Raw genomic sequence first — 218,214 nt, 5'->3', positions numbered from 1 at the left:
CAGTGCTTGGCACCTAATAAGCGCTTAACAAATGCCATCATTATTATCTTCTAGACTGTGAGCCCGCTGTCTCTCTTTATGGCCGAACTGTACTTTCCAAGAGCTTAGTACAGTGCTCTGCGCTCAGTAACCGTTCAATAAATACGACTGAATGAATGAATAAACATCTCACCAGGCTGTATTTAGTTGATTTGGATATAAGCATAACCCTAAGGTTACCTGCAAAAGGATCATTTTGCTAAGTTAAATCTTGCCACTTGAAGACACCTTAGAGCAGGGTTTATGGAATCCTCATACAAAAGCCTCTTGCAAGCAAAATCTTTCAGTTTAATAAATGAACAGAAAAGAACACGCGATAATCTGCAAACCGGAAGACCAACTGATTCTTTGACAATCACCACAGTCTAAGCCGAGAGGCCCAAAGTGTGAAGCACCTTTTTGCCTTTTACAAAGGAACTGATTAACCGAGCAAGGTGAGACATTAAGGAGATACTGAGAAGAAAACACGTATTGATCTGTTCGGACAGGTAACCTGCAAACACCTTGAATCTCCCTCTCCCTGCTCTCTTGTTCTTGCAAGCATTTTTCTTAGGATAAAGGAATTTAATCTTTTAAAATTAACAACAGCTTCTGAGTTCACCCAAACGCCATTCCTTGGCTACCCCAACCTTGGCAAAATTTTATTTTTGGGTTGTGTAAACTGATTCGGCCTTCAACTAAAAAAAAAAAAATCCCTACCCATTGAGAGCCTCAGTTCTTTTCACCAGATTCTGTTTCACAGCTTTTAATACTTTCTGATTTTTCTCTACAAAACCCATTGAAAACAGCCTCTCTAGACTAAGCTCCTTATGGGCAGGCAACATGTCTGCTAATTCCGCTGTATTGTACTCTCACAGGTGTTTAGTACAGCGCTCTGCACACAGTAAGTGTTCAATAAATACCAATGACTGACTGATTAATCAACCTCAGTTTACGGATGAGAAAACTGAGGTACAGAGAGGTGAAATGACTCATGATAACGATAACGGAATTTGTTAAATGCTTACAGTGTGCCATACACCGTACTCAGAACTGGGATAGATACAACAATCAGGTCCGGCCAATACGTGGCCCGTGTCGGGCTCACAGTTAAAGTGGGAGATGAGGAAAGTGAGGCACAGAGGAGTTAAATGACTTGCCCACAGCCGCACAGCAGACAAGCGGTCGAGCAGGGATCAGAGCCCAGGTGTCTAGGCCATTCATTCATTCAATCCTATTTATTGAGTACTACTGTGTGCAGGGCACTGTACTAAGCACTTGGGAGAGTACAATACAACAAGAAACAGACACATTCCCTGCTCAGAGTGAGTTTACAGTCCAGTCATTTTAACTCCCAAACCTAACCATCTGGGCTTATAACTGGTGCGGATATACACACCTTCCTGGGATCTAAGCAGCAAGGAAGGCTCAATTAATTGACAGTATTCGTGTGGAAGAAAGAGAAAGACATCACTTACCTATTAGGATTTCCCGCTCTGTCTTGACTGGGGATCCAACATTACATCTATTCCTGCTAGATGGGCCGGCGCAGAGCCGAAGATGCCGATGAAGGCAGCCGATCAGGGGTAGCCACTTTGGGGAGCAGGTGCGCCTCATCGGAGCTGCCTTCGGCTGCCATTTCATTTAGCTTTTCCTGCCTCTGCTCCGCGGTGAGCTCCGCGTCCCCGCCGCCGACGGCCGGCCCTTTGAGCTCGGAGTTCGAATTACAGGGTTGCCAGGGGGTGCAACCATAGCTGTTTCACTAACTTCTATTGCTGCTGCTCTGTGCCAATATCCAATATGGAGGTTGGGGCTGCCCTCTCGAAGACCCTTTCCTCTGTGCCCCTCTTCTTCTGGGAGGCAGACGTACAAGAAGACAGTGGATCAACTGTTGTCTTGACTGTCTCGAATCCAATCAGAGTGTTTGGAAACGAAGATCCAGACAAGATGCTATGCTATACTCAATAGATGTGAGCTCGTTGTGGGCAGAGAATTTGTCTCTTTATTGTTATATTGTACTATCCCAAACGCTTAGTACCGTAAGCGCTCAAGAAATACGATTGAATGAGTGAATGATCCAAATCATCTAACAGGCCATTGTCTCCAGACTTCAAGCCCTGCATTCTTTCCTCTAGATCTCACTTCCTCTTTATTCTACTTAATTGAATCAACCCATCAATCATATTTGATGGAGATCCAAGGATAAGAACTGCTGTTATTAATCTGCTTTCATTTCCTACTAGTCTTCCCTGTTAATGATGATAATTGTGTTATTTGCTCAGCACTTCCTCTAATACTAATGATAATATTTACTACAAGAGCTTGTTATGTGCTCCACACAAGTGCTGGGGTATTCAGGTCAGAGACGGTCCCTGTACCACAATCTCAAGGGGAGGGAGAACAGACATTTAATCCTCATTTTACAGACGAGAGAACCAAGGCTCAGAGAAGTTAAGTGGTTTGCCCAAGGTTACACAGCAGACGAGTGGCAAAGCTGGGGTTTCGACCTAGATTTCCTGACTTCCAGGCCCATGCTCTCTCCATTAGGCCACCCTGCTTCCTTATTTCTCTATCATACATTCATTCGTTCAATAGTATTTATTGAGCGCTTACTATGTGCAGAGCACTGTACTAAGCGCTTGGAATGTACAAATCGGCAACAGATAGAGACAGTCCCTGCCCATTGACGGGCTTACAGTCTAATCGGGGGAGATAGACAAACACAATAACAATAAATAGAATCAAGGGGCTGTACATCTCATTAAAACGATAGCAATAAATAGAATCAAGGTGATGTACATCTCATTAACAAAATTAATAGGGTAATAAAAAAATATAAACAATTTATATCCCCACTACCTTCACCCCAAAAGCTGCACAACACAGGCTGCCAACTTCCCTCAATGACCAGATATCCGTCCTGCCCCTACCCTATGCTCCTGGACCAAATAATCAATCAATAGTATTTATCGAGCACTTACTTTGTGCAGAACACAGTACTAAGCCTTTGGGAGAGTACAATACAGCAGACACATTCCCGGCCCATAACGAGCGTACAGTCTAGAGGCCCAGTTACACAATTTCTGCACATGCACCAGGGAAGCAGTGTGGCCTAGTGGATAGAGCACGGGCTTGGGAGTCCAAGGACCTGAGTTCTATGCCCAGCTCTGCCACTTGCCTGCTGAGAGACCTCGAGCAAGTCACTTACCTTCTCTTGTCCTCAGTTTCCTCATCTGTAAAATAGAGATTCAATACCTGTTCACCCTCCTACTTAGACTGTGTGCTTCATGTGGGACAAGGACTGTATCTCACCTGATTATCTTGTAGGAAAGCAGTGAAGGTCCAAAACTGAACTTCCAACAGTGGGTAGGAAGCGGTGGGGATTGGCATAACATGGTAAAATTTAATCTCACCAAATATCTGGGAATTGAAGTGGGCTCAATTAAATTCTCTCAAATCAGGGTTGAGATCAATCAGTCAGTCAATCCTTCAGTGGTATTTATTGAACACTATCAGCAGAGCACTATATTTAGCAATTGGGAGAGTCCAAGAGAATAGAGTCAGCAGACACGTTCCCTGCCCACTTAGCGCTTAGTCTTGTGCCTGGTACACAGTAAGTGCTTAACAAATACCAGTTTGTTTTGGTTTTTTTAAAAAAGACTTCAAATTTGATTTTGCTCAGGACCAGTGTAATCACTGCAGACATCTACTCCAAACTGAGACTTGAAGATTGCAGCGATCCAGACAAGTTTCTATAAGGTATCCCAAGTCCAGCTAAACAGACCTCCACGAAATGGCCCAAGGAAGAGCTCACTACCCTCTAGACTGTACGTTTGTTGTGGGCAGGGAACGTGTCTACCAACTCTGTTGTACATCTCCAGGCGCCTAGTACAGTGTTCTACACATAGTGAGCCATTGTTTGTATTTATTGATAACTTACCTTGTGCAGAGCACCGTAGTAAGTGCTTGGGAGAGTACAATATAACAGAGTCGGTAGACACGATCCATGCCCACGACAAGCTTAGAGTCTGAGGTCTGAGCGCTCAATAAATCCCACTGATTGAATTATTGAGTGTAATAGTGAAGCCCGTTGGTGCCCTGCTCCTAGTTCTTACTATAGATGGCGCTCCCCTTTCACATTTTAGTCTCTTGCCCTAATTCCTTCTGTCCCTCCGGATTAGCGATGACTCCCGTCGAAACTTCCGCTCATTGAGGATTCATGTCTGCAGAGCCTCTTTCAGGGCCCATCGTTTTCCACTCAACCCCAGCCCCACAACACGTCTGTCCATATCCTCGTCCTCTTCTGTGTGCAGAGCACTGTTCGAAGTACTTGGGAGAGGACAACATAACGAGAAGCAGCGTGGCTCAGTGGAAAGAGCCCGGGCTTTGGAGTCAGAGGTCATGGGTTCGAATCGCGACTCCGCCACTTGTCAGCTGTGTGACTGTGGGCAGGTCACTTCACTTCTCTGTGCCTCAGTTACCTCATCTGTAAAATGGGGATTAAAACTGTGAGCCCCACGTGGGACACCCTGATTCCCCTCTGTCTACCCCAGCGCTTAGAACAGTGCTCTGCACATAGTAAGCACTTAAATACCAACATTATTATTATTATAACAATAAACAGACAGATTCCCTGCCCACAGTGAGCTAGCCATCTAGAGGGGAAGACAGGCATTATTATAAATAAATTACAGATATGGGTATGTGTGCTGTGGAGCTGGGACGGGGGAATGAGTAAAAGGAGTTAGGGAGGTGAAGAAGGGAGTGGAAGGAGAGAAAAGGAGGGCTTAGTCAGGGAAGGCCTCTTGGAGGAGATGAATCTTCAAGAGAAGCAACGTGGCTCAGTGGAAAGAGCCCGGGCTTGGGAGTCAGAGGTCATGTGTTCGAATCCCGGCTCTGCCACTTGTCAGCTGTGTGATTGTGGGCAAGTCACTTAACTTCTCTGGGCCTCAGTTATCTGTAAAATGGGGATTAAGATTGTGAGCCTCACGTGGGACAACCTGATTACCCTGTATCTACCCCAGTGCTTAGAACAGTGCTCTGCACGTAGTAAGCGCTTAACAAATACCAACATTATTATTATTATTAATAAGGCTTTGAAGATGGGAAGAGTCACTGTCTGTCGGATGCTAACCCCAAGTTCCTTCCTGAGCTGATATGACATACTCTCCAGCTGCTTAATATGCACTGGTGGTGCCTCTGTGTTGGCCAAAGGATTAAAAATAAAAACCAAAGAAACTGTAGTACTTTCAATTCTTTCTAATTCCCGGGTCATTTTTCTAGGACGTCATTCTGTCCACCTCTCCGCAACTCCTCAGAAACCTCCGATGGTTGCCCACCCATCTCCGCATCCAGAAGAAACTTGCTGCACTCCATCTGCTCTTTTCTCCGTATGTATCCTGGCTCCTCTCCCTCTCCAACCCAGTCAGGACCTTTCACTCCCCCAACCCCAACCCACTCACTATGCCTAATTCTCATTTCTCTCATCCTCGCCCCTCGCTCACATCCTTCCTCACACCTGAAACTCCCTCCCCCTTCCCAGAAGCAGACCACTTCTCTCCGCATCTTCAAAACTGTGTCCAACCTAATCACCTTGTGACTACCCCAGCACTTAGTAAATTGCCTGGCACATACTAAGCACTTAAGGAATACCATAAAAAAAACCCTACTAAAATCACATCTCTTCCAGGAAGCCTTCCTCAACTAACTTTTTCTCTTCCCTCTCCCTTCTCTCTCCCTTCTGTGTTACCTAACTAGAACTCTTTGCTCCCTAAGACTCTAGAATCCTCCCCCATCCCTTCCCTCGACGGCCCTTATGTACATATCTTTATATTGGGTTTCTTCCCCTATCACTGATATTCTAGTGACTGTTCTTCCCTGCTAGATGTATGCTCTTTGAGGGCAAGGTTGGTGATTTACTAACTCTGTTGTACTCAAGGGCCTGGTATTGTGATCTGAAAAGAGAAGACACTAAATATTATTGAGGATTGACCGACAGAGTATAGGTGACAGTTTCTTCGTCAGATATAAACCCTCTGCTGAAAGCCCTCCCAACAGTCCTTTTGATGCACATCCAAGTAGGAGGGTTCACAGTGCTTGGCCATTTATGTTTTTTTAAGGGGGATGGGAAGGTGGGGGGATAGTCAGGAATGAAATCCGAACCCTAAATCAGCATCACGGTCTCTCACTCTTTTCTAGGCACCAAGCACCCGTAGCTAAGTATAAAAGTGCCAGTCAATTCACACACTCAAGTTGTCAGAAGTGCTTCTCAAAAATGTATGGAGTATAAAAGGAAACAGTAAAAGGTTTTGAAGTTCATTAGGCTGGGGAAACCACTTCCTCCTTAGTCACGTGTCTTGTGCTTCTCTCTACTGCCGAGGAGAATAACACAGGAGGGAAGTGTGAAAAACGCACTTCGAATTCGGCTAAGGGAAAAAAAAAGGTCCACAGTTTGAGCCATTAGGTATTTTCCATCTCTATTTTCCATCTCTAACTCCTATGCTGGTAACAGACTAAGGAGTGATTTTCTCAGGAGCTAACCAGCAGCTAGTTCCAAGGAAAACAGGTGGCTCTATGAACCCTCCTCGTGCAGAGAGCTGCCTATTGGACAAATTACCACTTCTTCTAAATTCAATAACTCCTAGAACACTGAATAGGGTAGATGAGAGGGTGAAAAGTGGATATAGTATTGAACGTACTGGATTCTTGTTTGTTCTCCTAATACCAGTGGAAGCTTAAGTCTACATTCACCTAGGATTGAGAAGGAAGAATGATGAAGGAGGAATTTGAAGGGAGGTAGCCTATAATTTATCAGTCCCAAATCATTCTGAGTCAGTCTGTCTCCTTCCCTAAGAAGCCCTTTCCCATTCCCCAAGAACCTCCAGTGGTTTCCCATCCACCTCCACATCGAACAGAAACTCCTCACCATCAGCTTTAAAGCTCTCAATCAGCCTCTCTCCCTACCTTTCCTCACGGATTTCCTACTACAACTCAGCCTGCACACTTTGCTCCCTTAATGCCAATTTACACTTTCATTCATTCAATCGTATTTATTGAGCACTTACCGTGTGCAGAGCACTGTACTAAGCGCTTGGAAAGTACAATTCAGCAATAGAGACAATCTCTGCACACAACGGGCTACCGTACCTAGATCTCCTCTTTCTCACCACCACCCCTTGCCCACGTCCTCTCTTTGGCCTGGAACTCCCTTCCTGATCGTATCTGAAAGACCCTCCCCACCTTCAAAATCCCACTATAATTATATCTCCAAGAGGACTTTTCCACCAAATCCCTCAATTTCCCCAACACTCCCCCTCCTGCATCGCCTATTCACTTGAATCTGTTTCCTTTAAGCACAAGATTTTCACCCCACCCTCAGCGGCACAGCACTTACATATATATACATAAAGTATTTTAATGTCTGCCTCCCCTGCCATAAACTGTACATTCCTGTGGACAGGGAAAAAGTACTCTCCCAAGTGCTTAGTCCAGTGCTCTGCACACAGTAAGTGCTCAATAAATCTTTGATTTATTGATGGATTGACTTCCATTTTCAAGGGACCGTCAGGCAGGGAAAATAAAGGGCTTGGACTGCCTAGAGGAAAATAAGGAAATGGACGGTCCTAGCTAGCAAGCAAACATTCATTTGTTGCGGACAGGGAACGTGTCCACCTATTCTGTTAAATTATACTCTCTCAAGTGCTTAGTATAGGGCTCTGAACACAGTAAGGGCTCAATAAATAGGATGGATTGATTGATTGACCTGATGGCCTTCAATTTTCCTACCATGGCATGGGGTTGAGAGCTCACTCCCGTGACTCGGAGAATCCTATATGATGGAGTAGTCAGTGATAACAGCTAGCAAGAGAGAAAAACCAGGATGAATCATTAAGGAAGGCTGCTTCTCATTCCTTCAAAAATCAAAACCTACTGGAAAAGACACCATATTCACCATTAAAAGATTTGACAAGAAAGTTTTAGAAACTAAAACCACCATTTCTGATCTCTGAACAGAGGATAACAGCTCTAATTCTCTCTTTGTTAGTTTGGACCTTCTAGTAGTCTTGACAGGAGACTCTTAGATGGTTGGTAGTAGGGAGGATATTAGACTGAAAGGAAAGAATTTCTTGCTTTGACAGTTCAACACCGCTTTATGGGAGACTTTGGATGAGACTATCCTTTCCTGGCCTTGATTTCCCCATGTGTAAAAAAACACCTCTCCACCTCACAAAGATGTGATCATTCAATAATAATGGCATTTTTTAAGCTTTGCTGTGTATCAAGCACTGTTCTAGGCACTAGGGTAAATGCAAGTTAATCAAGTCAGGCAAAGTCCCTGTCCCACACGGGGCTCGCAGTGGGTTTTAAATTTGTTAATGGGGTGCTCTGAACTCCTCGGAAAGCGGAGCAACGTAAGTACAAGGAAGCTTTCCCTAGGACTCTTCTTCCAAGACCATTTATCACATACTCATAGTAGGTGTTAACAAATACCACAGTTTTTAAAATGCTTGATAACCCCTACTGTGTGCTAAGCATTGCACTAGGCCCTGTAGTAGCTAAATTGTAAACAGATTGGGCACAGGCCCTATCTCACATGGGGCTCATAGCCTAAGGAGGAAGGGGAACAGGTATTTTCTCCCAGGGTTTACAGATGAGAGAAGTTAACTACAGAGTCCTAGGGAATGCTTCTTTGGATTTATGCTGCTCCAATTTCCAAGGAGTTCAAAGTACTTTATCAACAAACATACCAGTTAAGTGACTTGCCCAAGGTCACACAGCAGGCGAGGGGCAGAACCAAGATTAGAACCCAAGTCTAGAAGCAAAGGTCAAGGCATCCAGTGGAAAACTCACTCAGTCAATCATACTTATTGTCTGGCCGCCTTTACTCAGTCACTCGGTCAATCGTATTTACCGAGCGCTTACTGTTTGCAGAACACTAAGCACTTGAGAGAGTTCCACAGAGCAATAAACGGACATGTTCCCTGCCCACCAAGAGCTTGAAGTCTAGAGGGGGAGGCAGATGCTACTCTAAATAAATTTCAAATAGGTATATAAGTGCTGTGGAGCTGGGAAGGGGGGATGAATAAAGGGAGCAAGTCAGGGTGGCGCAGAAGGGAGTGGGAGAAGAGGAAAGGAGGGGTTAGTCAGGGAAGGCCTCCCAAGACTTAGTCTCCCTTTCTGAAAGATCTGTTGGGCAAGAGGCGAGTGGCGGGTGGGTGGGATTTCCATTATCAGAGTGGCAGCGTGACTTAGTGGATAGAAGTCAGAAGGACCTGCGTTCTAATGCAGGCTCTTCTACATGTCTGCTGGTGTGACCTTGAGCAAGTCATTTCAATTCTCTGGGCCTCAGTTCCCTCATCTGTAAAATGGACATTAAGAGTGTGAACCCCATGCAAGACAAGGACCGCGTCCAACCGGAATGACTTGTATCTGCTCCAGCGCTTAGAAGAGTGCTCGGGACATAGTAAGTTCTCAGTAAGTACCACAGTTATTATTATCATTAGCCTTAATTATCCCTTTTGGTAGCCCTCTTCATTTTTTTCTTTCTTTTTCTCTTTCCACAGGATTCTCTCTTCGTCTGTGATGAGGGTTCCTCTTCTTCAGGCCTCTCTTCTAGACTGTAAGCTCTCTGTAGGTAGGGTACGAGTTTCCCAACTCTGTTCCATTTTACTCTGCACACAGTAAGCATTCAATAAATGCCATCGATTGACGGACGGATCATTCGTGGGGTGCAGGAATTCACCACCGTTTCTGGAACGCGAGCTCAATAACCTCCGGACTGTGAGTTTGTTGTGGGCAGGGAATGTCACTGATTATTGTTGCGTTGCACTTTCCCAAGCGCTTAGGACAGTGCTCTGCACACAGTAAGCACATAATAAATAAGATTGAATGAATGAATGAATGCATGAACATGTGGACCAGCCCTTTTCTCCCAACCAACTGACCCAACATCCCATTCTAGAGTCTGGGGTCATTTTAGACGGCCACGCCCAAAGACTGATCGGCCCGACGATTCTGCCGCTTGAACGGAGGGATTGTCTCGTGCCTCTGCTGCACCGTGACCCCTCCCAACCCCCCGGCCCCCACCTCGGAAATAAAACCACGCAACAAAACAGGCGGGAGGTCGAGACCACAAGCTACAGAGCAGCCTGAGGGTGGTTTGGGGTGGCAGCTGAGGGTCCCAAAAGCAGCTGCTTTGAAGCAAGCAAACCACTAGTCTCCTGGGGCTCTGAATTGAGACTGCGACTCTACCGGAGAAGCGAGGCTACGCGAAAGTACTTTGAACTGGCTCTTTTTTCAACATTACCTAGAAGTTTAGTTAAGAAAACCGAAGATCACGGGCCTGGGCATCAGAGGATCTGGGTTCTAATCCAGGCTCTGCGATTTGCCTGCTGGGTGACCTCGGGCAAGTCATTTAACTTCTCTGTACCTCGGTTTCCTCATCTTTAAATGGGGATTCCATACCCGTTCTCTTTCGAAAAGCAGTGTGGTCTGGTGGATAGAGCGTGGGCCTCCGATCTGTACATTCCAAGCGCTTAGTACAGTGCTCTGCACATATTAAGCGCTCAATAAATACTATTGAATGAATGAATGAGTCAGGACCTAGGTTCTAATCCCATCTTTGTCTTTTGTCTGCTGAGTGACCCTGGCCAAGTCACTAAATTTCTCTGTGCCTCAGTTCCCTCATCTGCAAAATGACAATTAAGACTTTGATCCCTATGTGGGAAAGGGACTGTGTCCAACCTGATTATCTCGTATCTACCCTCGCGCTTAGAACAGTGTCTGGCACATAGAAAGTACCTACGTTTACTAGTATTATTATTATTATTCCTATTTAGATTGTGAGCCCCATGTAGGGCAGGCACTGGGTCCAACCTGAAAATTTTTTATCTACCCCAGCATTTAAAATAGTATCTGACACAAGGCACTGAACAAATATCACTACTATTATATATTATATTATTGTTATAAGGGACTTGCTCAGGATCACCACTGGTAGTTTCTCCCTGTGGCTTCAGCCCACTGAGCATCCCAGCTTCATTGCTGCCCGTATGTCCATATCAATAATTTATTTTTTCCATTAATATCTGTCTCCCCCTCTAGACTGTAAGTTCGCTAAGGACAGGGAATGTGTACTATTATTATATAGTACTCTCCCAAGCGCTCAGCACAGTGCTCTGCACCCGTCTTGTCTTACGCTGTCAAGTCGTGTCCGACCCATAGCGACGCCACGGACGCATCTCTCCCAGAACGCCCGACTCTCCATCCGCAATCGATCTGGATCCGGAGAGTTTCTTGGTAAAAATACGGAAGTGGTTTACCGTAGCCTCCTTCTACGCGGTAATCTTGAGTCTCCTCTCTCAACTCTCTCCCGTGCCGCCGCTGCCCAACACGGGCGCGTTCTGACTTGTAGCAGATGGCCTTCCACTCGCTAGCCACTGGCCAAGTTAGGAATGGAACGGATGGGCCTCCGCCCGACTCTCCCTCCCGTAGTCGAGGCCGGTAGCGGATTGGAGACTCCCCAGGTACAACTCCGCACCCAGTAAGCCCTAACTAAATGCGATCGACTGACTAAGGATGGCAGGCTGATCTGCCAAAGGAGCCCCAGTGGTGAGCTACGGCAGTTGAGTAAGTCCCAGTTCCACCGTCTGGAGGTGGTATTTGGATGTTCGAGTTGACACACAGGCCTGAATAACGAGCAGGGAGACGACTGTCAGGGGGAAGGCCCGAAATGAGCCCCTGGCCTGGTTCACGCCTCACTCGCGTAGCCAGGGGACCACTGGGGTGCCAATCTCACCGAGGAACCTCTGCCCTCCTCACTCCCCGGCTACCGGACCGGCACCCGGTCCGGCCCCAGATCCAGGCAGGGCTCTGCCCCTCGTGCCTTCAATCTATCCATCAGTCGATCGTATTTCTCCGGCCCCTTCTACGCACGCTGTGTGCTTGGGAGAGTACGATACCACAGAGTTGGTAGACTGTACCGATACACCTACCAGACCCACTTTGGGACAGAAGATGGGATCTGGAGAGGGTGTGCCCATGGAGCCGATTTGAAGAAGACACGTTCCCTGCTCGCGACGAGCTGCCAGGCTAGAGGGGGAGACGGAGATTTAAAAGAAATAAATAAATGATGGCTATGGACCTAAGTGCTGAGGGGCGGAGGGAGGGGTGAATAAAGGGGGTAGAGCCAATCCTCTTCCTCCCCTCTTCATTCTCCTCCTCCTCCCCCTGAGCTGCCCTCCCTCCCCGTCGTGGAGCCCCGGGGCAGAGGGTGGAGGTGAGGGGCTTCTTCACCCCACCCCCAAGTCCCACGGCCACGTGCGTCCTGTCCTCGACGTCTCCCCGGCGAGGGGGGACGGACCGGTCCCCCATTGGCTGCTCCTCCTCCTCCTCCACCCGCGGGGCCCCGTCCTCCCCCCTCCCCCGGGATCCCCGGGGCTCGTCCCGGGCCGACCGACCGATAAGCAGCAAGAGACCCGAGCTCAGCCTCCCGGGAGCCCTCCTCCTCCTCCTTCCCCTCCTCCTCCTCCTCCTGCTCCTCCACCACCTCCTGCTCCTGCTCTCCTCTTCCTCCTCCACCTGCTCCTTCCTCTCATCCTCCTCCTCCTCATCATCCTCATCCTCCTCCTGTTCCTACTCCTCCTCCTTCACCTGCTCCTTCCCCTCCTCCTCCTCCTCTTCATCCTGCTCATCCTTCTCCTCCTCCTCATCCACCTCCTGCTCCTGCTGTCCTCTTCCTCCTCCTCCTCCACTTGCTCCTTCCCCTCCTCCTCCTCCTTCCCCTCCTCCTGCTCCTCCTCCTCATCATCCTGCTCCTCTTTCTCCTCCACCACCACCTGCTCCTGCTCTCCTCTTCCTCCTCATCCTCCTCTTCCACCTGCCCCTTCCCCTATCCTCCACCTGCTCTTCCTCCTCCTCCTCTTCCCCCTCCTCCAGCTGCTCCTCCCGGTCCTCGGGCCGGTCCTCCGGCTGGTAGCAGCGGCGAGCAGACAGGATGCAGAGGTGGCCATGGCTGTGGCCCTGGCTGGGCTTCTTCCTCTCCTTGCAGGTCCCGGGTAAGAGCGAAGCCAGCTGGCCGGGGGGCGTCGAGGGATGGGGCATCGAGGGGCCCAAGGCCCAGGGAGCAGCCTGGGAAGAGATGGCTAAGAAAGGCTAAGACGCAAGAGAATCGTTGTGAAATGTTTCCTTATCCTGACCCGTAGAGCACTAAGTCAATCAGTCAATCAATCAACGGTATTTACCGAGCGCTTACTTAGAGCACTGTACTAAATGTTTGGGAGAGTACAAATCCCCAGAGTCGGTAGGCACGTCCCCGGCCCAGAATGAGCTTACACGTCTAGAAAGTCAGAAAAAGTTTGCACTGCAATGTCTTCTAGTCTCTCTCAACTTCACAACCCTGGGGTTTAGCTCGGGGAGATTTCTCCGAGCCGGCCCTAACGCAAAACCCCATAGGAAACCTGTGGTGCTTGTTTAACGAATACTTGGGCCTCACGCTACTTTAGCACCAAAAATCTGTGTGAATATGTGGTAGGATGGGGTATCCAGAAATAACAACACCTTTCTGACGTTTGGCTAACTGGATCGCTTCGGGAAGAACTTGACGTGAAAAACTGAGAACCAAGCCAGAACATTTCTGTTACAGACTAATTCAGAGCTAAACGAGCTACAACCCCTCCGTTCCCCCCGCCCCCCCCCTCCCAGCCACGTTTTGAGAAATTCAGAACAAAGTCAGGTTTAGACAGAGAACAGACAAAATCTCCGGCATGTATTCAGATTTCTTGTACTTCAGAATCTGAAAACCCACCAAGGGGGATGTTTAAGTTGTGGTTGGGGAAAAAAATAGAAGCCCACAAATAAAGACCTCCTTGAGGCTGCTGAGAAGTTATTTACTCCTAATAACAATCAGACAAAAACAGCACACATCGGAATGAGGAAGATCAGACAGAGTGGCCGTTGAAAATTGGCAGGGCCGGACTTGGTCTCCAATGCCGGGCGACTGAAAAGCCAGAGTTCCGCATGCCTTCTCCCACCCGAAAGATCCTTGTGGGCGAGGAACATGTCTACCAACTCTCCCAAGCGCTTAGCAGTGCTCTGCACACAGTAAATGCTCAATAAATATCCCTGATTGATTGCTTGATGGGGTCCTTGAATGTGAATTTAATTCCCGGCATTGCGGAGGAGCTCAGACTAGAGTCACTGAGTGGCCGTGAGAAAGCCCTCACTGAATGAGCTCGTTGTGGGCAGGGAAGGTGTCTGTTGTTATACTGTATTCTCCCAAGCGCTTAGTACAACGTTTTGCACACCATAAGTGCTCAATAAATATGACTGAATGAACGAATGCTCTCTGGAATCTCTGCCAAACTCTCATGTCCCATTTCGTCCTGTCCCGGTTACTTAATCCTGCTCGAGATCCGCTCTTATTTTATTTGTTGATTTGAACATTTAACTGTGAAATTAAGCAAGGGCAGAAATTCATCCTCAGTGATCTGAAGGAGACACTTGGTAGAGTCCAAGTCTATTAGTCCCCGGGATGATGTAAACTCCCGGAGTGATCGAGTCTTTCAACTCCACTGTACTGTCCTAAATGTTTAAGTGCGTAGTTCAGTGTGCTATGCACACAGTCAGCGCTCAATAAATATGATTTGAATGAATGTTTACTACAGTGCTCTTTACAGAGTTAGCCCTCAATTCACTGCTTGTTTTCTGGCGCCACCATGAATTTTAGTCCAGATTTTTAGGTTTCACTCCTGCTGGGGTTATTGGTCACAGTTAAAATATTTTAGCTTTCTGAACACTGATATGTGAAGCCCACGAATGAATATCAATCAGTGCAGTGTGGCTCAGTGGAAAGAGCACGGGCTTTGGAGTCAGAGGTCTTGGGTTCGAATCCCAGCTCTGCCACTTGTCAGCTGTGTGACTGTGGGCAAGTCACTTCACTTCTCTGCATCTCAGTTCCCTCATCTGTAAAATGGGGATTAACTGTGAGCCTCACGTGGGACAACCTGATTACCCTGTATCTACCCCAGCGCTTAGAACAGTGCTCTGCACATAGTAAACGCTTAACAAATACCAACATTATTATTATTGAGCACTTATTGTGTTCAGAGCACTGTACTAAGCGCTTGGGAGAGATCGATACAGGGGAATTACCAGACATCTTCCCTGTGATGTCTGGACACTGATTACAGAGAGAAATACACCGTTGTTTCAGAGAAGATGGAACCCTTCTGAATATATGTTTTTTAGACCCAGAAGATAATAATGATGATAATAATAGTGTATTTAAGTGCTTATTATGTGCCTGGCAGTGTACTAAATTCTGGGGTAGATACGAGTTGATCAGGCTGGACACAGTCCCTGTCACACATAGGGCTTCCAGCCTCATGGTAAGCAGCGTGGCTTAGTGGAAAGAACCCAGGCCTGGGAGTCAGAGGATCTGGATTCTAATCCCCACTCTGCCACTTGTCTGCTGTGTGACCTGGGACAAGTCATTTAATTGTTCTGTGCCTCAGTTTTCTCATCTGTAAAATGGGGATTAGGCCTGGGACCCCCATGTACAAGGCCTGTGTCCCATCTTATTAACTTGTATCTACCCAGCACCGAATACCATGCCTGGCACATAATAAACGCTTAACTAGAACAAAATAATAATGTCGTGCTCATGACTTGTAACATTTTTCTGTGCCGTCATTGTTTAAACTTACTCTGCATTGGAGCCTGAAAAGTTAAGCTTCTCAAAAGTTAACGTGGATTTTATAGAACTCCGTGTCAGAAGTAGTCACTGTAAAAGGCAGGGAACGTGTCTACTTACTCTATCATACTGTACTCTCCGAAGCAGTGAGCATAGTGCTTTGCTCACAGTAAGCACTCAGTAAATACCACCTATGGATAAAGTTCTGTAAAATCCATTTTAATTGTTTGGAGAGGTGGGCCACAAAGTGATGAGTTAAAATAGATTATTGAGCCCAGATTCATTATTGATACACCTGTGAGCTGAAAGCCCGAACTTCCAAGAGTCAGAAGGACCTGGGTTCTAATTCCAGCTCCACCACATGTCTGCTGTGTGACCTTGGGCAAGTCACTTGTCTGCCTCAGTCACCTCATCTCTAAAAAATGAGGAATGTGAGCCCAATATAGGCAGGGACTGTGCCTAACCTGATTACCTTGTATCTTCCCTAACAGTGCTTGGCACATAGTAAGTGCTTAACAGGTACCATGATTATTATTATTATTACTATTCCAGACTCCGATATGGACCAAACTTAAATAATGATGGTGCTGAAAAAAAGTTAAAATGGAGAAAGTTTTATGAAACGATGAGCCTCCCCCCACCTCCCTGAAAGTCAATAGCTTGGAAACTCAGACCAAGAGGAGAAAATCGATCAATCAATCAATCGACGGTACTTTTTGAGCATTTACTGTGTGCAGAGCATTGTATTAAGCACTTGTGAGAATAAAATAGAGTTGGTAGACATGATTCCTGCCCACAACCAGCTTACAATCTAGTGGGGGACAGAGGCAATAAAATAAATTAGAGATAGATGAGCTCGTTATGGGCAGGGTACCTGACTGCTAATTAATAATTATGGTATTTGTTAAGCGCTTACTGTGTGCAAGCACTGTTCTAAGCGCTGGGGTAGATACAGGATAATCAGATTTGTATTGTTCTCTCCCAAACTCTTGGTACAGTGCTCTGCATAAAGTAAGGGCTCAATAAATTCCAATGATTGTACTAAGTGCTGCAGTGGTTATAAGCAAATAGGGTTGGACACAGTCCCCAACCCACATGGGGCTCACAGACTTAATGCCCGTTTTGCAGGGGAGGGAACTGACTTGCCCAGGATCACAGAGCAGGGAAGTGGCAGAGCCTGAATTAGAACCCAGGTCCTTCTGACATCCAGGGCCAGGCTCTATCACTAGGCCACGATGCTCGAGAGGGGAAGCAATCGAGTATCAGGATATGTACCCAAGCGCTGTGGGGTTGGGATTAGGGTGAATCTCGAAACACTTAGGTCAAGTGGGCACATGTGCTGTAGTTGAAGCAGAAGGGAGGGAAAAAAGAGCCTGTGATAAGTGTCTGCTGTCTAAACTGAAGAGGGGCCACAGATTGTGTTGACCACCTATATCCATTGTACTGTCCTCTCCCGTGCTTGGTACAGTGTGTTGCACACAGTAACCTCTTAATAAATGCCATTGATCAACTGATTCATTCATTCATCCAATCGCACTTAGTGTGTGCAGAGCACCGTGCTAAGCGCCTTGGAGAGTACGTACAACAACAAACTGACACATTCCCTGCCCGCAGTGAGCTTACAATCTAGATGCTGTTCTGGTCTGCCTTCTCAAGAGAAGTCTCCTTCACCTTCTTTGCTGCTGCTTCAGGTGAAAGCTGAAGAGCTAATAAAAATTGTGGTATTTGTTAAACGCTTACTATGTTCCAAGCACGGTCTGTTTATTGTTCTCTTGTACTCTCCCATGTACAGAGTCCAGGGTTCTGCACATAGTATAGAACTTGCCCTCTCCCACCCCCGCAGCACTTATGTACATATCTGTAATTTATTTATTTGTATCGGCCTGTCTCCCAACCTCTAGACTGTAAGCTCGTGATGAGCAGGGAATGGGTTTTTTGTTGTATTGTGCTCTTCCAAATGCTTAGTACAGTGCTCTGCACACAGTAAGCGCTCAATAAATACAATTGAATGAATGATTGAAAGGAAGGGCTCAATAACTACCATTGATTGATTGATTAGTTGAAGTGCTTCTTCTCTATTTTACCAAAGTCTCTAATAAGGATGAGGATATCTGGAATAATAATAATTATGGTATTCGATAAGCCCTTGCTATATGCCAAGCACCGTTCTAAGCGCTGGGGTAGATTCAAGATAATCAGATTGGACACAGTCTCCGTTCCACACAGGGCTCAGAGTGTTAATCCTCATTTTACAGATGAGGGAACTGAGGCACAGAGAAGTGACTCGCCCAAAGTCTCACAGCAGACAAGTGGAGGAGCCGGGATTAGAATCCACGTCCTCTGGCTCCCGAGCCCGTACTCTTGCCACTAAGCCATGCTGGAGAAGCAGCGTGGCTCAGTGGAAAGAGCACGGGCTTTGGAGTCAGGGCTCATGAGTTCGAATCCCAGCTCTGCCACTTGTCAGCTGTGTGACTGTGGGCAAGTCACTTCACTTCTCTGGGCCTCAGTTCCCTCATCTGTAAAATGGGGATGAAGACTGTGAGCCCCACGTGGGACATCCTGATTCCCCTGTGTCTACCCCAGCGCTTAGAACAGTGCTCGGCACATAGTAAGCGCTTAACAAATACCAACATTATTATTATTATTATGCTTCTATGTGCACTGTTACATATTGTGCACAGTTATACAGCAGTAACAGTTCATTGGGTTTATATCATGCTTTCCTCTCTCATCAGTTTTTTCAACAATCTAGGGAAGTGATTGATATATCTCTGTCCGTTCTTCTTCCCCAAGGTGCATCCCGCACTCCACTTTTATTGCTGAGTGCAAATTCCCACTTGGTTACAAAGAATATGAACATGAAAATCACTTGTGAAGTGAAGCACTCCCCAGAGACCAGTACGGTCTACTGGTTCCGTCAAACCCTGCTTCCCGGAGAGGACATCAACAACGAGTTTCTGGCTTCTTATTCTGGGAAGGGGTCGGTCGTCTACGGCAGTGGCTCTTTCCGGGCCAGTATCACCGTGTCCAAGGAGCAGGAGAGAAACGTTTACACTCTGGAGCTTATAAGTGCGGAGTTTTCGGATAGCGGCGTCTATTTCTGCTGTATCATCCAGGCTCCCGCGCTCATCTTTGGACCCGGAATCAACCTGGAAGTGGGTAAGTGCTCTGCCTGCCTGGTGTCGAAGGCCCCAAAGGGGCATGGCTGTTCCTGAAGGGGACGGAGGAAATGATATACGTTTCTTGCCCGGATCCGGTTCCGTTCCGGGCTTAAGCCATGACTGGCCCAGAGTAAGTGCTTAACAAATACTACAATTATTATTATTATTATTATTATTAAGAACTGTTTGCTTCTAGAAATGCAAGTAGAGCGAGGTGGGAAATTGATGGGCAACTTCTCTCTTCTAAGTAGACCCGGAGAATTCTAAGAGGTTAAGAAGAAAATACAGGGGGTGAAATTGCTATGGGAGAGGAGAAAAGGTTAATGCACCTAGTCTATAAAATCATGTTTTAAAATGGTATTTGCTAAAGCTTTTACTACGTGCCAGGCACTAAGGGCTGGGATGAATACAAGCAAATCGAGTTGGACACAGTCCCTGTCCCACGTGCGGCTCACAGTCTTAATCCCCTTTTTACAGATGAGTGAATGAGAAGTGAAGTGACTTGCTCAAGGTCACACAGCAGACAAGTGGTGGAGCGGGGATTAGAACCCATGACCTTTGGACTCCCAGGTCCATGCTCTAGCCACTACTCCATGCTGCTTCTCAACTGTTTGCTTAATGAGATCTGTTTGCTTCTAGAAATACAAATAGAGCTAGGTAAGGAAGTTGATGGACAATTACTCTCTTCTAAGTATACCCAGAGAGTTCCAAGAGATTAGGAAGAAAATATATTGGGTAAAATTCCTTTGGGAAAGGAGAGAGCTTAATCCTCCTAGACTGTAAACTCGGTTGTTGTTTTTTTAATGGATCTGTTAAGCGCTTACTATGTGCCAGCACCATACTAAGCGCTGGAGTAGATACAAGATAATCAGGTTGGACATAGTCCCACATGGGGATCACAGTCTTAGTCCCCATTTTACAGATGAGGTAACGGAGACACAGAGAAATGAATTGACCTTCCCAAAGATCACACAGCAGACAAGCGGCAGAACCGGGATTAGAATCCAGGTCCTTCTGACTCCCAGGCCCGTGCGCTATCCACTGTGGCATACTGCTTCTCGTTATATGCATCTACCAACTCCATTTTATTGTCCTCTCCCAAGAACTCAGTCCAGTGCTCTGCACACAGTAACCGCTCAATAAATACCACTAAATACCATCCTCAGCCTCAGCTGCTTTTTCCTGAGCATTCGCCGGCTTAAAAGCTGAAGGTAAAGAAGAGCAGCAGAGGGTAGGTATCAATCTATACAGGTACTCAGGCACTGTATTAAGCACCTGGGGGGGCACAGTATAACAGGGTTGGTAGGCATGAAGGCAGCCAAACTATTGCATGAGTTTTCCTTCATATGGAGTTCATCAGGAACAAACCCCTATGTTACAGGAGAACTGTATCTCAATCAATCCATGGTATTTATTGAACACTTAACTGTATTCTGAGGACTGTACTAGGCCCTTGGAAGAGTACAAAGGAATAGAGTTAGTGCCCACAACAAGCTTACCCTCATTGGCCCCAGTTATCAAGCCCCAAGAAAGTGCTAATTATTATTATATTAGTTAAGCGATTATTATATTTGTCAAACACTGTTCTAAACGCAAGGGTAGATATATGGTAATCAGGTTGGACACAGTCCCTGTCTCACCCGGGGCTCACAGCCTTCCATTATTAGTCATAAAAGTTCTTTCAGAACCTGATTATTTACAGACTCTGGAATACAAATTCGCATTTTACTTATGGAGAAACAGAGGCCCAGAAAGGTGATGAGATTTGTCCAAAATTCTGTCGTGAAATAGTAATAGCAGACTCAGAAGATTCATAATCGGCGGCCAAGATCATTTATCAAGCACTGACAATGAAAGTCAATCATTTGGCTCCTGTTCTCTAGGAACTTACATTCTACATGATCAAGAATGAGGACTCCATCTGTCTATCATGATTATGGTTCCTTCATACTTTTTTTGTTAATGGCATTTGCTAAGCACTTCTTACGTGCCAGGAACTAAGCACTGGGGTAAATACCAGCTAATCAGGTTGACACGGTCTATGTCCCGTGTGGGGGCTCACAGCCTTAATCTCCATTTTACAGATGAGGAAACTGAGGCCCATTGAAGTTAAGTGACTTGCCCAAGGTCACATGACAGTAACAATAATAATAACAATAATAATAATAATGATGACATTTGTTAAGTGCTTACTATAAGTCGAGCACTCTTCTAAGCGCTGGGGTAGGTACAAGGTCATCAGGTCGTCCCACGTGGGGCTCACAGTCTTAATCCCCATTTTACAGATGAGGTAACTGAGGCACAGAGAAGTCAAGTGACTTGTCCAAAGTCACACAGCTGATCAGTGGCGAAGCCGGGATTAGAATCCCCGACCTCTGACTCCCAAGCCCGTGCTCTTTCCACTGTGTCACGCTGCTTCTCAGAGGCTCATGCTGCTTCTCAGTCACACTGACTAGTTTTAAAGTATCTGTGTATCTTAGTTGTCTCCCTGTCCTCTTCCTCAAAGATAAAAGTTGACTCTGACCCATTTCCAAAAAGCCCCAGGGAAGTTTGGAATACAAAAACAGTCTCAGAACACTAACGTCTTTTTGTTTCGTATCTTTTTCTTCCTAGCGTTATAAAGCCTTTATGATATTCCCTAAATCCAGAAAATGTTTCCTAATTGCACTTCTTGCCCTAGTCACGCTAGTAGGAATGGTGCTTATTAAGCACTTCCTGGGTGTGGAGCACTGTACTAAGCGCTGGGAAACAGCACTACTTTTTTCACAAGCAAAGAAATAATCTCTGAATTCTTGTTTCAGTTGAGAGCTTGCCCACCACAAAGCCCACCACAGTCCGGACGACACGAAAGAAAAGCTGCAAACCCAAGCCCGTGGATCAAGTTGAAAAAAAAGGTATGCTCTGTAATACTTCTGGGCACATTACTCTCAGTTCGGGAGGGTTTTTTGTTGTGTTTTTTTCTTAATACTACTCATTAAGCACTTACTATGTGCCAGGCACTGTACTAAACACTGGGGTAGATACACCATAATAAGGCTGGACACAGAACCTGTCCCACATGAGACTCACAGTCAAAGTAGTAATAATAATAATAATAATGTTGGTATTTGTTAAGCGCTTACTACGGGCAGAGCACTGTTCTAAGCGCTGAGGTGGATACAGGGTAATCGGGTTGTCCCACGTGAGGCTAGTTAATCCCCATTTTACAGATGAGGTCACTGAGGCCCAGAGAAGTGAAGTGACTTGCCCACAGTCACACAGCTGACGAGTGGCAGAGCCGGGATTCGAACCCATGACCTCTGACTCCCAAGCCCGGGCTCTTTCCACTGAACCACGCTGCTTCTCTAAGAGAGAACAGGCATTGAATCCCCATTTGACGGATGAGGTAACAGAGGCACAGAGAAGTCAAGTGACTTACCCAAGGTCACACCGTTCACCAGTGCAGGGGTTGTATGCATCTCTCAGGTTGGATAGTGTTAAAATGTAGTTGTGATCCCTCAAGATGAATTATATCTACATTCTTTTGTGTCACTCTTTCCCAAGCTCTCGGCTCAGTGTTCTGCGCACAGTGTTCGATAAATACCACCGATTGATTGTCCTGTGCAATCCTACAGTGTTTCGAATCTGGAAAAAACTAGTTCTCAAGTCTCCTCCATATGTACATCCAACACTGAAGAATTAAAATCAATTAATCAGTGGTATTTATTCAGTACCTTGTGTGGGCAGAAAACTGAACTAAGTCCTTGGAAAAGTACAGAAGAGGAAAAAGACTTGATCTCTGCCCTCAAGGAGCTTGCGATTGTTTAGGATATAAATATCTATATTTATATAATAAATATAAATATATTATATTATAATTATATTTTGTTTATATTTAATAAATATAAATATGTATTTATATGTATTTATATATCTGTTTATATTATGTTCATTACAGTAATTATTGATAGTTAACTGATTATCATATTACATTCATTTCTATCGAATATTTATGTAACTATAAATATGTAAATATATTTTTATTTGTTTATTTGTTTATATATACATATATTTTTTAAAGTGCTTACTATGATCTATATATATATATACTTATAACATAAATGAAAGGAAGGAGTAGATGGAAACAGCCATTCTATGATTTGGATTTTACTCAGTGGGAACTGTAAATGCACTAGGGACTTTGATGATTTCAAAAAGAACTGAACTTTGCTTTCTGCCCGCCACTCTGGTACATCATCCTTTTCTCCCTATAACATCCCTAAGCTACCCATCAGAGGATCTTGAGGCCCCGTAAGATGCAACCTGGCTTAAACACTGTCGTTATCTTACGCTGTCAGGTCGTGTCCGACCCACAGTGACACCAGACACGTCTCTCCCGGACCGCCCCACTTCCATCTGCAGTTGTTCTGGTAGTGGATCCATTGACTTTACTTGGTCAAAATAAGGAAGTGGTTCACCATCGCCTCCTTCCACGCAGTAAACAAGTCTCCGCCCTCCACTCTCTCCCACGCCGCCGCTGCCCAGCACAGGGGATTTTTGACTTGTAGCAGACGGCCTTCCCCTCGCTAGCCGCTGCCCAAGCGAGGAATGGAAGGGGTGTGCCTCTGCTTGACTCTCTCTCCTGTAGTCATGACCGGTACGGTACTGGACACTTAAAAGTTTCTAAGAATCAGATCCCCACCTGTATTCGTTCTTCTGATAACAATAACTGGGCTAATCATTTAGCATTTGCTCTGTGCCATACACTGAACTAAGCACCGGGGCAGATACGAGATCATCAAGTCCCATGTGGCTCACGGTCCAAGTAAGAGGGAGAAAAAGTACTGAATTCCCATTTTACAGATGAGGTCACTGAGGCCCAGAGAAGTTAAGTGATTTGTCCGAGGTCACACAGCACGTAAGTGGCAGAGCCAGGATTAGAACCCATGTCCTCTGAGCCCCAGCAGGCCCGTGCTCTATCCTTGAGACCACACTACTTTTCATAGGCCATACCTATTCTTTGGAATATGTCATCTTGGAGGTTTCCTCCTCAGTTCAAATTTAAAACGATGAGGCAGAGCTCCTTGCCGTTTTCTGGAAGCCCACCCGCTCTCCCCCTGCCTAATTTCCCAGGCCCTGGGAGCGGTAACACCATCTCACCCATCTCCGCCCCAGAGAGTCCCACTTTGATTTCACACTGATAACAATAATAATAATTATGGCATTTATTAAACACTTACTATGTGCCAAGACTAACCTTCCTGTTGCTGTCCAATCCGTCTCCTCTATCCATCTCTCTTAGTGGATAGAACACGGGCCCCGAGTCAAAAGGACCTGGGCTCTGATCTCAGTTCCCCTGCTGCTCTGTGACCTTGGGCAAGTCACTTTCTCTGGGCCTCAGTTACCTCATCTGTAAAATGGGGATTAAGAGTGAGCCCCGTGTGGGACAGGAACTGGGTCCAACCTGATTCACTTGTATCTACCCCAGGGCTTAGAACAGTGTTTGGCACATATTAAGTGCTTTAACAAATACTATCATTATTATTATCATTAGCAATTCCATTCACCCCAACATTGCCCCTCCCTACTTCACCAAGTCTCCACATGGATACAGACCCACTCCCAACTCAGTTCCACGTACGCTTGTGCCAGAGACACTGCTTCTAGAAAGTTTACACTGGTGGTCAATAATGAACTATTCATTCACTGTTTCTGCCTTTTGCCTATTCCACAGTTTCAGTGACACAGTTGTGCAAATTTAAGTGTATTTTATTGGAGTGGTAGGTGTGAAAGTCGTCTCTTTTAGATTGCAAGCTTCTGGAGCTTAGAAACCGTATTATCAATCAATCAACTAATCATTCAGTTGTATTTATTGAGTGCAGAGAACTGTACTGAGCACTTAGGAGAGTACAACATAGCAATAAAGAGACACTTTCGCTGCCTACAAGTGAGCTTACAGTCTAGAGGTGGGAGACAGTCCCTAATATAAATATTAATTTGAATTTTATAGGGTACCTAGCCCAGCCCTAGGCACATAAGAGCCCATAATGAGCAATAATAATAATAATAATAATAATAATGATGATGGTATTTGTTAAGGACTCACTATGTGCCAAGCACCAGAGTAGATAGAGGATAATCAGGTCAGATTCAGTCCCTGTCCCACAAGGGGCTCACATTATAAGTAGGAGGGCAAACAAGGCATTGAATCCCCATATTACATATAAGGAAACTGAGGCACTGAGAAGTTAAATGACTTCCCCAGGGTCCCTCGGCAGGTAGATGGCAGAGATGGTATTAGAACCCAGGTCCTCTGACTCCCAAGACTTTGCTTTTTCCACTAGGCCATGTTAATATGTGTTATTAGGGGGCAAGAATAATGTGAATTCAAGGCATTAGCCAACTCTGTTGAATGTCAACCTATCTGAATAATTCCATCCCTTTCAAAATCATGATTTTGTGTCTCAGGTCTCTTCTGCATGACTCTTCCCCTCGTCCTCCTGGTGGGTGGCTTCTCCGTCCTGCTCATTTCTCTGATTGTGACCATCCATTTGCACTGTAAGTGTTTCCGAGACCAAAGAGCAAACCAATTGCCTGATTTTCAGCTCAATGAAGCAGTCGCTGCTCGTAGAATTACTGCCTCACAGATCTGGAAGGGAACTTTCCTAACGATAATAATTCTGGTCACCCAGAAGACTAGTGATGGGGTCAGGATTAGAAACCAGGTCCTTCTGACTCCCAGCCACGTGCTCTATCCACTAGCCGCGATGCTTCTTAAGGTGAAGGCAGGATACTTTGGGAACCTACAGTGATTCGTGGGGGCGGGGATTGGGGTATTTAATCATAATTATTGTTATTATGGTATTTGTTAAGCGCTATGTGGCATGCACTATTCTAAACTCTGGGGTAGATACAAGTTTATCCGGTTGGAAAGGACACAGTCCCTGTTCCACATGGGGATCAGACTCTTAATCCCCTTTTTACAGAGGAGGTAACTGAGGCCCAGAGAAGTTAAGTGACTTGTCCCAGGTCACATGGCAAATGGCAGATCTGGGATTAGAACCCAGGTCCTTCTGCCTCCCTGGCCTGGACTCTGTCCATTTAGTCCATGCTGCTTCTCCAGGATGGGCAGGGATGGCTACAGGTCGTCATTGTGCAGACAGAAAATAGGATGTGGTGGGGGAAGACCAGGGATTTGTTCAAGTAGAATTTCTCATTAATTTATTTATTATGGCATTTGTTAAGCACTTAATAACAATAATTATCGTGGCATTAAGCCCTTTCTATGCGCCAGACACTGTACTAAGTGCTAGGGTAAACACAAGGTAATCATGTTGGACACAGTTCTTGTGCCACATAGGATTCAAAAGTCTTAATACCCATTTTACAGATGAGGTAACTGAGGCACAGAGGAATAAAGTGACTCACAGCAGAGTCGGAATAGAATCCCAGTCCTCTGACTCTCAAGCCCGTGCTCTTTCCACTAGATCTCGCTACTTCTCTAATAATAACAGTGGTTAGCTTAGTATTTCCTTAACTATACTATCTGCTTGTTTCGCTTAGTATAGTGCCTGGCACATAATAAGTGCTTACCAAATACCATAATTATTATGATCGTTGTTATTACGAGGAGAAGGTAGCTATGCAGCTCTTCCTAGGAAGAAATTATAAGCGCCTTCTTTAGCCGGTCCATATTTCTATTCTACTGCTTTAGTGATTATTTTGCATTCCCTAATTTATTTACCGAGCACAACCAGTTGTTTTGATGTGTGTTTGAAGATACAAAGGTTTCCAACTGTCTAGAAAAATATCAGACAAGAGGAGTAGACAAAGAGACTAAAATGACTCCCTAATTCACAGAGTTACCTTGCAGACCTGAAACAATTTTCCCATTTCTTCTTTCAGGCTTGTGGTGGAAGACCCGGCTTCGATTCCTCAAAAGGTAAGTTACCGGGGACCCCTCAAAATCCCATTCAGACTTTCTTCCTTTTCCCGAGATCACATAAATAATGCCAGTGATTGTCCGGGGGGTAATGGTAAAAGTAAAAACCCTCCTAAATTCCTATCTCCTCCAAGAAGCCTTCCATCATCAACCTCTCATTTCCTCTCTTTGCCCTCCCTCTGCACATCACCTAAGCCTGTAGACCTGTACGTCTTAGGCACTTGATTCATTCATTCGATCGTATTTACACTGAGAAGCAGCGTGGCTCAGTGGAAAGAGCACGGGCTTTGGAGTCAGAGTTCATGGGTTCGAATCCCGGCTCGGCCACTTGTCAGCTGTGTGACTTTGGGCAAGTCACTTAACTTCTCTGTGCCTCAATGACCTCATCTGTAAAATGGGGATGAAGACTGTGAGCCCCACGTGGGACAACCTGATTCCCCTGTGACTACCCCAGCGCTTAGAACAGTGCTCGGCACATAGTAAGCGCTTAACAAATACCAACATTATTATTATTATTATTTATTAAGCGCTTAAGTGTGCAGAACATTGTGTTAAGCTCTTGGGACAGTACAATAGAATAATAAACACACATTCCCTGCCCACAGTAAGCTTGATATTCATCCCATCCCTAGCCCCACAACTCTGACATACATAGCCTTATACTCTCTAGACTTCTGGGCGGGGAATGTGTCTATTGTTTTAATGTACTCTCCCAAGCATTTAGCACAGTGCTCTGCACACAGTAAATGCTCACTATGACTAAATGATGGACTGACTCTGCCGGTTCCTCTGTGCCTAATTTACTTTAACGTCCGTCTCCCCCAACTCGACTGTAAACCCTGGTATCACGTCTACCGATTTTCTTATATTGTCCTCTCCCAAGTGCTTAGTACAGTGCTCTGTACACAGTAAGCATTCAATACATAGCACCGATTGACTGATTGCTTTGAATTGCCATGCTGCCTCTTATCTGACATATTTCTAGCCTCCGGGTCTTGGGAGGGAATAGATGTTATGGCTTCCATTTTTTGAAATGGGTCAACTGAAGAAGGAACCGCACCGTCTCAGATCTAAATCCGTTAATGTTTTCTTGCATCATTTAGCGCCTTGTGCCACATACGCCCTCCGGCCACAGAATGATTTTAACTTGTGACGAGTGACTCAGGTCTTTTCTTGGTTGGGTGCAGGGAGCAATCAGTCAGTCAGTGGTAATTATTGAGCGCTTACTGTGTAAGGAGCACTGTACTAGGCACTTGGGGAAATACTATACAAGAGAATTGGTAGATAGGATCCCAGTCAGACAGTAGGTCGGTCGCATTTATTGAGCGCTTGCTGCGTGCAGAGCACTGTACTAACTGCTTGGGAGAGTACAATACAACAATAGACACACTCCCTGCCCACAGTGAGCTTACACTAGAGCAGGGAGAGACAGACATTAATAGAAATAAATTATAGATATGGACATAAGTGCTGTGGGGCTGGGACGGGGGATGAATAAAGAGAGTAAGAGCAATACAGAAGGGGGTGGGAGAAGAGGAAAGGAGGGCTTAGTCGGGGAAGGCCCCTTGAAGGAGATGTGCCTGCAATAAGGCTTTGAAGCAGGGGAGAGTCACTGTCTGTCGGATCTGAGGCGGGAGGGCTTTCCAGGCTAGAGGGAGGATGTGGGTGAGGGGTCGGTGGAGAGTAGATGAGATGGAGGGATAATGAGAAGGTTAGCATTAGAGGAGCGAAGTGGGTGGGCTGGGTTATAGTAGGAGAGTAGGTAGGTGAGGTAGGTGGAGGCAAGGTGATATGAGGATCTGAGGCGGGAGGGCTTTCCAGGCCAGAGGCAGGACGTGGGCGAGAGGTTGGCGATGAAATGCAAAAGACTGAGGTCCAGTGAGAAGGTTGGCACTAGAGGAGCAAAGTGTGTGGGCTGGGTTGTAGAAGGAGAGAAGCGAGGTGAGGTAGGAGGGGGGCAGGGTGATTGAGTGTTTTAGAGCCAATGATGAGGAGTTTCTGTTTGATATGGAGGTGGAAGGGCAACCACTGGAGTTTCTCGAGGAGCGGGGAAACACGGCCTGAACGTTTTTGTAACGGCAAGCACTCAAATGGCCAAATACTGTCTAGTACACATTCCACTACAGGTGACTTTGGGAATCTCTCTTTATGGGGCCTGGGCTCCATCATGTCATTGCTCTAAAAACGGTGAAAAGACATTTGATTCCAACAAGGAGAGAGGAGTTGCAAGCCCTTTAAAATGGTAAAAATAAGGGTTCAGCCTACTCCAAGGAGATAAAGGAATAAGAAATGGTAATTGTAAAGGATCTTTGAGGTAGGAGATCTTTCATCAGTGGAGATGAAGAAATCCAGTTAAAAAAAGGAAACTTACTAGTAAGTTAGCCCCCTGCAAGACTTTAAAGAGCAAATTGAGCGTTGACACCATATTGCTTTAAGCACACTGAATCGGCAGAAGAATGTAGGCAGGAGGCTTGAAGATAATCAGTGTTGCCCAGTGGAGAGAGCACAAGCCTGGAAATCAGAAGGACCCAGATTCTAATCCCAGCCCCACCACTTGTCTGCTATGTGACCTTGGGCAAGGCACTTCACTTTTCTGTGCCTCAGTTATCTCATCTGTAAAAGGGAGATTAAGACTGTGAGCCCCAAATGGGACAGGGACTGTGTCCAACTTGATTATCTTGCACCTACCCCAGCGCTTAGTACAGTGTCTGGAACATAGTAAGTGCTTAACACATACCATTAAATAAATAAATGTGAACAGAAGCCCTGAAGGGAAATATCAATCAGTTGTATTTATGCAGTTGTGTTTTTGCAGTTTTATCAGTTGCGCAGAGCACTGTACTAAGCACTTGGGAGGTACAAAATAACAGATTTGGTGGACATACATATGAGAATTAAATGCAATGTTGCTGAAAGTGTGGGCGTCCTTCGCTTCCTAGAATGTTGCCGGGGGAGGAGTCAGGTTAAAGAAATCTCAAGGACTCCCCTAAAAAGGAAAGAACCTTCAGCAGTCCAAGCAAATAAGGGTCTGACCAGGGAATGTGTCCGTTTATTGTTACATTGTACTCTCCCAAGCACTAGTACAGTGCTCTGCACACAGTAAGCGCTTAATAAATACGATTGACTGACTGATCTCTCCTGGCAGCAGGGAGGGACTGACGGCAATCCCTTTTGGTGGCTCATTTCAGTGAACCTCTGTCCTTTTATCCCATCCGGCCTTTCTTTCCTCTAGCCTAAATCCCAAACACAAAGAAAGCATGGCATAGTGGATAGAGCATGGACCTGGGAGTCAGAAGGTCCTGGGTCCCGGCTCTGCCACTTGTCTGCTGTGTGACACTGGGCAAGTCACTTCATTTCTCTGTGTCTCAGTTACCTCATCTGGAAAATGGGGATTGAGATTGAAAGCCCCATGTGGGACAGGTACTTTGTCCAGCCTATGTTCGTATCTACCACAGCATTTAGTACATTGCTTGACACATAGTATGTGCTTAACAAATACCATAATTACTAAGACACCACTGATCTTGAAAGTTACCTACAATGTGTGGCTGAAAACTCCAGTCAAGTATCCACCCTTCTCCTCTCTTTCCTCCCTCTACCTCTTTGCTTCTCCTCCTCACACTGTGCACCCAAAAGGGTGTCTAGCTTAATACTTGCAGTGCCTGGTGCTGTGTTTTCTTTTGCCTCCTTTTCTTGTTCCTTAATTAACCAATCCTGTAATTAATCAATCACCACTATTTTTTGAACACTTATTATGTGCATTATATTAAGTGCTAGAGAGATTTCTATAGAATTAGAAGATGCAATTCCTCCCCTCAAGGAGCTTACCATCTAGCAGGGAATCCAGATCCTCATAGATTTTACAGGTAGGAGAAGTGGCTCGTATATGAGCGAGTGTTTTTTTTTCTTTTAATCGTTGTACTTCTAACCATTCAAGCCATTTGCTTGGATTGAGCCTCAGGAGGAGTGAAAAGTTAGGTCCACATTGATAATGAATCCTCCTTTAATCAATCAGTGGTATTTACTGAACACTTACTGGGCTCAGAGCAACATACCGAGTGATTGAGAGAGTACAACACAACAGAGATAGTAGATATGTTCCCTGCCCACAATGAACTTCCGCGATTCTTTGTCTGATTTCCTCTAGTGGTTACGATTTGAGATTAATCTCCTGACTTTCTGTTTTGCAGCATGCAAATTTAAGAAGAGAATTTTCCTGACTATCCTTCCACCCGATCCTCTGGAACATAGGCTCAAGTTCTGAAGATGACCATTCAGAGAGCAGTCAGCTAAATGAATTTTATCCATGCAGCGAGGCTGCTGAAGCTGATCTGCTCCAAGTCACTTCCGTGGGCCGTATCTGTATTTTCAATGGTCAGCGGTATTCACTTACGCAGCAGAGCTTCAAAATCTAAAGGCGCTTTCTGTCACTCACCGTGTCTATTTATAGATTGTATATGAAATATAACACACGATACAAATACCATATCCTGTCACATGCAAAAAGATTCTCAGACTTACATTGGCCCCAAGCCTTTGATATTGGTCATCCGGCCACCATATATTTATTGATGGTGAAAGAGCGGTCCCGTCAGATACTCTAGCATCATGTAGCCTGATGGCAATATTTAATCCCCAAAGAAATTTCCTAAACAGAATGCTTAATGCAGCCATTTGGAGCTAAACCATGAACATGTGGTCAATTTTGCCATATTGCTACATCTCCACCAGTAGTACTTCTGTGATTTTGGTTTCATTTTATCATAGAATTGTGTCTGACAATGTCCTGAGCTTCCCTGCTCTGCTTATTTCTCATTCTCTCAGCTTCCAAAATGAAAATCTTTCTGTTGGAAAACTAAAGCCAGAAGCTAATTTGGGCCAAGACGTGGGGCTCCAAAGTGTGCAGCAAAGCGGTTGCTGGCTTGGCTGAAAAGCAATAGGACCTGAGGGTGAAAAGTTTTTGATAGAGCGGTTGAAAGGAAAATTGAGAATAAAGAAAGATAAATGTCTTTATAACCAAATTTAAAGGATCAGTTTCGGGGCTGGGGGCGGGAACATATTACAAGAGGTCTTTCTAGATGGAGAGCTTTAAAGAATGTATTGAATTATTCAGTGGGTAACTAGGACAGTGGAAACATTTATCTTAGTGATAAAGGACTCTGATACAAAGATATTTTGTTGTGCTTTAAATTTATGAACTCTACCTTTCTCATGAAGAACTACAGCACTTCAGTCCCCTCTCATTTCCCCATATATTAGCCGTGAAATTAAGGGAGTAAATATCAGTGTTTTCATTTTATTCCCGGAGGACCCAAACTCTCAGACTCTAATGGATTTCGCCCAGCTCCCTTAGGGAGTCATGGAGAAATGTAATATCTTGACTTATTGTCTAGATTTCCACCATTTCAGCTACCATGAAATCAGGAGTGACAGTGTATAGGAGAGAGGCAGTGTCACCTCCTACAGCCAACAGTGTACTTTAACGGAATATTTAGAAATGTGTTCTTGTGTCACAAGACCATGAAGGGGAAATATTAAAGAGCAAACGATAAAGCGTCTGCCCCACACAGTTTACAGCCAAATGAAATGAGAGGAAATCTACAAGTGGGCAGTGGTTAGATGGATTTATTTAATTGCGATAGAAAATCTTAGAATAACTGTGGTATTTGTTAAGCGCTTACTATGCCCCAGGCACTGTACTAAGCACTAGGGTGGATGCAAGCAAATCGGGTTGGACACAGTCCCTGTCCCACATGAGGTTCACAGTCTTAATCCCCATTTTACGGATGAGGTAACTGAGGCACAGAGAAGTAAAGTGATTTACCCAAGATCACCCAGCAGATATAGGCAGAGCTGGGATTAGAACCCAGGTCCTTTTGACTCCCAGGCCCGTGCTCTCTCCATTAGGCCACTCTGCCACTGAGCCAACCACTTAACCTGAAGTTCGTCCAGAAGAAACGAAGACAGTGAAATAAAATGAGGCACATCCCTGTCCAAGATGGCCGTTTTGTGGTTCTCTGCACTTAATTACCAGAAGCAACCTCAGTTCCAATTGGTTAAGGTTAACAGCTTTCTCCTAGCTTTACTTCCCTTACCCCCACCCCACTTTGTTCGTTTCAATTTAACAGAGTAGAGGAGTTCAGCAAAACAGATATCCCTCGAGAATTGCTGTCCACGGCTCCTTTTCCATTTGTGATCTCGTTTGGACTCCAGTTTATGCCCAGGGTTTGCCGTGACTTTTAAAATGCCCCCTTGCCTTTGTCAATTGCTATTTACTGAATGCTGTGCAGCACATCAAAACACACAAAAATGGCAGCCCCGGCCCACGCGGAGCTTATACGCTACAAAACCAAGACGGCCGGAGCTATGGTTTTTATCCTTTTTAACCAGGCTTATTATTTCTTGGTTTTTACACTTGTTTGTATGGAGGCCAGGGGGTGTCAAAGTATCATGCGGTCGGAAAATACTACCCCCGAAGGTGCGAAGAGATCGAGAAAATCACCTCCCAAGACAAAAACCATCCCTACAAACTCGGCCCTTTGCAGGGGAGGGTCTCAGAACCAACTCCAAATTTGAGTGACGTTTTAGCCCCCTCCAGCCCCAAGGCCGTAGCGTGACTGTGCCCGTTGGGCAGATGGGGAGAGTGAGGGCCTTCTCCATCATGCTCCGTCCGAGGCCGCTCAGCAGTTGCCGGCAGAAGCCGGAATAGACTTTGAGCTCTCCCTCACCGCCACAGCCTCAGCCTGCTGGTAGCCACCCCCCTTCCTTCCGAGAGCACACTGTTTGTTGTTCGCCTGTTTGCAGGTTAGTTCTTTTGGGTCGTTTTTCTTTTCATTTCTGTAGGAAATACACCTGCAGCCTGGATCGCTCAGCTCCAGAAGCCAGAGACTTGATGTGGCTTCATTCTTCTCTATCTGGTGGGTTTAGGGGCTCGAGGATGAGCTGCGAATCTTAATTGCCCAAGAAGGAAGCTGGAATGGGAATGGGCAGGGAACAAGTGTGCTGATTCTGTTATATTATGCTCTCCCAAGTGCTTGGAACAGTGCTCTGTACTTATAAGCAACTCAATCAATACTACTGATTGAGAACAGAGAAGAGGTATGTACTCAATCATATTTATTGAGCACTTACTGTGTGTGGACCATTGTACTAAGTGATTGGAAGAGTACAGAGTTGGTAGACACTTGCCCTGCCTGCAATGAACTCACCGTTTAGAGCTCACAGTCTTAAAATGAGCTACAAATATTTACTTGAGTTAAGGGGCTGAGGGTGGAATAAATAGAAGGTATGAATTCAAGGGCTAGTGTGAACAGAAATAATAATTTGGTATTTGTTCAGTGCTTACTTCATGCCAGGCACTGTACTAAGAAAGGAGAGGGAGTAGGGGAAATGCTGGCTTAATTGTGGAAGCCCTCTTGGGGGAGATGGGATTTTAATAACCCAGACAAGGGCACTTTGTCAATCGGCCTGCAGCCCGACAGTAACAGACACCCTGGTAGCAGCGTGGCTCAGTGGAACGAGCATGGGTTCGAATCCCAGATCTGCCACTTGTCAGCTGTGGGACTGTGGGCAAGTCACTTCACTTCTCTGTGCCTCAGTTCCCTCATCTGTAAAATGGGGATTAAGACTGTGAGCCTCACGTGACAACCTTATTACCCTGTATCTACCCTCGTGCTTAGAACAGTGCTCTGCATGTAGTAAGTGCTTAACAGATACCAACATTATTATTATAACTGGGGTTTCTGACTCGGCCTCATCTCCCAAAGCCCTCCTTTTCCTACCATTTCCCCCTTCTCCCCATCCCACTCCCAGGGAAAGGTAAGTCTTGTCACAAAAAGCAGGACCAGGACCCCTGTCCCCGCTCTGTACATTTTTTTTTTTGAATGACATCTGTTAAGCACTTACTATATGCCAGGCACTGTACTAAATGCTGGAGTAGATACAAGCAAATCAGGTTGGACACAGTCCCTGTCCCACATAGGGCTCACAGTCTTAATCCCCATTTTCCAGATGAGGTAATTGAGGCTTAAAGTGAAGTGACTTGCCAAAAGTCACGCAGCAGATAAGTGGCGGAGCCGAAATTAGAAGGCAGGGCCTTCTACTCCCAGGCCCGTACTCTCTCCACCATGTCATACTGTGCTCCTTATCTCCATGTTTTAATTTGGTGAACATATCTGTTGGCGTTTGCAACCAAGGAACCTGGAAGTTCAGCAGAGGGTGGGGGTGGTGACCAGAGGTAGGGTGGAGGGTCTCAATCAAAGTTATTAGAGGACAGAACCAAGTCCCCATCCTAAGAAGGGGGCTCCTCCACCTCCTCTTCCTTTTTAACCCTGATGAACCTGATCAGTCAATGGTATTTATTGAGTGCTTACTGAGTTGGTAAATACGTTCCCTCCTCTAGACTGTAAGCTCTTTGTGGGCAGGGAATGTGTCTATTATACTGTACTCTCCCAAGTGCTTAGTAGAGTGGTCTGCACTCAGTAAGCGCTCAGTAAATATAATTGGCTGACTGACTGCCCACAGAGCACTTGATCAGTCACAGGAGAGCAACTCACGTCTCCAGAGGAGGAAGTGGGTGGCTTGTTGTTTTCAGAAAGGCATCCCCCAGCTACACCCTACCTGTCGAATCCCCCAGCCCAGGCCAGAGCTCCCCTCCTCATCGCCCCTACTCCCTCCCTCTGCTCTACACCCCTCCCCACGCCACAGCACTTGTGTATATTTGTATATACTTATTATTCTATTTATTTCTGATATGTACATATCTATAACTCCATTTTGATGCTACTGATGCCTGTCTACTTGTTATGTTTTCTGTCTCCTCCTTCTAGACTGTGAGCCCGTTGGTGGGTAGGGAGTATCTCTATCTGTTGCCAAATTGTTCTTTCCAAGAAAGCCATTAAGTGAATCCAGGGGGTAAGAGCAGGGAGAGGGAAGGCAGTTTTCCCCCTTACTTTCAACTTCTCGGAAGCAGGGCGCTGAGGTCAGTCTGGTAAATCTCAGTGGGGCAAAAGAGACTGAAAGTGAGACCAGTGTTGGAATATAGAGTATTTTGAGGGTAGGGAATGTGATGACCAACTCGGTTGCACTGTGCTCTCTCAAGCGCTAAGTACAGTGTTCCACACAATGTAGGTGCTCAATAAATACTAATGATAGATTGGCTAATGGCCGTAGTAATAGTCATGGCATTTATCAAGTGCCTACTGAGAGCCTTATTAAGCACTGGAAAAGTTCAACAGAAGGCTAGACATATTCCCTGACTAAAAGGACCTTACCTATTATCAGTGGTATTTATTAAGTCATATTTATTGAGCATTTACCATGTGCAGAGCACCCTACTAAGTGCTTGGGAGAGTGCAACATAGCAGTGAACAGACACATTCCCTAACCACAGTGAGATAAAGGATTGTTTACAATGTGTGGAGCACTGTACTAAGCACTTGGGAGAGTACCATACAGCAGAGTTGATAGGCATGTTCGCCGCCCACAACAAGTTTACAGTCTAGAGGAAGAGACAGAGATTCTACCACTCTATACATTCTAGATAATATACATTCTAACTGGGGAGACAAACAGAGCCGTGTTCAGAAACAGTGGAATTAAAATACATAAAATGGAAGGTTCAGTAGAATATACTTATGTACATAAGTTCTGAAACGGGGCAAAAATAAATATATCCATAAGTGCAAGACACGGCCAAAGAGTTGATTAGATTTGGGGTACTGATAATAAAGTGCGAAGGACATATTGGAAAAGGAGGGATTTTAGGAGGGTTGGAGGAAAGGGCGGGTTGAGTTCTATCAGATTTATTGGGGATGGGAGATCTAAGTCCTAAATCGGAAGTGGGTTAGACAAGAGCAAGATATCACCTAAGTAGATGGGCTTGTTAGGAGCAAATAGTTTAGGAGAAGAGCAACTTGGCCTGGTTCTAATCCCAGATCCCACACTTGTCTGCTGTGTGACTTTGGGGAGTCACTTAATTTCTCTCTTGCCTCAGTTACCTAATCTATTAAATGGGGATTAAATTATCTTCCCTCCGACTGAGACTGTGAGCCCATTGTGGGACAGGGACTGCATCCAACCTGATTATCTTGTTTCTATCCCAGTACTTATTACAATGACTGCAACATAACAAGAATTTTTTTTTTTTTTTAAGTAGCAAAAAGAAAACCAAATCAGTAGGGTGGAGGGAACTGGTGGTAGACCTTTAAGTCATCGGCCAGGAGTCTTTGCTTGATGCAGCGGGGAATCAGGTAACCAGTATGGGGTTTTGAGGAGTGCACAGCGCAACATTAAAGCAATGTAAAATGGGGAATTAAGACTGTGAGCCCTCTGTGGGACAGGGACTGTGTCCAACCCGCTTTTCTTTTATGTACCCCAGGGCTTAGAATGGCACATAAGTGCTAAACAAATGCCATAAATAATTAAAAAGCAGATGGATATAGGTTACTTCAACCCGAAGAATCCGTCTTTTCTATAAAGAGCAACCTAGCCAGATGATCATTCAATTTTCTTTTTCACTGTGCAGATTCAGCCATTTGATAAATTCCCCAGGATAGAACTTCCTATATGGATATATGTGATTTCCCCGTCTTTCCCTCCATTCTTCCCCTTCCTATAGATTCTTAACAAGAATAATAATTGTGGTACTTATTAAACGCTTACGACTTAAGCACTGTACTAAACATTGGATATATACAAAATATAAGCAGATCGAAGGACAGTCCCACATGGGACTCACAGTTTTTAAGGAGGACAGAGAACAAATATCTCTATTTTTACAGGTGAGGAAACTAAAGCCCAGAGAAGGTAAATGATTTGCCCAAGATCTCACCATCGGCGAGGGGTGGAGCTAGGATTAGAACCCAGAATCCAAACATCCCTTTACTGGGATGTTATGTTTCTATGGAATGGATTTGTTTGATTTATATATTTGCTCACTTTTTTAATCAGTTGTCTGTTCTGTTTGTCTCTTGTGCTATCTGCCTCAGATCATCAGTTGCAAAAGAACCAAGATGTCACTCTTTAATGCGCCAAACCTAAAATAGCACCATTCATGGGGAGTTCTGAATGAATCCTCTTTGATGGTGAGGATGATGAAACTGGAGATCCACTGAGTTTTGAGTTCAGAATGATTCACCCAACTAACCTGTAGGAAGATGTGATTTCCCATAACCGGTACAGGCATTCCCCACACCTCCGCCCCAGATGAGGCGGTACTTTCAAAGCCATGTCACGTCGATCAGTGACTCCTCAGCTTCCTGTAAGTTTCACAAACCCAAAATTGTCACCGGAACTAAGGAGGCTTCATTGTTTACCCAGACAAAATTCTTCTCCTTTTCAAGGCTGCTCTTTGTTTTAAAATGACAGCAAGCACACCAGCTTTGAAATTTTTGAACGCCTTATGGAGGGTCTCCCTCATTCATCTTCACCAAAACTGTCAAAAGCAACAAACAGCGCGGCTTTAGTGGATAGAGCACGGGCCCGGGCATCAGAAGGACCTGGGTTCTGATCCCTGCTCCTCCACTCTTGTTTGCTGTGTGACCTTGGACAAGTCAATTCACTTCTCTGGGCCTCAGTCACCTCATCTGCAAAATGAGGATTTAGACTGTGAGCTCCATGTGGGAGAGGGACCGTGTCTAACCCCATTAGCTTGTATCTACCTCAGCGCTTAGTACAGTGCCTGGCACATAGTAAGTGTTTAACACAACAGTTAAAAAAAAAAAACATAAGGTTCTACTAATTCCAGAGGGGAATTATTCAGCCTGCTCCCAGAGCATGAATGAGACCCCTCATTGTGGGAGCCTAAGGAGAGGACAGTTGAGAGGTCAACCAATCCTACGTCTCTCCTCCTGGCAGGTAAAATTCCTGGCTTTCTGCCAGTTTCTCACATTTCCTTCTAGACTGCTGGGGCTTATGTTTGAAGAGCAGTAAGTTCTAATGGAAAGAGCACAGGCCTCGGAGTCGGAGGACCTGAGTTCTAATCTGGCTCTGCCGCTGGTGTGCTGGGTGACTTTGGGCTTCAGTTACCTCATCTGTAAAATGGACTTTAAGACTGTGACCCCTAAGTGGGACTCTAGACTGAAGCTTGTTGTCAGAAGGGAACGTGTCTACTAACTCTGTTGTACTGTAGTCTCCCAAGTGCTTAGTACAATGCTCTGCACACAGTAAGTACTCAGTAAATACCACTGATTGACTGACTGATGGAGACTGCATCCAACCTGATTATCTTCTATCTAGTACAGTGCCTGGCTGGTAGTGAGCATCTAACAAATACCATTAATGTATTTTTAATTGAACATTATATATATGTATAGTACATATTATACAAATCATGTTTAATTCCACTCTATTTTTGAAAAGGATTCAATTTAAAACTTAATTTGTTTATTATAAATAAGTCAATGAATAAGCTTCCTTCACCAATATCTGCTTTCAGACTTGGTCAGCTGAACTCTAAGTTAATTGTGAGCAGGGAATTTGTCTGTTATGTTATATTTTACTCTCCCAAGTGCTTAGTACAGTGCTCTGCATACAGTAAGCGCTCAATAAATACCACTGACAGACTGACTGGGTGGAGCACCTTCTGGAGAGGATGGTGGCGGTAACGGCAGCAAAAGCAGTGACATCTAAAGATGATTTTAGATAAGTGACTTCTTTCTGTGTCACTGAGGAACACCCTTATGGGCAGGGAACACATCTGCTAATTCTGTTGTATTGTACGCTCTCAAGTGTTTAGTACAGCACTCTGCAATGCTCATTTTGGGCAGGGAACATGTCTGTCAACTCTGTTATACTGTACTGTCCCATGTGTTTAGTACAGTGTCCTGAATGTAGTAAGCACTCAATAAATATCATTGATTGATTGCAAGTGCTCAATAAATACCAAGGATTGATTGATTGACTGAAGACTGCATCTCCGTTCGGAACCTTTAAAGGACAAGCTTCCCTCCACCCCTGAAGATTTTGGAACGGAGAAAGGACGTGAGAGAATTCAAGAATTTGCCCAGCACCACTGGCATCTCTCACGCCAGTTCTTTTCCCACTAGGGCAGAAAGGCCACGGGGATTAGCAGGGCAAGGAGGGCAGCACACTGCAAAGCGAAAGCAAGATTCTTAAGTGGAAAATCCCCTCTGTAGCTTACTTGGAGGAGCCCTCGTAAAGGTGAATGGAAAGTGACTCTGGGAGAATTCACAAGCCACTGAACTACAAAAACTGTGTTGTTTTAAAACAAAGAGCAGCCTTGAAAATGAAATGAGTTTTGTTGAGGTAGGCAATGAAATGTCTCTAGTTCTGGTGACATTTATGGGCTTATGCAACACAAAGAAACTGAACAGGCCCATCAATCAGTGGCATTTATTGAGCACTTACTATGTTCAGAGCACTGTACTAAGCGCTTGGGAGAGTACACTCCAGCAGAACTAGCAAACATGTTCCCTGCCCATAACGAGTTTAGAGGCCACTACACAACTCTCTGCCTCCAAAGTTCCCAACTGTGAATCTACAAATCTTTGGCACAGTTATTAAATCACATCTCCTTCGAGAAGCGTTCCCCGAATGAGGCCTCATTTCCTCCCCCTCTTCCTCCCTTCTGCATAGCACTTTAAAAACTGGATATTCACCCCACCCTCAGCCCCACAGCAGTTACAGATATATATATATATATCTGTAATTTATATCTCTTCTCCTCCTCTAGATTGCAAACTCCTTGTGGGCCAGGGAACACCTCTACCAACTGTGTTATATTGTACTCTCCCAAGCGCTCAGCACACAGTATTTACTGCTTGGCATCCAGCAAGCCCATCCAAAATACCACTGATTATTATTCACATTCTACTAAGCAAAAGTCAGAAGCTCAGAGATCGAAAGCGATAGTGTTGCCAAAAACTAGCCAATTAATGGTACAGAGGCTAGCAATCACGACATCTTTTGTTTGCGTAGCATTTTCATTTTTACAATCAGCTGTCTCACTTTACCCCCACAACATCTCTGGGAGATAGGGAGAGGCAGCTCTAGATCCCCATTTTACAGATGAGGAAAGAAAGGCTCAGTGAGGTCAAGTTACTTACCTAAGGTCTCTCGGGAAGCCCATGGTAGTGCTGGGACTAGAACCCCCAATCTCTTTTCTCCCAGGCCACTGCTCTTCCTACTAGAATTTGCCCGACTTAAGCCTGTTTCCTACCCCTTTGACAACCTTAGGTCCGTGGAACAACTTTATCCTCCAGCAGAGAGGATGATCTTTTTATTTTTTATGGTAGTCGTTGAACGTTTATTACATGTCAAACACTGTTTTGAACTCTGGGGTAAGTACCCAAACCCAGTTCCCCATGGGGATCTCGGTCTAAATAGTAGGGGAGAATGGGTATTTAATCCTCATTTTACAGTTGAAGAAACTGAAGCACAGAGAAGTTAAGTGACTTGCCCAAGGTCACGCAGCAAGCACTTTGGCAGAGTCAGAATTAGAATTTAGCTCCCTTGACTCCCAAGCCCATGCTCCTTCCATTAGACCACGCTGCTTCCCGCTCTCCTGTGTGAACTGACAGAAACAGGATTAGAGCGTGTTGATTCTGTGCCTTCACAGAACTCTTTAATCCTCCATGATACACCCTTGCGCTATCACAAAGGGACCACGAACCAACCACAAGTGCGCACCACGCATGGTTGGGGTTTTCTGTGACGGATCCGAGCTGCAGAGTTGGCTCCTGAGGCAGGATCACGGCTAAACCCCAGCTGGGGACGGTTTTAGGAATCAGCTTCTGGATCCTCCCGAGAGCCTGGATCGGCTTTAAAATAAAGCAAAATCGTTCTTTATCCCCCACTTCCTCGAGGGGGTGAAGGGAGACCGCAAGTCGGTCCAGATCGGGGAGGAGAGAGCAGTCTTGCTCCCCTAGGTCTTGCGGCAGGGGAACTGGATTCCATTACTCTGTTCTCTGAACACCTGCCCTTTCATGCTTTCATGTGGTGAGTGATATGTAGGGCTTTGCACACAGTGAGTGCTCAATAAAGACGATTGAATGAATGTAGGGCAGAGAGCACTCTGCTGCGACTCAACCCACTGCCTGGGCTTTGTTCTTAGAAGAGCCACAATGCCGGAGAGGGCAGGAAAGACAGAGAACCAACAGATCACCAGAAAAATAATGTAAAAGGAACTTCACTAAAGCCTTGCACTTTATTTTGTCTACCTCCAATAATAATAATAATATTGGTATTTGTTAAGCGCTTACTAGGTGTAGAGAACTGTTCTAAGCGCTGGGGGAGATACAGGGGAATCAGGTCGTCCCATGTGAGGCTCACAGTTAATTCCCATTTTACAGATGAGTTAACTGAGGCACAGAGAAGTTAAGTGACTTGCCCACAGTCACACAGCTGACAAGTGGAAGATCTGGGAGTCGAACCCATGACCTCTGACTCCGAAGCCCAGGCTCTTTCCACTGAGCCACATCAAGAAGCTCCCAGTTCCTTGTACTCACCCAGTGTGGTAATTAACAGGGGTCCAGTGCAGAGACAGGGTGGTCTAATGGACGGTTCCTGGGACAGGGAGTCAGGAGACCTGGGTCCTAATCCCAGCTTTCCTACTTGCCCACCATGTGACCTTGGGCAAGTCACTTCACTTCTCCGTGGCTCAGTTTCCTCTCTATTGTTGTTGTCCTATGCTGTCGAGTCATGTCTGACCCATAACGAAGCCATAGACACATCTCTCCCGGAACACCCCACTTCCATCTGCAATCGTTCCGGTAGTGGATCCATAGAGTTTTCTCGGTCAAAATATGGAAGTGGTTTACCATTGCCTCCTTCCACACAGGAAACAAGTCTTGGACCTCGACTCTCTCCCATGCCACCGCTGCCCAGCACAGGTGAGTTTTGACTTGTAGCATATGGCCTCCACTCACTAGCCACTGGCCAAGCTAGGAATAGAATGGATATGCCTCCACTTGACTTTTCCTCCCATAGTTATGATTGGTTGAGTACTGGGAAACTTTCCAGGTGCAATCCTGAGAGAGGTTTCTCTCCATAAAATACCCATTTTTCCTCCCTCTTAGAGTGTGAGTCCCTTGTGGGACAGGGACTGTGTCCAACCTGATCATCTTGAAACCGCCCCAGAGCTTGGTACATTCTAAGCACTTAAATGCTGCAATCATCATCATATCGTCAGGAAATGCCTTGATATGCAAGACCATACTCTGATCATGTCAGACACAAGTACAGTGTTCTGTGTACCAGTCAGAGACTCCCTTTTGCCTGGAATTATTGGAGTGACTTGTGTCTTAGTAGCTAGAGCAAGGACCTGGGTTCTAATCCCACCTCAGCCACTCTGAGCCAATCAGATCAGTTCAGTTTGGGGGACCACTGACATCCACAGCTGAACCTTAGCAAGGAGACGTCACACGTTACCCCGGTCCCGCAATGTAACGTCACGGGGCCTATTTTCTGGAATCAATCGGTGGTATTTACTGAGCACCTTCTGTGTGCCCAGCGCTGTACCTAGCAAGTGGGAGAGTACAATACAACAGAAGTAGCAGAATTAGAGAAAGAGCGAAAGGCAGACCGATATATAGAAAGATCAAACGGGAGAGAAAGAGAATTAGAAATGATGTAAATAAAAAAAGGGGAAAGAAATGAAAGAGTTGGATACTAAGAGGGAGGAGAGGAGAAGATGGAGGTGGAGGATGAGAAGAAGGAGAAAGCGGTGAAGGAGGAGGAGAAGGAGGGCGAGGAGGAAGCAAGAGGAGAAGAAAGATGAAGGAAGAGGAGAAAAAATGACAAAGTAAGAAGGAAGAAAATAGCCACTTTTAGAAGAATTGAATGATTTTCTATCTGTGGGATTCACCAATGTAGGTGCCAGTATAGTCGCTGTTGTTTTCCACAGGAAAACACAAGGTGCTTGCTAAAAGTGAAACTGTGAATTTTGACGTGGGCTTTGGGGGGTTTTATGCTTAGGGGGAAGATGTTCCATTTGGGGGTCTACACAGGTTAAAAACATTGTTCTTTTCTGAAATGTCAAGTCTTTTTTGGGCAAAGATTATCCTTTTTCTGATTTCTGAGCCTCATTATCATACAGCAGTCCAATTTCCTCCTAAACTGACCTCGTATCACAAAATGGAGGAAGCTGTGAATTGATCAGTGCTCTGGTGTTCTACTGAAATTCCCTAGAGCACAGTTCTAAATGAACAGAAACCAGAAAAAAAAATAGAACCCAAGATTTTCCCTCCCTCCCTTATTTAGGAATCTTTCCTTATACTCTGTTGCTTCCCTAACCTTTAATGTATACCTATCTCTCCTGATAGACTACAAACTCCTTGAGGGCAGGGATTATTTCTGCCAACTGTACTGTACTCTCCTAAGAGTTTAGTTCAGTGCTCTGCACCATATAAGCACTTGATAAACACCATTGATTGACTAAAGAATTATCACCAAGCAACCAAAACATCTTCTGAGGCATCGCACCCCCTTAAAGTTGCCTTTCAAATTCAAAGTTCTTGTTGCTTTTGCTACTTCTCTGCTTGGTCTGTCAGGCTCGTGATTTTTTTCTTTTTTTTATGGTAGTCATTTAGCGCTTTCTATGTGCCGAGCACTGTATGAAGTGCTGGAGTTGAGGCAAGCAAGTCAGGTTCAACACAGTCCACGTCCCACCTGGGGCTCAAAGTCTTGATCCCCATTTTACAACCGAAGGAACTGAGGCGCAGAGAAGTGCAGTGATTTGCCCGAGGTCACCCAGCAGAGAAGAGGCGAAGGCAGGATTAGAACCCTGGTCCTCAAGACCTCCAGCCCATGTTCTATCTACTAGACCATGCTACTTCTCATAAGTTGATCATTATAGGGAGTGAAGGCTACCATCCACACTCTCACCACCCTTTCTGTGCAAGAGATGGATGGGCACTGATTGTGGTAAAGAATGCACCTTAGAGGCTGAAGAATTCAACAGAGAAACATACTGACATTTGGATGCAAATTTTCATTCCAATCCTACCGTCAACTGAATATCGGTATTAAGGTACATATGCCTGCTAATGTATTTTATTTTGACCTAATTATAAATATTTGTATGTGTGTCTCTCCTGCTAGAGTGTAGGCTCCTTGTGGGCAGGAAAAATATCCCTTTTTTATTCTGTGCTTCCCACGACCTTAGTGTAATACAATGGGGATTGGGTTCTAGACTGTGAACCTGTTTTGGGCAGGGATCGTCTCTGTTGCCTAATTTTACTTCCCAAGAGCTTAGTACAGTGCTTTGCACACAGTAAACGTTCAATAAGTACAATTGAAAGAATAAATTCTATAACTACTCTTACTCCTGCTACTTCTAATACAACTCCTTTTGGGGGACCGCCAACATCTGGGGCTGATCCTTGGCAAGGAGATGTCATACAGGTTACCCCAGCCCCTCAGCATAACGTCACAGGGCCTATTTTCTGGAATCAATCAGTGATATTTATTGGACACCTGTGTGCAGAACACGGCACTGAGCTCTTGGGAGCGTACAACAAAATTAGCAGACATTCCCTGCCCACAGTGAGCTTTTGCACACAGTAAGCATTTGATAAATATGATTGAAAGAATGAATTCTGTAACCACTGATAATTCTAATATGATTACTATCGCTGCTTCTACTACTGACCGTTACTACCACCACCACCAGTTCATGAGCACTGAGAGCTCACCTCCTCCAGGAGGCCCTCCCAGACTGAGCTCCCTTTCCCTCTGCTCCCCCTTCCCTTCCCCCCCCACCCTCTGCTCTTCCCCCTTCCCCTCAGCACTGTGCTCATTTATATATTATTTATTACCCTATTTATTTTGTTGATGAGGTGTACATCTCCTTGATTCTATTTATCTTGATGATGTCTTGTTTTGTTTAGTTCTTTTTTGCTTTGCTGTCTCTCCCCCATTTAGACTGTGAGCCCATCATTGGGCAGGGATGGTCTCTATATGTTGCCGAATTGACACATTCCAAGCACTTAATGCAGTGTTCTGCACATAGTAAGCGCTCAATAAATACTATTGAATGAATAAATACTGGTTCCACCACTACTTACTGCCTGCTACTCCTGCTATTACCACCACCACCATTTACTGAGCACCACAGCATGCTTTGCACTTGTCCAGCCACTACAAAGTAAGGGGAAAGCAAGACCTCGTCTCAAGGACCTCACAAGCTCCCGTGTGGAAAAGACATAACAACTGACAATCACATATCCCTGTAATAAATACAATTGTGCTTAAATGCACACAAAGTAACAGTGGAGATGGTTAGCGGTGGAAAAGATTAAGGCCTCCTTAACCGGGAAAAGCATCGCGGGGTAAGTGTTTTAAGTTTGACTGTTTGAGCGGAAGCGACAATCAATCAATCTGAGGTTACCATCTTTGCTTGTTCACTCCAGGCTTAAATAGAAAAACCACTTGTCCGTGACTCAGTGAGGAAAAATAAGAAATTAGAAAGCACTTTGCAAAGATGAATCCCTACAGATGTTCTTAATAGCAGTAGTGATGTTGGAAATGAGAGTTTTAGTAATAATAATGATGATATTTGTTAAGCACTTACTATGCTCCAGGCACCGAGATAAGCACTGGGGTAGATACAAACTAATGAATTTGGACACAGCCCCTGTCCCATCCGGGACTGTCTCAATCTCCATTTTACAGATGAGGTAACTTGAGGCCCAAAGAAGTGAAGTGACTTGACCAAGCTCACACAGCAGACAAGTGGAGGAGCTGGGATTAGAATCCATGACCTTCTGACTCCCAGATCCATGCTCTATCCACTACACCATGCTGCTCTGGCTTAAGCATCTAGTGTCATGTTATTTGCTTGATATTTTCCTTAAATATGAGTTTTTTCAAGCTCTCAGATCCTAAGAGGAGAGAGCATTTGCAAACTCCAGGGGTAACACCTGCTCCCAGTACCACTGAATTTTTTATGGATTAGTAAGGTAAAGGCAAACCACCTAAAAGCCAAGTCATTGATGGATTTTAAGTGACAACTCTGTTGTATTGTACTCTCCCGAGCACTTAGTATAGTGCTCTGCACACAGTAAGCTCTCAACAAATACCACTGATTGATGGATTTATTGATTAAATACTTAGTCTAGAAAGGAAGCTTGCTGTGGGCAGGAAATGTCACTGTTTATTGTTGGGTTGTACTTTCCCAAGGGCTCAGTATAGTGCTGTGCACACAGTAAGCGCTCAATAAATATGATTGAATCAATGAATCAAGAGGAAGGGCTTTCCTTGAAAAATGGAGAATGCTCGCCATGTTTACTCCGCCACTGGGGCTGGTCTATGGTTTGATTCTGATGGGTGGGTGAGCGACAAACATGAAGATTTTGTTAACCCCTTCGAGGTCTTGTCCCTCAGCTACGGAGCTACACACTGTGCAACGAGACACAGGAAACAAAGGCAACCAAGAGCCATTCTGAAAATGCCCAGAGAAGTTTGGGCCAGATTTCACTTAAGCAGCAAAGCAAGAGTTCACTCACTAAAGGCTCACTCTGAAAATATGAAGCCTTTCTATGTACATGTATAGTCACACAAACTAACATGCATACTTTTTCATTGAAAAAAGGTGTTTGCCAACCTCCCTTGGAAGGCCCTGCTTATGCAAAATTTTTAAATAACTCACTTGTAAGATGACACACAGCAAAATAAAATGCATGAATATTATGCAAGTAGAAGACCCTCTTTCTTTCCTGTTTGAGCAAGACAAACCAACAAGGCAAACCTCACGCTAGTACCCGATGAAAACTCTGTAAACTTCTGTCAGAAGAACAAATAAAGAAGCGAACGTATCTCAGTCCACAGTTCCACTACTTTTTTTTTTTAATGGTATTTTTTAAGCATCTAGTACATGCCAGGCATCATACCAAGAGTGGGATAGATATAAGCTAATCAGATTGGACACAGTCCATGCCCTGCATGGGGCTTCCAGTCAGTCCCATTTTACACATGAGGTAACTGAGGCACAGAGAAGTTAAGTGACCTGCTCAAGGTCACATAGCAGACAAGGGACAGAACTGGGAACCCAAGTTTTCTAACTCCCAGGCCTGTACTTTTTTCCATTAGGCCACGCTGCTCATTGTACTATGTGCTGAAACTAGATTCCAATTATGGGAAGACTTATGTTAATTGTCAAGCCCAATAAAGTCCCTAATTGTGTCAGTTTGCTAATTCCCCTTTTACCACACCTGAGAATTACTACTCTGCCTGTTGCTGACCAAGGATCTCAAATTATACAGAAATACAGAGTATCTAGAAGGTGCAAGGAAAGAGCTGCATGTTTTTCAGCCTCTTTCAGAGCAGCTTCAACATAAAAATTAGCAACTTCCAAATCTCATAATGAACATGCCAATACATAGGGTTTAGATGCATTTAATTATAACCTTTGTATATTTCACAGCCTCTTATTTGTTGTCTGTCTCCCCCTTCTAGACTGTGAGCCCGTTGTTGGGTAGGGATTGTCTCTATCTGTTGCCCAATTGTACTTTCCAAGCGCTTAGTACAGTGCTCTGTACACAGTAAGTGCTCAATAAATACGATTGAAATACGAATGAATAGAAAAAACAGAACTCAAGAAGACTTTCCTGTTTACATATATTTTGACATGGCCAAGGTTCCAAATTTGCCTTTTTCCCCCCACACCCTTCACTCCTTTTGTTATTCATGTGAACAACTCAGCATGATATTTTGCTTCAAAGACATCATAATGGCAAAATCTTACATACTCTGCTCTTTCCCCAAATGATCTTCAGGGGTTCTGCTCCCCAAATTCAGTGCATGAAGCATAAAACCGCATAAATTTAGATCGAGAAACAGAAACAAACTCCACTCAGACGGTTGGATCAAAGACATCAAAACACAAAAATCATTCAATGCAGCCCAGAAATGCTAAGCGTCTATTAAAAAAACACCAAAAAGCCCACTGTCATTGTCACACAAATATTAAATGGGACTATTTTCCAATCCCTATCATTCCCAGATCCTAATAGCTACAAACCAACAAACTGTAAAACCTCATCAAAATATTCCCTTGAGGTCCCCTTTCTGAAGCTATGGCTGGAATAGGAGGTGAATGGCACAAACTTAAGCCAAAATAGGTCAAAATCAAGGAGGAAAAGTTCTTGCTTGTCTTTAAGTTCATTTGCAGTTAATAATAACAATTATGGCATTTCTTATGTGCTTATTATATGCCAAGCACTATTCTAAGCACTGGGGAAGATAGAAGTTGATCAGGTTGGACACAGTCCCTATTCCACACGGGACTCACACTCTTAATCCCCGTTTTACAGGCAAGATAATCGAAGCACAGAGAAGTTAAGTGACTTACCCAAGGTCACGTAACAGACGTGTGACGGAGCCAGAATTAGAACCCAGGTCCTTCTGACTGCTTTCTCCTAAATTGAAGCAAGGAAGATTTGCAGATCTTTGGCTCTGAACCCAAGCCTGGCTTTCTCTGTTGCCGCATTATGAATCTTTCTGGGTGACTCCAAGTTGGATGATCCAACCCAAACATATTAGTAATAGTATTTACTAAGTACTTACTGAGGGCAGTGCGCTGTACTAAACTCTGGGAAAAAATACCCAGGTAAGAATTAGGGCCAGGGGTTCATCATCTAAAAACAGCGTAGGGTAGATTTGGCCACTGACAGTAAGAAAGATGAAATAATAGATATAAATACAAAACATCATAAAAGAACAGAGCCCAACAAGTCCATTGATAAAGAGGCCAAGTGTAAAGAGGCCAGGTGTAAAGAGCCCAAGTCTGGGAGTCAGAAGGACCTGGGTTTTAATCCCAGCTCTGCCATTTGACTGCTGTGTGACCTCAGGGAAGTCACTTCATATCTCTGGGCCTTAGTTACCTCATCTGTAAAATGGAGATTAAGAGTGACAACGACAGGGACTTTGTTCAACATGATTAGCTTGTTGTAGCTTGTGGTAGCTCCCTGCACTTACTACAGTGCCTGGCATATAATAAGCACTTAGCAAATAGCACTAGGAGTGGAGGAGAAGGAGGGGAGAGGACCCCTATGGGCCTCCTAAAATTGGCAGAGGCTGCATGTTCTGCATTTTAAATTCCCCATGGTCCCCATTATGTGGGAAGCAGGCGTTCTGGGTAGCATGTGGTCAGGCAGCAAGAGATTCAGGTTTGGTTCAGCCATTTAAAGGCAGACGCTGAGAAGGGTATAACTGCAGCATTAAAACCCCACACCCGACTCATGCAAGGCACATCAGGAGCTGAGGCCCTGGATGGTATGATAAGAAGGTGGAGGGGGAGGATGAAGCCAATCTCCATTCAGCCCCAAGGCTGACTACTCACCCATCTCCCAGGGATTCCTTAGCTGTGCCTTGCCTCCAACTGGGGCCACTAAGAGCAGTGAAGTGACTCCCAAAACTGTGCTAGTCCCACCTGCCACATTGCCTTCCCAAGCCGCCAGAGCCATTTTATTTGATGGCAAGATGAGTAGGACAGAACCTCAGAGTCCTCCCAGTTACCTCAGGAAACTGAGACTTCAGAAGTCTTCCACCTCAGGCCCCCAGAAGGGATCTCCCTCACAAGACAACTTCTCTATGCCTCAGTTCCCAAAACTGTAAAATGGGGATTCGTTACCTGTTCTCCCCTCAACTTAACTAGGAGCCCCATGCAGGACAGAGACTCTGTCCGACCTAGGTGACTTGAATCTACCCCAGTACTTAGACTAGTGTTTGACACGTCATAAGTGCTTAATTCCATTAAAAAAAAAAAAGACAAACCAAAAAAGCTCTCCCTTTGGTATCACCCCTGCCAGAGGAATGGAAGGAGGCGGGACGGACAGCGGTACCCCCCCGTCCCCACACAGCGAGAGAGGAAATCCCGGGGCTCACCCCCAGCCTGGACCGAAAGGGAAAACTTGAGTCAACTATCGGAATTAAGGTGGGAGTAGGAGGTGGGCTTAGGGACTACCCTGTTGTGAAGCCAGAAACGGCCCGGGACTGTTCTTGTGAGAAAAGTCCTAAAGAATCAACTTGTATATTAATAATCATAACAGCAGCAGGAAGCAGGCAAGATCTCAGTCTGTACCTCTGATGGGTCTGAGACGCCCTCACATGGCTGTTCCTCAGAGCAATGAGCAGGGGCTGAAAACCACAGCAGGCTCTAAACCCTAAACTCTCTGTAGGCAGGGAACGTGTCTACCCACTCTGTTGCTCTCCCAAGCACTTAATTACCTTACTTAAAAATCACCTCCTCCAAGAGGCCTTCCCAGACTGAGCTCCTCTTCCCCCTCTACTCCCTCTGCCATCCCCCCTTTACCTCTCCTCAGCTAAAGCCTCATTTTCCCCTTTTCCCTCTGCTCCTCCACCTCTCCCTTCCCATCCCCACAGCACTGTACCCGTCCGCTCAACTGTATATATTTTCGTTACCCTATTTATTTTGTTAATGAATTGTACATCGCCTTGATTCTATTTAGTTGCCATTGTTTTTACGAGATGTTCTTCCCCTTGACGCTGTTTAGTGCCATTGTTCTTGTCTGTCCGTCTCCCCCGATTAGACTGTAAGCCCGTCAAACGGCAGGGACTGTCTCTATCTGTTGCCGACTTGTTCATCCCAAGCGCTTAGTACAGTGCTCTGCACATAGTAAGCGCTCAATAAATACTATTGAATGAGTAAGCGCTCAATGAATTCCACTAATTGAAAGACGGGTTTGATGCACTGAAGCTCAAGCCGGGAAGTAACGTGGCCTAGCGGAAAGGGCGTGGGTCTGGGAGTTGGAGGACCTGAGTTCTAATTCCATTCCAGCTCTCCCACTGTATGACCTTGGACACTGCTATATGATCTTGGACAAGTCATTTAACTTTTCTGAACCTCAGTTACGTTATCTGCAAGATGGGGATTAAATCCTACTCCCTCCTACTCAGCCTGTGAACACCATGTGGGACAGGGACTGTGCCTAATCTGATTAGCTTGTATCCATCCCTGAGCTTATTACAACTTCTGGCATATTTTAAGAGTTCAGCACATACCAGAAGAAAATAAAAAGTCTAGCTGGACCAGACTTTTCACCTTGTAATACCCTGTAATAGGATTGTAATTGTTACATCATTATAGAACCCCTTGTACTGCAACCTAGGTTCCCCTTCTAAAATGAATTCCAAAGTCTACTTTGTCCCCTGGTTACAATTGAAGTCTGTGCTTCGTAGCTGCACAAGGAATGGAAACTTGCACGTTGACAAGCTGCTTGCCATTGAACCATAACCAGGATAGAAACTTGTCTCCTGGATCACTGGACTTCACTTTACACACAAAGCAGGGTCAATCAATGACATTTATTGAGAGTTTAGTGGGTGCAGAGCACTGTACCAAGCACTTGGGTGAGTATAGTACAGAGGCAGTAGACATGGTCCCGGCCCACTAAAGGAGCTTACAGTCTAGAGGGGGAGATAGACATTAAAACAAATCATGGATATGAACTTAAAAGTGCTGTGGGGCTGAGGACAGGGTGCATATCAAGTGCTTAAAGGGGGAAGATCCAAGTGCCTAGAAGATGCAAAAGAGGTTACTTAATCCAGGAAGGCTTCTTGGAGGAGGTGTGATTTTAATAAGGGTTTGTAGGTGGGGAGAATGGTGGCTTGTCATCTATGAGGGGGGAGGGAGTTTCAGGCCAGAGGAAGGACGTAAGCAAAGGGTTTGCGGTGAGTTGATCGAGATAGAGATACAGTAAGCAGGTGGGTAGAGGAGCAAAGTGCACAGGCTAAGTTGTAGTAGAAAATCAGGGCCTCTCAGGGTCTCACCTGGAAAGTTTCCAGTCCTCTACCAGTGTCAACTACAGGAGGGAGAGTCAAGCAGAGGCCTACCCAATCCATTCCTAGCTTGGGCAGTGGCTGGCGAGTGGAAGGCAAATCTGCTATAAGTCAAAACTCACCTGTGCTGGGCAGCAGCCTCATGGGAGAGAGTAGAGGGTGGAGACGCAAGTTTACTGTGCGGAAGGAGGCGATGGTAAACCACTTCCGTATTTTGACCAAAAAAAACCTCTTTGGATACGTGACCGGAATACTTGCAGATGGAAGTGGGGCGTTCTGGGAGAGATGTGTCCATGGCATCGCTATGGGTCGGAGACGACTCGACAGCAAAACACATGATAGGAGGGAGAGAGCTGATAAAGCTTTGAGTAGAATTTCACATTCTGTGTTTTCCCCCTTTAACATGGAGACCTATGACCAGAGACTTAATTTTGGAAAATCTTACTTATTGCAATTAGGTTCAGCTTCCATGAATTCCAGTTTTAACTAGGGTTTCTCCTGAACCTTACTAAACCAGATAAGATGAAAGTTTTATGAGTTTCACTTCTTTTTTAATTCCCCTTGGTTTAAAGAACTGTAATAGGCTTGTAATACCTACAGTGTGGGGTAAGATACAAGCTTTGAGTAGAATTTCACATTCTAAGTTTTCTCTTGTTAGCAAGCAGAATGAAGGACTTCATTATGGGAAGTCTTCTCACAAGTTAGGGCTTTTTGTTTGGTTTGAGGTCTCCCAAGTGTGCTCTGCACACAGTAAGCACTCAATAAATATGACTGACCGACTTCCCAATCCACAGAGGTTGAAATCAGGAAGGATTTTCTTACTAGCCCTCATTGTGAAAGGGGATGAGTTCAGAATATGGTCATCTTTTTTATGGTATTTGTTAAAATGCCCTCTATGCCCTGTACTAAGAACTGGGATAGATACAAACTAATCAGTTTGGACACAGTCCGTGTCCCACGTGGGGCTCAAAGTCTTAATCCCCATTTTACAGATGAGGTAACTGAGGCCCAGAAAAGTTAAATGATTTGCCCAAGGTCACCCAGCAGACAAGTAGCAGAGCCAGGATTAGAATCCAAGTCATTCTGACTCCCAGGCTGATTGACTGAAGAAATGATAGTTCTCAAATGACCTTCTTTGATCATATTCCACCGGTTTAAAGCATTAAAGCTGCATTTTCTTGAAGGAACCTCAAGAGAGTAGGTGATAAGTTGTGCATGGAGGAATTAACCAGATAGAAAAACCTCGGTCCATAAAGCCATTTTTCCTTCATAGAACCATACCTTTTTATATTTGTTAAGCAGTGTGTCAGGCACTGTACTAAGTGCTAGGTGAGATACAAGCTAATCAGGTTGGACACAGTCCCTGTCCCACAGAGGGCTTACAATCTTAACCCATTTTATTAATGAGGTAACTGAGGCACAGAGAAGTTAAATGACTTCCCCAAAGTCACCCAGCAGACAAGCGGGGGAATATGAGAATCCTGTTCCTTCTGACTGCCTCTATCCTCCAGGCCACACTGCTCCTCAACCACATTGACTTCCTTTCTAAGAAGTATAGCTCCCTTCCATCTCAAAAATAAAAGAATAATGCCCCCTTATGTCAGTGGCTTTTAGATTCCCCAAGTCTAATAACCCTAACTTAATGCTTGATTAATGGCCTCGGTAAGTCTCGTAACCTTCCTGTCCCTCGGTTTCCCCATCTGTAAAATGAAAGTGATAATATCCGCTTCTCCCTATCTTTTGGGGACATGGCAAAAGATAAAATGGGAAGCAGAGAAGCCTAGTGGGAAGAGCCTGGGAATCAGAAGACCTGGATTCCATTCCTGGGTCCGCCACTTGCCTGTTGGTTGAGCTTGGACAAGTTGCTTCACTTCTCTGTGCCTCAGTTTCCTCCTCTGGAAAAAAAAACTGTTTTCCCTCAAGCTTAGACTGCAAACCCTTACTTTGGGACAGGGGCTGTGTTTCCCTCAGTGCTTGGCATACGGTATGCACTTAAATGCTACAATTATTATTAATGAATGGTCACAGCCTCCCAAGCTTTCGAGAAATTGTCCTAAAGACTTCTTCTGATCATCCTCCATTCCAAGCAAGAGCAGAACTTCACCATTGGCCCTTAGCTAGTGCTCTGACCTTCAAGAAGCCCCTCTAAAGTCCTGTAAATCACAGTCACATGGCAATCTGGTCACACAGAACCCAGCTTCATGATGCACTCTGCTCCAGCAGAGATGGTATTTCTGAAATCTGCTCCACCATTGCTCTGTCCAGAGGATATTTGACCCATTGTTCAGTCTGAGGGACTAGTTGAACAGTTCAATCAGTGGTATTTACTGAACGATTACTACGTGCAGAGCCCTGTACTAAGTGCTTGGAAGAGTACAACACAACAGAATCAGTCACACTCCCTGACCATAATGAGGTTATAGTTCAGGAGGAGGAGCTTACGGTCTAATTTACAGTTATATTTGAGTGCATACAGTGTGCAGAGTACTGTACTAAGTGCTTGGCTTTCAAGACCCTAGCTCCAATTCCACTTCTTCTTCAGAGGATAGATAGAAAAGAATGGGAGAGAGGCTTTTAGTGGCCTAAGCAAAGGGATTGCTGGAAATCTTTCTCTTTCTCTAAAGTCTTGTGAAAGAAGCAAAACTGAAAGCAACCAGTTATCCGAGACAAATCTACTTTGAACAATTATTTTTAAAATGGGCTTAATTAACTAAGTTAGAAAGGCACCTGTCCATGAAAATCAGAGCCAATTTAGTTTTATTTTTCTGGGTTAGTTATAGGGAGTATCCCCAGTTTCAATTCATTCAGAAAATTGACTTTATGGCGTCGACAACCCCAGGTACAATTTAAAAAAAAAAAAAAAAAGGAACAGTTGCCAAAAAACACAGTGAGTAGGTCAACTGTGGAATAGTAAATCTAAAATTAGCAGCCACCAGCTGTAAACTTTAGAGATGGAAATATAATCTGACACTCGCAGCATTTACACCTGCGTGGGACTTTTTGTTCTTGAAGCTAACGTTATAACTGATGAGCAGATACACCATCAATAAATTAGAAAGGTAGCACCAGCAACCTATTCTACAAGCTATTGTGGATGGAAATCTTCACCTCTGAAGTAAAGGCTCCTCATTCAGTGCCCTGCACACAGTGTGTGCTGAATACACATTGTTGATGGTGCTACAAGCCCATTATTCCAAATGGAAATCACATTTTGGACCAAATCTGTGTCCCATGCTGGGTGTCACGTGAAAAGAATTTCAGACATATTAATGTATGTTTTCCCCTCTGGTCTGCAACTCCTTCTGGGCAGGGAATATATCTGAAGCTCCTTATGGGCTGGGAATGTGTCTGTTAATTGCTTTATTATACTCTCCCAAGCCCTTAATAGGGTGTTCTGCACACAGTAAGCACTCAATACATGAATGAATAATTCTGTTGCATTGTACTCTCCCAAGTGCTTAGCTCAGTGCTCCACACATAGTAAGTGCTTAATAAATATCACTGATTGATTTCAAAACAATGGTTTCTTTTTCCAAAAGCAATATAAAGTCCAGAAAATATTTTCACTGAAAGGACATTTTGTTTTTATTTTTTGGCTGACCAAGAGGTCTACTATAACTACAGTGAAGCACTCAGGAGTGTGAGTTAGACCTAAAAGAACAAATTTGGTTAAAGTAGAGCTTAAATCAATCACCACCTACAAGCCATTCCTCCAACTGGGAAGTAACTAGGAGGTTAGCAGACTTCACCAGGAGATGAGCAGAGGAGGTGGGAGAGGAGATGGAGAATGGGCCCGAGAATTGGCACAAGACTGCAAACTCTTCCCAGGCTCCACCTACTTTGGCAACATTTTATTAATAGTATTTATTAAGCACTTACTATGTGCCAGGCACTATACTAAGCTAAGCTCTGGGGTAGATACAAGATAATCAGGTTGGGCATAGTCCATGTCCCACAAGGGGCTCCCAATCTTTACCCCCATTTTACAGATGTGGTAACAGAGGCACAGAGTTGGAAGGAAAGTGGAGCTCAGTATTGCTTTAATTGCTACAAAAGTTTCCTAGTTTGGCAAAAGCAGACATTCCTAAACTAATTTGTGTACATATATAAAAATTTATACACACACACAATTTATATAAGTCAATGGTATTTAAGTACTTTTGTTAAAGCACTGTACTGGGATTCTCCAATGCTTAGAAGAGTGCTTGGCACATAGTAAATGCTTAACAAATACCATTATTATTATTAAGCACTTGGGTGAGTACAATAACAACAGTATCAATAGACATATTCCCCACCCACAATGAGTTTACAGTATAGAGAAGGAGATAACATTAATATAAATATGTAATTTATAAAACCATTCTTTGTTTTTGATAATGGAACTGCTGATAGGAAAGCCTCTTCACCCAGACAATTGTATTTCTTGAGTGCTTACTATGTGCAGGGCACTATACTAAGTATTTGGGGGGAATACAATATAACAGACACATTCCCTGCCCACAGCTTTAGAGGATGAGTGTGTCCAGAAAAGCCAGCACTAAAACTGACACTTCCTTGTACACAATTTGCTCCAAAAGACAGATCCCTTTGCCCAGAAAGATGCCAATGGGTTTGTCCCATGCAAAACTTACCTCTTAGTGTTCTGACCTTCATGCAGCTTAGACTTAAGTAGAACCAATCTCCTCTCCTGATTTTAGTCAGCAAGGCTGGTCTGTACATTCCCCTACACCCTCTTGTTTGAAACTTTCCTTCACTAAATCTTTAAATAATTTAATCCTCCTTTCCAGTGCAATGACCTCACCAACTGACCACTTCCCCCTTTGTCCTGCTGGCCTCTATTCTCCTCAGATGCTCTCCAGGGGAAATAAATAGCACTGATTACCTGATTGTGAATTAGCTTCAGCCCTCATCAATCAATGTATTAAATGCTTACTATGTGCAGAGCACTGTACTACATGCTTAGGAGAAATCAACAGGATTAGTGAACTTGATTCTTACGTCAAGAAGTTAACCATCGAGGGTCACATCTGGATATATTGTATTTCTGTTTCTGCATATATGCAATGATTCATTCTACAGTTTCATCCTGACACATTTGTATGTGTTGTTTATTTCATTTCTTCCTGCTTCCACTATTTGTAAATAATTTTGCTTATCTGTCCACCCCATTCCCACAGCTTTTAGATTAAAAGATCACTGTCCTCACTGTAGCTCGATTCCATTCATCTCACCACCGACCTCTTGCCCACGTCCTGCCTCTGGTCTGCAACATCCTCCCCTTCATATCTGACAGACAATGACCGTCCCCACCTTCGAAGGTTTACTGAAGGCACATCTCCTCTGAGAGGCCTTCCCTGACTAAGGCCTCATTTCCTCTTCTCCCACTCCTTTCTACGTTGCCCTGATTTGCTCCCCATTTATTACCCTTCCCTCAGCCCCACAGCACTTATGTATGCATCTATAACATTCATTTATATTAATATCTGTCTCCCCCTTTGGATTGTAAGCTCACTAAGGGCAGGACACGTTCCCTGCCCATCAACTCTGTTGCACTGTACCCTCCCAAGCGCTTAGTACTTGCTCTGCACACAGTAAGTCCTCGATAAAAATGATTGATTGGCAAGATTTTTAAGGGCAGGAAATGTGTAACATGCTTCTGCTATACTCACCCAAGTACTTATTACAGTGCTTAATAAATACTGTTGATTGCTGGATGGATTGAATGACTGATTGATTGATTAAGGTTTGTGGACTGGTTGGCTTTATTCCCGGTCCTATTTGTTGGTAATTTTGTCCTGCCATTTGATGTCGAGTATAGGGTTCGTAGGTGAAACTGAAGGAAATGCTAATAAATAGTGCTGAGTTAATTTACCTTTGAAGCTGGAGACAGTGGCGGTCATGATTGTTTTATTTCAGTGTAGGAAATCAAAATATAAGTACCGTGATAGTAGAAAATTACATATGAGTTTGCATTGGATTTTTTCAGGTTGACAGTGACCAGAAAAGAAGATGTTCTGCACACTACCTTTTAATGAACTAATCAACCACACGGTCTGAAAGGATCCAGCCAGAAATATGCTAAACTGGTTACTTAATTGTTTGGGGGGGGCAGGGGAGGCAGTACTGACACATACAGCCTCCCTTTCAAGATGGCTTAGGTTTAAGTCGCTAACAAATGTCAATTCTCCACTCAACTGTGGCTGCTAATCTGTGGAGGACAAAATTCAACCACATGAAAGAAACTGAGCAACAGAGAATAAGATGTAAGATCAAGAGGAAATGCCGACAAACAGAAGGCAATATAACATTGGGTCTCCATCTGTGAGAGGAGTCCAGAGTGAGAGGAAACAAATGAGAATAAAAGGAAAATATAAAACAGACTCTCTGGTAATGCTGATTTTAGAGGCTGGAGAGCAGGGATTGTGTCTACTTGCTCTTTATTTAGCTACATGAAAGGTTAGAGGCTTTGCTAGTCTATGACCCCACAATGGAGGGTAGCTCCTGGGAGCATGGCACCTTCTAACATATTGCTTCAAGGACTGCCTATAATAATAATGATGGCTTTTGGTAAGCGCTTACTATGTGCCAAGCACTGTTCTAAGCTCTGGGGGGATACAAGGTGATCAGGTCGTCCTACATGGGGCTCACAGTCTTAATCCCCATTTTACAGATGAGGGAAGTGAGGCACAGAGAAGTGGAGTGACTTGCCCCAGGTCACACAGCTGACAAGTGGTGGAGCCGGGATTAGAAACCATGACCTCTGACTCCCAAGCCAAGGCTCTTTCCACTGAGCCACTACTTCTCATCTGTCTGGGTTGCAAACAAAGTGAGATCCTGAAGGGAGGGAATGAAAGAGGCAGAGAAAGTTTAAGGAAGGTTTCAGGTATAACCTGAGCATCTATTATCAAACCTTTGAATTTAAATCCCATCCCAAAAGACTAATAACAATAAATGTGGGGCTTGTTAAGTGCTTACTATGTGTCAAACACTAGGGTAGGAACAAGTTAAACAGGTTGGACACAGTACCAGTCCCACTTGGAGTTCGCCTAGCAGTATGGCCTAGTGGATAGAGCACGGGCCTGGGAGTCAGAAGGGCCTGAGTTCTAAACCCAGCTCTGCCACTTGTCTTCTGTGTGACCTTGGCTAAGTCCCTTCACTTCTGTGAGCCTCAGTTACCTCAACTGTAAAATGGAGATCGAGACTGTGAGCCCCTTGTGGGAAAGGGACTGTGTCCAATCTGATTAGCTTGTATCTACCCCAGTGCTTAGTACAGTGTCTGACATGAAGTAAGCATGTAACAAATACCACAATTATTATTATTATATAGGAGGGAAGAACAAGTATTGAATCCCCACATTAGAGATGAGGAAACTGAGGCACAGAGAAGCTAAATAACTTGCCCGAGGTCACCCAGCAGACAAGTGGAAGAGCTGGGATTAGAACCCAGGTCCTCCGACTCCCAGGCCCGTGCTCTTTCCAGTAGGCCACGCTGCCTCTCAGGGCCTCGGTTCGTAATCCACCGTGAACAAATGAGCTACTTGAGAAGGGTGGATTCATTTATTTGACATGAATAATCCTCAATACAAATCCAACCTTCCATCCTGCAATGGAGGGGGAGGCCAGACTGGAACTCAGGGCCACAGACCTGAACGGAACTGTCTCCCTCCCTCCCTCCCCTAACCCGCTAAAGTCTAACCAACAGCTCACCACGGGACGGTGGGGAACGTTGCCGCTACAAGAAGAGAAACCTCCGCTGGGGTCTGGCTATCGGGGCTGCAAGTTTCTAGCCAAAGGGCGGGCCATCTCAGCTGGCTACCAGCCGTGGCGATGTCCTCAGCAAGCTATCGGGTCATAGGGCTTTGGCTCGACGTCAGCTCTACGCTGTGACCACGTCGGCCATAAACGGATCCCGCCCACAGAGACCTTGTGGGGAGTTGTGTTGTACCCCTGTCTGCTTGCCTGCCTATCTATCTACTCACTTGCTGAACTCCGTGCCCCATCAGGAGTATGACTGACAAAGGAAAGAGAGTGCAAGGAGTTCTGCTCTGGGCAAACCACCATCACTCTAATCAATTCTCTGCCCCCCTTCTCAGTCCTCAAGTCGTCTGCGGTGCTGATGTCCATCCGCCATTTTTCATTCATTCAGTCGTATTTATTATTTATTTATTATTTAGAAATAATTTATTTACTTATCTGTGTGCAAAGCACTGTACTAACCGCTTGGAAGATTATACGGTAACAATAAACAGACACATTCCCTCCCCACGACGAGCTTACAGTCTAGAGGGAGTTTGTGGTCTAGAGAGAGCTTACGGTCTTTTTTGTTTTTTTGACTGAAGATTCCATCTCTGTAAGGATGTGAGAATAAACGCCATCATCTGGGTTTTACAATAGTGTATACGTGCATACACACACACATACACACACATATACCCTTTTTTTGATATCCAGTTCTATTTCTAACCATTCTTAATCCTCTAGCCCATCGGTTCTGTAACTGGCTCCAAAGCACAGGGCCTCCTTGTGCAGTTGGCAGCTACTGGAGAAGCTTACATAGAGATCTTTGAAAAAAACAACAAAACAGAAAGTATAAACATGACAGATTGATTACATGCTCTTCTCCTCTTCAAACCGGTCTTTCTTCCTTTTGTTCCCCAAACAGGCTCCCTGTGGCTTTTTCGGAGGTTCTTGATTGAACCAACGATAGAAGCATCTCCATTAAATTATTCCTCCTCTGACTCTCATTCGTGCTTTTGAGCCCTTCTTTTTCTGCTTTACAGTTCTCCTGCTTTCTTTTTCTTCCGGCTCCCGGCCTTTCGCCGTTACCATCGTGGACAGAATCATTATCTTCGAGTCTTACCTATTGGCTGGGTTCAAAACAAAGAGAGCAATGGTCATTGAGGCAAGATTTTTTTTTAAATGGTATCTGTTGAGAATTTACTATGCACCAGGCACCGTACTATGCACAGGGGTAGATAGAAACTAGTCGGATTGGACACTTTCCATGTCCCACTTGAGGCTCACAGTCTTAATCTCCATTTTACAGGTGAGGGAAGTGAGGTACAGAGAAGTGGAGTGACTTGCCGCAGGTCACACAGCAGACGAGTAACAGAGCCAGGATTGGAACCCAGGGCCTCCGACTCCAAGGCCCTTGTTCTTTCCACTGAACCATGCTGCTTCTCGTGCTTCCAAGTTGGTTATATTAATCAGGTGTGTCCTGAGCAAATGTCCACACAGCAGCTCAATGCTAAGAGGATTAGTCTAGAACCTCCATCAGGAGGCAGTATCTTATTCTCTCCCTGCTAGCAGCTATCTCCTTTTGTGTGTCTGAATCAGAGGGAGAGAATGAGGATGACGTTACCGAAGCCATCCCCGTCGTCAATAAGCACGGCCCAAGCCTCGCTCGCTGAAGGCAGTCCAACATCTTGGACTATGAAGGAGAGCTGGCTATTTTTGCAGCACGATCTGGGGAATGGAGTTGGATGTGTTCCCAGAGATCTGATAGAACGAGGCCTAAATGTGGGTGGGAGGCTCATGACCCCATCTTGGGCCAAAGTGCCAAGCGAGAGATTGTGACAGCTTGTGCAGTTTGATGAATTTGCCTCTCTAGGACCTTCACCCACCATGACTTGGGCCTGCAAGAGCCCAGCTGCACCCAGCAAAAGTCCCCGCGCATTATGTTCCGGCAACTGCCTTGACACTGGCGGGGCGGATGTCGCTGTGGTTAAAATGAAAATGCACCCATGTTCTGAAAAAACACCATTGGGGTCATGAAACCTCCTCGGTGGGTTTGCTGCAAGACCCCCTCATTGCATCTAGTATCAAAGAACCTCCAGAGGCCTGACGTTACTTAACCGAGTGCGATCGAGTTAGCGGCCTAACCACTCCTTTCTGCTCTAGCAGGCTGATGGGGATCCAAATGTCAATGTGGCCTGATGGGAAGACCACCAGACTGGGAGATTGGAGACCCTACTTGTACCCAACTCTGTTACTGGGCTGCTGTGTGACCTTGGACGAGTCACCTCTGGGCCTCAGTTTCCTCATCTTTAAAAGGGGGTAAAATGGGAGCCCATCAAATGCGAGACCAGGACTCCGTCCCATGTGAGAGACTTATATTAACCTCAGTGCTTAGCCTATAGGAACTGCTTAACAAATATTATAATTGTAATTACAGGCTTCTCGAAACTCTGGCAACTGTATTTTTGCCATTCACTCTGGGATGATTTTCTTAGCAACCTAGAGCCTTCAGAGAATAATCCCGCTCTGCCTCTGGAGTATTGCTGAAATGATCACCCAAATTTTTCTTCAATGGTATTTGTGAAGCACTTACTCTGTGTCAACCACCGTTATAAGTGCTGGGATAGAAACAAGTCACTCAGGTCAGTCACGGTCCCTGTCCCACATGAGGCTCACAGTCTAAGTAGGAGGGAGAACAGGGATTGAATCTAATCCTGGCTCTGCCACTTTACTGTGTGAATTTGGGCAAATTGCTTAATGTCTCTGAGCTTCAGTTACCTCATCTGTAAAATGGGGATTAAGACTGTGAGCCCCAAGTGGGACCCAGACTGTGACCAATAGGATTATCTTGTACTGAGCTTAGCCTTTAGTTCAGTGCCTGGCACATAGTAAGAGCTTAACAAATTCCATTAAAAAAAATCTCCATTTTCCAATTGGGGAAAGTGAGGTACAGAAAAGTGAATTGATTTACCCAAAGTCGCCCAGCAGGCAATTGCCAGAGCTGGGATTAGAACCCAGGTCTCCTGATTCTCTGGCCCGTACTCCTTCCGCTGGGCCACGCTGCTTCATCGGTAGATTATTCTGGCTTCTTGACCTTCCCTCTGCCAGCCAGTTGCCAACTTCACCGCCCGATTGCAACTCCACCCGAGGAATCGGCGCCGGGAGGGGGTCCAAGGAAAAATTCAAATCCGAAGCTTTGCAACTCTGCAGCTAATCATCATCATCATCATCATCATCACAAGACAAAGAGGTTGAAACTTTTGGCTAAAATGAAGCTTGGGGGTAAATGAGGATTCTGTGTATCAGTGCTATCCCTGGTTCCCCCGGACAGACCGCAACGGAGAGCGGGCCACACGTCCATCGGACACGAATTTGCCATTCCCCCCTCCCGCTCCCCTGCATGCCCCCTCAGTCGTGTAATAATGATCCCACCACTAAATGTTCCCTGGGTTAAAATGACGCCTAAGGCTGCACCTTTAACCATCAGTTCTTGGCCCGAAAGTCACCGAAGAAATCGGTCTGCTAATCATGAGGCAGAGGCATTATTTTCTAGTGGCTCCAGTCTCTTTCAGTGGAGGTCAGTGGAGCTGATCTCTTGCCTTCGGGGTCCAGATCATTTCCCTCCTTCTCCTGCTCCTTCCCTCAGCACCCCACGCCCTGCACCCCGTGAACCAACCAAGACCACGATGCCCCCCGAAACCTCCCCTCAACAACCCCGGGGCCCCCCAGGGTGCACAGAACAACATGGCCACCCTGGGATAAGCGCCGGCATAGAAACAAGTCAATAAGGTCAGACGTTGTCCCTGTCCCATAGGGATACCCCATCCCACCCCAGCTGCTGCAGGGCGAGGAGACCGTGTCTAGGACACCCACGGGCAAACGGTCAAAACCTGGGGGACAGGAATGATGAGCCATCTCTGCCACTTCTTCCATCTGTGATAATAATAATAATGATTATTACTGTTAAGTATTTACTATGTGCCAGGCACTGTTCTAAGCACCGGGGTAAGCATACAAGATAGTTGGGTTGAACACAGTCCCTTTCCCAGTGGGGCTCACAGTCTGAGACCCCATTTACAGATGAGGTAACCGAAGCTCAGAGAAATGAAGGGTCTCACCCAAGGTCACACGGAAGACAAGTGGCAGAGCTAAAATTAGAACTCACGATCTTCTGCCTCCCAGGCCCGTGCTCTAACCACAAGGCAATGCTACCTCTAATTCCTTTCGGTGACTGTCTCCCGGAGGACGGGGATCCTGTCTACCAACCCCGTACGATGCGTCGACCCTCCTAAGGATCTAGTTCAGTTGACTGAACGCCCAAAGGAAGCGTTCAATAAATACCAGGGATTGATTGATTGATGGATTGGTGGATGGGGGCTAGGGTTAAAGGCTCGGATGTCCCGACCCTGGCCGGGTGGTTCAGTCTCCCCGCCCCCCGCTCCTCTGTCTGTCTCTCTGTCTCTCTGTCTCTTCTCCCTCCCCTCCATCTAAGGGTTGCAACGTTTCCCCCCACGCCCACCGCCCCTGCCCTGCAGCCACAAGCCCTCCAGGCTCCAGGGTGACAAGGTGGGAGCCTGCTGTCGCCCTCCGGGGCCAGGAGAGAGGCGAGGGGGGTGAGGAGGCTGACATCACATCCTGCCCCGAGCCCCAGGCCCCAAGGACCGGTCGGAGCTTCACTCCCACGCTGCGCCCCACGCTGCGCCCGGCGCCAGAAGGCGATGGCCTGGCGTGGGAGCATCCTGGTCCTCCTGCCGCTCGCCCAGCTGCTCGTCCGTGAGTCCGTGGGCCCCGGGGGGGGTGTTGGGGAGGCCACCCGGGCCTCGGCCTCGCCGGGGGATGGGCAGTCCGTGCCCCGGGCATGCAACGGGGCGGCCAGCGGAGGACCGCCTGTGATGGGCCCCGGGGAAAACTGCAGGCAGACCGTTTTACTGGGATCTGGGATCGGGGGAAAACTGGACGGTGAAGGTTTTACTGGGTTGGGGGGAAGGGAAATGGGAGGATGCGAGTTTAACTGAGATGGGACTGGGGGAAAACTGGAGGGTGTGCGTTTAACTGGGATTTGGGGAAGAGGAAACCGGAGGTTATGGGTTTAACTGGTATCTGGGGAAGAGGAAACTGGAGGGTGGGAGTTTAACTGGCATCTGGGGAAGAGGAAACTGGAGGGTGGGAGTTTAACTGGGATCTGGGGAAGAGGAAACTGGAGAGAGCGGGTTTAACTGGGATGGGGCGGAGGGGAAGCTGGAGGGTGCGGGTTTAACTGGGATCTGGGGAGGAGAACTGGCGGGTGTAGGTTTGCCTGGGATCTGGGGAGGAGAAACTGGAGGGTGTGGGTTTAACTGGAATCTGGGGAAGAGGAAACTGAAGGGCGAGGGTTTAACTGGGATGGGGGAGAGGAAACTGGAGAGAGCAGGTTTAACTGGGATGGGGCGGAGGGGAAGCTGGAGGGTGCGGGTTTACCTGAGATGGGGCTGGGAGAAAACTGGAGGGTATGAGTTTAACTAGGATCGGGGGAGGGGAAACTGGAGGACGTAGGTTTAACTGGAATAGGGAAGAGGAAATTGGAGGGAGTGGGTTTTATTGGGATCTGGGGAAGGGAAGCTGGTGAGTGTAGGTTTTACGGAATCGAGGGAGGAGAAACTGGAGAGTGAGGGTTTAACTGGGATGGGACGGGGGAAACTGGAGGGTGTGGTCTTTACTAGGATTGAGGAAGGGAAACTGGAGGGTGCGGGTTTAACTGGGATCGGGGGAGCGGACACTGGAGGGTTTGGGTTTAACTGGGATTGGGGAAGAGGAAACTGGAAGGCGCGGGTTTAACTGGGATGGGGGGGACGGGACTAGAGAGTGTGGATTTAACTGGGATAGGGGAAGGGAAACTGGAAGGAGCAGCTTTTACTGGGGTTAGGGGAAGGGAAAGTGGAGGGAGCAGGTTTTATTGGGGTCTGGGGAAGGGAAACTGAAGCGTGTGGGTTTAACTGGGATGGAGTGGAGGGGAAAACTGGAAAGCGCGGATTTAAAAGGGAGCAGGGAGGGGGAAAACTGGAGGGTACGGGTTTAATTGAGAATGGGGAGGGGAAACTGGAGGGAGTGGGTTTTACTGGGATTGCGGGAGGAGAAACTGGAGGGTGTGGGTTTAACTGGGATGGGGCAGAGGGGAAAATTGAAGAATGCGGGTTTAACTAGGATCTGGGGAAGAGGAAACTGGAGGACACAGGTTTAACTGGGATGGGGGAAACTGGAGGGTGCGGATTTAACTGCGTTGGGGCGGAGGGGAAAATGAGAAAGTGTGGGTTTAACTGGGATGGGGCTGGGGGAAAACTGGAGGGCTTTAACTGGAATCGCGGGAGGAGAAACTGGAGGGGGAGGGTTTAATTGAGCAGGGCCCTAAGTGTCCTGGGAGCGGTCAGTTTTTAGCGGAACCTTCTGCCTGCCTCCTCTCCCCAGCACCCAGCTGGGCCCAGCCCAAGTTCCGGATGGAGAGGCAGGAGGTGACCATCACGGAGCCAGGAAAGACGGTGAATCTCAAGTGTGAAACCTTGGAAAGCAGCCAGACCGGGCTCTCCTGGGTCCACCAGAGACCCGTCAAGCCAAACCAGAACGCGATGGCCCCCACCTTCCTCGTCTTCTTCTCGGGGACCGTCAAAAACATCAGGAAGGCCGAAGGCCTAGAAGAAGCCTTGGAAGCCAAAAGGCTAAGCTCCACCTCCTTCCAGGTGACCCTGAAGAACTTCCAGGAGAAGAACGAGGGTCACTACTACTGCGTGGTGGCCTACAACCAGGCTCTGTACTTCAGCCGGTCCATGTCCGTCTACTTGAAAGGTTCGAGTTGACCCTCCCCCGGGGTCGCTTAGGGGGCAGAAACGAAGACAGGACCAGAAGGGCCCTGAAAATGGGGGGGGGGGGTTGTTGGGGGGAGGAGGGACAGTTCAGTCTGGGCTCCCTCCCCCCTAAATGGACTGAGCTCCCTTGCCCTCGGGCTAAAAAGAAAAAAAGATAGCATTTGTTAAGCTCTTACTCTGAGCCAAGCACCGTTCTAAGCGACGGGTTAGATATAAGGTAATGAGGTGGTCCCGGGGGGACTCACAGTCTTCATCCCCACTTTACAGATGAGAGAACTGAGGCACAGAGAAGTGAAGTCTCTTGCCCAAAGTCACAGAGCTGACAAGTGGTGGATCCAGGATCAGAACCCACGACCACTGATTCCCAAGCCCTGGCTCTTGCCACTAAGCCAGGCGGCTCCACGCAACCTGGGCTCCCTCGCTCCTGGGCTCCCTGGGCTCCCACACGTGAAGCAACGTGGCTTAGTGGCAAGAGCCCGGGCTCGGGAGTCAGAGGACGCGGGTTCTATTCCCGGCTCTGCCACAGTCTGCTGGGTGACCTTGGACAAGGCACTTCACTTCTCTGTGCTTCAGTTCCCTCATCTGAAAATGAGGATGAAAACTGTGAGCCCCACGTGGTATCACCTGATTAGCTTGTTTCTACCCCAGCGCTTAGAACAGTGCTTGGCACACAGTAAGCTCTTAGCAGATACCCTCATTATTATTATCATTTCCCGGGGCGGGGAAGGCCGATGGGCCCGAGGCCACTCACCCCAGCCCATCCAGGAGAGCTGTAAGTGGGGAGAGGTCGGGAGCCGGGGTGGGGGGAGGTCAGCACAAAGGACCACTGTCATTGTCTCGTCCCAGGACCGCCCACCACCAGCCCTCGGACGCCCAGGACGACGCCGCGCCGTCTCAACGTGACCCAGACCACCCCGGCCCTTGACAACTGCCAGGACAGGCCCGGCTCCAGTGAGGCAGCTTCCCCTTCTTCCTCCTCCTCTGTCCCCCAGGGCCCTTGGCTCAGGGAGTGCGTGCACACACGCGCACACACACAAATATACACACACGCGCACACCCACACACATATGGAAAACACACCAACCCACACACCTACACTACACCCACATGCTCAAAATGCACAAACCCACACACCTAACACTATACCCACACATCTACACTACACCCACACACTCATTCATTCATTCGGTCATTTTTCTTGAGCGCTTACTGTGTGCAGAGCTCTGTGTTAAGCACTTGGGAGAGTCCAATACAACAATAAACAGACACATTCCCTGCCTACAGCGAATTTACAGTCTAGAGGACGAGCTTACAGTCTAGACTTAATTCTCTCTGAATCTGGCCTTGGTGGTGACCATCCTGGGGTCCCCCCTGCACCCACCCACACTCCGAGGCTCCCGGTTCCCAGAGGTCCCGCCCCCCCGATCCGTAATTCCCTGACCCCCGGACAAGCAGGGGGTCCCAACCCCTTTTGGGAGCCCTGGTTATTGATTGGCACCATCAGGCAGCTGGGGAAAACGTAACGGGCAGGGAATGTGTCTGTTTATTTTTCTATTGTTCTGCTGTGTGACCTTGGGCAAGTCACTTCACTTCTCTGGGCCTCAGTGACCTCACCTGGAAAATGGGGATCGAGACTGTGAGCCCCCATGTGGGACAGGGACTGTGTCCAACCCTATTTGCTTGTCTCCACCCAAGGGCTTAGTACAGTGCCTAGCACACAGTAAACACTAAACAAAAATTATTATTATTATTATTATTGTACTCTCCCAAGCGCTCAATACAGTGGTCTGCACACAGTACACGCTCAATAAATACAACTGAACTGTACAATCACTTTTTCCTTTTCAACTTGCACAGAAAAGTCCCCAAATCAGAGATCATTTTGGGATTTCTCCTGTGACCTATACATCTGGGGTCCTTTGGTCGGTGGCTGCGCCATCCTGCTCATCGCTCTGCTGACCACCATCATCATCTGCCAAAGTAAGGGACGCCCCTCTTCCCCGGCCCAGGCCCCCCACTGTGGCTGGGGAACCCCCCTCCTCACCCCCTCGCCCCATCTCTGCAGCTGAGGCATGCGGAGGGGGGAGGGGAGCAGAGGCCCGGTCTCGCCATTGCAGTTCCACCCCCGAGATCGACACCAAAGCTGTGGGTGGAGGAGGGTCTGGTCCTCAGTGTTTGAGGCCTGGGAAGGAGCCCCTCGAAGCGTGTCTGATTTTCAGGCCCATCACCCCCACGCTACCCCAAGAAGGCTTGGGGATGAGAGGTTCCCACTTTACGTGTGACAATCTTGCCCCCCGAGGTCCAGAGAACGTTGTCCGGCCTAAAACGCTCCAAACCCCTCACCCCCACCACGTCCCACTCTAGGCCGCACTTCGCCGGATCTCTCCTTGCTGCGGCCCTCGGCTTCTCTGGCTTTGTTTGCGCTTCACCAGCTTGGAAACAGAGGCTCCGGCAAATTCTGCGAGTGGGCGACTTCCTCGCCGATGTCTTAGATTGGTTCCTCTCAGGGTCTTGGGGAGAAAATTTTCAGAGAATAAACATTAAACACCCAAACCATAAACCAAAAACAGCTCAGGCGTGGAGCTGAATAGGAGGGGAAAAGTGAAACCCAAAAGAAAGGTAAAGGATGTGGTGAGCCCCAGGGTGGGCGGGGAGTGGTACTTTAGGGTGGTCTTTCTGCTGGGGCAGTGAGCCTGGAAAAGGGGGGAAGGGGAGAGACCAGGCTCTTAGCCGGAGGAGTTTTAAACCCTTGAGTATAAAATTCACAAAATGGACAATCCGCTCGTGGGGAGTCAAGACTTGGCCCTCTTGCTTGACTTCCTACACTGTCTCACTTTCATCTTTTCATCTCTTCTATTCATGTGGCCCGGCTGCTTTAAGCTACCTTCTCCTCGTGGTAGTGGCCTTTGCTAAACTCCCTCCCTTCTAATCAATCGATCAACGCATCAATGGTATGTACTGAGCGTTTCATGTGGGCAGAACATTGTAGACTGTAAGCTCCTTGTGAGCAGGGAATGCATCTACGAATTCTGTTTTCCTGTCATATGGTAATCGCTCAAGCGCTTAGTACGGTGTTCCGCGCACAGTAAGCATTCCCTGAACGTAATTAAGATCTGGGGAGAGTGCAATACGATAGAGATAAGATTTCTGCCTCCAGAGAGTTTACAGTGTGGTCTAGTGCATAGAGCACGGACCTGGGACTCAGAAGGACCTGGGTTCTAATCCGGACTCCACCGCTTGTCTGTGACTTTGGGTAAGTCACTTCACTTCTCTGTGCCTCAGTTACCTCATGTGTAATATGGGGACCAAGACTGTGAGCCCTAAGTGGGACATGAGCTCGTATCTACTTCAGCACTTGGAACAGTGCTTGACCCATAATCAGCTCTTAACATATACCATTATTATGATAGTTATTATTTCCTTTGCATTCCTTGTCTTGTCTACCTGGATTTTCCAGCGATTGATTCTAAATCCTCCTCCAGCATGGTCCAAAGGATCAAGCCTCTGCCATTCAAACGTGCTTGGTGTTAATTTTCTTTCTCGCCTTTTCGGTCTCCAGGCAACCAAGGCCGGCTTCACTCATTTGACTGTCTTGAAGTGAGAAAATATTACTGTCCCATCCCCCATACTCTGTGGGGATGTGCTCCTACCCTGTCTCCCCTCCCACCCTCACCCCCAACAAGAGCATTCCTCCAAGAAGACTGCTTATCGTCTGCCTGCATCCCATTAATCAATTAATCAATGGTATTTATTGAGTGCTTTCTGTGTGCCGAGGACTTGGGAGAGTACAATACGACAAAGTTGGTTGCTATGTTCCCTGCCCACAAGGAGCTCACAGTTCTGCAGCTCTTATGGTCACCTAAAATCGCAGAAGGAAGTGCAAGGCATGGGAGGTGAAAAACAAACTTTAATTCCAGGAAGAAAAGGGGCGGGGTGGGTACTAATTCTACTTTGAGCCAGTTCTTTGAATTCAATCTCTTTTTTTCTTTTTCCTTTCAAGAATCCCGACGACGCGTCTGCAGATGTGCAAGGTTAGTCACTTGGTACTTTCACCGGTTCTTTGTAATTTACTCTTCATGCTCAAATGAAAAGTAATTACCCTAGCAATTAACCATCGGTCAATCGATTGTATTTATTGAGGGCTTACTGTATGCAGAGCACAATAAATAGGAATAATGGGGTTATGGCTGATGGATAAGAATGATTAGGTGAGTACTTGCCGTGTGGTGGGGATCTCACTGTGAGCAGAGAATGGATCTCTTTATTGTTCTAGTGTACTCTCCCAAGTGCTCAGTACAATGCTTTGCCCGCGATAAGTGCTTAATAAATATGATTGAATGAAGGAATACACATAAAAGATCAAAATCCCTGCCCCAAATCAGTGGGAGAGAGGGAAGGGTAGAGCAAGATCAAACAGGGCCAACACAGTCAATCGGAAGGGGTTGGCAGTGCTGCTTGGGATGAGGAGAGCAAAGATTAGGAATAGCGAATCCCAAGTGGAAGGGTGATGCGGAAGGGAGTGGGAGGGGAGGGTCTGAGGGCTTAGTCAGGGAAGCCCTCTTGGAGGAGATGTACTTTAAATCAGGCTTTGCAGGGTGGGGTGTTTGACTGGAGCCTCTAGGCTTAGCAAAGGATTTGAAGCTTTGCTTCCATCTGGGGCTGGGGGTAGCGGGGTTGGACTGTATTAATGAATAGTTGAAATTGTGAGGAGCTAAGGGGTTTCAGTAGGCCACGCCTTCTCATCTCTACCTCATTAGCACATTTTCCCCTCTTTTTTAGACCCAACAGGCCCCCCAGAAAGCCCAAAGTACCGGACCGATACGTTTAATACGGCCAAGTGCTGGTGCGCAGACTACAGGATTTCTAACTGAGATCATTTTCCTCATTTCCCTCACCTCCCTGTTATCCTGTGTTTTGTATTCTATTTCCCTTTTTGATCAATTTTTAAAGTTTAAGTAATATAAAAACTGTGGAAGATGGGTGGGTCCATTTGTGTTTGTGTGTGTGTGTTTGTGTATGTGTGTGAATGTATGATCCTAGACAAAATCACTGGTTTATGCACTTTTGTAACACGTAGTTGGATGTGGGTGGAATCATGCTTTGGAACTAAAAAGAAGCTTCCAGAAGTGGACCTTCCATAGAAATAGCCAGGATGACTTCCCTGAAACTCCCTCCCCCAATTTGGGGTCCCAGAAAGTCCCTAAAAATGCCATAGTTCTGCCTGGGGAGGTCCAAATGTCTTGGGAGTCATTCTGCAGATAGTATCTACAAAAGCAGTCTTTGGATTTCTTTTTTGAATCCATTTTTACAACTCGAGTAAGGCATTTGTTTTGCTCCAAGATTTAAGCTAGCACATTCCCAAGGGGCAGAAACTGTGGTTTGGATCCTTTCTTGTTGTTTTTTCTAAAATACCATCCGCAATTACAAAACATGAAGAAGTAAATCATCACTCCTGCCTCATCTGCCTGAACAACCACCAAGCATTTCATGGCTTGGGAACTCCATCTTCGGTTAATAATAATAATAATACTTGTGGTATTTGTTAAATGCTTACTATGTGTCAGGAACTGGACTAAGCGCTGGGGTAGATACAGTATAATCAGACCCCACATGGGGCTCCCAGTTTACGTAAGAGGGAGAAGCAGCGTGGCCTACTAGATAGAGCAAGGGCCAGGGAGTGGGCGGACCTGGGTTCAAATCTCAGCTCTGTCACTAGTCTGCTGTGTGACCGTGGGCAAGTCACTCCACTGCAAAACGGAGATTAAGATTGTGAGACCCTTGTGGGACAGGGGCTGTATCCAGCCTGATTAGTTTGCATCTATCCCAGCTCTTAGTACAGTGTCTGTCACATAGTAAGCACTTAACGAATACTATAACACAAAAAAAACCACCCAGGTATTTAATCCCCATTTTGCAGATGAGGGACCTGAGGCACAGAGAGGTGAAGTGACTTGCCCAAGGTCACACAGCAGACAAGTGGCAGAGTTAGAACCCACTTCCTCTGACTCCCAGGCGTGTGCTTTTTCCATTAGGCCAAGCTGTTTTTGTTAGTGATATTATCATGCATGCTAATCAATCAAACAATGGCATTTATTAAGCACTTACTGTGGGCCTGGAAGTCAGAAGGACTTGGGTTCTAATCTTGGCTCCACCACTTGTCTGCTGAGTGACTTTGGATAAACCATTTCACTTCTCTGTTGCCTTAGTTACCTCATCTGTAAAATGGGGATTAAGACTGTGAGCCCCTTGTGGGAAAAGGACAGTGTCCAACTTGATTTGCTTGTATCCACCCCAGCGGATAGTGCCTGGCGCATAGTAAGTGCTTAAGAAAAACCATTATCATCATCATCATCATTATTATTATTGATAATTAAATGTAACAATAAGACAGACACATTCCCTGCCCACAGTGAGCTTACAGGGCCAGCTGGGACCATTGTATCTGCTCTGGGTCCAAGTCCCAAACCCTCTTCAGTATCAGGCCACAACACACATGGTCTTCAAGCTCCAGCTCAGCTAATGCTCCCTTTCACCCCTTGGGGGGCTCTGCCATAGAGGCTCCACACCCGCAAACACCCCCTCTTCCACTGCTCACATAAACCCTGCCTGCTCAAGCGTCAGACATGCGGGAGTTGGCAACTTTAGGATGCCCCCCCACCCCGTCAACCACTTTTACCATCACCTAAGCCTCCCACGCCCTCTAAACTCAGAGGAAAGTCTCGAAACATATTGGAATATTCTAGAGGGACTTGTCATAGGCTGTAGAGTCATTTCTGACCCATCGCGACCTCATGGACACACCTCTCCCAGAACACCCCACCTCCGTCTGCAACCGTTCTGGTAGTAGATCCATAGAGTTTTCTTGGTCAAAATCCAGAAGTGATTTACCATTGCCTTCTTCCACACAGTAAACTTGAGTCAGTGCCCTCGACTCTCTCCCATGCCGCTGCCGCCTAGCACAAGTGAGTTTCGACTTGTAGCAGATGGCCTTCCACTCACTAGCCACTGCCCAAGTAAGGAACGGACTGGATTTGCCTCTGCTTGACTCTCCCTCTCATAGCTGAGACTGGTAGAGAAGCAGCGTGGCTATGAGAAGCAGCGTGGCTCAGTGGAAAGAGCACGGGCTTTGGAGTCAGGGCTCATGAGTTCAAATCCCAGCTCTGCCACTTGTCAGCTGTGTGACTGTGCGCAAGTCACTTAACTTCTCTGTGCCTCAGTTCCCTCATCTGTAAAATGGGGATTAAGACTGTGAGCCCCACGTGGGACAACCTGATTCCCCTATGTCTACCCCAGCGCTTAGAACAGTGCTCGGCACATAGTAAGCGCTTAACAAATACCAACATTATTATTATTATTATTAGAGTACTAGAAACTCTTCTGGTGCTATCTTGAGAGGTGTTAGAGGAACTAGTGGTTTTGAAATCTTTCTTTTGGTTCGGAGACAGAAAGGGAGTCAAACCCTAAGGGATCAAGGATCAGATTTCTTATCAGAAATGTTTAAAATGAAAATTAGAACATTTAAATGAACCACTGTCTCTTGTGTCTTCGCCTATCTTTGGGGTTGTACAGGCCTAAGCCCCAGAAGGCTTGGAATGTTGCTAGTGGCAGAAAATCATAGTACTATGCTTTGGTCAAGTGTACCTAGTAGACAGGGCCTGCTGGGGACCAGAAGGACCTGAGTTCTAGGGTTCTAATCCCAGCTCCGCCATTTGCCGGGTAACCTCGGGCAAGTCACTTCACTTCTCTGGGCCTCAGTTACCTCATCTGTAAAATGGGGATTGAAACTTGTGAGCCCCATGTGGGGACATGGACTGTGTCCAACCTGATTAGCTTATTTGTACTCCAGCACTTAATACAGTGCTTGCCACATAGTAAGTGCTTAACAAACACCATAAAACCTTCTGTTTTAGCAAATTATCCACTCATTATCTAGATCATTTGGGACAAAATATGTTTTTTTTGGTGTCAATTATCCAGGTACTTTGCTAGTAGAAAACTGGCTATCGAGTTCACCATTAGCACTTGAGAGTCCCGGGGCCTCTTGGGAATTTGTATCTTTAAAGGGAAGCAAGCAAGACTGAACTTCACCATCAGGCATTTATTAAGCATCTATGCTGGGCAGAGCAAGGTGTTGAGTGTGGATATATTATAAACAAGACATGATCCCTGCCCTCGAGGAGCTTCCAATCTAATGTGGGGAGAGGGAATGCACAGCGAAAGATTAAATTTTCAAAAACACTGAACAAAAGGAAATGTAGCAACTATAATATCATCCCCAAATCGCCAAATGACCTCAAGTCAAAAATGTTGGTTTTTCGAGATATCACAGAAGCTTTCTCTCTAACAAGAACATGAGAATTTCTAATAGGTGTGGCAACGGCCCTTGATGGTAAAGGCAGGGTTTCATTATGATGGGGGAGGGCTAGAGGAGGATGAAGGAGGAAGAGGAGGATGGAGGAGGACGACGGTGATGATGATGAGAAGCCAGACAGAGGGCCTCCCCTGACTCCAGAACTCTGGAAAAAAGAGGCTCTGGGCTCCAGCTCAAAGTCACATGCTGATAAACATACATTATCTTGCCAGATTGTACTTTCCAAGTGCTTAGTACAGTGCTCTGCACACAGTAAGCGCTCAATAAATATGATTGAATGAATGAATGAATGAATGAATAAAATCCCATTTGATGGACACCTTCTGGTATATCCCGCATTTTTTAACTCACGACCACACTCGATGCAGAGATTAGACAAAAAGATATTGGAGCTGTTTTCTTTTTATCTTTGAAATCTGAAAAAAAAATTCTGAATAAGGAAACTATTCATCTTGAAGGCAAGAAACTCAGAGTCATCAGTTCTAGTGGTGTAACAAAGCCACCCACTTTTCACCAAAGAACTTTCTTGGGATGGAGGTTGGAGAATCAGCATGACCCAGTGGACAGAGCATGGGTTTTGAAGTCAGAGGGCCTGAGTTCTAATCTTGGCTCTGCCAATTGCTTGCTGTGCGACCTTGGGCAAGTCACTTGTCTTCTCTGTACCTCAGTTTTCTCAACTGTAAAGTTCTCCCTCCTACTTAGACTGTGAACCCCATGCGGGGCAGGGACTTGTGTCTGACTTTGTTGATCTGTTCCAACCCCAGAGCTTAGAATAATAATAATGATGGTACTTGTTAATCGCTTACTATGTGCCAAGAACTGTTCTAAGCTCTGGGGTAGATACAATTTCATCGGGTTGGACATAGCCCCTAGCCCACATGGGGCTCACGATCTTAATCTCCATTTTACAGATGAGGTAACTGAGGCTCATGGAAGTGAAATGACTTACCCAAGTTCACCCAGCAGACCAGTGGTGGAGCCATTATTAGAAGCCAGGATTAGAACCCAGGATTAGAACTCTCCCCCTGCTCTAGACTGTAAACCCAGTGTGGGCAGGGAATGACTCTATTGCTGAATTGTACTTTCCAAGCGCTAGTACAGTGCTCTGCACACAGTAAGTACTCAATAAATATGATGGAATGAACGAATAAATGAACCCAGGCCCTTCTGAGTCCCAGACTCATACTTTATCTGCTAAGCCACGCTGCTTCTCATAGAACTGCAGACAAGTGGCAGACAGCAGACAAGTGGCAGAGCTGTGATTTGAACCCAGGTCCTTCTGACTCCCAGGCCCTTGCTGCTTCTCACATGTACTTCTGGAAGGAGCCTCAGACCATCAGATAAACGTTTTTATTCTGGGTTAAGCAAGTTCCTCTTGCTGAGAGCTTAGAGCAGTGTTTGACGTATAGTAAACGCTTAATAAATACTAAAAAAACAAACAACCTGCTCTCATATCCAAGCTCAACTTCGATCCCAACGGGAAGGGGCAAATGGTGGGCAGGACCCCCTGAATCCTTCCACTCCCTCACCGAACGCCAACGCAAACCGGAGACTTGACAGTAGATAAAAGACAACACGTTCATCCCTAGGCTAAATCCACCAGATTTGGGGGAATTTAGAAGGGGACAGGGAGCAGAACAAGGAGCTCCATACGGTGGGGCCAAAAATGCCACATGGACAGAAGGTAGTCAGAGATGCGCAGAGACTGAGAGAAAAATGAAAGAGAGGGAGAAAGTACAAAAGGGGAAAGAAGGAAGGGGGCAGACCAAAATGGAGAGAGGCCAAAAAGAGTAAACAAACAAAGGGTGAGAATGGACATGAGCATAACATGAGTAGTTTCCCCAGGCTTTGGTATAGTGCACTGCACCCAACTTAATAAATTCTACTACTAATAATAATAATAATGTTGGTATTTGTTAAGCGCTTACTATGTGCCGAGCACTGTTCTAAGCGCTGGGGTAGACATAGGGGAATCAGGTTGTCCCTCGTGGGGCTCACAGTCTTAATCCCCATTTTACAGATGAGGGAACTGAGGCACAGAGAAGTTAAGTGACTTGCCCACAGTCACACAGCCAACAAGTGGCAGAGCTGGGATTCGAACTCATGAGCCCTGACTCCAAAGCCCGTGCTCTTTCCACTGAGCCACGCTGCTTCTCCAGAGAAGCAGTGTAGCTTAGTGGATAGTGCAGGGGCCTGGGAGTCAGAAGGACCTGTGTTCTAATCCCGACTCTGCCACATGTCTGCTGTATGACCCTAGGCAAGTCACAGAGGCACAGAGTGGTGTGCCTCAGTTCCCTCATCTGTAAAATGGGGATTAGGGCTGTGAGCCCCATGGGGACAGGAACTGTGTCCAACCTGATTAAATTGTATCTACTCCAGCATTTAGAACAGTGTTTGACATACAGTAAGCCCTTAACAAGTACCGTTATCATTATCATTATTATTATTATTATTACTGATATTACTTCTACCACCACTACATTCCCTCTCATCTTTTAAAAACTCTTTCTCCCATTCTTCATCCCCATTCCCCATGACTGCCATCTTCTCCCACTCACTTTTTGATGGCTCTTTTCCTTCTTCCTTCAAAAATGCTGATAGCTCCCCTAAACTAAAAAAAACAAAAAAAACCCTTCTCTGGATCCCACTCTACCTTCCAGCAACAGCCTCCTCTCCCTTATCTCATTCCATCCAAATTCCTCCAACGAGTTGTATAAATTTGTAGACTCCATTACCTCCCCTCCAACCTTCTTTTTTAACCCAGTACTAATGTGGTTTCCAACCTTTCACTCCACTGAGACCACACTACTCTATCCAAATCTACTCTATCCTCAAGGACTATGTCCAACCTGATTAGCTTGTCTCTACCCCAGAGCTTAGAACAGTGCCTGATACCTAGTAAGCACTTAACAAATACCATGAAAAGAAACAAAAAAAAGGGGAATGTGACTACCAACTCTTTTGTATCGTACTCTCCAAAGCGCTTAGGACAGTGCTCCACACATGGTAAGCACTCAATAAATATCATTGATTAATTAATTGGGTCCCCATCTCTTCTCACTTTACATTCCCTTTCTTGAGTAGCCAAATCTTCCTCACTAACCCTATTCTCTCACTTCTTCTTCACTCTCACACTTCCCCCTCCTCCAGGTCATTTCTCCATAGATGACCTACCTGTACCTCAACCTTAATATGTCTAAAACTGAACTCCCCATTTTTCAGCTCACAACCTCCCTTCCAACAAACCTACTCATCGCAGTCAACAAGCCTGCCTTCCTCCCTGTATCCAGAGCCTGCCACCTCGGTTCTAACTTCGACTCCCCTTCCAAACCTCACATTCAGTCGGTCATTAAATTCTGTTGGTATTTCCCAAGGCTGGAAGCAAACTTTTATAACCAGAGATCAGTGGAGAGCAGCCTTCCTGGTATGGAGGGGGAGAAATGGACGACACCAGGCAAGCAAAGCAGGGCCTTGGGGTGGAGAGGCAGGGCTATGGTTGCTGGTGACCAAAGAAAAGCAGAAAAAGGAGCTGGGGATGGAGCCAAGAAGCAAAGCCCATCTCCATCCCAGCACCAGGTGGATGGAACACCTCCACCACCATACCCCCACCACTGTCCTCTCCACACCCGCTGCCCTGAAACGCTCATTACGGGACTTTTTCTTCCACCAAAGCCAAGTTTTGATTACTTCCATCTTACTTCCATCACTACCGGTTCTCCTCAACATTTCTTCCTGTCCACCCAATAATAGTAATATTAATAATAATTGTGGTATTTGTTAAGCGCTTACTATGTGCCAGGTACTCTACTGAGCGCTGGGGTGGATACAGGCAAATCGGGTTGGATACAGTCCCTGTCCCAGGTGGGGCTCACAGTTTCAATCCCCATTTTGCAGATGAGGGAACTGAGGTCCAGAGAGGTGAAGTGACTTGACCAAGGTCACACAGCAGATAGTGGCAGAGCCGGGATTAGGACCCAGGTCCTCCGACACCCAGGCTCATGTTCTTACTAGTCAGTCATGCTGTTTCCCAAGTAAGTACTTGTTTAAGTACTTACTATCGACATATCCCTATTTCCAATCTTTATTTCATTCTCTCTTATTTGGTCTTATATCTTTCTCCCCCGGGCAAATCATTCACTCCTGGAGGACAGAAACAGTGTCTTTTAGCTATATTGTGCTCTGCCAAGGGTTTAATGTAGTGCCCTGCAAAGTGTTAAGTGCTCAATAAATACTATGGATTGGGGCACTCAAAAATCAGCCAGGGTTGGCATTTCTTTCAGAATTCTTCCCTGTTTCTCTGGGTCTTTGGTCCCAGTTTCCCCCATCACTCATCCATGAGCTGCCTTAGGAGTCTCCACATATCTTGTCTCCTTTCTGCCCCCCGCCCCCCAAGCTCCCAAAGGCAAATTTGATTTTGTTTTAATGGTGAGTGGGAGAAGAGTTAGGTGCGGACAGTGCACACATCTTAATTGAAAAGATGGTGGGAGAGAAATTTCAGGGATTGTGAATAATAATAACAAGGATAAAAAGTCACTTACTGTTTCACAAAGTAAAGCTGGGTTCTCCTCTGTGAGCCTGCAAGAGAAAAGAGTAAGGATTATTTTGTTATTCACTCCGTTAACCATTTTGCCCATTTAGCAGGGGGCTTACATTTTCCTTACCAACTTAGTAAGCATTCTTATGGTTGATTAACTCCCTCGCAGACCACTACCTAGCTAATAAAAACAAGAAAACATTCTGCAGATATCAAGTGATCGTAACTATGCCAAAAACAATCATTCCATTAACAAATGAGTAATCATTTCACTGGTAATCATTTGACCTAAATTAGAAAGAGATTAGAGACATTTCTCTCCAAGATTCAACTACTTTTTAGGCTGAAGTCCCTTTCTGTAAATTATTTTAACATCTGCCTCCCCCTATAGGCTGTAAGCTCAAATGTGGGCGGCGATCACATCTACCAACTCCGTTATATTCTATTTTTCCCAAGAACTCAGTAAGAAGCTCTGCACACAGTAAACACTCAACAAATACCGATGATTGATTGCTTGATTGATTGAATATCACTATCACAGATCATTCAGAGAATACTTGAGGCAACCAGGGAGCAAACATGACTATTTATGGTCTCCCTGAACTACATTCTTTCTCTCCTGCACAATCCAGTGACAATAATAATTGTGGTATTTGTTAAGTGCTTATTATATGCCAAGCACTGTTATAAGTGCTGGGGTTGAAATGGTCCTTTCCAACTCAACCCTCTTTTTCATGGTATTTGTTAATAGTGGGTGGGAGAAGAGTTAGGTGCAGACAGTGCACACATCCTAATTGAAAAGACGGTAGGAGAGAAATTGTTGTTAAGTTGTTAAGTGCCTATTATGTGCCAGGCACCAAGCTAAGCATTAGGGTAGACAATTAGAACTATAATAATAATTGTGGGATTTGTTAAGCACTTACCATGTGCCAGGAACTGTACTAAATGCTGGGGTAGATACAAACTAATCAGGTCCCTGTCTCCCTAGGGCTCATGGCCTTAATTCCCATTTTACAGATGAGGTAACTGAGCACGGAGAAATTAAGTGACTGGCCTGAGGTCATTCTGCAGACAAGTGGCAGAGCTGGGATTAGAACTCTGGTCTTTTTGACTTCTAGGTCTGTGATCTATCTATCAATATATATGATGGTATTTGTTAAGCTCTTATTATATGCCAAGCACTGTTCTAAGCTCTGGCATAGATACAAGATCATCAGGTTGTCCCACGTGGGGCTCATGGTCTTAATCCCCATTTTACAGATGAGGTAACTGAGGCACAGAGAAAAAAGTGACTTGCCTGAAGTCACACAGCTGACAAGGGGTGGAGCCGGGATTATCCACTAGACCGTGCTGATTCTCTATCATCATCAACTGCTAAAGGCATCCTGCTCCCTGAATACTTACATCTGTGAATGTGCTGCAGCCTGAGCCTCCTCATCTAGTTCACCTCCTATTTGCTCTCCCGACCGATGCTAATGGGAGATTTGATCTCACACCTGCTCCTGGGAAGCCCGGCCCCTTCCTGCTTTGCCCTTTGCTTTCAATCGTGCAGGAGGAGATGGGTTTGGGGGGAGGTTAACATCACAACTGGGTTCCAATCCCAGCTCCCCATCTTGTCCACGATGTGAACTTGGATGAGTCACTTAACCTCTCTGTGCCTCAGTGATCTCATCTGTAAAATGAGGTTTAGGGCTGTGGGCGCCAAGTGTGACAGGGACTTTGTCCAACATGATTACCTTGTATCTACCCCAGTGCCTAGTGCAGTGTCTGGCACATAGTAAGCGTTTAACATATACTATAAACTTTTCTTACAATAAATACAGAGGGTAGGCCAATCGGAGCCAGCTGAGCCCACTTTCCCACTACACCCTATTTTCCCTATTTTTTGTCCATTATTTATTCACTCAATTGTATTTACTGAATGTTTACTGTGTGCAAAGCACTGTACTAAAAGCTTGCGAGAGTACAATACAACAAGGAACATTTTCCCTGTCCACTTTGAACTCACAATCACATCAATATTTCTGATTTGTGCATGTATGAGTCCTCTTTCAAATGTCTGCTTGCATCCCTGTTATCTGTCTCATATTGTAATTCCTGAGAGGGCAAGGCTGAAGGCTAATTAACTTTGCACTATACAACGCTCTGTAGATGTCATGTGGAGGTGGACATTTAATGAAAATTCCTTGATTAGGAGAATTATGTTGACAATGATGTCAAAGAGGTCAGAGAAGTGAGGGGATTTGTTCTGAGTGCAATGTGCACCCTTAGAGATCTTGAAAAGAACATGAATGTCTGTTTTGGAATGATAATAGTAATATAACATAGTAATCTCATACTATGTACCAGGCACTGTCCTAAGCCCTGGGGTAGATACAAGGCAGACCAGTTGGACACAATCCCTGTCCCCCATGGGACTCACAGTCTTCATCCCCATTTTACAGATGAGGTAACTGAGGCCCAGAGAAGTGAGGTGACTTGGCCAAGGCCACAGAGCAAAAATGTATCAGAGCCAGGATTGGAACCCAGGTCCTTCTGGACTCCCAGGGCCACGCTCTATTCTCCAGGCCACAGAACCACTCTATTTAGTCCTCGGTGGTTTCAGCATCCATCCGCCTGGAGGCAGGGGCCTGACCCAAATGATCCCGCAAGCTCCTTCCCAGCTCTCTGACTCTGGGCATTCAATCCAGCTCTAGAGTTCTGGGTTCAATGGGAGAAACGACTCACGGTGCAAGTGGATGGTGGTGGCCAGAGAAACCAGCAGGAACAGGAGGCATCCAACCAGCAGAGCCGTGAAGCGCTTGTTGCAGGAAAGGCCTGAAACGGACAAGACCCAGAGTTTACTCGGCCGCTGGACCCTGGAAACGGAAGAGGATTCCATTCCTCTAGGTTCTTTTTTTAAGCATGAGCACTCTACCTAATAATGACGACGATGGCATTCGTTAAGCGCTTTACCACGTGCCAGGCTCTGTACTGAGCTCTCGGGTGGATACAGGCAAATGGGGTTGGACACAGTCCCTGTGGCACATAGGGCTCACAGTCTCAATCCCCATATTAACAGATGAGGTAACTGAGGCATAGAGAAGTTAAGTGACTTGCCCAAGATCACCCAGCCGGTGTGGTACGGCGGGGATTAGAACCCAGATCCTTCTGACTCCCAGGCCCGGGCTCTTTCCACTTGGCCACCCTACTTTCTTCTCTGCACACGGTAAGCATTCAATGAATACCACTGATTGACTGATTGATTGGTTGATTGATTGATTGATTGATTGATGGGACGGGTCTTGGCTTCCCTCCCAATAATGGCAATTAGGAGGCGTCAGAAGCCCCCTTGTGGAGTTCAACGGCAAAGCTGAGAGAGACTACAAGCTAGATCTGGCCCTGGTCCTGAATTTGGGGGCGCCCAAGTCGGTAAATACCACACTCCCCCCCCCCCTTGTGGGTTTTTTTTAAGCGCTTACTATGTGCCAGGCACTGTACTAAGCGCTGGGGTAACCGGGTTGGACACACTCCCTGTCCCACATGGGGCTCACAGTCTTAATCTCCATTTTACAGATGAGGGAACGGAGCCATAGAGAAGCGAACTGACTTGCCCAAGGTCACACATTAGTGGCGGAGGCAGAATTAGAACCCAGGCCCTTTCGACTTCCAGGACCGTGATCTACCCACTAGGTCATGCTGCTTCTCACCCACTCACTTATACTTGAGAAGCAGCATGGCTTAGGGGAAAGAGAACGGGCTTGGGAGTCAGAGGTCGTGAGTTCTAATCCCGGATCCCCCACTTGTCAGCTGTGTGACTCTGGGCAACTCACTTCACTTCTCTCGGTCTCGGTTACCGCATCTGTACAATGGGGATGAAGACTGTGAGCCCCACGTGGGATAACCTGATGACCTTGTATCTACTCCAGCGCTTAGAACAGTGCTTGGCACAGAGTAAGCACTTAACAAATACCAATATTTATTGATTAGACTGTGAACCCGTCATTGGGCAGCGATTGTCTCTATCTGTTGCCGAATTGTACATTCCAAGCGCTTAGTACAGTACTCTGCACATAGTAAGCGCTCAATAAATACTATTGAATGAATACTTGCGAAAAGGAGATCTGGGCATGTCATGACCTTTCCCATCAACACCACCTCCACTGTCATCAAAAACGGGGAGATCAGGGAAGAGCTAATTGTTAGATCAACAATAGATGCAACATCAATAACTGACTAATTGCTCCTGGTGGGAGCCTCGTTTCTAGATCCATAACATTATGCCAACCACCATATTTATAAAACATTCCCCCAAAAAATCTTTAGGGGAAAATATTCCCTTTTTCCCTCCAGAATTAGATGATTTCATAGGGCTTCCTGAAATCCAGTTGCATTTGAGCTTTATGTCCAAATTTTTTGCCCAACATATTAGCCCGAACAAAATTGGAAAAAAAGAACCTGAACCGTGGCATAAAACTTTGCCAAGAAGAATGTCAGAGGAAGCCCTAAATCTCTCTTTCTTTTAATTCGAGTATTTTGAAGTTAATGAAGACGTATTTTCATCCCGGTTCATCACCCAGTTGATGAGAAGGTCAGTGTGAATTCAGTTCATACCATTCTGTCCAGGTGTATTCTTGTGTGGATGTCTACACCTTTTCTTGGGGCTCTCCTCTTTTCTAGTAGGGTTGACAGTGGTGGGAAGGACATCAACTAAGGTTAAAAAAAGAAAATTGATTTTAGTCCAGTTATAACCTCCTTGCGGACAGGGACTGTGCCAACCATTTCTATTCTAACATAATTTCTTCTCCAAGAGGTCTTCCCTGACTAAGCCCTCTTTTCCTTTTTTCCCATTCCCTTCTGCATCACCCTGACTTGCTCTCTTTATTCATCCCCTCTGCCAGCCCCACACCACTTATGTACATATCTTCAATTTATTTTTTTCTACTCTAGACTATGAGCTCGTTGTGGGCAGGGGATGTGTCTGTTTATTTTTATAATGTACCCTCCCAGAATGCAATACTTAGTACCGTACTCTGCACACAGTAAGAGCTCAATAAATACGATTGACTGACTGATTACTCTCCCGAGTGATTAGTACAGTGTTCTGCACACAGTAAGTGCTCAATAAATGTCACTGATTGATTAAGAGCAAAATAAAACAGCAAACCCTCTCCTGATGGAGACGAGAGGTAAAGAGTCCGAGGAACCAAGCCTTGATAGGGAACCACTCTCTGATGGGGTGGTTCCAGAACAAGAATATCCAAGAATTAAAAGGAGCTTTTTAAAAAAAATGGTATTTGCTTAAGCACTTACTATGTGCCAGGCACTGTACTATGCTCTGGGGTAGATACAAGCTAATCACGTTGGACACAGTCCCTGTCCCACATGAGCTCACGATCTTAATACCCATTTTACAGATGAGGTAACCGAGGCACAGAGAAGGCAAGCGAAGTGCCCAGGGCCTCACAGCAGAAAAGGGGCGAAGTCAGGATTAGAACCCAGGTCCTTTTGATTTCCAGGCCGATGCTCTATCCACTAATCCACACTGCATCTCTAAGATTTGTAATCTCCAATGTCTCTAGAGGGGCAGGGAATGATGTCCAAGCTTTCATTGGAATTCAGAGCACTCCCTTCCGCCTTTATCAATCAATAAATTCCTCAATCAATAACAGAGTTGGTAGACATGTTCCCTGCCCGCAAAGAGCTTACATTCTAGAGGGGGAGAGAAAATCGAAGGAGGAACTCACTCAGGTATCTAGTTAGAAATTGCTCTACTCAGAGACGCTGTAGGGAACGAGGTAAAAAGTTCAAGGAGCCAAGACCTGAAACAGACACTGTAAACCACAATCCCTGCTCCAGATCTATTCCTACTTCTCAGCAGGATGGCGAATGAGTCATTTTTTCTGAGTCTAGAGAGGAAATGCCTGAAGCAAAGAAATCTAAATCAGGAGTATGGAGAACAGGTAAAATACAAGGAATAAATGTACAGAACTGTCAGAAATAAGTTTTCCTTTGGGAGAAGCCTTATTACTCTCAATTTTCCACACAATTAAGGTGGCCAGGACTAGGAGACAGGACCTGAAGACTAAACTTTCTTCCTTAAGACCTAAAATCATTTCCTTCCAGACCAGAGATGTGTTCCTATAACCTGTCTTGTCCATTTAAGCAGGGTGGCTTAGTGGAAGGAGCCTAGCTTAGTGGCTAGAGCCCGGACCTGGGAATTCAGAAGGAGCTGGGTTCTAATCCCACTCCTCCACATGTCTGCTCTGTGACCTTGGGTGAGTCGCTTCACTTCCTTGTGGCTCAGTTACCTCATCAGTAAAATGGAAATTAAGAGTCTGAACCCCATGGGGGATAGGGACTGTGTCCAACTTGATTAACTTGGAGCTCTCCCGGCGCCTAAAACGGTGCTTGGCACATTGTGAGCGCTCAACAAGTACCATGATTATCATTATTACTTACCTACCTCCATCCATTAGTAATATTTATTGAGCACTTACTGTGTGCAGAACACTCTACTAAGCACTTGGGGAAGGGAGTTGGTAGGCGTGATTCCTGTCCACGAGAAGCTTAAGGTCTACAGGGGGAGATTGTAAAATAAGCACAACACATTATCAAGGCACCCTGCTGCTTGCCAAGGGAGATTTCCAAATGGACCAGACGATGACGTTGAGCCCCCAAAAGGGCAGACAATACAGACCATTCCCTCCTCACCAGGAGCCTTACCCACTCTCAGGTTCGTTCCCCTTCCAAAGATGAGCGCGGGAGCCTGGATAGCAGAGCAAAAATAGTCGCCGCTATCCGAGAACTTCACGTTCTTGAGCTCCAGAGTGTAAGCGTTTCTACTCTGCTCCTTGGACACGGTGACCCTGGCCTGCACGGAGCCATTGCCGTAGGTGACCGAGCCCATCCCAGAATAAGAAGCCACGAACTGTTTGCGACCGTCCATGCAGGGAAACTGGCTTTGGCGGAACCAGTAGATTGTATTGGTCTCTGTGGAGTATTTCATCTCACAAGTGATTGTCACATTTGAATCAGGCAGGAGTATGACATATTCTGGAGTCTGCTGCAGGGCTGGAGCGCTGGGTATAGCTTGGGGGAGAAAGAAGGGATAATTACTGAGTCTTCCCTGAGGGTTTTTTTTAAATTAATCTATTGATCATAGATTAATATGGTCTATAATCTATTATAATCATAGATTATACCTGAGGGCAGGAATCATGTCTAACTCTATTATGCTCTCCCAAGTGTGTAAGGAGCTCAATAAATACCATGGATTGATCAGTATCGATTGATTGAGTCTGTGTAGAGCACTGTACTGATTGCTCGGGCGACCACGTAGCTGATATGATTCCTGCCTAGAGAGGGAGATGGTCACTTAAATAAATTATAGGCAGAGAGACGCAACAGAGTTTAAAAATATGAACAGAAGTCCCTAGCGGGTGGAGGTGGAGGAATGAATAGCCAAGTCCTCATTCATTCTCCCGGCAAACAAAATAAATTAACAATCTGTGAATCTGTGCCTTTTGAACTCCGGTAAAGACAGCAGAATATAGACTGAAAACTCCTTAAAGGAAACTGAAATGGGGTAACTTTCTTGTGTAAGAGTTATGAGGATCTTGTTTTTTGGGTTTTTTTGACTACTGGATGACAGAGTCGGAGAAAGTTTTGTTAAAGGAGATTCTACTATAAGGAAGATTCCCCACCCCACAACCTCCACCAGACACAGCTATGATAGGAGCTCAAGTAGGAGTGATCCGCGCTTTCCTCTCCAACCAAACGGCTACCTTACTGCTACAGGCTCTCGTTATATCCCGGCTAGACTACTGTGTCAGCCTTCTCTCCGATCTCCCTTCCTCCTCTCTCGCCCCGCTCCGGTCTATTCTTCACTCCGCTGCCCGGCTCATCTTCCCGCAGAAACGCTCTGGGCGTGTCACTCCCCTTCTTAAACACCTCCAGCGGTTGCCTATCGACCTCCGCTCCAAACAAAAACTCCTCACGCTAGGCTTCGAGGCTCTCCGTCACCTTGCCCCTTCCTACCTCTCCTCCCTTCTCTCTTTCTACCGCCCACCCCGCACGCTCCGCTCCTCTGCGGCCCAGCACCTCGCCGTCCCTCGGTCTCGCCTATCCCGCCGTCGACCCCCGGGCCACGTCCTCCCGCGGTCCCGGAACGCCCTCCCTCCTCACCTCCGCCAAACTGATTCTCTTCCCCTCTTCGAAACCCTACTTAAAACTCACCTCCTCCGAGAGGCCTTCCCAGACTGAGCTCCCCTTCTCCTTCTACTCCCTCTACCGCCCCCCCTTCACCTCTCCGCAGCTTAACCCTCTTTTCCCCCCATCTCCCTCGGCTCCTCCCCCGCTCCCTTGCCATCCCCTCAGCACTGTACTCGTCCGCTCGACTGTATATATTTTCATCACCCTATTTATTTTGTTAATGAAATGTACATCGCCCCGATTCTATTTAGTCGCCATCGGTTTTTACGAGATGTTCTTCCCTTTGACTCTATTTATTGCCTTTGTTCTTATCTGTCTGTCTCCCCCGATTAGACCGTGAGCCCGTCAAAGGGCAGGGACTGTATCTGTTGCCGACCTGTTCATTCCAAGCGCTTAATACAGTGCTCTGCACATAATAAGCGCTCAATAAATACTATTGAATACTATTGAGTGTGAGGTCAGGGTTGTAGCCCATTTTATGGACTGTCATTAAACTAGCCTCCCCTACTACCCAAACTAGCTAGCTCTTGCCATCAAAATTCAGCCAGAGAACCCTTCTCCTCTCAACTCCACGAGGTCCTGTATTTTGCCCAATAGGCAGAAACCTCTTAGCCAAGCAGCAAAATAGTTCCTCAGGGGAAGCAGCAAGATGTAGGGAAAGAGACCGGGCCTGGGAGTCAGGAGGTCATGGGTTCTAATCCTGACTCCACCACTTGCCTGCTGTGGACCTTGGGCAAGTCACTTCACTTCTCTGTGCCTCAGTTCCCTTATCTGTAAAATGGGGATTGAGACTGTGAGCCCCGTGTGGGACAGGGACTGTGTCCAACATTATTTGCTTGTATCTACCCCAGGGCTTAGTACCGTGCTTGGCACATAGTAAGCGCTTAACAAATACCACAATTATTATTATTCCTGGCTCTATTAGTCAGTTTAAATTCTACTCCCCAGCACCTGTCTGTCCCACCTGGAGAATTACTCAGGATTTGCAGCCTCCTCTGTTCAGAAGCTCCAAATCTCCTTTCGGGTGGTTATGAACAGCCCAGGGCCAGGATCCTGGCTAGTGTCCTATGGGCCAGGGCAAGAAAACATTTTGCAGCGTCTCTCTTACGTCTTAGCCTTTCCCTGACCCCAGAGATGGCATCTTCCTGGGCAGATGGGCGGCTGGGCATCCCGTCTGCTCCTTTGGCCAAGGTGTAGGCCGCAGGATCCCGATGCCCCGACCCCTCGATGCATCCCCGCCTGCTGGCTTCGCTCTTACCCGGGACCTGCACGGAGAGGAAGAGGCCCAGCCGGGGCCAAAGCCATGGCCACTGCTGCATCCTGCCTGCTTGCCGCTGCCACCAGCCGGAGGACCGGCCCGAGGACCGGGAGGACCGGGAGGACCGGGAGGAGGTGATGCGGGAGGTGGTGTGGGAGGAGCAGAGGGAAGAGGATCGGGAGGAGGAGGAGCAGGTGGAGGAGCAGGAGCAGGTGGAGGAGGAGGATCAGCAGAAGGAGGAGGAGGATCGGGGTAAGGATCAGGTGGAGTTAGATGACGAGGAGGAGGAGGTGGAGAAGGAGGAGGAGGAGGGGACGAGGAGGAGGAGCAGGAGAAGGAGCAAGTGGAGGAGGAGGATCAGGGGAAGGAGAAGGAGGAGGAGGATCGGGGAAGGAGCAGGAGGAGCAGGGAAAGGAGGAGGAGGGGATGAGGAGGAGGAGGAGGAGGAAGAGGTGGAGGAGGAGGAGGAGGTGGAGGAGGAGGAAGAGGAGGAGCAGAGGAAGGAGCAGGTGGAGGAGGAGGATGGGGAAGGAGCAGGTGGAGGAAGATTAGGAGGTGGAGAAGGAGAAGAAGGAGGAGGGGATGAGGAGGAGGATGAGCAGGAGCAGGTGGAGGAGGAGGAGGAGAATGAGGAGGAGCAGGGGAAGGAGCAGGCGGGGGAGGAGGAGGTGGAGGAGGAGAGGCGGTAGAGAAGGAGGAGGAGGATTGGGGAAGGAGGAGGAGCAGGGGGAGGAGAAGGAGGAGGGGAAGGAGGAGAAGGAGGAGGGGATGCGGAGGATCAGGAGCAGGAGGAGGAGGTGGAGGAGGAGAATAGGGGAAGGAGCAAGTGGAGGAGGATGAGGATCAGGGGAAAGAGCAGGTGGTGGAGGAGGCGGAGGATCAGGATCAGGGCAAAGAGCAGGTGGAGGAGGAGGAGGAGGAGGAAGAGGAGGAGGAGAAGGGCTCCCGGGAGGCTGAGCCCGGGTCTCTTGCTGCTTGTCGGTCGGTCGGTCGGTCGGTCCGGAACGAGCCCCGGGGATCCCGAGCCCGGGGGAGGGGGGAGGACGGGGCCCCGCGGGAGGAGGAGGAGGAGGAGGAGGAGGAGGAGAAGGAGGAGGAGGAGGAGGAGGAGGAGGAGCAGCCAATGGGGAACCGGTCCGTCCCCACCCATCGGGGAGGAGGAGCCAATGGGGGACCGGTCCGTCTCCCCCAGCCGGGCGCGCCTGGCCGGAGCCCCCCAGCAGCCAGGGTCAGGGAGGGATCCGGGGCGGGGCGGGGGAGGGGAGGAGGAGGAGGAGGAGGAGGAGGAGGGGGACCAGGATCGGGAGGAGGCCGAGGGGAAGGAGGTAGGGGGAGAAGGGAAGGGGGGCAAGGGAGAAGAGCAGGGCGAGCAGGGAGAGGAGAAAGGGGTGAGGAGGAGGGGGAGAAGAAATAGGAAGAGGAGGAAGAGGAAGAAGGGGAGGAAGATAAAGGAGGAGGAAAAGGAATAGGAGGAAGAAGAGGAAGACGAAGAACAGAAAGGAGGAAGAGGAGGAAAAGAAAGAGGAAGATGAGGAGGAGGAAGAGGAGAGACAAGAGGAAAAGGAGGAAGAGGAGAAAAGAAGAGGAGGAGGAAGAAGAGGAGGAGGAAGAGCAGGAGGGAAAGAAGATGAGGAAGGGGACAAGGAGGAAGAGGAAAAGGAAGAAGAGGAGAAAAAGAAGTAGAGGAGGAGGGAAAGGAGGAAAAGGAGGAATAAGAAGAGGAGGGTGAAAGTTGACTGTAGGCAGAGAGCGTGTCCACCAACCCCTTTGTACTGAACTCTCCCAAGCGCATAGCTCAGTGCTCTGCACACAGCAAGTGCTCATTAAATGCCACGGATCGATTGATTGTCGGGCCTAAGGTTGGAGGAGCTGAGCCTCGGCTGGAGGTGGAGCGTCAGGCAAGGCCTGGCGCTGGTCGGCAGGAGGGAGGGAAAGGATGGGGCGATCCTGGTACCGGCCAGTCCCGGATGGGGGTCGCCTTAGAGAAGGGGAGCTCCCCGGGAGCACATGGATTTCAGTGCTGGAAAAACCAGGTGCGATTCGGTCTCCCCGGTCACATCTACACCGGCACCGCCAAGAGGGGATTTGGGTCAAATATCCGGGGAATTCAGGCAGATAATCCAGGTTGCGGAATGGATAGAGCCCAAACCGGGGGGTCAGAAGGACCTGTTTTCTAGTCCCAACTCCGCCACTTGTCTGCTGTGTGACCTTGGACAAGTCACTTCACTTCTCTAGGCCTCAGCTACCTCATCCGTAAAACATGGGGATTTGAGATTCGCGAGCCCCGCATGGAACAGGGACTGTCCAACCTGATTTGCTTGCGTCCAGCCCGGCGCTCAGTAGAGTGCCTCACACACAGTAAGTGCTTAACAAATACAATTATTATTATTATTATTATAGATGAAGATCAAGGTACAGTGAGTAGGCTGGCATTAGAGGAGCAAAGTGTGTGGGCTGGGTAGATCAGCAACGTAAAGTAGGACTGGGAGAGCTGTTTAAGTGCCTTAAAGCTGATGGTAAGGAATTTGATTCAGAGGCGGGAGGGCAACCATTGCGTGTTCTTAGAGTAGAGAGAGCGAGGACTGAACATCTTAGAAAAATCATCTGGGGGGCAGAGTGATTTAAGGCCTACGTAGGGCCAAGAAAGGAGGCGGGGAGGTCAGCGAGGACGCCGATGCAGTATTCAAGGTGGGAGATGTAAACTCGTTGTGGGCAGGGAATGTGTCTTATTTATTGCTCTATTGGATTCTCCCAAGCACTTAGTACAGTGCTCTGCACACAGTAAGCACTCAATAAATACGACTAAATGAATAAAGGGCTTACAATCTTGTCGAGGTGACAAACATCAAAAGAAGCCCCCTCACCCAAGGGCTCATCGGACCCTCTACGCTCTACCGATGACAAGTGGGCATCAAATGCCCCAAACAAGAGTGGACTCACTAGCCAGGCAGAGCAGAGAAGTTATGGGTGGCCATGCCTTCACAGCCATGCCTTGCTGCTCATTCATTCATTCATTCATTCATTCAGGGAGTTTGAAGGCAGATGGGAAAGAGAGTTTACCCTCTTCTTGCAAGACTGTAAGCCTGTCAATGGGCAGGGATTGCCTCTGTTGCCAAATTATACATTCCAAGCGCTTACTTAGTACAGTGCTCTGCACATAGTAAGTGCTCAATAAATACTACTGAATGAATGAATCATCTCTGGACTCATCCCGGTAGCCTCTGGGCATTTATTCACCCCACAGTCCTCAGGTACACATCCGTAATTTATTTTGATGTCCATCTTCCTCTCTGGACTGTGAGTTCATTGTGGGCAGGGCACGGGTCTAGCAACTCTATCTCTAGCAGCTCTGCTATTCTATGAGAAGGAGCGTGGCATAGAGGAAAAAGCATGGGCTTAGGAATCAGAGGACGTGGGTTCTAATCCAGGCTCTATTTGTCTGCTGTGTGACCTTGGGCAAGCCATTTAGCTTCTCCGTGCCTCAGTTACCTCATCTGTAAAATGGGATTAGACTGTGAGCCCCACATGGGACAACCTCATTACACTGTAGCTACCCTAGTGCTTAGAACAGTGCTTGGCACGTGAGCTTTTAATAAATACCATCGTTATTACTATTAATTCTGTTGTTGTGTACTCTCCCAAGTGTTTTTATTTTTATGGTATTTGATAAGCGCTTACTATGTGCCAGGCCCCGTATTAAGTACTGGGGTAGCTACAAACTAATCAGGCTGGGCACCGCCCCTTTCCCTATCTTAATCTCTGCTTTACACTTGAGATGAGCACTACGTACAGTGCTCTGCACACAGTGAAGTGCTCAATAAATACCACTGACTGAGGCCCAGCTCCAGGCAGTAGTGGGCGAGGACACTCAAATCCTTAGGCTAATGAGTTCAGAGGAGGCGAGGAGTCAAATGGGAAAAGCTTGGGACCAACAGCCTTAAATTCTCTTCCCTAGGCACACCGTCAACCACCAAGTACCTCCTACTTTTCTTGTCTTCTCTTTACTTTCCTTCTCCCAACTTTTTACTTTAGGCCCCTAAAATTGGTTGTCCCCAACGGTGAAACGTGGCTTCCACAAAAGTTATTTTTACCCCTAATACGTACCCAACACCCTCCCCGCCGTGATCTGGTGAACTGAATGCTCGCTGGTACATACAGAACCGGTCCGCTGGAAAACTTGTAAAATGTGCAGTTCTTTAATTTTTTTTTTAAATATATATACAAAGAGAAACCTTGTGTTTTACATATGAATTAACACACATTGACACAGCATTTTTGCACATTGTTTCCCGACTGCATAATATACCATTAGAATATGAAGTTTATAAATAGCTTTCATTGGAATTAATTTTTAAAAAAAAGTGAAAATCAAGTCCCTGAAGCCACTCAAGATCTCGGCTAAAGTTTTTTTTCAAAATCAAAACGGACAGAGATTATTTCATGGTTGATGTGTTAAATAATGTTTATTGTTAGCCTTATTGCCTATAGTCTCTAAGATGCAACTTTATTGTGCCTTTGCAAACAGGATACATATATTTTTAAAAAACGGATCAGATTTCATACATATAGCTCTATATGATACATTACAGTGCAACACTATTTTTGTTACAGAATTATAGAAATACTATAGAACCCTACAGCACATAGTAAGCCAAAGAAATACAATCCTGAGCCATCTGAAGAAAGTGATTTGCTGACCTTGTGTAAATTCAAAAAAAAAAAAATGAAACAAAAAATCTACTGTTTACAGTCATGAGCAAACGACACATTAAAAAAAAAAAAGACCTGATCCTCCCTGTGGACATGAATATGGAGATTTTTCACCTCTGCATTTCAAACATGCATATATGCATGCGTGAACAGCCAGACATGCTTAGACACAGGCACACACTCCCATATGTCACCTTCCACTCACACCATCCTAAAGGAGAGAATCAGTTGCTGGGACCCGACTCGGGGAAAACGATTTAAAACGAAAGGTTCAAATGTTCGCTTTTTCCAGTGTGGGATTTGCAACTGGCGGCAACCGAAGGCCCAAAAAACCATCGCTGAACAACCCGTTTGGTTTTCCTTTCCTTTCTGGCCGGGAATAAACTTTACTCCTGCTGTAGCTGGAGCCTAAGGGGGTAAAGGTCCCCAAAAGAACGTAAGGTCCTTCGGTCTCTCTCCTGTTCGGAGTAAAAATCTCAAAAATGAAACTCTAAGGGAAGTGACTTCCTTGCTATTGAAACACACCCAAGTTCTAAGACGCCGGGGGCAAGGAGGGGGTCGTGGGGTCCGCACCCTAAAGCTGGCACCCGACCCATTCGGCATCCTGTCTCCCGACAGGCTGAGGCCAAAAGCCAAACTCTCCCGCGTCCCCTAGCAATGACCCCGCCACAATCGGCAGTGAAAACATCGCTTCTGGCAGAAGTGGGTGGCCATTTGAAATTCTACCTATCGATGATTTCTACTCGATCACAGTCCCGAACCAACTGCTCTTGCTTTCGCCGGACACTTCTGCACCACGCAGAACCCGTCCCGGATGGGCTTAGCACCAGAACAGGAAGGTAGATTCCTCGCCCCATTCTCTCGAGAAACGTAGCATCCCTCTGCGGCTGTAGTCGCCACCCGCCGAGAGAGGTGGAAGATAAATTTGGTTGGTGTTTTTCACCCTCGACCACTCCTCACATCGGTCAAACGTCCCCCACTGAATATAACCTGAGTCTTGCTGAACAGACAAACCACTGAGCCTATGCTTCATTCGGAAACCCAAGGGACTCCCGGAATTATTTCTACCGGCACCTGATCTCACGAGGGTCTACAGAACCTTCCTAGCTTGGAAGAATTCCCGTTTTAGCTTAGATGCATATACTCCATGGGGAGTTAGAACACACACCCACACGCACGCACACACAAAGAATGCCACAAAGCCAGACTTGAACTTATGGAGAAAGGAACATAAGTCCTTCCCATATTCTGCTGGATGGGTCTTAGTGTTACTGTATAGAGCTGCTATATGTAATCAAAAAACAAAAGCTTTTTTCCTCCATCATCATATTTTCAATTAAATACACATGCACCCACGCACACGCTTGAATACTCACACACCCTATGAATGTGAGGTGGCTCTTGGGAAACCAGAGGCACCAATACCCGTCCATTTATATGTTACACATCTTTTGACTTTTAAAAGTAACTGATAATCACCATAAAAAAAGAGCGCGCGAGAGAGAAATGGCCACCGTAAACGGAGAGCACATGAGAGAAAACTGAAAACGGTGAAGATGACCATGACCCCTCGAGCCCTCCCCAAAGATGGTACTCGTGTCCGAGTAACTCTGGGGAGTCTGAGGGTTAGGCAGGACACTTGGTCTGGCAAAGTCCTGGCGTTCTAGTCCTTAAAGAAAGAACTGGAGAGAGTTCGAGAACTGAAGCAGTTTTCGAATCCGATCTGCAATTCTGGTTTGAATTCCCACTTCGCTATCCCGGCAATTCACCTGCATCTGAAGAACCCACGCTTTATGAGAAAAATTCCTTTCAGAAGTGATCGCCATTTTTACAGAGCAGAAGGCAGAAAGGCACACATTCTCCTCACGGACACCGCGTCTGCGACTGTTCGGCCCTACCACGCGACTTGTGAAGTGCCACGAATCAGAAGGCCTTCGCTCCTGCATTTCATCTTCTTTGGTTACCTTATACAAAAGAGTTGCCTCTGTTTCCTTAAATTTATCTCCCCTTATCTCGGCTGATGCCTTCATTCACCTATGCTAACCCAAGTCATAGAGGATGCACACTTTTCAATTCCAGTTTTGCATCCTCCAAAAGGTTTGAAAGGGTTCCCGCTCTTGCCTGGGAAATCTTCAGCCCAAATGCTTCGGTAAAGTAGTTTATGACCTTTTTTTTTTTGTTTTGCTTCCCCCAACAAGTTTTCATGAGCTGCGCGGCCGCGAGTTTCTCCCACGATTCTGGTTTCTGTAGGTGTAGACAGCACCATGCTCACTGTCAGAAAAATTTACAGACACGGAATCCCAATTCCTCAGGTTTCTACTGGAGCCTCTGGATCGGGACTTTTCCAATTTCACATGGAGTCAAAATGTGTTGCGTAAGTTCTTTTCTGGGTATGTTTGGGAAGGAGAAACAGAAGATGACAAGAAGGTGCCTAAATGTTTTTTTAAAAAATTCACCACAAAAAAAAAGCCTTTGGATTTAAGTTATAAAAGATAAAGGTGGAGATTTTCATTCTGTCTCAGAGAGGCCCTTTTTGCTGCCTCGAGTCTCCCTCTCTCCCGATTTCTTCCATCAAGGGGGAGAATGGCATTGGAAAGACCCAACTGTGAAGGAGATATAGGTAGAAAGTGGGGTGGGGTGGGGAGGAGGAGGGCAGTGGTTCTGAGGACACTTAAGTTCCTATTAAACCAAATTAAACCAATTCCAAAAAATTTTCATCTGCTACTTAGAGTGGGCATAGATTTAGAACCACTAGGCCTCAAGACTGTAACCTTGTGGTGGGCAGGGAACGCCTAACCACTTGTGTCTTGTACTCTCCCAAGCACTTAATGCAGTGCTCTCCACACAGTAAGCGCTCAATACCACTGATTGATTGACCATCATATGCATAATTAATCATATACAGGCCCCTTCAACATAAAGCAAGACCCCCCCAAAAAAAATACAAGATTAAGGTGGATTCTTGTTCTCCAATACCCTTCTCTTTATACTCAAATAGCAAGCCAATCCAAGTAAAATATTATGAAGATAGAAAACATCGTGGCCAAGTTTACCAGTGATGGTTTCCCTGGTTATAAAACCAAATACTTGGTATCTTAGGCTGCACACAAAATTAGATTTAAAAAAAACCAAACACATAAATATAAAAAAACCACCCAAAATTTAATACTGGGTAAGTTTTTTTAAATTATTTAAATCCCAAATCCTCTTTAAATTGCATATTTTCTTCTCTTTTCACTTCTCGATAATTTTCATGGCCAAGTCCAGTTCTTAGAGGAAATAAGGTTGTGAAATGTCACTTTCCCAATGACAATCTTCTTGATCATACATCAAAATAACTTTTCACCACGCTTACACTTCACCGGGTAATTTCACGATATGGAAAGAGGTTTTTAAAGTTAGCTCTGCATGTCACGAGGCTTCTTTTGGGCAGTGAAATAAAAGATCTCGTGAGAAAAGATTTATCTGCTGTAAACCTGTAACAACCAAAACGATGCACAAATTCAGAGTCGACGGGAAAGCACACTTTTGCAGAGGAGAGGCATTGCACGCAACACTTTACTATTAAAACACAAAAGGCGATAAGCGAGTTTATTCCGAGCTACAGAACGCTAGCTTTTAGTCGCAGGGTTTAAACTGATATAGTCTCGCGCGACGGCACCATCGGCCTGAAAGAGGCATCCTCCATTCCAATTTAAAAATGAATTCAACAGTTTGGTGCTGGTGCACACGCAGCACGCTGTTGTTCAGACACTAAAATGTCACCGATAGCCCCGTTCTGAGGACAAAAAGTTTGGAGAGTGAGGTTACCGAGCCAGGCGAACAAATGGCATTCAGTGAAGAACACTCCTCCCTCAGAATTCCATTTTATTGAAAGCATCTCGTAAAACGAAAACACCTCTTGGAAATGAAAGTAAGGAAGCTGAGGAACACCTTCACCACTCTGTTCCAGCAGAAAAATTACCCACTCTCACACCAGCTAGTGATGGAATTTGAATGGCTAGCCTTTGGGGACTGGCATCGAGAGATATGCATGCGTACTTGTGTCAACGGAAAGGTCAGAAACGGCAGGGGAGAATCCTGGGAAGCAAACCCACACCTTTTTTTTTGTCTTTTGGCAAAAAAAAAAAAAAACAGATTAGCTTTATGATCATTATTCGATTTATGAAACTTTTTTCCAAAGTATCTTCTTTTAATTATGTACACATTAACAGGAAATAAAACTGTCACAAACATTTTGCAAAGGTGACAATTCTCAAAGAGGATAACAGAATAAAAGCAGGAGAAATATTATTAAACATATGGGGGTGATTTTTTTTTTGTTTCTGCTCTTAAAAAGTAAAAAAAAAAAGTCACCATATAATTAAGTACAAAAACCTGCATTGAATGACAACTGCTGGTGTGTTTACTTGATCAGAAATGAAGACCAAGAGTATAGTAAAGCCCTATGGTAAGATTAATTCTGGAGCATTTCCATTCGGTGTGTATCTACTAAAATGTTGGCAAAGTTTCCGCAGCAACAGCTTATACGAACGCAGGAGTCCTCCGTCTTGCTGCATAAAATGGAACAAGTACTTTCTACCATCCTGAAATGCACCCGCAATTCAGTGTGTCACTTACAAACTGCATAATGAAGTCATCTCTTCAGAAAAATATCTGTTTGGCGTCTCCGGGACTCTGCTCCATCGGACAGTAGGGACATTTTAATCTGGAGGTGAAGACAAGAGATCACCAAAGTGTGAGAACCAGATTCAGCGTTGGACAGTTTAATATTTCAACTGCTCCCTAGCTGCGGGGTACTGTCTTCACTCGCCCTGCCAGAGCTGATTTGTGCCTTCCCAATTAGGGCAAATGTCTCATCGCTGGAACGGGTTGGAAAGGAGTTATGGGAAAATGCGATTTACACAGAAAACCACTTCAATTGATCAGAATTGAGCGTCGGCGGGGGTGATCAGCGGAACGTCCTTCTAGAATAGCCCGAGAATACAACTTCAAAGTGTCACTCCCTGATGGCGCTGCTTTATTCTGACACCCAAGAATTGACCGCCAGGGTCGGAGATCAGAAATGAGTGCTGGGAACGCTTAAATCTTCAAATCCCCACAGCTTTCCAGCCAACTTTGATGACCACACTTAAAATTTCTGGGCCCCCGAGTTAGTTATTTAAACTCTCACATGGAGCCCAAGCAACTTTCCTAATTCATCATGGATATGGTGTGAACAGATCAACTAAATCAATCGATCAATAGTACTTATTGACCACTTACTCTGTTGGACTAAGCACTTGGGAGAACACAATGTAACAGCTTGTTGTGGGCAGGGAATGTGTCTGCTTATTGTTATACTGTACTCTCCTTAGTGCTTAGTCCAGTGCTTTTCACACAGCAAGCGCTCAATAAATAGGACAATGAACAGAGCTGGTTGGTCTACGCTGACACCTGAGATTCAGTGAATGAAAGACTCCCATGACTAATTACATTGTAGGTTAGAAATCCATTTTTTTTTTAATAGGGATGCTTTTTACACGGAAGCTCTGGAAAAAGATACTGAACTACAACAGGCTTTATTACTCCGAAGAGAGGATAATGTTAAGAAACTGCATATTACAATCGACTACGTTATTATGTGTCTTTAAACATGTAGCCAACATTGTGATCCTCAACCTTCACATAAACATTCCAAGTGCGGGACTGGGGGTGGGAGGGGGAGTGTTCTAGCTAGTCATTCTAATCAGAAAGGGAAATCAACTTCGAACTCCTGCCTTCTTGAGGAAACTTTTTAAAAGCATTTTGAGAGAATGTGAAAAGTCAGAGACTTACTTGCTACCATTAAACATTTTATTTAGCGCATCTCTTGATATTATATGACCACAGACCAGTTTCATAGGAGGATTATTATCTGTTGTTTGTTGACGAAGAATGGGACAGGCGAATATAGAGTGATACCAGCACTTTCTACCGAGGTCCACTTCAATCTGTAAAAAGAAAAGGAATTTAACATTACCATGAGGTGGATGCCTAAAATGCCTTAATGCCGCAAGAAATACAGCCCATTAAATCGACTGAGACTGCCCAATTGCTACTGGGGAGTTTCAAAATCCATTTCTTTCATTTCATTGACTCTTTGCTAAACCAGACACCAGAGACTGAAAGCAGGGGCTCAAGCCACAGGAAAGATGTCAATAATCGAATGTGATTTTTTGCTAAAAAGCAGTCAGGAGAGAGCTGTGGTCTAGTGGACAGAGCATGGACCTGTCTGTGGTGTGGCCTGGGGCAAGTCACTTAAATTCTCTGCACCTCAGTTCCCTCAGATGTACAACTGGGATTAACAATGTGAGCCCTATGTGGGACATGGACTGTGTCCAACCTGATTAGCTTCTAACTCGAGCGCTTAGAACAGTGCCTGGAACATAGTGAGTGCTTAAGAAATATTTTTTAAGAATAAACTCAAACAGCTAGCTGGGTATTTTGCCAAACTTTAGAAAAATTATTCTTAAAAGTGGCATTTGTTAAATGCTTACTGTGTGTCACGTGGTGTACTAAATCCTGAGGGAAATATGAAGGAATTAAGACACACACACAGTCCCTGTGCCACATGGAGCATACTAAGAGGGAGGGAGTCCAGGTGACCCTATTTTACAGATGAGGTGAGTGAAGCATAGAGAAGCCCGTTATTGGGCAGGGATTGTCTCTATCTGTTGCCGAATTGTACATTCCAAGCGCTTAGTACAGTGCTCTGCATATAGTAAGTGCTCAATAAATACTATTGAATGAAAGTGAAGGAACTTGCCCAAGGTCACACAGCAGATAAATGGCAGAGCCGGGATTAGAACCCACGTCCTCTGACTCCCAGCCCCGTGCTCTTTCCATTAGGCCACGCTGCTTTTGTGGACACTCAGAGGCAGTAAGCTCTGGCCACGAGAAGCCAGCCACTGATAAATTTTCAGTCACAATAGAAATGAAAAACATTTAGCAGCTTGTCTTCTGTGTAGAGCCAGGGGAAATACAGGAACGAGAAGCAACACAGCATAGTGGGTAGAGAGTGGATTCTGAGTCAGAGGGCCTGGGTTCTAACTCTGGCTCTGCCACTTAGCCGATGTGCGACTTGGGGCAAATAAATCACTTCACATCTCTGGGCCTCGGTTTACCTCACCTGTAAAGGGAATTAAGCCCACGTGCACCCCATGTGGGACAGGGACTGTGTCCAATCTGATTGGCTTGTAGCTACCCCAGCGTTTAAAATGGTGCCTGGTACATAGTAAGCCCTTAACAAAGTATCCCAGCAAATACCATTAAAAAAAAAAAGAAAAGACTCTGCATTTAAGTCTACAACTTGTGTTGTGAGGAAGAACAAGTCACGAGGCTTGGTGCTGACCCTGATTTTGTTCCTTACTAAGGGCATCAGACAGACAATAGCAGGCCTTGCACTTTGAAAAACGACGGTCCCGGTGTTAACTCTGAAGAGGTGAATTCTTGCCCACCTTAAGGTTGACTTGAACAGCTGCCTTGGCCAGAAAGACTCAGCGAGAACGTGCCAGCCGCCTGCCCACCTCCCGGAAGAAATGTTTTGAGTCTCACATTCGCGTGCCGGGGTTGGGCATGCACCTGTGTGGCATCCGGGGTCTTCCGGGAGCCCTCGGCAGCCACCAACTGCCAGAGGCGCCAGCTGCGCAACCTCAGAGTCAGCGGGGACCAGCCTCCTTGGCAGGTGTGAGTGGGAAGAAAAAGTCACGTGCCGAATCTTGTTCTCTGAGGTCTGGGCAGCAGTGCACTTTGAGGACACTTCTCCCGAGCTGCTGGTTGAGGCCGCGAAGAAATAGAACACTGTGAAACGTGCCACTTGCCTGCCTCAGGATCGTACTGTTGCTTTACTAGCGAAGTTCCCTCCTTCTCATTCGTGGGCTTCCGATCGAAACCACTGACAATTTACCATTCAATTTCACCTCTGAGAAGTAGCCTGACCTAGCGGAAATGGCCTCGGGGCCTGGGTTTTAATCCTGCCTCTGTTACTTGCCTGCTGTGGGATCTTGCACAGGTCACTTAACTTCTCTGTATCTCAGTTTCCTCATCTCCAAAATGGGGACTAAACCCTATTCCCTCCTACTTAGACTACGAGCCCCAAGTGAGACAGTGACTGTTTCTCACCTGATTACCTCAAATCTACCCCAGAGCTTAGCGAGCGCTTAATGAATACCACTGCTATTATTAAACAACACATTGAAGTCACTCTTCAGACCTTCTGTTGCCAATTCTGCTACTGAGTAGGAACCCAAGCAATATCCTAAAGGGAAGCAGTGAGGCCTAATGGCAAGAGCACGGGCTTCAAAGTCAGAGGACCTGGGTTCTAATCCCAGCTCCACCACTTGTCCACTGTGTGACCTTAGGCGAGTCACTTCACTTCTGTGCTAACTTTAAAATAGAGAGACTGTGAGCCCCACATGGGACAATGACCGTGCCAACCTGATTATCTTGCATCTACTTCAGCGTTCAGTAAGTGCTTCATAAATTCCATTAAAAAAAAAAAATCACCAGCCAGTCATCTAGAGACATGTTCTCTGGCCCATGGAAAGGCAAGGAGCAGTTTGGTTGTTGTTGTATACATCATGTTCTGTTTCAAAACCTCACCCTACTCTTCCTGATGGGAGGAAATAAGCGACGGATAAAATATCCCAAACTGCATTGCCAATGCTCTTCCAAATGAGCTACTCACCGGTAATTCATCTTTCTGATTCCATACGCCCGTGCACTGCCTCTGTTCGATCACGGCCTTGATATTTATCAAAGCTGGAAGCGCGACACAACCGGCTGAGAAACTAGGAGAGAGGAGGGGAGAATCAATGCCGACTGAGGTAGGTTCATTCACTAATTCATTCATTCAACTGTATTTATTGAGCACTGACTGTCCAGAACTCTTTACTAAGCGCATGGGAGAGTAACATACAACAATCAACAGTCACATTCCCGGCCCACAGTGAGCTTACGGTCTAGAGTTGGGGAGGCAGATATCAATACAAATGAATAAAATTTCAGATACATTCACAAGTGCTGTGGGGCTGAGAGGGGGGACAAGAGCAAAGGGAGCAAGTCAGGGAGACACAGAAGGGAGTGGGAGATGAGGAAAGGTAGGGTTTAGTCCAGGAAGGCCTCTTGGAGGAGATGTGCCTTCAGTAAGGCTTTGAAGGGGTTGGGGGGAGAGTAATTGTCTGTAGGATTTGAAGAGGGAAGGAGTTCCAGGGCCAGGGGTCGGCAGCAAGGCAGGTGAGATCGAGGTACAGTGGGAAGGATAGCACTAGACGAGTGAAGTGTGTGGGATGGGTTGTACAAAGAGAATAGCGAGGAGAGGTAGGAGGGGACAAGGTGGTGGACTGCTTTGAAGCCAATGGTAAGGAGTTTTTGATGCGGAGGTGGATGGGCAACCACTGGAGTTTTTTGAGGAGTGAGGTGACGTGACCTGGATGCTTTTGAAGAAAAGAGATCTGGGCAGCAGATGAAGGTATGAACTGGAGTATGGAGAGACAGGAGGCTGGGCGGGACAAGAGTAATCCAGGAGGGATAGGATGAGTGATTGGATTAACATGGTAGCAGTTTAGATGGCAAGAAAGGGGTGGATTTTAGCTGTGTTGTGAAGGTGGCACCGATAGGATTTAGGGATGGATTGAATATGTGGGTAGCATGACAGAGAGGAGTCAAGGATAACGTCAAGGTTACGGGCTTGTGAAAAAGGAAGGATGGTGGTGCCATCTATAACGATGGGAAAGTCAGGGGCAGGAAAGGGTTCGGGTGGGAAGATAAGAAGCTCTGTTTAGGACATGTTAAGTCTGAGGTGACAGAAAGGCATCCAAGTAGAGACGTTTTGAAGGCAGGAGAAGATGTGAGACTGGAAAGAGGGAGAACGATCGGGGCTGGAGATGTAGATTTGGGTATCATCCACACAGAATGCCAGTTGAAGTCATGGGAGCGAATGAGTTCTCCCAGGGAGTGGGTGTAGAAGGAGAATAGAAGGGGACCCAGAACTGAACCTTGAGGGACCCCCACAGTTAAGGGGTGGGAAGCAGAGGAGGAGCTCTCGAAGGAGGCTGAGAATGAACAGCCAGAGAGATAAGAGGAGAACCAGGAGAGGAATGAATCAGTGAAGCCAAGGCTGGATAACGTTTCTAGAAGGGAGTGGTCCACAGGGTCAAAGGCAGCTGAGAGGTCGAGGAGGATTAGGATGGAGTAGACGTCACTGGATTTAGCAAGAAGATTATTGGTGATCTTTGAGAGGGCAGTTTCTGTGGCGTGAAGGGGATGGAAGCCAGACTGGAAGGGGTCAAGGAAAGGATCAGAGGAGAGGACTTTGAGACAGTGGGTGTAGACAACTCGCTCAAGGAGTTTGGAGAGGAATGGCAGGAGGGAGATGGGGTGATAACTGGAGGGAGCCATGGGGTCAAAGGAGGGTGTTTTTTTTAGGATGGGGAGACATGGGCGTGTTTGAAAGCAGGGGGGAAGAAGCCACTGGAGAGCGAATGGTTGAAGACGGTTGTTAGGGTGTGAATTAGGGAGGGGTGAGAGTTTCGATAAGGCGTGAAGGAATGGGGTTGGAAGCGCAGGTGGAAGGGGTGGCTTTTGAAAGGAGGCAGTAGATCTCCTCTAGAGATAAACCTGGGAAGGACGGGAGAGTTGAAGAGGGGGCCGGAATGGGGAGCGACTGACGAGGGGTAGAGGGGATTTTAGAGAGTTCACACCTGATGGTGTCAATTTTCTTAATAAAATAGGTGGCCAGATCATTGGGGGCAAGTGATGGGGCAGCGGGGTGAGATGGTGTGGGATGGGGGGGACATGGGACCTGAGAAGGGAGTTAAATGTCTGGAACAAGCGGCGAGGGCGATGGGCATAGGTGTCAATAAAGGTGGAGAAACAGTTTTGCCGGGCAGAGGAGAGGGCAGGGTCAAAGCAGGTTTCCATCTGGTGTCTCAGAAATAAGAGCCAACGCACCCAAGGAGATGTAAGGGTGTCATTCAATGTACAGTGTGGCCTTTTAGTTGGCTTTGCCTCTTTCACCTAAGGCTGCTTCTATTCCACTCCCTCGGTCTCAGAGATACGTTGCCCCGAGAAAGACATACTAAATCACGAATGGTTTCCAACAGCTGTTCCCATAATCCCAAAGTCATGGCAGTCCTATCTGGGTGTGTCCAGCTGAACCCAGAAAGCAGTGTAGTGTTTAGTGTAGTGTGACCTGTGTTTATTTGCCAGGCTGCTTTCCCGCACCACCAACTAAGAAAATATGCCACCCACACCTCTTGGGCTCAATTCAGGAAAAAAAAGCAATTTTGGCAACCAGAGGCTTGGTACAGTCCTCCTCTAGGCTGTAAGTCCACTGTGGGCAGGGAACGTGTCCACCAACTCCGTTATACTGTACTGTCCCAAGCGCTCAGAAGGGAGCTCTGCACACAGTCAGTGCTCAATAAATAGGATCAAATGAAACTATATAACAATACGACATATTCTCTGCCCACAATGAGTTTACAGTCTAGAGAGGAAGACAGACATTAATATAAATAAAATTACAGCCATGGACATTAGTGCTGTGGGAGGAATAAAGGCAGCAAGTCAGGGTGATGCAGAGGGCAGTGGGAGAAGAGGGAAGAAGGGCTTAGTCAGGGGAGGCCTTTTTGGAGATGTGCCTTCAATAAGGCTACGCGGGCCTTACCTGACGCTGAGTGGAGATTCCACCGAAAGTCCCAAGAGTGCACAGGCGTCCCTGGTGAAGATGTCGCAGATGTCAGCCCACTGGTTGGCGTCCAGCAGGTGGACGTACGGTGAGTTCTCGATCCCCTGTCTCAAGTACACGAGGCTCCCCATCAAAACCTGGATATCTGAAGGACACAAGGGGACAGTCAGAGGCCGGGGCACCTGACTGGTATTTTAGACAAAAAAAGTCAGCCAAGCTTCTCCTCCTTAGGACAGGCAGAAGGGATGTTGGCTTAATATAAGGGACTAAAACGAATGGACCAGAACAAATACAGCTATCGTAACTGGGGTACTTGGTAAGTGCTTACTATGGCAGTAAGCGCTGGGATAATGATTATAATAATTGTGATATTTGTTAAGTGTTTACTGTGTGCCAGGTACTGTACTAAGCGCTGGGGTGGGTACAAGCAGATCGGGTTGGACACAGTCCCTGTCCCTCATGGGGCTCACAGTCTCATTACCAAAAGACGTAATTTTTTCTCATTTTCAAAAGAGGTACCACAGAGAAGTGAAGTGATTTGCCCAAGGTCACCCAGCAGACAAGTGATGGAGCCAGGATTAGAACCTACAACCGTCTGTCTCCCAGGCCCATACTCTATCCACTAGGCCATGCTGCTTCTCTGATGAGGCCATGCTGCTTCTCTGATGACACGAGATCATCTGGGCCCACAAGGGGCTCCCATTCTAGGTAGAAGGGAGCATGGGTATTGCATCCCCATTTTGCAGATGAAAGAAACTGAGGCAGAGAGAAGTTAAGTGACTTGCTCATGGTGACACAGCAGGTAGGGGGCAGAGCCGGGATTACAGCCCAGGTCCCCTGACTCCCGGGCCCGCACTCTTTCCGCTGGGCCATCCTGCTACCCCCATGTTACCCAGTTTACGGATCTCGCCTCTTGCTCGAGTCCATCCACAAAATTTTACATTATGACTTGTTGGTTAGTGGAGATGGGCCAATCTAGAGACCTCATGTGCGACCAAATCAATTCACAGCAACATGCTAAGAGGGTCCAAAAGCATTTGGGTTTTTTTTTTTATATTTTTTTTTTACACACACCGCCCCCCAACCCCGGGAACAGTGAACCCAAGACTCACCTTTCTGGTGGTTCAGGGCAAATGGTTGAAAATTTTTCGCATACTGTAGGGCCTCCCGTTGATTGGTGGTTCCGCCCATTAATAAGCTAATAAAATACAGTCTGTGTAACTTAAACTCCAAGGAACTGTTCTGGGCCATGAGCATTTCTCGGTTCGATACCGCCCACCTGAATGGGAGAAAGAAAAAGGACAGAGGGGGGGCTATTAGGGTTTTGGGATTCACCCGCTGGTGTCAGAAACTTCCACACTGCACATTCCAAGCGCTTAGTACAGTGCTCTGCACATAGTAAGCGCTCAATAAATACTATTGAAGGAATGAAAGAAACTTTGAAATAAAACAATCTGGCTCTGCCATCTAGTGGCTGCACGTGGCCCTTCTCCTGAGACGTGTATACACGGTAACGCTGAAATCATAGTTCAATAAGTGGTATTTACTGAACGCTTCCTAAGTACAGAGCACGGCACTAAGCGATCGGGAGAGGACAATACAACAGAATTAGCAGACGCATTCCCCGCCCCTAGCAAGCTTACATCTACTATTTCTTTACCTATCTATTTATATTAATGTCTCTCTCCCCCTCTAGGCCCTGAGCTCGTTGTGGGCAGAAATGGGACTGTTTGTTGTTAAACTGTACTCTCCCAAGCATTTAATACAGTGCTTTGCACACAGTAAATGTTCAATATGATTGAATGAATGAATGAATCCTAGCCTCGTGGATACAGCCTGGCTTCAGAAGGCCCTGGGTTCTAATTCCAGCTCTGCCACTTTTCATTCATTCAATAGTATTTATTGAGCGCTTATTATGTGCAGAGCACTGTACTAAGTGCTTGGAATGTACAAATTGGTAACAATTAGAGATAGTTAATCAGGGGAGACAGAACAATGGTGATAAATAGAATCAAGAATCAATAAATAGAATCAAGATTGCCACTTGTCCGCTCTGTGGCCTTGAGACAGTCACTTCACTTCTCTGGGCCTGTTACTTCATCTGTAAATTAGGGATCGAGACTGTGAGCCCCATGTGGGACAGGGACTGTGTCCAACCCAATTTCCTTGTCTCCACCCCAGTGCTTAGTACAGTGCCCGGCACAGAGTAAAGTGCTCAACAAATACCACAATTATTATTACAGCCTAGCTATTTTTTATGTGCTTTTTATAAAATGGTATTTGTTAAGCACTTGCTATGTGTCAAACACCGTTCTAATCGCTGGGGTAGGTAAAAGACGATTGGATTGGATACAGTCCACGTTCCACCTGAAGCTCACGGTCTAAATTGGAGGGAGGAGGATTCAATCCCTTTTTTACAGATGAGGTAACCGAGGCATGCAGAAGGGAAGTGAGGGAAGTGAGTTACCTGCAGCAGACAAGTGGCAGAGCTGGGATTAAAACCCAGGTCCTCTGACTCCCAGGACTGTGCTCTTCCCGCCATGCCACAAAATTCAGCGGAGTCCGTCCATGCTATGTGTATGATCATTCCGTATGGCCATGTAATGACCTTTCAGACACGGGGTCTATTTTGGACTATACGTGCAGAGAAAGGAGGGATTCTTTTTCTTTGCTGACTGCACCGTGTGCGGAACTCTGTTCTTTCTGAGGAAGACAATATCTCCAAGGAAGAGGTTGTAGCCTCCTTGTTTTGCGAGATCTGGAAAAGCATTATCTACTACTAAATACTCAAGGTTAGCAGGATTCCCTGAGAACTCACAGGGTCTAGCCCTCTCCAGCACGTGATGGAAAGGAAAAAGATACAGATCCACAAGTCTACAAATTGCTATCAAACCCATCCGACTCCGTCGATCAATGGAATTTAAATTACTTATACATTTACATTAAAGTCCATCTCCCCCTCTACACGTTATGGGCAACGTCTGCGAATTCTGTTGCACTGAACTCTCCCAAACGCTTAGTATGGTGCTCTGCCCACACTAAGCGCTCAAATACCACTGATTCCCCCTTCTAGACTGTCTCCCCGCCTCTAGACTGTAAGCTCATTGTGGGCAGGAAACGTATCTGTTTATTGTTGTACTGTACTCTCCCGAGCACTCCGCACAGTGCTCTGTACATAGTATACGCTCAAATACGACTAAATGAAGTGCTTGTGTGCAGAGCACTGAACTGAGTGTTTGAGAGCGTACAATATAACCGAGTTGGTAGCCCCATTCCCTGCCCATTAGGAGTAATCGAGAATAGCCCACTTTCCCATTGTTGGGGCCAGCTATTAACTCGCAAAGCGGATCTCAATTTAATGCCAATCCCCATTTGGGAACCTTTATTTTTGAAAACGAGAGGCTCTAAGCATCGCAACACATGTTGAGAGGCTCCCGTTGAGAAGATCCACCCCAGATGCTCCACCCTTCTGCGAGAGTCTCCGTTTCCAGGCTGAGGCCGGGAGGGCACAGAAAAGGGACAACCCAGCGAGAATGAGATCTTGCCCTGTTGCTCTCTGCTTCTGGTCCCCATGTTGAGGTGACAATTTGGGGGTGTCCACGGGGTCAGAAAGGAATTTCTGATACTGCACTGAGACATAAAAAAAAAAGCTCCTTCCCCAGCTGCTCACAGGTGTCGGGGAAGCGGGAGAGGCTGCCGATCTCCTAGGCTGGCAAAACTTTAGGGATCTGTTTCCCCTGGCACCACTCAGGGAGACAATAGCCTGATAGCCTGTGCTCTGATGCTGGGAAGTGGCATGGCTTAGTGGATAGAGGCCGGGCCTGGGAATCAGAAGGACATGGGTTCTAATCCTGGCAACGTGTCTACTCTGTGACCTTGGGTAAGTCACTTCACTTCTCTGGACCTCAGTTACCTCATCTGTAAAATGGGGGGGGGGGGGTGAAGAATGTGAGCCCCATGGGGGACAGAGACTGTGTCCAATTTGCTTAACTTTTTCTAACCCCAGCACTTAGAACAGTGTGTGACACATAGTAAGTGCTTAACAAGTAGATATTGTTGTTGTTATTATTAACTCATTCATAATGAGGTCACAGTTCATTCAGTCGTATTTATCGAGTGCTTACTGTGTGCAAAGCACTATACTAGGCATTTGGGAGAGTACAATTCAACGATGGACACATTCCCTGCCCATGACAAGCTTACAGTCTAGAGGGAGAGACAGACATGAATATACATAAATTACTTTATTACAGTACATTTCATGGAGCACAGTACTCTTTGAGTTTCAACTGCCTTTGCTTAAGTCACCAAGGTGTAGAGCACTGTACTTAATACTTGGTAGAGTAAAATATAGTTGGTAGACCCATTACTTGCTCTCAGAGTTTACAGTATAATGAGGAAGTCAGCCATTAAAATAAATTACAGGTAAGGCAAGGAGCTGAGTATAATAATATGTGCATAAGGGCTGTGGAGGTGAGGCTGGGGGGTGGGGAGGGAGTGCTTAATAATGATGGTATTTGTTAAGTGCTTACTATGTTCTAAGCATTGGGGGGATACAAGGTGCTCAGGTTGTCCCACATGGGGCTCACAGTCTTAATCTCCATTTTACAGATGAGGTAACTGAGGCGCAGAGAAATAAGGTGACTTGCCCAAAGTCACACAGCTGACAAGTGGCGGAACTGGAATTAGAACCCATGATCTCTGACACCCAAGCCTGTGCTCCTTCCACTGAGCCACGCTGCTTCTCTAAGCACAAGTGCTTAAGGGGTGGGACTAAGTACCCGGGAGAGGAAGTAGGGAGGAGGAAGAAGGTGGGGGAATAAGACCTGAATCTGGGAAGACTTCCTGAAGGAGATGTAATTTCAATGAGACTTTGAAGATGGAGAAAATGCTGTTCTGCCAGATATGTAAGGAGAGTGAGCACCGGGCAGGAAGGAGGACGTGACCGACGGGGTGATAGAGGTTGAGGTCAGAGCGAGGCACAGTGAGTAAGGTGGTATTAGAGGAGTCACGTGTGCGGGCTGGGTGGCAGAGGAAGAGGACTGAGTTGACCGAGGGCCTTAAAAGCCAGTGGTGGAGAGTTTCCACTCTATCCTCACATTGACAGAAGGGTGAAGAGCAGAGCTCCATCTCCCCTCTTGAGGGTAGGGGTCCTCTCATGGAAGAGTTAATCCATTTCTCCTCCGTGGGAGGGTTCAGAACTCTGACTAAAGAGGCCACTGCGGAGGAAGAGCAGCATGGCCCTAAGGGAAAGAGCACAGTCCTGGGAGTTAGAAGACCTGGATTCTAATCCTGGCTCGGTCACCTGCCTGCTGGGTGACCTTGGGCAAACTCACTTTTCCGTGCCACAGTTTCCTCATCCGTAAAATGGGATTCAATGCATACTTTGGCTGAGCACCCTATTTGGGATAGGCACTGAGTCCGACGATAACTTTTCTCTCCTTCAGTACTTAGAACAGTGCTTGACATATAGAAGCAGCATGGCTTAGTGGAAAGAGCACAGGCTTGGAAGTCAGAGGTCGTGGGTTCTAATCCCAGCTCCACCACTTGTCAGCTGTGTGACCTTGGGCAAGTCACTTAACTTTTCTGGGCTTCAGTTACCTTATCTGTAAAAATGGGGATTAAAAAAAAAAAAAAGTGAGCCCTATGTGGGACAAACTGATTACCCTGTAACTACCCCAGCACTTAGAACAGTGCTCTGCACATAGTACAGTGCTCTACACATAGTAAGTGCTTAACAAATACCATAATTATAATAAGCTCTTAAAATAATAATAATAATAATAATGTACCTCTCTTACATTATCATCCCATCTGAAGACAGAACATAGTGAGCCTCACTGAGAAACTTTTTTTCTTGTTATTATTCCAGGACAATCACTCCCCAGAGGAATCAAAATCAGTTACTCAACAACAGCGGAAGACTTTAGAAAAACTCAATTTCTGGGACAAACCTCTAACGCAAGGAAAGAATTTAGATTCGTGAAGAGAGAAAATAGGGGGAGGGCATGAAAACCACAACTGGAGGCTGGAAGAAAAGAAGGCCTGGTTAAAACCTAACAAGAGCTTGAGCTCTTCCAAATGGGAGCCTCTGAAGCCAGTGCCTAGGAATGGGAACAGGGAAAGTAGCGTGGCGTAGTGGATGGAGCTCGGGCGTGGGAGTCGGTAGGTCATGAGTTCTAATCCCGGCTCTGCCACTTGTCTGCTGTGTGGCCTTGGGCAAGTCACTTCACTGGGCCTCAGTTACCTCACCTCCCCCTATTTATTTTTACATCATGAGCTCCCTGAGGGTCAGGAGCCGTGCCTTCTGCCTCAGGGCTCAGTACAGTGCTCCGCACCCGGGAACAATTATTATTACTACTTATAGGAGTGCCCATTTTACACCCAATCCTGCAAAGGCACTGTGGCCTAGGGAAGCCTCCTTATTGTAACATCAGGTGGCCACACGGATCACTCACACAAACAACAGACACTAGCAGCCAAGCTCATATATGCGGTTCAGAATTTCTGGGCAACTTGGGAGACCCTTAGGAAGTCAGGACGCTCGTACCATGATTCATTGGCTTTGCTCACGGTACCTCATTCTTCCAGCCCAAGCTTCTCCTGAAGACACCAAACAATACCATGTGTCTGGATGACTAAGTGAAAGGCAGCCCACAGCTACCCAGCAGAGGCACTGAAGCAGTAATCAGTCCTCCTGGAAGCCAGACATCTGGTTAGGTCCCCACTTAAAAGATTTCATCACTGACTCCAAAAAACACTGATTGAAGTTGAGGAAACGAGAAAAGGAGTAGTAGAAGAAAGAGAGAAGCAGTGTGGCTTAGTGGAAAGAACGGGGGCTTGAGAGTCAGAGGTCGTGGGTTCTAGGCTCGGGCCCGCCACTTGTCAGCTGTGTGACTTTGGGCAAGTCACTTCACTTCTCCGGGACTCAGTTCCCTCATCTGTAAAATGGGGATTAAGACCCCACGAGGGACAACCTGATTACCTTGTATCTAACCCCAGCATTTAGAACAGTGCTTGGCACATAGTAAGCACTTAAATACCACTATTAGTAATAGTAGAGTCCTGAACACTGCATTAAGTGCTGGGGTAGCCAGATGCAAGATAAGCAGATTGGGTACAGTCCCTGTCCCATGGGGGGGTTCACAGTCTAGGGGGCAAGGGAGAATTTTATTCCCATTTTATGGAGGTGAAGCAGCATGGCCTAGTTGAAAAAGCAGGGGCCTGGGAGTCAGAGGACCTGAATTCTAATCCCAGACCTGCTGTGTAAATGTTGTGTGGCATTATGCAAGTCGCTTTACGTGCGAGGGTTTTTTTCTTTAATGGTACTTGTTAAGCATTTACTTTGTGTCAAGCACTGTTCTAGGCTCTATTCTAAACTCAGTTCCCTCAACTGCAAAATGGGGATTCCAATTCAATGTCAGTGAATAAATACCACTGACTGACCAGCCTCCCTCCTCCTCAGGGAGGGAGCCGTGAGCCCCATGTGGAACCTCACTGGCTCGTATGTAACCCAGTGCTTAGTACAGTGCTTGACAAAAAGGACTTAAATACCACAATTAGTGTTGCTATCATGAGGAAACCGATAGAGAGAGAAGTTACGTGACTTGCCCCAAGGTCTCCAGCAGTAGGCAGGTGGTAGAGCTGGGTTTGGAACCCAGGTTCCCTGATTCTTCCGCTAGTGCTTTTTCCAAAGTCAGCTGCCCTCTTACAGGAGGCTATTTTGGGCTCTATCATTTTAAAGCCTCTGTTTTCCGCTGTCTCCATTTGGCAGTTTTGCCGTTCGTGCATCGCTTCTCCGTTCCAGGTTTTTGGCGATGCTAAATCTGGCAGCGCTTACTTGGACTCCTCCTCCTCCTTGCCCCAGCCCTTCCCTGAAAACAGGGATTTCTAAGGGCTCCCGAACGTGCCTTTCCCATCCTGCTTCCCAGTCACAGCACAGGGATTTGGGGAGTTTTCTGAAGGTTTTGGGACCGAGTCAGAAGGAACTGTGTGTGACCTTGGGCAAATCATTTCACTTCTCTGGGCCTCAGGGACCTCATCTGTAAAATGGGGATGAAGACTATAAGCCCCACGTGGGGCAGGAACCGTGTCCAACCTGATGAGCTTGTATCTACCCCAGTGCTTAGTACAGTGCCTGGCATATAGAAAGTGCTTAAATCCATTAAAAAAAAAAGCAAACCAAGAAAACACTAAACTAAATCCTTGAACAGGAAGAGTGAAACAGTGTCTGTTCATTGTTATATTGTATTCTCCCAAGCACTTAGTACAGTGCTATGCACACAGTAAGCACTCAAATATGATTGAATTAATGAAATACACTTGAATGTATAGATCCATCCAAGGGTTCTGAACTACCACTTCCCCATTCTGAGCCTCAGAAACCCAGACACTCAATTATAGCAGCCTGATGAGTGATGTCGCTTCAACTGGTGTTGACTCAGTAGTCCTTAAAGCACACTCGCATTAAGTCAGATCCCATTCAAATTCCTCTCAGATTATTCTCAGGGAATAATTGCTCGTCCCTCCCAAATGCTATAAAAAGACTCCACACTGCCGGTCTGAGTGCTGGAATCCAGGTCCGTGAAAGGCGGTTCTCGCCTTGGTCGTGACCCTGGCTGAGCCGAGAGGAGAGAGAGGAAAAAGGAAAAACGTGGGTTGAAGCCGCTGTGACTGTAGCAGTCTACTCTCAGCCCCAATCTGGCTCAGGGAGGGAGGGAGAGAGAGAGGAGGTTTGTGAGGGAGATCAATTATTGAGCACTTACTGTGTGCAGAACACTGACCAACACAAGAGTTGGAAGGCACATTCCCTGTCCAAAAGGAGCTTACAGTCTAAATCAGAATCAAACACAAAGGCCTAATGGGGGGGGGGGGGGGGGGGAATGGCACCAGGGAAAGGGGCAAATAGGATCTTCAACAACCCTTTCAATCTGAATCTAGCCCTTTTTTGCAATGCTCCCTATTGACTGTCAATCGTACTTACTGAGCGTACTCACTGTGTGCACAGCACTGTACTGTTTGGGAGAGTACGATAAAACAATAAGCAGGCAGATTCCCTGCTGCACCTGGAACTTCTCGGGAGGGGGCTAGGATACCCTCTCTCCCTTCTCCACGCAAGGGAAGGCAATGGGTCAAGTGGCCTGTCTTCCCTCTTGCTTTTCATTTTGATGTTTTGGCTCCCGTTTCAAGTGTCATCAGGCAGGTACACTAGACTTTAAGCTAGTCTCTAGACTGTAAGCTTGTTGTGAGCAGAGAATGTGTCTGTTCATTGTTGAATTGTACTCTCCCTAGCGCTTAGTAGTGCTCTGCATACAGTAAGTGCTCTATAAATACAAGTGAATGAATGAACTAGTCCCCCTAACCTATATCATCTCTCGTGGCTATTCAGGACTTTATCTGTTTCCTTAGTCGCCGTCGGATGACTCCAGATAATGAATGGGGTCAGAGCAAGAGTGCAATTCCGTTCGTGACAGACTGTACCTAGAGAACGTTAGCTCTCGGAGGGCTGGAAGAGGTCTCTCATTTGTCCTGAACGGCCTCCCTCAATCCGTGGGCACCCCCCCCCGCCCCCGCCCTCAATAACTGTCTCTTCATGAAGAGAACAAGGAAACAATGGGGCCAGGACAGCAACAGCTGGGAAACTCAACAACGGGCTCATCACGTGGCTTCCTCTGAGCAAAAAATGCTGGGTTTAGGAGACCGGAGGAACAGTTCCCGGGTGGGGGGAGTGAGAGGAGCTGCTGACGTTAAAGCACAGGCTCCCCTGGTCATCTGGGTCAGCTCCGCTGGTACGCAGGCGTTCGTCCATTTCTTCCCAACTCCGTGAAGCCATCCAACGATCTGCTCATCTCTGACAAGAGCGATCTGCGGGCCTGGAAGAGGTCTCGAAGCTGTCTTCCCCAACCCATCCATGGAATTTATTGAGCAATTACTGGGTGCACTGTACTGCGCACTTGGGGGAATACAACAAAACACAGTTGGCAGATATGGGAAAACTCCGATGGTTGCTCATTTCTCTCTGCACCAAGTGGAAACTCCTGAAACTTGCACAAGTCACGGTTTCTCTCTGCCGCTCCTATTTATCCACTCTTCTCCCACTGCACCACAGCTTGCCCTCTTCATTCCTCTCCAGCTAACCATTCTCCGCTCTCCTGTATCTGACCTCTTGCTCACACTTTCTCCCTTGCCTGGAACTCCCTCCTCCTTCATATTCAACGGGTCACAGCTCTCCACCTTTAAGGCCTTTCTGAAAGAGAAGCAGCATGGCCAAGTGGATAGGGCACAGGTCTGGAAGTCAAAAGGACCTGGGTTTGAATCCCGGCTCTGCGACTTGTCCGCTGGCCTCACTTCTCTGGGCCTTGGTTCTCACAGCTGCAAAATGGGGATTAAGACTGTGAGCCCCATGTGGGACAGGGACTGTAAGTGCTTAACAAATATCACAATTATTGTTATTATATTATTATTGTTGTTTCTGGGGGATCAGAATGATCCAATTGGTTTGTTCACATAGAGCAAATGACCTAGTCGATAGAGCACAGGCCTCAGAGTCAAAAGGTCATGGGTTCTAATCCCGCTTCTGCCACTTGTCTATTGTGTGACCTTGGGCAATCACTTCACTCTCTGTGCCTCAGTTCCCTCATCTACAAAATGGGGGTGAAGACTGTGAGCCCTATGTAGGGCAGGGACAACCTGAATATCCTGTATCTACCCCAGCACTTCGAACAAACAGTGCCTGGCACATGGTAAGCATTTAGCAAACACCATAATTATTATTATTATATTAACTAGGTAATTGCTCAGTCCTCCAATTTCCCCCTCTAGATTGTAAACTCCTTGTGGGCGGGGACTGTGTCTATCAAGTCTTGTTATATTTTACTCTTCCATGTACTTGGTACGGGGCTCTGCAAACAGTAAGGGCTCAATAAATGCCACCGCTTGATCGAACGATTGATTTCCTTGGGCCATGGCCGGTCAGATGTTCTGAACTGTGGCCTCACCCCAACTCTCCCACCTTCTCCACTTCCCCAGGGGTTCCACCTAAGGAATGGCCCCCGGAGACGGGGCTGGAGCTTGCCCAAACACAAAACCAAATAGTCCTCTTAGTTTCACAGCCCTACAATAGCACGAGGGAAGGAAAAGTCACCATAAGCCTCAACTTGAAAATGATCCCTGGGAAATGTTTCAACTTAGAAGAGATTCCTATCAAAATTCAAACCCTGTCATCTCCAGCCAATCACCCACAAAACTTTACAGAGGGTGGAAACTCGATTGAGGAGATTAGCTTGAAAAAATGTGGAGACCCAGAACCAAGAAGGCTTTACAGGCACTCTTCTGTGAGAAGCGAAGAGAAGCAAAACATTTCTCGGTCTTTTCATTTTGGGGACAAGTCACCAAGGATTGAGAGCTGACAGGAGATTGAGAGACTGACAGGGAAAAAAATTCAAGGGTCTAGAAAAATACTCAAAATTGAATTCAAGTGAAAAAACTGCTAGGTGGGGTCTTTGAAAAGGACCTAGAAATCTATCATTCGATGCGCAAGGGAGTCGTGAGTGATTTTTTTGAGTCCTCTATATAAGACACTCTGATGGAGAGAAGATGGGACAGAAAAAAAATAGATTCTGCAACTGGGGTAAGGGTAAAACTCTCCTGTGTGCCTCTAGAAGAAACGCGGGGCTCAAATTTAACCTTTCCACCACTGGCCTGAGCTATATTTAGAAGAGCCTGAATGTTATCTCAGCCTGTTAAATGGCACCAGGAGCCGATTAGCCCACTAAAATATCCTAATATAGAGTGTTTCTATAACGCAGAGAAGCAGCGTGGTCTACTGGAAAGAACATGGGCCTCAGAGTTAGAGGACCTGGGTTCTGATTCCGGCTCTGTTGTGTGACCCTGGGCCTGTCACTTAGCTTCTCTGTACCTCTGTTCCCTCATCTGTAAAATGGGGATTTAGACTGTGAGCCCCACGTGGGACAGGGACTTCACTTTTCGGTTACCTCATCTGTAAAATGTGGATTAAAGCTGTGAGCCCCTAGTGTCCAACCTGATTAGCTTGTATTTACCCTAGCTTTTAGTACAATGCCTGGCACATAATAAGTACTTAAATACCAAAAAAAAAAAAAAAAATCCACCCAAACAGAAAAGGAAATATTCATCAGAATCTGGAAGCCTGATCCCATAAAGACTTCGCGTTAATTAGCAAGATATTTCCTCCTTCATACCACTATTTTCTACAAGGCCTTTTTGCCTTAGGATCTTGGAGGTCTTACACCTCGTCTATTAAAATAATCCTTGACATGGGATCGCTCCTCTTTGATGGGGAAAACTGAAGAATTAAAGTCCCAAAGCAGGGAAGTGGCATGACCTAGTAAATACAGCATGAGCCAGGGAGTCAGAAGGACCTGGGTTCTAAACCTGGTTCTGCCAATTATTTTTTTTATGCTATTTGTTAAGTGCTCACTATGAGCCAGGCCCTGTTTTAAGTGCTGGGGTAGATACAGGGCTATCAGGTTGGACAGAGTTCACATATCATATTGGGCTCACAGTCTTAATCCCCATTTTACAGATGAGGAAACTGAGGCCCAGAGCAGTGAAATGACTTGCCCAGGATCACACAGCAGGGAAGTGGCAGAGCCTGGATTAAAACCCAGGTCCCCTTTACTCCCAGGCAAGTGCTTTTTCCACTAAGCCCCACTGCTTCTCAATCAAATGATTTTAGCCTGATACACAACCTTTTCTGCAGGGGTGGTGAGGAAGGGGGGAATTTGTTTCATTTTTGGGGGGACTGCATAGGCAGTTAGGACTCCCTAGCCATGATGCATCCACTGACTTCATTACCGATAAGTCCTCCGTGCGCTGGCTGAGCCTGGATATCCTAGACCTCATGGATTCCGTCCCCATCTCTAATTCCATAACCTGTTTGCCTTAGCATTTGCTCTTGAAGTTCCTTGGCTTTATTCTACATTCTTTTGTTGGCAACGCATTTGCCCCCACTTGGATTAAGAAATGATGAGAGTGTTTTGGTTGTCTTTTTTAAATAGGATATTTGTTAAGCACCCACTATGTGCCCGACACTGTACTAAGCACTGTGGTAAATGTGAAGTAATCAGGTTGAACATGGCCCATAACCCCTGAGGGGCTCACAGTCTTCATCCCCATTTTATAGATGAAAGAACTCGGCCCAGAAAAGTGAAGTTACTTGCCCTAGGTCACACAGCAGACAAGTGGCAGAACAGGGATTAGAACCCTGAGCAGGGACTGAGAAGCAGCGTGGCTCAGTGGAAAGAGCCCGGGCTTGGGAGTCAGGGGTCATGGGTTCGAATCCTGGCTCTGCCACTTGGCAGCTCTGTGACTCTGGGCAAGTCACTTCACTTCTCTGGGCCTCAGTTACCTCATCTGTAAAATGGGGATTAAGACTGTGAGCCTCATGTGGGACAACCCGATGATCCTGTATCTACCCCAGCGCTTAGAACAGTGCTCTGCACATAGTAAGCACTTAACAAATACCATCATTATTATTATTATTATTATTATTATTAATGGATTGATCACGGGCCTGGAAGTCAGGAGGACCTAATCCCAGCTCTGCCACTGTCTGCTGATCTTGAGTAAGTCACTTCACTTCTCTGTGCCTCAATTACCTCATCTGTAAAATGGCGATGAAGAGCCTGAGCACCATTGGGGGACAGGGGCTGCATCCAACCTGATTAAATTGTATCTACCTCTGCACTTAGAACAGTGCTTGGCACATAGTAAGTGATCAACAAACACTGTAATTATTATTATTAACCCAGTAATTATTATTATTATTATTATTAACCCAGTTCTTTCTGACTCCCAGGCCCATGCTCTACCCACTGGACTATGCTGATTCTCAGTTTAAATAAACTGAAATCTCTTAAAATATTGCACTTTTTGGGTGTGGTTTTCCCTCTATCCTGAATTTACCTCACAGCTTCAGCTAAGCACAGTCTGTCCCATCAGTCTCCTGGCTCTACCCACCTCTTCACTCCAGGACCTCTGCATCTGTCCCTGGATTTGAGAAGCCCAGACATGGCCACCTTAGGGAGTAGACACTCGAAAACACACTTTTACACAGATGGGACACCCTCAAAGCAAGGCACATTTCTGCTCAAGCACAGTGAGATGCAATGGCCAGTGTGAGTTAAACATCGCAACGAGCGCAAAGCACCTTCACTACAATATTCTTTGCTTCTTCAACATTTCGCTCTGATTTCGGTTTTCAGAAACACTCGGCAGCACTTCCAAAGGGCTCAAAAAAAAAATCTTGACCAAATGCCCTGTATGAGATTAGCACCATTGTAAAACTGTAAGCCTAAACCATAATGCTTGTCAGTGCAACAGTGGAGGATGGAGAAAGAGAACACTCCAGTTAGAAACAGGGTGGCTAATTTCTCACAGATTGCTTCTAAAGCTCTTTGCCCCTACCCCATGTACAGAGATAAAAAATAATGAAAATCTTGGGATGCCCTTTGCTCCCTTTTTGAAAAATCAGAGTATCTCTATTTCCCCTCTTAGTATTTTTCCTCTTCAAGTCGGACATCTGGTTAAACTTTTCAAAAGGCCTCAAACTCAGCGACTTACTCCAAAGCAGGTCTCAGAACTCTGACTTTTAATGCTTCCAGTATTCGGTTTAACTCCACAAATGGCTCTTTCTGGCTTGGGTCTATTGAAAGACCCGATTCCTGAAAAATAGAAAATCCCTGTGAGTTACCAGTAAACCAGAATTACACCGACAGCATTTAAAGCAAGGATACTTTCGCCTGACAAATTTCAGAGGCTAGGAAGGGCTGGAAATCCCTTGAGAACAGAAATCCGTCTCTCTTATTTCTCTGCACTTTCCCGAGCCCTCATTATGGTACTCTGCATTCAGGAGATGCTCAATAAACATTACTGATTGATTTAAAATAATTTCCTGCTAACGTTCATCTCCTTGGTAACAACTCAAAACACATCCACGGATTCAAAGACCTGGGATTAAGCACTGTATATCCCGGATGCTCAAATACGGCAATAAATTACTTTTAAAATGGTCAAATATTCATCTGAGGGAAAAGCATGTATCGCCTGCACTGGGTAAGTTTATTTAACATTTATTGAAGCCTCCTTGAGCAAGTTATTTAACCCAGCCCAGTTTCTTCACCAGAAAAGTACAAGATGCCAATAACTTGTCACCAAAGCAATAGCGGTCAAGTCCTTTGAGATTCCTGCGAGAAAGACACCCCAGTATCAGAGTTGTAGTTATTAGGGATAGTTATTCTTCTTCCTGGTTTACGTGGTTAGGACAATTTTCTACTAAACACCATTCTGCGGTAAACACGGCAGTGGTGGGCATTGATACTGGGGAAGGAAATATAACTAAGAAGCAGTTTAACTCTAATTAAGAAGCGGCAGAGCCTAGTGGATACAGCCGGGGCTTTGGAGTCAGAAGGACTTGGGTTCTAATTCTGCCTTGGCCGCCTGTCTGCGGTGTGACCTTGGTCAAGTCACTTCCCTGGGCCTCAGTTACCTCATCTGTAAAACTGGAGTTGAGCCCCATCTGGGACAGGGACTGTCCCCCATTCACTTTGCTCGTTATCTACCCCAGCACTTAGTACAGTGCCGGGCACACAGTAAAGCTTGTTGTGGGCAGGGAATGTGTCTGTTTATTGTTGTACTGTACTTTCCCAAATGCTTAATGCAGTGCTCTGCACACAATAAGCGCTCAATACATGCAACTGAATGAATGAATGAATAAGCACTCAACAAATGCCATTATTACTTTAACTGGGGCAGCTGGGGTGCACTCGGCCAGTAGCGGGGGTCATCAGGATGAGAAATGCTCAGGAGATACCCCTTTTTTCCACTCTAATAATAATAATAATAACAATAATTACAGTATGTGGCTCACCAGTGGCTGGAGGGGATGATCAGAGGCGGCCACGGCACTGATAAACAGCATTAGTGGGTGTGGTGACGATTTGAAACAGTGTCAGAACAGGGAGATGCAAGGGGGGAAGGAGGGAGAGAAGATAGAAGCAGCATGGCCTAATAGAATGAGCATGGGCCTGGGAGTCAGAGGACGTGGCTTCTCATCCTGGCCCTGCCACATGTCTGCTGTGTGACCTTGAGCAAGTCAATTCACATTCTGAGCCTCAGTGACCTCATCTGTAAAATGGGGATTAAGACTGTGAGCCCCATGTGGGACAGGGACTGTGTCCAACCTGATTATTTTATATCTACTCCAGCTTTTAGGACAGTGCTTCGCACATAGTACAATTATCATCATTATGTCCCATGACTGACCTAGGCCGCTGATCACAGAGGGCAGCCGTGCTGCTTTCGCTCTTTGCTGCTGCTCTCACCCTGATGACAGGACGTCGCAGAAGACTCAGGTCGCGTGCACCCTAATGTCATTACCGTAATCCTCTTTTTGGGCGAAGGCAGGGAGGGACAGTTTGGGGTGAGGAGTCTGAAAAGAACCCTTCAAGAACTGAATTCTCACTCGTTCCCCCCTCAAAATCTACCCTCTCCAATTCCTCTCCCCAGCCAGCACGAGGATGGGAGGGAGGGGAAGGAAGGACGAGCGATGGTTTCGAATAAGCGAGGCTGGGGAGGATTATTCACCATCGACTTCCGCGTACGACATCGCCCCCGGCCCCTTAGTTACCTGACAAAGCTCCTCCGCTACATCCAGCATTCCTTGTCGGAAAAAGTGCTCTACCATCACCTCATTGAGAATTCTCTGGCTGTCGGCCTGCCAGCAGCCGTCTATCGCCACGCTGCTAATGTCGGAGTCAAAGTTCTGAAAGGCACAATTCAGCGGGTCATCAGCGGGGGAGGAGACATCACCTCAGAAAACACGTCGCTTCTCCACCGGACCACGTTGGGGGGGTGTTCCTGCCTGCCTTCAGGGGCTCTCAAGGACCACCCACCCCAAAGGACGAAATCTATACTGTACTCTCCGAGGGCTTACTACAGTACTTGGCACACAGTAAGTGCCCAATAAATACCACTGCCTGAATGATGGGCAGGATTCATAAGGGAAGAGGTGGGGGGAAGTGGCAGGGAACGACATGGGTGACGGGTTGACAGAGAGATGATCATCATCACCATCATAATAACTATGGTATTTGTTAAGTGCTTACTATGTGCATTGTTAAGCACTTAAATACCACAGTTATTATTACATACATTTACAGATGAGGTAACTGAGACCCAGAGAAGTCTAATGACTTGCCCACAGTCACACAGCAGCTCTGTGGCGGAGCCGGGATTAGAACCCAGGTCCTTCTGACTCCCCGGCCTGTGTTCTCTCCACTAGACCATGCTGCTTCGGAGCACAGGGAGTAAGTAAGCGGGCTCTAGAGGAGCGGAGCGGGAGGGCTGGGCTGTAGTAGGAGGTCAGTGAGGTGAGGTAGGAGGAAGCGAGCCTCGGGTCAGGACACAGCCGGCCTCTGGCATGACCCCAATCAAATTGGAATCACAGATTTCCACTTAAATGGGCTACATGAGTGTCCTCTCTTCCCCACAGCCCATTTCTGAGATCCTACACCCATCTGCTAACTCTGTCGTATTGTCCTCTCCCAAGAGCCGCAGCTTGGTGTAGTGGATAGAGTACGGACCCGGGGTCAGAAGGTCATGGGTTCTAATCCCAGCTCTGCCACTTGTCTGCTGTGTGACCTTGGGCAAGTCATTTCACTTCTCTGGGCCTCAGTTGCCTCTTCTGCAAAATGGAGATTGAGACTGTGAGCCCCACCTGGGACAGGGACTGTGTCCAGCCTGATTTGCTTGTATTCACCCCAGCACTTAGGACAGTAAGCACTTAACAAATTATTAACCAAATTATTAAATATTAACCATAATTATTATTATTAAGCACTTAGTACAGTGATCTGTACAGAGTGAGCACTCAAATACCACTGACTGACTAAATAAGCTACTCTTCCCCACTAAGCAAGAGACCTGAGGATCAATTACTGAGCTCTTACTGCTGGCTCTCCACACAATACAACAGAGTTGATAGATGTTGATAGACCACAAAACGTTTACAGTCAACAATCTATCAGTGATATTTATTGAGCTGTCTGTGTGCAGAGCACTGTCCTAAGCACTTGGAAGAGTACAATACAATAGAGTTGGTAGACATGTTCCCCACCCACAAGGATCTTAGAATCTCCGGGGGCAGGGGTGGAGGGGCAGACATTTCAATAAATTACTGATAAGAGACAGGCCTGTGGTTCCAAGTCCTTTTTTTATGGTATTTGTTAAGCACTTATTATGTGCCAGGCACTGTATTATGCAAAGGGATACAAACGAGATCAGGAGATCCATCAATCAATGGGATTTATTGAACGTTTACAGGGTGCAGCGCAGGAGGTTGGTACAATCCAATACAGCCTGGATCTGCATAAGAAAACTCGATGCCCAGATTTCTAACTGATTAGGAAACTCCACTGCTGCTTTTGCCCAGCAGTTTTATTACGGAATCGCTTAGCCAGAGAGCCCGGGCCTGGGAGTCAGAAGGCCATGGGTTCTAATCCCCGCTCCTCCATGTGTCTGTTGTGTGACCTTCAGCAAGTCACTTCACTTCTCTGGGCCTCAGTTACCTCATCTGTTAAATGGGGACTGAGTCCGGAGGGGGGTCCCAAGTGGGATGCACCCACTTGTATACACCCCAGTGCTTAGTACAATGCTTGGTACATAGTAAGCGCTTAACGAATATCACAATTATTATTGTTTACTAGCCTGGCCAGTCCCTATCTAGTTTATGAAGTGAGATTTGAAAACACCTTACTGCTTCACTGAAATTATGTGTGAGCTCGCTGTGGGCAGAGGGTCTCTCCACTCTACTATGTTGTTTTGTTTCCTGTATTGCTTTCTTTTTAATGGCATTTGAGAAGTGCTTATTATGTGCCAGGCACTGTTTTAAGCGCTGTGGTAGGCAGGAGTGAGTCACAGTCCTTCTCCCATGTGGGTTTTCAGCCAGAGTAAGAGGGAGAACAGGTTTTCTAGACTGTAAATTCATTCCTGAGAAGCAGCATGGCGTAGTGGCTAGAGCATGGATTTAGGAGTCAGAAGGTCATGGGTTTCAATCCCGACTCCACCACTTGTCTGCTGCGTGACCCTGGGCAAGGCACTTAACTTCTCTGAGCCTCAGTTACCTAATCTGTAAAACAGGGATCGGTTATGTGTGTTTAATACAGGTGACTAATTCAAGTTTTAGTTGGGTGTTTTGAAGTAGGCAAGGCACTCGAGAGAAAAACATGACATCGTGGAAGAGATGGACTGGAGAGGGTGTTGTGGAAATGTCTGAAAACAGCTGCGATATTAGCTAAATCCTTTCCCCTGAGGCGAGAAGCAGCCTGGCCTAATGAATAGACCCCATGCCTGGGAGTCAGAAGGTCATGAGTTCTAATCCCAGCTCCACCACTTGTCTGCTATGTGACCTTGGGCCAATCACTTCACTTCCCGGTGCCTCGGTGACCTCATCTGGAAAATGGGGATTAAGACTCTGAGCCCCATATGGGACACAGTCTGTGTCCAACCTGATTAGCTCATACCTACTCCAGCGTTTAGAAGAATGCTTGACACATAGTAAGCACTTAAACACCATCATTATATCAGGAGAGCCAAGCCCTTGTACACATGTTTGAAGTTGACTGTCTCCTTCCTGATGCCTCGATGATTGCTTGTAGCCTGGTCATCTCACAGGTAAAAGATTTTGGTGTGGCCTAATGGGCAGAGCCCGGGCCGTGGGAGCCAGAGGACCTGGGTTCTAATCCTGGCTCTGCCACTTGCCTGCTGGGTGTCCTTAGGCAAGTGGCTTCACTTCTCTGTGCTTCAGCCTCCTCAACTTTAAAATGGGGATTCAAGGACCTGTTCTCCAACTTACTTGACTGTGAGCTCCATGTGGTACCAGGGACTGTATCTGGCCTGATTAACTTGTATCTTCCCCAGAGCCTAGAACAGTGCTTGACACATAGTAAGCACCTAACAGACACCATTTTTTTTTTTAAAGAAGGGGGCAGAGGGAGAAAATGAGGAAGCAGAAATACAGGCAGGAAGTCCCTGCCTACCCCTTTAAATACATATCTGTCTTCTTTTTTAAAATGGTATTTGTTAAGCGCTTAGAAGTGCCAGGCACTGTACTAAGCACTGGGACAGATACAAAATAATACGGCTGGATTAATTAACTGGATTAATCCCTGGAACTACATGGGGCCTGGTTGGTCTACATGGCAAGCAGCCTGGAACAGTTCGGTGGGTTTGATTTTAGCGCCTTGTCTTTAATATCTCATCATCTGGAAATGATCTGTTTGATTTCCAAAATAGAGTCCATAAGGCCGCAGTCATTCAGGAGGCCGGAAGGGTCATAAACTGTCCGAGCCAAAATGAGTTCCTTCTCAATCGGATCACTAATCTCCCTTAATCTGCCTAAATACACGAGGCTAGGCCTGGGGCATATAGGCAGGAAACGGGTCGGCTATTTCTGTTGTTACTGTCCACTCCCAAGCACTTAGTACAGTGCTCTGCACACGGTAAGCGCTCAATAAATACGACTGATGGAGTAAACTCCCTGAGGGGAGGGAGTGTATCTACCAACTCCAGTGTTGTATTTGCCCAAGGGTTTAGTACAGTGCTTTGCCCACTCTTAAGTGCTTGTAAAATACGATTGATTGATGGATTGGGGGATAAATTGGGATTTTCCCCCAACTACTCTTGAGAAGCCCCTGTACTGCTAGAAAAAAAGTTTCCTTTCTAAACATACGGACAATTGTAAGCTGATTTTATCCAGTGATACATTCATTCATTCAATCGTATTTATTGAGTGCTTACTGTGTGCACAGCAGTATACTAAACGCTTGGGACAGGACAAGATAACAACAAAGACACATTCCCCGTCAACAACAACCTCACAGTCCAGATGCACCAACTCTAGTTAACACCCCTTAGCTGTTCTTTCACCTTGCGTTGGATGACGCCAACCTGAGTTTACCTGGGGAAAGCTAGAATATTAGGATCCACAAAATGCCCGGAATGGACAAAGCAGAAAACCGTGGAAAGGTTTTTTTTGGTTTCCTGTAACTTCACCCTCCAACAAAGAGTTAAATATATTTTTTAAAAACCCACAACAACAAGAAACTACGGCATTTACATAGCTAGGATTTTACAAATGGATGAATCACACCCAATTCTATTTCTCTCCCCCGCCCCCGGCTGTTCTTTCTAAAGATAGAACGATGAAGCATCCGAATGTAGCTGACAGCTGCTTTGGCTAGGGCCAGGTCTTCACAAGTTTTGGCTTGCACTGGGTAACCAAACCTGTAATGAGCGCCTTTGTATGGAGAGGGGCACACATCTGCACAGCAAAAGGGCCAAATTCACTCCCTCCTGACCTCATTCATTCCTGGTCTCTTTCTGTTTTGGGGTTGTTGGGTTTTTTTGTGTGTGTGGCATTTGTTAAGCACTTACTTTGTGCAGGGAACTGTACTAAGCGCTGGGGTAGATACACGATAATCAGGTTGGACAGTCCTTGACCCACTTAGGTTCCACAGTCTTACTCCCCATTTTATAGGTGAAGTGAGAGGCACTGAGAAACAAAGTGACTTGCCCAAGGTCACAGAGCAGACACGAGATGGAGCCGGAGTTAAAACCCAGGTTTTTCTGACTTCTGGGCCCGGGCTCGATCCACTAGGCCACGCTGCTTCTCTGCTAGGACCTGACGCTTGCCAATCAGGGCTGGAAAGCCTCCGGAGCTCTTTGTTAATAATAACAACAGTGATATTTGTTGAGTGTTTATACTATGTGCCAGGCACTGAATTATGTGCTAGGGTGGATTTGAGCAAATTGTGTTGGACACAGTCCCTGTCCCAGTCTCAATCCCCAATTTACAGATGCAGTAACTGAGGCCCAGCGAAGTGACGCTTAGGTGATTATGGGCAGGGAAATTTATTCATTCCTTCATTCACGCATTCATTCAATCAGTTTAATTTATTGAGCGTTTCCATTAATTCTGTTGCATTGTCCTCTCCCAAGTGCTCAGGACAGTGCTCTGTAGATAGTAAGCGTTCAATAAATACCATTGATTGATTAAAGTGTCTTACCCAAGGTCACACAGCAGACATGAGGGGGAGCTGGAATTAGAACCCAGGTCCTTCTGGGTCATCCCTGGCCCAGGCTCTATCCACTGGGCCATGCTGCTTCTTTCAAGCCGCCCACCCCCACCCTAACCCCTGCCCCTCTTCTGCACCACCTCCCCCCAAAAATGAAAGATTGGCACCTCTGCCAAAGAGTCCACATCTTAACCCTTCTTTCCAGACACAAAATGGTTTCTGGTTAACAAAACAATAACCTGTCAGTCAGCCAACACAATAAACTTCAGTCACGTGACGTTGTCTCATCGTGTAGGCATTTCAAACAACCATTATGTGTGACCTAAACATTACTGGCTTCCGGGTGGAGACATTTCTGCCTGTCTCTCACAGACGCACCACAAGGAAGAGGCCTATTAGACGTGATTCCTTAGCTTTTTCTACCTTCTCTCATGCCACACCCGACGATAAGCTTAAGTATCCCCTCCCCGTATTTTTCAGGTGTCCAATGTGGATGGGTAAGGATGGAATAGAGGGTATTAGGATAAATACTGTAAGCTCTTCTCTCGACTGTAAACTTGTTGTGGGCAGGGAATGTGTCTGTTATAATGTCTTCTCCCATGCGCTTAATATGCTGCTCTGCACACAGTAGGCAATCAGTGAATACGAGTGACTGACTAAATGCACTGGAACAGTAAGGTTTTAAGGATACACTGATGTTGCACGCTCCTTGTAGGCGGTGACTGTGTCTACCTACTCCACTGTATCCCCTCTCAGGATGGCACCTGGAGAGTTTCCAGTGCTCTACCAATCTCAGCTACGGGAGGGAGTGTCAAGCAGAGGCACATCCATTTCATTCCTAGCTTGGCCAGTGGGAAGCGAGTGGAATGGCATCTGCTACAAGTCAAAACTCACCTGTGCTGGGCAGCAGAGGCATGGGAGACAGTCGAGAGCGGAGACTCACGTTTACCGTGCGGAGAAGGCAATGGTAAATCACTTCCATATTTTGACCAAGAGCTCTGTATGGATCCACTACCAGAATGATTATAGATGGAGAGTGGGGCGTTCTGGGAGGGATGAATCCATGGGGTCGCTATTCGTCGGAAATGACTCGACAGCATAAAGACAAGGCTCTTCTGTACTCTCCCAAGTGGGAGTTGGGCCTGGGAGTCAGAAGACCTGGGTTCTAATTTAGTTCTGCCACTGATTTGCTGTGTGACCTTGGGCAAGTGACTTTACTTCTCTGAGTCTCCGATTCCTCATCTGCAAAATGGGGGATAAGACTGAGTCCCATGTGAGACATGGAATGTGTCCAAACTGAGTAGCTGCTATCTACCTCAGCACCTGGTACAGTGTTTGGCACACAGTAAGTGCTTAAACAGACTGTAAACTCGTTATGGGCAGGGAATGTGGCTGCTAAATCTGCTGTACTGTACTCTCCCAAGTGCTCTGTACAGTGCTCTGCTTATAGTAAGTGCTCAAAAATACTACCGATTGATTAAATACCATAAAAAAGGTGATCTGCACATAGTACTTGCTCAAAAAAAATCTACTGATTAAGGATCAAAGGTTTGTAGTTCAGACACCAGACAGTCCTCCTTGGACACAAAAATCCAATGTGTTGTGCCTAGGCTTTCTGATAGCTCTTGTCCACCGTCAACATCTGAGAATCTGCTGGGTACAAAACACTTAATTTTGGTGAGAGCAGCCGTTGACACCATCTCTCTAGGATTCACTAACAGTCAAGGCTCTGGTTGATCTTTGAAGACTAGGTGAACCCCTCCTAGAGCTAAACTTGGGAGGATGAAAGCCTCCTCTCTGGCTCCCTGTGATAAGTGACTCAGCTTCATGGTACCTCAAGATGACTGGGGCAAACTACTGATATATAACCTTCTGAGAATACTGAAGATAAATGAGAGTTCTAGGACCTTCAAAAATAATAATAATAGTGTTACCCAGTTGTGGATTTACTGCTGTGCCAGTGGGGATGACTAAATGTCTTACCTTGGGGGAACCTTTGGTTTTGCTTAATGGCTACACAGTTAACTGGGTACGGAATTTGTCTGCAGGCCAATGGAGATCAATTCTTTGTGTCACTTTTAAATTCTCACTGGTTTATGTGAGAGAGGGGAAACATATTCTAGAACCTTTCCAAAACAGTCTGACTGAAGGAAATCCAATTTTTTCCCCCTCAGTTTCTCCTGGCCAATCGATGGTATTTATGAATCGATTATTGTGTGGACTGAACTAAGCGCTTGGGAAAGTACAATACAAAAGAATTGGTAGAAATGTTCCCTGCCCACAGCAAGTTTACAGTCTAGAGGAAATGAAAGCAACGTGAAGGCTTTGGCAGATATGCCCTCTCCCCCAGCACCGCTTTTTTTTGAAAATAGTATTTGTTACACGCTACGTGCCAAGCACAGTAGTTAGCTCTGGAGAGACACAAGTCAATCAGAGTGGGGACAGTCCACAAACCACACGGGGCTCACGGTCTTAATCCCCATTTTACCGAGGAGGTAACTGAGGCACAGAGAAGTTAAATGACATTCCTACATCTTTCAAAATTTGGTAAGGGTGAGACTCAAACGAGACCCTTCAAATAAGAACTGGCATTGTTCAAATGATGGCCACACATTTAAAAGAAATGATAAATGATGACAGGCTTTCAACTAAGATTAAATTGCAATGATTTATGATGGAGGCAAAGACAGTGAAAGAAATGATCTATTCAGACAGGAATTCTCTTTCTGACAGTGGGCCCAAACGATGGTGGGAAGAATCTCACGACAGGTGCCCTCCTGGACATTTATCCTCTCGGTTAGGGCCCTACTTTCTCACAACCCTTGCCTTTCCTTCTAATAAACCCACAGACCATTCCCAAACATTAACTAGACTGCCTTGCCTTCCTGATACTACTGAGATGTTCGACCTGCACAAATCCCCAAGATAATGAATTTTACAGGCTTCCTATCTTCTTTGTTCTGGTCCCCCCCCCCCCCATTCTGTTGCCGGTGACACATTTTCAATGAGATCTCTAAAAGTGGGGGGCCTTGTTTGGGTTAACTCAAATATGACACACCTACCTTCACACAGGCAAATGGTCAAGCAAGTACAGGAAGCACTTTGGGCACTAGCTTCGTCAACAAGGCCAAAAAGGAGGTCAAAAGACTTATTCGAGTCAGGAGTTGAGTCAGGGGCCTAAATGGGACAGAACCCCTGGGTTTCAAGCCTTTTGCTGAAACCACCAGAATACTGAATGTACTGCAATCCCACGTTTGTTTTCACTTTGAAGACAGAAAATATTAGGTCATTTTCTACCAAAAAAAAAAAACCCACACCTGCCACAGTACCCTTTAAACCCTTTTACACCAAGGGGAAAAAACATATTAGTAGCCTTAGGCATTTAAATGTTCTCTAATTATACAAATGGAGTTCAAAACACCCAAACACACTTGGGAAGAGATTTACAGTGAGGTATTACTTTTCCAGGCCCTTTTATCATAATTAGTTGTCAGGAAGGCATCCGCCTAGAAAGATCACATATAGGGCTTTTTGTCTGTTTCCTCAGGGCACTTTCCCTGGAGGATTTGGGGGGGGGGGGGGAAGAGTGGTGGGGTAACTAATAATAATAATAATAATGATGGTATTTGTACCAAACACTGTTCTGAGCACTGGGGGGGGGGGATACAAGGTAATCAAGTTGTCCCACATGGGGCTCAGAGTCTTAATCCCCATTTTACAGGTGAGGGAACCGAGGCACAGAGAAGTGATTTGCCAAAAGTCACACAGCTGACAAGTGGTGGAGCTGGGATTAGAACCCATGACCTCTGACTCCCAAGCCCGTGTTCTTTCCACTGAGCCACGCTAATAAACCAATGGTATATATTTTTTAATGATATTTGCTAAGTACTATGTGCCAAGCCCTGTTTTAAGCACTGGGGCAGATACAAGTTGATCAAGTTAGACACAGTCCCTGTCCCACATGGGGCTCACAGTCTTAACCCCCATTTTACAGTTGAGAGAACTGAGGTCCAGGAGTGAAAAGACTTGCCCAAGCTCCCACAGTAGACAAATGGCGGAGCCAGGACTAGAACCAAGTTCTTTGACTCCCAGGCCCGTGCTCTATCCACTAGGCCACGCTGTTTCTTTACCGTCTGCTGTTTGTAGAGCACTGTACTCCCGTTCTAGGCTGTGAGCCCGTTGCTGGGTAGGGATTCTCTATCTGTTGCCGAACTGTATTTTCCAAGCGCTTAATAATAATAATGTTGGTATTTGTTAAGCGCTTACTATGTGCAGAGCACTGTTCTTAGCGCTGGGGGAGATACAGGGTCATCAGGTTGGACCACGTGAGGCTCACAATCTTAATCCCCATTTTACAGATGAGGCAACTGAGGCACAGAGAAGTGACTTGCCCACAGTCACACAGCTGACAAGTGGTGCTCTGCACATAGTAAGTGCTCCATAAATGTGACTGAATGAACGAAAGAATACTAAGAGCTTGGGAGAGTACAAGACAACACAGTCGGGAGACACGTTCCCTGCCCACCAGGAGTTTACAGTCTAAAAACAGTAGTTAAGGTAAAGGATGGTCGAGAGGAGGAGGAGGAAGACGACTCTTTAGAAATCCATATTACCACACCGCAGCACCTCATCAGTTTGGCAAAGTACAACTCCCACACACAAAGAACCAGGCCACTGAGAGGGGAGCCGCATGGTTTTTGGTTCAAGTCCCGTTTTGGGGGCAGAGACATCTGTCGGAAACGGAGGCTCATCGGGCCGTCGGATTACATTCCGGCTAGTTGCTTGAGATTACTTGTTAGGGTGGTTCACAAAGGCCTTGTGGCCCAGAGGCCCCATCCGCCACACGTTGGCTCGCTCCTTCCCAGAACTCCAACCGTCCCAACAGCTTTCCGTGGTTAACAGGAGCAGTGGCCTTGTCAGAGGGCTTCAACCGAATCAGTCCGCCAACGGACTAAGCTCGCTCTCTCACCCGTTCCTTCCCCAATAACATCCGTTTTCGAGGATATTGCTTCGCTAAACTGACACGCTGGGCTGAGTCTCAAGAGCGTGCCATGGGTGGACTGACTGGAAAAGTTTCTCTATTGGAAGCTCGTGGTGAACACGGGATAGGCCTGATGAGTCTGTCACATTGTACTCTTTCAGCACTCAGTCCAGTGTTCTGCACATGGTAAGCGCCCAAGAAATTCAACTGATTTGCTTAATTTGCTCCTTCCGAGCTCCCTAACTGGATCTCTCCCAACCCTAGTTCATGTTGTTCCCCTAACCTGGAACCCCTCCCCTTGGCAAAAAAATCAATCAATGCTATTTATTGAGTGCTTACTGCATGCAGAGATTTGTGCTAAGTGCTCAGGAGACCAAGTGGCTTAGTGGAAAGAGCACGGGCCTGGGAGTTGGGGGACCCTGACTCTAATCCCGGCTCTGCTGATTGCCAATGTGACCTTGGGCAAGTCATTTAACTTCTCGGGGCCTCAATTCCCTCATCTGGAAAATAGGGATTCAATTCCCATTCTCCCTTTCCCTAGAGTGGGAGCCTGATATGGGACAGGGATTGTGTCCCATATGATTAACTTGCATCTACCCCAGCACTTAGAATCGTGCTTGACAAATAGTGTTTAACAAATATCAGAATTGTTATTATTCCTACAATACAGCAGAGTTGATACTCCCTTCCCATAAGAAGCTTACTGGCTACGGGCAGGAGGAAGACATTAAAGTAGATTACAGAAAGGGGAAGTAGAAAAGTATACGACTACTTAAGTGAGTATTGAAGTGCTTAAGGGGGGCACGGTCAAATGCGGAGAGGGGAAGGCGGGGAGGGGAAATGAAGGGCTTAGTCAGGGAAGGCCTCTTGGAGGCGGTGTGATTTCAGGAGGGATTTGAAGTTGGGTGGAAGAGATCCAAGTAGAGAGAGTAGGTTGTTGTGAGAGGAGCGGAGTGTGAAGACTGGGCTGCAGTAGGAAGGAGAGAACTGCCTGAATGAGCCTGTAAGCCGACAGTAAGGACTTGCTGTTTGATGTGAAGGTGGACAGACAACCATTGGAGGATTTTGAGGAGTGTGAAGAAAGAAAAATACTCTGGGCGGCAGAGTGAAGTGTGAACTGCAGTGGGGGGGAGACAGGAGACAGGGATGTCAACAAGGAGGCAGATGCAGTGCTTGATACACGGCCTGGCACACAGTAAGCACTTAAATGCCTTGAAAAAGGCGGGGGAGAGGGGAGGGGAATGATGAGCGAGTTTTGACGGAGAGGAAAGGGCAGATTCCAGAGATGTAGGGAAGACAGAACTGACCGGATTTAGTGACGGACTGAACGTGTGGGTTGAACGAGAGAGATGATGGGTCTTAAGATCCACCAAACCACAGCTCTCCCACCTTGAAAGCCCCCCAAGATCCCACCTACTCCAGCAAGCCTTTACAAATACCCCCAGGGCACCAAAAAGTAAACTCTAGTTGTACCCTCAGCACTCAAATAACCTGTGCATGTGCGTAGACTTATCTAGACATTTAATGGGGTGGGGGGCTGTTTTATTATCCTAATGTGTTGGTATTGCTTCTTGGTTTTATTTTTGGTTTTTTTAATACTATTCTGTGAAGCACTCAATAAGTGTCAAGCCCTGCTCTAAGCGCTGTGTTAGAGGAGAAGCAGCGTGGCTCAGTGGAAAGAGCATGGGCTTTGGAGTCAGGGCTCATGAGTTCAAATCCCAGCTCTGCCACTTGTCGGCTGTGTGACTGTGGGCAAGTCACTTAACTTCTCTGTGCCTCAGTTCCCTCATCTGTAAAATGGGGATGAAGACTGTGAGCCCCACGTGGGACAACCTGATTCCCCTATGTCTACCCCAGCGCTTAGAACAGTGCTCGGCACATAGTAAGCGCTTAACAAATACCAACATTATTATTATTATATGATTCTAAATCGGACACAGTCCTTGTCCCACATGAGGCTCAGAGCGTAAGTAGGAGGGAGGAGGATCTAATCCTGATTTTAAAACTGAGGGAACAGAGGCACGGAGAAATTAAGTCACTTGCCCGAAGTCCCACAGCAAGCAACTGGCAGCTCCAGGATGTTTAAACTTGTTCTTCCCGCAGTTTCAGTCATCAGTGGTATTTATTGTGTGCAGAGCATGGAACTAAGTCCTTGAAAGAGGACGACGTAAGAGAGATGGTAGACAGTTTGCCTGCCCTCAGCGAGCTTTCATTCTGGGTGAGTTCTTTCTTAGATGGTAAGCTTGAGGTCAGGGAATATGTGCCAAGTTCTTACATTGTAAGCTTGAGGTCAGGGAATATGTGCCCAGCTCTCAAAGGTGTTTAACAATTGATGATGATCCTTGTTCATTCACTCAATAATATTTATTGAGCACTTACTATGTGCAGAGCACTGTACTAAGCACTTGGAATGTATAATTTGGCAACAGAGAGAGACAATCCCTGCCCAATGACGGGCTCACAGTTTAAACATTTACTTGTTAAATGTTTACTCTGGGCCAAGCATTATACTAAGCACTGGGGTACATACGAGCTAATCAAGTTGGATGCAACCTCCATCCCACATGGAGCTCACCGTCTAAGGGGACGCCACTGATTGATTGAAAGATGAACGTGGATTTGCACCTGGATTTGCTGGATTTATTCACCTAACTCCCTCAGCCCACAGCACTCCTGTGCATATCCGGTAACATTTATTTATATTCATGTCCACCTCCCCCTCTACACTGTGAGCTCCTTTTCTACCAACTTTGGTCTACTGTCCTCTCCCAACCGCTTTGTACAATGCTCTCCACACAGTAAGCGCTCAACAAATACGATTAACAAAGAGGGGACGAGGGTTGCAACCAGGGCTTTAAAGTTGTACCCAGGCTTAACCGGTGACTCGCTCTGAGATTGAGGACAACTCACAAACCCGCCCAGGATGGCTGGGACCCCTCCTCTAATTTCACTTCAGCCTGAGCCATGTTGCCAAGGGGGTTCCGGAGACTTGTGACCACTTGCCCCTCCTGTCCCTTTTAAGCCCTTGATCTCCACCTCATTCTCAGCCACCCACCACTTTACACTGAATTTCTTGAGCGCTTACTGTGTGCAGAACACTACGACACGACAATAAACAGTCACGTTCCCAGCCCACAGCGACCTTATGTACACATTTGTAATCGATCAATTAATCAATGTATTTACTGAGCGCTTAAAATGTGCAGAACACTGTATAAGTGCTTGGGAGAGCACGCTACAAGAGAAGTAGCAGACAGGCTCCCTACCCACACAAGCTGACAGCCTAGAGGGGAAGCTTCAGGTATGTAAAAGTCTGTCTCCCCGCCTAGATAGGGAGTTCCTTGTGGGCAAGCAACATGAATACTAATGTTATATTGTCCTCTCCCAAGCATTTAGTACAGTGTTCTCCACACAGTAAGCGCTTAATAAATACCACTGACTGAGTGCTAGAAAAATAAGGGCAGCAGAGAAGAAACCATGAAATAAAAAAAGGAAAAAAGGAGCACACACACACAAAAAAAGGATGAGAACGAGAAAGCAATATAAAAATGCATCTGTGAGGACATTAGGCGTGCTTCTGCTAAAAATACATCCTTTTGGCATCGACTCTCCAAGATACGCATTTCTATTTGCAGCACCCAAATAAATAAGGCCGCTACTCACTGCCCCACTGTACCTCATAAGCCAGGCAAGTCCTTAGGAACTTTGGGAATGACTTTCACAATTAAAAGAGCCAGGAGCACGGCCTAATGGATAGAGCCCCAGCCTGGGAATCAGAAGGGCTAATCCCGGCCTCGTCACTTCTCTGCTGTGTGACGTTGAGCAAGTCACTTCACTTCTCTGGGCCTCAGTTACCTCATCTGTAAAATGGGGATTAAGACTGTGAGCCCCATGTGGGACAGTACAGTGCTCTGCACACAGTAAGCACTCAATAAATATGACTGAATGAATGACAGGCACTGTGTCCAACCCGATTTTTGCTTTAATCCACCCCAGCACTTAGTACAATGCCTGGCACACAGTAAGCGCTTAAAAAATACCACAGTTATTATTGTTAGGCACTTAAATACCATTAAAAAAAAATTTGCAGAGGGCTTCAGGCCACAAAATACAATAAGGACAAATTTCAAGAGGTTCAAACAAAATGGTGTGAACTAATGGTCAGACTCTCACCTGGCTCTTTTGGAAAACACAATTCCCTACAACGTAATAGTGAGCTCTTTTCCCCCTGCCTCCTTATCTAACACTAAACTGAGGAGATTTCTCTACCCCTTTACTTTCTGAGAATACAGGATCTCCCCCTCTACACTGTAAACTCACAATGGGCAGGGAATGTGTCTGCCAACTCTACTGTACTGTACTCTCCCGAGCGTTTTGAACAGTGCTCTGCACACAGTAAGTGCTCAATTAATCACTATGGACTGATTGAATCTGAATCCCTTTATCTGATTATTTAGAAGCAGCGTGGCTCAGTGGAAAGAACATGGGCTTGAGAATCAGAGGTCATGGGTTTTAATCCCGGCTCCGACACTATCAGCTGTTTTTACCTTGGGAAAGTCACTTTTCTGTGCCTCAGTTACCTCATCTGTAAAATAGGGATCAAGTCTGAGAGGCCCACGTGGGATTACCTTGTACCTACTCCTGTGCCTAGAACAGTGCTTAGCACATAGTAAGCGCTCAACAAATATCATTATTATTATTATCTATCTGATCTGGAGCTTGGAGAGGTGTCCCCCATCATGAAAAGGCTCTTACCTTTAGGAACTCAGTCAACCGTATTTACTGAGCACAGATAATTTTTCACCCCCTGATGCCCGGACCTGACAGCACGCTCCTCGCAATAGAAGTTCTTTTGGCCATCTGTTTTGGGTTACTGCAACTGGTTCTGCATTTTCTAGGATCTTCTGTAACCAAATAATGCCACAGATTGACTTGTGCAGACCTTACACCCTAAGGAATGCTGTGGCAGGCATCCTCAGCACCAAATCCAAAATTCACCAGCCAATAGAGGAAGGGACATTTGCAATCAATAGTCTTATTAATAATAATAATAATAATATTTGGTATTTGTTAAGCACTTACTATGTGCCAGGCACTGTACTAAATGCTGGGATTGATACAAAGTTGGATGCAGTCCCTGTCCTACATGGGGCTCACAGTCTTAATCCCCATTTTACAAATGAGGTAACTGAGGCAGAGAGAAGTTAAGTGACTTGCCCAAGATCACACAGCTGACATAATATTTATTTAGCATTTGTTAAGCATTTACTCTGTGCCAGGCATTGTACTAAAGACTGGGATTGATGCAAGTAAAGTTGGACACAGTCCCTGTCCCACCTGGGGCTCACAGTCTTAATCCCCATGTCACAGTTGAGGTAGCTGAGGCTCAGAGAAGGTCCAAGGTCACACAACAGACAAGTGACGGAGCCAAGATTAGAACCCAGGTCCTTCAGACTCCAGGGCCCCTGTTCTATCCACTAAGCCATTCTGCTTCTTCATAGTGATCATCTATGACAAGCCATAAGAAAGACAAAAGGTCCAAGTCTTTTCTATACCGAAGGCCAACCAGGCATCTTTAGTTCCCAGTCAATTAGTGGTATGTATTGAGCGCTTACTGTGTGCAGAGCTCTCTGCTACTAAGCACTTGGGAGAGCACAATGGAACAGAGTTGGTAGACATGTTTCCTGCTCACAATGAATTTATAGTCTAGAGAGTTAGACATTAGTATAAATAAATGATTTATGGGTATGTAATAATAATAATAATAATGGTATTTGTTATGCGCTTACTATTTCCAGACACTGTACTAAGCGCTGGGATGTGTACCAATGCCATGGGGCTGAGGATAGAGGGAATAGCAAGTGATCGAAGGGTAAGAGACCAAGTGTACAGAGAGTGCTCTGCACATAGTAAGCGCTCAATAAATACTACGGAATGAATGAATGAGCAGGAATCAGGGAAAAGAGGGCTTAATCAATTGGGCAAGGCCTCTTGGAGGAGATGTGGCCTTGCTACGGCCTTGAAAGTTTGTGATTAAAGGGGAGGGAGGCTCCAGGCTCTGGGGAAAGGGGGGAAGGGGTCGGTGATGACAGACACGATGGAGGTGCAGGGAGCAAGCTGGCAATAAGAGGAGCCAAGCGCACGGGCCGGGCTGAAGTAGTTCAGTGGGTTACAGTAGGATGGGGTGAACTGATCGAGCACTTTAAAGCAGACGGAAAGGATTTTCTGTTGAATGCGGTGGTGGATGGGCAACACTGGAGATGTGGACTGAACGTTTTTTTCTAGAAAACCGATCTGGGCAGCAGAGTGAAGTATGGAGTGGGGAGAGACAGGAGGCAGAAAGGTCAGCTAGGAAGCACGTGCAGTAATCAAGAAGGGATAGGATAAGTGTATGGATCAATTGATTGTATTTATTGAGTACTTACCGTGGGCAGACAACTGTACTTAGTGCTTGGGAGGGTACCCTAAAACAGTTTCTTAAATGTGTTTCTCACCCACAGCCAGTTTACAGTCTAGAGGACAATCTTCATAGTGTAACTTCTCTTACATTTTCATTACTTAAAACCGTTAACCGTCCGTATCTCAACCCATTTCTCTGACAGTGCTCTCACCTCTCACTTGCCACCTCAAACATGACAGAAATTTTCTTCAGTGATTGGAAATGATAAGAAGTGGGATTTTAGCCTGTTAGATTAGCTTATTAGCACTGCAGAGGATGAGATGGTGCTACAAACTTCGAAAATCACAGATTATAATGCAAGATTTAGAAGCTGAAAAGTCTTTTTTTCAGATCTTGGAGCATGGTGACGTGTGACGGTGGCCTTCTCCGCTTAATTGGCTCTAGCTTGATATGAAACACCATAAAACAAACATTCCCTATTCTATCAGCGCATTAAAAATAGCCAGAAGATACAGTAGCTTAGCTGAGGTATTAGAGCTTGGAAGTCAGTAGTAAGTGTTCTGACCCATGTGGGTGTGTTTTGTATTTGTTAAACACTCCCTAAATTCATTCATTCAATCGCATTTATTGAGCGTTTACTGTGGGCAGAGCACTGTACTAAGCGCTTAAAAAGTACAGTTCGGCAAAAAAAAGTACAGTTCGGCACCTGATAGAGACAATCCCTACCCAACAACGGGCTCAGTCTAGGGGAGACAGACAACAAAGCAAAACGACAGACCGATAGCATCAAAATAGAATTATATATACACATCATTAATAAAATAAATGGGAAAGTACAAAAGTGCTAGGATAGGTTCAAGACTATCAGGTCAGGCACAGTCTATGTCCCATACGGTGCTCTAAGGGGAAGGAAGGAATTAGTCCCCGTTTTATAGAAGTGGGAATTAAGACCCAGAGAAGCAAGTGACTTGCCCAAGGTCACACAGCAGCTATGCAGCAGAGCTGGTATTAGAACTCCAGTCTCGGCATTTCCACGCCCATGTGCTTCTCCAGGAAGCCATATACTGTTTCTCCCTCTATTATACTGTACTCTCCCAAGTACTTAGTAATAGTACTGATAATAAATTACGGTATTTGTTAAGCGCTTCCTATGTGTCAGACACTGTATTAAGCACTGGGATGGATACAAGCAAATCGGGTTGGACACAGTCCCGGTCCCCTGTGGGACTCACAGTCTCAATCCCCATAAGATAACTGAGGCACAGACAAGTTAAGTGATTTGCCCAAGGTCACACAGCAGACAAATGGTGGAACCAGGATTAGAACCCATGACCTTCTGACTCCCAGGCTCATGCGCTATCCACTACCCCATTTTGCTATTACACCATTCTCTAGAGTCTAGAGGTCTAGTGACAACCTTACTCCCTTTTGGAGGAACATAGCCCCAGAAGATACTACCAATCAATAGTAGCAATTTATACTACCAATCAGAGCACTGTACTAAATGCTTGAGAGAGACAGAGTTGTAACAGAGTTGGTAGACACGTTCCCTTCTAGGTTCTTTGGGTAACTCTAATTTAAAAAAAAAAAGGGGGGGCCCAAAATACAGTTAAGGAAATACCCAAGTAAGATGGGGTTGAGAATCTGTAGCAATTTATTGCCTTAAAATATGTGGTAAAAATACATACCTTATCAATAGCTTTTCCCACCCGAGAAACACTGCTGTGGATGTCTTTGTGGTCGGAAGCCAATTTCTGGACTGTATCCTTTATTCTTTTACAGCACTGGGTCAAAACAAGTGAAAGTGTCCCTGATAATTCGCCATCTTGGCCTAGATGGAAAGAAGATGAATTACTAACTGGACGACGCAACCGCAGAACACAATTTCTATAACCCAGCTCTTAGGTACATGGAAGGTGGAAAAAACCAAACAATTCGCATATTAACTAGAAGGGTTTGGGCACAATGGCATCATTTATGAGACAGATGGCCACATTCGGATGTCTTTCATTCTTATCGTTTAAAAAAAAAAAACCAAACTAGCAAATATTGGATCAGCCACCATAGGGATGTGGGGTTATTCATATTTCAGTTATTTGGCACTGAGCTCTGCTATAGACAAAACTGAATGGTGCCCCATTGAACCTCTTAATTACTAAAGTCATTAGCTTTAATCTACCATATTTCATCTAGAAACGCCAAAGCAACTCTGCTTTAAAGTTTCTGGTCACCTAGTGGAAAGAGCACTGGCCTGGGAGTCTGAAGGACCTGGGTTCTAATCCTTCTTCTGCCACTTGTCTGCTGTGTGACCTTGGCCAAGTCACTTCACTTCTCTATGCCTCAGTCATCTCATCAGTAAAATGGGGATTAAGACTGTGAGCCTCATGTGGTACACGGCCTGGGTCCAAACTGATTCATTTTTAATCTATCCCAGTGCTTAGTGTCTGAAAAGTAGTAATTGCTTAACTACTACTATTTAAAAAAAAAAATACAAGCAAGAACCATTGTGGGGGAAGAGGGGGTTTTATTAAACCTTTATTTTAAAACTATTTCACAAAAGGTCTCGGTGGCAGGATGGAAGTTGTCACCTTTAAGTTATCATAATAGTTACTATACCACTTGAGCTTAATTTTGAGTGATATAAGGAAAAAAGGTACAGGTTGGGGTGAAAAAGGTTGAGCTGGTAGAGCTGAGTAACATCACTTTTTTATGGTATTTGTTAAGCGCTTACTGTGTGCCAGGGACTATACTAAGCGCTGGGGTAGACACAATCTAAATCGGGCTGGATACCTTTCACGTCCCACGTGGGGCCCACAGTCTTAATCCCCATCTTCCAGATGAGATAACTGAGGCCCAGACGAGTGAAGTGACTTAGAACCCAAGTCCTTCTGACTCCTAGGCCGGCGCTAGACCACACTACTTCTCCAAGATTTTCATTCATTCCACCATATTTATTGAGAGCTTGCCGTGTGCAACACACTGTACTAAGCGCTTGGGAGAGGACAATACAACAACAGACACATTCCCTGCCCACAGTTTACCCAAGGTCCCAACTGCAAACCTTCTCAGTTGCAAAGACTGCCAGAGAATAAGGCAATTATGGCCTGGTGAAACTGCACTGGAACAGAAAAACAATTCTACCTCTAACCTAATGCCCAACCCTGCTCGGAGAGCAAGCACTTGAGGTGTTGCAAGGAAGTGCTGGGGTTTGGTGACCTGTCCTCTTCTCATCCTGAAATTCTTCGATGAGTCGTCAACCAAGTAAATTCCAGTCTTGTTTCTCCGTCCCTCCTTCCGGTTTGGGAATGATTTGATTCCTCTTGAGGAAAAACAGCTGCCTGCATTCTCCCACTTTTTTTTATTTTTATGACATTTGTTCACCACTTACTATGTGCTAAGCACTGTTCTGTAGGAACTGTAGATACAAGTTCCTCAGGAGGGACACAGTCCATGTTCCACAGTCTAAGTAGGAGGGAGAACAGGTATAGAATTGCCATTTTGAGAAGCAGCGTGGCCTTGTGGATAGAACTCAGACCCAGGAGTCAGAAGGTCACAGGTTCTAAACTCACCTCTGCCACTTCTGCTGTGTGACCTCGCGCAAGTCATCGTACCTCACTGTAAAATGGGGATTACGATTGTGAGCCCCATGTAGGATGCGGACTGAATCCAACCTATCTTATATCTATCCCAAGGCTTACTACAGTGCCATGTCATAAGCACTTAAATATCACAAAAAATTAAAATCAAAAAAAAATTTGCAGTTGAGGAAACTGAGGCTCAGAGAAGTGAGGTGACTTGCCCGAGGTCACATGGCAGGCAAGTGGCAGAGCTGGGATTAGAAACCAGGTCCTTTGACTCCCAGGCCCAGGCTTCATCACTAGGATCACTCTGCACTTTTTTCCAAATACCACTGCTCTTCGGCAAGGAGAAGAGTAACAAGTGAGAGAAGGCCTAGCTCCCAGAAGGACAGAGAGAGTCGGAATTTCATCAGACCGGCCTAGGCACACCTGTCTGGGTGTAGTCCCGGGATAAGGACAAGCAAAACATGTAGTCCCGGGATAAAGACAACAAAACACAGACACCAAGAGGCCTTCCCTAAACCCTCATTTCCTCTTCTCCCACTCCCTTCTACGTCACCACTGCGCTCGCTTCGTGTTTTCACCCCTCCCACGGCCCCACGGCACTTACGAACAGATCCATAATTTATTGATCTATATTAATGTCAGTCTCCCCCTCTAGACTGTAAACTCGCTTTGGGCAGGGACGGTGCCAACCAACTTCATGCTGCTTCTCTGGATACAAATGATTTTAAGCCACTGGGAAGAGATGTGTTCTCATGGATAAAGCCATATTTCATTTCATTCGCCAGTACGCTTTGGGTTGTGTTGGGTTTTGGGGGTTTTTTTTTCGGATTTTTGGCTGAAGAAACCTTTTAGAAACAGCAAGTGCCTTTCCAATCTGGGAACGGGCAGGGAAGTCTAACCATAAAACCCAAGATAATCGGCTCTTGCTAATGGGCTCGTTCATTCCCATCCAACTTGCACTACGGCTCCATGAAGAGCGATACGGAACATTTATTTATTTCTCTATTTTTTGCCATTGTTCTTGTCTGAATGTCTCCCCCAATTAGACTGTACGCTCGTCAAAGGGCAGGGACTGTCTCTATCTGTTGCCGACTTGTTCATTCCAAGCGCTTAGTACAGTGCTCTGCACATAGTAAACGCTCAATAAATACTATTGAATGAATGAACATGACCAGAAAAAAGGGCGAGCCATGGGAAAGGAGGGGAAATCGGGACACGGTTTGTGGATAACTCCACTTTGCTTCTCTCCTCCTCCTCCTTCCCCCGCCTGCTATTACTCTGAAAAGTAAAATTCACGTTGCTACTCATTTTCCAACGGAAGGGAATAGTCACGCATAGTTAAGGGGATGGTTCGGGCAACAACAGGTCTTCCAACACCTAGTTTCTCTCAACAGGAGAAGCAGTGTGGCATAATGGCTAGAACATGGGCCTGGAAGTCACAAGGACCTGGGGCCTAATTCCAGCTCCGCCACAGGTCTGCTGTGTGACCTTGGGAAAGTCTCTTCACTTCTCTGCGCCTCAGTTCCCTCATCTGGAAAATGGGGGTGAAGACTGAGTCCCATGTGGAACACGAACTGGGTAAACCAGATTACTCTGTATCTAACCTAGTGCTTAGAACAGGGCTTGGCATTTAGGAAGCGCTTAACAAATAACCTGTTATTTAAAGAAAAAAAAGAGAGAGAACTTTACTAAGGGGTTAAAATGGTTGAGAAACTTGGAGGTGGGGCCTGGGGTGAACAGTAGATGACCCTGACTAGTAACTGGAGTGGGTGGTAGAGGTGGATGATATCGACTTCAAAGGATGTTTAGTTTAATTTCTGCCTCCCCCTCTTGTCTGAAACCACCCTGTGGGCTGGGATCAGGGTTCAATCACTCATTTTCCGTGCTCGGTTCGCAGTAAGTGCTCAATAAATACCGCTGATTGAGTGACAGGTAGGAGTTCACAGTCTAAACAGTCTATCTGGGCAGATACTTCCTGTTATGTTGAACTCTCCCAAGCGCTTAAAACAGTGCTCTGCACATACTAAGCACTCAATCACCTTGCTTCCTACCTCGCTTTGCTACTATCCTACTACAACCCAGTCAGCACACTTGGTTCCTCTGATGCCAACCTTCTCACTGTACTTTCATCACATCTACCTTGCCCCGACCCCTTGTCCATGTCCTGCCTCTGGCCCGGAACGCCCTCCCTGAGAAAATCCGACAGGTATAATGACTCTCCCCCCTTTCAAAGCCTTACTGAAGGCCCATCTCCTCCAAGAGGCCTTCCCTAACTAAGCCCGCCTTTCCTCTTCTCCCACTCCCTTCTGCGGCGCCCTGACCTGTTCCCTTTATTCATCGCCCCCTCCCAGTCCCACAGCACTTCTGCCCACATCTGTAATTTATTTTATTAATGTCCGACTCCCCCTCTTGTCTGCGAAATCACTGTGGGCAGGGAATGTGTCTGTTTATTGCCATACTGCACTCTCCCAAGCGCTTGGTAGAGTGCTCTGCATACAGGAAGCGCTCAATAAGTAAGACAATGAATAAATACGACTGATTGAGGGATAGGTAGAAGCTCACAGATAAAGTCGTCTATCTGGGTAGATTCTTCCTGTTATATCGAACTTCCCCAAGTTCTTAGCATAGTGCCCTGCACAGAGTAAGGCGCTCACAGTTTAAGTAGTCTACATGGCCTACTTAATATTCATTATATTAATTAACTGCCTGACCGACTGCCTGAGTAGTCAACATGGGCAGATATTTCCTGCTATATTGTATTCTCCCACACGGTTAATACAGTGCTCTGCACAGAGTAAGCACTCAAATCCCACTGACCGATTGATTCTGGGTTGCCTACAGAGATCTCATTATTTTTAAAGTTTGGTGCTTTAGAATTTGATCTCTCAGACTCGAGACTAGATTCGATCTTAACCACATCAGAGCCCACGTGGGACAACCCGATCACCTTATATCCTCCCCAGCGCTTAGAACAGTGCTTTGCATATAGTAAGCGCTTAACAAATGCCATCATTATTATTATTATCCAAGGCAGAGTCAAGTTCTATTAAAAGAAGTCCACCTAGGCTGCTGGCTAGCACTGAGCTTTTATTTGGCTTGGCCCGGTCATATAGTGCTTTCGGGGACACCACCTAATCCCATTATTACTCAGTTCAAGGAAGTCAATGAACGAGAAGCAGCGTAGCCCAGTGGAAAGAGCACAGGGCGGAGGAGGACCCGGGTTCTCATCTGCTGTGTAACCTTGGCCGAGTCACTTCGCTTCTCTTTGCCTCCGTAACCCATTTTAATCTCTGTAAAATGGAGATTACATCGTCCTCTCTCCAATTTAGCCCGCTGGCTCTATGTGGGACAAGGACTGTGCCGATTTGATTATCTTGAAACTACCCCAGAGTTTAGGACAGTACTGGATGCCTAGTAGATGCTCAACAAATACCTTTGGGAAAAAAAAAGTAAGGCGGAGACTAACAATATCCCAGAACGATGCCACACGCTGGGGATAAAAGCAAAGAGACAAGAAGAGAGAAGCAATCTGGCACAATGGACACAGCATGGGCCTGGGAGTCAGAAGGTCATGGGTTCTACTCCAGACTCCACCACTAGTCTGCTGCGTGGCCTTCGGCAAGTCACTGCACTTCTCTGTGCCTCTATTCCCTCATTTGTAAAATGGCGATAGAGACTGTGAGCCCCTCGTGGGACAGGGACTGTGTCCAACCCGACTTGCTTGTAATAATGTTGGTATTTGTTAAGCGCTTACTATGTGCAGAGCACTGTTCTAAGCGCTGGGGTAAATACAGGGTAATCAGATTGTCCCACGAGAGGCTCACAGTCTTAATCCCCATTTTACAGATGAGGTAACTGAGGCCCAGAGAAGTGAAGGGACTTGCCCACAGTCACACAGCTGAGAAGTGGCAGATCCGGGATTCGAACCCATGGCCTCTGACTCCCAAGCTCGGGATCTTTCCACTCAGCCATGTTGCTTCCCGAGCATCCACCCCATCCACCCCAGCGCTCAGCACAGGGCCTGGCACAGAGTAAGCGCTTAACAGATGCCATAATTATTATGAAGTGAAAAAAAGAAAATTGAAAATACTAAGTAGACCTTAAAAAGTGATCAGTGCTCTTGAATGGTACTTGTACACTGATATGGAATGATCTAATTCATTTAATCGTGTTTACTATGATCGTGTTTACGATTACTATGTGCAGAGCACTGAGCACTTGGGAGGGTACAATACTGTCCAATCCCGAATTTATTTTACTTTAATATCTGTCTCCTCCGGTTGAATGTAAGCTCCTTGCGGGCAGGGACTGGGTCTCTAGTATACTGTCCTCAACCAAGCGCCTACACGAGTGGTCTCTCCCATATTAAGAGCACAATAAATACCATTGAGTGGTATGTATAGTGCTTGGTACTTAGGCCTCACTCCCCCCGCCCCTAGGCATTCACTAAAAACCAAGACTGCCTTGTATCACTGAACAAAGACTATTTTCTCTACTGCTTCATGACTCGGGTACAGCACTAGCTTGCGGTCACCTGCGTCGGAGAGGAGAAAATTTAGCCCGTAACATCATTTTCCAGGTTGGCATTCAGAACCTAAATGAAAAGTGACTTCACAGATCATGGTTGGCGGGGTTGAATTTGAGTTACGATCAAAGCCCTCTCCTCAGAACCTAAATAAAAAGGGACTTCAGAGCAGTGAGAGTAAACTCAGAAGGAAGTGGCCAGATAAACTTTTGTTATCTCTTAATACCAAGAGCACCAGTGAAGAGGACCCAATAAAGAAATCCAGGGAGATTAAGACACCTCTACCCTGAGCCTGGCTTAAAGATGATGAGAAAAACTGCTTCCATTCTTAGCAGTAAAGGAATTATAATTCAATTAGCTATAATTTACCAATGGCTAGGAAACACCACAAGAATAATAATTATGGCATTTGTTAAGCGCTTACTATGTGCCAAGCACTGTTCTAAGTGCTGTAGGCAGCTTGTCCCACATGGGGCTCAGAGTCTTAATTCCCATTTTACAGATGAGGTAACTGAGGCACAGAGAAGTCGGGTGACCTGCCCAAAGTCACACAGCAGACGAGTGGCGGGGCCGGGATTAGAACCTACGACCTCAGACTCCCAAGCCCGGGCTCCTTCCATTAAGCTACACTGCTTCTCTATTCTGTCCACATTGATGCCTTAAAACCTTTTTCGGTAGTCAATCCCACACCAGTAAGCCAGTTAAACGGAGGAATGGATACAATGGCCGTGATATTTGTCATTGTAAGATATCAGGAGGGGGAATTTGGAAGTCTGGCCCAAAAAAATACCAACACAAAAGAAGCATATAAGTGAAATCAAACAAACAAGCTCTTCCATGGGCACGGCCAGATGAAAGGAGAATAGAAACCAAAAATATCTTCTGTCACTAACCAGTGACTGTCTTCTCCAGTTTCATCAGTCTGCTCCCATTTCAAAACTTCTTTTGCAATTGATGGTCTTGATTGAGCGCATAACACGGCACTAAACGCTTGGGAGAGGACAGCCTAACAGGGTTAGGTTGATATGCTCCCTGCCACCAAAAAAAGCTCGCAAACGAGGATTTCTCTGTAGTTTGCACCCCTTCAGCTGCTAATTAATCAATCAGTTGGTATCTGAATGCCTACTACAGAACACTGAATTAAGCATTTGGGAGTAATAACAACGATAATAATAATAATATTGAGTGCTTTCTCAGAGAAGCAGCATGGCCTAGTGGAAGGGGCGCAGGCCTGGGAGTCAGAGGATCTGGGTTCTAATCCCAGCTCTGCCACTTGTCTGCTGTGTGACCCTGAGCAAGTCACAACTCCTCTGAGGCCTCAGTTACCTCATCTGTAAACAAGGACGAAGACTGTGAGCCCTATGTGTGGCAGGGACCGTGTCTGACCCAGTTATCTTTTATCTACCCCAGCGCTTAGAACAGTGCCAGGCACATAGTAAGCACTTAGATACCACAATTAGTATGTGCCAGGCACCGTACTAAGCGCTGGAGTGGAGTGGATACAAGCAAATCGGGTTGGATACAGTCCCACAGTACTGTCACACAGCTGACAAGTGGCAGGGTCGGGATTAGAACCCACGACCTCTGACTCCCAAGCCCAGGCTCTTTCCACTAAGCCACACTGCACTGCAGGAAGTGCAAAGAGCACGGGTTTGGGAGTCAGAGGACATGGGTTCGAATGCCACACCCGCTGCCTGTCAGCTAGGTAACTCTGGGCAAGTCACTTTGCTTCTCTGGGCCTCAGTTCCCTCATCTGTAAAATGGAGGTGAAGCCTGCGAGCCCCACGTGGGACGACCTGATTAAGTGCTATCTACCCCAGTTCTTAGAACAGTGCTTGGCACACAGTAAGCGCTTAACAAATACCATCATTATTATTATTATTACTGCTAGGTCCACAAAGACCCATACAGAAAAGTCACCTGCTTGCCGCTTCAGGCACCTCTCGACCTGTGGGAAGGTGGCACAAACATGTGTGGCTCAGTGGAAAGAGGCCGGGCTTGGGAGTCAGAAGTCACGGGTTCGAATCCCGACTCTGCCCCTTGTCAGCTGGGTGACTGTGGGCAAGTCACTTCACTTCTCTGGGCCTCAGCTCCCTCATCTGAAAAATGGGGGTGAAGGCTGTGAGCCTCACGTGGGACAACCTGATGACCCTGTATCTCCCCCAGCGCTTAGAATGGTGCTCTGCACAGAGTAAGCACTTAAATACTAACATTATTATGATTATGATGATGAATGAGGTTGGCGAGGGGAAGAATTCACCCCTCACTCCTCTCCAAGTTTTACATTTTTCATGCGCATCCATCTTAGAGTTAAATTCCCCGACCCCAAAGGGACAGAGACAGGTAGGAAAAGCAGCTGAACCAAAACGCTCTACCACTCAGCCCACAAGCATGAGGGCCTCTTTCCACGGCTAACGACGCCCTTCCTGCCGGCTACCGGCTTCAAGTCAGACCCTCCTCAAATAAAGAGCAACCTCAGGCAAGAAAATCCGCAAAAGGGAGACACCCGGGCAGATCGTGGTTGGCGGGGCTGAATTTTCAAGTCACAATCCAAGCCCTCTCCTCCAAAGGCACTTTTTCCGCAGATGGAGGACGGGGCAGGGTGGCGTTCTCCCGGCCGTACCCAGTGAGAGGGTCACCCGCTTTGATCCATCTGACTCCAAGAGAGAGGCTCAGGGAAGCACAACGGCCACATAAATAGAGCAGCGAGGCACGCGGCTCCTAAGCACGAGCGAGAGTAAGATGACAAACGGGCCGATTCCGCTCTCTCCCACTTCCACTGCCAAGTTTTGCCAAGACTGTGGTGTCTTTATTCTGGCCTCGTGGGCCGGCGCCCAGATACGCAGACCGAGGGACCAAAAAGCACAATTTGCACACAAACCCCATCACCCTTCCCCATCATTTTTCCCTCTCCACCGTCTCTGCCCCCTCTCCTGACTTTCACCGTCTCCTAAATGCTTCCCAAGTGGGAAATGGCGTGATCCTCCGGAAGCTTCCCAACTGCCCCGCACTCAGGGTGAGCGGCCTCGGTGCCAGGTGTGGGGCGCGCCGCTACGCACGTCGGGGTTGGCAGGGGGACCTGGTGCTGAAAAGCACCCTCACCCCCATTTTGGGGGGGCATCCAGGACCTGGTGGGGTGGGAGGGGGGTCCGGAGAATGCTCGGCATTCCGGAATCTCCATGAGTTTAGGCTTCTAACCTGAGTTCTAAGCCCGCCTCCCCCACGTGCCTGTTGTGTGACCCTGGCAAGTCCCTTCACTTCTCTGTGCCTCAGTTCCCTCACCTGCAAAAAAAAAGGGAATTCGATCCCCGTCCGCCTTTCTTAGACTATAAGCCCCACGTGGGACCTGAGTTCGTATCCACTCCTCCAGGGCTTAGCAGAGTGCTCGGCAAGTATTCATTCATTCAATAGTATTTATTGAGCACTTACTATGTGCAGAGCGCTGTACTAAGCGCTTGGAATGTACAATTCGGCAACAGATAAGCGCTTACACATCACAATTATTAATTGTCATCTGAAAGGAGGGATCTGGGGGGAGATCCGGGGGTCCTTCCCGGACGCAGGGGTGGATTAGCGAGGAGTTGCTAATGCGGAGGAGGCCTCGGGCGAGGGAGTCCCGCCGCGAGATGCAGGATGGCCTGGTGGATAGAGCATGGGCCTGGGAGGCACCAAGTCATGGGTTCTAATCCCGGATCCGTCACCTGTCTGCAGGGTGACCTTAAGCGAGTCACTTAACTTCTCTGTGACTCAGGTCCTTCGTGGAAAGTCATGGGTTCTAATCCCGGATCCACCACTCGCCTGCTGTGTGACCTTAAGCGAGTCCCTTCGCTTCTCTGGGCCTCAGTTCTTTCAGCTGGAAAATGGGGGTGGAGAATGAGAGCCCCACGTGAGACTGGGACAGTGACCGACCGGATTCGCTTGTATCCATCCCAGCACTTAATGTAGCGTGCGGCCCAGAGTAGGGACAGATCCCACAGTTGGGATGATGAGGATTAGAGATCCCACAGTTGGGATGATGAAGACTAGAGAGGCGTCGTGGCTCAGTGGAAAGAGCTCGGGCTTGGGAGTCAGAGGACGTGGGTTCTAATCCTGGCTCCGCCACTTGTCTGCTATGGGACCTTGAGTGAGTCACTTCGCTTCTCTGGGCCTCAGTTCCCTCATCTGTAAAATGGGGATGAAGACTGTGAGCCCCATGTGGGACAACCCGATTACCTTGAACCTACCCCAGCCCTTAGAACAGTGCTCGGCACATAGTAAGTGCTTAACAAGTATCCCCAGTACTATTATTATTTGCCCATAGCAAGTGCTTAATGAATACCATCCCTACTATTACTTCATTCACTCAACAGTATTTACTGAGCGCTTACTACGTGCAGAGCACTGAACTAAGTGCTTGGAATGTACAATTCGGCAATTACTTGCACATAGTAAGCGCTTAACAAATATCCCCCTTACTATTATCATTATTGGAACAGTAAGCGCTTAACGAATACCACTACTGTTGCACATAGTATGAGCGCCTAAGAAATTACTTGCACACAGAATAAGCACCTAACGAATACCCCCCTTACTATTATTACTGGCACATGGTAGGCGCTTAATGCCTATCACTATTATTATTATTACTTGCACATGTAGTAAGCACCTAACAGATACCCCCATTACTGTTATTATTGGCACATGGTAGGCACTCACCACCTCCCATCACTAGTATCATTGCTACTTGCACACAGACTATAAGCACCTTAATACCCCCCACCCCCGACTATTATTACTAGCACATGGTAGGCGCTTAACTCCTCCCAAAACTATTTATCATTATTGCTTGCACACATAGTAAGTGCCTAACAGATCCCCCCTGACTATTATTACTGGCACACGGTAGGCGCGTAGCAAATACCATGATTTATTATTACTTGCATCCATAGTAAGTGCCTAACAGATCCCCTCTGACTATTATTACTGGCACTTGGTAGGCGCTTAACGCCTCCCATCACATCATTATTACTTTCATACAGAGTAAGGGCCTATCAACAATCCCCTTACTATTATTACTGGAAATGGTAGGCACTTAACGCAAACCATCACTATTATTATTACTTGCACTACTTCACACAGAGTAGAAGCCCCTAACCAATCCCCCCCACCTTACTATTATTATTGGCACATGGCAGGCCTTTAAATACCATGACTATTCTCATTATTACTTGCACATAGAGTAAGCACCTAACATCTCCCCCCTCCCCGGACTATTATTCCTGGCAGATAGTAGGCCCTTACCGCCTCCCATGACTATTATCCTTCTTCCTTGCACACGGAGTAGAAGCCCCGAACCGATCCCCCCGCCCCGACTATTATTACTGGCACATGGCAGGCGCTTAGCAAATACCATCTCTGTTACTATTGTTACTTGCACATATAGTAAGCACCTAAGAAATAGCCCTCTGACTATTATTACTGGCAGATGGTAGGTCCTTGCCGCCTCCCATCATTATTATCCCTCTTCCCTGCACACACAGTAGAAGCCCCGAGCCGATCCCCCCCCCGACTATACCTAGTGGCACATGGCAGGCGCTTAGCAAATACCACCTGTGTTATTATTGTTACTTGCACAAAGTATAAGCGCCTAACAAATAGCCCCCAACCCTTATTCCTGGCAGATAGTAGGCCCTTACCAGCTCCCATCACTATTACCTTCTTCCCTGCACCCAGAGTGGAAGCCCCAAACCCATCCCCTCCTGACTATTATTACTGGCACATGGTAGGCGCTTAGCAAATAGCATGACTATAATCATTATTGCATAGATAGTAAGCACCTAAGAGGTCCCCCGCATGACTCTTATTCCTGGCAGATGGCCGGTCCTTACCTCCTCCCACCATTATTATCCTTCTTCCTTGCACCCAAGTGGAAGCCCCAAACCGATCCCCCCACCCCCGACTATTCTTCTTGTCACAAGGCAGGCGCTTAGCAAATATCACCTCTTATTATTATTTGCACATATTGCACATATACTTGACCCCTATTCCTGGCAGATAGTAGGCCCTTACTGCCTTACTGTGGAGTGGAAGCCCCAAACCGATCCCCTCCTGACTACTATTCCTGGCACATAGTAGGCGCTTAGCAAATACCATGACCATTACCATTATTACTTGCTCAAAATATAAGCGCCTAACAAATAGCCCCTGATTATTATTCCTGGTAGATCCTTACATCCTCCCATCACTATTACCCTTCCTCCTTGCACCCCGAGTGGAAGCCCCAAACCGATCCGCCCCCCCGCGACTATTCTTAGTGGCACATGGCAGGCGATTAGCACATACCACCTGTTATTATTACTTGCACATATAGTAAGCACCTAACAAATTGCCCCCTGACCCCTTATTCCTGGAAGATAGTAGGCCCTTACCGCCTCCCATCACTATTATCCTTCTTTGTTGCACATAGAGTGAAGGCCCCAAACCCATCCCCTCCTGACTACTATTACGGGCCCATAGTAGGCGCTTAGCAAATACCATGACTATTACCATTATTACTTGCACAAAATATAAGCGCCTAACAAATAGCCCGATTATTCGTACTGGTAGGTCCTTCCTCCTTGCACCCCGAGTGGAAGGCCCGAACCGGTCCCCCCCGACTATTCTTAGCGGCACACGGCAGGTGCTTAGCACACACCCCCTCTGTTATTATTGTTACTTTCACAAAGTATAAGCGCCTAGCAAATAGCCCCCTGGTTATTCCTACTGGTTGGTCCTTCCACCTTGCACCACGAGTGGAAGCCCCGAACCGGTCCCCTCCTGACTATTCTTAGTGGCACATGGCAGGCGCTTAGCAAATACCCCCTCTATTATTGTTACTTGCACAAAGTAGAAGCACCTAACAAATAGCTCCCTAATTATTATTCCTGGTAGATCCTCACCTCCTCCCATGCCTATTACCCTTCCTCCTTGCACCCCGAGTGGAAGGCCCGAACCCATCCCCCCCATTCTTAGTGGCACATGGCAGGCGCTTAGCAAATACCCCCTCTGTTATTATTGTTACTTGCACAAAGTAGAAGCACCTAGCAAATAGCCCCCTGATTATTCCTACTGGTTGGTCCTTACACCTTGCACCACAAATGGAAGCCCCGAACCAGTCCCCTCCTGACTATTAGTGGCACAAGGCAGGCGCTTAGCAAATACCCCCTCTGTCATTATGGTTACTTGCACAAAGTATAAGCGCCTAACAAGTAGCCCCCCTGATTATTCCTACTGGTAGGTCCTTCCACCCTGCACCCCGAGTGGAAGCCCCGAAACCATCTCCTCCTGACTGCTATTACGGGCCCATAGTAGGCGCTTAGCAAATACCATGACTAGGAAAATTATTACTTGCACAAGTAGAAGCGCCTAACAAATAGCCCCCTGATTATTCCTACTGGTAGGTCCTTCCTCCTTGCACCCCGAGTGGAAGCCCCGAACCGATGCCCCCCTGAGTATTCTTGGTGGCACACGGCAGGCGCTTAGCAAATACCACCTCTGTTATTATTGTTACTTGCACAAAGTGTAAGCGCCTAACGAACAGGACGGGCAGGTCCTTCCACCTTGCACCCCGAGTGGAAGCCCCGAACCCATCTCCTCCTGACTACTATTATGGGCCCATAGTAGGCGCTTAGCAAATACCATGCCTATGACCATTACTACTTGCACCAAGTAGAAGCGCCTAACAAATAGCTTCCTGATTATTCCTACGGGCAGGTCCTTCCACCTTGCACCCCGAGTGGAAGCCCCGAACCCATCCCCTCCTGACTACTATTACGGGCCCATAGCAGGCGCTTAGCAAATACCATGACTATCATTACTACTTGCACATATAATAAGCGCCTAGCAAACAGCTCCCTGATTATTCCTACGGGCAGGTCCTTCCACCTTGCACCCCGAGTGGAAGCCCCGAACCCATCCCCTCCTGACTACTATTATGGGCCCATAGTAGGCGCTTAGCAAATACCATGCCTATGACCCTTACTACTTGCACCAAGTAGAAGCGCCTAACAAATAGCTCCCTGATTATTCCTACGGGCAGGTCCTTCCACCTTGCACCCCGAGCGGAAGCCCCGAACCCATCCCATAGTAGGGCCCATAGTAGGCGCTTAGCAAATACCATGCCTATGAGGATTACTACCTGCACATATAATAAGCGCCTAGCAAACAGCTCCCCGCTTATCCCTACGGGCAGGTCCTTGCACCCCGAGTGGAAGCCCCGAACCCATCCCCTCCTGACCATTGTTGGTGTCACACACACACACACACACACACGGGAGGCGCTCAGCCAACAGCCCGACTGCCAGGACCGGCCGGTGCGCGCATAGTAAGCGCCCCCACGGGTGCTCCGGCTGGCAGGCGGGGGGGGGGGAAGGGCGGGGGTGCATCCCGGAGGAGGAGGAGAAAGAGGAGGAGGAGGAGGAGGTACCGTGTCGGTGCAGGAGGTCCCTCTTGAGGCCGGCGGCGTAGTGGATGAGGTCCTCCAGGCCGCGCTCGCACAGCTGCCCGTAGCCCGAGAACTTGTGCAGCACCTTCTCCAGCTCCCGCTCCACCGTCACGCACTGCTCCATGGCGGCGCGGCCCGGCTCAGCGGCGGCGGCGGCGCGGAGAGGCCATGACGCTCCACCGCGCTCTACCCTCGCTCCCTCTTACTGCTGCCGCCGCCGCCGCCGCCGCCTTGTTTTTGTTTTGGCGGGGCCGGGCCGCACCAAGCGCCGCCGCCGGCGGGGGGGGGGAGGGAAGGGCAGCCACGCGCCCGCGCAGCCCGCCGCCGCCGCGGACCCAACCACCGCACCGACCCCCGCGGGGGGGGCCCGCGCCGCACCACCGCACGGGACCTTCCAAGCGCCGCCGCCGGGGGGGGGGGGATCGTGGGGGGAAAAGGGGCGAGACTGACACCGGGCCCCCACGTGGAGACGGGAAAGGCTGCGGGAAAGGCGGGAGAGCGATCCGGGAGGCCACCGGGCCGGGCGGGATTCAGAGCGGGGGGACGGAAAGCCGGCGCCGGCTCTCTCCCCCCCCCCCGCGGAGGAATGGATTGGGCCGAGCCGGCGGGTGGGGGGGCGGGGACCGTGAGGCGATCTGCACCAATGGGGGGGCGCCACGTCACAGTCGAGGCCGGGAGGAAGGGAGAGACCATTCTGAAGGAGGGCGGGGGGGGCTGCTCCGAGGGCTGAGGAAATGGAACGTTCCAGCGGGGGGCGGGGGGGGGCTGCGCCGCCCGCCGAGCCGGGGTGGACGGAACCAACTTGACTGGAGGGGGGGGCGTTCTGCCGCTTGGGACGAAACCAACTGGAGGCAGCGTGGGAACGGGGGGGGGGGCGGACCGATGGCCTTGGAGGCTGGCGCGAGGCCTACGTCACCCTGGCAATGGTCATACTCATAATAATGATATTGCTTAAGCACTTAATCTGTGCCAAGCACTGTTCTAAACGCTGGAGGAGATGCAAGGCCCTCAGGCGGCCCCACGTGGGGCTGACAGGCTTCCTCCCTATTTTAATAATAATAATGTTGGTATCTGTTAAGCGCTTACTATGTGCAGAGCACTGTTCTAAGCGCTGGGGGAGATCCAGGGTCATCAGGTGGTCCCACATGAGGCTCACAGTTAATCCCCATTTTCCAGATGAGGTCACTGAGGCCCAGAGAAGTGACTTGCCCACAGTCACCCAGCTGACAAGTGGCAGCGGCGGCATTCGAACCCAAGACCTCTGACTCCTAAACCCGTGCTCTTTCCACTGAGCCACGCTGCTTCATTGGAACTCAGGATCTTCTGACTCCCGGGCCTGGGCTCTGTCCACTCCACCATGCTGCTTTCACTCATCTGCTGGGTGACCTTAGGCAGGTCATTTTACTTCCCTGGGCCTCAGTTCCCTCATCTGGAAAATGGGGATGAAGACCGTGAGCGACCTGATTATAACGGACAGACCGTAAAAGGCCTTCTCAGATCGCATGCCCGAGCGGCCTCCCCTCCTTCATTTCTACTCTTGTCAGTTTGTATCCATCTCCCCAACGGCTCCCCTGCTTCCAGGACGCTCCGGAGGCGCTCCTGACCTGCTCCCCCGTGCCCTCAGACCCTCCCAGCGCCACAGAGGACACTTGGAGCCTATTTTGTCTCTTTGTGTTGAGTTTTAATGTGTGATCGCTCCCGACCTATCAGCCTCCAATGCCTCCTCCCCACTTCAGCTCATAAATTGCCAGTCCCGTGCAGGCTCAATAAGTAGCCCTGATTGATTATGTTGTGTCTATTACAGTGCTCCTCCCCTCAGGATGGCACCCGAAGAATTTCCAGTGCTCTACCAGGCTCAGATACGGGAGGGTCAAGCAGAGGCCTGTCCATTCCATTCCGGGGAGCTCACCTCCTCCAAGAGGCCTTCCCAGACTGAGCTCCCCCCTTTCCCTCTGCTTCCCCTCCACCCTCTGCTCCTCCCCCTTCCCTCCCCTCAGTCCTGTGCTCATTTGTTTATATTCTTTATGACCCTATTTATTTTGTTAATGGGATGTACATCCCCTTGAGTCTATCGTGATAACGTTGTCTTGTTTTTGTTTCGTTCCGCTTCTCTCTGCCGTCCGTCTCCCTCGATTAGACTGTGAGCCCGCCATTGGGCAGGGATGGTCCCTATCTGTTGCCCAATTGTCCATTCCAAGCGCTTAGTATAGTGCTCTGCACATAGTAAGCCCCCAATAAATACTATTGCCTGAATGAATGAAGAATGAATTCCTAGCTTGGCCAGTGGCTAGCGAGTGGAAGCCATCTGCTCCAAGTCAAAACTCCCCCGTGCTGGGCAGCAGCGGCACGGGAGAGCATCGAGGGTGGAGACTCAAGTTTACTGCACGGAGGAGGCGATGGTAAACCGTTTCTGTATTTTTACCAAGAAAACTCTGCGGATCCACTACCAGAACGGTGGCAGATGGAGGCGGGACGTTCTGGGAGAGACGTGTCCGTGGCGTCGCTATGGGTTGGAAGCGACTCAGTGGCATAAGACAAGACCCCGGTGCTTGGCACCCAGTAAGTGTCTAACAAATATCTCAATTATTATTATTACCAACTCTGTTGTATTGCACTCCTCCAAATGCTCAATACAGAGCTCTGTACACAACAAGTGCTCATAAATAACATTGACTGATTGACCATATTGTATCTACTACAGTGCTGGGCACGTAGCAAACGCCTAACGAAGAGCACCGTTACTATTGTTTTGAAGGCCTCAGGGAGGGGCAAGGTTCAAGCTCTCTTCCTTCTCAATTTCCCATTCCTTTTTTATGGCATTTGTTAAAGTGCTTACTAGTGCCAGACCGTCTCCCCGATTAGATTGTAAACCCGTCAAAGGGCAGGGACTGTATCTGTTACAAATTTGTACATTCCAAGCGCTTAGTACAGTGCTCTGCACATAGTAAGCACTCAATAAATACATTGAATGAATGAATGAACTGTACTAAGCACTGGGGAGAGTAGAACAGAATTAGCCCCCTGCCCATAAGGATGTAGAGTAGCAATAATAATCATAATAATAATCATGGTATTTGTTAAGCGCTTACTATGTGCCAAGCACTTTTCTAAGCACTGAGCTAGATACAGGGTAATCAGGTTGTCCCACGTGGGGCTTACAGTCTTAATCCCCATTTTTCAGATGAGGTAACTGAGGCCCGGAAAAGCTAAGTGACTTGCCCAAGGTCACACAGCAGACAAGTGGCAGAGCTGGGATTAGAACCCATGACCTTCTGACTCCCAGGCCCTGACTAGGCCATGCTTGGCACATAGTAAGCGCTTGGCACAGAGAAGCAGCGTGGCTCAGTGGAAAGAGCCCAGGCTTGGGAGTCAGAGGTCATGGGTTCGAATCCCGACTCTGCCCCTTGTCAGCTGTGTGACTGTGGGCAAGTCACTTCATTTCTCTGTGCCTCAGTTCCCTTATCTGTAAAATGGGGGTGAAGACTGTGAGCCTCCCGTGGGACAACCTCATTCCCCTTTATCTACCCCAGCGCTTAGAACAGTGCTCTGCACGTAGTAAGTGCTTAACAAATACCAACCTTATTATAGTAAGCGCTTAACAAAGCAGCGTGGCTTAGTGGAAAGAGCCCCGGCTTGGAAGTCAGAGGACGTGAGTTCTAATTCTGGCTGCAGTTAGGTGAAATGAGAGGGAGTTTATCCAGTCCAGGAGAAAAGGATAAATGATTTAGAAACTCAGTTATGCATATGTATATGTCTGTGTATATATATGTACATACTTGTTTTGTTTTTGTTGTCTGTCTCCCCTCTTCTAGACCATGAGCCCGTCGTTGGGTAGGGATTGTCTCTATCTGGCAAATGTACTTTCCTAGCGCTTAGTACAGTGCTCTGCACATAGTAAGCGCTTAACACGATTGATTGAATGAATGAATGAATGAATGACCGTGCTGTATCCACCAAGCTGGGCTGCTTCTCGGCATTTCTCTATCTATTAGAGATTCCATGGGGAAATCGAAGCCAAATCATTTTCACCTCGTTTTACGTGTGAGTACAGTGGTGTCAAGAGGAATCCGAGCCCAAGTTTAAATGATTTTTTACACGTAGCCGCCTGGTTAGAATGCTTAGACCCGATGACAATTTCTTTAGCCCCCGTCTCGAGGGAGGCAAAGGCCTTTATATGGGCCGGGCAGCTTCCCTTAGCGGGGCGGGAAAGAGAGAGGCGCAAAACAGTGTGTTGTTGTTGCAACCCAAGACAAACGCTTCTATTAATAAATCTCCAGATGCGATCACGTGCTCTGCTCTGCTCTTCGCCGGACCTCTGTTGAGCTGTTGAGTTTGGCAGCCTTGGCTGTGCCTTTAGAGAGACGGGCTGCCCGATGGGCCTCGACCGAAGGGAGTAGGGACGTAAGAAAAGGCAGGGAGATATTTCCCAGGGAAACATCTGAAAAAGAAATAAGATGAATTACTATGAGGAGTTGAAGGCGATAATATCAGCCTTTGATATCATCATTCTGGCGATGGTATCCGCCAGACAATTGCTCCCTCCGCCCCTTCGAAGCCTTACTGAGGACACATCTCCTCCAAGAGGCCTTCCCAGATTAAATCCCACTTTTCCTCATCTCCCACTCTCTTTCCCATCACCCTGATCCACTCCCTTTGCTCTTCCCCCTTCTCCCCACTCCACTGATGTATATATCTGTAATTTTATTTATTTATATTGATGCCTGTTTACCTGTATTGATGTTGTCTCCCCCGTCTCCCCCGACTGTGAGCTAGTTGTGGGCAGGGATTGTCTCTCTTTATTACTGTATTGTATTTTCCGGAGCCCTTAGAACAGTGCTCTGCACAAGGTAAGCGCTCAATAAACAGCATTGAATGAATGAGTGAATATCAGATCTCATTAGCTATGGAGGAGAAGAGGAGGTAATCATTGTCTTTTTTTATGGTAGTTGTTAAGCACTTGTAGTGCTCACTTCGATTAGACTGTAAGCCCATCAAAGGGCAGGGACTGTCTATCTGTTACCGATTTGTACATTCCAAGTGCTTAGTACAGTGCTCTGCACATAGTAAGCGCTCAATAAATACTATTGAATAATGTGCCAGTCATTTAGTCAAACAGTGTGGTATTTAGTGAACGCTTACTGTGTACTGAGCACTTGGGAAAGGACAAGATAACAGACACAATCCCTGCCCACAGCAAGTTTAGAGTCTAGAGGTGGAGACAGGCATTAATATGAATAAATAAAATTATAGCTGTGGACCTAAGTGCTGTGGGCCAGAAATTAATTAGGGGTAGGGTAAGGGTTAGGGAGCGGGTAAGGGATAAGGTAAATCAAGGCATCATGGAAGAGAGTGGGAGAAGAGGAAAGGAGGGATTAGTCAGGGAAGGCATCTTGGAGGAGATGGGCCTTTAATAAGGCTTTGAATTAGGGGAGAGGGGAATTGTCTGTCGGAGAAACAGCTTGGTAGATCCAAGTCAGAAGGTCATGGGTTCTAATTCCGGCTCCTCCTTCTGTCTGCTATGCGACCTTGGGCAAGTCACTTCACTTATCTGGGCCTCAGTCACCTCATCTATAAAATGGGGATCGAGGACTGTGAGCCCCATGTAGGACAGGGATTATCTCCAATCCGACTGGCTCGCATCCGCCCCAGCGTTTTGTACAGTGCCTGGCACAGAGTAAGTGCTTAACAAATACCACAATTGTTATTATGTTGTATTATTAGAATACAACAGAGTTGGTAGACACATTCCCTATTCACAAAGAGCTCACAGCCTAGACGGAGAGAGATTAAAATAAATTATGGGCATGCACATTTGTTGAGTATTTATTCCTTTAACAGGTTAGGCTTTTGTTGACTATCAGTCAATCTCTATTTTTTCCTGATCTGCGATTTAAAGACCAAAGCTTATTCCTTTGATCATATAAAACCGGAGGCTGGAAAGAATATGTGCTTGAGCCTCAGAAACAGCAGCTGTATTTTATAGGATAATCTTGACGGCGATCTAAACGGCATACAGAGTAGGGGAGGGGAAAGATGTATTTTCCTGACTTGTTCTGGCACAGAGCTAATTTACGAAATGAACACGGAAACAAATCTTGGCGTCCCCTGTGGGACCTCGATCTAAACTGAAACGTGAGCAACGAGGTTGTTTGCTGGCTTTATTAAGTGGCTGTGCCTGGTCATAATATTGTTCATCCATCCTGGAAGTCTTTAACAAGGTCTAAAACTTTCCAAAATACGTTCCGTGAATTAAAGGGGTCAGAATGACAATTCCGTAGGATAAAGTTGGATATGTCGTAGAAGAATAACAGGGGAGTGAGACTTTCAGCTTTCTTAAGAGCTCAGACAAAAGGGTGTCCCGCAATTTACTGTAGCAAATTGCAGGCAAGATCAAGCAACCAATGGTATTTACTGAGCGCTTACTTTGTGTGGATCAAGGTACTGAGCACTTGGGGGAGTAGAGTAATCTGCAGCTCATTCAGAATGTTGGAAAGGAGGTGGCTATTGTAATTACTGGCTGCTAATTGACCTTACTTCAGTGGTGAGAGGCGTGAATCTCTGTTTCTTTTGCTTCATCTAACTTTGTTGTGCTGTTTTTTATGATTTTAATCTTTCCTTATGTGTCTGTCACCACTGGGCTCCCCACAGTTCTTCTTAGATTGTGAGTCCCACGGGATCAGGCACTCTGTCTCATTCTTTCTCTTTCTCGGGCTATTCCCCAGGACCGTGGCCTACACACAAAAAGGCATTCAATAAATACAATTCAAGGAAGGAAGGAAATAATAGTAATTGTTATCATGATGGTATTTCTAAAGTAATAATGTTAATAATGTTGGTATTTGTTAAGCGCTTACTCTGTGCAGAGCACTGTTCTAAGCGCTGGGGTAGATACAGGGTCATCAGGTTGTCCCACGTGAGGCTCACAGTTAATCCCCATTTTCCAGATGAGGTCACTGAGGCACAGAGAAGTTAAGTGACTTGCCCACAGTCACACAGCTGACATGTGGCAGAGCTGGGAGTCGAACCCATAACCTCTGACTCCAAAGCCCGGGCTCTTTCCACTGAGCCACGCTGCTTCCCTTAGTGCTAAGCACAGTAGGGAGCTCTGGGGTAGATAAGATGCAGGCCCTGCCCCACAAGGGGTTCACAGTCTGAGGAGGAGAGGGAGGCAGAACTGGTATTAAGGAGCATTCATTCATTCTATCATATATATTGAGCACTCACTATGTGCAGAGCACTGTACTAAGCGCTTGGAATGTACAATTCGGCAAGAGAGACGATCTCTGCTCAACCACGGGCTCGCAGTCTAAACAGGGGAGACAAACAGCAAAACAAAACAGCAGAAAACAAAACAAGTAGTCTGGCGTAAATAGCATCAAGGTAAGTAGAATCACAGATATATTAGTGGACAGAACGTGGGCCGGGGAGTCCAGAAGGACCTGGGTTCTAATCCCCGCTCTGCCACATATCTGCTGTGGGACCTTGGGCAAGTCACTTCACTTCTTGGGGCCTCAGTTCCCTCATCTGTAAAGTGGGGACTGAGACTATGAGCCCCACATGGGACAGGGACTGTGTCCGACCCAATTTGCTGTACCCATCCCAGCGCTTAGTACAGTGCCTGGCACATAATAAGTGCTTAACAAATACCGTAATTATTGTCATCATTTATTATTATTACTAATAAGAGGACAATACAACAGGGTTGATAGACGTGTTCATTGTCCACAGTGGTGTGGCTTAGTGGATAGAACATGGGCTTGAGAGTCGGAAGGACCTGGGTTCTAATCCTGACTCCACTCTGTGCCTCAGTTACCTCATCTGTAAAATGGGGATTAAGACCGTGAGCCTCACATGGGACAACCTGATTACCCTATAAATCTACCACAGCGCTTAGAACAGTGCTCTGCACATAATAAGCGCTTAACAAATGCCAACATTATTATTATTATTATTACATGTCTGCTGTGTGACCTTGGGCTTGGCACTTAACTTTTCTGGGCCTCAAATGGGGATTAAAACTGTGAGCTCCCATGTGGGACAGGGACTCTATCCAACCTGACTGACCTGTATCTACCGCATCGCTTAGAACGGTGTTTGACCCATAGTAAGCACTTAACAAATACCAAAATTATTATTGTTAATTATTAACGAGCTTAGAATCTAGAGGTGGAGGCGGGCATTAACGTAAATAAATCGAGTAGATATCGCCAGCAGTGCTATGGGATGCAGAGGGTAGTGTGAATCATCAAGGGCCCAGAAAGTGCAGATCCAAATGTGCAGACAACCCAGAAGGGTGAGGGAATTGGGGAAAGGAAGATTTAATCAGGGAAGCCCTCCTGGAGGAGATGTGGCCTTAATAAAGCTTTAAAGGTGGGGCTAATTAATAATCATATTCGTTAAGCGCTTACTTTGTGCCAGGCACTGTACCAAGCACTGGGGAGGGAACAAGCAAATCGATTTGGACACAGTCCCTGTCCCACATGGAGCTCACAGTCTCAATCCCCATTTTAATAATAATGTTGGTATTTGTTAAGCGCTTACTATGTGCAAAGCACTGTTCTAAGCACCGGGGTAGATACAGGGTCATCAGGTTGTCCTACATGAGGCTCACAGTCTTCATCCTCATTTTGCAGATGAGGTCCCTGAGGCCCAGAGAAGTGAAGTGACTTGCCCACAGTCACCCAGCTGACAAGTGGCAGAGCAGGGATTCGAACCCATGGCCTCCGGCTCCCAAGCCCGGCCTGTTTCCACTGAGCCACGCTGCTTCTCTACATACTCCCTGTTCTACTGACATTGTAGTAATCATCCGGGTCCCGAGCTGCTCGCGTAATCATCCGTGTCCCGAGCCGCTCGCGACCATCTTTTTATTTTTCTGGTAGTAGTTAAGCACTTACTATGTGTCAGGCACTGTACTAAGCGCTGGGGTAGATACAATCAGATTAGACGCAGTCTCTATCCCGCTTGCATGGTAGTAGTGACCCACATCCCAAGCCACCCCCAACCGTCTGCAGTGTGGCTCAGTGGAAAGAGCACAGGCTTGGGAGTCAGAGGACGTGGGTTCTAATCCCGGCTCTGCCGCTTGCCTGCTGTGTGACCTCGGGCAAGCCGCTTAACCTCTCTGGGCCTCAGTGACCTCATCTGTAAAAGGGGGATTAAGACTGTGAGCCCTTGCGGGACAACCTAATTACCAAGTATCTACCCCAGCGCTTAGAACAGTGCTCGGCCTATAGTAAGCGCTTAACAAACACCATCATCATCATTATTATTATTAACCATCTTCTTAAACTCCATGTTACTCCGCATCCAAATAGATGGATATACAAGGGGAGTGTTGAAAAAAAAAATCTTCCTCAATTGTGCCTTCACGTCCTGTCTGAAATCTATAGGGAAAACAACCCGATCGGGCAGAACTGAGCGTCTGATCCTTTCCACTCACCTGCTTCCAATAGAACAACGGACCAGTGAACTGTGCTGTTCCAACAGATCGGAACAATCGTGCGGGGGGGGGGGAAAGGATTGTGTTTTACAAATGAGGAGTCCTCTGTTCTCTTTCCAGCCAGGAAAACGGCTCTTAGTTTAAGAGGTGGAACTGGAGAAGGAGTGTGATCGCGTGGATAGAGCACGGGCCAGGGAGTCAGGGGGCCCCGGGTTCCAGTGCTGAACAAATTCATTCAATCATATTTATTGAGCGCTTACTCTGTGCAGAGCACTGTACTAAGCGCTTAGCCTAGCATTTAGCATTAACAGATACCATCATTATTAATCCCGGCTCCAGACCCTGTCTGCTGTGTGACCTCGGGCAAGTCACTTCACTTCTCCGGGCCTCAGTTACCTGTAAAATGGGGATTCAGACTGGGAGCTCCCTGTGGGACATGGACTGTGTCTACCCTGATTAGCTTGTATCTACCCCAGGGCTTATTACAGTGGCTGGCAACGTAGTAAGCGTTTAACAAATACCATTTAAAAAAAAAAAAGTCAAGTCAAACCAATGCTGCTTTTATGCCGGGGTAGATTATAAATGTAATCAGCCCGGGGAGGGTTTGGGAAGCCATTATTTGTACACACAGGAAGTAGTCTTATCGAAAAGCTTTATCCCATTATTTGTACACACAGGAAGTAGTCTTATCGAAAAGCTTTATCTTTAGGTGCAGTGAATGATTATTGCACACACTGTCTCGCCTCAATTATTCGGGGACAGCTTACCCAGTTTACCAGCCCTTCTGCTGTCACACTTTTGCTCTCTCAGGTTCCCTGTTTTTTCAGTCATTTTAAGGCTCATTTCTATGGTGCACCCAAACCTCCCCAAGAAGATTAGGCAAGAGAAATAAAAGAAGAGCAAACGGGATCTATTTTCATTCTTTATTTGCCGCTCTAGTACAGATTTAATGGTGAGTGGAGGGTTAAAGTGAGGCGCATTCATTCATACATTCAATCATATTTATTGAGCCCTTACGGGGTGCAGAGCGCTATACTAAGCGCTTAGGAGAGGACAGTGTAACAATAAAAGGACACATTCCCTGCCCACAACGAGTTTACAGTCTAGGGAGGGGAGACAGATATCAATACAAATAAATAAATTGCAGATATTCATTCAATCGTATTTATTGAGCACTTATTGTGTGCAGAGCACTGTACATAAAATAAATGGTGGTATTTGTTAAGCGCTTACTATGTGCAAAGCGCTGTTCTAAGCGCTGGGGGAAACAAGGTGATCAGGTTGTCCCACGTGGGGCTCACAGTTTTAATCCCCATTTTACAGATGAGGTAACTGAGGCTCAGAGAAGTTAAGTGACTTGCCCAAAGTCACACAGCTGGCAAGCGATGAGTGCTGTGGGGCTAGGTAATAAAAATGAGGGCATTTGTTAAGCGCTTACTATGTGCCAAGCACTGTTCTAGGCGCTGGGGGAGATACAAGGTAAGCAGATTGTCCCACGTGGGGCTCACAGTCTTAATTCCCATTTTACAGGTGAGGGAACTGAGGCCCAGAGAAGTGAAGTGATAAGTGAAGTGATTTACCGATGGCTTTTAAGAGCTTACTATGTGCAAAGCATGGTTCTAAGCACTGGGGAGGACACAAAGTGATCAGGTTGTCCCACATGGGGCTCACAGTCTTAATCCCCATTTTACAGATGAGGTAACTGAGGCACAGGGAAGTGAAGTGACTTGCCTGGAGTCAAACAGCTGACAAGCGGCTGAGCCTGGACTTGAACCCATGATCTCCGACTCCCCAGCCCGTGCTCTTTCCACTGAGCCACGCTGCTTCTCTGTGTGACTTGGGCAAAGTCACCCAGCTGACAAGCGGCGGAGCAGGAATTAGAACTCACGACCTCTGACTCCCAAGCCCGGGCTTTTGCCACCGAGCCTAAGAACAAAGGGAGCAAGTCAGGGTGACGCGGAAGGGAGTGGGAGAGAGGAAAACAGGGGATCTTAGTCTGGGAAGGCCTCTTGGAGGAGATGCGCCTTCGATAAGGCTTTAAAAGGGGGGAGTGTCATTGTCCGGGGGATTTGAGGAGGGAGGGCATGCCAGGCCAGAGGCAGGTGGTGGGCTGGGGGTCGGTGGCGGGAGAGACGAGTTCGAGGAACAGTGAGAGGGTTGTCGTTAGAGGAGCAAAGAGCGCGGGCTGGGTTGTAGAAGGAGAGTGGGGAGGTGAGGTAGGAGGGGGCAAGGTGGTCGAGGGCTCTAAAGCCGACGGTGAGGAGTTTTGGTTTGATGTGGATGAGCGACCGCTGGAGTGTTTTGAGGAGCAGGGTGCCCTGGCCCCAGTGTTTCTGGAGAACAATGATCGGGGCAGCAGAGCCAAGTATGGACCAGGGTGAGGAGAGACAGGAGGCTGGACGATCACCGAGGAGGCTGATGCGGTAATCCAGGCGCGATAGGGTGATCGGATTGATGTGGTAGCAGTTCGGATGGAAAGGGCGAATTTCAGCAATGTCCTGGAATTAGGTGTGGATTTTAAGCACCGGGCGCTTTTTCCGGTCCTGATACTACTAATAAAAATCATGGTACTTGAGCAGCGTGGCTCAGTGGAAAGAGCCCGGGCTTGGGAGTCAGAGGTCATGGGTTTGAATCCCGGATCTGCCACTTTTATTCAATAGTATTTATTGAGCGCTTACTATGTGCAGAGCACTGGACTAAGCGCTTGGAATGGACAAACCAGCAACAGATACAGTCCCTGCCCGTTGATGGGCTTCAGTCTAATCTCGGCTGTGTGACTGTGGGCAAGTCACTTCACTTCTCTGTGCCTCAGTGACCTCATCTGTAAAAAGGGGATTAACTGTGAGCCTCATGTGGAACAACCTGATTACCCTGTATCTACCCCAGCGCTTAGAACAGTGCTCTGCACATAGTAAGTGCTTAACAAATACCAACGTTATTATTATTATGTGTTTATTATGTGCCAAGAACTGTTCTAAACCCTGGGATAGATACAAGATAAACAGGTTGGACACAGTCCCTGTCCCAAATGGGGCTCACCGCTGAAGTGGGAGGATTAGAAGCGAATCTCCATTTTACAGATGAGGTAACCGAGGCCCCGAGCAGTTAGGTGACTTGGCCAAGGTCGCCCAGCTGGTAGGCAGGGGAGTCGGGATTAGAACCCAGGTCCTCCGACTCCCAAGCCGGTGCTCTTTCCGCTAGGCGACATGGCTTCTCAGCTCATCCTAAGGAATTGGAGAGTGGGCTTCACGTGCATGCGTGTGCACGGGCGTGTGGGTTTGTACATATACACATAGGAAGAAGAAAGACGGGTCTGTGATAGGTTCACGCCTACTGAGTGTAGGGAAAACACAAAAGGAGATCACAGTCCTGAAGACCAGCATGGTGTAGTGAGAAGCAGCATGGCACAGCGGCTAGAGCTCGGGCCCGGAAGTCAGAAGGCCATGGGTTCTAATCCTGATTCCACCCCGCTTATCTGTTATGAGGTAAGGGCAGGGACCGTCTCTATCTGTTACCGATTTGTGCATTCCAAGTGCTTAGTACAGTGCTCTGCACATAGTAAGCGCTCAATAAATATGATTGAATGAGGTCTTGGGCAAGTCACTTCACTTCTCTGGGCCTCAGTGACCTCCTCTGTAAAATGGGGATTGAGACCGTGAGCCCCACAGGGGACGAGGATTGGGTCCAACCCTATTTGCTTCTATCCACCTCAGCGCCTAGTACAGTGCCTGGCACATAGTAAGTGCTTAATAAATAGCACAATTATTTTTATCATTATTTCTGCAGGCTTATCCTCACTCCTGTGGACCCCTTGCTGTTTTCTCCACCCCTCAGGGCTTCCGACTGCGGGGATAACACTCAAAAGTGGTGAAAAGCAGAGTTCGAACTTTAACCTGCCGTTTGGCTCAGAATCAATATTTGCGGACCTCCTAAGGGGGCAAGCAAACACAGTGGTTCAGAAACTAAACCGATGTTGCTTCTGTTGTTCGTGCCCAGGGAAACCAGTTTGACAGTCCATCTCCGCATCGGCGTGGTTTTATTGACATTCATTGTATAATTGAAAAATTGGCTCAGGGGATGGATGTCTTTCCTCAGTGACCACGGGGCGGAAAAAGAGTCACCAGTGCTCCGCCGGTTATGGGCTAATGAGGGTTCTGGCCAGGTAGCCATTTGATCCCACATATCGGCAAAGACATAAACTCGTTTTGACATTTGACATTTATTTATCTATTTATAATACTAATGGCATTTGTTAAGCACTTACCGTGTGCCATTTATTTAATTATATTAACGTCTGTCTCCCCTCCTAGACTTTGAGCTCGCCGTGGGGCAGGAATGTGTCCGTTTGTTGTTGATTTGTACTCTTCCAAGTGCTTGCGTGGCTAAGTGGAAAGAGCCTAGGCTTGGGAGTCAGGTGTCATGGGTTCGAATCCCAGATCTGCCACTCGTCAGCTGTGTGACTGTGGGCCAGTCACTTCACTTCTCTGTGCCTCAGTTACCTCATCTGTAAAATGGGGATTAACTGTGAGCTCACGTGAGACAACCTGATTACCCTGTATCTACCCCAGCGTTTTAGAACAGTGCTCTGCACATAGTAAGTGCTTAACAAATACCAACGTTATTATTCTGTGTTCGTCCGTTCATTTGTATATATTTTTATTACCCTATTTATTTTGTTAATGAGATGTACATCCCCTTGATTCTATTTATTGCTACTGTTTTTGTCTGTCTGTCTCCCCCGATTAGACTGTAAGCCCGTCAATGGGCAGGGACTGTATCTGTTGCCGATCTGTACATTCCAAGCGCTCGGTACAGTGCTCTGCACATAGTAAGCGCTCAATAAATACTACTGAATGAATGGTACAGTGCATAGCACACAGTAAGCGCTCAATAAATACAGTTGAATGAATGAATGAACAGGGCCGGAAAACCATAAAAAGGGGGTGGGGGCCCCCAGAGAAACAACTTTTGACCATCCTTCTAATCCCGGCTCTGCCACTCGTCTGCTGTGTGACCCTGGGCGAGTCACTTAACTTCTTTAAACCTCAATTACCTCACCTGTAAAATGGGGATTCAGATTGGGAGCCCTGTGTGGGACAGGGACTGTGTCCAACCTGATGAATTTGCAAATACCTCAGCTTCTAGTACAGTGCCTGGAATTAGAAAACGCCCCCAGGAAACTCTTACTGCCTGTGCAAGGGTTTCTGATAAGTGTTTTCCTGGAATAGCCACAGTATTCCCAGTTTTCCATGGGAACTAAGGAGTTCAAGGCCTTGAAATGCAAACAGAATAATTGGAAAGTTTTTGAACTTCAACCCGCAGGCACTTTAAATCTAAGGAGGTGTGTGGATGGTCCGACTGAACAGGATAAGGAAAATTTAGTTGATGTGTAAATGGCTTAGATCGCAGTTTGTCACCTATTGGAATGAGCCTGGGAGTCAGACGACCTGGGTTCTAATCCCGATTCCGACACGTGTCTGCTATGTGACCTTGGGCAACTCACTTTATTTCTCTGTGCCTCAGTTACCTCGACTGTAAAATGGGGATTAAGACTGTGTGCTCTACGTGGGACAAGGACTATATCCAACCCATTTTATTATCTATTTATTATCTACCCCAGCCCTTAGTACAGTGCCTGGCGCAGATTAAGCACTTAACAAATACCAAAAAAAAAAAAAGAAAATTACCTTCATTGTTTTTTTGAATAAAGGAAGCAGGGAATTCTCCACTCAGGTGGCAAGGGAAAAGGAAGAATCCAGTACTTTTTTGAGTTGCTATTTTTAACCAAGCCATGAGAACAAATTGTACTTTCCCTCTGCAGTGCTTCATTGGGGAATTCGTCATCATCATCATCATCATCATCATCATCATCATCACCACCATCATCATATGTAGCATATGTTGGATTCACTCAAAGAAGAAACTTCAGTGGAAAGGAAACCCAGGGAGCTCTTTCTCGTTGACATTTTGAAGATAAGAAATGAATGAAGAAGAGAAGGTGTGTGCTTTAGTGGACACAGAGCACGGGGCTGGGACTCAGACGACCTGGGTTCTAATCCCGGCTCCGGCCCTTATCTGCTGTGGGACCTTGGGCAAGTCACCTCACTTTCTCTGGGCCTGACTTAGCTCGTCTGTAAAATGGGGATTAAGGCGGTGAGGCCCAGGTGGCAGGTGGACAGTGTCCAACCTGATTAGCTTGAATCTACCCCCAGTGCCCGGCACGTTGTGAGCGCTTAGCAGATACCACCGTTGTCCACAAGAACCGACCGACTGGCAGCCAGGCCTATGGAGCAGAACGGAGAGGACAAGAGTGACTCATTCAATAGTATTTATTGAGCGCTTACTATGTGCAGAGCACTGTACTAAGCGCTTGGGATGAACAAGTCAGCAACAGATAGAGACAGTCCCTGCCGTTTGACGGGCTTACAGTCTAATCGGGGGAGACGGACAGACGAGAACGATGGCACTAAACAGCGTCAAGAGGAAGAACATCTCGTAAAAACAATGGCAACTAAATAGAATCGAGGCGATGTACAATTCATTAACAAAATAAATAGGGTAACGAAAATATATACAGTTGAGCGGACGAGTACAGTGCTGTGGGGATGGGAAGGGAGAGGTGGAGGAGCAGAGGGAAAAGGGGAAAATGAGGCTTTAGCTGCGGAGAGGTAAAGGGGGGATGGCAGAGGGAGTAGAGGGGGAAGAGGAGCTCAGTCTGGTAAGGCCTCTTGGAGGAGGTGATTTTTAAGTAGGGTTTTGAAGAGGGAAAGAGAATCAGTTTGGCGGAGGTGAGGAGGGAGGGCGTTCCAGGACCGCGGGAGGACATGACCCAGGGGTCGACGGCGGGATAGGCGAGACCGAGGGACGGTGAGGAGGTGGGCGGCGGAGGAGCGGAGCGTGCGGGGTGGGCGGTAGAAAGAGAGAAGGGAGGAGAGGTAGGAAGGGGCAAGGTGATGGAGAGCCTCGAAGCCTAGAGTGAGGAGTTTTTGTTTGGAGCGGAGGTCGATAGGCAACCACTGGAGTTGTTTAAGAAGGGGAGTGACATGCCCAGATCGTTTCTGCAGGAAGATGAGCCGGGCAGCGGAGTGAAGAATAGACCGGAGCGGGGCGAGAGAGGAGGAAGGGAGGTCAGAGAGAAGGCTGACACAGTAGTCTAGCCGGGATATAACGAGAGCCCGTAATAGTAAGGTAGCCGTTTGGGTGGAGAGGAAAGGGCGGATCTTGGCGATATTGTAGAGGTGAAACCGGCAGGTCTTGGTAACTCCATCTCAGTGAATCCAGGACTTCCTTTCATTTTATGATGCCCTCCAGTTTGTTTTATGATCCCCTCCAGTTTGAGAAATTGTCAACCCCCAGACAAGAAAGATAACCACAACATTCTTTTGACTCCCATGTCAAGAATCCGTGATCACTTCATGTTGTTAACCCCGACTGCAGCTGCTAATTGTCGACTGCACACCTGTTTATCTCTGGAAAATAGGAACTGAACCCAGGAACTGATGGCGAACTCCCCCATTCCTCCCTTCCTCACTCATTGGCTGTATGCTTCAATAAAGGCGATGTTCTGAGGGAGGCTCGGGGCTACACACCACTCGTATCCCACTGGGATGAACAGACGTGTAGCCACTTTCCTCCTTTCTGCGCTAGCCCGACTGCTTTCTCTCCGAGTCATTCTGTCTATATCACCACCTGGGGTAATCTAACCCTATGATCGAAATTGGTGATCTTCACTCTGACACTTTCAGGTTATTTTTCGAGGACACCATAAAAAGACAAGATGAAACAAATAAAACAAAAGTGAGTTGGAAAGAGTGGACGTGAAAAGCTTGTACCAGGAACAGACTTTGCTCCACAGAGGATATTCTGGGGAGGAGGTCATTGGGTCCTTTCCCAGTCTCAGAAGGCTCTCTCTAACAGAACACATGATAACGACTCTGACGCAACTGTCATTTAACCTTCTGGGGATCGCTTTTTTCCCCTTCTCTAAAACAGTTGGTCCTGCCAACCAAGAATAGAGGTGGCAACTCGGGCTTTTAAGGGTGATAATGTTTCATCAGTCCTAATGATAATAATAATGTTGGTATTTAATAATGATGTTGGTATTTGTTAAGCACTTACTATGTGCAGAGCACTGTTCTAAGCGCCGGGGTAGATACGAGGTCATCAGGTTGTCCCACGTGAGGCTCACAGTCTTCACCCCCATTTGGCAGATGAGGCAACTGAGGCACAGAGAAGTTAAGGGACTTGTCCACAGTCACATAGCTGTCAAGTGGCAGAGCCGGGATTCAAACCCGTGACCTCTGACTCCCAAGCCTGGGCTCTTTCCACTGAGCCACGCTGCTTCTCATAAACAGGGATGGTGTCCTACTCCACTCTCTTGTACAGCCCTTAGCCCATAGTCAGTACTTTAATCCAACAGTAGTATCTATTGAGCGCCTACGCTGGGCAGAGCACTGTATTAAGTGCTCGGGAAAGTACAATACAACAAAGTGGGTAGATGCCATCGTGACTTAGTGGAGAGAGCTCGGGCCTGGGAGTCAGAAGGAACCGTGTTCTAATTCTGGCTCCGCCGCTTGTCTGCTGAGTGACCCAGGACAAGTCACTTCACTTCTCTGTGCTTCAGTTAACTCATCTGTAAAATGGGGATATTGAGACTGTGAGCCCCATGTGGGATAAGGACTGTTTCCAACCTGATTACCTTGTATCTGCACCAATGCTTAGAACAGTGCTTGGCACATAGACAGCACTTCATTATTCTTCTTAACACGTACCCTAATTATCATTATTATTATCATTACTCGGAGAAGCACAGACCATGGCGGACAGAAACTGGAAGGCTTTTCTTCTCTCCTTATCTTCCAATCCCAGCGCCGCCACTTGTCTGCTGCGTGATCTTGGGCAGGTCACTTAATTTCCCTGGGTCTCAGTTACCTCATCTGTAAAATGGGGATTAAAACTGTGAGCCCCATGTGGGTCAGGGACTGCATCCAACCTGATTAGCTTCTATCTACCCCAATCCTTAGTTCCGTGCCTGGCACATAGAAAGGGCTTAACTGTTACCAAAAACAAACCAAAAAAAAAAAAAGTAGACTCAGTGGGAAAAGGTTACCTTTGTCCCAAACGCCTTTATACTTGTAAATTATTGACAGCCAGCTGGGGGTGGGGAGCAGGGAAGAGAGAAAAACACTACATTTTGAAACTGAGAGTATCGAAAGACCTTTAATTTCCCCATGTGCCCCCAGGGACTGAAGCAATTTAACTTTCTTCTTCCATACTGTATGCACTTCCTTCTAGGCAAGAAGGTTTTATTTTTCAGGGACCCAGGCCGCGGTTCATAAAACAGACCTGGCGTGAAGCTCTTGTTTTAGTTTCATTTTAAAAGTCACTTTCTGGAAATATTTTTCTGGCAATGGAGCTCGTCCTCTAGACTGCGAGCTCGCTGAGCACCTCACGTGGGACAACCTGATTACCCTGTATCTACCTCAGCGCTTGGAACAGTGCTCTGCACATAGTAAGCGCTTAACAAATATCAACATTATTATTATTATTATTATAAATCATTACCCCTATTTATTCATTACCCTATTTATTTTGTTAATGAGATGTACATCACCTTGATTCTATTTATCTGCTATTGTTTTAATGAGATGTTCATCCCCTTGATTCTATTTATTGCTATTGTTTTTTCTGTCTGTCTCCCCCGATTAGACCGAAGGCCCGTCAAAGGGCAGGGACTGTCTCTGTTACTGATTTGTCCATTCCAAGCGCTTAGTACAGTGCTCTGCACATAGTAAGCGCTCAATAAATATTATTGAATGAATTAATGAACAGCTCATTTTTTGTATTTGTTATTTCCCAACAACCTTCTCCAAGACCTCACTGCCTCCAACCTCTCCCCTCTCTAGTTCGTTCTTTATTGTCCATATCGTTTTTCAAATTTTTCGAGAAACAGCATGACGTAGTGGATAGAGCACAGGCCTGGGAGTCAGAAGGGCCAAATTTCTGGACAGGGAACATGTCTACACACTCTGTTATACTATACTCTCCCAAGCGCTTAGTACAGTGCTCTGCGTGCAGATTGATTGATTGATTGAGCGTTTAACAACTATCACAATTATTCTCACCGATTCACAGCCTTTCCTCCTGTCCGCCCCATCCAGTTTAGAGTCCTTCACCCTAATTCCTCCCCGGGTTGCTCTGCGTGAGCCCTCCCGGGGACATTTGTTTTTAGCCGTTCGAACTAGAGGTTGGTAGAAGTGGGTTCTCTGCGAGTGCAGATGGTCTCTCTTCTGAACTCCAAGTAAACCTGAGGCACTGCCATCCAACCAAACGCGCCATGCTTGTATGACCTTCTAATTAGCCATCCTGGTGCCTGGGAATACCGGGAATAAAAGGAAAAAAAGTTGCCCATCCACCTCCGCATCAAACCGAAACCTCCTCACCACTGGCTTTAAAGCGTTTAAATCACCTTGCCCCCTCCTACCTCACCTCGCTGCTCTCCTACTATAATAATAATGATGGTATTTGTGAAGCGCTTACTATGTGCAAAGCACTGTTGTAAGGGCTGGGGGAATACAAGGTGATCAGGTTGTCCCACGTGGGGCTCACGGTTTTTAATCCCCATCTGACAGATGAGGTCACTGAGGCACAGAGCAGTTAAGTGACTTGTCCAAAGTCACACAGCTGGCAAGCGGCGGGGCCGGGATTCGAACCCATGACCTCTGACTCCCAAGCGCGGGCTCTTTCCACTCAGCCACGCTGCTTCTCTATACAACCCAGCCGGCATATTTTACTCCTTCGACGCTGACCCTCTCACTCTACCTCCATCTCGTCTATCTCGCCTTCGGCCTCGCCGCTGTTCTTGTCTGTCCGTCTCCCCTGATTAGACCGTAAGCCCGTCAAAGGGCAGGGACTGTCTCCATCTGTTACCGATTTGTACATTCCAAGTGCTTAGTACAGTGCTCTGCACAGAGTAAGCGCTCAATAAATACTATTGAATGAATGAATGAATGAATCCTCCCTCCCTCCTCATATCAGACGGACCGTTGGGCCTCAACCCCTTCAAAGCCTGCTCGAAGGCCCATCTCCTCCCAGAAGCCTTCCCAAGCCCTAGGTACAGTGCTTGGCACGTGGTAAGTGCTCAGTAAATACCATCGAATGAATAAATGAAAAGAAAAAGAGGGAACACGCCAGGGGGGATCAGCTGGAAGACAAAGGCCAGAATTAAGCTCTTGACTCCCAAGCTCAGGGCCCGCTCACAAACCTCTAACTCACCTGCTTGGGTTGGGGCCCACCTTCTCCTCTCCAAATGGATCTTTAAGCACTTACTATGCACTTAACATGGTACTAAGTGCTGGGGTAATAATAATAATAATAATGTTGGTATTTGTTAAGTGCTTACTACGTGCAGAGCACTGTTCTAAGCGCTGGAGTAGATACAGGGTAATCGGGTTGTCCCACGTGAGGCTCGCAGTTAATCCCCATTTTACAGAGGAGGTCACTGAGGCACAGAGAAGTAAAGTGACTTGCCCAAAGTCACACAGCTGACAAGTGGCAGAGCCGGGATTCGAACTCATGACCTTTGACGCCCAAGTCCGGGCTCTTTCTGCCGAGCCACGCTGCTTCTCTAGATACAAGCTAATCGGTTTGGACAGGGTCCATGTCCCAGGCGGGGCTCACAGCCTTAATTCCCCTTTTACAGATGACGTCGCTGAAGCACAGAGAAGTGAAGTAACAATAATAACGTTGGTATTTGTTAAGCGCTTACTATGTGCCGAGCACTGTTCTAAGCGCTGGGGTAGATACAGGGTCATCAGGTTGTCCTGCCTAAGGTCACCCAGTAGTCAAGTGGCTGAACTGGGATTAGAAGTCAGGTCCTCCTGACTCCCAGGCCCCGGGCTCTAACCACTACGGTGCCTCTCCTGATTTCACAAAATAAGAAGATAAAATAATAAATAATAATAATGATGGTATTTGTTAAGCGCCGACTCTGTGCTGAGCACTGTTCTAAGCGCTGGGGTAGATACCAGGGTCATCAGATCGTCCCACGTGGGGCTGGCATTTTTTAAGATAAGGAGCATGAAGGGGAATGGCAGAAGAGGGAAGAGGGAAAAAGACGAACCAGAAGCAGCAAGGTGTAGAGGGTAGAGCCCAGGGCCTGGGAGTCAGAAGGTCGTGGGTTCACTCGTTCGATCGTATTTATTGAGCGCTGTGTGCAGAGCACTGTACTAAGCGCTTGGCAAGTACAATTTGGCAACAGATAGAGACAATCCCTACCCAACAACGGACTCACAGTCCAGAAGGGGGAGAGAAAGACAACAAAAAAAAGCAAGCAGGCAGGCACCCTGGTTCCGCTGATTGTCTGCTGTGTGACCTTGGGCGAATTACTTCCCTACTGTGGGCCTCAGTGACCTCATCTGTAAAATGGGGAAGGAGACTGTGAGCCCCAGGTGGGACAAGGATTGTTTCCAACCTGATTGGCTTGTATCTAATCCCGGCGCTTAGTAGGATGCCTGGCACATAGTAAGCAGCAGGGTCTAATGACAAGGGCATGGACTGGGGAGTCAGAGGATCTGGGTTCTAAACCTGACTCTGCCGCTTGTCTGCTGTGTGACCTTGGGTGAATCAGTTCCCTTCTCTGGGCCTCAGTTCCCTCATCTGTAAAATGAGGATAGAGACTGTGAGCCCCATACGGGACAGGGACGGTGTCCACCCTGACTTGTTTGTATCCACCCCGGCTGTTAGTAGGGTACCTGGCACATCATAAGCAGCACGGCCTAGTGGCAAGGGCACGGCAGTCAGAGGATCTGGGTTCTAATTCTGACTCCGCCGCTTGTCCGCTGTGTGACTGTGGGCAAGTCCCTTCACTTCTCTGGGCCTCAGTTCCCTCATCTGTAAAATGGGGATCAAAGACCGTGAGCCCCATGGGGGGAAGGGGCAGGGACTGGGTCCAACCCGACTGGCTTGTATCCACCCCTGGGCTTAGCACAGTGCCTGGCACATAGGAAGCGCTTAATAAGTACCGTCATTCTTATCGTATTATTAACAAAAACCAGAGGTGCTGTTGTTGTTGTAGGGAGCAGAATTACACACATACACACACACACACACACACAGAGTCCCTAAAGTCCCTAAAAGATACAGCGCAGCTCAGTGGAAAGAGCCCGGGCTGGGGAGTCAGAGGTCACGGGTTCAAATCCCCGCTCTGCCGCTTGTCAGCTGTGGGGCTTTGGGCGAGTCACTGCCCTGCCCCGGGCCTCAGTGACCTCATCTGGAAAATGGGGATGATGACTGTGACGCCCCGCGTGGGACGATCTGATGACCTTGAATCCTCCCCAGCGCTTTAGAACAGTGCTCGGCGCAGAGTAGGCGCTTAACAAATGCCATCATTATTAGACTGGGAAGCAGCGTGGCTCAGTGGAAAGAGCCTGGGCTTCGGAGTCAGAGGTCACGAGTTCGACTCCCAGCTCTGCTGTCAGCTGTGTGACCGTGGGCAAGTCACTTCACTTCTCTGTGCCTCAGTGACCTCATCTGGAAAATGGGGATTAACTGTGAGCCTCACGTGGGACAACCTGATGACCCTGTATCTCCCCCAGCGCTTAGAACAGTGCTCTGCACCTAGTAAGCACTTAACAAATACCAACATTATTAGACTGTGAACCCGTCCATGGGCAGGGACTGTCTCTATCTGTTGCTGAACTATACATTCCAAGCGCTTAGTCAGAGCCCTCTGCACATAGTAAGCGCTCAATAAATACTATCGAATGAATGAATTGTCTCTATCTGTTGCTGAATTGAATATTCCAAGCGCTTAGTCCAGCGCTCTGCACATAGTAAGCGCTCAATAAATACTACTGAATGAATGATTTGTCTCTGTTGCCGAATTGAATATTCCAAGCGCTTAGTCCAGCGCTGTGCCCATAGTAAGCGCTCAATAAATACTATGGAACGAATGAATTGTCTCTATCTGTTGCCTAATTGTATATTCCAAGCGCTTAGTCCGGCGCTCTGCACGTAGTAAACGCTCAATAAATACTATTGAATGAACGGTCTCTGTTGCCCAATTGTATATTCCAAGCGCTTAGTCCGGCGCTGTGCCCATAGTAAGCGCTCCATAAATACTACTGAATGAATGAACTGTCTCTATCTGTTGCCGAACCGTATATTCCAAGCGCTTAGTCCGGCGCGGTGCCCATCGTAAGCGCTCAAGAAATGCTATCGAATGAAATGAATGGATAAATATAGCGTGGCTGAGTGGAAAGAGCATGGGCTTTGGAGTCAGAGGTCACGAGTTCGAATCCCAGCTCTGCCACTTGTCAGCTGTGTGACTGTGGGCAAGTCACTTGGGAAGCAGCGTGGCTCAGTGGAGAGAGCCTGGGCTCTGGAGTCAGAGGTCATGGGTTCGTATCCCTGCTCTGCCACTTGTCAGCTGTGTGACTGTGGGCAAGTCACTTAACTTCTCTGTGCCTCAGTTCCCTCTTCTGTAAAATGGGGATTGAGTGTGAGCCTCATGTGGGACAACCTGATTAGCCTGTATCTACCCCAGCGCTTAGAACAGTGCTGGGCCCAGAGTAAGCGCTTAACAAATACCGACATTATTATTATTATTCTTCACTTCTCTGGGCCTCAGTTACCTCATGTGTAAAATGGGGATTAAGCCTGTGAGCCCCATGTGGGACAACCTGATTCCCCCCGTGTCTCCCCCAGCGCTTAGAACAGTGCTCTGCACGTAGTGAGCGCTTAACAAATGCCGGCATTATTATTATTATTATTATAAATACCCCCGAGCGAATGGAATGAATGAATGACTAGAGCATCCTCCGAAAGCCCCTCCCCCCGGAGGCCCCGCCCCTCCGGCAACGTCACTTGCTGTGTGTATGGGGCGGTGCCGGCGGCGCGGGCACGAGCGGCGCGGGCACGAGCGGCGGCGCGCCCCGGCCGGAGCGCGCGGGAATCTCAGCGCCCCCGCCTCCTGCGGCCGAGCCCTTGGCGCAAACCCTCCGGGACACGCTCCGCCGGCCGGCAGGACCGGCTCCGGGGCCCCTTCCCGCTGCGGGCCGGGTCCTCTCCCTCCCCAGGCCCCCCCGCAACGGATCCCTTGGCTTTTAGGGCCTGCAGGCCCCCCCCGCCGCCCCCCAAATAGCCCAGGAGGCCCTCCTCTCCCCTGACCTTTGGCCCCTGCCCCCGTGCCGGGCCAGGACCGACCTTTAGGATGTCCCAGCCGGGCGGCCTCCTCTCCTGCTCCCCCGGGGTCCCCGTGGGGGATCTGTGAGCTCGTCCGGCCCGCGGCGCCCCGAGACGGAGAGACGGAGGAGGGTCGGCGTGGGGCGAAGATGTGGCTGAAGCTGTCCTTCCTGCTGCTCTACTTCCTCGTCCTCTTCGTCCTGGCCCGGTTCTTCGAGGCGGTGGTGTGGTACGAGACGGGCATCCTGGCCACCCGGCTGGTCGACCCGGTGGCGCTGAGCTTCAGGAAGCTGAAGACCATTTTGGAGGGCCGCGGGCTGGGCTACTCCGGCCTGCCGGAGAAGAGGGATGTCACGGACCTGGTGGAGAAATCCGGTAAGGAAACGCCGCTCGGGGGCCGCCCCACCGCCTAGCGCAGGGCTCCGCGCCTTCCCAGCGCCCCGCAGGGACCAGCGAACCGAGGATGATACACGCACACGCTCATTGAAACCGGCGCTTCGCAACGATAATGTTCGCATGTGGCAAGGGCTCACTGTCTGCGGAGCCCTGGCCTCAGCGCTGGGGGAGATCCAGGGGCCACTGGAGGCTCCCAGGCTGCAGCCCCATTTTCCAGATGATGAGGACGGTGAGGCCCAGAGAAGGGACTGGCCCACGGTCACCCAGCTGCCAAGGGGCAGACCTGGGACTATAATCAAGCTGGTATTTGGTAAGCGCTCACCAGGTGCGGAGCACTGGCCTCAGCGCTGGGGGAGATCCGGGGTCATCAGGTGGGCCCACGTGAGGCTCACAGCCATCAGCCCCATTTTCCAGATGAGGTCACTGAGGCCCAGAGAAGGGACTGGCCCACAGTCACCCAGCTGCCAAGGGGCAGAGCTGAGATAATGATAATGTTGGTATTTGTTAAGCGCTTACTATGCGCGGAGCACTGTTCTAAGTGCTGGGGGAGATCCAGGGTCATCAGGTGGGCCCACGTGGGGCTCACCGTTAGTCCCCATTTTCCAGATGAGGTCACTGAGGCCCAGAGAAGGGACTTGCCTACGGTCACCCGGCTGACAAGTGGCAGAGGTGGGATTCGAGCCCATGACCTCCGACTCCCCAGCCCGAGCTCTTAGCGCAGTGCTCGGCACCCGGGAAGCACCCACTTCCGTCCATCCTATTTTTCGAGCGCCTGCGGGGTGCAGAGCACTGTGCTAAGCGCTTGGAATGGCCCCTGGGGTCCCAGATCGAGACCGGCGACGGGGGAGACGGCCGGCCGAGGGAAACAGAAGGAAACAAAAACAAGACGACATTAGCACCATAAATAATAATAATACTAAACGACATGAGCACGATAATAATAATGTTGGTATTGGTTAAGCGCTTTCTATGCACAGAGCACTGTTCTGAGCGCTGGGTTAGACACGGGGTCATCAGGTGAGGCCCACAGTTAATCCCCATTTTCCAGATGGGGCCACTGAGGCCCAGAGAAGTGAAGTGACTTGCCCACAGTCACCCAGCTGACAAGGGGCAGAGCTGGGATTCGAACCCATGACCTCTGACTCCCAAGCCCGGGATCTTTCTGCTGAGCCACACTGTTTAGCACCTCATTAACAAAATAAATAATAATGCTGGTGTTCGTTAAGCGCTTACTATGTGCAGAGCGCTGGTCTAAGCGCTGGGGGAGATCCAGGGTCATCAGGTGGTCCCGCATGAGGCTCACAGGCTTCACTCCCATTTTCCAGATGAGGTCACAGAGGCCCAGGGAAGTGAAGGGACTTGCCCACAGGCACACAGCCGGCGGGTGGCAGAGCTGGGATTCGAACCCATGACCTCTGACTCCCAAGCCCGGGCTCTGAGGGTAATAAATAATATATACAAACGATTAATATATACAAATGTAAATAATAGAGACAAATAATGAATGAACGAACTGTAGCAGACTACAGCCTTTCCTCCGCCTACATTCAGTGGAAGGAAAAATAAATCATTTGTGGATCCCCTCTTCCCCCTTGGGTACAGGGTACTAGATGATTTGGAAGTTAATCTCCACTGGAACAAGTACCTTAAAATACGTCGAGTCGGTCCATTTGATGGAAAAATAACCCGGGGCCTGAAGTGAATGCATCGGCCACTTTTTATCAGGAGAAAACCCGGGGACCTAAAATGTTAAAGTTTATAAATGGGGTATTTTGCAGCACATTAGAGTATGTGCTAAGATTCCCCCTCGTTGACTTTGACATTTGATTAATCCAAGCCCGAGAAGGCTGCAAACATCATCTGTGGCAACCGATATACTCAGGCTAATAGAACTGGAGTTTGATGAGAGAAAAGTGATTTTTTTGCCTCTATTGACCGTCTTTTGTAAATTGCACCGGTGGCACTGTGCGGTTCTAGGGTGGGATGATTTGCTCTGTTGGCGAATCCCTGCTTTTCCTTTTTTTAAAAAGGTTCATCTGTTTTTCTGCATTGTTTGCCACCCAGGCACTGCAGCATTAGCTGAATAGATTGAATATCAGAAAGCGAAACCAAACTGAAACGAACATCACTTGGGTCGGGTCCGATCCGCGGCCTGAAAACTTAGCCTGTTGGCAAGCAGTTTTTCCATCATGTTTGTACGTTTAATGTTTACATTCACTCATCGAAACAGCGCCCACTTTTATTAATCTCGCGCGTCTGTGGGCAGAGGGCACGGGAATGAAATGTTACTCTTTACCGAGCAGTTTGCTTTGAGAGATTTGTCCCGGAAAATGGATTAATTTAATGAAAGGCAAGTTCAAGTTACTGTTGGAAACAGTTAAAACGGCCGCTGCTCTCCCTGGCGTTTCAACTGTCAGCCGTGAATTTACAAGGCAAATGTTTCTCTTTATTTTTTTTTCTCCTTACAGCAGTGTGATATGGTGAGCAAAAATATTGAATTCAGAAACGTGTATGTTTCTTAAATGTTTGGGTGCAGTAAAACTCCAGTGGCCGGAAATCGTATGAAATAAAATTCCATTTTCCCCTCAGATATGAGGCAGAGGACTTGCTGTCAGGTTGATGATAACTTTTAAATCTGGTAAAGAAAATAGGGACTTCAAATGGCAAACACTCATTTCTGGGTGTAGAAAAGAGAAATGTCTTTGGCATATATTCAGCCTCGGCTGTGTAAAAGTACTCTGATTATTCCCTTGTAGATAAAATCACAGCGCTACAGAAAATGAACTGTCGACTGCAGACTTTCAAATATATGCCAAAACAGTAGATGTGAGTGGTTTTGCAGCCATCGTACTAAATTTCATGAATATTCCAAGCAAAAAGGTGTCCCAATCAAAATATAGCTCTTCAGTTTTTATGTTTTTCTCAAAAATTCACCTGCAAATGCAAAACCCTATTTTCAATTTTGGGGCATATGGAAATAGATCTGGTAGGTACTGTTTGGAACTGGCAGACAGAGGTGTCAGATTTTTAGGGTAAGCAAAGTTTCTTCATTTCTAAAGGAAAAGGTTATATTTGCCCATTTATGAAATTACCTGAAACAACCCCGGGCCGGATCATACCATATAAATCTGTGCATAGCAATCGAAATTCTACTGGGACCTGTGATTTTTCCTCTGGGGGTAAAATGAGGCCGTGTCAGAATAAGTTTTGGACAGAGCTCTTAAAAATGGAAATAGTTAACACCTGGATTTTCATGTTTTTGCTTCTCTTTTTTTTTTCCTCACCAAATTGCTGAGTTGTGCGAAAAGGCAAAAAAAATTTTGGAGAAATTGCTATTAGAAATAGTTTAATATTAATATTTTAAAACATATTAAACCGCACTGATCTTTTCGACACCTGTTTATAGACACCTTTCTCTCCTCCCCCCCATCCCCTTCTACCTCCCCCACTTCTTTCTTCAGGAGACCTGATGGAAGGTGAGCTTTATTCCGCCCTCAAGGAAGAAGAAGCATCCGAGTCTGTTTCTAGTACCAACTTCAGTGGTGAAATGCACTTCTATGAGCTCGTAGAAGACACAAAGGATGGCATCTGGCTGGTTCAGGTATTGAAATCGGTGGTCGTTCTTGATACTGTACAAGTTTCTGAAGATCTAATTATTTTTAGAGAGATGGCATTTACCTGGCAGCAAAAACTAGGGTTTCTCTGTTGTTAACCAATCCTATTTATGGAGTGCTCGCCGTGTGCAGAGAGCACTGTACTAAACGCTTGAGAGAGTACTGTATAACAGAGTTGGTAAACACGATCCCTTGTCCGAAACGAGTTTAGAGTCTAGAGGGGGAGATTCTGTGTTCTCAGATTAAGTGCGTTATCTTTTGCCTCCTGTGGGGACCCGTCCTCACGCAGAAGAATTTCAAATTACGGACTGTTTTTGTGGCCTTTTTTCTCTCGGATTACTTTACTGGGGCATGAATAAAGGAGAATCAAGGAGAATGAAGAAAAACAGACTCTTTTATCCCCTGGTGTAAGATTTGCCCCTCAAAATTCACTTTCTACCTTTTCTCTAAATCCAAGCCTAAATTTGGGAGGAGGTGAAGAAGTGTTATGTTTTAAGGATGGCGTATCCCTCTCTCTGCTTCTGAAATTGATGATTTACAAACAGTTGAGTTATGCAATCCCAGGGATATGGGGAAACTATGCATCGAAAGGGTTGACCGTCTGTACTCGGTGTTTGTCCTTTCAAAATTCGTAGGAGGGCTTAGTTAAACCATTTCCCTTTCACCATGGCCTTCTAAGAACGGTCAGTCCCAATGTGGTTAGAGTAATTTTTGTAAGTGATCCAACAAGCGACTAATCTAGCAAGTCCACATACTGACCAGCCACACAGACATCTTAAGAGGCCTCTGGTTGCGATTAGGCCACCTGTTATCTCTCTTCCTTCTTTTCTAATTTCTCACACCTTCCCAAGTAAGTTAAATGCAGAGAAGTGAGAAGTGGTAACTCCTACTGGGAGATCTTGTTTCATCCATTTTTTTGTTTTTTAAATAAGGGACTATCTTTGAGATCTCTCTCTCTCTGTAAAGAATCGAGTGTCCTGTTGCATCTTTGCATTGGGCTTTGTTTCCATTAGGATGTTCCCCATGGGAATGGGGAAATCAATTCCACTGGCCCTCATTCTGGCTCTCCTCCCTCAGAGTTTTCTGACCTTGGAATCTTTTCCCGATCCCATGCAATGCAGGGGCACCGAAGGATAGAGCAGTCATTTAATCTCTCGCTGACTTCCAAACAGTTACAAGTGTAGGCTTGACGATAATAATGATGGTATTTGTTAAGCGCCTACTAGGGGAGTGCCAAGCACGCTTGTTCTAAGCCCCCGGGGGTAGATGCAAGATAATCATGTCGGACACATCCCCATCCCACATGGGGTCCGCAGTCAAAGTAGAAGGTAGCATGATTTAATCCCCCCTTTCCAGATGAGGAAACTGAAGCAGAGACAATAATAATAATGATGCTATCTGTAAGCGCTTACCATGTGCCAGGCACTGTAAAAGCGCCGGGGTGGATACGAGCAAATTGAGTCGGACGTGGGGCTCGCGGTCTCCAATTCCCATTTTACAGATGAGGTTACTGAGGCCCTGTGAAGTGACTCGCCCAAGGCAGATCCGGGTTTAGAACCCATGACCTTCTGACTCGCTGGCCCGTGCTCTAGCCACTTTGCCAAGATAAGTGACTTGCTGAAGGTCACAGAGCTGGCAAGTGGAGCTGGGATTAGAACCCAGACACCCTGAATCCCAGGCCCGTGCTGTCTCCCGTAGGCCACACTAGGTTTAAGTCTGGGAAATCAATTAGGAGTATTTATTAAACTCTTCTTGTTTGCAGAGTACTGAACCAGATGGAGTGCATAAGAGGCAATAAGAGTTCAGTAGGAAGAGCAAGGGTCAGGGAGTTAGGTCTGTTACGGACCTGCCCTTTCTTTCCGCCTTCAGTTTCCTCTTGTGTAAAATGGAGACATTAATACCTAGCCCTCCCTTCTTCACAGGCAAGATGTGAAGATAAAATGAGATAAGTATTGTGAAAGCACTGTGGAAAAAAGCCCTTACAGTCAGAGTGTGTATAATCTTCTGAAATGAAGATTAGCTTCCCTTGGGACATGATGTAAAGTGCTTTGCCTGCCCAAGATCCCGAAACAATATCCAAACTATGTATTTTTTGAAAATAGTAAACACAAATAGAGCTGATCCCATTTATTACCTCACATGATCAAATAATCAAATTCCATTGTAAATATTTGTCAGTAACAACAATTATGGGTATAAGCAATTAACCATCCACTTTTGTATCAATTAAAAGTAAATTTCCCTCACCGAAAGCTTTGCAGACATTGATTTGATGCTCACTTAAATCAAGGCACTTCAGCACAACTAATTGAATTGCCAGACTTAAGCTCTTTCGTTGTTTGCTGGTGGCGGCGACCCGACTCGGCCTCAAGGCCTTCCCGATTGCCCTTTGCCAGGTTATAGGTCCCTCTTGCACTCTGCACTGCGCTCCGTTATTTGGGAATTTTGCTTTGCCGTCAGGGTATCTGGTGCCCAGTTCTCCCACGTAAAACACAGCAGCCCCGTGTGTGTTGATGCTTCACGGTGGGGCCACGTGTGCCCGAAACACAGAGCGCACACGCATTCACCACCCACAGCCCATGTACTGCAAGACCAGAGCGTAGTCGTGAAGTGTGGGAACACTGGAAGCAATAGCTGCACGAAAATGAAAGAGTGCTATTGTAGAAAATCACTTTACAAAAAACTTGGGAGCTCCTTGAGGAGCTTACAATCCAGGAGGAAGCCCTCTTTAACTTTATATGTGGTTTTATGTTGGCCGGGAATACATCTAGAGGGTGACATCTCAAGCATGTTCCGAGCATCTGATAAGCAGGAAGTAAATTTAGTGAATTTAAAAAGATGCGTGTGGCATTTAAGCACCTGCTGGGTGCTGAGTGCCGGGGCCGTTACTGGCTATCGGACACTGTCCCTGTGTCCCACACGGGGCTCATCTGTAAAATGGGGGTAAGACACCTCTCCTCCCTCTCTCCTCTTAAAGTGGGGGTCCTGTGTGGGACAGGGATGGTATAAGCACTTAGTACAGTGCTCTGCACACAGTAAGCCTTCAGTGAGCACCATTGATTGATCCATCATCGTCTAACGGGGAGGGAGGACAGGTACTTTATCCCCATTTTATGGATGAGGAAAGTGAGACTCAGAGTTAAGTGACTTTCCCAAGGCCATCTGGCAGGCAAGTGGTAGAGCCGGGATTAGACCCAGCTCTCCCGACTACCAATCCTGTGCTCTTACCATTAGGCCACGCTGTGTCTCACCCGCTTAGGCTGAGCATTAATATTTTTACCTGATAAACTATTCAACACATGGGATTTTTAGAATATGAAAACTAATAGATGGTGCTGGTTAGTGTTAATATTGAAGAAGAAGATGAGAGAAAATAGACTCCTTTCTTCTAGGCACCTGGTCTACGTTCTTGAAGGAGGTGTTTGATTATCACCTGGTGTGAGGAATTAGAATTATCCTTCCTTTAACATCACCACTCTCCAGTTTCCTAGAGAGGATCATTTAGCTATTTTTTTTAAAGAATTAAATATACTCAATTTGGCCAGAAGGCATGTTTTACTCTGCATTTTGGAGAATTAGGGATCGTTCTGAAACTGGGGTGATATACAGATATGGTATAGTTTAGTGGGTCGGGCGCAGGATGAGGTAAGTACTTTATCCTGAGTTTTCCTCATCATGGGTTACCGCAGGTATGGGAGCCAAACGTTCTAGGGGAGATTGGGGTGATACAGGGTGGCTTATATCTAGCCTCTGCTTTGGAGAGTGTAACCCAATGAGTATCCATTTGGAACAGAATTTTATTCACACCCCCTTGGATTCAAATGAACGTTTTAAGCATATACTAATGACTGTGGTATTTGCTCAGTGCTTACTACCTGCCAAGCATTGTACTGAGTGCTGGAGGAGATATAAGAAAATCAGGACCCACACGGGGGGTCACAGTCTAAAGAGGAGGGAGAACGGCTTTTGGATCCCGTATTTTGTAGATGAGGGAACTGAGGCAAAGAGGAGGTCAAGTGACTTGCATCGGTCACACAGCAGACCGGTGGCGGAGCTGGGCCCGTGCTCTTTCCACTAGGCCACACTGCTTCCCCTTCCCCTCCCAGAACTTGTCCTTCCCTTCTCTTCACGTCCCGAGAAGGTTTCACACCTCAATGAACTAAATTCCAGTCTCCTCCTCAATGATTCCCTGTGACATTGAGAGAAAGTCCAGGGAAATGCCACGTCACCCCTCACGTAAAAGAAGAATGCAGCCTTCCTCTTAATGTTCTATTCTAATTCGAAAACTGAAGCAGGCGAACCTTAGGTAAGGTGCTTGCTAAAGGTGTGTCAAAACGCTTTGAGGGAAGCATCTATTCGATTAGTGTTTCTTACAGATGCTATGTTTTAGCTGCCGAGAGCAATAAGCTCGGTAGAGCAATCGCTGGTCCAGAGAATCAGCTCTCTTACCTCCTGTGGCGATCAGATGCAGGTGACTTGAGACAGAAGGTAAATTTCCATAATGCCCTTAATTCCCCAATAATGTGTTTTGGTGAGAATGATTTCTGCCTTGCCCATGGCTGGTGATAAGCTTATTTCCTGAGTCATACAGATTAATGGCCCTCCTACTTTCCTTCTCTTATCCTCCTCCAGTGCAGTAAAAATTGTTTATTAATTTCTCTTTATGCAGAAACAAAGCAGTGCCCACCTCTTCGCCTTTCAACTACTCTTTTCAGCCACTCGTTATTCAAATTACGTCTCCTCTGAGAGGCCTTCCCCGACTAGGCCCTCTGCTCCGTCTCCCTTCTGTGTTACACTTGGAGTTGTACCCCCATCAGCGCTCAGAACAGTGCCAGCGCTTAGAACAGTGTTTGGCACGTAGGAAGCGCCTAACAAATACCATCATTTTTATTTATTCACTCCACCCTCAGCCCCGTAGCACTTCTGTACTCATCCATAATTCATTTATTTATATGAATGCCTTCCCCTCTAGATTGCAAGCTCCTTGTGAGCAGGGAACATTACCCACTCTGTTCTACTATAGTCTCCCAAGTGCTTAGTACAGTGCTCCATACACAGTAAGCGCTCAATCAGTACTGTTGATTGAGCTTGTGCTTCCTGTATTCCTTGTAGCTTGACATGTTCAACACTTATTTAGGAGAACTAAGTAAATGTCAGTCACTATTTGAGAAAAAATGATCTGTTTTAATTTTTAATGCAATAATAATGATGATGGTATTTGGTAAGCGCTTACTATGGGCCAAGCACTGTACTAAGCGCTGGGGTAGATACAAGGTAATCAGCTTGTCCCACGTGGGGCTCACAGTCTTCATCCCCATTTTTACAGATGAGGTAACTGAGGCACAGAGAAGTTAAGTGGCTTGCCCAAGGTCACACACAAGACCGGTGGCAGAGCCGGGATTAGAACCCATGACCTCTGACTCCCAAGCCTCGGGGCTATATAATTATCCATAACTTTTAGCTCATCTGGGGTACTAAATGTATGGTTTCTTGAAAACAAAGGTTGTCTATTTTATCAAATCATAATTTGTTACTTTGCTGTATTTCCCAGTTTGGGAATCCTTATGTCGTGTCCTGCACGTATTCTTGTTTTGAGAAAATTCAAATAAGGGTTAGCATTTCTGTCAAAATATCCTGATCTTTAGATATCTCTTTTCAAGCCAACTAACCTGGTTCTCGTTATGGGCATGAGTCTGTTTTTTGTTGTATTGTACTCTTCCCAGCGCTTAGTACAGCGCTTTGCCCACAGTAAGCACTCAATAAATACGATTGAATGAATAGTTCTCATTTCTCTCACTGCCGACCATTTGCTCACACCCTCCCTTTGCCTGGAATTTCCAACCCTTCACATCCAGCAGACCACAGCTCTCCCCGATCCTCAAAATCACTTTTTTAAAAATGGCATCTGTTAAGCGCTTTCTATGTGTCAGGCACTGCACTGGGTTGGATATAAGCTAATCAAGCTGGACCCAATCCATAGACTCCACTATATATACACTATATATAGTACTATATATATGCTATATAGTACTATATATAGTGTATATAATAATAATTGTGGTCTCTATTAAGTGCTTACTATGTGCCAAGCACTGTTCTAAACACTGGGGTAGATACAGGGTAATCAGGTTGTTCCACAGGGGGCTCCCAGTTTTAATCCCTGTTTTACAGATGAGGTAACTGAGGCACAGAGAAGTTAAGTGACTTGCCCAAATTCACACAGCATACACGGGACTCAGTCTTAATCCCCATTTTACAGATGAGGTCACTGAGGCACAGAAAAGTTAAGCGGCTTGCACACCGCAAAGAAGTGGCGGAGCTGGGATTTGAACTCCGGTCCTTGGACTCCTAGGCTCGTGCTCTATCCACCGGGCTACGCTGCTTCACATCTCCTCTCATTTCCCCACCCTATTTGGGACAACCTGAGTGCCTTGTACCTCCCCCAGCGCTTAGAACAGTGCATGGCACATAGTAAGCGCTTAACAAATGCCAACATTATTATTATTATTTTTTCCAGCACTTCCACATCACCAAAGCTCCGCCCAACCCCATAGCGTTCTGTTGCCACCTTTAATTTAGTCTTCGGGTCCGTCTCCCCCATGGAGTAGATGCTCCCCGAGGGTATTCTCCCAAGCACGTACTATAGCGTGCGGCACATGATAACCTCTCAGTAAGTTCCACTGATTGATTGGCTCACTTCTGCCAACTCCATTGGACTCTCCCAAGTATGTAGAATGGTGCTCTGTAAGCGCTCAGTAAATAATAGTGGTATTTGTTAAGCGCTTACTATGTGCCAAGCTCTGTTCTAAGCGCTGGGAGTGATACATGGTAATCAGGTTGTCCCACATGGGACTCACAGTCTTAATCTCTGTTTTACGGATGAGGTAACTTAGCCGCAGAGAAGTGTCTGATGGCTTGATTAGTTTAGAAGCCACATAGCCCAGTGACCATGGATTTCTAGTTCAGGTTCAACCGATTTGTACCTAATGTAAGGCGTCCGGGGTCTTTCGGCTGGTTATCCCATCTGAGAAGTGAGTGATAACTAATGTCATCTGAGGGTTTTGGGAGATCGAATGCAGTAATGTTCACAGAAAGCTAGGTGCTTTTGAAAAGACAGAGTAATATTGTTGTTAATCCCGATCCTTCCGGTCCATAAACTACTCTTCGGGAGTAAATTAGTCCTCTTATTTTCGTAATTGCACCAGGGCACCAGTTAGTGAATTGCTTTGTCATTGCATTAAGTGCCACCACAGAAGCAAGGAAGACTTAATGCAGCTTTTCCAAAGTTCCCAACTTCTATAGAGTAACTTACTCCTTGGGACGATTCAGCTCATTCGGCATGGTGCCGTGAAGCCCGAAACGAACAATAGAGTTCCTTCTTCAGTATCTTAACGAAGGAGGAAAATGATTAATTCGTACTGACTCCCAAAGAAGTATATGGACGAGATGGACCGCCAGAGCCATCGTTAAAATGATAGTGTTTCCCACTTGTCAACAGCGGGATATGCCCGTGGCTATACTCGGTTGAAATGGAGCTTTTGGACCTCGCTATAATGACCACCCGACACTAACACTGTAATTAAGAATCGGTTTCCGGCCATCGCCAAGAAGCCATTCAGAGTTGAGACTCTCCTTGCCGACAGCAGCCACCCCGCTGTGCTGAGAATATTTGAACAGTGGCCATACTATTTGTGCGGCACCCAGACACTAAACGTGTGCGTAGGAAAATGGCTGTAATCCCTTCATCTGGGGAGGTCCGGGACAGGTTGAGGACTCCCAGACGGCGGAGAGTCTATCCCGTTCCCACAGCTGCACTATTTTTTTAAATAGTATCCATTCATTCAGTCGTATTTATTGAGCGTTTACTGTGTGCAGAGCACGTGTGAGTGCTAAGCGCTCATTATGGCACAGTCACAAGCTATTCAGGTTGGACACAGTCCCTGCGCCACATAGCCCTCACAGACTTAATCCCCATTTTTAAGAGGAGGTGCAGAGAAGTGAACTGACTCGCCCAAGTCACACAGCAGACAAGTGGCAGTGTCGGGATTAAAACCCAGGTCCTCCTGACCCCCAGACCTCAGGTCTTTCCAGCAGGCCACTGGAAAGGTCTCCAAATTGGGATTGGAGCAGTAGTCCTCAAGTTTGTAAATTTCTTGTGGGCAGAACTCCTGTCTACCTAATTGATTGTATGACATTCTCCCAGTGCTCTGCACACAGTAAGTGCTCACTTCATACCTCTAAATACCACTAAGTGCCTCACTAAAGAAAAAAATGATTGATTGTGCTGTTGCCTCCATGCACTAATCACAGTTGGAAGGAATGGACTCCAGAGGTCAGGGTGACATGCACACCGAGAATCAGGATGAATCTGACCCGCCAACTTTGCAATAATAATAACTGTGGTGTTTAAGTGCTAACTGTGTGCCAAGTACTGTACGCCGGGTAGAGACAGGATAATCAGATCGGATACAGTCCCCGTCTCACGTAAGTCTCGCAGTCTAAGGGGGAGGGGCGAACAGGTCAGACAATCCATCAATAGTATTGACTGAGCACTTACTGTGTGCCGAGCATTGTACTAAGTGCCTGAGAGAGTACAACAGAGTCGACAGCACGTTCCCTGCCCGCAAGAAGCTTCCAGTCTAGAGGGGGAAACGGACAATAAAATGGCAAATACGTACATAAGTGCTGTGGGTTGGAGGGTGGAGTGAGCGTCAAGTGCTTAAAGTAATAATAATGGTATTTGTTAAGGGCTTACTACGTGCCAAGCACTGTTCTGAGCTCTGAGATCGATACAAGGTAAGCAGGTTGTCCCACCTGGGGCTCACAGTCTTAATCACCATTTTACAGATGGTAACTGAGGCACAGAGAAGTTAATAATAATAATGTTGGTATTTGTTAAGCCCTTACTCTGCGCCAAGCACTGTTCTAAGCGCTGGGGTAGATACAAGGTTATCAGGTTGTCCCACGTGGTGCTCCCAGTCTTAATCCCCATTTTCCAGGTGAGCGAACTGAGGCACAGAGAAGTGAAGTGACTTGCCCAAAGTCACACAGCTGACAAGTGGCGGAGCCAGGATTCGAACACCCGACCTCTGACTCCCAAATCCGGGCTCTTTCCACTGAGCCACGCTGCTTCTCCAGAGTTACTGAAGCTACTCTGTTAGAAATGGCAGGACACAATAATAATTATGATACTGTTGGAAGTGCTGTATATAAAATGAGAAATACATGCCGTAGCCAACACCTTGAGTAATGCAGCAACTTACTCTGCAGTGTCTAGAACAGCCATGGAAATAAACACTGACTCAGACGCTCTGGCCCGAAGATCAGTCAGACAGGGGGCCTCGTGATAATTCAGAATATTCTATTTTTCCTTTCTTATTTCTTTGGGCTTGATTTTAATGGGACTCCGTGGAGAAACTGAATGAGTATTTGCATGTGTTGTCTTAGCTATTAATAGGGAAGTGTGGAAAGATGATTAGGAGAGAGAAGAGAGCGTGGCACTAGTATGTAGACAGGAAGCAAAATTTTCAGGCTAAATGGAACTTTTTCTTGGGCCTAATAGTTTTTGCAAGGCTGACGTTGGGGATTGATAACACCCAGTAAAATGTGGAAGAATTCATTAACACGGTGCTTCTTTTAGCACATTCAAGCCTGAAGATCTTTCTTTTGAAATTCTTAATCCTGCGTTTGCATTATTTATTCTGCTTTTATATATCACTGACATGAACAGACTTCTCTGAAATTTTAATGCCCTCCTTGAATCGCAGTGAATCAGTGGCGATATACAAATCCGGTGGAGTTAAAAGGGAGTCACTGAACAACAAGAGAAATAGTAGTTTTCCAAGGGGCTTTTCATAAAATATTTAAAACTATTTTTTCAGTGTAGTGTTCCAAACGATCTGATTGCAAAAGCATTTTTCCGGGTTTTTTGGTGAGCTGCTTCCCGTGTGCCAGGCACAGTATACTAAGTGGTGTGGTAGATGCAAGTTAATCAGATTGGACACAGTCCCTAGCCCACGGGGGGCTCGAGCTAAATCCCCATTTGATTGATGAGGGAACCGAGGCACAGAAAAGTGAAGTGACTCTGACCAAGGTCACCCAGCAGACAAGTGGCAGAGCCGGGATTTTTTAAAAAAAGACATAAGGAAGTTGCTTTCCTACTCAGAGGTGAAGAAAATATAGGCTACAAATTGCTGCTTAAAGCTGACAATATTATTAGAAATGTAAGGTGAGAGAACTGTTTTCTGGGGAAATAATTTCTTAAAATAGAGAGAATGCCGGGACAAAATGAGTAACTGATGATCGGTCACAACGTTTTAAAAAATAATAAATAATCAATACCATTAGTTTCCACAGAATTTTCCTTTCACTTTCTAATTGGCCTTTGGCCTGAAGGTGGGCCCGGATGGGTTTCTTTGGTAGCGGTTGAATCAGTTAATGCTATCTATGGAGCATTTACTATTTTCTGAGCACTTCATTATGTTCAGAGCACTGTACTGAGTGCTTGGGAGAGTACAGTTGCATTGGGAAGGGAGTGGGAGCCTAGGGAGGCCTCGGTTTTTAAGGGATTTGATTTTGGATAAAACTGTGGCCTGAATTTGTGGGTAGGATTTATTCTTTGAGAGTAGTTTTGAGCAATCTTCTCAAAACCTCTCATCTGCAGCTATCTGGAATTTAGGTGAGGTGACTTCATCTTTTTGGTACAGGGCAGAGCAATACTGCAAGAATCAGTGCCCCAGTGTGTGTAGCTTGTGATCATTACCCTGTATCTACCCCAGTGCTTAGAACATTGCTCTGCACATAGTAAGCGCTTAACAAATACCAACATTATTATTACTATTATCATCCAAAATTGAATATTAATTTCTAGAGCTGACCCCCACGATAGTGAGATTTCATCCACATGTGTTAATGCAGTACGGAAGACGACTCTTTTCCACCCTCTTTTCCGTAGTAGCCCCTTGACCAACAAAGTGAATGTACTTTTTCGTACTCTCTCAAGCGCTTTAGTACAGTGATCTGCCTATAGTAAGTGCTCAGTGAACACTGCTGATCGATGGATCGATTAAGAGAGCTTGCTCAGACACTAAGCAGTCAAGGACTGCCGCTTTACCTTCTTCAGCAACTAAGAAATTGTCAGACGTCAGTTTAGGGTTGGAAGGCGGCTGGGGAAAGGCGTCGCTCGACAGGCAGACACGATGATGACGGTGTTCGTTAGGTGCTTACTAGGTGCCAAGCGCTGTATTAAGTGCAGGGGTAGATCGAAGATCATCAGGTTGGACAGTCCCTGTCCCCCCTGGGGCTCGCTTTCTAAGCGGGAGGGGAAACAGGCATCGAATCCCCATTTTAGAGATGAGGAAACTGAGGTGCAGAGAAGTTAAGAGACCTACCCAAAGTCACACCGAGGGCAAGTGGCAGAGAAGGTCATGGGTTCTAATCCCAGCTCCGCCACTTGTCTGCTGGGTGACCTTGGGCAAGTCACTTCTCTTCTCGGTGCCTCAGTTACCTCATCTGTAAAATGGGGGTTGAGACTGTGAGTTCACACACGTGAGACAGGGACTGTGTCCAACTCGATTTGCTTATATCCTCCCCAGCGTTTAGTACAGCACCTGGTACGTAGTAAGTACTTAAATGCCATTATCTTCACCATCTCTGACTCCCAGGCCCATGCTCTTTCCTCTAGGCCAGGCTGCTTCCCTGTGCTTGATTTATTTAATAATGATGGCATTTATTAAGTGCTTTCTATGTGCCAATCACCGTTCTAAGCACTAGGGAAGATACTAGGTAATCAGGTTGTCCCGTGTGGGGCTCACGGTATTAATCCCCATTTTACAGATGAGGTTACTGAGGCACAGAGAAGTTAAATGACTTGCCCAAGTCACACAGCTAAGTGGCAGATCCGGGTTAGAACCCACGGCCTCTGACTCCCAAACCCTTGCTCTTTCCACTGAGCCACGCTGCTTCCCTTTTCATTTCCCTTGAAGGGGTGACTGGTTGTACCGAGCCATCCCCACTTCTTCTTGTGGCCAGCGAAGGGGTCTAGCAACTCAGTGGTATTGTTCTACTGCTGTGCTCTCCCAAGCGCTTAGTACAATGCTCAGCACACAGTAAGTGCTCAGTAAATACGACTGATTGGTTTCCGGGCTCCCATCTGACCCACCGTTTGCATTGTGAGGTAACTTGCAGGGTAAATCTGTGGCCATGGAACCGAAAATCTGAAAATTCCTCAGCTGGAGACAATTCCCCGCTCTCTCCCATTTCACCAGAGACCCTGAAACATTTTAGGGTCTTTTACATTTTGATTAAAACCAGTGGCAGTGAATGTTTATGCCCGGTGATGGAAACGGACCTGTACTCTGAGACCAGAATTTTCTGAAGACGGGTCGGGGGACGGGGGAGCTTGAAAAACCAAAATACGGAAAAAAAAAACAGAACTCTGTGCATGACTAGCCAAAACGTCAACTCTAAATTAGGTACGTCTGATTCCAGAGAAGAGATCACACCCTTGAAGAACCTGTCTCAATGTTAATTATTTTGGTTTGGTCATGTCGCCCCGGCTACGTTCTTCTGGTAGTAACATAACGTTCCTGGTACCGGCCTTCCAACCCCAACTGAACAATCGTTCGTTTTTATAATGAAGACAATTTGGGAGGAAATTATTACTGTTTAGATAACCAAATACGGGCAGAGCTTAATCGAAACGAGGTCCCCACTCTAAAGCCTGTGATTTGATCTTCTTTCTGAGAGTTAAGTTTGTGTTTTTCTTTTTGCCGCTAGGTTATAGCAAATGACAGAAGTCCCCTTGTGGGGAAAGTTCACTGGGAGAAAATGGTGAAAAAGGTATCAAGATTCGGTATACGGACAGGCACTTTTAACTGTTCCAGTGACCCCAGGTAAGCCTCTTCAAATACTGTGCAAATCACAACACTCTTCAAGTCAATCTTCCCGTTAAAGATAATAGAACTGGTAGCTCATCGGTGATGAAAGTCATTTATAAAGCATTCCATTATAATCGATCGATGGCATTTTTTAAAAATAGTATTTATTGAGCGCTCACTATGTGCAGAGCACTTTACTAAGTGCTTGGGAGAGTCCATGCTAGGGAATTAGCCATCATTTTCCCTGCTCACAATGAGCTTACAGAGTAATGAAACGGTTCCTTAAAAAAAGGTCTCCTTTTCTTGTTGGAAGTTCCCTGTGGGCAGGGAACAATTTTACCAACTCTCCCAAGTACTTAGTACAGTGCTCTGCACTAGTAAGCGCTCAGTAAATATGACTGATTGATAAAATTTCTTACCTCCAGAGATAATTCTAAGCCTCTCTTCCGGAATTAAATTTCAAGAATTATTAATTTTCTAAAGGTCAGGAGGATCTAGGAATCTGCTGTCTTAAAGGCCATTGCTACATCTGGAGATAGTTTTAGATCAGCTTGGAATGCTTGCCTTTTGAATCCTGGGGATAAGTTGCAGGATATTTTTGTTGGAAGGAATATGATCCTTGGAGTTTTTCCACTCTTCCCCATTTAAGTCGAGGGTACTTGGGGAATGAAACAAAATGTATCTGTGTGTGTTTGTCTTGGAATTAATCTAGTCTTTTAGATTTTTTTTTTAGCTTTGAAAGTATTCAATTGTCTAGATGGGATGATAAACAGTAGATATTATTTCTCATCTGTATGTGTGTGCTGTTCTTTTTCACCTTTGAATGTGTACTTGAAGGTTATGTTTGATTTCTTCAGACAAATCTGTTTACGCTTTATGAACAGTGTTAAGAATTTTTAAAAGTGAAAAAATGAGATTCTATCTGAAGCATCCTGTTTTCCCGCAACATTAACCTTAACATTAACTGCAAATCTGATGTGATGAGCCCTAGTGGCTCTCATTTGATTTTTCAAAAGGAGAAGCTCATAATAGATTTACTTTCTGTCATGAAAAAGTGCACACGCATAAGAACATACCATCTCATCTGCATATGGATTCCTGCCAGAAGAGGACTTTGGCCTGAAACCAGCTGGCTCGAGCCAAATTATTAAATGCTTGGGAAAATAACTAAAGGAAGGTTACAAAAAGAATGACTAATGCCAGTGCAGAGGGGTATATCCTGACTGACCTTGTATGAGGTTTTGAAATGAAATTTGTCTAAAGTCATTGAAGTGATAAAAGAGATCGTTTTCCTATTTTTCTTTGACGGTACCTTGGGTGAGCCTGCATGAAGGCTAGGGATGGAACAGGAAATAGAATAAAGTGTTGGCCTGTGGGCAGATATGTTCGCCGTGGGCCAGAAGGAGCTAACATAAGATGCCACATTTTTCACTCCAATTCATTTGAAATCACACTGTTAATCTTGTGAGGGAGGTGAATCGAGCGGGGATAATATTTTGGAGTTCTGCGCTATTCCTGACCAACCTTTCTCCCTACGTGTCTCGCTGATATCGGTGACGGGTCATCCTGGACATATCACTCAGCATTAGTGCATCCCCACTTATTTCCCTTGAAAAATAAGGAAAATAAAGGGATCGCTCCTCCAGTTCCCCTGAAGTCAGCAAAAATGGCACCTAGAAGCGATGGCATTGTGTTAAGTAGCAGTGAGTACTCGAATAAAGAAACTTTCTGTCCTCCAGATTAGTACCTGATTACTTCAGTGGTGTCCTTATTGTAAGGTGGCATTTTTTTGTTGTTCTTCAGTCGTATTTATTGAGTGATTACTGTGTGCAAAGCACTGTACTACGTGCTTGGGAGAGTATAATACAACAACAAACAGGCACATTCCTGCCCACGATGAGTTCACAGTCTAGAGGATTTATTTGATCATTTCGACTGTTTCTGGACGCCCATAAGGTGTGTGATTTGTTTTCTTACGTGAGGCTTTCAGAATCAATCGACGATGCCTATCGAGCTCTTACTGCGTGTAGAGCACTGTATTGGCACTTGGGATAATACAACAGTCTGCGGTAGACTGTAAGCTCGTCGCGGGTGGGGAATGTGTTTATTGCTATACTGTCCTCTCCCAAGTGCTTGGTACAGTGCTCTGCACAGAGTAAGCAGTAAATACGACTGACTGACTAGACGTGACCCCAGCCGTAAGGGGCTTTCAGTTTAGTGTGGGGAGACAGACGTTAAAAGAACTGATGGAGGCAGGCCAAGGTGCTGTGGGGCCGAGGGCGGGGTGAATATCAAGTGCTCAAAGGGTGCAGATCCACGTGCTTAGGCGACCCAGAAGGGAAAGGGGAGTAAGGGAAACGAGGGCTTATTCGGGGAAGTTCTCTCAGGGGGGCTGGGATTTCAGTAAGGTTTTGCCAGTTGGGAGAGTGGCGCTCTGTCGGGTACGAAGCGGGAGGGAGTTCCAGGCTGGAGCGAAAGGCAGACCTAGTGACCTTGATGCTCTCCGTTTCTGAAGGGCATTACAATTTCAGTTCCGGAACATTCCGGGGAGGAAGCGATGTCACAGACACGAACCGCAACTGTGCCGATATCTTCGCCCCACCCAACCCCACACACTTGAGATTACACATCCGTCAGCGCGGAAGAATTGAGCCGCCTTTTGTTTCCGAGCGCAGGTCGCCTGACCCTAGGTTGTCTATCTGCGGCTAAAATAGAGTAGAAGTAACGCTATCCACAGAGCGACTGAGTGGAATGTGCGGGGGATTCTCAGGTTTTAGCGGCGACAGACGCCGTGACGTAGTACCGGGGATGACAGGCGAGCTATAATTAGGGTACTCGTTAAGCGCGTACTCCGAGCCAAGCACTGCCCTAAGACCTGGGGTAGATTTAAGTTAATCGGGTGAGAAGGAGTCCCTGTCCCACACGGGGCTCACGGTCTAAGTAGGAGAGAGGAGTGGCCCCTGCCTAATCCTGTTTATCTCCATTTTCGTATTTTTATTTCATTTTATTTTAGATACTGCAGGAGACGAGGCTGGGTACGATCCACGCTTATCATGTCTGTCCCGCAGACCAGTACTTCCAAGGGGAAGGTAATGCTCAAAGAATACAGTGGACGAAAGATCGAAGCCGAGCATATTTTCAAGTGGATCACGGCCCACGCGGCTTCTCGGATCAAAACGATTTATAACTCTGAGCACCTGAGAGAAGAGTGGAACAAGAGCGACCGGTACCGGGTCAAGATATACCTGTTCGCCAACCTCGACCGACCCCCCGCGTTCTTCTCGGCCCTCAGCGTAAAGTTTACCGGGAGAGTTGAGTTTATCTTCGTCAACGTGGAGAACCAGGACAACAAGAGCTATATGACGGAGCTGGGTGTCCACCACACGCCGTCCTATGTGCTCAGAACTCCGGAGGGAATTTACAGATATGGAAATAACACGGGCGAGTTCATCTCCCTTCGAGCCATGGATTCTTTCTTGCGTTCTTTACAACCCGAAGTAAACGACTTATTCGTGTTAAGTTTGGTGTTGGTGAATCTCATGGCCTGGATGGACTTATTTATTACACAAGGTGCCACCATAAAGCGATTTGTGGTGCTCATAAGCACTTTAGGGACCTATAATTCTCTGCTAATTATTTCCTGGCTCCCCGTGTTGGGCTTCCTGCAGTTACCTTACTTAGACAGCTTCTACGAGTACAGCTTGAAACTGCTGAGATACTCCAATACGACCACTCTGGCCTCGTGGGTGAGGGCCGACTGGATGTTCTATTCCTCGCATCCCGCCCTGTTCCTGAGCACGTACCTGGGTCACGGTTTACTGATAGACTACTTCGAGAAGAAGCGGCGTCGAAATAACGACGACGACGAAGTCAACGCCAATAACCTGGAGTGGTTGTCCAGCCTGTGGGATTGGTACACGAGCTACCTGTTCCACCCCATCGCCTCTTTCCAGCACTTCCCCATCGAGTTGGATTGGGACGAAGACCCCGACTTGTTCTTGGAGCGGCTGGCCTTCCCGGACCTCTGGCTTCACCCCCTGATCCCGACCGACTATATTAAAAACTTACCCGTGTGGCGGTTCCGGTGGGCCGGGGTCCGCTCCGAAGAGGAGGCGGCGAAGGGGTCTCGGGAGAGCGAGGGCGACTCGGGCCCGGAGGGCGGGGACCCCTCGCCCAGCAGCGACGGGGAGAGTTCGGAAGACGAGCGAAAGGCGGGGCCCGCGGCTGCGGCGGCGCGGCCCCGCGAGGGCCGGCCGTTCCTCCGGGCCCGCTCCTACCACCGGGAAGCGAGGTCCTCGGAGTCGGAGGGCCCCGGCGAAGACCCGGAACCCGACTGGCTCCCTTGGCCCGCGGAGATGTTGCGTTGTACCGAGTGCGTCGTCTGCCTGGAGGATTTCGAAAACGGGTGCTCGTTGATGGGTCTGCCCTGTGGCCACGTTTTCCATCAGAACTGCATCGTGATGTGGTTGGCCGGAGGCCAGCACTGTTGTCCCGTCTGTCGGTGGCCTTCGTATAAGAAGAAACAGCCGTATTACGCGCCGCCGGCCCTCGGCAAGTGAGGGCCCACCGCCGCCGTGTCGCGTCTCGTCCCTCCGTACGCTTTGAGTAAACCCGCCGCCCGCCTTTTTGATGTCAGTCGGCACCGTCCGTGTGGTTTGCAGTTTAGTTTTAATGTTCGTGCAGTGACCCGAAATAGACGTCGTGCTAACGTTCCCGACGGAATCGTTTGGTTCCATTTGCGTGTCAGAACCCAGCGCGTACCTAATTGTAAAACTTTACTTTAGGGAGGGGGAGAGGCAAAGTCAATGGCTTCTGTAAGCACAAAACAGAAAACGGACGGCAGAGAGATTGAGGCTGCGGGGCTAAATCCTGATGGAAGCGAGACGGTTGCTGGTCTCCCCCCGCTCCCCCCAAATGTTTCCTCCCTTTTTAGATTCTCTGTTCAGCACTCTTGGATGAATAATGTATGCTCTGAGAGTTAAAAATTGAAACGGATCTCTGAAATAAATTATTTTAAAATCAGAAGGCTGTGGATTCCCTACGCCATGTCGTTTGGTCTGACTGGACGTCTTACTACCCGGCCGATGTGAAGGTTAATAAAACGTAACCCAATCTCCGTCTCCCCTGTTTACAAAAGTGATGAAACTCAGCACCTGAACGTGTCTGGGTCTGGGGGAATAGAGTCTTTCACATTCACGTCAGCTGAAATGGTCTTTGAGGGAAAAGAATCTTCTAGTGAACTTTAGCTTATGTGTCGTTCCATTTTTTTCCACTAACCCTCTGAAAGACGGTTATTCCTTCTGCACTGTCACTCAGTTATCTGTCTGCTTAGGACCGAAATAATCTCTCTACAGGACACGGTTGGACTAACGTTTTCTATCAGCCGCACAAATACCGGGGCTTTTGGAAAGGACTTTCAATTTCTATATTTTATTAACATCCGACCGGCAGTTTTTCGAAATATAATTACAATAACTCCAGTTAATCTCTTTAGTGCCACCAAGCAGCATGTACAGCTATCACCCAAGCAGTTCCTCAGCTTGTCTCAGGAGTGTCGGGGGTAGGAGGAAAATAAAAGAGAACAGCACAATGAGATAGCACGGGCTCATATCCCAGGAGACCTTGACTCACTCCTTAATCTCTGATAAGGGCGAGAAATAATACTTCTGTCACTCCTGTCCCCTCTCATTTCTTCCTTCCCCGACCCCCCGCCGATCCGAAATCTTATTTTAACCTTGCTGTCACTAATGGGGAGATTAGGTTTGCATCTGTTTAAACTCTTGACACCGCAACACGAAGCCAGTTTATTAACTCGTTGAAAAATGCCCAACTGACCGTCGTTTTCTGTCTTTTCCATCCTTAGTGCCTCCCCCCCAAATCCCCCAACCCAGTACCCCAACTGATCTCTTAATGCAGACATTTCACAATATCCTTTCCTGTTGTATTGTACCCTCCCAGGCGTTAAGTACAGTGCTCGGCCCACAGTGAGCATCCCATAAATAGGATGGATGGGTTGATCCTTTCCCCATTTTCTAAGAGAGGGGTCCTAAACCGAGGCCTTTTCTGATCTGTTTGACGTTTCCCAGTTTCTTGTCTTTCCATCCTCCACAAATAGCAGTCCAAGCCCGTTAAATTTATACTACCCGCTCCCTTTTCTTCACCTCTCTTCAGGCCAACTCTCTATTACTGCTACTCGGAGGTGGCTGTTGTGGATTAATCAAGCTTTCTACAGAATTTCTCCTCCCTCCTGCTGCGCACCTTTTGGCCATTTCACTGCTCTTTAGCATTTCCAACAGAGAGAGAGGCTGTGAGACTCAAATTAATCCGCTTTACTGCTTATTTGAAGTTCTGGTGAATTACTTGGCAATGGCAAAAATTGAAACCAAACATTAAAAAAAAAAAAAAACCCTACACATTTTTGTGTTTCAAAAACAAAGTGGCACTTGGTTATATATTGTCTATAAATTCCTCCGTCCCTTACGCCTTAAGATTTTTAACTCAGTGCTTTTACCTACTGTACAAAATTAACAGATTTCCAGTTTTCTGATTGTCAGGATTCCACATCTAGGCTAATTCAGATATTAGAAAAAATATTTGGATCACAGCAAAAACGGGTGAGTCACTCTCCAGGAACACCAATTTCGTTTAATCTGGAGCTCTCTCTTTTTTTATGGTATCTATTAAGCACTACGTGCTAGGCAGTGTACTAAGCACTGAGGTAGATAAAAGCTTATCAGGTCAGCTACAGTCCCCGCCCCATATAGGACTCACAGTCTTAATCCCACTTTTACAGATGAGGTCACTGAAGCCCAGAGAAGTGAAGTGACTTTCCCAAGGCCATACAGAGGACAAGTGGCGGAGCCGGGATCAGAACCCAGGTCCTTCTGATCCCCGGGCCTGGGCTCTATTTATTAAGCTACACTGCCTTTTATGGAAAACGTCCATGAGCCACCCAAATTGGAAGAACGGGACTCCTGAGACCTGTTTCTGATTAATTTGTTATACTTTATTTTCTTTCAAGGTGCCTCTTGAAGATGAATAGGGTTCATTCATTCAATCGTATTTATTGAGCGCTTAATGTGGGTGCAGCCCTGTATTAAGCACTTGGGAGAGTACAATACAACAATTATCAGACACATTCCCTGCCCACGATAAATTCAGAGTGGCAGATGATATTCCAGTACTCAGATGAACCTACAGCCTGGCGACCACGTGACCATCAAGCTTTTCGAGGACACTGCTGAGAATGGGATTTTATCTCGGTTTTTAACCGTTTGCTTTTTACCAACCTGCATTCTCACACTTTTTTGTTGTTTTACGTGTGTGTGTGTGTGTTTAATGCTATTCGTTAGGCACTGTACTAAGAACTGCAGGAGACGCAAGATAATCAGGTTGGACACAGTCCACGTCCCGCATGGGGCTCCCAGTCTTAATCCCCATTTGACAGATGAGGGAACTGAGGTAGAGAGAAGTGAAGGGACTTCCCCAAGGTCACACAGCAGACAAGTGGTGGAGCCAGGATTAGAACCCTGGTCCTCTGGCTCCCAGGCCCATGGTCTGTCCCCTAGCCGGTGCATGTAGGTTGTCTGTTAGAGTTGTTCCCTGTGTCCTTTTTCATAGGAAGACATGCTGAAAAAGGCCAAAGCTTCCAAAACTACACAGGGACAATAAAATAATAATTGTGCCATTTGCTAAGCACTTAATGTGTGCTGCAGACTGAACTAAGTGCTGGGGTAGATACAAGATTATCGAGTTGGGCCCAGTCCCTTTTCCCCCATGGCTTGCTAGGTGGGAGAATAGCTAAGGAAACTGAATTACGGAGAAGTTAAATGACTTGCCCAAGGTAACCCATGAGTTTTTTCTTTTAAAGGTGGGGCTTTGAGAGGGAGGAAGAAGTGGAAAGGGGAATGAGAGAGGGAGGAAGCGAAAGGGAAAGATTGGGGGTGGAAATAAAAGGTGCAAAAGGAAGAAGACCTTCAACACCATGCTCTAGTGGATAGAGCCCGGGCCTGGGAGGGAGAGGACCTGGGTTCTAATCCCGGCTCTGCCACTTGACTGCTGGGTGACTTTGGGCAAGTTGCTTTCATTCATTCCGTAACTATTACTATTTATTGAGCACTTACTGTGTGCAGAGCACTTTACTAAGCAGGTGGGAGAGTCCAATATAACAATAAACAGACACATTCCTTGCCCACAACGTGCTTACAGTCTAAAGAATTCGCTTCTCTGTGCCTCAGTTTCCTCATCTTTAAAATGGGGCTTAGACTGTGAACCCCAAATGGGGCAGGGACTGACCAACAAGAAACAAGATTAGCTTGTATCTACCCCAGCTCTTAGAACAGTGCTTGGCACATAGTAAGCACTTAAGTACCATAACGATTATTATTATCACTATGTCGATGGACTACAAATGAGCGTACCGGGTGTGACCATGTGGATCTCTAAATCAGGTTTTTTTAGCCTGCCTTCGCTGGCCACCCTAGTTGTGTTGTTCAGATAGATCTGAAATCTGTGCCACATTCACTTAGGGAGAGAAGACTCAGAGAAACATCCGGAAAGCCCTTTAGGTCCTTTTCATACGGAAATAAGCAGTGCAAACTTGACATACTGGTTATAAATACAATAGAGAGAAGTGCAAATATTCCGGCTTCTTGGAATTATACGATGATTCTTGGGATTTTAGCAAAGGCAGCCTATTACAACCTCTAATATATAGTACTTCTGGAAAATTTTCTTGGGGGTGGCCCTGAAAATTTTTTATAAAAGAATGAATTTTCTCCAGTTTGGCACACGCATCTTCTCTGGGGAAATAAAGTGCTTTTATCCTACTTGCAACCTAACGAGGTGAAAAGATTCTCATTCTGGAGGACAATGCCTTGAGCTAGTCTGAGTTTGTCCAGGACCTCACTGGCAGGTGGCTGGACAGGAGGGGCCTCTTAAAATGTCAGGCCCAATCACCGACACCAGCCAAGGCGCAGTCCAGGCAAACAGCATGGCGCAGTGCATAGAGCACAGGCCTGGGAGTCAGAAGGTCCTGGGTTCTAATTCCGGCACCACCACTTGTCTGCCTTGTGACCTTGGGCAATCCACTTCACTTCTCTGGGCCTCAGTTATCTCGTGTCAAATGGGGGTTGAGACTGTGAGCCCCACATGGGACAGGGACTGTTTCCACCCCGCTTTGCTTGTATCCACCCTAGTGCTTAGTACAGGGCCTGGCACATAGTAAGCACCTAGTACTGTGCTTTGCACACAGTAAGCGCTCAGTAAATACAGATAAATGAATATGCGGTGGGTGGGACACCCCCAGTCAGGGTTTGCCTGAATTTGCTATTTCATTCTGTTTTCCTTAATCTCAATGTATGCGGTGGATGAGGAAATCCTTTAAATATAGCTCCTTTGTGTTTTTTTTAAAGAGAAAACAAACAAACTTGCTCTCCAGTGATTAAAGTTTTCCTGTTTGGATTTCTGACTGCTCCTGCTGAGGGATATCCACGGGGAGAGAAGCTGCATCGTCTAGTGGAAAGAGCCCGGGCCTGGGAGTCAGAGGCCCGGCTTCTAATCCCGGCTCTGTCAACTGCTTGTTGTGTGGCCTTGGGCAAATCGCTTTGCTTCTCTGTGCCTCAGTTGTCCTGTTCTCCCTCCTACTTAGACTGTGAGCCCACACGGGCCGGGACTGTGTCCAATCTAATTAACTTGTACCTACCCCAGTGCTTAGAACAGTGTTTGACATATAGTAAGAGCTTAACAAATTCCATTTTTAAAAAAACCCAACTCCCCCTACCCCCCCAATACCTCTTTTTCTGGCTGGAAAATTTTCAAGATGCTGCCTTTAGCAGGGTCTAAGAACTGGGTACTGCAAGGTTTCTGTTTTACCTCTCCTCTCAGCTGGGGACATGTTTATCTGGCAGTTTCTCAGTAGTAGAGTTACTGGGGACCGTGAAAATAGGACATTCTTTTGGACGCCTCCCATCATCCTGGGAAGGAAGAATGAGTCATGGGTTTATTTGCTGAAAAAGCCAACCTCGATTTAGCCCACTTTATCAGGTATAGGTTACAGCAATGACATTTTCATTTACACACCATAATGGCAAGTACTTGACTGGTGTTCCGATGGGGGGAGAGAGCCGCGTGCTTCGCTGTGCTGAAAACATTCTGAAACATTCGGAGGCAAAGCTCCTTTTCTCATCCGCACTGCGGATTCCCCAAATTGGGAATTATATAAGCTATGGGAGCAGCTTGTCAGCTCTCTAACCAAACATTTGCTCCTCAACTATCGAAGCGCCGAGGCTTTCCGCTGATATACCTGAATTACGGTGACGTGGGGCTGGGGTATAGTGTATGAAAGCCACATGGTAAATGCATTTCTACTTCACTAGGAAGGAAATCTGCTTTGCGGACAATGGTTTTAAAAGAATAGGAGAAATCCTTCTTTGTACTTTCCACAGGATTATAGGGCTAAAAGTCCATACCGCACTCCGCTGTCTGATCATATTTCTAAAAAAAAAGTTCAGTCCATTTTTTTTTAAAAAGGTATTAGGCGCTTACTATGTGCCAGGCTCTGAATGAAGCACTGGGGTAGATACCAGATAATCAGGTTGGACATAGTCCCTGTCCTACCTAGGGGGTCACAGTCTTAATCTTCTGTTCCTCTTCTGTTCTCCATTTACACTCACTCCCTCGGTGAACTCATCCGCTCTCACGGCTTTGACTACCATCTCTATGCAGATGACACGCAGATCTACATCTCCGCCCCTGTCCTCTCCCCCTCCCTTCGGGCTTGCATCTCCTCCCGCCTCCGGGACGTCTCCGCCTGGATGTCGGCCCGCCACTTAAAACTCAACATGAGCAAGACTGAGCTCCTCATCTTCCCTCCCAAACCCGGTCCTCTCCCAGACTTCTCTATCACTGTCGATGGCACGACCATCCTTCCCGTCTCTCAGGCCCGCAATCTCGGTGTCATCCTTGACTCGTCCCTCTCGTTCACCCCACACATCCTATCCGTTACCGAGACCTGCCGGTTTCACCTCTACAATATCGCCAAGATCCGCCCTTTCCTCTCCACCCAAACGGCTACCTTACTATTGCGGGCTCTCGTTATATCCCGGCTAGACTACTGTGTCGGCCTTCTCTCTGACCTCCCTTCCTCCTCTCTCGCCCCGCTCCGGTCTATTCTTCACTCCGCTGCCCGGCTCATCTTCCCGCAGAAACGATCTGGGCATGTCACTCCCCTTCTTAAACAACTCCAGTGGTTGCCTATCGACCTCCGCTCCAAACAAAAACTCCTCACTCTAGGCTTCAAGGCTCTCCGTCACCTTGCCCCTTCCTACCTCTCCTCCCTTCTCTCTTTCTACCGCCCACCCCGCACGCTCCGCTCCTCCGCCGCCCACCTCCTCGCCGTCCCTCGGTCTCGCCTATCCCGCCGTCGACCCCTGGGTCACGTCCTCCCGCGGTCCCGGAACGCCCTCCCTCCTCACCTCCGCCAAACTGATTCTCTTTCCCTCTTCAAAACCTTACTTAAAAATCACCTCCTCCTAGAGGCGTTCCCAGACTGAGCTCCTCTTCCCCCTCTACTCCCTCTGCCATCCCCCCTTTACCTCTCCGCAGCTAAAGCCTCATTTTCCCCTTTTCCCTCTGCTCCTCCACCTCTCCCTTCCCATCCCCACAGCACTGTACTCGTCCGCTCGACTGTATATATTTTCGTTACCCTATTTATTTTGTTAATGAATTGTTCATCGCCTCGATTCTATTTAGTTGCCATTGTTTTTACAAGATGTTCTTCCCCTTGACGCTGTTTATTGCCATTGTTCTTGTCTGTCCATCTCCCCCGATTAGACCGTAAGCCCGTCAAACGGCAGGGACTGTCTCTATCTGTTGCCGACTTGTTCATCCCAAGCGCTTAGTACAGTGCTCTGCACATAGTAAGCACTCAATAAATACTATTGAATGAATGAATGAATGAATAATCGCCATTTTACAGATGAGGTAACTGAGGCACAGAGAAGTGAAGTGACTTGCCAAAGTTCCCAGAAATTAGACAAGTGGCAGAGGCAGGATAAGAATCCAAGTCCTTCTGCCTCCCAGGCCCGGGCTTTAATGCCCATTTCTCAAGAACCTTCAGGGATTGCCCATTCACCTCCCATTAAACAGAAACTCCTTTAAACCTCTCGATCGCCTTGCCCCCTCCGATTTTACCTCACTGATTTCCTCCTATAATCCAGCCCACACATTTTGCTCCTCTGACAGTTCCTCTACTTGCTGCCCACACCTTGCCCACATCCTGCCTCTGGCCTGGAACATCTGCCCCCTCATGTCAGACAGACCATCACTCTCCCCACCTAATTAAAATCACATCTCCTCCAAGAAGCCTTCCCTGACTAAACCCTCTTTTCCCCAACTCCCTCTCCCTTCTCCGTCACCCCGAAATAAATGCACCCTTTATTTACCCTCCCCTCAGCCCCACAGCAGTTATGCCCATATCTGTAATATAAACTTCCCCTATCATAACAATAATAATAATAAAAAATTATGGTACTTGTTAAGTGCTTACTACGTGCCAGGCACTGTACTAAGCGCTGGGATGAATACAAGCAAATAGAGTTGGACATAGTCCCTGTCCCACGTGGGGCTCACAGTCTCAATCCCCATTTTACAGAGGTCACTGAGGCCCAGAGAAGTGAAGTGACTTGCCCAAGGTGACACAGCAGGAAAGTGGTGGAGCCGGGATTAGAATTCATAACCTTCTAACTCCCAGGCCTGTGTTCTATCCACTAGGCCATGCTGCTTCTCTGAAACTCTACAGACTATATAGACTTCGCTATAGATTATAAATTCTTTAAGGCCGCAGAACATGTCTACCACCTCTGATTTATTATATCTACCAATGATATTTATTGAATGCTTACAGTATGCAGAGCACCGTACTAAGTGCTCGGGAGAGTATAATGCAACAGCGTTGGCCGATACTTTCCCTGCCCACAATGAGCTTACGGTCTAGAGGGGAAAGACTGACATTAATATAAATAAATTTGTATTATAATATTGTATTTGTACTGTATTACAATAATATTGTACTCTCCCAAACACTTAGTACAGTGCTTTGCACACACTGAGTGCTCAATCAACCACTCTTTCCTTTGCTTCTAAGCCCATCTGCCCTGATGCTTTCCAGCCAGATAGGGTTTGGTCCTATTTCTCCAGGTATCTCAAAGACCTTTATGCGAAGCTAGGTAATAATAATAATAATGATAAATACTAATAATGGTATTTGTTAAGTGCTTACTATGTGCCAAGCACTGTTCTAAGCCCTGCAAGGTATTCAGTTTGTCCCACGTGGGGCTCACGGTCTTCATCCCCATTTTACAGATGAGGTAACTTGGGCACAGAGAAGTTAAATGACTTGCCCTCAGTCACACAGGTGATAAGTGGCAGAGCCGGGATTAGAACCCATGACCTCTGGCTCCCAAGCCCGGGCTCTTTCCACTAAGCCACGCTTCTTCTTGTCTCAGTTCCCCAAACTCCTTCAAGTAACTTGACTCAGCCAGTCAGGATCAACCGATCAAGGGAATTATTGATCGCTTACTGCATGCAGAGCACAGTACTAAACGCTTGGGAGAGAACAGTAGCATTAGTAGACACGATCCCCGCCCTTCCAAACCTTTAGGGGTTTCTCGGTAGACTGAATGGGGAGGCTTAGTGGCTAGAGCTGGGGCCTGGGAGTCAGAAGGTCACGGGTTCTAATCCCAGCCCCGCCGCTTGTCTGCTGTGTGAACTTAGGCAAGTCACTTCTCTGGGCCTCAGATCCCTCGTCTGCAAAATGGGGATTGAGGCTGTGAGCCCCATGTGGGACGGGGACTGTGTCCAACCCAATTTGATTGTATCCGCCTCAGCGCTTACTATAGTGCTTGGCACATAGTAAGCGCTTAACAGATACCATCATCATCATTATTACTATTATTATTATGTTTGGTTGGGTTGGGTTGTTTTCTACATGATTTGGAAAATGTCCTTTAGTCCTATTTAAAATATGAATGGGAAGCAGCATGGCCTACTGAATAGAGCACAGGCCTGGAAGTCTGAAGGATCTGGGTTCTAATACCAGCTCCGCTGCCTGTCTGCTATGTGACCTTGGGTGAGTCACTTTGCTTTTTGGGGCCTCAGTCACCTCACCCGTCAACTGGGGATCAAGACTGTGAGCCCCATGTGTGACAGGGACTGTGTCCAACCTGATGATCTTGTGTCTACCCTGGCACTTAGAACAGTGCTTGACACATAGTAATCACTAAACAAATACTATTATTATTATTGTTATGATTATTATTAACTCTGGGGCAAGAGGAAGGAAAACAGGGCTTACCACCCTAGTGTTTAATGGGTAAAAAAGGTAAAAAAAAAAAATTACCAAGAGAAAATTTCAAACATCAATTCATTTCTGAGTATGTTGCCAAGTCGTCATTAGGATTCAGGAACCGGCCTTGGGTCAGAAATAATTTTTATCGCTAGATCTCGGATCCCGACTCGGGTTAATTCATCCTCGCCCTGGCATAAACACTCCCTTGAGGCTATGCAGTGGCCCAGAGGAAAAAAAGATCAGAAGGCTCAGTCTGCTTCTTTGGGTCAGAGAGTGCCTCCAGGCTCCCATCAGATTCACAGAAAACCTCTTTCTGGGAATTGGGTTTAAATCGATCAGTTAATCAGTCGTATGTTATCGAGCCCTTACTGGGTCCAGAACACTATAATAGGGGCTTGGGAAAGGGCAACAGCATCAAACCGAATAGTCCCAGCCCTCCAGAGCCTTACATTTAGGTTTTTTTGTATCTCAGCCCATCTTTTTTTAGTGATCAATCAATCGCCTTTATTGAACACTTACTATTTGCAGAGCACTGTCATGGGTTCTAATCCTGGATCCGCCACGTCTTCTGTGTGCCTTGGGCAAGAAGTCACTTCGAACCCACAACCTCTGACTCCCAAGCCTGTGCTCTTTCCACTGATCCATGCTGTATCCCTTAAGCACTTGTGGTATTCCTTCCCCAGCACCCATTTCCTTCCCAGGAACACTTATGGATTTATGTCTCATCTCTTTTATATATATGGGTTTCATCTCTCTGGACTGTAAACTCATTGAAGGCAGGGAACGCGACTGTTATATTGTTGTGTTGTAACCTCCAGAGCGCTTAATACGGTTCTCGACAAACAGTAAGGGCTCAATAAATACGACTGAATGACTCTGTTGCTTCCCCCTTCCCGTCATTTATTTTAGTATTTGTCTCCTCTAAATTGTAAGCTCCTTAAGAGCAGAGATTCTATCTACCTACCCTATTGAAATCTCTTTGGCCTTAGCATAGTGCTCTGCACCTCTTAAGTGTTCTATAAACACTACTGATGACTGATTGATTAATTAGGAAGGGGGCCTCCCTGAAGCTGATGAGCTCAAAAGTGTCTGACCTAACTTGTACCCAGCCCAGCAGTGTAGAAGTGTCTGACACAAACTAAGAGCTAAATGAATACCCTGAAAAAGTTTATTTTTATGGCAAGTCCTATTTTTCAGTGGGCTTTGAGGCGCATTACTTCGTTTAGAGGGAGCAGATTTTAATTCCGAGTGTATGGGGTACCTGCCGAGGTCTGGCTTCACCCCCTTGCTTGTTCCGGGGGAGCAGCAGTGTTTCTGTGATTCAAAAATGGACAATTATCCACCTGCGCCCGCCCTAACAACAGATAAAAGGAACATTCCACAAGGGCCAACAAGTCTGTTTACCCTCAATCAATCAATCAATCATATCTATTGAGGGCTGATTGCGTGCAGAGCGCATTTGGGAGAGTACAATATAACCGAGTCAGTAGACACGTTCCCTGCCCACTTGAATCTTTGCCTTCCAAGGACTCTGCTATTCACCCCATTCCCAGCCCCACAGCACATATATCCATATCCTTTTATCCTGCCACTTTCTTTAATTTTTTAAAATTAAATATCTTTATTTTAACATCTGTCTCTCCCTCCAGACTATAAGCTCCTGGTGGGCAGGGACTGTGTCTACCAATCCTACTGTATTGGACACCCCAAGCGCTTAGCACGGTCCTCTGCACCCAGTAAGCGCCCAAGAAATACCATGGATTGATCGATCGGTTTGAGCAAGATGAGTCTTCTAGACTGTGAGCCCGTTGTTGGGCAGCGATTGGCTCTATCTGTTGCTGAATTGTACTGTCCAAGTGCTTGGTCCAGTGCTCTGCACACAGTAAGTGCTCCATAAATACGATTGAACGATGAAAAGGAGCTTGCTGACTGCTTGCATTGATGGTTTATGCAATCTGGGGGTTGAGGAAAGACGTTTAGACTGGTGAGCCCGTCGTTGGGCAGGGATTGTCTCTATCTGTTGCCGAATTGTCCATTCCAAGTGCTTAGTACAGTGCTCTGCACATAGTAAGCGCTCAATAATTATTATTGAATGAATGAATGAATAGAAAAGAAAAGAAAATTAAAAGGCTTATCAGCTACCCCTTCAGTCCACTAGCAACAGGTTCAGTTAAGACACTGGGAGAGGGTGGGGAGGGGAAGGGCAGAGAGCATTCCTAGTGAAAAAAAGTGTTTTTTACTTTGAGTTCCTGAAATAACAAGGATAATCGTCAACCCAACTGTCTTCCACGGATGACTTCTGATGTTCTCAGGGATGATTTTTCAAAGGTTGAAAGATCTATTGAGACAAGCTCTGAATTCTAAAATTAGATGTGCTAAATAAAAGAGACATACTCGGGGAATAAAATAATCGGTATATGGATAATTATTCCCAGGTACTGTAATTACAGTAGAGCTGTTAGTCTTGTCTATTCTACCTGTCATCAGTAAAATACAGGGCTTTTATGGTAAAAAAGAGAGAGTATAGACTCCTCTCCTCCTCATCCAAGTTAAAGGCTTCTTTCTCAGAAACTTCTCTCCACATTCCTGTTTTACGGCATTTATTCAGTACTTACTGTGTGCCAGGGGCTGTACTAAGCACTGGGGTGGATACACGATAAAGAAGCAGCATGGCATAGTGAATAAATAGGTCACAGGCCTGGGAGTCAGAAGGTCATGGGCTCTAATCCCGGCTCTGCCACTTGTCTGCTGTGTGACCTTGGGCAAGTCACTTCACTTCTCTGTTCCTCAGTTCCCCCATCTGTAAAACAGGATGGAGACCGTGAATCCCAGCTGGGACAGGGACTGGACTGTGTCCAACCCAATTATCCTGTATCTATCCCAGCACTTAGAACAGTCCCAGGCACATAGTAAGCGCTTTACAAATACCATAGTTATTATTATTATAGTTTGGACACAGTCCCTGTTTCACATAGGGCCCACAGTCTTAAATCCCCACTTTACAGGTGAGATAACTGAGGCACACAAAAGTGAAGTGACTTGCCCAAGGTCACACAGCAGACAAGTGGCAGAGCCGGGATTAGAACCCAGGACCTCTGACTCCCACTCCGGGGGCTCTCTCCTCTAGGCCACTCTGCCTCTCGAAAAGAAACTCGTTGTGGGCAGGGAATGTGTCTGTTTATGGTCCTATTGCACTCTCCCAAGTGCTTAGTACAGTATGTGCTCAATAAAAACGTTTGGATGAAATATGATTGAATGAGGTCTGAGATCCTGTGGGATCCTACTCAATTTAAATCCCGGGACTTGCCTTCTCACGATCAGAAAACAAGCATCCTAACAAAGGACATGAAGAGCACACTTTCTTCTCTTTGGAAAAATAACAAATCATTGCAGTTGATATGTGCCTGAGGTTGAATCCATTTCATCCATTATCCAGAGCATAACAGAGAGCTAGTTTGCCATGACCAATCTATTAAGCCTTTTATCTTTTGATGAAATGATGATGCAGTACCCTCTTCATAAGAATTTTCTGCATGTAGAATATCCATGTGGATTTGGCCTTCCCAAACCTCTCTGTGTAAACAATGAACCCAGCTATATACCCCTTATGCATTTTGATACATATATTTGATACTTATATTTTGTGCCCTATTACTTATTTCCTCTATCCCTAACCTATATTAATGTCTGTCACCCCCTGTATGCTGTATGCTCTCTGGAACGTGTATTCGTAAGTGCTTAGTACAGTGCTGTGCACACAGTAAGCGCTCAATAAATAGCACAGATTGATGGGCGGATTGATTGATTTAGGTAAGGCTAGCCTCTCCCTCACCCTTTATTCTTGGGGGTTTGCCTTCCCCGCAACTGTCAGCCCAGCCCAGGGCGAGAGGAGGTGCTGCTTCTATGTCGGGAATTAGAGGACCACCCCATCTCCGTGGAAATGGAGCTGAGAGACAGGGGAACGTAATGACGATGTGGTGCTCTGCACGTAGTAAGCGCTCAATAAATACCACCGATAATGGTAACTGATGCTGTGGCCCACTAGTCAGCTCTAAGACAGTACATAAAAAATAGAAAAATCACAGAAAAAGTGTTTTCTGTGATTTCTCCCTTTATTCATCACCTCCCATCCCCATCCCCACAGCATTTACATCTTGTCCTGTCTTGTGCCATCGAGTTGTCTCCGACCCATAGCGAGGCCACGGCCACGTCTCTCCCAGAACACCCCGCCTCCATATGCCATTGTTCTGGTAGTGGATCCACAGAGTTTTCTTGGTCAAAATATGTAAGTGGTTTACCATCGCCTCTTTCCGCGTGGTAAACTTCAGTCTCGGCCCTCGACTCTCTCCCGTGCCGCTGTTGCCCAGCATGGGTGAGTTTTGACTTGTAGCAGGTTGCCTTTACTCGCTAGCCACTGCCCAACCAGAAATGGAATGGCTCTGCCTCTGCTTGACTCTCCCTCCCCTAGTCGAGACTGGTAGGTTACTGGAAACTCTCCAGTTGCATCCCTGAGAGGGGCAGCATTTATGTACGGATCTGTAACTTATTTCTCGACCTATATTATTGTCTGTCTCCCCCTCTAGACCGTAAGCTCACTGCGGGCAGGGACTGTTTCTGTTATATTGTTCTGTTGCATTCTCCCAAGCACTTAGGACAGTGCTCTGCACAGAGTAAGCGCTCAATAAATATGACTGACTGACTTTTGGGTTCTAGATATTAAATCGAGCTGGCAGCCCGCTGTGAGGCTAGCTACCCTCCGTCCCTACTCTCTCCGCATCTCACCGCTGACCCCTCGCCCACATCCCGCCTCCTGGCCTGGATTGTCCTCCCTCTTTACATCTTTCAGACGACTACTCTCTCCACCTTCAAAGCCTCAGTGAAGGCACACCTCTCCCAAGAAGCCTGCCCTGATTAGGCCCCAATTTCCCCTTCTCCCACTCCCTTCTGGGTCACCCCTGTCCTTCCATTTGCCCCTTTTAGTCACCCCTCCTCCCTCAGCCCCACAACCCTACGTACCTATCCATAATCGATTTATTTATCTTAATGCCTGTCTCCTCTAGACTGTGAGCTCGTTGAGTCTACCGACTCTGTTACATCGTACTCTCCCAAACACTTAGTAGGGTGCTGTGCACACAGTAAGTGCTTAATAGACACGATGGACTGATCGATTAAATGGCAGGAAAGGTTCCCGAACAAAAAAGTCCAAGGACAAAATCACCTTGTTAGCCGCGAAGCTAGGCTCGCTGGATTGCAGCTGTACTGGGAAGGAAATGGCTGACCACAGGCTACACGAACACGAAGGTGACCAGCAGAAATCGAGAAACTGAAACCAAGGTTGAGAAAATATTTTAAGGATTCAGTCGAAGAAAAAAGCCCCCTCCTCCAATGCCCACATACTCTCTCTACCTCAATCTCGTCTATCTCACTGTTGAACCCCTTGCCCACATCCTGCCTCTGGCCTGGAACTCCCTCCCTTTTCATAATATGACAGACCATCATTCTCCCCATCCTTAAATCCTACTAAAGTCACACCTCCTCCATGAGGCCTTCCCTGACTAAGCCCTCATTTCACCTACTCCCTCTCCCTCTTGGAGCACCAGATATTCACCCCACCCTTAGCCACACAGCACAGCACAGCACTGTGTTCATATCTGTCATTTATTTTAATTAATTCATTCAATAGTATTTATTGAGCGCTTACTATGTGCAGAGTACTGTACTAAGTGCTTGGAATGCACAAATTGGCAACAGATAGAGACAGTCCCGCCCATTGATGGGCTTACAGTCTAAAGTCAGTCTCCCCCTCTAGACTTCAGGCTCCTTGTGGGCAGGGAACACATCTACCATCTCTATTGCATTATTCTTTCCCAAGTGCTTAGTCCAGTGCTCTGCATACAGTAAGTGCTCAATAAATATTATTGATTGATTGACTGATTCGCTTGTATCCACCCCAGCGGTTAGTGGTGTGACTGGCGCACAGTAAGCACTTAACAAATACCATAATTATCATCTTTCTTTCATGTGCCCATTACCAACCCTTCCAATATTTATTCTTAGATTTTGAGGCCCCTGAGGCCTGGGACTGATTCCTATGTAATGTATTTTTTTCTTCCCAGGATTTAGAACGGTGATCTGTACAAAGTAAGGATGAAATGCTACTTACACAACAGGCAAATTTCACTCTCTGTGTTGTCTTTGAGTACGGAGGTGAATGGGGGAAACCGGAGCTAGAAAATAAATGTCCGGTGGGCTCTATGTTCAGGAGGAGTAGGGTCTCTCATGTCTTAAAGTCTGGTTAGGACACGGTCAGGCCTCAGGGAATAAACAGTTGCAGCAATGCGGCCTAAAAGCGTGGCTCAGCGGAAAGAGCCTGGGCTTGGGAGTCAGAGGTCATGGGTT

The 218,214-nt window shown here is 46.8% G+C and overlaps 5 protein-coding genes and 2 long non-coding RNA genes across 10 annotated transcripts; 4 read left to right on the top strand and 3 right to left on the bottom strand.

Annotated features, from left to right (window-relative positions):
* The first annotated feature begins 12,914 nt into the window (after positions 1-12,914).
* On the top strand, positions 12,915-31,962 carry LOC103171163 (T-cell surface glycoprotein CD8 beta chain). Its single transcript, XM_007671896.2, has 6 exons — positions 12,915-13,073; positions 18,503-18,868; positions 21,672-21,764; positions 25,318-25,407; positions 26,755-26,791; positions 30,982-31,962. Exons 1-6 carry the CDS (start codon positions 13,013-13,015, stop codon positions 30,992-30,994), a joined length of 660 nt encoding a protein of 219 aa, XP_007670086.2. The 5' UTR covers positions 12,915-13,012; the 3' UTR covers positions 30,995-31,962.
* Positions 31,963-50,570: 18,608 nt separating this feature from the next.
* Positions 50,571-58,928, top strand: LOC114818194. Its single transcript, XR_003766015.1, has 2 exons — positions 50,571-50,684; positions 58,539-58,928. It is a non-coding gene; the product is annotated as an uncharacterized LOC114818194 (long non-coding RNA).
* Positions 58,929-64,531: 5,603 nt separating this feature from the next.
* CD8A (CD8a molecule) lies at positions 64,532-72,104 on the top strand. Its single transcript, XM_029046698.2, has 6 exons — positions 64,532-65,062; positions 66,731-67,105; positions 67,972-68,076; positions 68,983-69,105; positions 71,126-71,156; positions 71,905-72,104. The coding sequence occupies exons 1-6, from the start codon at positions 65,008-65,010 to the stop codon at positions 71,951-71,953; spliced, it is 738 nt and encodes a 245-aa protein (XP_028902531.1). The 5' UTR covers positions 64,532-65,007; the 3' UTR covers positions 71,954-72,104.
* Positions 68,951-89,594, bottom strand: LOC114805475 (T-cell surface glycoprotein CD8 beta chain-like). 2 transcript variants are annotated; one of them, XM_029046700.2, is made up of 6 exons: positions 89,482-89,594; positions 86,736-87,101; positions 84,624-84,719; positions 82,758-82,847; positions 80,035-80,071; positions 68,951-69,635 (listed from the first exon to the last, which is right to left on the bottom strand). In XM_029046700.2, the coding sequence occupies exons 1-6, from the start codon at positions 89,540-89,542 to the stop codon at positions 69,629-69,631; spliced, it is 657 nt and encodes a 218-aa protein (XP_028902533.1). In that variant the 5' UTR covers positions 89,543-89,594; the 3' UTR covers positions 68,951-69,628. The 2 variants fall into 2 exon arrangements, with proteins under 2 accessions (XP_028902533.1, XP_028902532.1); XM_029046699.1 differs by lacking the exon at positions 68,951-69,635 and adding an exon at positions 74,955-75,912.
* Positions 89,595-93,661: 4,067 nt separating this feature from the next.
* RMND5A (required for meiotic nuclear division 5 homolog A) lies at positions 93,662-156,178 on the bottom strand. Of its 3 annotated transcripts, XM_029083142.2 has the most exons (9): positions 155,944-156,178; positions 141,080-141,222; positions 122,565-122,699; positions 120,500-120,600; positions 107,011-107,177; positions 105,878-106,043; positions 102,899-103,001; positions 100,009-100,163; positions 93,662-98,899 (listed from the first exon to the last, which is right to left on the bottom strand). In XM_029083142.2, exons 1-9 carry the CDS (start codon positions 156,083-156,085, stop codon positions 98,836-98,838), a joined length of 1,176 nt encoding a protein of 391 aa, XP_028938975.1. In that variant the 5' UTR covers positions 156,086-156,178; the 3' UTR covers positions 93,662-98,835. The 3 variants fall into 3 exon arrangements, with proteins under 3 accessions (XP_028938975.1, XP_007670084.1, XP_028938977.1); XM_007671894.2 differs by lacking the exons at positions 141,080-141,222; positions 155,944-156,178 and adding an exon at positions 132,624-132,796; XM_029083144.2 differs by lacking the exons at positions 141,080-141,222; positions 155,944-156,178 and adding an exon at positions 132,637-132,790.
* Positions 156,179-174,290: 18,112 nt separating this feature from the next.
* On the bottom strand, positions 174,291-180,680 carry LOC114818202. The gene is made up of 3 exons (XR_003766035.1): positions 180,602-180,680; positions 175,522-175,769; positions 174,291-174,333 (listed from the first exon to the last, which is right to left on the bottom strand). It is a non-coding gene; the product is annotated as an uncharacterized LOC114818202 (long non-coding RNA).
* RNF103 (ring finger protein 103) lies at positions 180,332-202,493 on the top strand. Its single transcript, XM_029083008.2, has 4 exons — positions 180,332-180,955; positions 184,438-184,577; positions 197,368-197,483; positions 200,482-202,493. The coding sequence occupies exons 1-4, from the start codon at positions 180,730-180,732 to the stop codon at positions 202,025-202,027; spliced, it is 2,028 nt and encodes a 675-aa protein (XP_028938841.1). The 5' UTR covers positions 180,332-180,729; the 3' UTR covers positions 202,028-202,493.
* The last annotated feature ends 15,721 nt before the right edge of the window (positions 202,494-218,214 follow it).

Source organism: Ornithorhynchus anatinus, chromosome 18 (assembly GCF_004115215.2).
Source record: "Ornithorhynchus anatinus isolate Pmale09 chromosome 18, mOrnAna1.pri.v4, whole genome shotgun sequence".
Classification (NCBI taxonomy): domain Eukaryota; kingdom Metazoa; phylum Chordata; class Mammalia; order Monotremata; family Ornithorhynchidae; genus Ornithorhynchus; species Ornithorhynchus anatinus.
Note: the sequence above shows the minus strand (reverse complement) of the source record. Positions and strands in the feature narration are given on the sequence as shown.

Bases quoted from the DNA above. Each gene is read 5' to 3' on its own strand.
- LOC103171163 (XM_007671896.2), top strand. From the start codon at position 13,013: ATGCAGAGGTGGCCATGGCTGTGGCCCTGGCTGGGCTTCTTCCTCTCC. The intron at 13,074-18,502 runs GTAAGAGCGAAG...TTCTTCCCCAAG, and splicing joins CCTCTCCTTGCAGGTCCCGG to GTGCATCCCGCACTCCACTT. The intron at 25,408-26,754 runs GTAAGTGTTTCC...TTCTTCTTTCAG, and splicing joins TGTGACCATCCATTTGCACT to GCTTGTGGTGGAAGACCCGG.
- CD8A (XM_029046698.2), top strand. From the start codon at position 65,008: ATGGCCTGGCGTGGGAGCATCCTGGTCCTCCTGCCGCTCGCCCAGCTG. The intron at 65,063-66,730 runs GTGAGTCCGTGG...TCCTCTCCCCAG, and splicing joins GCTCGCCCAGCTGCTCGTCC to CACCCAGCTGGGCCCAGCCC. The intron at 71,157-71,904 runs GTTAGTCACTTG...CCTCTTTTTTAG, and splicing joins CGCGTCTGCAGATGTGCAAG to ACCCAACAGGCCCCCCAGAA.
- LOC114805475 (XM_029046699.1), bottom strand. From the start codon at position 89,542: ATGCAGCAGTGGCCATGGCTTTGGCCCCGGCTGGGCCTCTTCCTCTCC. The intron at 82,848-84,623 runs GTATGAACTGAA...TGTCCGTTTCAG, and splicing joins GAATACACCTGGACAGAATG to GCCTTTCCTGCAACAAGCGC. The intron at 80,072-82,757 runs GTGAGTCGTTTC...TTTCTCTTGCAG, and splicing joins CACCACCATCCACTTGCACC to GCTCACAGAGGAGAACCCAG.
- RMND5A (XM_029083142.2), bottom strand. From the start codon at position 156,085: ATGGAGCAGTGCGTGACGGTGGAGCGGGAGCTGGAGAAGGTGCTGCAC. The intron at 107,178-120,499 runs GTAAGTCGCTGA...TCTCCCATTCAG, and splicing joins GTTCTGAGACCTGCTTTGGA to GTGGGCGGTATCGAACCGAG. The intron at 103,002-105,877 runs GTAAGGCCCGCG...CCTCTCTCCTAG, and splicing joins GAATCTCCACTCAGCGTCAG to TTTCTCAGCCGGTTGTGTCG.
- RNF103 (XM_029083008.2), top strand. From the start codon at position 180,730: ATGTGGCTGAAGCTGTCCTTCCTGCTGCTCTACTTCCTCGTCCTCTTC. The intron at 184,578-197,367 runs GTATTGAAATCG...TTTTGCCGCTAG, and splicing joins ATGGCATCTGGCTGGTTCAG to GTTATAGCAAATGACAGAAG. The intron at 197,484-200,481 runs GTAAGCCTCTTC...ATTTTATTTTAG, and splicing joins AACTGTTCCAGTGACCCCAG to ATACTGCAGGAGACGAGGCT.